Source organism: Megascapheus bottae, chromosome 32 (assembly GCF_031878675.1).
Source record: "Megascapheus bottae isolate mThoBot1 chromosome 32, mThoBot2.hap1, whole genome shotgun sequence".
NCBI classification, from domain to species: domain Eukaryota; kingdom Metazoa; phylum Chordata; class Mammalia; order Rodentia; family Geomyidae; genus Megascapheus; species Megascapheus bottae.
Genome location: NC_143540.1, coordinates 6,978,409 through 7,248,110, shown reverse-complemented (window position 1 = coordinate 7,248,110; position 269,702 = coordinate 6,978,409). Strand labels below are relative to the sequence as shown.

General features: G+C 52.8%; 16 protein-coding genes and 1 long non-coding RNA gene across 30 annotated transcripts; 6 read left to right on the top strand and 11 right to left on the bottom strand.

The window, feature by feature from the left end:
* The first annotated feature begins 5,955 nt into the window (after nt 1–5,955).
* On the top strand, nt 5,956–23,271 carry Slc38a3 (solute carrier family 38 member 3). Of its 5 annotated transcripts, XM_090323579.1 has the most exons (17): nt 5,956–6,014; nt 16,034–16,190; nt 16,292–16,373; nt 16,829–16,944; nt 17,875–17,948; nt 18,032–18,124; nt 18,409–18,490; nt 19,094–19,176; nt 19,278–19,336; nt 19,952–20,113; nt 20,199–20,278; nt 20,491–20,591; nt 20,836–20,960; nt 21,058–21,202; nt 21,585–21,688; nt 21,782–21,888; nt 22,741–23,271. In XM_090323579.1, exons 2-16 carry the CDS (start codon nt 16,090–16,092, stop codon nt 21,884–21,886), a joined length of 1,512 nt encoding a protein of 503 aa, XP_090179705.1. In that variant the 5' UTR covers nt 5,956–6,014; nt 16,034–16,089; the 3' UTR covers nt 21,887–21,888; nt 22,741–23,271. The 5 variants fall into 5 exon arrangements, with proteins under 5 accessions (XP_090179705.1, XP_090179701.1, XP_090179702.1 ...); XM_090323575.1 differs by lacking the exon at nt 22,741–23,271 and having other exon boundaries at nt 21,782–22,697; XM_090323576.1 differs by lacking the exon at nt 22,741–23,271 and having other exon boundaries at nt 16,000–16,190; nt 21,782–22,697.
* A 4,422-nt stretch (nt 23,272–27,693) lies between these two features.
* Nucleotides 27,694–34,462, top strand: LOC150043155 (uncharacterized). Its single transcript, XR_016533470.1, has 3 exons — nt 27,694–27,957; nt 34,144–34,258; nt 34,381–34,462. It is a non-coding gene; the product is annotated as an uncharacterized LOC150043155 (long non-coding RNA).
* A 647-nt stretch (nt 34,463–35,109) lies between these two features.
* Gnai2 (G protein subunit alpha i2) lies at nt 35,110–55,512 on the top strand. The gene is made up of 9 exons (XM_090323440.1): nt 35,110–35,328; nt 47,677–47,719; nt 47,917–48,058; nt 48,238–48,398; nt 51,759–51,887; nt 52,195–52,324; nt 52,408–52,561; nt 53,842–54,039; nt 54,491–55,512. The coding sequence occupies exons 1-8, from the start codon at nt 35,211–35,213 to the stop codon at nt 54,030–54,032; spliced, it is 1,068 nt and encodes a 355-aa protein (XP_090179566.1). The 5' UTR covers nt 35,110–35,210; the 3' UTR covers nt 54,033–54,039; nt 54,491–55,512.
* Nucleotides 55,513–60,611: 5,099 nt separating this feature from the next.
* On the top strand, nt 60,612–73,669 carry Sema3b (semaphorin 3B). Its single transcript, XM_090323098.1, has 19 exons — nt 60,612–60,709; nt 60,894–60,979; nt 65,505–65,690; nt 66,403–66,560; nt 66,685–66,747; nt 67,433–67,552; nt 67,641–67,731; nt 67,897–68,016; nt 69,440–69,585; nt 69,677–69,788; nt 69,887–69,956; nt 70,049–70,193; nt 70,769–70,988; nt 71,684–71,775; nt 71,882–71,923; nt 72,232–72,389; nt 72,472–72,527; nt 72,613–72,752; nt 72,891–73,669. The coding sequence occupies exons 3-19, from the start codon at nt 65,606–65,608 to the stop codon at nt 73,314–73,316; spliced, it is 2,244 nt and encodes a 747-aa protein (XP_090179224.1). The 5' UTR covers nt 60,612–60,709; nt 60,894–60,979; nt 65,505–65,605; the 3' UTR covers nt 73,317–73,669.
* Nucleotides 73,670–74,507: 838 nt separating this feature from the next.
* Nucleotides 74,508–78,017, top strand: Lsmem2 (leucine rich single-pass membrane protein 2). Its single transcript, XM_090323726.1, has 4 exons — nt 74,508–74,569; nt 76,873–76,986; nt 77,083–77,271; nt 77,403–78,017. The coding sequence occupies exons 1-4, from the start codon at nt 74,548–74,550 to the stop codon at nt 77,534–77,536; spliced, it is 459 nt and encodes a 152-aa protein (XP_090179852.1). The 5' UTR covers nt 74,508–74,547; the 3' UTR covers nt 77,537–78,017.
* Nucleotides 78,018–78,058: 41 nt separating this feature from the next.
* Nucleotides 78,059–83,641, bottom strand: Ifrd2 (interferon related developmental regulator 2). Of its 4 annotated transcripts, none has more exons than XM_090323722.1 (12): nt 83,395–83,641; nt 81,718–81,837; nt 81,547–81,631; nt 80,706–80,830; nt 80,465–80,622; nt 80,280–80,330; nt 79,687–79,865; nt 79,490–79,595; nt 79,091–79,228; nt 78,851–78,979; nt 78,673–78,768; nt 78,059–78,563 (listed from the first exon to the last, which is right to left on the bottom strand). In XM_090323722.1, the coding sequence occupies exons 1-12, from the start codon at nt 83,450–83,452 to the stop codon at nt 78,483–78,485; spliced, it is 1,326 nt and encodes a 441-aa protein (XP_090179848.1). In that variant the 5' UTR covers nt 83,453–83,641; the 3' UTR covers nt 78,059–78,482. The 4 variants fall into 4 exon arrangements, with proteins under 4 accessions (XP_090179848.1, XP_090179850.1, XP_090179849.1 ...); XM_090323724.1 differs by lacking the exon at nt 83,395–83,641 and adding an exon at nt 82,972–83,133; XM_090323723.1 differs by lacking the exon at nt 83,395–83,641 and adding an exon at nt 82,714–82,930.
* A 728-nt stretch (nt 83,642–84,369) lies between these two features.
* LOC150043150 (hyaluronidase-3-like) lies at nt 84,370–85,827 on the bottom strand. Its single transcript, XM_090323187.1, is given in 4 exon segments — nt 84,370–84,483; nt 84,485–84,619; nt 85,429–85,491; nt 85,798–85,827. Coding segments are annotated over 4 exon segments (342 nt in total).
* Nucleotides 85,828–86,317: 490 nt separating this feature from the next.
* On the bottom strand, nt 86,318–87,906 carry Naa80 (N-alpha-acetyltransferase 80, NatH catalytic subunit). The gene has a single exon (XM_090323102.1). It carries the CDS (start codon nt 87,310–87,312, stop codon nt 86,524–86,526), a length of 789 nt encoding a protein of 262 aa, XP_090179228.1. The 5' UTR covers nt 87,313–87,906; the 3' UTR covers nt 86,318–86,523.
* A 3,140-nt stretch (nt 87,907–91,046) lies between these two features.
* On the bottom strand, nt 91,047–93,725 carry LOC150043148 (hyaluronidase-1-like). Its single transcript, XM_090323101.1, has 4 exons — nt 93,549–93,725; nt 92,460–93,383; nt 91,974–92,063; nt 91,047–91,855 (listed from the first exon to the last, which is right to left on the bottom strand). Exons 1-4 carry the CDS (start codon nt 93,630–93,632, stop codon nt 91,532–91,534), a joined length of 1,422 nt encoding a protein of 473 aa, XP_090179227.1. The 5' UTR covers nt 93,633–93,725; the 3' UTR covers nt 91,047–91,531.
* A 4,372-nt stretch (nt 93,726–98,097) lies between these two features.
* On the bottom strand, nt 98,098–104,191 carry Hyal2 (hyaluronidase 2). Of its 3 annotated transcripts, none has more exons than XM_090323632.1 (4): nt 104,121–104,191; nt 100,491–101,457; nt 99,691–99,780; nt 98,098–98,791 (listed from the first exon to the last, which is right to left on the bottom strand). In XM_090323632.1, exons 2-4 carry the CDS (start codon nt 101,409–101,411, stop codon nt 98,381–98,383), a joined length of 1,422 nt encoding a protein of 473 aa, XP_090179758.1. In that variant the 5' UTR covers nt 101,412–101,457; nt 104,121–104,191; the 3' UTR covers nt 98,098–98,380. The 3 variants fall into 3 exon arrangements, with proteins under 3 accessions (XP_090179758.1, XP_090179757.1, XP_090179759.1); XM_090323631.1 differs by lacking the exon at nt 104,121–104,191 and adding an exon at nt 102,231–102,323; XM_090323633.1 differs by lacking the exon at nt 104,121–104,191 and having other exon boundaries at nt 100,491–101,811.
* A 1,060-nt stretch (nt 104,192–105,251) lies between these two features.
* Tusc2 (tumor suppressor 2, mitochondrial calcium regulator) lies at nt 105,252–107,964 on the bottom strand. 2 transcript variants are annotated; one of them, XM_090323364.1, is made up of 4 exons: nt 107,696–107,964; nt 106,643–106,763; nt 106,425–106,484; nt 105,252–105,973 (listed from the first exon to the last, which is right to left on the bottom strand). In XM_090323364.1, exons 1-4 carry the CDS (start codon nt 107,839–107,841, stop codon nt 105,902–105,904), a joined length of 399 nt encoding a protein of 132 aa, XP_090179490.1. In that variant the 5' UTR covers nt 107,842–107,964; the 3' UTR covers nt 105,252–105,901. The 2 variants fall into 2 exon arrangements, with proteins under 2 accessions (XP_090179490.1, XP_090179491.1); XM_090323365.1 differs by having other exon boundaries at nt 105,252–106,484.
* Nucleotides 107,965–109,122: 1,158 nt separating this feature from the next.
* On the bottom strand, nt 109,123–118,973 carry Rassf1 (Ras association domain family member 1). 3 transcript variants are annotated; one of them, XM_090323403.1, is made up of 7 exons: nt 118,474–118,973; nt 116,640–116,746; nt 115,908–116,024; nt 112,579–112,683; nt 111,849–112,146; nt 111,610–111,725; nt 109,123–110,019 (listed from the first exon to the last, which is right to left on the bottom strand). In XM_090323403.1, exons 1-7 carry the CDS (start codon nt 118,967–118,969, stop codon nt 109,873–109,875), a joined length of 1,386 nt encoding a protein of 461 aa, XP_090179529.1. In that variant the 5' UTR covers nt 118,970–118,973; the 3' UTR covers nt 109,123–109,872. The 3 variants fall into 3 exon arrangements, with proteins under 3 accessions (XP_090179529.1, XP_090179527.1, XP_090179528.1); XM_090323401.1 differs by lacking the exon at nt 115,908–116,024; XM_090323402.1 differs by lacking the exons at nt 116,640–116,746; nt 118,474–118,973 and having other exon boundaries at nt 115,908–116,255.
* Nucleotides 118,974–119,010: 37 nt separating this feature from the next.
* Zmynd10 (zinc finger MYND-type containing 10) lies at nt 119,011–123,759 on the bottom strand. The gene is made up of 12 exons (XM_090323400.1): nt 123,508–123,759; nt 123,163–123,271; nt 121,575–121,691; nt 121,430–121,483; nt 121,198–121,335; nt 121,019–121,107; nt 120,822–120,922; nt 120,309–120,481; nt 119,941–120,066; nt 119,729–119,850; nt 119,499–119,624; nt 119,011–119,394 (listed from the first exon to the last, which is right to left on the bottom strand). The coding sequence occupies exons 1-12, from the start codon at nt 123,597–123,599 to the stop codon at nt 119,319–119,321; spliced, it is 1,323 nt and encodes a 440-aa protein (XP_090179526.1). The 5' UTR covers nt 123,600–123,759; the 3' UTR covers nt 119,011–119,318.
* A 1,008-nt stretch (nt 123,760–124,767) lies between these two features.
* Nprl2 (NPR2 like, GATOR1 complex subunit) lies at nt 124,768–127,938 on the bottom strand. Its single transcript, XM_090323159.1, has 11 exons — nt 127,743–127,938; nt 127,177–127,268; nt 126,907–127,075; nt 126,634–126,742; nt 126,169–126,305; nt 125,979–126,076; nt 125,848–125,884; nt 125,657–125,750; nt 125,464–125,581; nt 125,081–125,223; nt 124,768–124,993 (listed from the first exon to the last, which is right to left on the bottom strand). The coding sequence occupies exons 1-11, from the start codon at nt 127,818–127,820 to the stop codon at nt 124,926–124,928; spliced, it is 1,143 nt and encodes a 380-aa protein (XP_090179285.1). The 5' UTR covers nt 127,821–127,938; the 3' UTR covers nt 124,768–124,925.
* Nucleotides 127,939–128,047: 109 nt separating this feature from the next.
* On the top strand, nt 128,048–130,623 carry Cyb561d2 (cytochrome b561 family member D2). Its single transcript, XM_090323158.1, has 4 exons — nt 128,048–128,169; nt 128,590–128,741; nt 129,168–129,205; nt 129,805–130,623. Exons 2-4 carry the CDS (start codon nt 128,615–128,617, stop codon nt 130,306–130,308), a joined length of 669 nt encoding a protein of 222 aa, XP_090179284.1. The 5' UTR covers nt 128,048–128,169; nt 128,590–128,614; the 3' UTR covers nt 130,309–130,623.
* Nucleotides 130,624–131,326: 703 nt separating this feature from the next.
* On the bottom strand, nt 131,327–136,092 carry Tmem115 (transmembrane protein 115). Its single transcript, XM_090323366.1, has 2 exons — nt 134,758–136,092; nt 131,327–132,161 (listed from the first exon to the last, which is right to left on the bottom strand). The coding sequence occupies exons 1-2, from the start codon at nt 135,606–135,608 to the stop codon at nt 131,957–131,959; spliced, it is 1,056 nt and encodes a 351-aa protein (XP_090179492.1). The 5' UTR covers nt 135,609–136,092; the 3' UTR covers nt 131,327–131,956.
* Nucleotides 136,093–138,828: 2,736 nt separating this feature from the next.
* Nucleotides 138,829–253,776, bottom strand: Cacna2d2 (calcium voltage-gated channel auxiliary subunit alpha2delta 2). Of its 2 annotated transcripts, none has more exons than XM_090323458.1 (38): nt 253,553–253,776; nt 228,699–228,780; nt 191,525–191,641; nt 168,367–168,426; nt 162,194–162,238; nt 159,419–159,560; nt 155,742–155,873; nt 155,544–155,601; nt 154,890–154,940; nt 154,676–154,775; nt 154,395–154,553; nt 154,051–154,158; nt 153,873–153,951; nt 153,234–153,283; nt 152,963–153,052; nt 152,714–152,785; nt 152,471–152,545; nt 151,737–151,811; nt 151,588–151,659; nt 151,433–151,504; nt 151,263–151,324; nt 150,463–150,539; nt 146,385–146,445; nt 144,059–144,156; nt 143,752–143,842; nt 143,576–143,638; nt 143,336–143,439; nt 143,014–143,112; nt 142,848–142,936; nt 142,596–142,646; nt 142,327–142,398; nt 142,095–142,247; nt 141,883–141,935; nt 141,710–141,765; nt 141,467–141,593; nt 141,153–141,262; nt 140,960–141,042; nt 138,829–140,869 (listed from the first exon to the last, which is right to left on the bottom strand). In XM_090323458.1, the coding sequence occupies exons 1-38, from the start codon at nt 253,774–253,776 to the stop codon at nt 140,726–140,728; spliced, it is 3,456 nt and encodes a 1,151-aa protein (XP_090179584.1). In that variant the 3' UTR covers nt 138,829–140,725. The 2 variants fall into 2 exon arrangements, with proteins under 2 accessions (XP_090179584.1, XP_090179585.1); XM_090323459.1 differs by having other exon boundaries at nt 142,596–142,643.
* Between the last annotated feature and the right edge of the window lie 15,926 nt (nt 253,777–269,702).

Sequence of the window (269,702 nt, the reverse complement as noted above, 5' to 3'; positions counted from 1 at the left end):
AGTTCACCAGCCATGGGGACAACAGATTGAAAGACACTAATGTTGACATCAGTTATGGCCAATCATCGAGCTATCCTGAGGGGTGGCTGGGGACAGAGTCCATCATCTATCGACCAGCACCAGGCAGAGGATTCAGGATAGGAGAGAAGCCCTAGGTTGTGCCCAGAATCCAGGTGATCCTACTGTTCTTTAGCCTCACCATCATGGCTGAGTCCTTTGGAGGAAGAAGAGAGCACTACGTTCAATCATCAGAGACACTGGCCTGTGTCCATCCTCTATTCCCTGCTCTCGGTTTCTTCATGAAACCCCAAATCTTTGCTTATGGCATTGGCCTGTGTTACAAGCAGGAACGTCTGTCTGGTGAGGCCAAGGCATCATCAATACTTTCCTTAGCTACATGCACAGACTCAGCAATAATAATAACAATAATAAAAATCATAAACCGTGTGCTGTCTTTGAACTGTCCTCTCCCTCAAGGTTAGTGCTCTACCACTTGAGTCACAGCTTCCCATCTGGCTTTTGGGTGATTAATTGGAGGTAAAAGTCCCAAAGACTTTTTTGCCTGAGCTGGCTTCAAACCATGATCCTCAGATCTCAGCTTCCTGAGTAGCCAGCATTACAGCCAATGGTGCCTAATCTAATTTTATTTCCTTGTCTTTATGGAGATGGAAACCTTCAAGGATATTAGTGAAATCTGCTTTGGGGGAAAAAATGTCGTTACAATGCTCCATAAAAACCATGCATAAAAGTAAGCATATGTTGTCCCCACCCTGGGGACCAGTTATAAATATGGAGAAAGAAAGGATGAGGTTCAGAAATCCACGAGGCTGTAGCTTACTTCCTCAAACCAGGGCCTTCAAGATAAGGAGCTCTGGGTCAGTGTTCTGTCTTGCTAACCAAGTACCTGCTTGGACCAGGTCAGAGAAGTACTGAATGAGCTGAGTCCATAAGACCACTGGGGGAAAGGTCTAGGCCTAGGACTGAGCCTAGAAGAATCAGTGTTATGACTCCAGAAGCTCAGGATGTTGATGGCCTTGACATGATGGTATTTAGAAGCCTTAGGGCTAAGTCAATCAAGCAAGGCTTCTAAGCTGGATGGTCTGGATATGACTGAGCTGGGTCTGTTCTCCATTGATGGTGGAGTTCCAGCTTTGAGCATAAGAGACTCAAAGACAGAACCCAGGCCCTTGGTTCAAGGTCCAGAACCAGCAGAAAGAAAAAGGAAGAAGATGCTGGAACAGCTAGAAGGGTTAGCGTCAAAAGGACTTAGCACCAGGACCCGAGGTAATACTAATGCCTGGAATCCAAGCAACTCAGGAAGCTGACATCTGAGGATCGTGGTTCAAAGCCAGCCCAGATAGAAAAGTCCAAGAGACTCTATCTCCAATTAATCATTAAAAAGCTAGCAATGGAACTGTGGCTCAAGTGGAGGAGTGCTAGCTTTGAGCACAAAAGCTTGGGAGCTGGGTACCTGTGGCTCACGTCTAGAATCCTGGTTACTCAAGAGGCTGAGATCTGAGGATCTTGGTTCCAATCCAGCCTGGACATGAAAATCCATGAGACTCTTATCTCCAATTAACCATCAGCAAACCGGAAGTAGCGCTGTGACTCAAAGTGGTAGAGTACTAGCCTTGAGCTGCAGAGCTCAAGGACAGCGCTCAGGTCCTGAGTTCAAATCCCAAGAAGGAAGAAGTCAAAATACTGGCTAATGGGCTTTTTCTCATAACGGCCTTATCTTGAATGACAGCTAGTGTGCTTCCAGCCTTCTTGGGTCAGAAGCCTCCTATTCTTTTTTTTTTTTGCCAGTCCTGGGCTTGAGCTCAGGGCCTGAGCAATGTCCTTGGATTTTCTCAAGGATAGAGCTCTACCACTTGAGCCTCAGCACCACTTCCGGCTTTTTTCTATGTATGTGGTACACGAGGAATCGAACCCGGGTCTTCATGCATGCTAGGCAAGCACTTTAACCACTAGGCCAAACTCCCGGCCCAGAAGCCTCCTATTCTTATACTCACCACACCAGGGTTATTACAGGATCAATGAGTGCCTGGTGCAGATTCATAGTCCAGGGCAGAGGATCAGAGAAAGTTGACCCTGAGTCAGCACAGTACCACACCTATCACGTACAGGGCATTTACTATGTGTACCTCTAGCCTCCACCATCCCTGGTCCCTCAGGGACCCTGTGGTCTTCAGCCCTGGCTCTGAAAAGACTAACCTGGTCCAGCCACTGACCAGAGATTAGACAAGCCTGGTGGATGGTTAATGCCACTGACGTCAGCGCCTGGCTGGATGACCACTGAGGGGGTTGGGGGCCTTTCCCTGTGGGCAGTAGTACAACGCATGTGACCTGGACTCATTAAGCTGCTTCAGTGGCCAGACGAGCTGGGGGCCAATTCTCAAGGGACAGGGTAGGCATGCCAGGGCTGCAGGAGCAGGACCTGGCACAGAGGCCACCAGCTCTGGAGGCCGCAGGCTGGGGAAGGCTGGAAAGGACTGCCTCTGGATCTCATTTGTACTTCTACTGCCTATAGAGTGACCCTAAACCCCTGTATATACCTCCAGAGCTCCAAACTGAGCAGAGTACTGCAAGGGGCATGGGCTTAGGTCTTCTTCCCTAGGGTGTTGAACAGGAACCATTCTCTCCTGCGAAATACTCTACTCCCCAGCACGACTCCCAAGCCAGTGCTCTGCCCTTACACCCAGCCCCGTGCCTACCCATGCTGATTCTGTGCATATCTTCCTCTCTTCCCTACTCTGACTATGTGCTCTCTTTCTACTTGGCAGAGCCAGGCCCACAGGCTGCTTCCCTCTCAGGTCCTTTTCTATCGAGAACCCCTCCACTCCCCACTTCCCACCCCCAGATAGCACACAGGCTGGAACCTTGGGTGCAATGGAAGTCTAGCCCTGAATAGTGAGATCTGGAATTGCTGGGTTTTCCAGTGGCTCAGGCAGGTTTTTCAGAGGTGCTAAAGGACAAGCAGGAGTTTGCCAAGAAGGTGGGACGAGGGGTGGACCCCAAGCTCTAGGACTTGTGGGGTGCATGGAAGCATGAAGGTGGTGTGGTTCTGGGTTCAGCTGGGCCCTGGCTAAGGTTGGCGGGGCGGGGGGGGGGGGGGAGCTGGCATCCAGAAGGCAGGAGCTGGGCTTATATCAGAGATTACAAGTTTCCCCCTTTCCCTAGACAGCTGCCCCCAACACATGAAGCAGATGCATGCATGGGTATTCCCTCCAGCTTCTGGGAGAGGGTGCCCAGCGCCTCCCAGTACCCCATCTTGGCTACACAGCTGTCCAGTCACTGTAGCCCAGGGCTGGGAGATTCGGCAGGTGGTGGGAAAGGCCACAGTGCTGTGTTTGCCCTGGCGGGGGGCCCAGGCTTAGCAACAACAAACAGTTCAGCCTCTCCTCCAGTCACAACTGGCCTGACCCAGGGACCCCACATTTACACCAGCTTTGGGGCCTCCCACACCAGCCCAACCCAGCCAGCTTCTTCTTCTTCCAGTCTGGATTGAAGACTCCAATATTTACATACTCAGTAACCTTGAACCAGCCCTTTGCAAATGACCCCTGTGAACATTCAAGGGGCTTGTTTCATACCACTTTACTATCATTATCATCATCATCATCATATTATTATTATTGTTAGTGTTGGTTGGTTCTATGGCTTGGACTCAAAACCAGGTCCCTCTCCCTTATCTTTTTTATTCAAAGCTGGTGTTTTACCACTTGAGCCACACCTCCACTTCCAGCTTTTTAGTAGCTAACTGGAGATAAGAATCTCAAGGGCTTTCCTGTCCTGGCTGGCTTCAAATTGTAATCCTCTGGGCTCAGTCTCTTCGGTAGCTAGGATTGCAGAAGTGAGCCACTGGTGACTGGCTTTCAAAAAAAAAAAAAGAATTTTTTTTTTTGAGATAGGGTCTCATGATGTAGCCTAATCTGACCACAAATTCTTGATTCCCTTACCTTAGAGCACGGGAATTACATGTGTGCATCTCTATACCATGCTTCTCATAATATTTTGGAGAACAGTAGTCTAATGAGTCTTTATGATCACAATGAGCTCTGTTCTAGTGGCCCCAGATCAGGAGGCCAGGCCAGTCCCTTCCTAGCAGTAAGGTAGGACTTGATGCCTTTTGAAAGTTGTCATCATCCAAATGCCTTTTTCTCCGAACCCCTCCAGGTCCCCTGGCCTTTTCAGCTGCCACAGCTTAACCTATCATTTTCCTTTTCCCCTCAGGCCAGGGGAAACAGAGCTATTACCTTGTGACAACAGAGGGAAACTGAGGCATGTTAGGGCTTGGCTGTAGTGGTACTATGAGTCAACAGGAAAAGAATCTGGGAGTCCTGGATTCTGAGAGTCCTGACTCCCAGCCCAAGGCAGGGGAGGGGTAAGGCCTATCCTTTAAGAGTATTACCCCCAGTGCCAGGAAAAGGGGGGGGCAGACATGGTACAGAAAAGTCTAGCTTGGATAGGAACAGCAGAAACCATGGAATTAATCGGATCAGAGCCAGTGACTGAGAAGTGGCACAGCTGCTTTGACAATCTCCCATTTACCCTAAAAGTTCAGTGCCTCCCCTTCCTCTTCTAGGCTGGATCTGAGCCTTATGCCTGCTACCCACTTCTGAGAACCAAGCTCCTGGTTAGGAAGCAGGATGGGACGAGATTGGAGCCTTTATCAAGAACATGGACTCCCTCCCCCAAAAGCCCCTTCTAGGCACCAAAGCCCAGTTCTACATCCATGAGCAATTTCCTATCCCACAGAAATAAACAATGAAGGATATAAACCAGGTGCCAATGCCTAACACCCTTAATCCTACTTACTCTGGAGGTTGAGATCTGAGGAGCATGGTTCAAAATCACCCCCAAGAAGTTAAGTCCCTGAGAGTCTTATCCCTAATTAATCACCAAAAAGCTGGAAGTGGAGCTGAGGCTGGAGTGGTAGAGTGCCAGCTTTGAGGGGAAAAACAACAACGACAAGAAAACCCTCAGGAACAGTGCCCAGGCTCTGAGTTTGTGCCCACGACTGACAAAATGCTAAGGAATAGCATCCAGGCCCTGAGTTCAAGTCTCAGTGCCGGCACATGCAAAAGAAGAAAGAATGAAGGCTATGGTGCAAGACCCAGAACCAGCTTACCTCTCCCCTTCTTTTTCCCTCTCTCTAGCTGCCATCATACTCTTATGATTACTGGGGTAAAGACAGAATTGATGCAGGGACCCCTTTCCACTCCATTTGGATTCCAGCTCTGGTGAGTCAGGCAGAAAAGGTGTGTGTGTGAGTGTGTGGGTGTGTGTGTGAGTGTGTGGGTGGGTGTGGGTGGGTGTGGGTGTGGGTGTGGGTCCTAAGGCTTGAATTAAGCGCCTTGGGCAATGTCTCTGCTTTTTTCACTCCAGGGGAGGCTCTATTACCTGAGCCACCGCTCCACTCCCAGCTTTCTGCTGGTTAATTGGAGATAATCTCCTGGACATTTCCTGCCTGTCTGGCTTCCAGCCTCGACCCTCAGACCTCAGCCTCCCGAGTGGGGCGGGATTGCAGGTGTGGGCCACGGGCACAGCCGCTGAAGATGACATTTGGTTGTAGTGGCCTCGTCACCTGGCCATCCTTCATCCAGAGTCCCCGTCGGTCGCGGAAGCGAAGTTTTTGCCTCGTTCCCACTCCACTTGGCAAAAAGAAAAAGAAAAAGCTCTCCATTTGGCTTCAGGGACTTGAGGGCAAAGTGTCTCCGGGGTGAGGAGCAGCCAGAGTTCTCGGAGACGATCTGTTTTGGCCCGGGGCATCCCCCACCAGTCCGCGTCTCTTCTCCACCCAGGGGTCCTCGAGTCCCCGCCCTCCCGCCCCGCGCCCTCCCGCGGACGGCCCGGGGGATGGACTGGGGCCCGGGGGGCGGGCCCGGGGCGGGGCCCGGAGCCCTTCATCCCCGGCCGCTGCTGTCGCTGTTCTCAGCCTTGTGCTTTGCCAGGAACACGGCGGACCGCACCAGCCCGAGCGGAGCGCCGCGCCTGCCCACCCACGAGGCCAGGTACCCCGGGGAAGTGTGTGGGAGGGTGGGGGCGCGTCGACCCCCTTCCTCCTCCCAGGCCAGGGCCGCAGGGAGGGCTGAGCACTTCTCCAAGTCCACAGCTGGGCTCCGGGCCGCTTGCACCCCTTCTCCGATGTCGCTCCCCACTCACCCACCCAGAAGCGGGCGCCCACCCAGGCTCCCGGCGCGTCCCCGGGGCACCGGTTTGCGAACCGGCCCCGGCGGATCCCCCGCTCTGCTGCGCTCCAGCCGCGGTCCCCGAGGGGCCCCACGTTGACTCCAAACTTCTTGGCAGAGCCAAGCTGGACAGCTGTCCCCCCACCCCGGGGCTGGGATCACGGGCTGCCTAGTTCGGGAGCTGGGGGTGGGGGGTCCCCCGATGCTCCCCCCGCCCCCGGCCTGGACTAGAGAAGGCCACGGAGGGGCGGCAGTCCCTGGAGCGTCACCGGGCTGGACGGGACGCCTTTCAGGCAGGAGCAGCCGACCGGCTGGCAGGCGGGGAATCTGGGTATATTTATCCCAGTCTCCTTGGGCGAGGTTTGAGGGCAGATCAGGGCCGAGCTGCCTGAGGGGGGCCATGGGGTACGTGCTGGCCCCGAAGTCGTGCCATTTGCTGCAGGGCCCAGCGGGCACGGGCGGGCGGGCAAGCAGAGAGAAGGGTTTTTGTGGCTCTCTGGCGGGAATGGGGGGTGGGGGTGTCATGGACATCCGCTCCCCACCTGCCATCCCGGCTGGGAGGGGGGGGTAATTAAGAAGCAACCCAGGTCCCAAGAGGAGAGAAGGACCCAGATTCAGTTTGCATGGGCCCGCCTCCCCCCCCTTTCATTGGCCGTGGCTGGTGCGTGCGTGTGTTTACACTGGGGGAAGGAGACCAGGGGTGGGGCCTGTGGAGATTCTGCCCTTTCCCCCACACTGACCTGAGCCCTGTGCCCAGGTATGGGCTCCAGAACAGGACTGAGAGGGCTCTTGAAAAGGGTCATGCTCCCAGAACCACCAAATACTCTCTCCAGTCTTTCCTTCCCCCTATCAGACCTGCTCCTTCCACGCTAGCCAACTGCATCACCCCTGGAAGAAACCCTATAGGGGCCAGTCTAGGGTGGGGGCTCAGTTCCCTCTGGCAGCGAGGCCAGTCCTTTGAAGCACTCAGTCTGCAAAGTGGAACACTAGAGAGATCGGAGCACAGCTCTCATGTGGAAGGGGGAGTTTCTGCCTCCGATTGCCCCCCCGCGGTAGGATGGACTAGGGTTGTATGCAGCCAGGCCTGGCACATCACTGAGAAGCCCATGGAGGACAGAAGTGGCAATCTCTGACGTCTGGGAAGGGTGTGGGTCTCAGAACTTCATTCTGCCTGGATGCTATGGAGCAAATGTTCTTCACGGGCCTCGCAAACTCATCTACTAAATGTTGTTTCTCCCACCTCATTCCCCCAGTCCAGGGTCCCGGGGAGCCATATCATAATGGCCGATTGCACTTGTGTTTGTGCCAGCGCCCTAGCTAATAGCCTTAAATGGAGAAACTGAGGCATGATGAGAGAGGAAGGTGGTTCATGATCTGGACCAAGGAAGGATTTTATGCCAAGTGAAACATATGTCTAGAAGTCTGGATATGGACACGTGTATGTATGGGTACTAGCATGTATACTAGTACTGGGACTTGAACTCAGGGCCTGGATGCTGTCCCTGAGCTTTTTTGCTCACAATTGGCATTCTACTTACTACTTGCGGGACACTTGCACTTCTGGCTTTTTGGTGGTGGTTAATTGAAGAAAAGAAACTGGTCAACTTAACTTCCTGGGCTGGCTTTGAACCTCAGGGCTCTTGAATAGCTAGGTGTTACAGATATGAACCCAGGTCAGAAACATGTATTATCAGGCATTATAAGGGAGGAGATGGCGGCCTTCTGAAGAAAGCCAATTTGGGGGCAGAAAGCTGAAATGGGAGGTGCAGCCTAGTAAGTATGGGGGACCCCATGAGACACTATTCTACTATAGACACCAGGCACCAGCTAGAGACCAGGCCCAATTAGAACACTTAAGATGAGCTGAGGGCTCGCTCCACTCATTTTCCATTTATTGAACCTTTGGGTGAATGGAAGAATACTGAAGAGGTAGGCCCTTTCATTCTGCCTGGTAGGAGACACAGGGGGGCAGGGTGGGGCTCCAGAAGACTAGGCAAGGCTTCTGGGGGGACCAAAGGGAAGGCCCAGCTGCTGGGGCAGGAGGGGCTTTCCTGCCAGGGGCCTAAAGTTGCTTGCTTTTGAATTTCCGCTCTGCGGGCCACGTCCTGTACACAGCCTCTCAGCCAGCACGTCTGCACATGTGTGTGACCACTCACAATGGCAGTCTGGCTGCCTGTCATGTCTTTTTAACTGTTCAGGTAGACAAGCCTTAGGTTGCTAGCTGAGCTTGCTCTTATGGCACCAGCAGGTTTGGCCACTAAATGGCAAGGTACCCAGTAGGCACACAACCCAACCATATGGTGAACTTAGAGATGAGGTATGGCCTTCAAATGGCCTCTGGGGTTCTATCTGACCATCCTTCCAGAGCCCACTGGGCCAGCTGTCACTAACACCCTCCCCCCCCCAAAAAAAAGGGGGCATATTGGTTGCTCTCTGTATCTTTCATTAGATGTCCCTTTGCCATGTCTTGCTCTGTCTCTCCATCTGGCTGTTTCTGATTGGTTGGTCATGTCTTTTTTTCTCACCTCTCTGGTTGTCTTTGTCTCTGTCTCCCTGTTGGAATGTCTATCCCTCTATCAACAAGTGTTTTGTGTCTCTGTTTTCCTGTATTTATGTCCCTCTATATCCATCCACAGTTCCCTTGTTCCTGTGCCTGAGGTCTGCTTAGATCAGTAAGCATGGGTGCATGTACCAAGTGTGTGCGTGTGTGTGCGCGCGCGCGCGCGCGCGTGTGTGTGTGTGTGTGTGTATTTTTCCCTCCTTTCTCTGTTCCCTCCCTGGGCCTCTCTCTGCTTCTTTCTGACCTCGGATGGTGCCCCTCCTCCAGGCTGACCTTGCCTTTAGCCCCCTATCAGGGGTCTACAATGAATCCTAAATTGCCTGAAGCCTGCGTTCCAGCTTTTCTTTGGGGCCCGAAGTCCGGCTGTCCAAATATTTGGCTGCCTCCAGGGGATTCCGGGTCAGCAGGGAGAAAGATGGACTGGCTGGCGTAGGGTCTCCCCTGCCACTGGGGGGGGCCTCAGTCACGTGATGTCCTGTCCTTTGCCTCAGCTGGGCCTCTGGCTGCACGTCCCTCTCAGCAGGCTGGCAGTGGAGTGGGGGAGGGGCTGCTGGTGGCTCTGGACAATTTGGGCTTAATCTTCACTAAAAGCTGCCAGAGTAAGGCAGCCAAGGCTACATGGGAGGTGAGGCCAAGGTGGCTTGTAAGTATCCATCGTTGTCGTTGGTGTCTAGGAAATTCACCTTATCACAGGAAAGTCTATCTTCCGGCCCCAGCTGGGCCTCTTAGATCCTTCTAGACAATTCCGGATACCCGGAATACAGAGGCACAGAATTTAGATTCCAGGGCCAGGGGGCTGGGGGATGAGAGATTGGTATGACCAATAATACATCAATGTTCTGGGGCATCAGCCTTGACCTGATCATGCCCCCTTGCATATATCCACTTCTTAACCCAGTGTTGGCCACACACTGGCCACTTGTGGCACTGCTGTGGAAGTAGCAGGTAGGGAACTGAGATCTATGATGATCAGAATCTGGAATCATGGCCTGAGAGGGACAAAGGGTGTCTTTTTTTTTTTTTTTTAAAGTGATCCTGGGACTTGAACTCAAGGCCTAGGCATTGTCCTTGAACTTCTTTTGCTCAAGATTAACACTCTGCCACTTGAGCCATAGCTCAGCTTTCATCTTTTTTGGTAGTTTAGTGAAGATAAGAGTCTCACAGAGCTGAAGGCAGTAGCTCATGCCTGTAATCCTAGCTTCTCAAGAGGCTGAGATTTTAGGATTGTAGTTCAAAGCTAGCCCAGGCACTAAAGAGCCTGAGACCCTTATCTCCAATTAATCACTAGAAATTGAGAAGTGGGGCGATAGCCTTGAGCTGAAAAGCTCACAGGCAATGCCCAGGCCCAGAGTTGAAGCCCCACAACCCACAAAAAAGAAAGAAAGGAAGAAAGAAAACACAGGACAGTGCCCAGGCCCTGAGTTCAAGCCCAAGTACTGGCAGAAAAAAAAAGTCTCACAAACTTTACTGCCAGGGCTGGCTTCAAACTGCCATCCTCAGATCTCAGCATCCTGAGTAGCTATGATTCCTGCTGTAAGCCACTGGCACCTGCTAAGGGTGTTGGAATTGTGTGTGTGTGCACGCACGCACGCGCGTGTGGTGTGTGTGTGTGTGTGTGTGTGTGTGTGTGTGTGTGTGTGTTCACTGGGGCTTGAATTCACAGCCTAGGTGCTATCCCTTAGCTTTTTTGCACAAGGTGGGTGCTCTACCACTTGAGCTACAGCTCCACTTCCCAGCTTTTTAATTGGAGATAAAAGTCTGCTTAGGCTAGCCTTGAATCTTTTTTTTTTTTTTTTTTTTTAAATTTAACCAGTCCTGGGGCTTGAACTCAGGGTCTGTGCTCTGTCCCTGAGCCTCTATGTGCTCAAGGCTAGAGCTCTACCACTTGAGCCACAGAACTACTTCCAGATTTTTTTTTTTTTTTGGTCAGTGGTGGGACTTGAACTCTGGGCCTGGGAGTTGTCCCTGAGCTCTTCAGCTCAAGGGTACCGTATACCCCTGGTGCCCCAGTGCCGCTTTGGTTTTTCTGGTGGTTAATTGGAGATAAGAGTCTCATGGACTTTGGATTTTAGTGCCCAGGCTGGCTTTGAACGGAGATCCTCAGATCTCAGCCTCTTGTGTAGCTAGGGTGACAGGTGTGAGCTACCACACCCAGCTCCACTTCCGGATTTTTCTGTTTATGTGATACTGAGAAATCAAACCCAGGGCTTCATGCATGCTAGGTAAGTACTCTACCACTAAGCCACCTTCCCAGCCCATAGCTTTGAATTTTGATTGAGCCTCAGATCTCAGTCTTGAGTAGCTATGATTATAGGTGGGAGCCACTGGCACCAAGCCGCAAGGATATCTTTGAATGCTCTCCTCTGTTCTAATAGCTTGCCCTGGCCTAGATCTCTGATCTCAACATCAGCTCTCCTTAGCCCCTGACTGTGTGGAGAACATACAACTCAAACCTGTCAATACATCCTATTTCCCTGTTCTAAGGGAGAGGTATGTTTCCTTGAAAGCCCGGAGGAATAGGAGGGCAGAGAGGTAGCTGTAGATAGGTGCCAGGCTGGGAGAAGTACCCTGTCTTAGTCAAGAAGGAAAGTGTGGCCAGGTGCTCATAGCTCATGGCGGGAGGTTGAGATCTGAGAGTCCCCATCCTCTCCAAAAAACCACCAGGAAGTTGGAAGTAGAGGTGTGGTTCAAGTGGTAGAGTGCTAGCCTTGAGTAGAAAAACTGGCTTTCCATAGCCCACTGCCACAAGCAGGCAGCCGGCTGGTGGCCTGGATTCCTGAGGCTAGAAGTCTTTAATTAGCCAAACTCAACACCCGCCCAAGGTGTGCCTGACAAATTCTCACTCTTGTGATAACCGCGTGAGCAGGCGTTACCTTCTGTGCCATCTTGCAGCTCCTGGCTCCAGCAAAACACACAGATCCCAGGAGAGTGATCTGAGACATGGATTTACTGTTCAGATCCACACTGCATCCAGGACAGATGCCATTCTGATAACCTCCATATCCCAAGGCTTGACCCTTCTCTGGTACTGTGGCCTGCTCTGGAAGCGAAGACCTCCAGGAGAATCCTCTCAAGTCTTGTGGGATACCTAGACACTGGGAGGCCTCCAGGGGCCCACTGGCAAGTGGTCTACTGAGGGCCACAGAGTGAGGTCCCAGCAAACCACGGCCTTAGCTCATGGCCTAATCTGGCCTTTTACCACAGTGGACTCGGATCTCCTGAAAACGTTTTTCTTTTTTATGCGCCAGTACTGGGGCTTGAATTTAGGACCTGGGCTCTGGTCCCTTAACTTTTTCCCTGAAAGCTGGCACTCTACCACTTAAGCCATAGCTCCAGTCTGGCTTTTGGGAGTTAATTGGCAATAAGAGTCTCACTAATTTTCCTGCCCGGGGCTGGCTTTGAACCACAATCTTTGATCTCATTCTTCTGAATAGCTAGGATTTATGTGGGTGAGCCACTAATGGTACTGGGCTAGAAGCTTTTCTTAAGCAATGCTTCTTTCCTGACATTGCCCTAACTCCTCAATGCAAAGGAGGCCTGAGGGACAGGAGCTGTTAAAAATAGGCTTCCAGTCACAGGAAATGGCTAGGGTCCCCTGGTGAAAAGCCAGGCTAATCTTACCCTGGGCCCCATTCTGGGACCCCACCCTCTGCCCTACCTTTGACTGAAGTATAGACCTTGACCCAGCCTTTAATGTTCTGCCAGACTTGTCTGAAGCCAGAGAACCTTCATTCCACCCACACCACCTGCTCTATACCACACCTCAGGACCTTTGCCCATGCTGTACCTTCTGCCTGAGGCTCTGTGTCCTGTTCCACACTTTAGAACTTCCGTGGGATTTTAGCACTGGTTATATCACCTTTTTCCTTTTCCTTTTTCTTTCTTTCTTTTTTTTTTTTTTTTTTTTGGTATTGAGTTGTTAGATGGAACTTGTGCATGCTGACTGAATGGAAAGTGCTCTATTTCTCTGTGTGTGTGTGTGTGTGTGTGTGTGTGTGTGTGTGTGTGTGTGTGTGCGTGTGCACATGCCTGTATGTGCCTGTGTGTGCCTGTGTGTCTATCCCAGGGCCTGGATACTGTCCCTGAGCTTTTGTGATCAAGGCTAGCACCATACTATTGAAATATAGCTCTACTTCTGACTTTTTGAAGATAAGAGTCTCTTCTAGGGCTGGGATGTGGCTTAGTGGTAGAGTGCTAGCCTTGAGCAAAAAGAAGCCCAGGGACAGTGCCCCAGCCCTGAGTTTAAGGCCCCCCCCCCAAAAAAAAACGGCCTTATATAGACTTTCCTCAATGCTCAGCTCTCAGCCTCCTGAGGAGCTAGGATTTCAAGTGTGAGCATGAGCACTAGCCCTCTACCTCTTATCTACAACCTTCTCCCACTTTGGTTCACGTCTAACAGGAGCCATGAAGATGGAATTTAAGGGACTTAGCGTTTTGGGAGCAGAAATCACTGATTACTTTATATCTGTCCCAGGATTTTGGAGCAGCCTGAGACTCAGCAATGACTGATTATAAACCAGGCTCACAGGTCTAGGCTCACATCCTACAGAAGGATAGAGATTATGGAGCCAGAACCTTAGACACCTCCTACAGCCTAGGAACAGTGGTCTCCCTGGAGGCAGTGCCTGGCTGCTGGACGTCCTGCGGGGACACCTCAGCCAGAACAGAATGCACCCTTTGCACACACCAGCCCAGGCAAGCCCTCGGGGCTTCACTTATTAAATGGAAGAGGAGGATGCTTTGTCCAGGCTGCGGGCTCAGACTTAGTGCTCTGAGGGCCTGTCCTAGCTTGCCCAGGTTGGGGGGGTGGGTAGCCTGCTGAGTGCCAGGGGGCTCTGTGAAAGGACCCTGGAAACCTGGCCCGGACATATAAGTAAGCAGGTGGAGTTCTTGAAGCTTAGAGAACAGGCTAGCCTAGGGAATTCTGGTCTCTGCGAGGATTCAAGAGGAGAAGCCTGGGCCGGGAGTTTGGCCTAGTGGTTAAAGTGCTTGCCTAGCATGCATGAAGACCCGGGTTCGATTCCTCGGTACCACATACATAGAAAAAAGCCGGAAGTGGTGCTGAGGCTCAAGTGGTAGAGCTCTAGCCTTGAGAAAGTCCAAGGACAGTGCTCAGGCCCTGAGCTCAAGCCCAGGACTGGCAAAAAAAAAAAAAAAAAAAAAAAAAAAAAAAAAAAAAGAGGAGAAGCCTATATTGTTATGGTCCTGAGTGGACGGGCTAGGAGGTAAAAAGGACTCAGAGCAGGCAGCTAAGGAAGTAGAGGCAGATATAGTGCCAGATATGGGGTCTCCAGAAGCTGAATAAGGCTTAAGGATACCAGGATGTAATGCCTAAGCCCATGACTATAATCCTAGCTACTCAAGAGGCTGAGATCTGAGAATCACAGTTCAAAACTAGCTTGGGCAGCAACGTCTGGGTAAGACTCTTATTTCCAGTTAAGCACTCAAAAAGCTAGAAGTGGAGCTGTGGTTCACGTGGTAGAGTAGTCTTGAGCAATAAAGCTCAAGGAGTCTGGGAATGTGGCTTAGTGGTAGAGTGCTTGCTTAGCATGTAGAACCCCTGGGTTCGATTCCTCAGTACCACATACATAGAAAAAGCTGAAAGTGGCACTGTAGTTTGGCTTGAGCAAAAAGAAGCTCAGAGACAATGCCCAAGCCCTGAGCTCAGGCTCTAGGACTGGTGCATGCGTGCACATGCGCATGTGCACACACACACACACACACACACACACACACACACACGCACACAACTTCCTTATTCACCTCATTTCTTAATTGTTAAATGTAAATATCAGGATCTAAAATGAGAGAAATGGGAATTCAGAGCATCCTTTGGGAAAAGGAGCGTCAAGGCCTCAGGACCAAGCTGTGGTGGGCTGCCTCTTCCAGCAAAATCACACCCTCTTCTGGTCTCCATTCTTCCTCAGCCCTCCCTCTGGCTTGTCTGGCTTTCAGGATATCCTAACCGATCCTGGTTTACTATGCCCAGACACCTTCTGGGCATAGATAGACAGCTCCTGGTCTCAGTGATGTGAAAGGGGACAATGAGTTGTCCAGGCAATGCAAAGGGGAAGCTGAATCTTTTGAGCCCCAGGCAGAACCAACTCCAGAGAGCAAGAAAAGAGCCCTGACCAGTGATCCAGGCTTCTTGTTAGCTAGCCAAGCCCTGGACTCCTGGCTGTAGGAACTCAGAAAAAGCAAGGGCTTTATTTAGAGGATGATCTAGATGATGGGCAACTGAAAGTTGGGGCTCTGACCCTGGCAGGAGAGGAGAGGAGCGGCTTAAAGGAAAACATGACCAAGACTGTGGAAGGTTAGGATTGGGTGGCCCAGAGAACGTAGGCCCTGAAACACCCATTTCCTGGAAGGACCCTTGGGAACCTTTGACTGCCTTCAGGCAAGTAAAAGCCCAGGTGTCCAGGCCCCAGCACAGCCTCAGGCCTCCTGGCTCGAGGGTGGGGGTACAGCTTCTGCGCCTGCTGTTCCTACTGCCAGCTCTCAGCCCACAGAGAGCCCTTTGTTCTGGCTGCCAGCAGTGCCCGCCGGGCGGCTGGGAACAGGGCCCACAGCCTTCACCCTCTCCCGAGGCCTCCAGCCATCAGGCAATGCCATTCTCACTTGGCCAGGAGGCTCCTGGCACCCAGGATCAATGCAGGAAACTGTGTCCCAGAACCAGCGTGAAGTGGGAGCATCATTCCTGAATGCACCCCCTGACGAAGGGTGAGGACCTGGGACTCAGCATCTTCCCGCCACCGGGTCAGCTTAGGTCAAGTACGAATGGCCCTTACTTTACAGAGAGGAAAACTGAGGTTGCGAAGACTTGTGTGGACTGGGGTGTGCGGATGATAGATATAAGCTGAGGGGTGGAATCAAGATGTCCTGGGGGAAGCCAGGAGCTGGTGGCTCTCACCTGTAATCCTAGCTACTCAGGAAGCTGAAATCTTAAGAATCGCCATTCAAAGCCATGTCTGTGAGACGCTTCTCTCTCCAATGAACCACCAAAAAGCCAGAAGTGGAGTTAAGTGCCAGCCTTGAGTGAAAAAGCTCAGGGATGAAGTCTAGGTCTTGAGTTCAAGTCCCAGGATCAGTACACACACACACACACACACACACACACACACACACACACACACACCCGCGCGTGTGCTTTGGGGAACCCCAGTGAGAGGTAGTAAGCAGAAGCTCATGTGAGCACGTGTCCTGAGTGACCCTCTGCTACCGACCTCATGTGGAAGGTTTAACTGTTAGCCCAAAGGTAACAGAAGGCCTGGCTGCTCCACAGACGCCTGCCCGACTGTTGGTGTGAGAGCAAGGACTCCAGATTGTGGCCTCCACAGCATGGAAGCGCCTTCGCAGACAGAGATGGTGGAACTGGTGCCCAATGGCAAACACTTGGAGGGGCTACTTCCTGTAGGCCTGCCCTCCACGGGCAATGAGAGGTGAGTATGACCAGTATCCCAGTGGAGGCTCTGGACAGACTGGGCAGGGTTCCACAGTACAGGACTGAACCCCGTTCACCTACCCTGCTTCCGGTCTGCAGGATGGAGGATTCCAGAAGGAGCTGTGTGGAAGGCAAGAGCTTTTTACAGAAAAGCCCCTACAAGGAGCCACACTTTACTGACGTGAGCTGGACCAACCCAGAGGGTTTTGGGGGACTGTGGGGAGGTTAGACACAGTAATGGGGTGTCCTGGGGTTGATGATAGGAGGCTGAGGGACAGTACCACAATTCCCACGGTTGTCTTTGGGTTTGTGTTCCAGTTTGGTGTGGTTTTGCCAGTCCTTGTGCTTGAGCTCAGGCCTGGAAGCTGGTCCTGAGTGGTTTTCCTGTTCAAGGCTAGTACTCTATCATTTGAACCACAGCTCCACTTCTGGCTTTTTTTTATTTTTTATTTTTTAAACTGGTTTATTGGAGATAAGAATCTCAAAGACTTTCCTGCCCAGGTTGGCTTTGAACCATGATCTTCAGATCTCAGCCTCCTGAAGAGCTAGGATGACAGGCGTGAGCCACTGGGGCCCAGCTAGTCCCATGTTCTGCTGACTCTCTACCCCTCTCCACCCAACTCCGGTCTCCTACAGTTCGAGGGCAAGACATCCTTTGGGATGTCAGTTTTCAACCTCAGCAATGCCATCATGGGCAGCGGTATCCTGGGCCTGGCCTACGCCATGGCCAACACAGGCATCATTCTTTTCCTGTGAGTACCTCAGCAAACTTTCTGAGTCCCAAACAAGCCACCGACCATGACCTCCCAGGACCCTCCCATTCACTGTCCAAACGCACCTCACTACACCCAAACCACGGCTGCAAAAACAGTCTCAGGCAGACAAATAGAGCTCACTGCTCAGCACACCCACAGGGCCAGCCTTAACAGACCTGAGTCTGTTCTACCACATTTATAAAGGATGGGCCAGCCCCTGTGGCCAGCTCTTGTGTGGGCACACGTGTCCTTGACGTGGCACCTCTATCCCACAGACTGAATGGAAAATAGATTTGTGCCACAGACTCAAGAGAAGAATGCTCAGAGAATATTCACAAGGTCAGGCACCAGTGGCTCACGCCTATATTCCTAGCTACTCTGGAGGCTGAGATCTGAGGATCACAGTTCGAAGCCAGCCCAAGTAGGAAAGTTCATGAGACTCTTATCTCCCAATTAATGAACAAAAAGCCAGAAATGAAGCTGTGGCTCAAGTGACAGAGTGCTAGTCTTGAGCAAAAAAGCTCAGGGACAGGGGCTGGGAGTGTGGCTTAGTAGTAGAGTGCTCACCTAACATACATGAAGCCCTACCATATAAACAGAAAAAGCCAGAAGTGGTGCTGTGGCTCAAGTGGTAGACCACTAGCACTGAGCAAAAGAAGTTCAGGGAAGGCGCCCAGGCCCTGAGTTCAAGCCCCAAGACTGACAAAAAAAAAAAAAAGAGTCAAAAGAGTCCTATAGACGTCCCTGTTTGGGCTAACTTTGAACCGCAATCCTCAGATCTCAGTCACTTGAGTAGCTAGAATTACAGCTTTTACGATGGCTCCAAATATCGCCATCACAAACACTCCCCCAGGATCTCCCACACTTCCTCAGCCCCTGCCAGCCGAGGGAGCGTTCACCAACCTCTTTTCTTCCATCTCCCCCGAGGTTCCTGCTCACAGCCGTGGCCCTGCTTTCTAGCTACTCCATCCATCTGCTCCTCAAGTCCTCAGGGATTGTGGGTGAGTCTCTCACCAGCCTGCAGAGAGGGTGCCTGGGATAGAATGGATGAACTCCCTTGACTGGCCTGACTTCCTTTCCACAGGCATTCGTGCTTATGAGCAGCTGGGTTACCGTGCCTTCGGGACCCCGGGAAAGCTGGCAGCAGGTCTGGCCATCACTCTCCAGAACATTGGAGGTGAGACTGGTGGGCAGATGAGGAAGTCTGAAGTTTGGCTTAGCGGGAGAGTGCTTGCCTAGCATGCAGGAAGCCCTAGATTCGATTCCTCAGTACCCTGTACACAGAAAAAGCCGGAAGTGGCACTGGGGCTCAAGTGGTAGAGCACTAGTCTTAAGCTTAGGAATAGTGCCCAGGCCTTAGTTCAAGCCTCAGGACTGGGGGAGGGGGAGAGTCTGAATGCAGCTCACCTACACTTACCTACTTACCCGCCTCTCTCTTTCTAACCCCCCCCCCGCCCCCAGCCATGTCCAGCTATCTGTACATCATCAAGTCTGAACTGCCTCTTGTCATACAGACCTTCTTGAACCTGGAAGAAAAGACTTCGTGAGCCTGAAGGGGGTGTGAGGCGGGGAGGCCTTAGTTTCCCCCCTGAGACCCAACACTGGCTCTGGATGTGGGAGGGAGAAGGGACCCAGCCTAAGTTGGAGGAAGTGAAGAAAGACTCGAGACTAGGAAAAGAGAGAGAGCTGCCAGACCAGACGAGGCCCCCAATTTGTTCACGGGGTACCTAGCACCCCCCCAGGACGGGATCCATGGGGCTGAAACAAGCAAAGGTTGAAGAAACTGGGACCCCCCCTCCCCGGCCTTGAGCCCCGCCTATGAGCTGAGAGCCTTTGGCTTAACTCTAAGCACTTTCTATTCCTGACCACTGGACCCCCCCACACACACTACCAAGAGATTAAGCTGATGCGGGGGTGGGGGGGGGAGTTATTGCCCATCCCTTTAGCCAGCCCTGGCTGAGAATCCATCTTGTTTTGTGGCTAGGGGCCTAGAATAAATGATTAGGCTCTATTCTTGCTAGCCCAGCCCAGGTAAGCAAAAGGAGCCTTGAGACTGAGAGTAGCTTCTGTCTCTCTGTGGATTGAGGAAAATCACAGCAACAGCTATGCTTGTAAGGTTACCTGTTCTGTACTCTAACCCCTTCAGGGTCTGGTACATGAATGGAAACTACCTAGTGATCCTCGTGTCCTCCACTGTCATTCTGCCCCTGGCACTGATGCGGCAGCTGGGTATGTGTGGCAGGGCGCAGCCTTGGAGGGATGTGGGGGGGGCAAAGGGGAAGCCTCCCCCCACCCCAGTCTCAAAGTTTCCCCCCTTCCCTACTTTCCAGGCTACCTCGGCTACTCCAGTGGCTTCTCTCTCAGCTGCATGGTGTTCTTCCTCATTGCAGTGAGTCAACCTCATGTCTGTGGCTGTCAAGGAAGGGGCAGGGCCCCCATGGCTCACGCCGGTCATCCTAGCTACTCAGGAGGCTGAGATCTGAGGATCACAGTTCAAAGCCAGCTCAGGCAGGAAAGTCCGTGAGACTCTTATCTCCAGTTAAGCACCACAAAACTAGAAGAGGAGCTGTGACTTAAAATGGAAGAACACTGTCCTTGAGGGGGAAAAAAAAAAAAACAGGGACAGCACCCAGGTCTTCAGTTCAAGCCCCAGTGCTGACACGCAAAAAGAAAGGGGAGAGGGCCAGAAGTGCTCGCCTGGCATGCATGAAACCCTGGGTTTCACATGCACAGAAAAAGCCACAAGTGGTGCTGTGACTCAAGTGGTAGAGTGCTAGCCTTGAGAAAGACCAAGGGCAGTGCCCAGGCCCTGAGTTCAAGACCCAGGACTGACAAAGGGGTATAGTTGCCTAGGGGAGTCCTCAGTCCATGAGACAGGGCAAATGTCTTTGGGAAGCCTGGTTCAGAAGGCAGCTCCTCCTCCAATCCAGATTTAGACGTGGCTTTGTGGTGATTTATAGGAAGCCTAGCCCAATTCTGACACCCTCCTCCCTCCTTACCTCAGGTCATCTACAAAAAGTTCCAAGTTCCCTGTCCTCTGCCACTCAGCTTGAATGGCACAAGCAACTTCAGCCACGTGGAAATGATAGAGGAGAAGCCCCAGCTGCAGGAAGACCTTGAGGCTGCTGCCTTCTGTACCCCAAACTACTTCACACTCAACTCTCAGGTTCTGAGAGGCCGGGCCAGGGATGGAGGCGGGAGGAGCTTGAGGGGAGGAGGACTGCCTTGACCCCATCTCATGTGTCCCCCAGACAGCATACACCATCCCCATCATGGCCTTCGCCTTTGTCTGCCACCCTGAAGTCCTGCCCATTTACACGGAGCTCAAGAAGTGGGTGTCTATGGCTGCTGGGGGGAGGGGCGGGGCGGGGGGAGCATGCCCCGGGCTGACTTGGGAAAAATGCATGTGGTCTTATGTGTGTGCTGGATTGAGGGATTGTGACAAGAATCCATCACCTGATCTACGACCTCTCTGGCTGCCACAGGGAGAGATACCCTCTCAGTGTGGCCCATCTTCTCAGCAGGCCCTCTCTCCCTCCACAGCCCTTCTAAGAAGAAGATGCAACACATCTCTAACCTCTCCATCGCCGTTATGTACATTATGTACTTTCTGGCTGCCCTCTTCGGCTACCTCACCTTCTATGGTATGGCTGGACAAAATGGGGACAAGGGCGGAGACTATGCTGGGAGGCAGGGGGACCCCTCCACACACACACTCTGCATGCTATAGTCATTCATTAAATGTGCAATGCCTGACTACTGTGCCTTAAAGCTGTAAAGGTAAACATCACCCCCTCATAGTGACAGACACCAACTGGGCAGCTCAGAGCTCCAACAACCCCCTCCTTGCCTGCTGACCCCTCCAAATACACTCCATGCCCACCACAGACAAAGTCGAGTCAGAACTGTTGCACACCTACAACAGAGTGGACGTGTTTGACGTGCTCATCTTGTGTGTGCGTGTGGCCGTGTTGACAGCAGTGACACTCACAGTGCCAATCGTTTTGTTCCCGGTGAGCCCAGATGGCAGGGGTGGTTAGACCCATGGATGGGGAGAGAGGCCACTGATGGAGGCCAATGTGTCTGTGTGGTTCTTTCCACCTGCTGTAGGTCCGCCGAGCCATCCAGCAGATGCTGTTTCAGAACCAGGAGTTCAGCTGGCTGAGACACGTGCTCATTGCCACCACTCTGCTCACTTGTATTAACTTGTTGGTTATCTTTGCCCCCAACATCTTAGGCATCTTTGGAATTATTGGTAAGCACCTGGCCTTGTTATAGAAGTTAGCCAGATGTGTGTGGCACAATCCTGTCAATCCTAGCTACTCAGGAGGCAGAGATCAGAGGATCGCGGTTCAAAGCCAACCCTGGCACTAAAGTCTGTGAGACTCCAATTCATTACTAGAAAACCGGAAGTGATGTTATGGCTCAAGGGGTAGGGTGGTAGCTTTGAGCTGAAGAGCTTAGGGACAGCACCCAGGCCCAGAGTTCAAATCCTATGACTGACCTCCCCCCCCCCAAAAAAAAAAGAGTGGATGATTTTTCTTGGTTTCCCCAGAATCAGACAAGGCTTTCAAGTAGAAGAATGTTTGAACTTACTGAAGTACCCACCCACAAACTTTAATCCATGGTCTTTCTAGGTGCCACATCTGCTCCATGCCTCATCTTTATCTTCCCTGCCATCTTCTACTTCCGAATCATACCCACTGAGAAGGAGCCGGCTAGATCCACACCCAAAATCCTGGTCCGAGGGGGTCTTGAAAACTGGGAGACTGGTGTGGCAGGCGTGGGGAACTATCTAGACCTCTGACCTGACTCCCGTTTTTGGATCCCACAGGCCCTTTGTTTCGCCATGGTTGGCTTCTTGCTAATGACCATGAGTTTGAGCTTCATTATCATCGATTGGGTCTCCGGAACCAGCCGACAGGGAGGGAACCACTAAGGGTGACTTCCATCTCCTTCTGTCTACACATTCTAGCGCCCCTGCTCCAGAATCTCCAGCCCCAGCTCCAGTCCTGTGGCCAGGTTGTGGGGGGTAAGGGTGGGGGAAAGACAGGGGAGACAGACTTATAAACACTAGGGCACTCGGCCCTGCCCACATCCTCTTCTGCGGAAGGTTTTTGTTAAAGAGCCAGGAGCCAAGACCTTAGGTTACCACCTGCTGAGCTCCTGAGCTGCAGGGGTGCTTCCCGAGCAGGGAACAGGGTGGGGTTGTAGTCTCAGATCCCACCCAAACCCTTCATCTCCCCCACCGGCTCCCATAGCTGCATACACTGAAGTACAACAGCTGGCCACTTCGGAGGTCCAGCAGCCTTCTGGGACACTTAGAGCTGGAACCCTTACCAACAGTCCATCTTCCACTCTGCCTCACGCCAGAGTTGTGCACCCAGAAGACTCTCCTCCGCCAGCCCATTTCCTTCTTTTCAATCCTTTTGGCTCATTTTAGACTACTTGGACCAAGTGGATACTCTTGTCCTCTTCTAGCTCCTTCACAAGAGGGGACTTTACCTACACCCCCATAGCTAGGGTCCAAAGGGGGGGTCTCTACCCCTGTCCCATTCACCAGTCCCAGGGAGGCTGGGACTCCCGAATGCAATGCCTGGGTCCATATCTCACATTCCATTATTAGGAGAAGAGAGGCTGGGCCCAGAGGATATCCTGCCCCTGGGAACCAAAGACACCCCCCCTCCTTGCCCCCCAAGACTGATGTAGGGCTGACAGCCCTCTTTTATAAATATTATACAGAAGACTAATTGTGTTTTTACATTCTTGGTCTCCGTGATCCATGGAAAGCAGGATAAGGAGTCAGGATATGGATGGTAATAGAAGCACCCCTCCCCTATCCGCACCCCATCTTCTTGCCTGAATGAGGGTAAGAGCCCCACTCCCTCAACCTCCTGCCTTCCAGACCAACCAGTGGAATGCTCAGACCCGGCTCTGGAGCTGAGCCAAGCTCAGCACAGACCTGCTTTCTCACGGGGTGAGGTGGGGAGGAATTAATGAGGCCCCAGGAAGTGGGACAGAGAGAGGCTTCCGGAAGGAGGCAACGTGAGGTGCATCCCCAGCAGTTCCAGAGAGGGTCTGAGTTGGGGGGCAGCTGAGCCATCCAGAAGCCCCAAGAGGGCCTCCTGCCTTCCCTTGGCTCCCCAGTGGCTGTGTCCACCTTCTACCCAATGCCTTGAGCCAGGGGAGAAAAAAAAAATCCAGGGAGCTAAAATTTGTATTGATAGTAAAACCTGCTATGAATAAAGATGAATTAGTGAGTCCTTGGATGGAGGGGCTAAGAAAAGGAAAAGTCAAAGGCAAGGCGGGGCGGGCGTGGGGGGGGGCTATAGAGAGTCTGGGCGATACCAGGTGTCCTGGCCTGAGGGGGGAAGATGAGACTGGAAAACTGCCCACTGCTTCGGGCAGACTTAAACCAGCTGGAACACAGCAGGATGGACCTGCTCAGGCCTTGGCACCAAACTCTCATTAGGAGAGACCCTGCACCAGGCTAGGCCACCAGGGTAAGGACAGCAGGAAAAATCCAGTTTGAACTCACAAGGCAGCTGCCAGATCTGGAAACCCCTGAAGAAAGAACTTCCTCAAGCTGGTGGCTGTTTGGCTCAGGGCAATGCCAGCTGGGCAAAGGGAGGCTTCCTGCGCCCTGTTCCCATCATCTCCAGGCTCCTGACTCCAGCCTGGGGACTCACCTAGGAGTCTAATGACCCCAGGAAAAAGCTGGACACTGGCCTAGAGGTAGATGCAACCCAAGGTTGCCCTCTGCGAGTTTCTGACCTCTCCCCCATAGATTGGGGCTATAGCTCTGCCTAGAACTGAAGTGAGAGACAGAAACAGCAGAATCCATCCTAAAGACAGACAAACCTTGGGAGTCTTTTCACACACTGCCTCCATTCAGAGAACATTGTTGAGCCCAGTACTGGTAACTCACACATGTAATCCTCGCTTCTCTGGATGCTAGGATCAGAGGATCATGGTCTGAAGCCATCCTGGGCATGGGATTCTTATCTTCAATAAACCATTAAGAAAAAACCAGAAGAGGTTGGTAATGTGACACAGTGGTAGAGTGTTTGCGTAGTTTGCATGAAATCCTGGGTTCTATTTCTCAGTACCACATATACAGAAAAAAAAATTAGAAGTGGTAGACTGCTAGTCTTAAGCAAAAAGCTCAAGGACAATGCCCAGGCCCAGAGTTCAGGCACCAGAACCATCAAAACACCAAAAAAAAAAAAAAAACAACCACTGTTGAACCTATGCCTGTTGGCTTAAACCTGTAATCCTGCACAAGAGGCTGAGATCTGAGGATTAAAGTTCAAAGCCAGTCTGGGCAGGAAAGTCTGTGAGACTCTTGTCTCCAATTAACCAGCAAAAAGCCAGAAGTAGAGGTATGGCTTAAATGGTAGAGCTACAGAATTGAGTGGAATAAAAAAAAGGGGGGGGGGGAGTAAGAGTTTGAGGCCCTGAATTCAAGTGCACACACATACACACACACACACAGAGTATTTGTTATATCAAACATTTGTTTCAATACCTGCAAGCTCAGCAATAAACAGGTGCCTTCCTTGACCCTGCACTCCGGGTAGAAAGTTGGATTCGAAAGAAATGTAAAGCGTAACCACTAAATCATATCACTTGATAGGTACTATCTTGGTACTATAGGAAATAAAAAAAAAACCCAAGGTAAGAGCAGAAGGAAGGGGTCAGGGGGTAGGCCAAAGTGGGCCCCACTAAAGATAGACTTTTTATCAGAGATTTGCAGGGAAAAAAAGGCATGTGGATGCTTTGGGGGGAATGCCTAAGTCAGCGGAATCAGCCAGTGCACACAGCCTCAAGGCAGAATGTGCCTGGCATGTGAGAGGAGCTATCAGAAGTGCTAGGGCTGGGGCTGGGGCTGTGTGAGACTAGAGACTAGAAGACTAGACCTGCTGATGGAAGGAACTACATAGATCAAGATGCACTGTACTCATAAACTGACATGTTGAATGGTTACCCCTTGTGCAACTACTTCAAGACTGTATGTATGGTCTGGGAATGTGGCCTAGTGGTAAAGTGCTTGCCTAGCATGCATGAAGACCTGGGTTCAATTCCTCAGTATCACATATACAGAAAAAGGCACAAGTAGCATTGTGGCTCAAATGATAGCATGTTCCCTGAGCAAAAAGAAACTCAGGGACAGTGCCCAGGCCTTGAGCTCAAGACTGGAAAAAAAGATTATATATATGTATATGTATATAGATATAAATATATGTGTGTATACATATATATTATATGGAGTTTTATTTAGAAAAAGTATATAAAGGAAGTATTCATTATATATATGTGTGTGTGTGTGTGCATGTGAGAGAGAGAGAGAGAGAGAGAGAGAGAGAGAGAGAGAGAGAGAGAGAGAGAGAGAGAGAGAGAGAGAGAGAGAATATGGGGGAGCTAATGAGGGGGAAAATGGATGAGGCCATATTAGCCACTGTTAAGAACTTTGGATTTATCACTGGATAAGAAGAAAACTAATGCTGAGTCCTAAAAGAGGATGGAGGAGGGTCTGATTTGATGGTAATTGTAAGTTTTTGTTTCGGTGTGTGGCACACATGCCAGTCCCGGGGCTTAACCTCAGGGCCTGGGCACTCTCCCTGAGCTCTTTTACACAAGCCTGATGCTCTACCACTTTGAGCCACAGCTCCACTTGTGCTTTTCTGGTGGTTCATTGGAGATGAACCATGGGCTAGGTTTGAGCTGTGATCCTCAGATCTCAGCTTCCCAAGTAGCTAGAATTCAAGTGTGAGCCACCAGCACCTGGCTTGTCCCTTAGTTTTTGTGCTCAAGGCTGGTACTCAACCACTTAAGCTTTACCTCCACTAATGGCTTTTTGCTAATTCATTGGAATTAAAGAGTCTCACAGGCTTTTCCAGCTTAGGCTGGCTTACCACCTGAATCCTCAGATCTCAGCTTCCTGAGTAGCTAGGATTACAGGTGTGAACCACCAGCACTCAGCTCAGAACTTCACTTTCAAACAACTTGTACCAGTGATAATTGATTGAGAGTGATCTGGAAAGAAAAAGCAGCCATGAAGAAAAAGAAAAATGTGGGGCTGGGAATTGGCCTAGTGGTAGAGTGCTTGCCTAGCATGAACAAAGACCTGGGTTTGATTTCTTGGTACCACATACATAGAAAAAAAACAGAAGTGATGCTGAGACTCAAGTGGTAGAGCTCTAGCCTTGAGAAAGTCCAAGGACAGTGCCCAGGACTGGCAAAAAAAAAAAATCTGAAAGAACAAAACCGCTTTCAAAATCATAGGAGGCTGCAAAATGCCCAATCAAAGCACAGCAGGAGACTGGACTGCCTTTGCCAGAGAGCTAATTCCCCAGAACGGCAAGAAGCAGCCTCTGCTTCCCCCTGGTGGTCAATGATCTGAATCTGGGCTGTGTGGTGACCACCAAGTCAACATACTGAGCCCAGTGACAGGGACTAGGACCTCTGTGGACCTGGCTCAGGCTTTGAGGCTTCAAGGCAGTCCTGGAAGGCTTCCTGGCTGGTACACAGGAAAAGATCTGGAACAAATGAGAAGGCAGAGATTACCTGGGACCTGGCCTCCACCTTGGGTATAATGGGATAAGTTCTGCAGAAAGCCAGGCTGAGCACACAGCTGCTACCTGACCTTGGAGGGACCCCAAAGCAAAGAAGAGACCAAACCCACAGACCCAATGTGTGTGTGTGTGTTTACCAGTCCTGAGGCTTGAACTCAGAGCCTGGGCTCTGTCCCTGAAGATCTTTTGCTCAAGACTAGCACTCTACTACAATGCCACTTGTGCCTTTTTCTGCTTATGTGGTCCTGAGGAATGGAACCCAGAGCTTTGTGCATGCTATGCAAACGCTCTACCACTAAACCACATTCCCAGTCCCCTCCCTCTTTTTGTTTTTTTTTTTGCTTAGGCAAGCACTCTACCACTTGAACCACAGCTCTACTTCCTGCTTTTTTTGGTGGTTAACTAGAGATGAGTCTCAGGGATTTTCCTGTCCAAGCTGGTTTACAACCAGGATTCTCAGATCTCGGCCTCCTGAGTAGCTAGGACCCAAACTCACTTTTGACTTAAACATTCGGAAAGCCCCTCCAAGTGTGATCCAGAGCTTCTCCTCCTCCTTCCCATGGATTTGGGGCTACATTCGGCAAAACACTGAGCCCCCACCGTGAGCCAGTCCTGAGCTGGGCACAGATAGGCACTGAGTTACCCGGCCTTGGGGAACCTGGGCAGGGTGTCCAGCTAGAAAACTGCCAAAATCACCGATTAATCTCTGCTGCAAGGTGGAAGCAAGGAGGAGCAAGGAGGGAGAGTCCTGGACCAGAGGGGAGCAGCATCAGGACTGCACTATGAAAAGGTCTTTGGGGATGTTGGAGGGGCAGCTGGAGCCAGCTGTGGGGCACCACGGAGGGTTCGACGAAGATGCCCACCGGCTGCCAGAGTCCTGGCCGCCCCGGAGTGACGGGTGGAAGGCAGTGGTGGCGAGGTCCTGAGGCAGGAATTGGAGAGAAAACCAGCAAGGGGAGACGTGGAGGGAGGATCCGGCCGGCCGCGGCTCCTGCGCTGCGTCCCAGCACCACCAGGGGGCGCCGCCGCCACGCAGAGCGACGCGCAGCCTCGGACGGACACCGACGCCGCGCGTCCGGGCCTAGAGAGGTCCCGGAAGAGGCGGGGCGACCCTTCCGGCTGAAGCCACTTCCGGCTTCCGTTCCGTAAGCACTCTCCCCGCCCCCCTTGGCTCTGGGCGGCCAGGACTGAGGGGGAGGCTGCCATGGGCGGGGCCGAGATGGGAGAATTCGGGGAGGTGGGGAGCTGTGGGGTGGCGTGCGGTGCTGAGGTTGCTTCCCGCGCAGATTCTTGGCTCCAAGCCTGATGTTGTCAGCCTCTCGTGAAATGAGGTGCTGGGCCCCCCCAAGACTGCTGCCTAAGGGTCTGCCTAGAGAGGGAAACATGCACGAGGCAGTCCAGGAGACATGGAGAGGTGCACGAAGGCGGAGAGCAGGTATCAAGACTCTGGGAAGCTTTCATTTTATTTTTTTGTTTGGTGCTGTGCTATTGGGGCTTGAACTCAGGGCCTGGGTGCCAATCCTTTAATCTTTTTGTTGTTGTTGTTGTTGTTCAAGGCTACTACCACTTGAGCCACAAATCCACTTATAGCTTTTTATTGGTCTTTGGAGATAAATAGCCAATAGCCAGACTCTGGTCGCTCATACCTGGCATCTGAGGATCATGGTTCAAAGGCAGCCTGAGAAAATATACCAAATAGTCACTAAAAAGCCAGGAGTGGAGTTGTTGCTCAAGTGGTAGAGCACTAATCTTGAGGACAAAACCTTAGGAAAGGCAGTCAGGCCCAGATTTTTAGCCCCAGGACCTCGCACAAAAACAAAAACAAAACAAAACTCCTCCAATAGCTGGATGTGGTTGTCTCCAGCCTATTTTCATTCTCTCCATTTGGGAAGCCTGGAGCAAGATTGTGGCCAGCCAGGACTTCAAATCCTGTTTGAGGCTAACCTGGAGGGTATGTAGCAAGATCATACCTCAAGCAAACAAAACAAACCCCTCCCACATCACCCCACCCCCCTGCTAGTCTACAGCTGGGCCTGTAGCTGTGATTCTCTGCTGACCCTGAGCATTGCATTACCTGAGGACTTCTCAGAAATCTATTCTCCAGCAGCCTGATTTCCTCACCCATTCCTGTCTAACTGGTGTGAGCCCCTCTGTGTGTGTATGTGTGTTTGTGTAATGCACTGGCACACCCAAGAGTTCTGGCTTTGAACTCAGGGCTTGGGGACTGACTACTGGTGGCACATACAACTGTAATCCTAGCTACTCAGGAGGCTGAGATCTGAAGATCACAGTTCAAAGCCAGCTCTGCACAATTAACTACCAGAAAACTGGAAGTGGAGCTGTGGGTCAAGGGGTAGAGTGATAGCCTTAGCTGAAGAGTTCAGGGACTGCACCCAAGCCCATGACTTACAAAACAACTCAGGGCTGGAGTGCTGTCCCTTAGCATTTTTGGGGGGGGGGGTCGGTCATGGGGCTTGAACTCAGGATCTGGGCTGTTTTGTTCAAGGCTAATGCTCTACCACCCTGAGCCACAGCTCCAATTCCAAATTTTGAGTAGTTAATTGGAGATAAGATTCTCACAGACTTTCTTGCTTGAGCTGGCTTTGAATCCCAGTTCTCAGATCTCAGCCATATGAGTAGCTAGAATTATAGACTTGACTCACTGACACCTAGCTCCCTTAGCTTTTTTGCTCCAGGCTAATGCTCTACCACTTGAACCATATCTCCCTTACAGTTTGTTTGTTTTGCCAGTCCCGGGGCTTGAACTCGAGACCTGGGAATTGGCACTGAGCTTCTTTTGCTTAAGGCTAGCTACATCTACCACTTGATCCACAGCACCACTTCCAGTTTTTTCTGTGTATGTGGTACCAAGGAATCTAACCCAGGGCTTTGGGTACATGCTGGGCAAGCATTCTACCACTAGGCCACACTCCCGGCCACTTGCAATTTTTTTGGGGGGGGGGTGATTAGGTGAAAACCTCACAGACTCTCCTGCTCAAGATGACTTCCCCACTCAGATTTTAGCCTCCTGAGCAGCTGGGATTACAGGCATGCCATCAGTGCCTGATGGAATCATGCTTCCCTGACTTATAAGCAACTTCCCTCCCAGGACAGGTCTTTTTTTCTTCCCCATCCACTTCTAGTCATCACCTACAAGAAACTTCCAAGGCTAGGTAGACAGGTGCACCTGGCTGATCTGTTTGCCATTGCGTCACTTTCATTAGAGGTGTTTTTGCTCCTTCATTAAATTAATTCCAGGAAGCAGTGTTAATGACAACTCTTAACAAGTCGCAGGAGAGGCTACCAGGCCCAGACTTTGGGCAGCATGGAAAGGAAGACTAAGCAACAATATGAGCAAAAGCTCAAGTTGGGAATGGAACTGATTATCCTTTCCCAGGCCCTCCAAGGATCCTGGGCTTCCCAGGAGAGGTGGCTTTTGGAGGCTGTGTACATGGTAGATACAGTGGCAGATGGAACATGAGCTCTTCAAGCACAAAAAGAAAGCAAGCTCAGCCCACACCTTGGTCTCAAAGCCCTAAAGGGCTCCAGACGTCTATAAACCTTCAAAGTGCCAGGACAAATAAGATTTGTGGGTCTAGACATGGCTCATGGGTCATGGGTTTGGAGATAATGGTTTTCCTACCTCAAGATCTCTCTTTTTATTTTTGTCAGTCATGGGGCTTGAACTCAAGGCCTCGCCACAGTCCCTGAGCTTTTTTGGCTCAAGGCTAGTGCTCTACCACTTTGAGCCCACAGCTCCACTTTTGATTTTCTGGTGGCTAATTGGAGGCAAGCATCTCACGTGTTTTCCTGCTCAAGCTAGCTTTCCACTATGATCCTCAGATCTCATCCTCCTGAGTAGCTAGGATTACAGGCATTTACCACTGAGCCACAGAGCCACTTCTGGCAGATATTGGCTGGTGCTGAGGAATTCAACCCAGCGCTTCAAGCATGCTAGGTGAACACTCTGCCATTAAAGTCACATTCCCAGTTCTCAGGATCTCTTAATAGGCACTTGATAATCCCCCTTCAATACTAGGGTTTGAATTCAGGAATATATGTGTATGTATGTATATATACGTATGTATTTAGTGCCAGTTCTGGGTTTGAACTTGGTGTGGGCACTGTCCTTTAGCTTTTTCCACTCAAGGCTAGCAAATTAGAATCTTGCTTGAGCTGGCTTTAAACCATAATTTTCAGATCTCAGCCTCCTGAGTAAGTAGTAGCTAAGATTACAGATGTCAAACACCAGTACTTGGCTTTCCCATTTACATGTCTTGCTTGCTCAGCTGGCATACTGCTCCTCTAGCCTGGCTTTTCTGCTGTTTATTTTGGATATGGGATCCGGGAGACTTTTCCACAAGAGCTGACTTTAGACTGCAATCCTCCAGATCTATCTCCAGAAGAGCTACGATTATTGGTATCAACTATCCAAGATCTTGATCTCACTTCTGGCTGGGTCAGACTCCCTTCTCATCCCATGGCCTTTGTGTGTGCTGTTGCCTTGGCCTGTGTGTTGCTTTTGTTTGTCACACAACTGACTGGTCCCTTTCTGGGATACATAGTTCCTTTCCTTAGATTGTCTTCTCGGCATGTATCTCCCAGTGACATTTGTATCCCCTGCAGATTTCCCCATTTTCTTGTTTGGTCTGTGCTTCTGAGGGCAGGGTCCACTTACCTCTCTTGACCTAGGTTTTCAGCATAGGTTTTCAGTGGTTGAGCAGGTGCTACTTCCCTCTAGATTCTCCGGCATCCCACCTCCCACACCCATGGGTCAGGTGTAGGGGGAGGCAGTCTTACATAATCCAGGAACTTTTGGGCTAAGAGTTCCCTGTTCTGAGTCTTGTGGGACCAGAAGGGGAACTTAGAGGTCTGGAGTCTTTTGGTTGGATGCTGTTCCTGTGGAGGGAAGAAAGGGGCTGGGAAAGGAGTTCTGATCATAATTGGGAAGCAAAGGCAGAATGATGGACTCCAGTCTCAGAACTGCTGCTGAGCCCAGAAGCAAAAAGGGAGAAGTTTAGGGGCTACACTAGAAGGCAGAGCCTGGTTCAAGTCAGCAGAGGGCATGACATCCTCAAACAGAAGTTGTCTCCAAGAAGGTGACTTGGTGATCACAGGTCCCTGACTGCTAACCAGAAACCACAGAAGTGGAGTGGTCAGGATTTGGGGTTCTATATCTGGGGCGGGGGAGGGAGGAGAAAGAAGGCATTCTGCCTATTTCTAGACTAGGGAGAGAAGGCAGGCACATCTACTCTTGAAACTACCTTTGGGGAAGTGCTGGCAGCTTCCCCTTCCTGGATGGAGTCTGTAAGCTGGGGCTTCACAGCCCATGGATGAAGGAATCTTCCTCCTTCTTCACCTGCTCAGGACTGCTGCTTGATCAGAAAGGAGGACAAAGTGTACCTGTTCTGTGGCCTGTGGTTAGCCCCAAGGCCACTCAGGCTGTTGGAGGGAGCCAACAATTCCATTAAACCATTCCAGCTGCCCTGCGCCTCTCAGCTCTACAGCAAGTCCAGCATTTTGCTGTCCTGTATGGTTCAGATGGTGCAGGGTCTGGTGGACCTAGGGGCAAGTCAAGCTCCCTCTCAGTTGCTCATGAAACTCTCGGCTCTTCAAAACCCAGGATATCTTTGCTTGTCCTCATGAGTTGATTCTGGATAGGTAGTGACCTATTCTGGGTTTCATTTGACTCAGCTGCAAAACTAGGATTGATTTTTTTTTTTTTTTTTTTTTTGCGAGTCGTGGGCTTGAACTCAGGGTCTGAGCACTGTCCTTGGGCTTTCTCAAGGCTAGAGCTCTACCACTTGAGCCTCAGCACCACTTCCAGCTTTTTTCTATGTATGTGGTACCAAAGCATTGAATTCAGGTCTTCGTGCATGCTAGGCAAGCACTCTATCACTAGGCCAAACTCCCAGCCCCTGACTTTTTTTTTTTTTTTTTTTTTTAGCTCTGATTCTTGATTTTTCTCTGGTCATCCCAAACCTCCCCCATTTCAGTCCTTTGCATCTGAGGCTTGAACTCAGGGCCTGGACCCTGTCCTTTATAGATGTTTTGCTCAAGATTGGCACTCTGTCACTGGAGCCAAAGCTCTACTTCGAGCTAGACACAGATTTGAAGGGGAATTGAAGAGGGGAAGGAGCTGACAGCATGTACTGGTGGGTGAGATACCAGGGATCTGGCTGGTGGGAGGGGCCATGAAAGGGCCACTGGTGGGAGGAGCTTAGAAATGGGCCAGTGGGAGAATGATGGACCCCATTCTGGACAGTAGGGGTTTGAGGGACTTGGCTTGTCTGTCTAGTGGAGGCTTCAGAGCAGAGCGGTGATGGGCTTCATAGAAGAGAAGTAAGGCTAAAGATAGCTGTGTGGATTCTGAGCCTCTGGATGGCAGGGGTATGACCTGACCAGAGTGGCAAGCAGAGGAGGCCTGACTACAACCCTGGGAAAGACCCCCGGGGAGGTGGAAAAACAAAAAGCACATAGAGGATTTGGAAGCAAGCATCGCTGTCCCTAGAAAGAAGGGGCTGATTGGTAGTTAGGGTGGGAAAAAAAACCCACAGGCCTTGGCCCCCAGCTGGGAAACACTGGGAAAAGCTATGCCTATCAGTGGCCTTTTCCTCCATAGATGGGGGACTGTGTCCTACCCACCTCCCTAGAGCTGGCCTCCAAGGGCTGACAGGTTCTCTCTGTTGCTTGGCAACTGAGAGGAGCTGTTGGCTGTTGCTAGGAGCAGGCTGAGGAGGCCAGAGGAGCGAAGCTCTCAAGCAAGCATGGGGTGGAGCAGTGGGGGAAGGGGTCCCCTCTGCCTTGGAGCCTAGTTTGTCAGCCTGTGTGTGGACAGAATGTGTTCTTGGCCATGTGTACACATATTTACAGTGCAGTTCTGGGGGTGTGGGACATGGTGGAGGCTAGGCATATAAGTGGATGTATACAGCCCATCTCTGTGATCCTAGGTAGCTTTGTGTGTTTCCTCCATATTTGTTTCCTGCCCAAGGCAGGGCCTGCTTGATTTGCCTTTAGGCAGGAGGAGGCCCGGGAAAACCACTGGAGAATTAAACCAATGGTTGTTCAACAAGGGAGACAGTCTGATAGAAGAAGTACCTGCTTACACTTCGGAGAGAACAGATAGCCTGAGGGCCAGGAATTGGAACAAGGTGTCTGCTGAGGTTGTAAGGAGAGCAAGCTAGGCTAAAGTAGGTGTGCTTGACCAAGCATTATTGGCAAGCTCTCTGTCTGGCTCTGGGGACCTTCTCTTTGGGCATGGACTTTCTGGTTTCTTGGCACTGAAGCCGTACAGGACCTCTGACTGAACAGTCCTTGGCAGATTTTTCAATTGTCTAATCTAGGTTGGGTTTTGAACTCTTCCTGGAAAGTAAGATTAAAAAAAAATGTGAATGTTCAGCCAGAATCACTGTGACCTCCAATCTCCTTTGTCCAGCCATAAGGTTACAGCCATTGCACAGTGGGGACAGGATGCTAGAGGACAACATATAGGACTTGAGGTCACCTCCAAAGGTGAACAGGCTCGAGAAGGGGCAGGTGTTAAGACCATGGGTGATTTTGTTTCCAGAAGTCCCAGAATAAGTGGTAACTTATTCTCCTTCCTTTTGCTTCTTCCCTTTAGAGTCCTGGTTATCGGTTCTCTGACTGGAATCCAGAATGACTGCCTGTCAGAGAATACTGTCCGAAATCCTTACATTTTTAGATGGCCAGAGAAGACACCTGAGTGAGACAGCTAGGTAAAAGTGTACAGGTGCCGTGTGTGTGTGTGTGTGTGTGTGTGTGTGTGTGTGTGTGTACCCTCACTGAGGCTTGAACTCAGGACCTGGATGCTGTCTCTTGGCTTTTTCTTTCTGCCCAGGCTAGTGTCCTACCTCTTGAGCTGTGGCTCACCTCCAGCTCCACCTTCAGCCTGGCCTGGACTCCAGGCGTGAACCACCAGCGGGGCTGCCTCAGCTGTTTGCTTTCTGTTGGTGTTTGGGTTGGTTTTTGACTTGCTGCACCTCGAGAGAAGAGACGGGGAGACTGCCTTCAAGAAACCGAATGGTTCAGAACGCCTCCTGAAATGCAACTTCATGGGATCCACTTTCCTGCAGCAAGTTGATGCGGACCCGCCTTCCCCAGCCTTCCCCGCCAACCTCCCCGCAGGGCGGAGGGCACTGGAGGGGGTGGGGCGGGAGCGTCCCCCCTCTCCTACCACAGCCTCAGGGCTTCAAGGCCGAGCTCCGGGCAACTTAGCGCCCAATGGAAACCCGGCTCCGCCCGCAGCCCGCCCAGAGCCCGATCCTCTACGTCGTCGTCCGGGCTCCGGCCCGCCCGGGCTCCGCTGGGCCCCGCCTCGCGAGCCCGCGCCCGACCGTCTGGGCCCCGCTTCACTTCTCCCCGTCGCTCTGTTCCTCTAGCCAATCAGCGGCTCTGAACTTGTTTGGGCCCCGCCCCCGCGCCAGCCCCCAGTCCAGTCCCGAGCCTCGGCTCCCCTCAGGCTCCGCCCTCGGCCCCGCCCCGGGGTCGCTGCGCGGCGGCCGGGAAGGCGCCTCCCGTAGTCTCTCGGAACTGCCGACCCGAGAGCGCAGCCGGCTTGCCAGACGGCCAGCGGCGGGGAAGGAGCGGGAGTGGGTCGGGCGGGGCCGAGCCGGAGTGGGGGGGGGCGGCCGGGCCGGGCCAGGCCGGGGCCGGGCGGACGGCAGCAGGATGGGCTGCACCGTGAGCGCCGAGGACAAGGCGGCGGCCGAGCGCTCCAAGATGATCGACAAGAACCTGAGGGAGGACGGCGAAAAGGCGGCCCGGGAGGTGAAGTTGTTACTGTTAGGTGAGGCCGCGCCCCGTGTTCCGGGACACCCCACCCCACCCCACCCCACTTGTGCTACCCAGCACTTTGATCTCCAAAACTCTTAGGCCCCGTGGTTGTGACCCCCACACACACACCCTGTACCTGGGACTTGAACACCCCACGCCCAAGACCAGCTCGGCCGGGACTCCAGATAAGAGTGAGAAATTCATACATGGGTTTTTAGGTCTGTGAACTTAAAGCTAGACCCTTAACTCATCTTACTTCCCAAACCCTAAACCTTAGGCAAGTGTCCTCACACCAGCCACCCTTGCGTGACCATCCATCCTAACCAGCCTTCTGGAATCGGCAGAACCTCTGTCCGGTCCCTGCCACTTTACCCAAGTCCTGCACTTTACCCAGTTCCTCAGAACCCCACCCTGAGAGCTCCACCTGTTCCCCTATTCCTAAGCATCTGATCTGGAACCCTATCCAGGTCCCTCTGCTCACTCCCTCCTTTCCTCTTCAGTGCCCAATCCTTTATTCTGTAAACTATCCTCTACCTGTGCACTCTGCCCTCTCATGTGGGCAACTGACTGACTACTCTTGAGCCCTCACCAGCAGGAATCCCTGCTGGTCACCAGATGCCTTTTCTGCAGGCATCACTCCCCAAAACCTTCTGGTCCTTCTCTCCTACTCCCCATCTTCTCCCACAATCTGGCACATCCCCAGATTCTGCACCTTCCTGCACCAGCTTGGTTGTGCTAAGGGAAAGTGAACCATGGGCTGGAAAGCACCCAGACTAGGTAAGGCAGATTCCCCAAGGGTTTGAACTAATGCTTCATTGGTCACCCTGGAGGATTGGGGGGGGGGCTTCAAGTTCTCTGGGAAGTTCCACTCCCTGAGAATGTGTTTCCCAGTTTCCAAGGCCTGTCTGGGCAGGTGGGGAGTGGGGGAGTCCGGGAAGTAGGAGGAATTGTGGAGGAGTTAGAGGTTGTAGTGTTTCCATGGCCAGGGAAGATGGTGGCTATTGGAGATGTGGGAAAGTGGAAGTGGAGAGACAAGCGGACATATTGCTGCCTCTGCAGGCCTTCGGGCGGGCAGGCCTAGGAGACATGTTTAGCAGAGTGCTTGGGCTTTCCATAGCCAAGGGCTGAAAGGCCTGGGATGGAGGCTGGAAACCTTAGTGGGTGGGCCTTTTAGATTTTGGAGGAGTGCTGTGGGGGGGGGGGGAGTTAAGCTGAATGAGGGGAGGAGAAGGAGGAGGGGGTGAGCTGGGGGACCCGCCAGTGTGTCTTAGAGCATCCAAGCTGACGTTTTGCAAAATCGATGGGCCTGGTGGCTGTCTGCATCTATCCATCCTTCCACTAAGAGCTATGAAAGCCCAAGTTTGGGGAGGGGGTGTCTGTGGTTGGGGAGGGGGCCTAGAGCGGTCCTTGTAGCAACGCAGTAGCAAAGCAGTGTAGGCTGGTTAGCTTGTGTGTGGGGGTGTGGCCCCCTCCACCCTAGAGCTGTGCGGGCCTCCAGGCTGTAAGAACCAGGGCCTTTTTTTTTTTTTTAAACGCTGGTCTGCAGCGGTGGAACAGCTTGTCTGGGCCCTCCTGGGCCCATCTGTTGACTGTCCCAGAGGGTTGGGCCTTGGGGGCACAGCCCCGGAGGTTTCAAAATGGCATCCGCGCTACTGCAGCCGCGGGGAGGAAGAGAAGGGGCGGGAAGGGGCGGCGGCCCAGCCTCCTGGGCTGCTTTGCGTTGGGCGCTTGCCTCTTCCTGTCTCTGCTGCAGGCCGTGAGTGGGTGTCGACGCGGCGGAATGCCCGGCGCTGCTGGGCCTGGGGAGGGCACTTCCGGGATCGCTGCCACCCAGGGCCCAGCCTGGAGCCTCTCTCGCCAGCCCCTGCCCAGGCTGGTCGCAGTTCTTGTGGTGGATGAGGAGCGAGGGGACTGGACCCAGCAAGCCCTGGGACACAAGTGCCCCCAGCCTGTTCTGGCCCCCCCCAACATCAGGAAGCGAAACCCTATCCCCACAGACTTGCCTTGCTGGTTTGGGGGGAGCCAGGCCAGGTGGGAAGCTCGGAGCAGCCAGGTGGTAGGATCTGGCTCAGCACTTCCTAGCCTTAAGGAGTCCATCTCAGCAGTCCAGTCTTTGCTTCCTCTGTGAAATAGACTTCCTGGATTGGGCCAGAGGAGTGACCAGGGTTAAGGATGGGGCAAACAGGAACTTCATAGAGGTTCTCTTTGGGGGTGTTGGGTTGGGTGAAGAGAAGAGGGAATGACTCTTTTAAGTTCTGCCTGAAATTGGTGATCCAGTCTGCAGTGAGCCATCTGTCATGGTTGCTTAGGAAGGGGTTCTCTGCCTTAAGCCATCCCTTCCTCATCCAGGAGTTGGGGTGGTTGGTGGAAGCCCAGCTGTGGCAGGTTCAGCGTTCTTAGTGCCTGTCTCACATAGCGGGAGAGTCTGTCCAGGCAACGGGACTCTGGCTGGACAGGTGCCAACCTTCCCTCCCAGCCAGAACCACGCCTGCTGCCCTGCCTGCACCCTGGCTCCTTCCCCTCGCCAGCAGGCACAGTCACTGTCACCAGGGCAGAGGCAGATGTGGTAAGTACTGTCAAGAGTTTTTCTTGGCAGCTTGGTGACTGGAGCACAGAGGAGTTAATTACCTGTCTCAATCCCAGGGTATACCTCACCACCCGCCTCCAGAGTTCAGCCTAACTGACCATGGGGGCACAGTTGCAATTAGGGGCCCTGATATAGATAACCTTACAGAAAAAAGCAAATCGTACTTTTTATGGGCTCCATGAAGGTGGTAGAGTTATGGGTTCATCAGTCCTGTCTTGCCCCTGGAAGTTGGCCCCTCTCTCTTTCTCTCCTCCCTCACCCCCCTCTGCCAGTTCTGGGGTTTGGATTCAGGTCCACTTGAACCACAACACCATTTCCGACTTTTTCTATGTACGTAGGAACAAGGAATCAAACCCCGGTCTTTGTGCATACTAGGTAAGCACTCTTCTCTACCACTAGGCCAAACTCCCCGCCCCCTGAGCTGCTTTTTTTACTCAAGGCTAGCACTCTCTACTGCTTGAGCCACAGCACCATTTCTGTCTATGTGGTGCTGAGGAATCGAATCCAGGGCATACTAGGCAAGCACTCTACCACTAATCCACATTCCCAGCCCCTAGTCTTTTCTTTAATTGTTCTTTAATATTCAGCTTGGAGATCTCACAGCATTCTTCCTTGAGCTCCAACTGACCTCTCCTCTTGTTCCCAATACTACTGATTACGCCTTACCTCAACCTTCATATCGTTGCATTGGCCTGGTTTCCCTCCCTGGAGACTACTGGATTGTGTTGTGTTCCTTTCATACCTGAGCCCAACACAGAGCCTGCCTCTGCTGGGTGCTTCTTGTCTGTTTGGTGAACGGAGGACATATCTACCAAACTTCTTATGTAGAGATCCCTAAGTCACAGTTCGGCAGGTGGCCAGGACAGGGAGACACAGAGAGAAAAGTTCTTCAGGCTGAGCACTTGAGAGGTGCTGCAGCCTGTACATAGCCTGTCTCAGGACACAATAGCAGCTCCACATGTTTGTGTGGGAATGTGTCTTTGCTTTCTTCCTTCCACCTTGAGCTGTTGGAACTGCCACTTCAGTATCACTTGAAAGCGATTTTGGCTCAGACCAGAACAAGGCTGAAAGGAACTCTGGGCCATCAGGAGAGATTGTTCCAAGTAAGGGCTCATATAAGTTCACCAAAGGAAAAAGGAAGGGAGTTTGGGGGCCTTTGTCCAGCAGAGAACTGGCATAGGATAGGTCTGTATTAAGTGTGTGTGGGAACCATGAAATTATTGAACATACTCATGAACAGGAGCGAGCCTCTGGGGGGAGATATGTAATTGTGGAGCTGTTTCTGCAGATAGATGGGAGGTCTAGCCTGGAATCCTGGGAGGATTCTAGTTAGAACTGTGAAGGGAAGCTTCCTGGGTGGGGGGAATTCTCTAGGCGAGGGCTGGGCACGGGGGGGGGGGGGGGGGGGGAGGAACCAACTCAGCAAATACAGGAGATCTGCACACCCCAGTCCCAGGACCCCAGTTGATATTTCCTGGCCTTAGGGAGTAGTTCCACCCTTCCTTGTATCATTCTTGGGGTTCCACAGACCTAAGTTAGAATACGGATTGGGAACCTTTCTCTACCCATAGTCTGTGGTCCGAGGTACCAGCCTGTCACTACAAGTAGTACCCCAATATTGGGAGGTGAGTAAACTTTCTGCTGACTTGAAGAACTGAGGGTGTGGTGGAATGGGGTCTCCCCATCCTATTGAGTTCCTGGCTGCTTGAAACAACCCCCCCTCTTTTGCCCTTAGGCAGCTATAGCCAGGGAGGACTGAGGTATGCAGAGCTGGAGCAAGTTGGGGTAACACACTTCAAGGCAGGCTTCTAGCCCTGACACCCCCCCCACACACCCCACCTCAGCCCTCTCTTCCCTGCTGGAGCTCATTAACACTTGAATGGGGGGCGGGGTGGCTTAGGCCTGGCTGTCTCTTCCCACCCCTCCCCCAATCTGGGTGAGGCTTTGTTTGTTTGAGTGGTCTGGGTTAAAGCTCCCACGCTAGAGAGAAAGGGTGGGGGGCTGAGCCATTCTTGAACCCCTCTGTATATGTCTCTGCTCAGCCCTGGGAGGCTCTAACCCACCACTTGTGGGTTGGCATAACAAACATGAGAAGTTGTACCTTGGGTAGCGGGTAGGAGTGAAACTTGAGACTAGGTTCCTTTAAGTCCAGGTACTCCTGGTTTGGGGATACCAGGCAATGGGGACCTCTCAGCTGGGAGTCCCCTAATGGGTGGGGAACTCTAGACCTGAGACCTGCAAGTGGTTAGGAAGGAGGGACTGAGCCACTGCTAGGGACTGGAGTTGCTACCAGCCCAGGAGCGCAGCTACAGAGGCAAGTCCAGGGGCAGCCACTCCGCTTGCTGGAGTCAGATCCCTGAATGGCATGGTGAACATTTATTTGCCCAGTGCCCGAGTGAAATCCTTCCTCTTAGCCTCTGTGGTGGGCAGGGTGGCATTTGGCTGGTACATAGCTAATACACGGCACACTCTGCCCTCCTTGATCTCAATCTCAGTCCCTGTTTTGTGTGTGTGTGCGCGCGTGCGCGTGTGTGCACGTGTGTGCGTGTGCATACCTCGGTATTTGCTGTTAAACTCAGAGCCTAGGTGTTCTATCAGTCTTTCATTGAGCCACACACAGCCCAGCTTCCAAGCTCATTTGATGGTTAGCTGGGAGCTCAGAGCCTTATGGACATATTACTTTCCCCGGCTGGCTTCAAGCCATGACTTTCAGATCTCAGCCTCCTGAGTAGCTAGAGTTGCAGCCACCAGCACCTAGATTTCAGACTTGTTTCTAAAAGGGCCAGTTCACCTAGCTAAAACAGGAGTTTGTCTACCCAAACTCATGGCCCCTGAGGCACTCTTTCCCCCTTACCTCAGAATCCATCATTCCAATAGACGATAAGCCTGGATGTAGCCTCCTCCTCCCCTTTGGGTTGGAGGCTGGGATGGCCCATCCTGATAATTATCCCACCTTGGGCCAAGAGTTCCAACCTGGGAGATGAAGAGGGGCCGGGAAGGCTTCCAGGGCCAGTCTGTGGCTGATAGGTCCTGCCTAAGCCGTCTCCGGTGTGTGCCCAGGGGAAAGCAAAGGATGGGACCTGTGACCTGGTGTTCACGAGCCACAGCTGCCACTGCTACAGGTGCTGGGTGGAGCCCAGCCTGCTCTGCCACACCCAGCCCCTCTAGCCTGGAGCTTCTGTTGTCACTAAACCTCAACTCCACCCTAACCCTGCTGCCACTTCTTGGTCATCTCTTGGTGGTTTTAATCTTCCAGGAATCAGCCTGCCTCATTGGGCTGGGTCCTCTGCCTTCGTCTTCTTAGTTTGCTTCCAAGGTCAAGGAAGGAGAGCCAAGCTCGTTTGAGGAAAAGCCTAAAGATGGGGTCTTGGAAGGCTTGCTGGGGAGAGGGGTGGCCTGGTGGCTTTGAGGGGACCCCAGGGCTGCTCCCATCTCACAGTGTACAGAAAAGATGTTAGTGGCAGCACCTACTGTGAGCAGGCTGGGGTGAGAGCAAGACTGCATTGCAGGGCCTCTCAGGGAAGTGATGTCCACCTCAGAGGAAAAGGAGGAAGCAGCTGGGGGAGGAGGAGCCCCAAAAGAGGAAGAGGCCAGAGGGCTGCTTGGTGTTCGTGTGGAGGTGTGAGCCCCTGCATGCCCAGGGCTTGGCCTGCCAAGAAGCCTCAGAGGTGGACACCTGCCCACGCTCATCTGTGTGCCTTCGAGGCCATCACCAGGCTGGGGACAAGCCAAGGGAACTGTCCTCATCTTCTCTCAGCAACTGCTGGGCCTGGGAGCCAGAGGTGGCGCTTCTGAGGATTCCAGGCCCCTCCTTTGGCCACAGGAAGTGGTGGCTGGGAGAGGGACGCCAGTGGGAGGGCTAGCAGGAAGGCAGAAGACTGCTCTTAGATTCCCGAGCGGCCATTGCCCTCCGAAGCCGGAAGGCTAGCCACAGGCCAGGATGAATGCCTGGAAATGGAGCAGAAGCCTCTGGATTAGCTCACTTGGAGTTTCCCCTCCTGTATAACCAACTGGTCCCACAGTGCCTTCACTTACCTCAGTTTCCCTTTGGGGCATAACAGCAGCTGCTCAAACTCTAGCACTTGAGCCACAGTGCTACTTCCAGCTTTTTCTGTGTATGTGGTACTGAGGAATTGAGCCCAGGGCTTTATGCATGCTAGGCAAGCACTCTACCACTAAGCCAAATTCCCAGCACTGATTAAGCCTTGACTGGGCTCTTTTTGTTCATCAGTACTGGGGTTTGAACCGAGAGTCTGGCAAATCCCAAATCTATTTACATCCTAGCTGGCTAGGACACGACTGGGCACCTGCTCCAACCACCATAGCCCTTTGGGAATCTGTGCCCAGCGCTCAGAGATTTGTCACTCAAGATTATGGACAGATGCTATGGCAAATGTTGTAGGTGCATAAGTACTCTCTATGCTAGGGTCCTTGAATCAGATCAGTTCCTCTTGCGCTGCCCAGGATTGTATGAAACGTGTGCACGTGTGTGTGTGTGTGTGTGTGTGTGTGTGTGTGTGTGTGTGTGTGTGTGTGTGTATGTATGTATACCAGTCCTGGGTCTTGAATTCAGGGGCCTGGATACCATTCCTGCTCAAGGCTAGCACTCTTCTGGCTTTTTTTTTTTTTTCCTCCAATGGATAATTGGAGATAAAGCGTCTCACAAGGCTTTACTCCTTGGGCTGGCTTTGAACCATGATCCTCAGAATCTGTCTCAGTAGCTAGGCTCACAGGCATAAGCCACCGGCACCTAGCTTACTTAAAATCTTTGCTGCTCAAAATCAGAAATCTGCCAGCCAGCAGTGACCTTATCTACATGGAGCCACTCAGTTTTTACTTCCTCCTAGCCCATGTCCTCTGTAATGCCCCTTAACTTTAGTCTCTTATTCCCACCACAATCTCACTCTCAGACCATGCCTGAGGAAGGCTGAGAGGCTGCAGACTCGGTGGGGGCCTGGAACATGGAGTTGGCTGGGTGAGAGTAAGCCAGGGGTGTCCCTGAAGGACTCTAGCCGTGGGTAGTATCTCAGTGGTGACCCCAATATGGTCCTGTGGTCATGGCGTGGGCTGGTGACAGCTTGCTCTAGTTCCTTTGGCTTCTAAATCTGAGTTTTATGACTGGTAGGACTTTGCCCTTAATCTTGGAGGTTTCCAGTTCTCTGTGTTGTCAGGCCTGGACCCTTTGGAGCCAAAGCTCAGAAATGCCTGCGTAGAAACACCCAAGCCTCTGAGCCATGAGGCCAAACAAAACAGAGGTCAGCTGTCTTCCTGGCCATCCAAGATCGGATCCCAGAAAGTCCAGTCCCGTCTGCCTCCCTCTCTCCCTCACTGTGTGACCTGTGCTGGGACCTTTGATATCATGAGTTCTTACCATAATCTTGTGGCCTCGGTGACATGGACAGCTGCTGGCTTAAATTGAGCCCCATGGACACTTTCAGATGACTGTGAAAGAACTGAGGAAGAAATCTGGTGCTCAGGGCAGTCCTGTGGAGTTGACATTTCACAGAGGGGGGTGGGGATACCGAGGCCCAGAGCACCCAGCACCCAGCGCCTCACCCCAGGTCCACTGCAGTAAGTCAGAAGTAGCACTTATTCAGGTATCTTGAGAACAGCCAAAGGATTCCTTAAATGAAGAAGGCCCTAAGACCGGGTGCAAGTGGTACATCCCAGCTACTCAGGAAGCTGAGTTCTGAGGATCACCACTCAGTTTATCAGGAAGTGAGGGCTTATCTCCAGTTCATTATCAGAGTAGCCAAAAGTGGAGGTGTGGCTCAAGTGGTAGAGTGCTAGCCTTAGACAGAAAAGGGTAAGGGACAGCCGAGCGCCCCTGGCTCATACATGTCATCCTAGCTACTCAGGAGGCTGAGATCTGAGGATCAGTGTTCAGAGCCAGCCCGGGCACTGAAGTCAGTGAGACTCTTATCTCCAGTTAATCACCAGAAAATGGGAAGTGGCGCTGTGGCTCAAGTGGTAGAGTGATGATAGTCTTGAGCTGAAGAACTCAGGGACAGCGCCCAGGCCCAGAGTTCAAGCCTCATGACTGACTCCACCCCCCCCCTCAAAAAAAAGCAGAGGGACAGCACCAAAGCCTTGAGTTCAAGCCCTAGCATGTTCATGCATGCGCACGCGCGCACACACACCCACACCTTCTAGGAAAAGAGAAACCTTAGTCCTAGTGGGTGCCCATGAGTGCAAACACACACACACACACAATCTCTAGGCCAACATACACGCACGCGCACACACACACACACACACACACACAATCTCTAGGCCAAATGGCCTGGCTTCTTGGATGTGCCCTGGGCTTCACATCTTCTGGATCCTACAGAGGGAATGAATGAGACTGCAGCCAGCCTTCCTGACCCCTCTGTACTAGAGGCAGGGCCTAGTGAGGGAGACTGCTTACCCCAGCCAGCCTCTGGTTCTGTACAGAGCTCCCTGTTGTGGCAGAAGCAAGACAGGGCCCTGCTTTGCTGTGGATCAGGAGCCCCGGAAGCTGCTGACTGGCAGAGGTAGCGCCTGTGGCAGGGACGGTGAAGGAGGCAGCAAGCTTTGCTGTGGCTACAGGCATGGGGGGGAGGGAGTGGGAAGGAAGTTGCTGGATCCCGTTGCCCTTCCCCTCAGTGCAGACCCTTGGGGAGCCCCCTTAGAGGGAGTGAAGGGGCCACAAAGAGCAGCACCTGGAGGAAGGAAGAAAGGCCAGGGGCGGAGCTTGGAGGGCCTTTGTTTAGCTAGGCCTTCTTTCCCCCCTCCCTTCCCGTCCAATCCCATTGTTCCCTTTGTGACTGCTGGCTGGGGGGCTTCCCCAGGAGGAGTTGGTGAGTGAGGGTCCAGGCACCTCCTGCAGCTATTTCTCCATGCCTTTCTAAAACAAACAAACAAACAAAAACCCCAAGATCCCTAGCCCCCCCACCTTCCTCCTCGTCTTTTGATTGCCAGGCCCCCCCTGGTGGTGGTTGAAGCCCAGAGAGTGGGGTGGGAAGGGGGATCTGAGAACCCAGGGCTGGGCTGGAGATGTGGCATCTTCCTGGGGTGACAGTAAGAGTCTGCTGTGTAGGATCCACCCTCCTCTCCCCTCCCCCCACAAACCCCACTGGGCTTGCGGCAGTGTGGGCACGCCTGGTGTTGTGGATTGGAGCTGGGCTCTTGCCCAAGTCTACCCTGTGGTCCCAGCCCCTGCTGCTTATGAGAAGCTCTGCCTTCAGGCTGCCACGTCAGCTGGCAGCTCTCTCAGTAGCCCTATGTGTTCTGAGGGAGCCCACCGACCAGAGAGCAGCCTGCCCAACTTTCTGGATCGGTAGGCCAAGATGAATGATGAAGCTTCTAGACAAAGACACCCCAGTGTGTCCGAGTGCCCAGGACAAGGAAGAGACGGGAGAAACAGAACACAAAGCCACCAACAGTGTGGGTTTGACTCTTGTTCCAGGTTATCCTAAGTCCCAGCAGGGAACCCCTCTCTGCTCTGAACCAGCTTGTATGCCAACTGTTAACTGGTCTTCCTTCTTCATCACAAGCTTTCAGAAGCTCCCTCTTTCAAATCAGATGGTCTTTGTTGGGTCCTAAGAGATTTGGGGGCAATCTGTATTCTTCCAGAGGGTACAAAAAAACGTTGATAGCTTTATCTGAACACTGTGTGAGGGCAGGGAGTGGAGCAAGCCAACAGGCTACAATGGGTTTATTCATTTCATACATGAGATCAGAGAAAGAGATCGCAGTTTGAAGGCTGCCAGGGCAGGAAAGTTTGTGGGACTCTAACCTCCAATTAACCACCAAAACAATGCCTAAGCCCTTCAAGCCCCAACACACACACACACACTCACTCACACGAACACCTTGAGTGACTTAAACGCTGGGCCTGGAATAACCATCAATGACTTGGACCTGTGGGCACCTCTGTGGTCTTATCCAGGCAGGTGAGGCAGTACCATCTTCCATTCCCCATCTGTTTCCTCCTCTGTAGGGACTTGGCACCCTGCCGTTTGAAGTGGATGTTTTAATTCAGGCACCCGAGGTGATCACTGCTCACCTGTTGTGGCCCAGCGGGAATGGCAAGGCACCCGAGAGAACTTCTGCTAGGCCCTCTCATCTCACCCAGCTGGGGATGGAGCCTCTATGGGCAGGGAGGGGCCGAGCCCTCCGCTCAGTACCTCTGTGAGCCAGCAGGAGTGTCCACAATCGCTAAAGATGGGGACAGACTGGAGATCTGATGCCAGTTTATCTGGCATGGAGGGGGTGAGGGCTGGGATGCGTCATCCCCAGCCAGAGGGGAATGAAGAGCGACGCTTGTTCCCCTTGGGCTTGCAGGGTACAGGACCTGTGGGTCCTGAGAGCCAGGGTCTTGCCTCCACCCTTCCCAACTGGATGTCCTTTGGTGACCCCACCCGCCCTCTCCCTGGCTGCCCCTGCCCTACCTCTGTCTCCCCGTCCCCCTGCTTCCTGCCTGTCGGCCAGCACCACACCCTCCTGCCTCTCACAACTTCCCTCTTGAGTTAACTGCTCCTGGAAGAACAAAGGGACCACCTGAAATCCAAGGGTTGAGGCTGTTTTGTCCACCTGTCCAAAGGAGCCAAGTGGCCCTTGGGCGAGGAGGGGGGAAAGACTGTCCTTGGAGCTCAGTTTCAGAGGCCTTAGGAATGGGAACTGAGGCTTGAGAGCCACACTAAAATAGGCTCTTGGCTGGCTGAGACAGGGAGCCATTATTGCTGTACCTCCTTGCTGTCTGCCAACTCTAGGAAAAGCAGATGCAAGCTAGGGAAAACAGATGCAAAGCAAGTTTGAATTGTCATCCCTTCACTGGCCTGGTCACAGGTGACCCACACCCACCCACTCTACCCATGGTAGCCAAGTAGAAAATCTGACTCCTGGTTCTTCTGCTCCACAGTCTGTATCCTCTCCTCCTGCTCTGTGGGAGCAAGTGGAAAGGTGAGCCAAGGGGCCACTGCATCCATTTTGAGGCCCTGAGGACATGGGCCTCAGTGGGTGGGCAATACCACCAGGCTTTCTTAGGCCCTTCCAAAATGCCCCCCCTCAGTCTGTGGAGTGTGAGTGATTCTGGGCTCCTCAACCATAGACAGCCCATGCTCAGGCAAGAATGCCAGGACTGGTGCCCTTAGAGCCCAAAGCCTACAATGGTTCTAGAGCTCTTATATGTGCCACACAAATACTCTGCCACTTGAACTCAGGGCTTTTTGTCTTTTGAGATTGATTCTCAAAGTAATTTTGCCTCAAACTCAGCCCTTCTGCTTCTGCCTCCCCAGTAGCTGGAATCTGTTATTTTAAACTCCTTTCCAGCCAGGTGCCAGTGGCTTATATGTGTAACCCTAAACTGTAATACCTAAGCTACTCAGAAAGCTGAGATCTGAGGATTGAAGTTCAAAGCCATACCAGGCAGAGAAATCTGAGATTCATCTTCAATTAACCACCAAAAAAAGCTGCAAGTGGAGCTGTGGCTCAAGTGCTAGAGTGCCAGCCTTAAAGAAGTTCAGGGATAGTGCCCAGGCCCAGAGATCCATCCCCAGGACTGGCACCAAGATTAAAAAAGTGTCATAGGTTAGTTGCACTATGTTGCCTTGATTGGAGTAGCCCTGCTGGCTGCATCTTTGTTGGGTAGCTTGACTGCACACCAGCCCGGTGGCATCATCTCACAGCGCTGTTGATCTTTGCGGTGAGAGCTGTTGGCAGATCTGAGATCTAGCATCTGAGTGAGGGGGTGGCTTCCTTGTAGAGAGTGCTGGGTCTGTGCCTGACTGACCCCTGTGCCCTTTCTTCCAGGTGCTGGGGAGTCTGGGAAGAGCACCATTGTCAAGCAGATGAAGTAAGTACTGCCCCAACTCAGGTTCTCCTCTCATCTCTGGGCCAGGCTTGACCAGGCTGAGGCCTCCTCTTAGCCTCCTCCCTGTCCACTCGTCCCAGCAGGACCCGTAGCTCCTTCTCAGAAGAGGATCCCTGCAGCCCCAGGAAGCTGGGGGGCTTTCTGTGCCCTCCCTAACTCTTTTCACCCCCGGTTTCCAGGATCATCCATGAGGATGGCTACTCGGAGGAGGAATGCCGTCAGTACCGGGCCGTCGTCTACAGCAACACCATCCAGTCCATCATGGCCATTGTCAAGGCCATGGGAAACCTGCAGATTGACTTTGCTGACCCCCACCGCGCAGTATGTGTAACCCTCCCCGCCCTCCTAGCTCCTAAAAGGGTCCAGGGGAAAGGTTTTTGCGGGACCTGAGAGAGTACCCCAGCCTGAACCTCCTTACCCCAGAGGATTTTCCCTGAGTCTGACAGGAAGGGTTGGGAGTGCATGCTTCAACTGATTGACCACCCATCACCACTGCCCAGGACGATGCCAGGCAGCTGTTTGCCTTGTCTTGCGCCGCTGAGGAGCAGGGAATGCTCCCCGAGGACCTGTCCGGTGTCATCCGAAGGCTCTGGGCTGACCAGGGTGTGCAGGCCTGCTTTGGCCGCTCTCGGGAGTATCAGCTCAACGACTCCGCCGCTTAGTGAGTGCCATAGGGAACGGGGGAGGCTCGGCAGGGGACCTGGGGTACTGACTGGACTGGAGGGTCTGAGTACCCCCAGCTGGATATACCCAGCTTGGCTTTGGTGGTTTGTTGAGAGGCCAGGAGGGGCCGGACGCCGGTGGCTCACACCGTCCTAGCTACTCAGAAGACTGAGATCTGAGGATCATGGTTCTAAAGCCAGCCTAGAGAAGGAAAGTCTGCGAGATTCTTTGGCCAGTCCTGGGACTTGAACTCAGGGCCTGAGCACTGTCCTTGGGTTTTTCTCAAGGCTAGACCTCTACCACTTGAGCCACAGCACCACTTCCAGCTTTTTCTATGTATGTGGTACCAAAGAATCGAACTTAGTCTTTGCATATGCTAGGCAAGCACTCTACTACTAGGCTACACTCCTGCGCCATGCGTCCCCCCTCCCCCAACGAACCAACCAAAAGCCAGAAAAGCTCAGTACCCAGCCCCTGAGTTCAAGCCCCAGGCCTGGATAAGCTAGGGGGATAGGAGCCAGCCTGGAGTCTTCCAGGCTTTATCTATTAACACAATGGTCCTAAAGAACATTTGCTACCCCTGTGTGTCAGGCCCAGTGCAAGCCTTCAAGGACAGTGATAAGTAGAACAGACAAGTCCCTGAGCAGTGACAGCAGAGGGCTATCATTCCTCCCTCTGGGGGAGGGCCAGGGCCCTGAACAGGAGCTGGTCAGGGGAATCCTGGGAGAGGGATCCAGGCATGGACAAGGCGTATACAAACCCCAGGGCTATGCCTGAGAGCACAGGGATTCAGGCTGTGTGGCAAGGGTCCTACAAAGAGGTCCTCCTTGAGGTGACAGGTGTGTGTAGAAGCTGGAGTCTGGACTTTACTTCTGACCCTCTGAGTCCCAGGTTGAGACTAGGAATCATGGCAGGGAGGGTCCCAGAAGTCCCAAAGATATGACAGCCCTGGACCCTTTGGGCCCAGTCCTGTGCTGCCACCCATCCAGTGGGGACAAGACAGGCTGTAGGAGATAGATGTTAGGTAGTGCCACCGGCTGTGGCTCTCTGAGCTCCCTTCCTCTGTTTCAGCCAGGCCCCCTAGCTCCTGCCTGGACTGGACCTCACAATGGGGACGGGGGCGGGCAGGTGAAGCATACCTCAGTCCTGTGTACAGTCTTCCTCCACCACCTCTGAGGCCCAGCTGTGTCACCCCTCACCCCAGAGCTGTAGGATCACAGCAGGGAGACTTGGAGGTGTTGGCATGGTTCTGTCCTGAGATCACAGGCTCCCTTCCCACTTCTCCATCACTGTTTGCTGATGCCCCAGACGTTAAGCACATCCTGTGTGCCCACTGCTGCTTCACCAGTGACCACACAGATCCTGGTCTTTCTCTTTTTTTTTTTTTTTGCCAGTCCTGGGACTTGAACTTGAGCCATAGCACCTCTTCCTGCTTTTTCAGATTGTTTGTTTGTTTATTTCTGGTACTGGGGATCTAATCCAGGACATTGCACTTGCAAGGCAAGTGCTTTTCCATTGAGCTACATTCCAGCCCCGCTTTTTCAGTTTATGTGGCGCTGAAGAATCAAACCCAGGACTTCATGCATGTGTGGCAAGTACTCTACCACTAAACTAAGACACATTCAGACACATTCTCACATTCTTCTTCTTCTTCTTTTTTTTTTTTTTTTTTTTTTTTTGCCAGTCCTGGGCTTGAGCTCAGGGCCTGAGCACTATCCTTGGACTTTCTCAAGGCTAGAGCTCTACCACTTGAGCCTCACCACCACTTCCGGCTTTTTTCTAGGTATGTGGTACCAAAGAATCGAACCCGGGTCTTCGTGCATGCTAAGCAAGCACTCTATACCTAGGCCAAACTCCTGGCCTCCTAAGACCCATTCTTATCCTCTCTGGTCTTTTTCTGTGTGCTGGTCCTAGGGCTTGAACTCAGGGCCTGAGTACTGTCCCTGAGCTTTTATGTTCAAGGCTAGTGCTCCACTTTGAGCCATAATTCCTCTTTGGTGGTTCATTGGGAATAAGATCCTCATGGACTTTCTGGCCTGGATTAGCTTTGAACCACAATTCTCAGCCTCCTGAGTAGCTGGGATTATAGGCATGAGCCACTTTGCCTGGCAGGCCTTCTTTTGGATGGGTCTATGCCTTGGCAAAAACCACTCAGGGATGGGTGTGAACCGGAGCCCCAGAAGGAATCTGGACACACCAACCCTCTTCACAGTGGTTCTCCAAGACTTCAGGAGGATCCAAGGGCATAAACCACTCTTGAGAAGGGAGAGGCTGACGCAGAACCCACCACGAAGCCTCCGGGCTGGGGACTGCCGGTAGGGGGCAGGTCACAGCCAGTGCGTCAGGGTCCCCCATGGCCCTTCCTGTTTTTCTGTTCTGTCCCTGTGTCTCTGAGATCATTTCCCTCTGGCCTGGTTTAGCCTAGCCTTGGGCCCCAGCTGCCCTGCTGCAGGAGGGAGAGAAACCAGTAGAGGGCAGCCGTGTCGTGGCTTGGAAAGCATGCTGTAAGGATCTCGAGGCAGGCAGCTAGCTGAGCTGGTCCCTGGGCCCTACAGGGCCAGACTTGATACTAATTAGGGAAGCTGGTAATGAGCCCCTGGGATCCCCACTGAACAGCTGCCCCTGAGGAACATAAATTTTATTGGGTGTTGGGCAAAAAGCCCACGGGCCTGGCAGGTTCCAACATGTCGAGCTCCCTATTGAGGGCTGCTCTGTGGCAGGTACCATAATTGCCCCATTAGCATCCTTGAACCTCTCCCTGAAGGACTAATTTGCCCCCTCCCACTCCCTTTACCTGTTGCTCCAACACCTTTGGATCCTGTCCCAAAGCAAGCCTAGCTCAGATGCTAAGTTCTAGGGCCACAGGGCCACATATCCTTCCAGTCCCATCTCACAGCAGGGAAACAAGAGGCTCCGAACCCAGGTTTCAGCATCTCAGCAGCAAATGTGAAGTAGGCAAGGATTAAAGAAGCAAGAGCAAGCTGGGTGCCAGTGGGTCATACTTGTACTCCTAGCTGCTCAGGAGGCTGAGAACGGAGGATGATGTTTCAAAGCCAATCCAGGTGGGAAAATCCCTGAGAGTCTCACCTCTAATAAACCACCAGAAAACCAGAAATGATGCTATGGCTCAGAGTGGTAGAGCATTAGCCTTGATCACAGAAGCTCAGGGGCAGTGCCCAGGTCTTGAGTTTAAACCCCAGAACTGGCACAAGGAAAAAACAATGAAGCAGGAGTTTTGCCTGAGAATGAGACGTATTGGGGTGTGGGGAGGGAGGTGATATCTTTTCCTGCTGGCCCAAGATGCAGGTAATAGGGCTTCCTGTAGTGTCCCTCACTTTTCCTCCATCTCACCCACCAGCTACCTGAACGACCTGGAGCGCATCGCCCAGAATGACTACATCCCCACCCAGCAGGATGTGCTGCGGACCCGCGTGAAGACCACGGGCATTGTGGAAACACATTTTACCTTCAAGGACCTCCACTTCAAGTGAGCAGGCCCGTGGTGGAGGCGGGGTGGGGAGGGCATACATTCCTGGAGGAAGACATGGGGTGGGGGGCCTGGTAGCTTCCTCAGCCCCGCTCTGAACTTCTTCCAGGCTGTGTTTGGGGAAAGTAGGTCCTCATCCAATATGGCAGTGGTCACTGCATACCAGATTCAGAGTGAGCGACTACTATTGGTCAGGCCGCTGGCTCTTTTCTGCCAGCCTTTGCCAGCCTTTGCCAGCCTGTGAAGCAGGGAGAGGAGTCTCCCCTAGACTCCCTTCCTTGGAGTGAAGACACCCCTCTGTCCACAGGATGTTTGACGTAGGTGGTCAGAGGTCTGAGCGGAAGAAGTGGATCCACTGCTTCGAAGGTGTCACAGCCATCATCTTCTGCGTAGCCTTGAGCGCCTATGACCTCGTGCTGGCTGAGGATGAGGAGATGGTGAGCAGCTGGGGAAAGCGCTGGAGGTGGGGGTGAGGGCATGCACACAGTGGCTGTCACTGACCCCACTGTCCTGCTCCCAGAACCGCATGCATGAGAGCATGAAGCTGTTTGACAGCATCTGCAACAACAAGTGGTTCACGGACACGTCCATCATCCTGTTCCTCAACAAGAAGGACCTGTTTGAGGAGAAGATCACACACAGCCCGCTCACCATCTGCTTCCCTGAGTATACAGGTGAGACAGCCGGAAGTGGCCTGTGTGGGGCTCATGGAGACCAGGTGGCCTGTGGGCGCCCCCTGGGGACAGAAGGGAAACTACAGGACACATGCACAAAGCTTAGGTGTCCTTTGCCATCCGTATTCTTGGTGTGGGTTTTTGTTATTTTTTGTTCGTTGTGGAGCTTGAACTCAGGGCCTAGGCACTGTTTGGTCCTGAGGCTTTTCTTTTTTCTTTTTTTTTTTGCTAGTACTGAGCTTGAGCTCAGGGCCTGAGCGCTGTCCTTGGACTTTCTCAAGGCTAGAGCTCTGCCACTTGAGCTTCAGCATCACTTCTGGCTTTTTTTTCTATGTATGTGGTACCGAGGAATCAAACCTGGGTCTTTGTGCATGCTAGTGGTAGAGTGCTCTACCACTAGGCCAGACTCCTGGCCCCAGTCCCTGAGGTCTTACTCAAGGCTAGCACTCTACCACTTTGAGCCACAGCACCACTTAGTTTTCTGGTGGTTCATTAGCGATAAGAGTCTTATAGGGAGGGCTGGGAGTTTGGCCTAGTGGTAGAGTGCTTGCCTAGCATGCACGAAGACCCAGGTTCAATTCCTTGGTACCAAATATATAGAAGAAAGCTGGAAGTGGTGCTGAGGCTCAAGTGGTAGAGCTCTAGCCTTGAGAAAAGTCCACGGACAGTTCCCAGACCCTGAGCTCAAGCCCAGGACTGGCAAAAAAAAAAAAGAATCTCATAGGGAGCCAGGTGCCGTGGCTCACACCTGTCAACCTAGCTACTCAGGAGGCTGAGATCTGAGAATCAAAGTCCAAAGCCAGCCTGGGCACAAAAGGACCTGAGATTGTCTAGCATGCATGAAGCTCTGGGTTCGATTCCTCAGTACCATATGCACAGAAAAGGCTGGAAGTGGCACTGGCTTGTGGGTAGAGTGCTAACCTTGAAAAGGCCCAATGACAGTGCCTGTGACCTGAGGGCCAGCCCCAGGACTGACAAAAGGAAAAAATCTCATAGACATTCCTTCCCAGGCTGGCTTCAAACCATAATCCTCAGATCTCAGCCTCCTGAGTAGCTAGGAGTTAATTACAGGCATGAGCCACCAGCACCTAGCCATACTAAGTTCTTACAAAGAGTAGTACAAAGATGGTATCCTCACACACTCAGTGCACATTCCGTGGTCATGCTGTACATGCAGGAAAAGGCCTGCCTGCGACACTGCTACACACACACACACACACACACACACTCACACACTCACACTCACAGAGGATACATCTCCACCATTGTGTCTCCCCCAGGGGCCAACAAGTACGATGAGGCAGCCAGCTACATCCAGAGCAAGTTTGAGGACCTGAATAAGCGCAAAGACACCAAGGAAATCTACACACACTTCACGTGCGCCACCGACACCAAGAACGTGCAGTTTGTGTTCGATGCCGTCACCGATGTCATCATCAAAAACAACCTGAAGGACTGCGGCCTCTTCTGAGGGGATGGTGAGCCCAGAGAGGGGATGGGGTTGAGGGGGGAGAGGGGAGGAGGGAAGAAGATGGGTGATCCAGACAGAGGAGTCTGGCTTTTTTCTGCACCGATCTAGGGAATTCCATCCTTCCTACTATACCAGTGGGCTAGCTTAGCAAAGCTGTGAACTAGGACCCCTGTCACCTGCCGGTCACTGCAACCAGCTCTGCAGTTCACTTATCCAAACTCAGTCCCTCAGGCCCACCAGAGGGTCCCCAGACCAGGCTGATCCTGTGGCCTTGGTGAGGTATAACGACTCTGCCATTGTCCCCAGCCACACGTGCGCATGCGTGTGTGGACACACACAATAAGCTAACTTCTGTGTACCTGGTAATGAGTAGGTGAGGGAATCACTTAGTCCAGGCAGAAGAAAGAAAAAGCCCACAACCTCCTGATCCACACCATAACTGTCATTTCCATCTCCAGGGCCACCGCCGACTCTGCTGTCCCTGTCCCGCTGAGAAAGATGGGGGCAAGAAGATCACGCTCCCCTGCCTGTGCCCTGGCCGCTTCTTCCCCTCTCCCCTCTCTCTCTGTTCTCAGCTCCCTTGTCCCCTCCCTTAACTTCAGACTTGAGGGAGGGGCTGCCGCAGGCCTCCCTGTTTGAAGTCCACCCTTATCTGAGGTGTTGGGAAGTGGCCATGGTACCGCATCCTGGGCATCTGTTCTGGTTTTCTGACCGTTGTCTTTGCTTTGTTGGGGTGGGGGGAGCACCCGCAGAGTCTCCCGAGGCCTATGTCTGGAGGGGCACCCACTTCTCCAGCCTGGACCCCTGGCTTTGCCCAACACCAGCCCTGACTCAGCCCAAGTCCAAATGTTTACAGGGAGCCTCCTGCCCACCCCATCCCTACCGCTCGGAGGCCCCAAAGGGAAAAAAAAAAAAAAGCACAAGAAGCGTGAGACGCCACCATTCCTGGAGACCACAGTCCACTTGCTCATTCTCGTAGCTTTTTAAAAAAGTAAAGAAAAAGAAAAAAAAAAATCAAAGTAAAACTGCAAACTTAGAAAACTTTTTAGAGACAAACCTATTTAAAACTGTCAGACCCTAACCAGCACCCACCCAAAAGCCCTTCCAGTGATTCCGTGCCTTGAGTGTGTCTGTGTGTTTACACCCATCCTTTCTGCTGGCCGCCCCTTGTGTGGGTGCCCCTGCCCCACCCCGCCCTCCATGGATTTGGGTTCCAAGGGCTGTTCCAGACAACTGCCAATGTCACCGAGGGCCCTGCCCTATGGCCCTGGGCCCAGGCTCCATTAACCTAAATGTAGCTCCTTAGCGCTAACCTAGGAACCACCGCTGCCTGCAGAGGGGCCAGGCGTCCTTTGCCCTCGCCCCAGGCCCGGGTCCTTCAGCATTGAACACTTCCTTGCTTTTTTCACATGTTTTATGGAATTGTTCACATGGTTTGAAATAATAAAATGTAGAAAGAAAAAAAGAATTGTTGGGTATTCAATCCCAAGGCCAGAGAACAGACTGAGATAAGACAAGAGTGATGGTGATCTAGAACCCAGACCCCCTCCCTGAAGAAGGACTGCTCTGAGTTTATTTTCCTACTTGGTCTGGTCAGATTACAGGTTGAGGCCTGAGGATCCCCTGCTTTCCTCCCAGCTTTGCAGCTTTGGGTGTTGCATAGTCACTCGAGAAGATGTGTTCCTGTGTCGAGGCCTGAACATTGTCCCTTAGTGCTTTTTACTCAAGGCTCACACTCTTATCACTTGAGCCATAGCTTTCTTTTTGCTGTTTAATTGGAGGTTAGCCACAGACTGGGCTGGCTTTGAACTGTGATCCTCAAATCCCAACTTCCTGAGTGGCTAGGATTATACATGAGCCACTGTGCCTGGCCTGGGCAGGCTCCCCTTCCCCCTCCATCATGGGGCTTGAATTCAGGGCCTGAGTGGTCAAGGCCACTGCTCTACCTCTGATTTTCTGGTGGCTAAGCATAGAGTCTCATGAACTTGACATTGCCTGGACTGGCTTTAACCTGTGACCCTCAGATCCCATCCCCCTGAATAGCCAGGATTAGTCATTTGCCACCAGCACCTGGCCTGGGCACACTTCTAAAAGGGCTCTTCCTGCGCGCTGAGAATAGGGGGGGTGTCCAGCCCGCCAGCCTCTCGTTTGGAAGGATTTGACTTCCGATTGTCTAGGTACACAAGTCCAGTGGTGGTGTGAGGTGTGGAGGCCGCACGCTCTTGGCCTCTTGAGGTGCCCGAGACCCTGCCATCCTTGAAGCCTGAGGGGCAGGGACAGGCAAGGCCCTGCAGGCCCTTAGCCATTGGCTGTGTTGTGGTTATTGCAGTCCTGGTGGTGCCCGAGCGCCAAGCGCCGTGCCACGCCCAGAGTTCCTCCTTCGAACACTAGGGGGCAGCTGCAGCCCGAACCTCGGAGGCGGTGGAAAGGGGGCGTGGCCTGGCCCGGGTGGGGCTCTGGGCACCTGCGCTTCTGCCTCTGGCCGCCAGGGGGCGCCCCGCCCTCGGGTCACGGAAGCCGCCGTCTCCGCGCCCAGCCCCGCCCCCCGCTCACGCAGGCTGACGTCACCGCGTCCCGCGGAGGCCGCGGGGCACAAAAGCGGCTTTGTGAGGCGGGTGACAGCTCCGCGCCGCGGCCGGGACCCAGCGGCCCGGGCCGGGCGGGGGTCGGCGCCGCGGAGGCGAGCAGGGGCGGGGGGGGCAGCCCGGGGCCCCGGCTCCGCCTCCACACACCTGTCCGGCCCGGCGGGGCCGCGGGGCCCCGGGTGCTGGCAGGGGATGAGAAGCGGCGGCCGCCGGGACGGGCGCCGCGCCCCCGGCTCCCCGGGCCATTCCGGCTCCCCGGCCTCCCCGGAGCGGCTTCCTGCCGAGGCCCGGACGCCCTGGATCCTGGGCCGGGCGATCGGGGCTGGCGCGGCTCCAGGCCCGCCGTGCCCGCCCGTCAGGAAGCGGGCACCGGAGATGGCTCCTTCCTCCGTCCCGAGGGGAGCCCGACACAGAGGGGTCATTGAGAGGCTGTCGCCGTCGGCCGGCGGCACCGCAGCCTCGCTGCCCGGGCGGGCCGGCCCAGGCTCGGCCCAGGACCCCGCCCTTCCCCGGGTGGGGTGGGCCCGGCCTGAGGGGGGAGGGCCGGCCTGGGGGCGGGGGGCCCGGCCTGGGGGGGGCTCGGCCTGGGTGGGGTGGGTCCGGCCCGGGGGGGGGTCGGCCTTGGGGGGACCCGGCCTGGGGGGGGGGGCCCGGCTCGGGGGGGGTCGGCCTGGGGCGGGGGGTCGGCCTGGGTGGGGTGGGCCCGGCCTGGGGCGGGGGGTCGGCCTGGGTGGGGTGGGCCCGGCCTGGGGGGGGAGGGTCGGCCTGGGGGCGGGGGGCCCGGCCTGGGGGGGGGGCCCGGCTTGGGGCGGGGGGCCCGGCCAGGGAGGGGTCGGCCTGGGGGGGGCTCGGCCTGGGTGGGGCTCGGCCTAGGTGGGGTGGGCCCGGCCTGGGGCGGGGGTCCCGGCGGGGGGGGGTCCTGGTGCGCACAGCCCCGGCCCCCACCTGCCCGCGGCCCTCACTTCCAGGGCATAAGGCACCATTGTCCCGGCGCTCGCGGGGGCGGCTTCTCTCAATGGGCCTTGTCTTTTGGAAGGTTGGGAAATTCCCAGCCATTGCTGGAGGAGGGGGGCAGCGGACAAGAGAGGCCTTCCCAGGTGTCCTGAACCCCAACTGCTGAGGATCCACGCCGTGGGCCCCCCTCCCCGGCCCCCTCCTCCAGCCTAGAGCTATTCCTGGCAGGGGAGAGTCCGCGTCTCCTGCTCCCTGTGTCACCCCCAGCCCATCTTGCGGTCCACACCCGTGGACAGCTGCAGTTCTGAGGCCCAGGACCCTTTACCGAATGTGCAAAAACTTTGAAGTACAGGACTCAGGCTTCCGTCTGCAACGTGAGGAGGGTTTGTCCCCAGCTATGCCACGAGGCTGATCCAGCTCCAACATGGCCTGGCCCACTTGAAATAGTTGCTCTGGTGACTGATGTGGTGGCAGCCTTGGTATTTTTAACTTATTTATGGGCCAGGAGAACAGCTGGGAAGAGAGAGACAAGCACTAAGAGAGGCCTGAAGAGGAGAGAGTGTTAAAAGACCCTGTGGGAAATGGGCCACTGGTGGACCAACACCTGTAATCCTAGCTGCTCAGGAGACTGAGGACTTCAGTTTGAAGCCAGTCCAGGCAGGAAAGCCCATGACACTCTTACCTCCAACCCATTACCTAAAAACTGGAAATGGAGCTGTGGCTCAAAGGGTAGAGAAGTAGCCTTAAGCAAAAAAGGGTTCAGGAACAGCTTCCAAATTCTAAGTTCAAGCCCCAGTACTGGTACTTTAAAAAGAAAAGAAAAACAGAGTCTCTCCTTAGTTCCCTAGGCCAGCACATGGGCAGAGGACCAGATGGCAGGGACAGAGTAGAGAATGGGTCTTCCAGGGTCAGAGCTGGGCCCTCAGAGGCTGCAGAGACTGTCAAGTTGGGGAGTAACTTCTCAGTGTATTCCAAGGAAGCCCCATAGCTTCTGATATCCAAAAACCCTCCCAACTCCTTCCTCTCCAGAGTTCCTCAGAATCCTTCCACGTCCACCCTCAGACAAAGAGTACGAGGTTAGTGATAGGCCAAAGTTGACCATCTCTGACATCAGCTGCCTGCCCAGTGACATGGCCAGCCAGGTTGAGGGTCTCCTGGAAGCGCCTATCCCCACTGACCCCAAAATACATGTCCACTGCCTAAAGGAAATCCTAGGGTCCTCATCCCTGCTGAGGGGGTCTGCATGCGCCTAAGCTGCTTCCTGGACTCTGCAAGAACCCAAGAAGTGGGCTCGGAATGTGGCTTAGTGATGCACGAGGCCCTGGGTTCAATTCTTCAGAACTATATACACAGAAAAGGCTGGGAGTGGTGCTGTGGCTCAAGTCGTAGAATGCTAGCCTTGAGCAAGAGAAGCTCAGGGACAGTGCCCAGGCTCTGAGTTCAAACGCCAAGACTGGCATAAAAGAAAAAAAAAAGTGCAATTCAAGTGCATGGTAAGCCCCTGACATGCACCCATGGACGTGGCTTCTAGCCAGCTAGAGCATGTGTGCAGTTGTGTGACAACAAGCATGTACAAGCCTGCCAACTGCTCAGCCTCAGGCACAGTGACAGGCCACAGGGTTCCATGGTGGGCAGGAGTCAAGGCCATAGGTCCTTTTCTCCTTGCCTTGGTCCTTCCTCTTAGAGATACATTCCCCCCGCCACACACATCCCCAGTGATAATGGAAGAAAAATCAGTTTGCCATTCCCTTCCATCAACTCTACTGTGTGTGTGTGTGTGTGTGTGTGTAGGCTTGGACTCTGGGCGTGGATGATGTCCCTGAGCTTGTTTTGCTCAAGGTTAGCACTGTACCACTTGAGCCACAGTGCCACGTTCAGTCTTTTCTGAGAAGTTTATTATGGGTAGAGTCCACAGAGCGCAGGCTCTGAGTTCCAAGCCCCAGGACCAGAAAAAAAAAAATTATCTTGGACTTTCTTGCTCCAGCTGGCTTAAATTATAATCCTCCAATCTCAGCCTCCCTCAGTAGCTAGGATTACGGGTATGAGCTGCTGTCAACTTCCTTTCTGATCACTTTGGAGATGAGAGGATTAAGCTCTGGGGATTAGGGCAAGGGCAAGGAGTCCTCACAAGCCCTTTTCTCTGTACTGTTAGGAGGTTGAAATCTGAAAATCCTGATTAGAAGCCAGCCTGGGAAGGAAGTCGGAGAGAAACGTATCTTCAATTAACCACTAAAAAGAAAAAACAAAAAATAGCCAGAAGTGGATCTGTGGCTCAAGTAGTAGAACACTGTAGCCTTGAATATAAAAACTCAGGGACAGTGCCCAGGCCCTGAATTCAGGCCCATCACACACACACACAAAGGAAGAGGTGGTGGAGGAAGGAAGAAGAAAGAAGAGAAGAAAGCAGTTGGGGACTGAGGAAAAGTAAGATGGGAGACTGGGGCTGGGGTGGAAAGGTTACCTTGGAGATCTCATAGGTCTGGATGGTCCAGGACGCCCAGTGTTGCCATGGTAACAGAACAACCAGCCACCATGACTGCCTGAGAGGTTGTCTCCAGCTAGGGATGCACTCAATTCTGCCTGTCCCAGTATTACCCTGGGGGTCTCTCCAGCCCCATCTTCCACCCAAACATCCAAAGGCCCCCCTCAATCAGCCCTCCAGGAAGGTTATTTTTAGGGGGGGCCTGGGGAATGTAGTATTTATGTGAATGTTTGTAAACGTGTATGGAGTTCACTTTTGCAGCTTTCCAGATGCAAGCCTCCCCCCCCCCCCCCCCCCGCTTCCCTCAAGACGCTGGAGAAAGCCCCATCCCTACCCCCTCTTCTCCCCACTCCACCCTACTGGGCAATGAAGAAAACAGGAGGGAGAGAAGAGCTGTGATGTGGCTGGAGTTGGGGGGGGCTGTACCATCCCAGAGGAGCTGACCTCAGCACAGGAGGAATGTGCAGGAGGAGGGAAGGAGGGCAGGGGCGGAGTTCAAGCAGTGGGGGGAGGGGGTTGGGGGGGGGTGTAGGGCCTTAGCCAAAGGCTGGGGTTCTTCGCGGCCCCTCCTTCAAACCCCTCCACCTCAGCTCTGACATGGCCCTCAGAAGGCAAGGGCGGCAGCCAGGAGGGGAGGAACTGAGCTTTCCACAAAGGTGGGCCACGGGTTCTCTGGGAAGGTGGAGACGGAACTGGGGGGGTGCGTGGGGCGGTGGAAGGAGGGGCCCCCACAGATCCTTTCCCCCCTAGAGATCTGCCGAGGCAGGTTACTTAACTATGAGAGAAGTTGCTAGGTTTCACATGTCTACTCATGGCTGTCCCCCCACCCCCACCCCCCAGTCCTCAGGACCGCGGGACCTGGTGCCCACGTGGCTCTCCGGAAAAGCTGGTGGTGGAGCTGCCTCGGGCCTTGATGGCTAAAGCAGGTGTGAGCGGGCGGCCCAGGCTAGGCCCCAACAGGATTGACACAGCCTTCTTCAAATGGGTCTCTCACCCCAGCCACACCACCCAGAGCCTAGCCTGGGGCGGCGGGGGGCAGAGCCAGTGGGTGAGGAGGGGTAAGGAGACAGGTTCTGGGGCTCAGCACACAGTGTCATCAGTGAGCAGCTCCAGACCAAGAACCCAGACAGGCCTGTACCTATAGGTATGCCAGCCAAAGGTGGGGTCCTAAGAACTGGGGGGAGGGGGGTGTAGTCCCGGGGAGGGAGAGACCCCAGCTACCACCTCTCCTTAGGGTGCCAATTCTGTTGAGACCAGTTTCAAGCTGTCTAATCCCAGTATTTAGGAGGCTCTGGAGCCCTTTGTAACCTACAGGCATGGATCTCCTGGAGAGCTGCCTCCTGGGGGGAGCCCCCCATTTCTCCTAGGACAAGGACTCTCTGGGACCTGGGGCTGTGAAGCAGGAAGGAGTGTGTGTGTGTGTGTGTGTGTGTGTGTGTGTGTGTGTGTGTGTGTGACTTGAACTCAGGGCTTGAGTGTTGTTCCTTAGCTTTTTCGCTCCATTCTGGTGCTCTACCACTTGAGCCACAGCTCCACTTCTGGCTTTTTGCTAGTTCATTGGATAAGAGTCTCTTCGACTTTGCTGCTGAGGCTAGCTTTAAACCCCAATCCTTGCCAGGCACTGGTGACCATCTGAGGATCAAGGTTCAAATCCAATCTGGGCAGGAAAGTCCATGAGACTTCCATCTCCAATAATCTAAAAAAAGAGCCAGGATTGGGCTGGGAAGGTGGCTTAGTGGTAGAGTGGTTGCCTAGCATGCATGAAGCCCTGGGTTCAATGTTTTAGTATCATATACACAGAAAAAGCCAGAAGTAGCACTGTGGTTCAAGTAATAGAGCTCTAACCGTAAGCACAGAGAGGCTCAAGGACAGAGCCTAGGCCCTGAGTTCAAGCCCCATGCCTGACCAAAAAAGAAAAAAAAAAGTTTCATAGACTTTCCTACTTGGGTTGACTTTAAACATCAATCCTCAGATCTCAGCCTTCTAAATAGCTAGGCTTACAGGTGTGAGCCACTGTGCTTGACTGTCTTTGCCAGATACGTGAGTGTGTGTGTGTATAGATAGATAAATAATAAGTATATTATCTGTATAATTATATATGTAATTTATTTATTTATTTATTTATGGCAGCCCATTTTCTTTGGGAGTTGAGTCTCAGGTTGTTGGAAAGATGATTGGGGTGGGGGTGTGTTCTGGGGTGGAGGGGGCTCCTGGTCCCGTTTTCCAGTATGAATACAGAATGGGGGGACGACATTGACTGAGGGCCCTTGGGCCTGGGGAACTTGAGGCTGTAGGGGCAGATAGGGGACACAGCAGGGGTGGCTGGGGGCCTCAGAGGCACTTGCTACTCTTGGCTGCTGGAGTGGAAAATTGTCAACAGCCAAAAGAATTTTGTTTGCCTGCCCAGGTCCAAGCGGAGATGAAACTAGCTAAGGAATTGGGCAAGACTGCTGGGAGTGCTCAGGCAAGGGACAGCCTTCGGGGGTTTCCTTGCCCTCGACCCCTGAGTATTTGCCTGCTGTCTAGTCAGGTCAGCCCTGGAGCAGCAGGCCCTGGGCTCGCTAAGGAGCTGTAACATGTCCCCCCAGCTCCCCTCCACTGGGCTTTGAGATGCCTTTCCTCTACCTCCTTTCCTGCCTGACTGGAAGGTACCTGCTGCTATTCCTTTGCGGTGCCTTAAGGGAGGAGTCCAGCTTCATGGCCCTGAGGTGCAGGAAACCTGTTTACCAGTACTTGGCTTTGGTTGGGTAGACAGCTAGGAAAAGGCTAGAGCCAGGGAGGTCTCCACACACCTCCCAGCAGATATGAGGCCCTTAAGTTTTAGGAGTGTGGCCTAGTGGTAGAGTGCTTACCTAGCATGCACGAAGCCCTGGGTTCGATTCCTTGGTTACCACATACACAGAAAAAGCCAGAAGGGGTGCTATGGCTCAAGTGGTAGAGCTCTAGCCTTGAGAAAGCCCAAGGACTGTGCCCAGGTTGCTGGGCCTTCCCCCCTCGCCCTCCCGCATCCTTTCTCCTTGGTCTAATCTGGTCTCATTTGTGAATGACCTGGGGATTCATCCATCTGGTCCCCTTCCCTGACTGGCTCTGTCCCTGAGCTGCTCTTGCTCAAGGCTAGCACTCTACCACTACCCCCATTCCCAGCCTCTGGCAGCTAAGTTATGGAGGCACAGGGGAGGGAGCCGCCTCCCTCCCCTGTGGTGGGGACGCTTGCCTCCCATGCTGCTTCCTTTCCCGGCTGCAGGAGGCTGAGATGGATCTCATTTCCCCTCTGCCTGGCCATCGGGCTTTCCAGACCAGCCCCGGGGTCACCACGGGGAGATGGCTATTCGACCTTTCTTACCCTTGTGCCCATTCCACTCCAGCTAGTCACGGGCAGCTGGCCCGGGCCACCCTCCCAGCCACCAGATCCACCCTGCAGTCCATGCAAACTTTATGGCTGGTGAGAGGCGGTGGCTGCCTTGGCGGAGTTGAAGGCTGCTTCTTAAAGGAGCCATCAGAGGGTGACCTGGGCAACTAGCTATTTACTTGCTCCTTTTCCTCCTCGGGACAGGAGGGAGGCAGCCCTGTGGAGGCGGGGGAAGAGAGAGAGAGAGAACCCTCCCATACTTGGCCTTGAACTCACAGTCTAAGGGCTGTTCCTTAGCTTTTCTTTTCTTCTTTTGTCAGTCTTGGGGCTTGAACTCTGGGTCTGGGCATTGTCCCTGAGCTCTTCAGTTCAAGGCTAACCCCCCCCCCATCCCTTGAGCCACAGGGACACTTCCCATTTTCTAGTGATTCATTGGAGATATGACAGGTCTCATGGACTTCTGTGCTTGGGCTGGCTTTGAACCTTTCCTCTACCCACACTGGGCTCTTGTCCCACCCGGGGCTCCTGTGTCTGGCCCCTGAGAGGAAGGGGGCCCGGGGGCAGTGTTCTGTGGAGAGGCTCAAAGATGATGAGGAGCACACGGAGTGAAGAGGGGCTGGGAGTGTGGCCTGGTGGCCTTGTGGTAGAGTGCTTGCCTCCCGTGGGTTCCGTTCCATTCCTCAGCACCACATCCACAGAAAAAGCCGGACGTGGTGCTGTGGCTCAAGTGGTAGAGTGCTAGCCTTAAGCAAGAACAGCTCAGAGACAGTGCCCTGAGTTCAAGCCCCAGGACTGGCAAAATAAAAAAGTGAGGAGGGTCAGGGACGAATGGAGGCTCTGAAAGGAAAGGAACCTGGAGTGGGGGTGAGAGTGTTGCAGCCCTCCCCCCCTTCCCCCTGTAACTGTTGGGTCTAATGTCTGATGTTACAGAATCTCTCTACAACCAGTCCAGCCCTGCCCTCTGGGGTGTAGGGGGCCCCAGGCACAAAGCTGGGGGGCTGCTAGATCTGGCATGGGAGCTGAGCAGTGCCCAGTCTGGAGCCCCGAGTCTCCCAGGCAGCATTCTCTTTCCCTAAGGAATGGTGTTCAAAGCTGTCTCAGTGCCAAAAGAAGTGACTGATGTCATGCTTGTGTGTGTGTGTGTGTGTGTGTGTGTGTGTGTGTGTGTGTGCACTTGTCCCAAGCTTGAACTCAGAGCCTTAGCTTTTTCACTCTAAGCTGGTGCTCTACCACTTAAACACCTCCACTTCTGGCTTTTTGCTGATTCATTGGAGGTAAAAGTCTCAGAGACTTTCTTGTCCAGGCTGGCTTCGAACCGTGATCCTCAGATCTCAGTCTCCTGAGTAGCTGGGGTGACAGGCGTGAGCCACCGTGCTCATACTTTTATTCATTTGCTTGCCTGCCTGATGAGACACACACTTGTACATGCACAGATGCGTGACATGTGCACGCAAACATGCATGCCTCACGGTTCACTGCATAGACGTGCGGTGTCACAATACATGCAGAGAACAGCATTCTTGCTCTCAGACACATGGGACCCTCAGAACACCCTCACAAGCACCCCCCGGCCCCCCATCTTGGCTCCAGCCTCTATGTTTTTCTGCAGGGCTGAAGACACACACGGGGCTCCAGAGACCTCCCCCCCCCGCCCCTTATCATTTGCACACCCGTGACCACTTGTTTTGCTCCTTACACTTGGCGTCTTCTGAAATGACAGCACAATGATCTGAATTTTTGTTGGGGTTCAGCCCATCCTACTCCCAGTCTTTCTCCCTCACCCCCTCCCGCCCCCGTGGCAGGCTGGCAGAAAGTGGGCACAGAGTGTTTGGTGAATTCATGTCTGTGAGTGTGTGTGTGTGCGCTCAGGAGGGGAGGGCCCGTGGGAGGGTGACGTGGTGGAGGGCGGGCTCCTGCCCGGGCCGGGTGACCCTGCGGGCGTGCCCCCATGTGGGTGTGTCTGATTGTGGCCAGGCGGGCACCTCGGAAGTGGAATGCGACCCCCCAGCCTCGTTCCCTAGAGGCTGAAATCTGATCTCTGGGGACTCCCCCCCCCCAGCCTCCCGCCCCTGTCCTCGCTGCCTGTTCCCTTCTCCTTCCAGATCCTGGGGCAGAGTCCAGGGCAGCTCCTGGCTCCTCAGCACACGCCCGCTGAACCCTGAATCCCCGAGCTGCCTGCGTGGGGCGGGCCGGGGCTGCCGCCATGATCGGGGGCCTGGTCCTGCTCTGGGTAGTGGGGCTGGGGAGTGCCGTCCCCAGCCCCCCAAGACTCCGGCTCTCCTTTCAAGGTAGGTGCACCTGGCAAGCTGAGGCGGGGGGGGGGGGGGGGGCGCCCCTGGTGTGAATGAGCAGGCTCTCTAGTGGTGGTAGTTGTTCACCCCAAGTCAGTGCCTGGCACCAGACCCCCTCATGGAGGTGGTTGGCATTTCCAGCCCACCTCCAGTTAACTCTTTCCTGGCCTTCACCCCCAAAACCTCTCTGCCCACAGTCTCTGCATGCATTCCCTAGAAGCCCACTCTGGTCTCCATAGCAACAGGCTCTGGTCACATCTCCAAGGCCCGCAGATAGAGAAGTCAGAATTGGGGGGGGACCCCTCAGAGACTGGTTTTCACCCCCCCCTGCACTGGAGGCAGCAGGACGGGCACAGGGCAGGCACTTCCATGGCGCTCAGCTCCGTGGCCGATGACCAAGGACAGAGCCTGGGCCTGGCTTCTTGATGAGTCGGGATTCGAGTTGCTTCTCTAGGCACCGTCTCCTGGCATCCATCGCCTGGCCTCACACTGAGCTCGCCTCGAGACTCCACTTGTCTGAACACGCTTTCCTCAACCTAATTTCCTCTTCCTGGGGTGGGGGGGCTACCCTCGTGGAGGTGAGCCCACGTGGATGTCAGCGCCCACGTGTGCAGGCCAAGGCCCACAGAACGGCCTTGGCCTCTCCAGACCCCACCAGGCAGGGCCCTGGTGCCACCCCTCATTCCCCTCTCCCCCTCTCCCCCTGCAGAGCTCCAGGCCCGGCATGGTCTCCGGACCTTCCGGCTGGAGCGGACTTGCTGTTACGATGCTTTGCTGGTGGACGAGGAGCGAGGACGCCTGTTCGTGGGGGCTGAGAACCATATAGCCTCCCTCAGCCTGGATAACATCAGCAAACAGGCCAAGAAGGTACGGGGGACCCCTCATTTGGGACTCAAAGGACTGGAATTCCTGAACGGAGGTGCGGGGGGGGGGGGATACAGACAGTGGGGTGTCTGACCTGTGTCTGCCCCTCCCCCACGGCCCCCCATAGCTGGCCTGGCCTGCCCCTGTGGAGTGGAGAGAAGAATGTAACTGGGCTGGAAAGGACATTAGCGTGAGTGCCGGCGACCAGAAGGAGGGGGGTGGCGGGAGGAAGGGGGGAGTCAGCCCCTCACCCCCAGATGCAGGGCGGAGCAGAGACAGAGGCTTGCCTGTTCTGGCTGGGGGTGAGGGCAGGGAGGTCGAGGTGGCTGAGATCTGGAGGTGGTGAGTCAGGATGGCAGGCCCATGGATTCTTCTGGGGTACCTCTGAGTCATGGGGGGCTGTGCAGGTCCACACCGCTCGGCGGGGCTGCCCTCGACGGGGCGGGCTGGCCACTGAAGGCATCTGGGCTGCCGCAGTGCATCTCCAGGTTTGCCTGAGCTGATGTCCAAAAGAAGAAGGGGTGGGAAGCGGGGTGAGGTGGCTCACGCCGGCCACCCCAGCCACCCAGGGGAAAGTCTGCGAGATTTATCTCCAATTAAACTTCAAAAGGCCAGCAATGGAGTGTCAGGAGAGAGAGAGAGAGAGAGAGAGAGAGAGAGAGAGAGAGAGAGAGAGAGAGAGAGAGAGAGAGAGAGAGAGAGAGAGAGAGAGAGAGAGAGAGGAGGAGACAATGTCCAGACCCTGAGTTCATGAGTTCAAGCCCCAGGACTTGCACAAAGAGAAGGGATGGGATGCCCTTGGGGTTCTGGAATGTTCTCAGGCAGCTTCCCCCAGCGCAGGCCGCCTCACCCCGGACCCCGACCGCCCCCTGTAGACGGAGTGCATGAACTTCGTGAAGTTGCTGCATGTCTACAATGGCACCCACTTGCTGGCCTGTGGCACTGGGGCTTTTCACCCAACCTGTGCCTTCGTGGAAGTGGGCCATCGGCTTGAGGTGAGGCCAGGTGGAGGTGGGTCGGAGCCCTCCTCCGAGGGTGGAGATGAGCCTGGCATTTGGCAGTCACAATTCCCCTGCCTGCCAGGAACCCGTGCTCCGGCTGGAAAGCAGGCTTGAAGAGGGCAAGGGGAAGAGTCCTTATGACCCAAGGCACAGGGCTGCCTCCATATTGGTGGGTAAGTCTCAAGGCTGGGACCCTCCCGCCCTCCAGAGACCTCTTTAAGGGCCTTACAGACCCCAGAGCCTTCCCAAGAGTTCCTTGAGATCCCCTGTCACCTTACCAAGTCCCTAGAGTTCTTCCGACCCTCCGCTTGGCTGAGCAGCGCCTGCCCTGTCCGCAGGGGAAGAGCTGTATTCGGGGGTGGCTGCAGACCTTATGGGCCGGGACTTTACCATCTTTCGCAGCCTGGGCCAGCGTCCGAGTCTCCGAACAGAGCCCCACGATTCCCGCTGGCTCAATGGTAAGAGACTGGGGGTGGGGGAGGGGCTGCCATCCTTCCGCCTTGGAGAGGTGCCAAGGAGTGGTAACGTGAGCAGGGGGCTCACAGCGAGTCCTCACCAAGTGATTCCATGATCCCACCCTGAGCCAGGCACAGGGGTCAGACAGATGGCACCTAAACCCTCTTTGGTGTTCACAGATCTCAGAACAAATACAAAATATGATGGATATCAGCTCTATGAGACCAATGAGAAAACGGAGAGGAAAGGAAAAGGAGACTGTTGGGGAAAGCAAGTCATACAATTGAGGGGAGATTTGAGTTCCCAGAGACCACAAGAAAACCAGAATCGAAACAGGTGTTCAAGGCTCACGCCTGTCATCCTAGCTACTCAGGAGGCTGAGATCTGAGGAGCTCAGTTCAAAGCCAGCCCAGAGAACTAAAGTCCCTGAGACTCTTATCTCCAATGAACCACCAGAAAACTGGAAGTGGTGCTGTGGCTCAAGGGGTAGGGCGGTAGCCTTGAGCTGAAGATCTCAAGGACAACGCCCAGGCTCTGAGTTCAAGCCCCACAACTGACAAAAAAAAAATAGAACATCCCAGACAAAGACAGCAACTAGTTTGAAGGTCCTGAAGCAAGAAAAGAAGCCAACTTTAGCTTAGCAATGATAATGGACTGAACTGTCAGAGACTGGGGTAATTTAAGTGTATGGGACCCCGCAAGAAAGTCTGAAGTCAGATCAGGAAACATCTATGCAACCTGGGAGGAAGATGTATGAATAAAGGTGACACCAGATGCCCCATTTCCTCCTTTAGGCTGAGGAAGTAAAGGACCAGCTTTCAGGTTCTATGCTCAGCTAGCTATGGTCTCTGCTGCCACCTTGTGGCTGCATTTTTACATTGCAGTCTGGTTTTATGGATTGCGCACTGGAGGTTGGTGTTTAGAGGCTGTCTCCATATACTTGTCAGTGTGAGGCCGCAATGCTCTGTGCTGCCACCTTGTGGTACGTTTTACTCATTGCACTCTGATTTTTGAATTCAGTCCTGGAGGCTGGTGGTTAGAGGCTGCCGGTGTGAGGCAGCGATGCTCTGTGCTGCCGCCTTGTGGCTTCTTTGGTGATTGCAGTATAATCATATGGATTCAGCACTCGAGGCTGGTGGTTAGAGGCAGCAATGCTCTGTGCTGCCACCCCATGGCAACTTCCATGCACTGCAATCCGATCTTATGGATTCAGTACTGGAGGCCGGTGATTAGAGGCTGCCAGTGTAAGGCGTCTTGGGGCTTCTTTTGCGCATTGTAATCTGATCTCAGGGATCCATTCATGGAGGCTGTTGGTTAGAGGCTGCCCCCACGTATCTGGCTGCTTTTGAGGTGATTGTGCGTGTGGGTTTCATGTCAGGGAACAGAACGGGCACCTGCTGACCTGATGTTGCCTGTTGTAACTAGAACCCAAGTTTGTCAAGGTCTTTTGGATCCCGGAAAGCGAGAACCCCGATGATGATAAGATCTACTTCTTCTTCTGTGAATCTGCCGTGGAGTCAGCGCCCGCAATGGGACGCTTGACTGTGTCTCGAGTTGGCCAGATCTGCCGGGTAAGGGATCTCCTTTGGGAGACCTCGCCCTCTGCCCCTCGGCTCTCAGGAGTCCCTCTCCTCACCCCCTGGGATCTACTTGTCCTGGCAGAACGACATGGGTGGCCAGCGCAGCTTGGTCAACAAGTGGACGACATTCCTGAAGGCGAGGCTAGTGTGCTCCGTACCTGGGGCTGAGGGTGACACCCACTTCAACCAGCTCCGTGAGTGCCTCGAGTAGAGGACAGGAGGAGGGAGGGGGTCGGGAGCTTGGCTGGGCCTGGGCCGGCCCCTTCTACCTCCGCCCTTCCTCTCTCTGCAGAGGACGTGTTCCTGCTGTCCTCCAGAGACAGCCGGACGCCCCTGCTCTATGCCACCTTCTCCACGTCCAGGTGAGGGGCTGGAGGTAGGGCCTCTCCTCGCCCAGGGAGAACCAGCCGGCCTCCCTCGGTCCCCCTCACCCCACTCTTGTCACTTTCTGCAGCGGCATCTTTCAGGGCTCTGCCGTGTGTGTCTACAGCATGAACGACATCCGTCGAGCTTTCTTGGGTCCCTTTGCACACAAGGAGGGGCCCACACACCAGTGGGTATCCTACCAGGGCCGCGTCCCTTACCCCCGGCCTGGCATGGTACGTTGTTTGGGGACCCGGCCACAACTCACTGCAAGTCTCAAGGGTAGAGAACTTGGCCTGGGTCTTCCTGGTTTATGATTTCGTGTGTGTGTGTGTGTGTGTGTGTGTGTGTGTGTGTGTGTGTGTGTGTGTGCGCACGCATACTGGTATTGGGACTTGAACTCAGGGCCTGGCCACCGTCCATGAGCTTTCTTCTTCTCTACTTCTTGAACCACTGCTCCACTTCTGGAGGGTTTTGGTGGTTGGGTGGAGATGAGAATCTCGTGGCCTTTCCTGCCTCTCGATCCTCAGCCCAGCTAGGATTACAGGCGTGGCCAGCAGCACCTGGAGGGCTCTATGGTTTCCTCATTCTGTTGTGAGTGGGTTGGGGAAGTTGATTATCATCAGTGATCCTCCATGTGAGGCCATGAGCTCCCCATAGCCTCAGGTGACACTTGAGTCTCCCCAAGGCCTGGCTGAAACCTGGCACTGCTGTCTCCTGCTTCCCGTGATCCCAGGGGCCTAGAATGGAGGGCTGCCCGCCAATCTCCCCTTAGCTGTGTCCCGCTGTGCCTCCCCCCCCCCCCCCCCAGTGTCCCAGCAGGACCTTTGGCACCTTCAGTTCCACCAAGGACTTTCCTGAGGATGTCATCCAGTTTGCCCGGAACCACCCGCTCATGTACAACTCAGTCCTGCCCGTGGGGGGGCGCCCTCTCTTCTTACGAGTGGGAGCTGGGTACACGTTCACCCGGCTTGCCGTGGACCGAGTGGCAGCTGTGGACGGCCACTATGACGTCCTCTTCATTGGCACAGGTCAGTGTTTACATGCACACGACGACCTGAGCTCCCGGCACCGAAGGCACTTCTCCCGGTTCACTCTCCCTCATCTTTGTCTAGGCTATGCCTTGTCTGCCGCCTCCCTTCCCTTCACGTCCTCCCTCCCTCCCTCCCTCCCTCCTTCCCTCCCTTCCTCTCTCTGTTCCTGCTGTCCCTAAGCATTACTTTGCTCAAGGCTAACACTACCACTTGAGCCACAGCTCCATTTCCAGTTTTCCTTCTGCCAGTCCTGGCCTTGAGCTCAGGGCCTGAGCACTGTCCTTGGACTTTCTCAAGGCTGGGGCTCTACCGCTTGAGCCTCGGCACCACTTCCGGCTTTTTCTAAGTATGTGGTAGCAAGGAATTGAACCCGGTCTTGGTGCGTGCTAGGAGAGCACTCCATCACTAGGCTAAACTCCCGTTCCCAGTTTTCCAATTTCTGTTTGGGTAACTAAAGCTGAGTCTCATGAGGACTGGCTTCTTGCCCAGGTTGGCTTTGAACCACGATCCTCAGATCTTGGCCCCCTGGGTAAGGAGGGTAAGAGGTGCGAGCGGCCAGAGCCCGGCTGATTGTTCTAATGCACACTCTGTGTCTTCATGACCCATCAGGGATGGAGGGTGGAGGTTTCTGAGGCAGGAAACTCCTGTCTCTGGCTCAAACCAATGGCCACCCTCCCTTCTGATCCCTGCAGATGTGGGCACGGTGTTGAAGGTGATCTCAGTCCCCAAGGGCACCTGGCCTAGCTCTGAGGGGGTGCTCTTAGAGGAGCTGCACGTGTTTGAGGTGAGGCCTCCCCCCAGTCACCCAGGGCAAACCAACACCCCCCACACCCCCACATCCCACCCCCAGCCCTCTAAGCACCAGTCCCCCATCTCTTCCTTCCTCTCAGGACGCAGCCGCGGTTACCAGCCTGCAAATCTCCTCCAAGAGGGTGAGAGACCGGAAAGAGGGCAGGAGGGTGGGGATGGACTGGATGTATATGCCAGGGACCCTCATCATCTCGGGGGGGTGGGGTGGGGGTCCCGGGGCTTGAACTCAGGGCCTAGACAGCGTCTGTGCGCTTTCAAGGCTAGCAGGCCACCATGGGGCTGGCTCTGAACCTGGATTCCTCAGATCTCAGCTTCCTGAGGTGCCAGCCCAGGCCAGGCCCTGGCTCTGGCAGGTGAGACCCCCCTGTGGAGGGAGGGATTCGAGCCCCGGCGGGCAGGGGCGGGCACTGCAGCGTCTTTCGCCCTCTAGCACCAGCTGTACGCGGCCTCGCGGAGCGCGGTGGCCCAGCTCGGCCTGCACCGCTGCGCCGCCCTGGGCCGCGTGTGCGCCGAGTGCTGCCTGGCCCGGGACCCGTACTGCGCGTGGGACGGCGCGGCCTGCACCCGCTTCCAGCCGACCGCCAGGAGGTGGGCGGGCGGGGGCCGGGGGGGGGGGTCACCCCGCTGTCCCCGCGCGGGGCAGGCGCCGAGCCCTCTCCCTCCCCCGCAGGCGGTCCAGGCGACAGGACGTCCGGCACGGCGACCCCCGCGCGCTGTGCTCCGGGGGTGAGTGAGTCCCGCTGCGCCGTCCCCGCGCCGCCCGCCCGCCCTGCTCCCCCCCGGCCCACACCCGGCCTCTCCCTGTCTCCAGATCCTTCTCGCCCCGCGCTTCTGGAGCAGAAGGTCCTGGGCGTGGAGGGCGGCAGCGCCTTTCTGGAGTGCGAGCCCCGCTCTCTGCAGGCGCGCGTGGACTGGGCCTTCCAGCGGGCCGGGGAGGCCGCCTACACCCAGGTGAGCCCCGGGCGGCCCGGGGCGGCCCGCCGTGGACGGCCCCGCCTGGCTTTGCTCCGGTCCCGGGCTGCCCTCGATCTCCGCCCTCCGTCCTGGCGGACGCCCCCCGGCTCACGCTGCCCCCCCCCCGCCCCGCAGGTGCCGGCCGGGGAGCGCGCGGAGCGCACGGCGCGCGGGCTGCTGCTGCGCGGGCTGCGGCGCCAGGACGCGGGCGTCTACAGCTGCGCCTCGGTGGAGCTCGGCTTCTCGCAGCCGCTGCGCCGCCTGGCTCTGCACGTGCTGGGCGCCGCGCAGGCCGAGCGGCTGGCGCGGGCGGAGGACGCGGCGCCGTCCCCCGCGCGGCCGCCGCCGCCGCCGCCGCCGCCGGGCCCGAAGCTCTGGTACCGGGACTTCCTGCAGCTGGTGGAGCCGGGCGGGGGCGCGGGCGCCGGGCGCTCCCTGCGCATGTGCCGCCCGCCGCCCGCCGCCGCCGCCGCGCGGGCCCGGGGGGCCCGGGGGACCCGGCGCATGCGCGCCTCGGAGCCGCGCGCCGAGCGCGGACCGCGTAGCGCCGCCCGGCGGTGATCGGGGCGCCCGGCGCCGGGAGCGGCCGCAGCCCGGAGGATGGACCTGAGCCGGCACCGCGGGGCGCGGGGACGCGGGTGACAGCCCGGCCGGGAGGGGCAGCCGCCGCCGGCTTATTTATTAACAGGATAACCCGTGAATGTAGCCCTCGCCCCGGGATCCAGCCCAGAACCGGGGGCTCCACAGCAGCGCCCGGGACTGAGCCGGGGCCGCCCTGCAAGGAAGGATTCCGAAAAGCTGTGAACCGCTGGGCCCGGGCGAGGCCGGCCTGGTTCTAAAAGGAATGCAATAAAAACATTTTATCAGCCGAGCCGCGGGGCCCCTGGAGCAGCCGCGCCCAGCCCTTGCTGACGGCGGGGCCGGGGAGACCGAGCCCCCCACATCACCGGGTTCCCTCCCTCGGGCCCCGACACACTCTGCAGGCTCCAGAACACAGCCTACGGCGGGGGCTAAGAACACAACCCTAACTACCCCAGAGGGCTGGGAGCCGGGCAGGAAAGGCCAATGAGTCACCAAAAAGCTCGACGTGGAGCTGTGGTCCAGCTGGTAGAGCACCAGCCTGGGGCACAAAGAAAGCTAAGAGGAGGCCCTGAGTCCAGGACCGCAGTACGCACACAGGAAAGAAACACCACCCTTTTTTTGCTTTCTTTCTGTCAGTCATGGGGCTTGAGTTCTGGGCCTGGCCACCGTCGCTGGGCTTCTTCGTTCAAGGGTACTGCTCAGCCCCCTTGAACTACAGCCTCACTTCCACTTTTCTGGGGCTTTCCTTCTTGGGCTGGTTTTGAACCACAATCCTCACATCTCAGCCTCCTGAGAAGCTAGGGTGGCAGGCATGGGCGACCAGTGCCCAGTCGAAATATTGCCTTTTAACTCTAATTTGCCCACTTAATGGCATAGACTGGGTTTTAGCTGCCTATCGCTGCCCAGTACCTGTTCTGGATGAAGGATCCAAGAGCCACGCATGATTGCCTGAGAAGATCTTTGGGCCTTAGTGCCCTGGGCACTGCTCTTGGCAGAGCTCAACAGCATGGTAGTCTAGGCTGGCCCCTGTGCTTCTGTCCAGCCAAGAGTGGCCTCCTCTAAATATAGCCGCGATGAGCTCAGGCCTATTTCAGGTCCAGTTTGGGAAGCAGCCAGGGTCTTCTTCAGGCTCCAGAGGAGCCACCGCTGCTTTTATCCATTCCTGCTACCGGGAACCCTCCCCGGCCCCACTGATTGCTCACCAGTGGCGATGCCTGAGGAGATCCAAGAAGGTAGGAGAGGGTGATGGTGAGGGAGGGGTAAGCCTTCAGTCCTACCACCCTGTGGATCACATGGAGGTCTGACCTCTGTCCAGCTGACCAGACCGTCTCACCTTCTCACCACTTTTCCTGTCCCAACTCTAGAAAAGGGAGCTGGCTCTAGGCCTGGAGGAATTATCTGCCATGCTGGGACCACTCCCCACCCCAGGTCATGTCCGTTCTCCTGGCTGTGGGCAGCAGGGAAGGGGCGGGAGGAGCTATCCACTATGGACTGTGCCCAAGTGGGTGTGGGCATCTGCTGAACTGTTCAATATGTCCTTCAGGAAGGAAGCTAGAACTGGTGTGGGCAATGGGCACAGAAAGCATTCAGGCACCTGGCCCAAAGACTGGAAAGTAGACAGGCCTCTGGCATCCCCAACTTGTGCCTATATTTACCTAATGGGCTAAGAGTTCAGGGTTGTTCAGTTTGATCAGACTGAAGCTCAGCTAGTCAAGGAACTGGGTAGCATGCCCCTAACCCTTGCACTGTATAGGTAAGGCAGGCCCTGGGGCTAGTCAGGAGGCTAAGATCTGAGGATAGATCAAAGCTAGCCTGGGGAGGAAAGTCTGCCTGACTCTCATCTCCAACTAACCACAGAAAAAGCCACAAGTGGAACTGTGGCTCAAAGCAGTAGAGCACTAGCCTTGAGCAAAAAGGAGCCCAGGGACAGAGCCCAGGCTGAGTTCAAGCTCCACAACTGACAAAAAAATAAATAAAATAGTGTCAGCTAAGTATTCAAGATAAGCATGAGGCCTTGAATTCAAATCTCCATACTGCCAAAAACAAAACTCAGATGGCTCTGAAGTAAATCATTAAAGCCCCCAAGAAAGTACAGAAACTCAATGGACACAATCTGTGAGTGGATAATTAAGGTTCCTTGGGCAAACAGTAAGTCAAGAAAGGGTTTTCCTTGCTCAAATTAGCATGTAACGTGTGTGTGTGTGTGCACACGCGCCAGTCCTGGATCTTGAACTCAGAGCCCAAGTGTTGTCACAGAGCCTTTGTGCTCAAAACTAGCACTCTTTATCTCTTGATCCACAGCTCTACTTCTGATTTTTGGTGGTTAGTTGAAGGTATGAGTTGTGAAAACTTTCCTGGCTGGCATACATGATCCTTAGATTTCAGTAGCCAGGAAGGATTACAGCTTGGACACACATTTCTTTAGGGCAATTTGATAGTACCTTATGAAAAAAAAAAACCCACTTCTGGGAATTGTCCTTAATAATAACTTCAGGAAATTAGAGGGGCGGGGGAGCTTTACACTCAAGTATGGGGATCCTGGGAATTATTCATTTCTGAAGCTAACTGGAATCCTAAATGGCCAGACAGTCTGAGACATGACTGCAGGGAAACTTAGGGTATGGAAACCGTTTAATGAGAGGGATCTCCTGTGGTGAAAACAGCAGGGTCCACTTGAGAATAGCTGAACCACACTGAATTTGTTAAAGGTAGGACAAAGCCTGTCTGGAAAAGGCTTCAAACGGCTACAATGGAGCTGCCTAAGTCACAGAGAAGTTTGCCCAAGCCCCTAAAGTCTAGGCCTAATTTACACACTACGTGAGGACAGAAAAGGCAAGGCTGAAGTATAAAAGTTGTGTGGGAGGTTTGTCCCACCATGATGATAAACTTTTTTTTTTCTGGAAATGAGCAGGGAAAGAAATGCCCATTTATGGGTACAGCTGGTGGCTCACACCTGTCATCCTAGCTACTCAGGAGGCTAAGATCTGAGGCTGGCGGTTCAAAGCCAGCTAGGGCAGGAACGACCATGCGCCAGCTCCAATTAATCACCAGGAAATCAGAAGTGATGCTGTGGCTCAAAGTGGCAGAGCACTAGCCTTGAGTGCAAACAGGTCCTAAGTTTAAACCCCATGATCACCAACAACAAATCTCCAGCTGCTTCACAAGAAAGCTGGAACAAAGATGGGAGCCGAGGGCAGGGAGTTTGCCCTAGTGGTAGAGTGCTTGCCTAGCATGCATGGAGCCCTGGGTTCGATTCTTCGGTACCACATACACAGAAGTGGTGCTGTGGCTCAAGTGGTAAAATGCTAGCCTTGAAGAAAGGCCAAGGACAGTGCTCAGGCCCTGAGTCCAAGCTCCAGGCCCACCCTTCAGACCTTCAAATCTGTAGGGGCTGGGGGTCACTCAGGAACCGAATCAAAGGTCATTCCTGAGGTTACAGGCGCTAACAAGCCAAAGCACCCCCTCCACCCCCAGCCCCTGCCACTACCTGGGAGAAGGGGGACTTGCCGGCTCACTCAGCCCCATGCTCCTGCAGGCTCTGTGGCACCTCCACACAACCAGAGGATTGGGGTGCCACTGGCCCCCAACCATGTGCCTGAGGAGGTGCATCTGCATCACGTGGAGTCCATCAGCGACCTGCATGGTGGAGGTGAGCAGGGCAGGGGTGGGTATAGGCTGGATGGGCTGGGGGCGGGGCCGGGAGGAGAGGTGCACCTGCCACCACCCCGGCCATCCATCCTCCCAGCAGGCCTGTTGCGCCCCTATCTGGCTGAAGAGGCGCGGCCGTGGGATGAGCTGCTGGGTGTCCTGCCCCCGTCGCTGTGTGCCCGGGCGGGGAGCAGCCCCTTGTGTGGCCGTGGGGGGTTCCTGCTGCTCCTGACCCTGCTGGTGTTTACCTGCCTGGCGCTCGCCATCCTGGCCGTGTACTTGAGCGGTAGGCGACAAGCAGGGTGGGAAGGATGATAGCTTGGGGCTGTGGGGTGGGCTGTGGGTGTCGGTGGGTGTCCCCTGGGGCTGGGCTGGAGGGGAGGGTGTGGGGTGGTATGTGACCTCCCCCGTCCCCAGTGCTGCAGAGCGAGTCCTTGCGGGTGCTGGCACACACGCTGCGCACACAGGAGGAGACCCTACTCAAACTGCGCCTCGCCAGCCTCGGCCAGCTCCGGAGGCTCAACGCCAGCGTCGCCAGAGCACCCAGCTGAGGGTGCCATGTCACATGGGGCCTGGGTGTGCTGGGCTGTGGGTCTTGGCAAACCTCGCCTCTCCACTCACACCACCGGCTGCGCCAACACTAGTTTCTTGGAGAGATTTTTTTTTTTGGAAGAGCCTGCTGTGACTTTCTAACTGCCTGGCTATTGAATCCACTGCAGGCCAGGCCTGGTGGAGCCTTCTGCAGCCAAGACCCTGCCTTGTGAGCTCCCAGGTCAAAGGACAGGGCACTAGACTTACTGGCGGCCAGCCCTCAGTGACCTGTCAGCACGCTCTGGCCCCCCAGAAGTCTAGAAATAGTTGACCCTGCTCAGTTCCCCACTCTGCCAGGCCTCCCAGTGAGGGTCCAGCCTCAGCTTTAAAACAAGAAGGCACAGGGGTAGCTGAGGCCCCCTGGGGAAGAGACTGCCTCCCTCTGAGAGCAAAGGTGAGAAGGGGGAGACACAGTAGGGAACAAGGGGAGGGCAGGAAGTACCTCTGAAGTACCCATGACCCCGAGACCACAGGAGGCTAAGCAGTGTACCACTTCTTGTAATCTTTAAAAACCAGCAAGCAGTTCCATTCCGAATAGCTCTTTACCTTCCTACCTGCTTTGGGGTGCCTGTCTAGGTACCAAAGCCCCAACAGAAGCCACCCTAGGAGACCAAGGCCTAAGAAAGAAAAGGAAGAGTGCCTGCCTGCTACCTGCCTCCCTGCCCCACAAGCCCTAGGACAGGCACACATTTTGGGCACCCTGAGATGGGGCAGGAAGAGTGCAGGGACAAAGGGGGCCTCTAAATGTTCTGACCCCTTATCCTCCCACCCTGCTTTCTGGTGGTTTTTTTTTTTTTTCGGTTTTCTCATTAAAAAAATAAAGTGACAATCACTGGCAAGTACCAGTTCCTGCACCATCTTCAGTTAAAAACACAGCTAGGGTGTGGACAGTCTCCGTAACCTGCTTCACAGGATGTCTGCTCGCTTGTCCCGTGTGCGGCTCCTGGCTTTGGTCCGGGCTTTGAAGGCAGCTGCGTTGTACAGATGCTGGGATTGGGAGCAAAGAGTGGGAGGAGGGGGATCGGGTGAGTGGAGAAGGGGGAAGCCCAGGGAATTCCTGACATCAGAAAAAACAGCAATGGCCAAGGGTACATACCTTCTCAAAGCGAGAAATCTTGCAAGCCTTCAAGGCAGAGGCATCGAGCACCAGCACAGGGCCTAGACCAAACACGTCTCGGAGAAGCTCGTTGTTCTGGGGACAGAGAAGGCAATGAGCTCGGGGCCAGCGGGTGTGGCCAGGCGGGGGCCCTCGTGGTAATGGTTACTTCTCCTACCTGGAGGTGGTGGTGCAGGCCGGACCCCAGCACCTCCTTGAAGGCCGTGTAGATTCTGTGCCGAGCCCAGCTGTCCACGTAAAGCACTTCCAACCCAAAGCGGATTTTCTCTTCCTCACATTCACCACCCTGCGGGGGTAGAGAGTCCACACCACCGGGTTTGGTGGCTATGCCTGGGAGGGTGGGGGACACACGCTGGCTAGGACACACACAGTCTCTCTCACAAACACGCATGCGCACCTCAATAAAGTGCAGCACAGCACGGAAAGTAGAGCGCTGGCGCCGGCGGTCAGCCTTGGCCCGGTACTTGTTGCTGTCAGTGGCCAGGGTGCGCAGGGCACTGCAGAGGGCTTCCATGTCCTCGTAGATGAAGTCCTCCTGCGGGGAGAGGGAGGCAGAGCTCCAGCTCGGCAGGGTGACAGCATGGGGGCTGCCCAAAGCCTCCCTTTCCCTTGCAGCCCCTCCTCTTCCCTGCCAGACCTCTCAGCCTCTTAAAGGACTCTGCCCAGGGGCCTCCGTCCATCCTAGCACCTAGCCTGTAGATCACAGTTGTGGCCACCTCCCCTGCGTATGGCCCCCAGGCTGCTTGCTTCCTGTGGCATGCTCTGTTACCCGGGCACTCCCCACTATTTCTCACACCTCAAGGTCCCGGGCGAGCTCAAAGAGCAATGCGATGGTCTCGCCGGCAGTGATGCGCAGGTTCACACTTTCACTGGCCAAGAGCTGGGGCAACCGGGGCAGCTGCCTGGGGAAGGGGCAGGCTAAGCTACACGTGTAGGTGGGAGGCCCCCTACACAAGACACCCCCTTCCTCTCCCAGTGGGCAGCCATGCCTACCTGTCAAGAATATGGCTGATGTGGGTGCTAGGGCAGATGGTGAGCAGCAGTGCCCAGGCCTGCAGGGCAGCACAGAGCAGACCGTGAGAGCTGGCGGGGACCGAAGCAGGCGCAGAGCCACCTGTACCACAATGCCGGCTGAAAACACCCTCTAAGCAGGCAAGGCAAGACAACAGGTCCTGGGAGCATAGGAAGGTAAGGGGATGTTTAGGGACAGAGGTATAAGCTGGTGTGTATTTGTGTGTGTTTGAACTTGGGGCCTAGATGCTGTCCCTGAGCTTTGTTGCTCAAGGCTAGTGCTCTTATCATTTGAGCATACCTCCACTTCCAGCTTTTTTTGATGATTACAAACCCTGATCCTCGATCTCATCCTCCAGAGTAGTCAGAATTAGTTGTGACAACTGGCTATGCCCCGTTTATGCTGCTGCTACAGAGGCCAGTAAGGAGGTCCCGGTGGCAGAGGTGTGAGTCAGTAAGCCGGAGAGATGCTTGGGCTAGCTTTGAGCCCTGATCTTCAGACCAGAGGCTCCTGAGTAACTAGGATTACAGGGGACCTTCAGAATTCTTAGCCACTGTGTCCCAAAGCCACTCACCTGGATGTCAGCAGCAGCCACGTAGCAGCCCAAGCCAAGAGCAGAAGCGCACTGATGAGAGAACAAAGCCAGGCCACAGTCAGGGGTGAGCTTAGGTTCTTGGTCATGAAGCAAGACAGGCGGAGCCCACCCTCTGCTTAGAGCTGGAGTGGAGGAAAGGCCCGACGAGGTGGGAAGACACTCACATGCAGCCGGGCAGCAGGGCTAGCTGTGCTGTCGCTGAGCACTGAGACCAGCAGGGGCTGCAGGCTGCGGAACAGCTCCTCGCCTTTGGGTCCAGGGCCCAGCTGTATACAGAGCAGGCCGAGCACAGCAGCAGCCAGGGCCTGTTCCTCACCCTTCCCTGCAAGATGCTTCTCAGTAAGGCCAGGCAGCTGGGGTCATCGCCTGCCTAGTTGGGGGACCCCATATACCCCAGGACCTGACCTTTCTTGAGGCACTTTTCCAGGGCGTCAGCCAGTGTGAGGCAGCGCTCCAGCAAGAAGTCAGGGAGGAGGTGAGAGGCAAGAGCTAGACGCAGGCTGTCCAGAGCTCCCTGCCGGGTCTTGGCACTGTGGAATAAAGAAGGAGGAGTAGCCAGTGGCTCACACCTGTCATCCTAGCTAATCAGGAAGCTGAGATCTGAGAGGATCCAGGTGCAAAGCCAGCCCAGGCAGTCCATGAACCTCTTAGCTCCAAGGAACCACTCCAAAAGCCAGAAGTGGAGCTGTGGCTCAAGTGGCAGAGTGATATACTTAAGCGGAAAAGTTCAGGAATTGGGAGAGGAGTTTGGCCTATAGGTAGATGCATGTCTAGTAGGCACGAAGAACTAGGTTCGATTCCTTGGTACCACATGTAGAAAAAGTCGGAAGTGGTGCTATGGATCAAGTGGTAGAACTGTAGCCTTGGGAAGCTCAAGGACAGTGATCAGGCCCTGAGTTCAAGCTCCAGGACTGGCAAAAGGAAAAAAAAAAAAGCAAAGTCAGGCCAGGAGTTTGGCCTAGTGGTTAAAGTGCTTGCCTAGCATGCACGAAGACCCGGGTTCGATTCCTTGGTACCACATACATAGAAAAAAGCCGGAAGTGGTGCTGAGTCTCAAGTGGTAGAGCTCTAGCCTTGAGAAAATCCAAGGACAGTGCTCAGGCCCTGAGCTCAAGCCCAGGACTGGCAAAAAAAAAAAAAAAAAAAGCAAAGTCATATGGGCCAGTCCTCCACTCTTGGGTCATACCTGGCACAGGCTGATTAGGACCCTGAATACAGATAGCAGTTAGCCAGCAGCCAGGGGTACCTCTTGTCTGTGAGGCAGTCCACATAGTCCTTTAGCTTTTCCTCCAGGTCTTCCTGCTGGCTCTGCTCATCCACAGCGTCCCCCCCTGCAAGGCCAGTGGGTCAGCACTACTTCTTTTGTCCTTGCTCAGCGGAGCCCTTTCTGAGCCCCCCTGCCAAACACTATTCTCACCCAGGCTGTCCTCTGCGGTGGTGCTGAGGGGGCTGGGGCATTCACTGGTGGTGCTGTGGGCCTCGCTCGCTGCATCTTCCTCACTGGAACCTGAGTCAGCTTGGGCACTACTCTGGGCACCTGGAAAGCATAAAATTGGTACTTGAAGCCAGCCACCGGTACCTGATGCCTAACTCCTCAGGATGCTGCGATCTGAGGTTTGCGGTTCGGGGCCAGTCCAAGCAGGAAAGTCCTTAAGACTCTCATCTCCAATAAACTACCAAGAAGTCAAAAGCGGAACTGTGGCTCAATTAATAAGAGTGTTGGTCTTGAGCAAACGCAGCTCAGGAACAATGCCCAGGCCCTAAGTTCAAGCCCTAAGACTGGCACAAAGGAGAAAGGAAGGGAAGTAGGGAAGGAAGAAAAAAGAAGGGATTAACTGGGTTAGTTGCCCAGAATTCAAAACCAAAGTTTCTCTAATGGCAAGAGCAGCTGTTTCGTGTGGAGTAGCTGAAGACAAGTGAGCTACAGCTCTGCTTCAAGTTACTTATGAGCCCTGGGGAAGAAGCCCAGATATCCCAAAGCCTCAAATATATGTATTTTTTTGAGCTTCCTCTAGTTTACCCAGGGCCATGAGCTCTTGGTATAGACATAGCGGCACCTCCTGATCCCAGAAAAGCAGAAAGTGACACTCTTATCAGCCTTTGAACACAGGTTCACAATAGGGAAATCTCCACGTCAATGGGACAGGAACATGACGTGTGGGTCTGGCCTAAGGCCAAGGACTGACTTTGGCCAGGTAGGTTTTGATCACTAGGCTGGCTCTACATCTCAGGGGCTACTAATACTCCTTGTCCATAGGAAAATATCCTGCCACACGCAGGCTTCTACACACTCATCCTCTTGGCACTCTGCTTGTCCAAACAGCCCAGCCTTCTCTCACTTGAGCCACTGTACCGTTCCCTTTGCCTTCCATTACACACCTTCAACTTCTCCACCTGCGCAGACGGAACTCACCCACAAACCCCTCCCTGGTTTCCATTTGGGGCTGGCACTATTCAGCAAATGGTTCCAGCTGTGAAACGGTTACATCTAATAAATGTTTTTCCACTAACACCCCATTAGGGCGGTGGTCAGGTCAAAGCGGTGCCCGGCTGGCACCCTAGCCAACCAGAATAAGCATATGTGTTGACTGCAGACCCACAGGCTTCTGCGGCGGGCTGATAAAGGAGTCGCAAGAGTCCCTTAGTTCCAAGGCTCCGGTCCGGTACTGACTTGATCGCATCTCCCGCAGTTACCCGAAGCAGGTGGGGCTCGGGTCAACTTCCCGGATTCAAGGACGAGGCTGGACCTGCCCCTCCGAAAATGAGGGGGGGCTGACTTCCCGCCGCGTCCACTCGGCTTGTCCACTCTCGGCAATCAGCGAGGGAGACGGGATTGTGGGGAAAGGGAGGCCCGTGAGGTGCCGGCCGAGTCACAGCGGGGGCCCGGAGACCCCGCCGGGCGGGGGCGGGGGCGGGGGCGAGGCGAGCGCGCTCGAGTCGGGCGCACACGTGGCCGGTGCCTCCTGGGCACGTGCGGCCTCGGCGGAGATCCGAGCGAGCCACCGCGCCGACCGTGGAGCGTCCTAACCCTCCGGTCTCCGGAGACGCCGAAGGGCGGCGGGAGGTCCCCCCTCCGCCCCGCGCCCCCACTCACCTCCTCCGCGGCGCCGGCCGCCCTGGCGGGGCGCGTTGCCCTTACGGGCGCGGGGCATGCTGGGAAGCAGGAGTGGGTGTTACGGGGGCGCGGGGTCAGGGACCTGGCGGACAAGGACTCCAGACCACCGAGACGCTGACCAGTGCTCCGCACTGAGAGCTGGGCAGGCGACGGTAGCCACACGCCGCGCGTCCCACCATCTTCGCGAGGCGCCCCGCCCTGTCAAACTGGTCGCTGGGAAAGTAAGTTCCCAGACGCCCCGCTCTGACCCAAATCCACGCCGCCGGAACTACGATATCCAGAGGGCTGTGCGCTCAGACTAGGGCCCGCCCCTCCCCGCCCGCCAGCTAGGCGCAGTGCACCACGGGAGTCGTAGTCCACTCTGGAGACCCACAAGCTGACGCCGCTCCCGCTAAACTATGCACCCACAATGCCCTGCGCCCTCCCTCCCCTGACCCTCCGCTTGGGCGGCCCCGGGGAAGTAGAGAGGCTTGATTGGCACTTCAGGAGGTTCCACGGCTGCTGGGTTTTGAGGAACTTGGGAAGAGTTTGGGATTTGGTAGAATAGGGCAAACTGACAAACTTTAGGCAGTTAGAAAAAAAAATGACTTTATAAAGAAAGCACAATATAAACAGAAGTTTAGCATTTACAGATGGTCACTCAGCTCATCCTCAAGCCCCACTGCCCCTGGGTGGGTCTCCTCTGACTTCTCTGTGGATCTAGTGACATGGAGTGCTGATCCTCTCTGGGGCTTTCCTGTCATAAAGAAGAAAAAAAAAAAAGAGTATCTCAGACAGCCTTTTAAAAAAGTTTTTTTTCTCCCCCTTTCAACCAGAGGTCTGAAGGGAAGTGGTGAGTTCGTGTTGTGTTTGGGAAGGTTGACTATAAGCTGAACAGAACAAAAATGGGATTTCTTCCAAGACTAGGAAAACAACAGCAAAGAGAAGAGCTGGTAAGGGCAGAGACCTGGGCTTTTATGTTGCTTCTTTCAACCCAGGCTTAGGCTTCTGGCAAGTAGAGCCAGTCCAGCCGCTGCAGCTGAAGGACTCCCAAGCTCCAAGGCTGCTGTCTGGCTGCAGGTGCAAGAAAAGCTTCCATCTGTCCTGGATCTCACCTGGCACAGCAATTGGGGCCAGGGCACTGCTGGTGACTGCAGGCCATTGCTGCCTTGGTCACATTGATCACATAAGGTTCTAGGGTGTCATGGAGATGCCAACACACATCCTTGGGGAAAAGGATGGGGGGGTATTCAATGTTTCTACTCTACAGTCTTGATGTGGCCTCTTCCCTACCCTGGAAACCCCAACATGTGCTATATAAGGCAAGCTGAAGGGGGCAAGGATCACCTCTGAGCTGGAGAAACTCAAGTCCCCCCAGAGCACCACACTGGCTACCCCCAGGGCTGCACTCACGCCAATGGTCTGCATCAGGTCATTCTGGAGACAAAGAGAGGTTAAGACAGGGATGAATTGGCCTGACTGGGTCCAGTTTTTACCATAAAGAAACTTGGTTCAAGCCGGGCCCGGTGGCTCATGCCTGCCATCCTTAGCTACTCAGGAGGCTAAGATCTGAGGATTACGGTTTCAAAACCAGCCCAGCAATAAAGTCTGTGAGATGCTTATTCACCAATTAATCAGCAGAAAGCTGGAAGTGGTGCTGTGGTAGAGCACTAGCCTTGAGCAAAGAGATCCCAAGCCCTGACTCCCCCCCCCCCCCCGCAAAAAAAATGGTTCCCTGCCATGATCTGATTCTACCTCTAGATCACAGGTCCCTTTGCAACAGCTTCTGAGTGGTTTCTCAGGCTCTCCATTCAGAGAATGAGTCCCCACAGACAAGGGCTCCAAAGGCTCGCCCTATCTACCTCCTGAAATCTTCTCCCAGAGCCATGTTTCACTGGTTAGATGTTCTAGAATAGGGCCTTTTTCTGGATCAGGACCTCCCCATCAAGTTTCCCTGGGCAAAGTCTTCTCAGACCTTCCTAGCACGGGGCTATGGTCCTGGACTCAGAGTTGGTGATTTCAGCTTCTACTTACCCGAGACAGGAACTCCCCAGAGTCCAGATGTGTGAGACAGACATAGGCCAGGACAGGTAAAGGCTATATACACTCAGAAAGGGCTACACAGAAAGCGCCTTCCAGGGGGAGGGAAATGGGTACCAAGACATGTGAAAGGGTATCAATGTATGTGAAGTAATGCACCTTCTATCTGGCAAATATCATGTAACCCTTTTACTAATTACAATTAAAAAAAAAAAAAAAAAAGAAAGTGCCTTCCAGATGGTGTCAGACAAAGACTTAAGACTTGGTGATAGGCAGCCTGGGTGAAAGGTAGATGCTGGGGAAGAGAGCACTGGAAGCAGCCCATAACCAACACAGTTGGGTGTTTCAGGCAAGAGTAGCTACATTGCAGGGGCCAGTATAGTTGGAAGCCATAGTGTGCCAGCCATTGTCACATTCTGGGTAGCCATAGAACCCCCAGAGGCTATGCGGTTGCAGTGCTTGGTCCAGTTGGAGTGTTATCTTCCGTGCTTGCCTGACTTAATCCCTACTGAGCACTCAGGTCTCTGCTGTACTACCATTTTCTTTAGGTTTCTTGGATCAAGAGGAAGAGTCGAGACATTTGGGTTACTGAATTTCCTTGTCACAGCGTAGATCTTGCCACTGTATGCCTAATCTGTTCTCTTAGGTCTGTTGACCAGGCCCAGTTGTGGGCCTGGCACATAGCAGGTGCTCAGAGAATGAGTGAAAAGGGAATGGACCAGCTGATCGGTGGTCTGGATCAAGCAATGCGGGAGGGGTAAAGGGCAGGCATCACCCCAGCAATGACTCCAGGGCCAAGTTGGATTTGGGGTCTTCTCTCACAATTGGGAACATGAGAAGTAAGGGTCAGGGTGGTTAACAAATAAAATTGTCGCAGCCACATCCAATGGAAGCTTTTTATTCAGCCACAGCAAAGGCTCTGAGCCAGAGCTATGAAGCCCCCTTAGGCTCTACTGGAACACAGAAAAGATGCCCAGGCTAAGGCCAACCCTCAGGGGCTTGAGGCTGAAGTTTGGCCAATGGGCTGAGGCTGGTACTGTCCTGGGTAGTCCAGTGACCCGAAGGATAGCGCCTGATCCTATGTAGTGCTCAAATGTCTTTTTCCATCCAGAATATGGGACATCCCTTCAGATCTTGGTATTGGGTGTCTATCAGGCTTGGTGGAAGGAGCCCCAGGGGAGGGAGAGGGGGCGGCGGGGGAGGGGTGGTCAGGATCAGGGATGGGGGGGGAGGAGGAGGTGGTGGTAGCAATGGCGGCCCCTTGTGGTTTGGTGGGGCAGGTCCAGCAGTTAGGCCAGGAGTCTTGCAGGGTGGCTGGGGACCGGGGGCTTGAGAGAAGGCCCGGAGCAGGGTGCTGTGCAACCGTCGGCTAGCGAAGACCAAGCCCTGCACAGGCTCACCCAGCCTGTAGCCCAGGTGTGCATAGAAGGGCAGCTGGTCATGAGTGGTGAGGTGCAGCCGACGGAAACCTCGGGCATGAGCAAAGGCCTCCAGACCCTCCATGAGCCGGCGGCCAAAGCCACGGCCCCTCAGGGCCCGGGCTACCACCACCGTCTCCACTAAGAGACTCTGGGGCCGGTCTAGTACTTGTGACAGGCGAGCATGGCCCACCACGATGGGGGCTGCTTCCGGTGAGGGTGGGGGACACAGAAGCATCAAGCAGAGGGGGAAGGCATCTGAGGACTGGCCCAGGGAGTGCAGGCGGGAGGCGCGGCTTCGGGGCCACTGGTCATTGATGAGGTCAACACAAGCATCCAGGAGGTCAGGTCGGCAGTGTACAGGCTCTAGGATCAAATCCGCCAGGTCAGGCACTGGGATCTTCTTGGCCTGGGGTCCAGGATCCAGGGTGAGTTCAGCCGGACTAGGACTGAGGTTCATCTCTCAAGGTATGTGGAAATCCAAGGTCAGCTCAACTAGCTTGATGATGCTCCAGGACTGCTCTGGCTGGTGCCCAGGATCCAGGGTGGGCTTGTTCAAGCTGAGTCTCAGGGTCCACGCCGGCTGGCATGCAGGAACCAGAATCAACTTAGCTCGGCTTGTACTCGGGATCGGCTCCATCCAGTGCTCAGGGTCTAGGGTAGGGGACAGCAGCGTGGCTGGGCCAGAGCTCAGGGTCAGCTTTTGCCAACATGTAGGATCCAGGCTCGTGAGTCAGGCTGGGAGTCAAGGTCACCTCCTGTTAGGTTGCAGGTGGCTCAGTGCCAGTCGGATAAGGCCACAGTCTCCAGGCCGTGACATCTCCTCAAACCACAAGATTCCCCTCCTGTGGATAACAGCTGTGCTGGGCTATATCAGGAGGACACAATTGGAGTGGGAAAGGACTAATGAGTGCAAAGAGGGTTAAGTGTATCCTGAAAGTGGGGAGTGGTCTTACACTCACCTGATGGTATGGAGGGCCTGGAAAAGACCCATTTCTTACACCCCAAGGGGAAAGGACTGGGGTACATGTATCCAAGCATCCTATTACATATTGGATGGTATGCAAAAGGCTAGGGCAGAAACCAGAGGTTCTGGCCCCTATCTGCTTGGCTATACATTTCTACTCCTACTCCCCAGCATACTTTTTTTTTTTTTTTTTTTGCCAGTCCTGGGCTTGAGCTCAGGGCCTGAGCACTGTCCTTGGACTTTCTCAAGGCTAGAGCTCTACCACTTGAGCCTCAGCACCACTTCCGGCTTTTTTTTTCTATGTATGTGGTACTGAGGAATCGAACCCGGGTCTTCATGCATGCTAGGCAAGCACTTTAACCACTAGGCCAAACTCCCAGCCCTCCCCAGCATACTTCTTATACCAAGATATACCAGCCTGACCTCTAGCATTCCACTACTAAGCCTGGCTGATCTTGGGCAGAAAACGCAAACCAGACACCATACCTACTTCTTTCATCCATCTGAGGTTTTCTTTGTTAGGAACACCACCTGCAGGAGATGCTTGCTGCATCCTTTCCTTACATGAAACTTCTTGTTCCAGCTCTCAGCCTCTCCAACTTCCTGGACCATGTACATGCTTCCCTGACCCTTGGGCACTCATTCACGAAGCTTAGCCTTTCCTTCCTTGTGGCTCCTTTTCCAACTCTGTCCTGCTCAGGGAACTTTAGACATAGATCCAACTGACTCCACCAGATGGGGGTGCAGGGTAGTGACCACAATTGCACAAAACGGTTAGAACTGTGATCCAGGTTTCCTCTGATCTGAGTTTTGTTGTCACTCATCATCATTACTATTATTAGTAGTAGTAGTGGTAGTAGTAGTATTTCGTGCACTGATCCTAGGGCTTGAACTCAGGGTCTAGGCGCTGTCTCTGTACTTATTTGTGTGTTCAAGGCTAATACTTTACTACTTGAGTCCCAGACCCCAGCTCCACTTCTGGCTTTTTAGATGGTTAATAGGAGATTTGAGTCTCAAGGACTGTCCTCCCAAGCTGGCTTTGAACCACAATCCTCAGATCTCAACCTCCTGAGTAGCTAGGTATGCAACAAGCACCAGCACTACCCATATTATTTGAGATCCTGCTAGGAAGATGATCTATGCTAGGGCTCACTCCTTCCCGCCCTTCCTTTGTGTGTGTGTGTGTGTGTGTGTGTGTGGTATTGGAGTTTGAACTCAGGGCATCAAGCTGGCCTTCAGCCACTCCATCAGCACATGCTGTATTCTTTCTTTCTTTTTTGCTTGACAGTCCTTGAGCTTCTTTTGCTCAAGGCTAGCGCTCTACTGCTTGAGCCACACTCCCAGCCCATGCTGTGGAATTTCTTGCCCAGGTCTCCACTCCTCTCCACACCTGCTCCAGAGAGCTCCTCCAGGTTCTCTTCCCGCCACCCCCTGGAGCTAGCTGGAAATACGTAGTTCCCGCTCTTCACGCCACATCCCACGACCTCTAGGCTCCCTTCCCTCCCTACAGAAGCCGGGGTGGAAGAAGGAAGCTTCAGGCGGCGTCTCGGGTCTACAGCCCCAGGCTAATCCACAGGCTTAGAGAAGGCGGCCAGCGCAGGCCCCGCCCACTGTGGGCGGGGCTTGCGGGGCGGGGGCGGGGCTTGCGGGGGACCCTGCCGCTCCCTCCCGCTCCAGGGGCCTCCACTTCCCCGCCCCTAGAGGGGTCGCAGGCGGTGGGGTTTCGCAAACAAGGGGTGAAAAAGCTCGACTCTAGGGGTGGGTGTGGCTTGGCGTGCTCGAGGGAGGGAGGGAGGGCAAGGCCACGTGGGGACGGCGAGGCGTGGGGGGACGGCCTGCAACGCGTGGGGAGGGCGAGGCGTACTGACGTGTTCAGAATGCTGGCTCTGGAATGTTCTGCGTCCCGGTCCAGAAGCGCGGCTGGGCCTCTCACGGTCTCCGGCGCAGACTCCTGGGTCGCCCCGCGCTGGCTGGCCCCCGACGCAGCTTTGAACAGCCCACGGCGCAGCTAACTTTCCTCCCCCATCTTCCAGGGCTGCCCGGCCCAGCCCAGGGGCCCCCGGAGCGCCGCGGCCCGAGCCCCGCCCCTCGTTCGCGTCACAACACGGGGAGGGCGGCGCAAGCTCAGTCAATGCCTTTTCCCGCCCTGCTGCCGCGAGGGGGCGTGGCTTCCGCTTGGCCCCGCCCTCCTCCAGCCCGGGCTGAAGCGGAAGTGAGTCCAAACCAGATCTGATTGGTGACAGAGAGGCTTAGAGGCGGGGTCTGACAGGAAGCGGCCGGGGCCCTCGCCGGTCACTGCTCCTCCCCCCCAGGCCCCGCCTTCGGCGTCAGCTCCGCCCCTGCCTCACCCGGCCCTCCCTACCCCACCCCAGATTCCAACCTTAGGGTCCAGACCTGTGAACTCGGGGCCTGGGAGCTGTCCCAGAGCTTTTGTGCTTCAAGCGAGGGCTCCACCCCTTGAGCCGCAGCACCACTCCGGTGGTTACTTGGAGACAGGAGTCTCACAGACTTTCTTGCCCAGGCTGGCTTCAAACCATGATCTTCATTGACTCAAGTCTCCTGAGTAGCTAGGATTACAGGTGTCAGTCACCAGAACCAGGGGAGTCCCATTTGTTATCCGGGATCCCTGGGGACAGGATCCCACCCGTGCCCCACATAGAAACAAGGGGTTCAGGTGGAAACCACCTCCTGGAATTTGGGTCCCACCCTGGGAAGTTGCAGTCCCAGACAGATAGATGTTAGACTTGGATGCAAAAGAGGAACCTTTCCGGTGCCTGCTGGATATCAGAGTTCTCCCACTTTGGGCCCTTAAATAAACAGATCTCGTAAGTAAAATCACACCACGTCTGCTTTACTTGCTGGGTGTGGTGGTCCTGTAGTGCTAGTCACCATCTTCAAGTCAAGAGTATATGAGCCAAAGACCCCATCTCTGGAACCAGACAGCTTAGATTTAAATCTGAACTTCTGTCATTTCCTCTGTGCAACTCTGGACAGAAAAGTCCTCCCTGTCTCTGTGAGTACCTTGCTTTGTGTCTCCTCTCTCTCTCTCTCTCTCTCTCTCTCTCTCTCTCTCTCTCTCTCTCTCTCTCTCTCTCTCTCTCTCTCTCTCTCTCTCTCTCTCTCAGCAGTGGGACTTGAACTCTGAGCCTGAACATTGTTCCTGAGCTCTTCAGCTCAAGGCTACCACCCTACCCCTGGAGCCACAGCGCCACTTCCAGTTGTTTTGTTTTTTGCCAGTCTGGGCTTGAGCTCAGGGCCTGAACGCTGTCCTTGGACTTTCTCAAGGCTAGCACTCTAGCTGCACCACTTCCGGCTTTTTGCTATGTATGTGGGGTACCAAGGAATCAAACCCAGGTCTTCGTGCATGCTAGGCAAGCACTCTACCACTAGGCCAAACTCCCGCCTCCCCCCTAGCTCCAGTTTTCTAGTGGTTAATTGGAGATAAAATCTCATGGATTTTAGTAGTCAGGGTGGCTTTGAACAGCGATCCTCAGAACCTTAGCCTCCTGAGTAGCTAGGATTACTGGCGTGAGCCACTGCACCCAGCAATTCCTTGGTTTTTGTTCTCACAGTCTCATTCTGAGAACGAATTGAGTTAGCCTGCTCTGGTATAGAACAGGCCCCTGGTGATGGCATCTTTTGTGACTGACTGCCTGGAAAGGCTGACTCAGTGTCTAGGGAGGAATTGTCTAAGATCCTGATGCGGAGACTCCTAGGACATAAACACGTCCCTCTGTTCACACCAGTCTCCTCGCCAGCCCTGGTAACAGCGACATTTGAACTTCACAGCCATCTGTGCCCGATCCTCAGGTGAGAGGGCCCCCTTCAGGGTCAAGGGTCTGCCTCCAGGTGTAGGCTGGATGGAGAAACTTGCAGGGTTGAGGAAGAGCTGGGCCTGTGGGTGGCTGGGGCGGCGGGCACAGCGTCCATGGCCAGCACACAGGGCTTGACTGCAGAGAAGAGCTCCACTGGTTACATTCAGGAGGAAAGGCCCCAGTGTGGTATCCATATATTTCTTGATGGCTTGGCAGGATTCCTAGGTGGGTGGGAAGGAGAATATTAGAGACACTGCAGCCAAGTATCCACCTACATAGGGCAGAGGTAGTAGGAAGGGCAGGCCAGGGTCTCTTCTCTTCCCCCAGGTTTCAGCTCACCTTGGTCTTTGTGTTTTCCCAGCTCACCCAGAGAACTACTCCTGCTGCCCCTTGGGCTGCACTCTCTCCCACGCTGTGCTCCAACTCTTCCTGGGGTGGGGAGGAAGAAAAGACAGCATAGCTCTGAAATGCCCTCCCTTGGCTCTCACAGAAGATTTCTGTGACACTGATGGATGAGATAAATAGAGCTATAGATAATAGACAGACATAGGTATATAATTCAGCTCGCCTCTGGTGGCTCACACCTGTAATCCTACTCAGGAGGATGAGATCTGGGGATTGTGATGTAAAACCAGCTCAGGCAGGAAAGTCCTTCAAACTCTTATATCCAATTATTCACCAGAAACCAGAGGTAGAACTGTCGCTCAACATGCTAGAGCACCAGCCTTGCGTGAAAAAGCTCAGGGACAGCATTCAGGCCCTAAGTTCAAACCCCACAACCCAGGGATAGGTGGGCGTGGGGGAAGGGTGTCACCCTGAACTTACCAAGGGCAGAAGTCTTGTCGTGTTGTAGAAGATCTTCACGTAGGGCAACACAGGCAGGTGAGGGTGCCTGGAAGCTGCAGCCACACGGAATGCCTCGCCCACACGATGCCGCACAAACATCTGTGCTTTCCCTGTGCCCACCAGCTCTGCAGGCATGTAGATACTGGGGTAGAGAGCAAGGCTCTGGTTCCATAGCCATCCGAGCTGGTCGTTTTGGGCGCGGATGTCGTGTGAGCACTGCCCTGTGTAATTGGCACTCAGGAAGTCATAGTTGTAGCAGTTGGGCAAGCTATAGAAACCCCAGAGGCCATGAGGACGCAGTGCCTGTCCCAGCTGTAGGGTGTCTGACATCCAGGCTTGTGCCGCTTTCTGAAACTGGTCTTTGGCTACTTCCTCTACTTGACTTGCTGTCCAGTCAGGGTGCTGTGTCTGTACCAGGGTCCGTGAACGTTGCCGATAAATGTCTTTGGAATCCCAGTTGAAGGCCCAGCGTGGACGCCAGGCCTCCCAGTCAATGACTGCCAGCCCTGAGAAGGTAGAGGCAGGGATGGCAGCCAGGATGTCCCAGAATGTGCGGGCCAGGTGGGTATACAGGCTGGCATTCTGGGGCAAGCCACCAAATATGGGCTCCCCTGTAGTTGTGTAGTAAGGATAGGTACCCAGCTCCCAGCTGTAGAAAATTGTCATATTTGGACCATGGAAGCTCTGCCCTGGGTTGGCTACCACATCAAAGACGCTCACATCCACATCCACACTGTAATTTTGTAGACACCACTGGGTGTTGGCATTCCAGATGGTGATGAACGGCTGCTGGGTTACCGCAGGACTCCTGGAGCCTTCAGTCAGGTCCAACAAGATCCAGAAGAGAGTACAGATTCGAAGCAGTTGAGCTGAGCTAACACGGGGTGATAGGTCTGGGAAAACCTGGCCAGGGGAGACAGAGCTGAGGACAGAGATGCCGTAACATCTATTGTAGATGCTTAACTAGAAATAATGGCAGCCACTAGGAGAAGGGATGCCCAGTAACATAGATCAGCCCAGTTCTCCTGGATGCCCACCCCCCGCGCCCCCACCGCACACACCACCTACCAGATGGAGCCTGCTGACCTCTGCGCAGGAGAGCTTCATCTTCCAAACTCCCTTATAGAGTGTGGGGCCTGGCCAGCTTTTCATCCTCACACTCTAGCCCCAGCTCTGCAGCAGAATCTTCAGGAGGAAGAGGCTGCAACTACCGGCAATTCTGAGTGCTTTGTGGCTGGTCACACCACCCCTTCTTGGGGTGGAGTCTTGGCAGGGCGGGCTGGGCTAACAGTGTCCCCGCCCACTGTGGCTCGGGCTTTGTGGCTGGAACGGTTGGCCGGTGGCAAAAGCAGCTGGCAAGAAGCTGGGTTCCTGAGGATTACAGGCTCAGAGAGTATACTTTCTCCAGATCACCGCCATGATGTCGTTAGCTGGCCAGACATAAACGTTCTTGGATTCCTTCTTCCTTGAAGCAAAAAAAACACGGCTGGAGTCAGAACCCAGGACTTGCTGGGCAAGCATTCTACCATGTTAAACTCTCAAGATGATCTTTTAAAATATATTTTACAGGACTAGATGTGGCACAGAGAAAGAGAGCTGAGCTAGCCTACACAATGCCCTGAGTTCTGCGGTATTACAAACAAAACAAAAACAGATGTATTATATAACTGTGTTGATAAAGAGAAGAAAAGAAAAGATCTAGGGGCATGGCTTAAGTGACAGAGTGACTATAAAGCAAGTGCTAAGTCCTGAGTTCAAACCAAAGAACCACCAAAAAAATAAAAGAAGCAACACTGAGTATTAGCTATTCATTATCAGTATATTTGGTTTTTATTTCTTCCAATTAAAAAAATAAATAAACAGGGCTGGGAGTGTGGCTTAGGGGAAGAGGGCTTGCCTAGCATACATGAAGTCCTGGGTTTGATTCGTCCATACCACATACACAGAAAAAGCTGGAAGTGGCACTGTGGCTCAAGTGGTAAAGCTCTGGCCTTGAGAAAAGTCCAAGGACAATGCTCTCGGGCCCTGAGTTCAAGCCCAGGACTGGCGCGCGTGCACACACACACACACACACACACACACACACACACACACAAATGTGTGTTCTCTAGAAATATTGTGGCCCTAAGTCTCGTCCGTGCTTACTGTCCCTAGTGGTTAAATGGTCCCTGCTTCTGGGTCCTGGTCATGAAGTTGAGGCTGTATTGTTACCCTATTATATGTATTTTCAGTCATTGTGTCTTTGTAATGCTCCAGTTGGTGATCGTCCTGTCCTCTACACCCGTCCGAGGGGCTTGGACATGTGCCCCCCCTCAGTCCTGGGGGCAGGGTATATGTGTGAGACTTCGATTTGAGATCATGAAACTCCATTTTTGTTTGCTTGACCATGAGGATGTGCCAAGATTGTGCCAGCATGCACTAGAGAGCCCTGCTTTCTTCATGCATTTGTGCTTTCACTTGTTTGCTGATTCAGAAGCTGGTTATTGAGACCTGCTAGGTGCTCAGGCCCTGGCTTGCCTGCAGACATGCCAGTGAATGGGGAGGGATCAAGCTCTGTCCAAGGCGAATGTGCTGCCTGGGCCTGGAATAGTGTTTCTTTAGGCACTATGGCTCAATTGGTAGAGTGCTAGCTTTGAGCCCACAGAGGGGAAGGGATGGAGCCCAGGCCCTGAGTTCAAGCCCCAGGACTGGAAAAAAACAAACAAAAAAAAGAGGGAAATCCTCTTGAGTTAGTCAAGCACCCGGCCCTCCGCAGGCCAGGCCAGAAGTTTGTAGCTAGGCCTCAGTCCCAGGGAGAAGGAATGCTGGCACAGAGGGAAAGAGCTGAAGGTACTGGAAGCCATTTCCCCAAGCCAGGCCCCACCCAGCAGGCCTATTCCTGCCCAGCCAGTCCAATTGGATTCCAACAAGGGGCGTGTGTGTGTGTGTGTGTGTGTGTGTGTGTGCCATTTGTCCATCTTAATGGTCCAATCCTGACTGTTTTCTGGCTCTGCATGCCCCAGGCTCCTGTACCTTTCTCCTCATATCTTGACTTTACCCCTTGTTACTACCTCCCCCCACACCTCCACCCCCAGGACAGTTCTGGCTGCCTTGGGTTGCAATTTTGCTCACATCCTCCCAGGACAGTAATGTGATGTGGACATGGAGGGGTCATGACAGGAAGGGGACAGGATACCACAGAGGGAGGGGGCTCGTATGCTGTGATCTACTCTTGGCCCATCTGTGGGAGCTGGTTTTAGTTGTAAAAGGTCAGAGCCCTGTGGGTCTGGTGTGTCCTTCCATGCAGAAGGAATTGATGGGTTTGGAAAGTCACCCATCCTCTGCTGGGCTCCAGCTCATGTGTTACTCACCAACACAGTACAATTCCAGTCTGGTTTCTCCCCACGACAGCCATGAGCACTTGAGACCCTCCCATTTTAGTATGCACTGCCTGTTACTATCTACATTTATATCAATGTATAGGTGCTGCCATGCAGTCTTCTGTCACCTCCATCCAGGGGGATAAGGGAGACTCAGGGCCCAGACACTGACCCTGCTCTACTCCTTGAGCCATAGCTCCATTTCCATTTTTTTTTTTTTATGTGGTGGTGGTTTAATTGGAGATAAAAGTTTCATGGACTTTCCTGCCTGGACTGGCTTTGAACCTCAAACTTCAGACATCAGCTTCCTGAGTAGCTAGGAGGGCAGGCATCAGCCAGCCACCAGCACCCAGCAATGGAGGAACCTCTTGACAATATCAGTTGGCACTGATTTGGTTGGCCAAGCTTGTTCCTCGGGCTTTGCTTCCTGACCACACTGTCTCCTCATCCACATGCTTTCGTCTGGAACCTTCTTATCATTTAGCATTTGATGCGGTTTTGGCATCTAGTGTGTGGCTCCAACTTTGTCATTCTCATGAGCACAGAGGTTTATCTTGGTGTGGTTCACAGCTATGTCTCTAAATACCCAGCTCAGGATTGGCCCAGGTGTATGCTTAGAGGTTTACTGCTTTCAGATGAAGTCAACTCCAGGGAAGCCCCTGGAGTTGACTCAAAGACATACTCCAGCCCCGACCTCATTAGAGGCTGTGTTCCAACTTCCTGCAGCATTCAGCTATGCTTTGTTCCCTGGCATCTTAACATACAAAGCACTGAGAGAGGATGATTTCCTCCAATCCCCCACCCATTTTGTTTTTACTTTGATAACCAGGATCTTGTGCAAGCTTCTCACTCTGGCCTTTCAGCTGCGTCTGTTCTTCCAGAATCAGTTGATTTCCTGAGGGTAGGGTTGTATGTGTTTGTGTGAGTCATGGATAGGAGTGACCCCCCACCCCCAGGTGGATCTCATAGCTAAGCAGAAGAGAGGAGTGGAGTTGAGCTGAGTAAAGCAGCTCAGAGTTGAGTTGGAGTTGAGTTGTTCTGATGGGAGCCTCTCCCTCTCTGTCTTTCTGTCTCTGTTTCTCTCTGTCTCTCTCGTGCCTGTCCTGGGCCTTAAACTCAGAGCTGCACCAGTAGCCTCCAGACCTTTTGTGCCCAAGGCTAGTGCTCTGACCATTGGAACCACAGTTCCACTTCTGGCCTTTGTGTGTTTGTGGTTAACTGGAAATAAGAGCCTTAAGGACTTTGCCGCAGGGGTTGGGTTTGTGGCTTCAAACCCTGATCCATCTTCAGATCTCAGCCTCCTGAAAAGCTAGGATTACAGCTTTGTGCCATTAGTATCAGGGCCAGCCCTGCTTTTTATTAGACAATTGGAGATGGACACTCAGGGACGTTTTCTGCCCTGGCTGGCTGGGAATTAGGTTAGTTTTCTGGACTTTAGCCTCCTAAAGTAGCTAGGATAAGAGGCACATCACACATTTATGAATTTTTTGGGGGAGGGGCGCTGCCCTTCAGCCCTGTCAAATATCAGTTTGACAGGGGACATCCCAATCTCCTTCCTGCCTTCTTACCTATCAGACTCAAGGGACCCAGATGATGCATTTAACTGGAATCCATTATCCTTGGAAGCAGGGACGATCATCTACTTCCCTTCTCCCCTGGGGAGCAAGGCAAGGAGGCTGATGCTAATTCAACTTGGGAAGCAAGAGGAATGGTAGAAGCCCAGCAAGCTCCATCTCTCATACAACGTGGGGCTCAACCGCATTCCAGGTATCTAGTAAGGTCTAGCTGGGTGCCAGTGGCTCATGTCTGTCATCCTAGCTACTCAGAAAGCTGAGATCTGAGGATCTTCGTTCAAAGCCAGCCCAGACAGGAAAGTTAGGGAGACTCATCTCTCCAGTTAACCAGCAAAAGGCTGGAAGTGGCACTGTGGCTCAAGTGGTAGAGCACTAGCCTTGAGCAAAAAAAAAAAAAAAACTCTGGGATAGCACCCAGTCCCTCAGTTCAAACTCCAGGAAGATACACACACACAAAACCCAGCAACATCCACTTTTGGTGTTGAGGTTGTGTGGGGGGCCTAGTGTCCTGGGTCTCAACACAACAGCCACAAGGTTGGGTGTCTGTGGTTTTCTAAGTCCTCGTGACCATATTTGACAGGCGAGAAGCCCCTAGCAGAGGGTTTTACAGAAAATGAGTGACCCAGGAAGCACTTACATACCCTGAACCCAGAAAGAGAAAATCACCAAAGCAGTTGTTTTCAATATTTAATTTACAAAAGAGACTCTCCAAATAATAATAATTATAAACTATCTAAAGGCAAGAGAGTAGGGTCAAGCTATCCCCAGCCCAGCTGACAAGGAAAGAAGGGGGACTCTTCAGGGGTTTCCCCTCCCCCTTAGAACAGGGGTGGGGGAGAGGGAGAACAGCTGGATATGGATGCCCTCTGGGTATTGTCTTGTCTATCCCCTCAGGGTCCTATTTGCCCAGGAGAGCTCTAGGCAGAGGCTAGCTGGCTTCGTCTTAGTAGCCAGGCGAGAGACTCTTTTAAAAGGTCCAAGTGAAGGCCACAATTATCAGAGCCATCAGGCTGGTGAGGTAAGACCCAGTCCAAGACCCACGGGCACCTCCCGTTGACTGCCTGTAGTCCCACTGGCATTGTTTGCCACCCCAGCCTACGTAGCATTGGCAGCGAAAGTGTGTTTGTAGGTAGGTAAGGTCAGCACGGCTGAGTTCTCCCTCAGGTCGCAGATGGGGTTCATCAGGTGCTTGGCCAGGCACGAGGCGGAAGCTGCTGGCACTGAGGTGTAGAAAGGTGTTGGCATTGGGGTTGCGGCGTACACAGCGCCCGTGGCCTTGGCACTGGGTCCAACTGCAATACTGGGTGGCCCAGGATACGTTAACGACATAGGGGACCAGTTTCTGTGTCAGGTAATTCTTGAGGTACTGGCACGTCTCCTGTGGAGCGATCAGAGATAGTAATTGAGTCAGTGTGGCAAGCCCAGACAAAAGATCTTGTCTCCGTTGTGGAAACTACACAGCTTTTTTTGGCTCAAGGCTAGAGTTCTACCACTTGAGCCACAATGCCACTTCTGGCTTTTCTGGAATACTTTATTAGAGACAAAAGTCTTATGGACTTTCTTGCTCAGGCTGGCTTGGAACCTGATCCTCAGATCTCAGCCTCCTGAATAGCTAGGATTACAGGCGAGAGCCACCAGTACCCGGCCACACATGGTTCTGGGGACTGAACCCAGGGCATTGTGCATGCTAGGCAAGTGCTCTAACAGAGTCATACCCTGAATCTATCAGTACTTTTTCTTAACAGGATATATGTGTGGGTACATGTCATGCACACGCGCCCACGCGCGCACACACACACACACACACACATACACCCTATTCCTGCTGAGACCTAAGACTGGAGGAGAGACTAGAGACTAGAATCCATCTGGGTAGAGGCAGGAAAGGGTGTAACTCCAGCTGTTTGAACTCAGGGTAGTAGCACTTTCTTATTTGGGTGGGTCATGGGGACAGCCTGGGTGCTGTCCCTGAGGTCTTCAGCTCAAGGCTACCGCCTTACCCTTGAGCCAAGCTCTGCTTTCCAATTTTTTAGAGGTTAATTGGAGATAACAGTCTCAGGTCCTTTTGTGCCCAGGCTGGCTTTGAACCTTGATCCTCAGATCTCAGCCTCCTGAGTAGCTAGGATTACAGGCGTGAGTCACTACCTTCTTTTTGTGTAAGGACAAAGACCGGTATGGGATTTGCACATTTGAGTAAAGCTGGGGGCAAAGTCATGCCCCCCCCCCCTCCCCATCTTTGTAGTCTCACTTCCGGTAGGCTAGGTGAGTCTCACTTACCACACTTGAGGTGTACACTGAGTCACCCCAGAGGATGACACCGGCTGCACCCAGGGCTGCACTCTCACCAATAGTAGAAATGAGGTCCATCTGTGTGGAGAGGGGACAGTCATGAGGAAGACTGACAGCAAGTGGTGAGAAATAGTGGACAGGCTGGTTCAAATCTGCTGACACTCCTCCCCACATGCCTGCCTCCCAGAGACAGACTGCTTTTCTTCCTTCCTTCCCTTTTTAAAAAAATGCTGGTAGTGGTGCTCTAATCTCAGGGCCAAGAAGCTCTTACTTGGCCTTTTCCCTTCAAGACTGGCATTTGAGCACAAAAGCCACACTTCTAGGTTTTTTTGGTTAGATGATCAGAGATAAAATCTCATAGACTTTCCTGCCCAGATTGGCTTTGAATCTCCATCCTTAGATCTCAACCTCCTGAATAATGAGAATCACAGGCGTGAGTCACCAGCCCCTAGCTGTTTTTCTTTCTTCATAAAAGTTTAAGCCCATTTCTACCCCCATGTTGGGCCTCCACCTCCAAAGCAAGGGCTCCCATGAGACTAGGATATATCTACCAGGACAGACTCCAAATCAGAATGCCCGGGTCTCTGGTGTCCTTGGATTTACTGGAGGATTTAGATCAACTTCCCAGTGTAGTGTCCCCAAAATGGGGGACATGGTCATCCCTTCTTAAGATCACAAAAAGAATGATTGGAAGATATATGCAGTGAGTACACAACTGGCTATGACCAGAGCGTTAGGCCTTTGGTTTCCCCAAATGTGCAGTGGTTGCCTTCGGAAGACACACATACCTCAGTGAGTCCACTGAGCTTGCGGGTGTAGGTGGGTTGTGTGAAGACATAAACTGGGAGCGCGTAGTTGGCGTGATGGGTGTGAGCCACGCGAAGAGCCTCTTGTACACGGAAGCTGACAAAGTTGCGGCCCTGAGTGGAGGAAGCGAGTGTCTCATCCAGGTAGACGGAGGGAAAGAGCGCTGTACTCTCAGCCCACAGCCAGGCTAACTGGTCATTGCGGGCTACCTCAACGTCAGGACAGCGGCCCGTGTAGGTCTCCCAGTTTTGTGCATAGTCGTGATTATAGCAATCGGGAAAGAGGTAGAAGCCCCAGAGGTGTCGAGGTCTGACTGCCTTGACATAGCGTAGTGTCTCCAGCATGAACTGCCGTGCAGCAAACTCAAACTCATATTGTGCTTGTTTGACTATTCGGTCTGTGGGCCAGTCAGGGTGGCGGCTGGCCACCAGCTGGCGAGATGACTGGCGGTACACATCCTTGTCCTGCCAGTTGCGTACCCACACAGGCCGCCAATCCTCCCAATCAATGACTGCTAGGCCGGTCGGTTCCTGGGTACGAATGTAGTGCTCGACGGATTTCTTCAGCATCTGCAGGTGTGCCCAGAGGCTGCCATTCTGTGGTACACCGCCATGCACTGATATCCCCCTTGAATCGAAACGTGGATACAGGCTGAGGCGGTTGTAGTAGAAGATGGTGATGTTCTGGTTCACAAAACCTTCATTAGGTGAGGCCTCCACATCAAAGGCACTCAGGTCCAGCGGTACCTTGTGGCGCGGGGCACAGTCCTGTGTGGGTACATCCCATGCTACCACAAAAGGCCGGCCTGTGAAGATGGGCGGGGCCGTGGGCTTGCGCTCCGTGGTCCATGCCACCGCCAGTACCAGAGCCAATGTGACGAGGAGCCCCAAGCCAGTCCACATGCTGGGCGCTGCAGGAACTACCCCCTGCCTAGCACCAGCTCAGGAGCTGAAGGAAGGGATGGGAGAGAGCAAGTTTAGGCTTAGAGAATTCTGGAGTGTTCAACTCCAACACCCTCTATGCTATAGAAGCCCAGGCTGTGCGGGGCTCCGTGTTCCTGGCTATTCACACCCCATGGAAGGCTGTGATAGGATGAGAGATCACAGATCACCGCAAGGCAGGCCAGACACCCTCAGCTTCCAGAAGCACAGGATTTCTTCCGTGGAGTGGCTAGCAGGCTTTAGCTGGGCAAGAATGGAGTCACATCTTTGACCACCCCCAGAGAATCGGACGGTGTGTGTGTGGGGGGGGGGGGATGGACTGGTGGCCAGAGGTACCCAGATGCTTCAGAAAGTCCTTAACCTCGAGCCCCCAACCCTCAACTACCCGGTGGAAAATCCCGGATCCACAGGAACCACCACAATACGGTAAGGCAGGAATCGGGGGAGTCGTTTTAGGAACGCGGCTTCGGAAGGTATCTGTGCAGAGTGAGGCTGTCAGGCCCCGTTTCCACGCACGGACACGGCCCCAGGTGTGCAGGGGGCCCCGCAGGGACAAAGGGGCAGCGGCCTCCCCGCCCCGGCGCCCGGCGGGCCCCGGGGAGGAGGTCGCCGCCGGCCTTTGTGCCGGACCCCGCCCCCGGCCCGCACGTGGGGCCGGAGCCCCGCGGGAGGTGGGGTTCCAGGGCCGCGTCTCTCGGGGCGGGGGGGGGGGGCCTCTGGGGGCTCGGGGTTCCAGCGTGGGGCTGAAGAGCCGCCAGGGCGGCAGCGCCCCGACCTCACCTCGCACCGGCTGCCGCGGGGACCCGCGCCGAGCTTGCCGCCATCCCGGGCCCGGCCGAGCCCTGGTCCGCTCCGGCCTGCAGCCCCAGCACCGCTCCCGCGGGCTCCGCCCCCAGCCCGCGGCTCCTTTAAGAAGGCTCCGGGCCGCGGAGGGCGGGAGCCGGCGGGAAGGCCGGGCGGGAGGGGGCGTCGGCCCCGCTCCGGGCCAGCGCCGCCCGCCCCGGGGCCCGAGGTCCACGCGGTGTCTGGCGGTGGGATGGGCCGCGCGTGGGACACCCGAAGCCGCCCGGTCACGGCCGTCCGCGGGAGTCCCAGCCACGGCCGGGGTCACGGGCTGGAGACGAGCCTCCCCCGCGGCCCGCCGCCGGTGGTACGGCCCGCCCGCCCCCCGGCCCCGCCCCCCGGCCCGCCCGCCCCCGGCCCCGCCCCCCCGGCCCGCCCGCCCCCCGGCCCCCCCCCCGGCCCGCTCTTAAAGGGACCGACGGAGGGAATGAAGGCTCGGAAGAAAGGGAGGTGGCCTCTCCGGGCCGGGCCCTGGGGTCCCCGCTGGGGAGACGAGGCTCCACCCTCTGGAGCTGGAGTGCTGTCCTCGGGGAGTCCTCCAGTCCCGCTCCCCTAGAGTCTGAGAGGAGGCCCCACCCCCCGCCGGCCCCGGCCAGGGTTGTCCTGGAAACCCCGGGTCGCTGGCTCGGCGGGGCGGGGTGGGGATCGCGGGCCTGGGGGTGCGGGAGGAGGGCCGGCTTCCTGGGGTCCTCCCCCCTCCAGGATGGGGGGCCGGACGGAGGGGCTGCGCGGGGCCGCTCTGTAGATCCAGAGCCCCTCGCCCGGCCGGTTCGCCCCGACCTCACCTCCGAGACCCGACCTCGGCTCGGGGACCCAGGCTCCCACAGCGCCCCGTGTCCCCCGTAACCGCGCGCCCCCCGCGCGGCGCTCACCTGTGCGGAGGTGGGGGTCGGCGGGGCCTCCGCCGCCAGGGCCGCCTCTCCAGCCAGGTTACTCCCGCCTGCTGCTGCCCACCGGGCCGCCGACGGGGACTGGAGAAACCCCATTCCCTCCGCCCTCCCTTCCTCCAGCCGCTCCCGCCTCCCATCCCAGCCCTTTCTCCGCACTTCCTGCTGCCCCTCCGAGAGGAAAGGGCTAGGAACAGGCGCGGGGGAGGAGATGGCCCTCCCCGAGTTTCCCGTCCCGATGCCCCCCAGCTGTCTGCCCCTTTCCCGCCCTTCCCGAGTAGGATTGTCCCAGGTTGCCAGGGCAGCCATGAGCCCAAGCTCAGGTGCCACTTTGCTTCGCGCCCACACGGAGGAGTCCATTTGCCTCCATGTTCCCTGATGTGAGGGGTCATCCTTAAAACCTCAGGAGAGTGTGAGGTGGTGCTCTTTGTGGGAGTCAAATTATTTGGGGGAATAGTTAGCTGATGGTTCTCTAGAGCAGGTGCCCAAGAAAGGAATTAGCCCTGGTGAGGGGGGGAGGGTCCGGGGAACTTCCAGGAGCTGAGTCAAGTTTTCTTTTTTTCCATTGAGAGCAGAAGAGTCCCCAGTGTGACGAGAGGACAATGTGATCAGTGTGGCTGGGGGGGGGGGGGAGCTTCAGCCAGCTGCTGTCCTGCCAGATGGGTCTCAGAGTCTGCTGCAGAGCAGGGGCCCCTTACCACACAGGCTAGGAAAGGTGTGCATTCTATGGGAGTTCTCAAGGTTCCCATAGAGAGTTGTAGCAAGTTTCCAACAGTCTTCTCCCCTGGTGCAGATAAATCTGCCCACCCTTAAATCATCCTAAGCCTGCTTCTTTCCACTAGCTGAAAACACTAGTGAGCACCAGCTCACTTTTCCAATAACCCAGTGGCCCCTCTGTGCACAGAAGGCAGTATGGGGGCTGGGGACGTTGGGTACATACCTTGGAGACTGTCTCTCAGGACATGGCAGGGGAAGGGACAATGTCCTGGTACCTTTGGTGCTGGCTTCACAAGAGACAGAGGCTCTAAGGGTGGGGACCCTTGGGACAAAAGAAGGCCAGGCCTGACTGTCCCTGGGCAGGGACACTTCCTCAGGCCCGGCAGCAGGAAGGAAGTGAGCACAGCCCAGCGGGAGGGAGTGGGGAAGCACTGCCCTGACTCCCATTGTTTCCAGCTTTGGGGTCAGAGAGGCAAGCTCAGCACAGGGAGGGAGTTCCCCTGGGCAGGACAGTGTGGTGGGAGATAGGATGTTGTCTGGTATGGGAGAGCCCTGGCTGCTGGACAGCCAATTGGCAAGGGTGGGGGTGGGAGCAGTATAGGAAGTCCAGGATCTTAGTCCTGGCATACTATGGGGGATGGGAAGGCAGCTCACAGAAGTGCAAGTCCAGACTGCAAGGGTGAATCTGTTCCAGACTCAACAAACTGAAGACTTTGAAAGACTGGCAGGCCATGTGCCCACACCCAGAAGCCTAGATGCCCTATTCCTCCACACTCTACCTGGAAATTGTTGAGCTGATGGTGAAGGCTAGGTCTGCCCCACAGCAGACCCAGAACATTTGGCAGAGAGCAAAGGAAGTCTCTGGAGCTGCACTTTGCCCTCTGGAACAGAAGCCCAAGTTCTTTTTCCCAGGGGTGGTCTGGGGGGAGGCAAAAGAGCCTGGTGTCACCACAAGTGTGGTGTGGTGACACCTGTCCAGTTGCTGCTCATTTAAGGTCAGGCCTGAGGCTTTAGCTGTTAATCTCACTTGAGGTCAGATGGTAATGTAGGGGTAAGAACTATCCAGAACTATTCCAGAACAACCTGAGGTCCTATAGCTGGGGCCAATCAATAATGAAGTAACTCAAGACCTCTGACTGCTACCACAACAATGGACAGGCTGGCAGCTCCACTCCCCACCTGTGGTCATATCTGTGTAAACACAGCCACCTGCTGGTCACGACTGGTATTGCCAGTGGCAGGGTTCAGGTTTACCACTCTTGGTGCTGGCAGTAGATGTGGAGATGAAGCCAGCCCAGGAGTTGGGAAGGTAGACTAGACACGGAGTGTCACACAGTTCCACAAGATGCCACTCTTCTGTGCAGGATCTACAAATAATTTTTATTGAAATTGAACAAATAACAACATTCTTCCTATGCTGGGGGTCACCTACCCCAAGCCATTTCCCACACTCCAGAAGCACAGAGCTTTGCACAATAAAGAAAAAAAAAAAGTCATCTCTATATAGAAATCAGACTCTGCCCCAACATCATTGTGGATTAGATTATTTACAAACCTTCACATTTTAAGTATGCCTTTTATGGTCTTTCCCTCCTTTCTGTACCTAGCAAGGGGCTCCAGTACTTTCCCTTGAGTGATCCTGAAGGGGTGAAGATATTTTAGGGGAATGGGTGGTAGGTTTCCCATAGTGGCACCAGCTCTACTGTGTTGCTCACCACCAGACAGTCCCTCTCAAACAGGGTAAAAGGGGCTGGCATAATGGCAAGGGGGAATCAGACTGAACAGGTGGCTTGTAATACCTCCCCACAGGCACAGCCTGTCCCGACCGTGGCTTGCACCCTTTTATCTGGGAAAGGGGACAAAACTAATTGTGGGGGAGGGAGAGGAGGGATCAGCCTAGCCCTGCTTGAAGGAAGAAGCCTCCAACACCAGTATCCATTCCTATTAACAGTTAGGGAACTGTCCATTCCAGAGTGGGCACAAATGGCAGGTAGGCAGGAAGAATCAGGCTGGTGCTGCCCCCACCTCTGTCCAACACAGGAGGAATCGAGGTAGCAAACGGCTGAAATGCTCCAACTAGGGATAAGGGAAATGAGGGAAGGAAGTTCTCACGTGTTTTCAGCCCCCACAGCCCAGGGGCTGGAAGAAGGCAGACTTTGCTTGTAAAGTGCTGAAGCTTCTAGCAGGGCTGGGCCCTAGACAAGCTTGGAAGAAAGCATGCCAGGCAAGGAGCCTGGAACCAGGCATTCTTGACTGGCACATGGCTTGCCATGCTTCTTGCAGGGGTGGTCGGGGAGGGTGGACTGGAAACTCTTCCATTAGCTTTACCAGCCACCAACCACCTCTTACTCACAAACAAACCATTGCCTGATTAACACCAAGGGACTTGCCCTGCTCACAGCTGAAGGTTCTGGGCCATTGGAGTCTATTCAGGGTTGTGGCCACAGCCTGGACTCCTCAGTGGAAGCCACACTTGGGTTACTTGCTGGGGCAGGGAGTGCTTGTGTCTGCCACCCCAGGCTCACACCTCATAGAGGATCACAGGGAAATCCACATGGATGCGAGGGGGATCCAGCTTCACGATGCCCTGCCATGGAAACAGAGGCTAGTGAGGGTTGGCTCAGAGGCCTTTACTCCAGAAAGCCTTCCTGTTCTTCCCAACCTCTCCCTCCCCCAGTAGATCTCTTTGAAGTCTATTGCAATGTACTTGGTGTAGGATTCTATGACCACTGCCCAGCCCCTCACCTGAGGAATCAGATTCTTATGTACCCGCCTCAGCTTGGCCCGCTTCTGCCCATTCTTGGTGATGATTGTCTCCTCATAGAATTCATGAGCCAGATCTCCATCTTCATCATAGAACATGGAACTGTGTAGAAAACAGAATAGGCTGTTCATGGCAAATGCCACAGACCACGAAGAAGCATGACCAACTCTAAGATTAGAAGAAGAGAGGATAATACGGATGGAGGTTGGAGCCCCCAGGAGAGACCATTGCCACAGCACATGGTTCAAGCAACCAGAGCTAGTTCCCATCAGTGGTTTGTTCCATTCCAACATGAGGCCCTTCATTCAGGGATTATAGAGAGGGCAAGGTGATGGCTTAAGGATGTTAGTTTTATTCCAGAAAACATTACTGGCCAAGTGCCTAACACTTAAAAGCTATGGATGTCTGCGCTGGGAAGAGCCTAAAGGGAGGAAAACTGCAGCCCTTGCTTCCAGTGGCTAGTGCAACCATCATCTCCACCACAGAGAAAGTGCCAGAAGCTCACCTAGGACCAGATTCTGGTGTTCCTGTGGAAAGAGGAGTTAAGTCAGCACTCCAGATCTGGGTAACATAAATGGGCGAGGGTCTTCCCCCCCTCCCCAAGTCTCACTTTAAACATTAGGACCCCAGCCTTGATTTCCCAGTCACTACTCTGAGGGGTCCGACCCCACTACTTTGCGGAAGGAAAGACATCTACACCGAAAGTCATTCCCCCCCTTAGAATAGGGTGAATTTTAGTCTCCAATTTGCACGCTGACTTGGAATGACAAGAAGATCCTGAGGTCTCGTGGAAACCTCAGCTTTCCTGAGGAGTAGCGCATGCTCAGGGGCCCAGCCTCGGTTCCACCCTTTCCTCGGAACACCTTCAAACCCGCAGGCCTCCAGGGGCCACTGCCAGGCTTTTCCCCACCCCTTTGCTCCGATGGGGGAGCAAAATATGGGAGCCGTCCTGACTCTGATGCAGGGGGGAGGGGTTGTCTGGCTTCCTCCCCGGGACGCCCGGCTGGTCTCCGAGACAGAACTCAAGCCCTTACCCGCGGCGCGTGAATACGAAGGGTGGCACCGCACGGGATCGAGGCCGCACCAAAGCTTGCTCACTGCCCGCAGCCTCCGGGCCGCCGCCCCCCGCTGCCGAGGTGAAGGGCCAGAGGCCCCGAGCTTTGGAGCCGCTGGCGCCCATGTCAGGGCCGCCGGCGCATGGCGGTCCCCGCGGCCGCTCGGCTCTCACAGCGCAGTGGACACCAGCATGCCCAGCCCCTGCCTCCGCTCGCAGGTGCCGCCGCCGCCGCCGCCTTCTGCGGGCTCGGCTGTCTCCACGGAAACCTCACTTCCGCTTCCGCGCGCTGCCCCCTCTGATTGGCTGCCACTCTCGTCGGTCTTTGGGGCTAAGCCAATGGTTATCCTTACAGGTATCCCAGCATGCTATGTGGACCAGCCCCCTCCCCACGAATCCCAGCAGGCCACGCTCTAGTCACTGGCGCCGCTGGGGCCGCGGCCCTTCCCGGGTGGCCGTCACTCTGGGTTCTGGCCCCGTGGTCGGTTGGTGGTCGTGTGTGGCAACTCCAGTGTTCCTGACACCAAGCCCAAGCCCAGCGAGCCTAGTCAACAGGACACCTCAAGCCAGCGCTTAGGTCCTGATTAAGGCCAGGGTACAGAGGTGGCCCTCTGGCTTTGCCCTTTACAGCGTCTTTAGGAGGGGCAGAACCCGAGGGCGTTTTATGATGTATGGAAATGAGAGCAGCAAAGCTCTCAATAGTGTTTTGCGGGATAGAGGGAATGAGGTCGATGGGGTACATTTTCTGCAAACATGGAGATACCAAATGGAAACCCTCTTGTACAAGTAATGCTAATTAAAAATGCTTTTTTTTTTTTTTTTTTTTGCTCGTCTTGGGGCTTGAACTCTGGGTGGGGTGTTGACCCTGAGCTTTTTTGCTCAAGGCTGTTCAGACCTTACTATTTGAACCACACACACACTTTTTTTCCCCCCTGTAACTGGAGACATCTCCTGGACCTTCCTGGCTTTGAACCATGATCTTCAGTTATCAGCCTCCCAAGCAGCCAGGAATACCAGTGTGAGCCACCTTACCCAGCTGGGTTTTTTTTCCTTGCTTAAGAAAACCCAGTGAACTAGCCAAATGTCTGGAGAACTTCAAATCCAGTGTTTTGTTTTGTTTTCCCTAAACCCCAGTACTGTCAACAAGTATACCCATTGGTGCCACGTATGGTTCTTGGTCTGCAGCTTCTCCCAGAGCTTGGTGCATGTTCAGAGAATGGTTTCTGAAGGCTGTAACTAACTGCAGCCTATCTTGCCCCCTGTAACTTGAACCTCAGAGTGCTGACTGAATCTAGAGTATACATAGTCACACACTGGTCTCAAGGCAACCTCCCAAAAGATACCCTGAAAACCTGCAATCAGGGGCTGTAGTGGTTTGGGCACACAATAAAAAGTCCAAAACCAAGGGGATTTTTAAAATCTTTATTCAGCCAATTCTTTCAGGCCTCAGGCCCTGCTGATAACTGTCACTCATCATCCATTTCCCCATAGAAGGCATTCCGCTGAGGCCATAAAACATTACATACATCCACACACTTCACTGAAAGTATCCAAAAACCCAAGCTTTGGCAAATAAGGAATGAGCCCGGCCCAGGGACTTCCTCCTTGGAGGTGGTACTGAGGCACTGAGCCAGCCCTCCCTGACCTCATGAACGCGTGAATCATAAGGCACTATAGAGAGAATCAGAGATTTTACAATGATGTCTACCTTAGTCTGAGCACCCACTCTTGGCTCTAATTAGGGTATCCTGAGACTTTATCCAAGACCCCAAACCTTCTCCCACAGAATAGGGCCCTCATCCCTGCAAACACTACCCTTTTGTGTTGGGAGTCTCCAAGACTCTCACATGTGAGAACTGAAGTAGGGAGACTCTCATCTGCTCCACCCCTGCTGCAAGCTCGGAGCTGTCCCTGCCTAGAGTAGCCCTGGCCCACTGGGACCCTGAGCCCCAGGAGCAGTGGGGGCGGCAAGCCATGCCCTGCTACACCCACTGGTGGACACAGGGAACAGCTTCTTGGCTGTTCTCTGGGCTTATTTCCCCCAACAGGGGAGCACCTCCATGCACACTCATTCTTCAGGCCCAGTGGACTCTCACACTCACACGGCACGCTCTTGGCACTGCCTACTCTCCTCATGCCATCCAGGGGTATAAGTGGTCATCCCAACGGACAGGAATGTAGGGCTTCTTGGATCTTCTGGCGGCAACGCGAGTACTTCTGGAGGATCTGGCGAAGGTGCTCCTCTTCCTCTCGCTGCAGGATGCGCAGGAAGTTGTGTAGTTCAGGCATGCTGAAGGCATCCCACTGTTTGGGGTGGCAGGGGTACACAGGCTGTGGCAGGTAGACAACCCAGCAGACCTTCTCCAGAGAACATCAGCACATCCTGGCTACTCATGCCAGCACTGCTTAGGCTTTCTGAGGTTGAGCTTTTATCTGAATAGCCAGTGCTAGGGATCCCCTAGCAGTTGAATCCCACAAAGAATCACCTCAAGAGAGGCAACAAATGGATGTTCCTTAATTACTTGTCAGGTTGTGCCCAACTCTGAGTCTAAGCCAACGACCTAGGACTAATATTTGGGAATCAGTCAATTAAAAAAAAAAAAGCTGGGCGCACCACTGGCTCACACCTATAATCCTAGTAACTTGGGAGGCTGAGATCTGAGGATAGTGGTTTGAAGCCAGCTGAGGCAGGAAAGTCCATGAGTCTACTATCTTCAACAAACTACTCAGAAAAAAGCCAGAAGTGGTGCTGTGGATCAGGTAGTAGAGTGCTAGGCTTGAGTACAAAGAGGCTCAGGGACAGTGCTCAAGACTGAGTTCAAGGACTGGCAAAAAAAAAAAAAAAGGGTTAATGCATCAACTTCAGAGCCTTTGCACATCCTAAGCAAGCACCATTAACTACAGCCCCATTGCTTTTTTTTTTTTTAAACCAGTCCTGGGGCTTGAACTCAGGGCCTGAGCACTGTCCTTGGGCTTTCTCAAGGCTAGGGTTCTACCACTTGAGCCACAGCACCACTTCTGGCTTGTTCTATATATGCGGTACCAAGGAATCCAACTTGGGTCTTGGTGCATGTTAGCCTAGCACTCTACCACTAACTAGGCCACACTTCCCCCCTCCTTTTTTTTCTGTCATGGGTGGGGCTTAAACTCAGGGCCCAGATGCTGTCCCGTTGTGCTCAAGGATAATGTTCCAACACTTGTGCCACAGTGCCACTTTTAGTTTTTGAGTGGTTAACTAGAGATAAAAAGTTTCACTGCCCAGCCTGGCTTTGAACCATGATCCTTAGATCTCAGCCTCTCTGAGTAGCTAGGATAATAGGTGTAAGCCACCAACGCTTGGCTGTCTTTTTTTTTTTTCCTGCTAGAGATCAAATTCTGGACTTGTGCATGCTAAGCACATGCTCTACCAGTAAGCTATCCTCTAGCCTCTAGATTCAAAATCTTATAGGAGGTGGGATGAAGGAACATAAAGGAGGGGCTGAATCTGATGAAGGTACACTGTATGCACATATGGACATGTCAAAATAAAACCTCCTTGTACAACTAATTAATCCTAAAAAAGTAAAATAATATCTTAAAATTCTTCAAGAAGAGCCTGTGCTGTATTGGTCTTGGGTATTTGTGTGGCTTTGATGTGATCTGGGCTCACCACGTAGTTGACAGATGCTGCCTCAGTCTTCAGAGTATTAAGCGCCAAGAAAGAACAAAACACTAAGACAATGCTTCCTGGCCTCTTTTAACAGGCTGTGGCCCTGACATAGGCGACCTGAAACCTTTTCACTTTAGTAACAAGGCTCCCCCTCTGGGAAAGCCTCTGCAGAGTTTGCCCTCCAGCTCCATTCCAAGTCTTAATGACTGAGTGACAAGCAAGGCTCTAAGGAAGACTGTACTCACATTCACTTCCCCAGTGTCATTCTCCTTCAGGACAAAGCTCAGGGCCTTCTCACTGGGTCCTGCAAGAAGTCGTAGCTTCAGGGGCTGTTCATCGTCTGAGAGCTTCCGGAAGTAAACTACAGGCCAGGAGAGGGGGAAAGGATGTATGATGAGACAGAGGCCTAGCTGCCTCAGCCCCTGCATGCACAGACACGTGCCTATATACTTTCATATGGGCTAGGGTAGCATAGGAAGCCTACCTTGGCCATGACGCTCAGCTCGTTCAAAGAGTGCAAATTTCCGGGGATCATCAACCACCAAGAATTTGCGAAGCAGAGCCTCAATGACCTCACGCGCCCGAGTGCGTGACAGGACGTGTAGGTGCTTGACAGCATCCTTGGGCAGGTAGAAGGAGGTGCGTCGCTTCACAGCTGTGCCCCGCCCTGCGCCTCGTCTAGCATCCTGTAAGGAAGGTGGCTTCTTGCTGGAAGGCACTGAGACGGGGCGTACCAGCTTCAGCTGGACTTTGATGAAGCCTGTGTAGGAGCCATCCTTGTTCTAAAGACAGAAAAACAAAGCAGAAGAGTAGGTTCTAGATGAGATGGGATAGTCTTGATTTTAGTTCACTTGGGGCTAAGCTGGGTATACATAAATTACTACTTGGGCCCTTTTGAGACTATCTTGACTACGGGTCTTTGTGCATGAGGCATGCAGCTAGGTCCCTGACCTTTCCCGTACCCACTTTTCTTTCTTTCTTTCTTTTTTTTTTTTTTTTGCCAGTCCTGGGCTTGAGCTCAGGGCCTGAGCACTGTCCTTGGGTTTTTCTCAAGGCTAGAGCTCTACCACTTGAACCTCAGCACCACTTCCGGCTTTTTCTAAGTATGTGGTACTGAGGAATTGAACCCGGGTCTTCGTGCATGCTAGGCAAGCACTCTACCACTAGGCCAAACTCCCGACCCCCACACCCACTTTTCTGAGCAGTCAACTCACCAGGCTCATGAAGAGGTTGCTGTTTATCTGGCTATTGTACTCCTTGATCTTCTGCTCAGTTTCAGCCTGAGAAAGTTCAGGTGTCTCCCACTCCACTGGCTCATCCTAAACAACAGGCCAGAATGGATATGGGGCTCTTGAAAAACAGCCTGTGACAGCCCTTAGAAATCAACTTGTTTTGATTCTGTCACTGAACCCATCCACCCTGAATCCATCACTGTTCCTGGTTTGGCATGCTACAGACAGAGATGACAAAAACAAGATCATTTCGCTTCCCTCTACTGCCAGGAGCTGAGAAAAATATGAGAGACTCTGAGGAGAGACTTTTGTTCAAAGTAAAGTCACTTCTTGGGGATGGGATTGAGCACTTGCGTCATACACTGCAGCCTAAGTTCAAATCCTCCTTTTCCTGTACCACAAAAAAGCGAAAGAAAACAATATAAAACAGTCATTTCAACCGCACAGCAAATTCTAGCACCCTAGCTGGGCTGGAGTCAGGGTTTGTCTAGTGAAGACAGCCTATTTTCCCCCCTACCAGTACAGTAGGCACCAGAGGAAGCATAAGCTCCACAACTTCAACACCCCTTGGTGGGGTTTTGGAGTCAGTTCCCATACTTGTCAGACATAGTGAGGAAATCACTGTGACGAGTTATTTAACTTTGGTCCAAACTGCACAAAAGGCAGCTTCAGGCAAGGATCCAATCTGCCAGAGGCAAACAGGCAACTTCCGGGTAAAGTTTATCCTCCAAGTGCGAAGCAAGTGTGGAATGGGGGGAGGAGAGGGTTCTGCATTATCCCTGCTGTACGGACATACAAAGTTTTTAGCTTGACCATTCAGCCCCCTCCTCCTCCAGGGATTGTATTTTTTGGCATTAAGTGTGGAGGGTGGGAGAAGGAAGTGAGGACTCTGAATTAACATTCTTCTAGCAAACTCACTTGGCTCCACTGCCTCAGCCTTATTTCCTGTTGACGTCAGACAGGGTTTGGTAGGAACAGGAGTATCACAAATGCAGCTGAGATCACCACTGACCAATGCCAGGAGGTCTCTTATAGAATTACTTTGGGTCCAGCATAGCCAGGGTTCTCTCTCACTGCTGCCTTGGAGACCTGTTTAAAAGCACTGATGGGGACAGCTGGAGAGGATGGGTGGGCAGCAGGCATCTAGTCTCTTTACTTAGAGACTACTGTTCAAGCCAGTGACCAGCGCTGCTGAGGACTAAGCCTTCACAGGAAAAAGGCTTTGGGGTAGAGGTGGGAATTAATGCACATGGCCTGTTTCTATGGTTCATGGCTGGAAGAGAGTACTAGGGAATAAAAACTCCAGCAGAAACTGTTTGGGGGATAGTGAGCAACACTGTTGGGTTTGAAAAAAGTGTAGGCTCCCATTTTCTTTAAAGTCCTCAATCTAGAAGTGGTGGTTATGTTTGTTCAGGCTAAAGAACAGAGATTGGGACAGGAAAAGAATACCTCAAAGGGAAGAAGTACCCAGATTGGGGATGGGTGAGCTAGGAGGAATCCTGAGAGGACATTCAGTTTATGGACTATGGAAGGAAGATAGTGCTTATTCCTCTTCTTTCAGATGGCTCTGAATTCCAGCCAAGGATTAAGAAAACTGACTCCTTTCTCTTCCCTTCCTGGGTTATCCTGGACTGGGATGCAATGTTCTCAGTTCCAGTTTCTTTCCTTATCCAGTTAAGTAGTCCTCAGTACCTTTACTCAGAAAACAAGGGGCTTGCCAGATGCTGGTGGCTCATGCCTTTAATTCTAGCTACTCATGAAGCTGAGATTTGAGCACTGAGGTTCAAAGCCAGCCCAGGCAGGAAAGTCTGTGAGACTTTTATAAATCTCCAATTAGGCTCCAGAAAACTAGAAGGGGCACTGTGGCTCAAACTGATAGGATTTCTATTTTTGAGCAAGAGAGCTCAGGGGATAGTACCTAGGTCCTGAGTTCAAGCCCCATTACTAAAAAAAAAAAAGAGAAAAAGGTGGGTGTGGAGTGGGAAAGGAAGGAAACAAACAAGGGGCTTGGTATAAAAGCACTGCACTATCTTTTGCAGGATTCTAGGGGAGGAAAGTACTTTTTCCTGTTTCCAAGACTGTTTGCTAGAAGAGTAATCCAATGACCCAGAGGGATGTACAGGAGGAGCTTTTGGGCTTTCCCCATAAGACAAAAATGTCTCAGGCTGAGAGGTATGGAGATGATTCCAGGACTCCATACACCAAAGCTCTGGCCTGAGATTTCAGGGTGCTTACTTTTTTTTTTTTTTTTTTTGCCAGTCCTGGGGCTTGAACTCAGGGCCTGGGCACCGTCCCTGAGCTTCTCTGTACTGTAGGCTAGTACTCTACCATTTAAGCCATAGTACCACTTCTGGCTTTGTTTATGTGGTACTGAGGAATGGAACCCAGGCTTCACACATGCTAGGCAAACACCCCACCACTAAGCCACATTCTCAGCCCAGTAGGATCCTTTTCATAAAGAATTTTTGTTTAATATTCATCTCAAACCATCATCCAATCCCACTTTCTTGCCTCAAATAAAGAGTTCTACCCCACAGCTGCCAGGTATACTAAACCTCACGGTTCCCATGATGTCCTCATCTGTGTGTAATTCTGAGATATTCCAGCCCAGGGAACGTTTTCTGAGCCTGGTGGCTAGATCTCTGATGATGAGAACACCTAGGAAACTCCGAGAAGCTTAGCTGTCCTGATACCACACTTAGCAAACTTTCATTTGGTAACCTGGGTGTCTTTCCATCCATACTAGCATTCCTGTCTCGCATGGGTAATGCTCCTGGCGCTTTACAACCTATCCATTCCCAAATTTATTTTCCATCCAAGATGGGAGATTTGAATCCGGTACATTCCAAGAGATCGGGACCAGTAACACCTGGAGACTCGGCTGTCCATCAGGAGTGAGGCTGGATGGAGAGGAGGTGGGGAAGGTGACCCTCATCCTTCTTCTCCTAAACCTGTGTCCAGCTTCCCAGGAAGGGCTCCCCCTACCTCCGCTTCCCCCTCCACTTCCCTTAGGGAACGAGGCGCGAGTTCCCTCCTGCCTGTAACCCTAGCTCCTCGGGAGGAGCGGAGGACGGCAGTTCAAAGCCGGCCTCTCCTCTCCTATGAACCACGGAAAAGGCAGGAGGACTCGGCGCCCCAGCAGAGGCAACACCCCGAAGGCCGGCGAGGGGAGCGCGGCGGGCTCTGCTCACGGCGGACCACGCCCATCTCGGGTCTGCCGCCCGCGGCGGAGTGGCTTCCCCGGCCCCCTCCCCGGGAATAGGCGGGGTTCCCCCCCCCCGCGCCCGCCGCCCGCCCCCGGGCCCCTCCACCTGGTCCCGGCGCGGCCTGCGGACCAGCGAGGTGCGCGCCGTGAAGTACTGCTCGAGCTCCGAGTCCGAGTCCTCTTGGCTGCAGTAGCCACTGCTGGTCGTGCTGCTCCAGGTCATCTCAAAAGAAGGCGTCTCGGCCTCGCCCATCGCCGCGCCCGGCCGCCCGTCCGTCCGCCCTCTCAAGCCCAGCGCGTCCAGGACCCTCCAGACCCACGCCCCAGGGCCTGCGTGCGTGCGCGCGTGCGTGTCTGCGTGCGTGTCTGCGTGCGTGTCTGCCAGTGCGCGCTTGCGCCGAGACCAGCGCCGCGCCGCGACCGTTAAGATTGAAACGTAGACGAGCCGGGACCCGGACGCTAGTCTCATTGGGCGGGTGGGCGGGGATACAAACGTTGCGTCTGACGTGATGACCTCATCGCTTAGGCAGCTCCCCTAAGGGCCCGCCTCCCAAGCCCCACCTTTCCGGTGGGACGCATCGGAGCATGCGCACATGTGCAAGTACCCCGCCCTTCCTCAGGCTCCCTCCCCCTCCCCTGCCCAGCCGCCCGAGGACCGGAAGCGGATGCGGTCAGTGTGTGTGGTGGGCTGAGCCCGGGCTTGCGTCGACTGCCGTTGGCGTGAGGCCGGTCGAGTCAGGGTGGGGTGAGCAGCCCCCCGGGGCAGCCCGCCGAGCCCGCGCGCCCACCCGAGGCTCCCGCGTCCCCGCCCTCCCCTCCCCGGCCTCCCCGCACTCACCACGTTCGTGTCCCGCTCCAACGCGGGGTCCCAGCCCAGGTCTCGAGGCCCGCAGCAGTCCAGGCAGACGAGCGCGCGACAGCGGTAGTGGCAGGTGAACTTGCAGTCTGCGGAGGAGCCCCCGCTTCAGCTCGGGGCAGCGGCCCGGGGACTAAAGGCAAGCCCCTGGGTGACAGCTGCTCTTCCCGGCTGGGCTCTGGGGGCCCGCCCTTATCTGTTCTGAGGCCCTTCTCCTGGGCCGATTTCAACCCCCCCTGCCCCCCTTTGTGGCGTGCATGTGTGGAAAGCCTTAGTGATTAGAGATCCAGACATCCAAGTCTGCTCACACTTGGCCTAGCGAAGAACGCTTTCTCTTCCTCCACCCATGTGTTTGGAGAAAACAGCCAAAAACCTTTAACGAAGGCACCCTCCAGTAGATAAGTCTCTCCAAACCCTGTATACATCCGCCTTTGGGGGGAGGGGTCTTCACGCATCTCCTCACTCCCTGCACTTGTCCCTCCCTCCAGGAAACTGCCTAGTTAAGGTGGATTTTCCTCAGTGATCCATTCTTCATTCTCACCTAGTTTTCATCTCCATTTGATGCTCAGGGGACCACACTCATTCCCACTTCCCCTGCCACTCCTCAGCTCCTTTGCTAGTTCTGTCTCAACTTCCAGATCTAATGTGTTTGATATTCACTGCCCACCTGCTGCCTGTCCCTGCTCTGTTTACACAGGCAGCCTTGGATCCAGATCCAAACTTAACTACTCATCTTAGACCAGATCCTACAGTGACCGTGATACAAACAGAATCCACTTTTCTTCTTCCACCTCAACCCTGCTCTGACCAGGGGGTTCCCTCATTTCAGCACAAACTGCCATTATTACTCCGTTGTTTGAGACAAAACCCCAAACTCTCTTCTTGGTCTTTTGGTTTCTTTTGAAGTTCTGTTCTGAGGCTTGTGAACTCCGCCTCAGCCTTTTCCGTCCACCCTTTGAGCCACGCCTTCAGTTTCTCCCTTGTCTTTGCATCTTTGTTAGATACCTAAACTATCCTGTTTGTCATCTCCTTAGCCACTTTGTTTCTTCTTGAGAACATTGTTCACGCTTTGTATTGCCACAAATTCCTGTGCTTCACCAGCTCAGTTTGTGACACGTGCCTCTACTGGATGAGGAGGTCTCCATGCACACACAGGCCTAAAGCACCATCCATCCCTAAACTCATATGTAGGCCCAAACACTCGATTCTTAAACCAGGCTGCCCATTAGAATGGGCTGGAGTGGTTTTGCTTTTTTAATGACTGGCCCACTTCCAGCAGGTCTGAGATAGGCTTGTGAGATAGAACCTGAGCATACTGGAGCTTGCAGAGCTATAAAAGCTCCCCGGTGATTCTAGCTGGTGTTCATCCCGTGAATTTCTGCTTGCTGGTGATTCCCAGGAGGGCAGAAGGACCATATTCTGTAAGTGTGATTGTGCTCTCTGTTTTAGCATCTAGTTCACTGAGTCCCAATATAGGAACCTAGTAAATAAATACTCAGCAAAGTTCCTTTTTGCAGGAAGCCCACCCTAGGTTTTTGTTGTTGTTAACAGGCCGTTGCCCATAAGTGGGTAACTTCTTCACTCCAGGAATTCTGGAGGGAACCGAGTGAGTGAATTGTTGGGAAGAGGCTCAGAGGCCAGGAAGCACAAAGGCTTTCTAAGGTCCAGCCACAGCCACGTTAAAGACTAACTTGAAACCAGAACCAGTGACAGGCACCCTCCCCTTACTGTTCTGGCTGGGATCGGATCTGCGGGACGGTCCCTGCCAACCCTCCGGGCCTCGACTTGCCCTTTGACAGTCGGTTCGGCTACTCACGCGCGCACTGAAGACCCTTGCGCACGACGCCCCAGATGAAATCTCCGCAGAGGTCGCACCACGTGTGCGTGGCGGGCCCCGCCGGCTGGAAGCGGTGGCCGCGTCCTGGGAGCTGTTTCCGCGCGATGCTGCGCGCGGGGCCGGGCGCGATGCGCAGCGCGTTGGTTCGCTCCAGCCGGGCGCGGCCCGGGCCCGTGCGCCCAGCAGGTGTCAGCTCCCGCAGCTCAATGAGCTCTGGCTCGGTGGACATGGCCCGGTGGGAGCTGGGTCTTCCGTGGACTTTGCGTTCGAGTCGGGCGGGCGGGGCCTCGGGGCGGGCCGAGGCTTGGGCCCCGCCCCTAGGATCGAAGACAGGGGAGGAGCCCAGCGCCGGAGCCGCTGGAAACCTCAGCCAGCAGGGTAGGCTCTCGGGCCGGCCGGGCTCTGCCTGGGTCTCTGTCTGGGTCTCTGTCTGGGAGCCCCTTCCCTCCCGCTCGGTCATCCCTTCCTCCACCATTGTAAGGTGGAGGACAGCAAAGTGTCACACAGAGACAGGCATGTTTCTGGAGGTTATGTTTACTGTACTAGGGGAAAGAGGATTACCACATCCTGCCCTGGTCTCCCCCACCCATGCAGGCTTCGTGCTTCACACCCCCAGTTTACTAAAGGCTCATGACTTCACCCTCCACCTAGTTAATGGGTGGGGACTTCACTGGGGACAGGGAGAGAGGGGTCAGCAGCTGTACTTGGCCTGTGGGTACTAACTACCCAGGAACTGGGGTCTGGCAGGGACCAGACTGAGATTCTGAAATTCAGGGGTGCCTTCTGGATGGGTTGCCTTGGTTAACTCTCGGTGGCTGCAGACTTCACTTGGCTCTGTCACCCTGGGCTGACAGGACACAAGCCTTTTTATGCTTCTCCCAGTGCTTGACTTGGCACTCCCTGCGGTCAAAGTGGGCCAAAAGTGAGTTCCTGAGGGTGAGGTGCTTGTGGGGGTCCCCGGGTGTGGTGGGGCCGAGGGGTTTAGTGTCTTGGGGTACCATCACCTGCAGCAGTACCACTCATTCTGGCATCTTGAGCAGCGCTTAGAGGCCTCTGCATTGCAGGAGGCACAGTGGGGCCTCTCGGGAGCCACCGCCTCCAGCAAGTCTAGCCTGTAGGTCTCAGCCCACCTGGGGATGAGTTCAGAGGGCCTGATTGGGCTGGGCACTCTTGCCCACATCCATGCCACCTTCATCCATCTCCCCTCTTTTCTGATAAACTTATCAGGCCTTGCCTTCGTGCCTGCAGCCGGAGGTCCTGCTCAGAGGGGCTGAACACATTCTGAAGCTGGTGCTTAGCTATGGCCTGCCACTTGCCTCTGTTTTCTCGTTCCAGTCGTTCCCAGATTTCTGGGATCTATGGGAAGAATAATTGGGAAGGAAAGGAAGAAGCTAGCAAAGTGGACAGTGGACCTGGAATGACTCATTTTTTTTTTCAGGTGCCTACCTGTTCCAACACCAGGTCCTTCTTAGGGGGCTGGGTTTCTGCCAGTGCCAGGTGGGCCAGGAAATCCTTGAGGTCTGCCAGGTTGGGCAACTGGTCAAGTAGCGTGTCTGTGAGGAAGGCCCGAAGCTGCAAGCATGACCAGGGAAGACTGGTGTGAAACAGGTGTTGGCCAGAGGGCCAAGGAACTGAGAGGGCTTGGTTTGGGGTTGGAGTTATCTTACGGGGCTTATGCTCCACTAGCTTCTGTCATCTGAAGCCGCAGGAAGGAGGAGGGGGTAGAGGTGAGTGGAGCAGAGATAATCCATAGGGATATAATTGGGGATGTCTGGTATGTGGAAGGTTGGGGCCGTGCAGGAAGGAATCCCCACCTTGAGCAGCTGTCCCTTAGCAAAGCTTGTGAAGCAATAACGGGCCCGGGCCTCAGGGCTTAGCAGCAGGTTGTACAGGGCGATCCACACTTGCCCGTCCAGCTTGCTCAGCTTTTGCTGCTCTGAGGGGACTGCTGTCTGCCAACGGCCACCCTCAAATCGTTGCAGCTTGCCTGGGGAGAAGAACCAGCTCACGGGTGTATGTGTGTGGGGTGGGGGAGGGGCAAGAGTTTCTTTCTCTTTGAAAGTGAGCCAGTCATGAGGGCTTGGAGAGTCCCTGGGCCAAAGAACTTAGCAGGCTGTGCTATCCCTGGCCCCAGAACATTGCTGAGTCCTTAGTAGTGGCTATGTAGGCTTGGCCTGCTACAGAGCAAGGTCTAGGCCTGTCCTGACATCCTTTGAAGGCTAGGGAGTGGGGTTTGCCTGCCTGTGTACAAGCTACCCCTTCCTTTTAGTGCGATAGGAAGTCCTGGAAACAGAGTTAGGGGCTTGGGCAGTGGAGAAAGACCTTACCTCCTTCCTGTCGGGTCCAGGGACTGTGCTGCAACAGTTCCACCAGGAGGCAAGGCAGATCGTGAGTGCTGAGCATGCGGCTCAAGGTGTTCAAGGATAGGCTAGGAGCAGGGGTGAGGAAGAAAAAGGTAAGAGGAGATTCCAGGCTGAGGCTTACAGCCTTCCTTTATAGGCCACAGTCCTGGGGGACTGCCCACCTGTCCACACAGTCTGTGATGTAGCGCAGCACTGAAAGGGCTTTCAATGAAATCTCAAATTCCATCAGCTCTGCCTGTTTCTGAAGTTCCTGCATGTGAGAGGGAGTAGTGTTCGACCCGTGCAATCCCCTGGCTGTGCCATCGCTAGGCTTTGCCAATGCCAGGAGACCTCAGCCCACCTGCATCGGGGTACTGTCCTGGGGCTCCTCTTCTTCAGAGGGGACACCGCGGCTAGTGCGAGCCACCAGCAGGGTCAGTTTGCGGTGGCAGTAGTCCACCAGGTCCAAGACAGTGTCCTCTGCTGACTCACACACCTCCTGGGGGTTGAGCAGGGGAAATTTACTGCTGCTCTCACCACCCAAGCCCTGTGACCTGGTACAATGGGCTCTGGGTAGCACTATTTTGCCCTACCTTGTGGAAGAACACTGTCTCTAGGAGGTTAATGATCGAGGCCTCATGGTGAACCTGTCAACGAGAAGGATGAGGCCTGGGCTGCATGGAGAGCTAGGGGCTACCATCTGTCTCCGAAGGGATGCAAGCCAGGGCCCTAGCTTACCACCATGTATATGGGGAAAGTGTTCTGGGGCTTGAAGTCCTCCAGCTTGCACAGCACAGGAAACACCTTCTGCTTCCACATCTCCACTGCAATCAGCTCTTCCACCAATGTAGGGATCTTTGAAGAGTAGGGAAGGGACCAAGGTAAGGATAAGGTGGACCTGCCCTAGCCTAGCAACCCTCTAGGCTATGATAAGGCCCAGTTTTCTTTCTTCCTTTGTTTTTTGCCAGTCCTGAAAGCTTGAACTCAGGGCCTAGGCAATGTTCCTGTTTTGTATAAGGTTAGTACTCTGCCATTTGAGCCCCAGTGCCGCTTCCAGCCTTTTCTGTGTATGTGGTACCAAAGAATTGAACCCAGGGCTTCATGCATGCTAGGCAAGCACTCTACACCACTAAGCCACATTCTTAGGCTTCCTATGTACCTTTCCCCAACTTGTTTATTGTATCTTAGACCATCATTTCCAGCTTCCCTCAACATCTGTGTAGAAACATTCTTCATACTTCCTGTCAATGGCTCCTATTCTGTCCTGACTACCTTGCTCTTTGTACGTGTGTGTGTGTGTGTGTATGTGTGTGTGTGACTCCCTTCCTCTTCATCTAAGCAACTCTGTTAGGCTTTCTTGCCCATGTCCTTCCTTTTGCCTTGTCTTTGTATGTCTTGGCCTCACTCTTACTCAGGGCTGGTTAGGACAGCACCCCATTCGTACCCTAACAGTGGGCTCTGCTTTTTTTCTTAGAGAGGGACCCAAGTGTCAAGTGATGTCTCGTGTTATGTACCAGTCACATCCCCTAGCCAATCACACTGCCAGGATTTTCTCTGGTTTCTAACATCCCTGCTTCCAACCCCACTCCTGTTGTTGGAAATACTGTATCTTTCTGTGGCAAAGTTCCACTCCACCTTGGTGAGAACCTTGCAGGTATTTCCTTGAGTCTATTCTAGGAAGTATGTTCTTCCTAATCCATTCACTTCCAGCCACAAGTCTGTCATGCCTAGGTCCTGTTCAGTAAGAGTACAAATGGAAATGTAGCAAAGGTATGCTGATGTGTGCCTGTAATCCTAGCGTGGAGAAAGGAAGAATTACAGGCATACATAAGCAAACTGAGTCTTGCTATGTTGGCCAGTCTGGGTTATTTTATATAGCCAGACCTATTGGCAAACAAAAAATAAAAAGGTGGGATGCAAGTTTGATAGCTCATGGTTGTAATTCCTGTTACTCAGGGAGATGGAGATCAGAGAATCAAGATCAGCCTCTGCAAAAAGTGGGTGAGATCCCATCCCAACAAAAAGCTGGCCGTGGCGGTTTCTCTCTGTAATCCCAGCTATGTGAGAGGCATAGATAGGGATAATAGAGGTCTGAACATAACCACAAGACCCTGTCTAAAAGATTATTAAAGCAAGCAAAAAGGGCTGGAAATGGAACTCCAGTGTTGGAGCACTTGCAGTGCCCTGAGTTTAAACCCCAGGCACTACCAGAAAACATATCATCATAATAAAAAGTAACACATTCCTCTTTCCCCTCTGGGAGGGGCAGGCGCCACTTCTTCCGAGGGGCGGGGCGAGGGGCAGGGCGAGCCTGATGGTGGCCTACCTTCCCGTGGGTGACCAGCAGCTCCTGGATGGGCTCTCCCTGGCTGACCGAGGCGTCGAGGATGGCTTGCATATTCAGCTTCTCCAGGTGCTCGTGCTGCTGGCTCCACCTGTCCCAGAGTTGGGGTGTGTGTGTGCATTTGCGGGCAGCCATGTGCCGAAGTAGTGATGGGAGCTGGGTCCTCCTGAAGCCTAGCTTAGGGCTAGAGAGGGCCAGGAGCCATCCTGTCCCCATCTCGGAGAGCTTGTGTCTCCTCACCGGAGGAGAAAAGGGGGCAACCCCTTCCCCCAGGCCTAAGCTCCCAGCTCAGGGACAGGGTGACGACGCCTGTCCCGGCTTCCTCACCCTTCAGAGCCCATCTCGCGTAGCGGGAAGCTGCGCAGACCCCGGACCAGGACATCCGCCTCCCCGGGCAGGAGCAGCTCCAAGTCGCCCATGTCGGGGGATCGAGGGTCCCAGAAACCTCCGGTAGCAGACGGGTGGGGGTGACCGATTCCGGTGGGGTCTGGGCAGTTCAGTTAGTTGCCCGGCGGTTTGAGCGCGTGTGTCCTCAGCGCCATGGAAACCTGTTGGGCTTCCTCGCGTCTGCGCCCTGCGGTCGGAGTCCGGGCCCCGCCCCCTGGGCCCGGGCCCCGCCCCCGGCGCAGAGGCCCCGCCCCCGGCGCCCGGGCCCCGCCCACGAACCTTCCCGGAGCTGCGTTCCGGCCGCCTGGATTCTCTCCCTGGTCATAAAATCGAATCGCCCCGAGCGGATTAAATGGGACCTCCACTAGTTCCCCTCGGGGATGCCGCTCCCTGTGGTTTCCTCCTTCCTCTGTTTATCGAATCCAGCCCACCACGCCCCTTTCCCGCGGTGCCAATCCTTGGCCTTGAACTCGGCCTGGGTGCGGTCACTGAGCTCCCCCACCCCCACCCCCACCCCCAGTCCTTGGGCTTGAACTCAGGCCTGTGCACTGTCCTTGGTCTTCTTCTTCAAGGCCGGTGCTCTACCACTTGAACCACAATACCACTCCTGGCTTTTCTGTGTATGTGGTACTGAGGAATGGAGCCCGGGTCTTCGTGCACGCTAGACAAGCACTCTACCACTAGGGCACACTTCCGGCCCCGTCATTATTGAGCTTTTTACAAAATTTTTCTCAAGGCTAGCCCTCTATCATTTGAACCACACCTTCATGTCCAGCTTTTAGGTGTTTAATTGGAGTTCAAAGTCTCACAGACTTTCCTGCATCACCTGGCTGGGAACCCTGGTCCTCAGATCTCAGCCTCCTGAGGCACTACAATTACAGGTGTAAGCCACCAGCGCAGGGCCTTTCTCTTACTTCTTCTGTTGTAGCCCCTGACTGACTGGAGATAGTTTTGTGGGCTTTTCTACCAGGCTGGTCTTGTCTCCTCCTGAGTAGTTAGGATACAGGCATGAGCCATTGGCTAGCAATATCTTTTTTGCTTTAATCCAAAGTAGTCCCTGCACCCAACCCAATTTAAATTTCATCCCCACGTTTTTTTCTGGTACTTGTCCAGTGCCAGTTCTGACCACCAGATGGCGCTCCAGCACGCCAGGAACATGACGAATGCTAGGTCTCCAGTAAAAACCGGCTGAGGCAGTACTCAAGAAAAGTAGGTTGAAATTAATGATTTTATTTACAGAAGTGAGGGTCAACCTCCACACAACATGGATTAGCCTACTTGTCGAGTTCCCATGCATCAGGCAGAGGGCTTAGCAGAAGGGAGTTGTCAAAAGAAAATAACATCCTAGCCGGTCAGTCTCACTTCCAGCAGATGATGATGTTAGGGTCATTTTCCAGCCGTTCATCCAGCTCATGGTAGCTCATGCCTGGGGCGGAGCGGGGGAAGTGAAGTGAGTGGACTTGGCCTGGCTACCCTGACCTGATTTCAGCTGGGCTTCTTTGTCTGCCTCTACCTGTCTTGCAGCAGATCTCATCATAGCTGTGGCAGCCTGTGTAAAGCCGGGCAGGGTGGCTTCGCTCTTCCCGAGACACCCGGACTGGATACTTCTGTAGTCGTCGGATGAGGTTCTTCATAAGCCCAAATTGGATCAGCTTCCTAGAGTAAGGGTTAGGAAAGAGGAGTGATACCCTGCTGGGGCTTCCTTCCAGCCAGGCCAACCATTTACTGCAGTCTTTCCTTCAGTGTTCTCTCAGTGGCCACAAAGCCCCCCCCCCAAAAAAAAAAAACACAAAACAACTGTCTATAGACGAGCCATGTCAGAGGCTCTGCTCAATGGATTTCCCTGTTTCCTGACTGCCCTCAGGTAACCCCATGCCCAGGAATTGCCCCTCTGACCGTTCATCAACGTGCTGTAGCTGCTGGGGGTGACGGCCAATGAGATCTCGCACTGTGGTGCCAGGGCTAAGGCTGCAGTACAGCTGGAAGACATCCCGGAGGCTGGCCCTTTTGTGCCCTGGGGATACCAAGTGTCAGCTTGCCAGGTGGCCCTGCTGTCTTCAAGTTGGTCACCCCCAGAGCTTGCCACTACCTTGCTTGGTCACGTAGGACAGACATGCTTCCTGTAAGGACTTGTCATCCACCAGATCCTGCACCTTGGGTGTTGGGCAGTATACATTGGAATACTAGAGAGGAGAAGGCACAGGGGTCTGAGTGAAGGGGTTGTGAGGCCAACCTGGACTGGCCCAGCCATATGATCCCACACGTAACTGTCTCACCTACCTGGAGGATTGACACCAGTGTTACGACGCCATAATACCTGGGGGAGAGAGCTGAACTTAATGTCTAAGGGCCAGGCCTTCCCAGCCCCCCACTCAGAAGCGTGCTTGGCTGAGCCCTACAGCCCCACTCACAGCAAGTTCTGGATGGCGATGCGCACCAGATTGAGCTCCACATCCGCCTCGGCAGAGATTTTCTGGACATGGCGGAAACCGTCGATGTAGGGAAGGATCTAGGCAGACCATGGCAGGGTCAACAGGGATAGGATGAGGCCGAGGCTGTCGAAACCCCAAGGTTAATGCAACCCAGGGACAGAAGCCATACCTGCTGTGTGGTGAGGTCCCACTGTGAGTTGAAGAAATCTTCCTTGTCCTTGGTAAAGACAGGCACATCATACTCCTGGGCTACAGGAGGATCCGGCCGCTGCTCTATCACCTTCAAGTGGATGGTGTTGGATTCATCTGCAGGGGACCCACCCACATCCTCAGTGTCATCTTTCCCAAGAGGCCCTCGGTTAACATCCACACCCCCCAGCAATATTTGAGGCAGGCAGACAGCTCTGGAGATGGTCATGCTTCCCAATTTATGGAGTGAGAAACTAAAGTCCAGAAGAGGGGAAAGAATATGCATACGAGGCTTTCCACCTGCATCATCACCTCTGTTAGGTTATTTCCTGCCCACCAGATTTTTCAAGGGTTTTGTCCTCCCCCAGTGCCTTCCATCATCTTCTGTCGCTTCTCCTGTCCCATCCCTCTTCTATCAGCTGTCTTTGAAGAGGCTGGGCCATACCGATGGGCAGGGTGCACCGGCCAGAGGCGTTAAGCTCCTCCAGTAAGATGGTCATGATGGGTACCAACTTCTGCTTGCTCTCCTCCGTGGACACAAAGCTGCTCTCTAGCTGGATAGAACATGAACAGTATGGTGGGTTTAACTCAGGGTTCCTGGCTGGCTGCCCTGACTGGGTCCTGAAGCTGCTGCTCAGAGTCAGTGGGGTTCTGGAGGCATAGGAACACTTTTTACAACTCTACCTGCCCATACCCCCAAGCCCATCTCATAGCAAACCTCCAGGGTTGTCAGGTAGCCAGCCAGCTTTTTAACAATGGGCTCAAGGGCACAGGTCTTAGCCTGGGCATCACACACAAAGCCTAGGTTGAAGAGGAGAGCATTTCGGCTATACTTCTTGTGTTCGATGCACACGGGACAGCCGATCAGCTTCTTTTCCATGGCTGTGCTGGAGAAGTAGAACAGAGTCACCCTTGCTCCCAAGCCAGTTCCCTGCCAGTCCCTTCCTCCTCCTGCGATTCCTTCATCCCCAACCAACTAGGGCCTCACACAGTGATGAGCTTGTTCTGTAGCTCTGGCTTGGTGATGATGTACACTTGGACTGTGTCAAACAGCTCCCGGGAGATGAAGTCCTCAGGGACCTGGGAAGGGAAGTGGCAAGAGGTCCCTCAGTACACACTGGGAGCTAAGCGGAGTAGAAAGGCTGTCATCCTCCATCTTTAGCTCCAGTTCTCTTCTCCAGCCTTCTACTCCTTTGTGTCTTCCAAACTCAAGCTCTGTTTTCATTGGCTTATCTTCCCATGCATCATTTAAGTTTCAATCCAGGGACCCTCACGGCCCACTCACCGTACTTTCTGAGAGACCTGGCACCTCCCTTGAGTCCCATAGCCCTGATTTCCCACGAGCGATGCTTTATGATGTCGTGGCTCCTTCCCTACACCAGAAACCGGTGACTTGGGTCTTAAGCATCCAACCCGATCACAATTATCCGCTAATGAATGTCATGTCTGCCTGCAGAACCGGGAATCCCACTACATATATATACATATATAGTCAGCAGCAGAGCTGGAGAGCGGCCCTCTCCCTGCCCAATCCCCAGAGCCCCAGAGGCACACCTGATAGGTGATCTTGGGTCCCAGTGTGGGGTGGAACTCGCTGAAGAATATGCATTCGATGCGACAGCTACTGCCCATGGCGCTAGCTGGTCCCGAGTCCGCAGCCCTTGTCCCTTGCGCGGAGGCAATCTCACGCCAGGCACACTTGTCCGAGAGCAGCGGGGCCTGGGGCCCAGGTCACGCAGGCCCAGGGCGTGCACTCCACAGGGAAGCCCTCGGCTCAACTGCGCACGCGCAGTGCCATTCGGAGGCGTAACTGGTGGGCGAGCAGGGAGGGGCGGGGCTTGTCTCAGGAAGTCCCGGTGGGCGGACGTCTCACCCGGAAGTGAAGCGCTTCCGCGACAAAGCGACGGCGCGCGCAAGCGGCAGGGGCCCGCGTATCCAGTTTGATTTGGAGGAAACCACCGCATCAAATTGTAGTCTGCAGGTGAGAAAAAGCAAATCCCTGCTCTGGAAGGGCAGCATGTTAGCGGCACGTGGAGAGACAGCGAGTGTAGGGATCCGTGCTTAACTTAGGGAACTACAATTCCAGTCGTGCTCCACGCCTGCTCCAGCCGGTGTGCTGGGCAGCGCCAGGGCGGTGCACTATGGGAATTGTAGTTTTCTACCTGAAAGGTGGTCTATAGCGATCAGTACCAGTTCAGAAACAGGTAGATGCCCTTCGGTCGATGCTGCCAGGCTGCTGGTCGTCTGCTGGCAAGTTATGCTTATTCTTCGTGCTGGTTCTCAGTCTGTGCTTGTCATAGCTTGTTGGAAGAGGGTGACATTTCTGCTCAGGAGCCCCTTTCTCCAGTGAGAGGTGTGGACAGTGGGTACACGACTCTTTTGAACGCTGGTATGTTTTCAGGCTACAGCTATCGGCTGGGCTGATTATGGCCCTTTCTGTGGAGACTGAGTCGCGGATCTACCGAGCTCTGCGCACTGCCTCTGGGGCTGCAGCCCACCTCGTGGCTCTTGGCTTTACCATCTTTGTGGCTGTACTTGCCAGGCCTGGGTCCAGTAAGTATAATTTTGTTGACTTCAGGGAAGGGTAAGGCAATTGGGGGGGGGGGGAAGGTAGCTGGGAATCTTGGGCCTGACTCCCATTATCGGGCCTATAAGTTGAGGAATAATTCTGTGCTCTGTTTGGAGCAGGTGGGTATGGAGGACTCTGCCCATTTCATTAGGCCTCACCCAGTACCTGGCCTCCATCCTTGTCTTAGTGTGCTTTATTTAGCTTTATCTCAGGTGGCGGTGGAGGGAAAAGGGAGCTGCCAGAGAAGTAGCAAAGTATGGCCTCTGGTCCAGGAAGAGATGGGGCGGGGTCAGCTCATTGCAGATGGCACTTACATTTTGCCAACACCTCCCTAGGTGGTGGGCCAGTATTCCTTAGGATTGGTAATTGGTTTCTTCTTGCCTCAACCCAAGGTCTTTTTTTCATTCCAGGCCTGTTCTCCTGGCACCCTGTGCTTATGTCACTGGCTGTAAGTAGTGGGCTTGGACAGGTCTATGGGTGGGAACATGGGCCTGGGTGGTGGCCCTGGTGGCCTCTGAGTCCTTGTGGACATTTAGTATCTGTTTATAGGGGATATATGCTCCAACTGCTCCTGCAGGACTAATTGGTGATGTTTCTATAAGCATAAAATGGAGAAACTCCCACCCAGGCAGAAAGCTGAGAAATGATGTTTGGAGGCCCCTCTGTCGTTTTTCTAAACTTTAATGTATGGTGATGCATCTCACTGTCTCTGAAACAGTGCACCCGTGTGGCCAGCTTTTGCCAAGTAACAGTATCCAGCCTCATGAGAGGGAAACAAAGCTTGTGAATCATTTATTGTAGCCCTATCTCAAGCCTTGTTTGCTGGGTAATATAGCAGAGATGACATTTCAGAACAGCATCGGGGAAGAAGTCTGGAGAGGCACCTCTCACAAAGCTAGTTAGCTCAGGTGTTATCCTAGATAGAGTTCTCTACTTGTGCCCCACCCTCTAGTCTCTTCCGTGGGGAGAGAATGAAGGGGAATCCTGAAGGTTAGCCTTGTTGCTGGGACGATACCCTCACTTGAGTTTCCCATCCTTTCTCCTCAGTTTTCCTTCCTGATGACCGAGGCATTGCTGGTGTTCTCTCCGGAGAGTTCGTTGCTGCATTCCCTGTCACGGAAGGGCCGAGCACGCTGCCATTGGGTGCTGCAGCTGCTGGCTCTGCTGTGCGCACTGTTGGGCCTAGGTCTTGTCATCCTCCACAAAGAGCAGCTTGGCAAAGCCCACCTGGTGACTCGGCATGGGCAGGCAGGGCTGCTGGCTGTGCTGTGGGCAGGACTGCAGTGCTCAGGTGGGGTGGGACTGCTGTACCCGAAGCTGCTGCCTCGATGGCCCCTGGCAAAGCTCAAGCTCTATCATGCTACTTCTGGGTTAGTGGGATACTTGCTGGGTAGTGCCAGCCTCCTGTTGGGCATGTGCTCACTCTGGTTCACTGCCACTGTCACTGGTGGGGCCTGGTACTTGGCTGTGCTATGCCCGGTCCTCACCAGCTTGGTTATCATGAACCAGGTGAGTAACGCCTACTTATACCGCAAGAGGATCCAACCGTGAACTCTTCTTAGCCAAGAGGAAGCCTGGATTTATGCCTGCGCAGGAGCTGAGACGGGGTACTTCCTGGACTCTCCTAGCTGATGGGGCCTGGGGAAAGTTCAGGCGCTGGGGCAGTCAGGGTAGGAGATCCGTGTGACACATTTGCTCCTCACGTTAGAGCGCCTCCCTTTGCCTTCTCTCACCACCTCCGCAGAGAAGCATGAATCATGTGTGGATGAAATTGGGGGTGAGCACTGCCTCCCTAGCTCATACTTTTACTGGTTACGTCCAGATATTATGGAGAGAAATAAGTAAAAATAATAAAAGACTGATGGGAAGAGCACCCCAGAGTTGGAAGGTAGTTCTTGCTCAAGCCATCAACATGAGAGAATGGGCAGCTGGGCAAGGCGGGGACTCCTTCTTGAATGGTGGAATTCTCCCAGGATACAGGTCCCCGGGATCTGGCTACTGAGTCTCCCGTGGTTCCCAAGACTGCGTAGTACAGCAGTATGTCCTTCCCATTATCTTAGACGGTGACAGAATAGGAGCTGGGGAAGGGCTTTGTCACTGTTAAGCATGAAACACTCATGTGAGCAAGAATTTATGATTTGTCTGATTCTCTGGATGAGGTGGAGGGCCATCGGGGGAATGGCTCTGGGAAGGCTGGCAGTGGGCATGTAGTGATGGAGGGAAGGAGAATGAGGGTAGAAGTGGTCATGGCGCTTGAGCCCTTGGACCCAGTAAAGACTACCTTTGCAGCTGAGCATAAGGAGACTGCAGCTGGACGCTGGTGACTGGTGCCTGCAATCCTAGCTACTCAGGAGGCTGCGCTCTGACAACTGCAGTTCAAAGCCAGCCACAGCAGGGAAGTCTGTGAGGCTTTTCTCCAGTGAATACCAGAAAACTGCAAGTAGTGCTGTGACTCAAAGTGGTAGAGTGCTAGCCTTGAGCAGAAAGAGTTCAGGGACAGTCCCCTGAGTTTCAAGCCCCACCACTGACAAGCGGGGAAAGTAAATTAAAAAGGCTGCACAAGCTGGTCTGACAGAGCCCAGGAGCCATACCTCAAAGAACTGCTTTATTGATACTGTGAGGCCGGGCAGAACTGCCCACTCAAGTGGTCCTGTAGAAAATACCTGGAGGCTGTGGTTGTTCTGGCCTGGCATCAGTCACTGCCACAGCAGAGGGAAATAAGAAACCCTGGCATGAACACAGTCTTTCTGGAGATGGGCAGGGAAGTGTAGCCCCACCACTGCCTCCTGCACTGGCTGGGCCCTCACAACGTTTTTGTTGTTGTTGTTTTTTTGGCAAATGCAGATCCTTGCCTTGGCTCAGGGCTCCTGGCAACCAGTTCCAGATATGAGGACCAGCTCAGGAGCTGTGGCACCAGTGTCCCTGCAGTCACTTACTTAGGGCTGCCTGCTGAGGTCCAATCTTACCTCACATGGGGGCCTGGATTAGCTGATGCCTCAGAGGCCCCAAGCCTGACATAGTGGTTGTCTGGAGTTAGAACCAGATAGCAAGGGTCCCGGGTAGTGTTGGCGAGACACAGAGAAGGCTTCGGAAGCCCCTGGCAGGCCTTCTTCCCTCTCAGAGCAGTCAGAGCTCTGGAGTAGCTGAGAGGCATCAAGGGATTTAGGAGCGGAGGTCTTACACTCAAGGCGGTCTGGAGTTACAGCTGTGGGGGAGCTGCCTCGAAGGTGATGAGACTGGATTCTGGGGCAGTCCCCTTTCCTGGGGGTATGGAAGCTTTTTCTGAGGGCAGTGAGCTTTCCACTTTGGCCCCAGAATCCTCTTCATCGTCATCCATACTGGGCCAAACAGACTGGTCTTCCACTCTCTTCAGCCGCTCATTGAGAGCCTTCAGAGCCAGTTGCCTGAGGTTAGAGGAGAGAGGACAGGTCACTCTGGGTTTGGGCTTAGCTCGTTCCTTGTACCCTTGCCCCATAACGTACCTTTGTCTGCACCGGGAACTCTACTGACAGACTCCTCACCTAGATTTCCTTATTTCCCCTTCTCCATGCAGGGCCCAAGACTCCCCAGAAGTTAGATTGAATGAGAACCCATTCTGCCATCAAAATAAGGGTCCAGATGCTATCATGTCCATAGCCAGTGCACCTCCAGGCTGAAAATAGCTGGATGTCCACCAGGCTGATGACCAGGAATGGATCTGAATAGGGTGGCTAGGAGTGGGCAGACCTGGTACTCCAGTTCAGATGAGTGGAGTGGGTAAGTCCTGGGATAGGAGTTCCTCCCTGGACACTGCTAGAATACTATTAACGAAGGACCAGCTTGGATCAGGCCATGGATACCTTTATTCCAGGAGAATCCCTTAGAGCCACCAAGACCTAGGTTAGAATAGACACTTAGTAGAGCCCTACAGAAGGAAGAGAAGCCAGAGCTTGCTGTTGCCAGGGGTAACCCTCTGAAGCACCACTTTAGGGGAGGTGGGCAAGTCCACAGAAAAAGGTTTTAACAGGTGACTCCGTATCCTTGCCCACCAGGACTGCAATGACCACTGCTATTAGGCAATACTGCCAACATGGAAACTGGGGTCTCCTGATGCCTCAGCTTCTCTGTGTCAGCAACAGAGACAGCATGTGTAGCCTTCTAGGTCCTAGCAGAGAACCACAATGCCATCATGCCAAGGAATAGGACAAGGACATATACAAAGAAATCCCAGCAAGGTTTCCCTCCTGCCTTCCAACCTGGCACATGGTAAGTTGGCACTGACAGGAAGGTCCTTCCCTATTTCTGTCCAGACCGCCATGTTGGATATGCCCTTAACAGACCTGTCTAAAGCCTGCCAAAGCTGATCTAGTCACTCTTCATAAGGGTCAAAGAAGACAAATGGGACATCTTGCCTGGTTCTAGTAGCTCTTTGGATGTGGAAGTGGCATGCATCAGATGTCAAGCTGGTTGAAGGGCAATCCCCCATTCTAGGGAAGTTAACCACCATTAGACTACGCTCTCACCCCGACCCTACCTCTTTGTCTATTTTCTTGATCCTGGACAGAAGTTTTCTGAATGTCCCAAGACTATTCATTGGAGGGCCATCAACTGGTCTGGTCCCACTTGAATAACTGAGGAAAGCTTAGTTCTTTCCCAAGCCTAGCCCTTGGGGTCCCATCTGCACTGGATGAGGTCAAGATATACCCGTATCATTAGGAGTTAGCACCAGAGACCTGGGTTGTAGAGCCCAGAATTAGGACTTGCTTGCCTTGGAGGATTTTCAACATTTACTAACTTAGACCACCTGACTGGACACTTGTTGAAAGAAGGATGTGTTCTATCTTCAATTGCTGCCTCAGTGAAGCGTAAGCTCAACGATAACTTCTGCTAAATTCACAGGGCTCTCTGCTAAGGACCCATTCACAAGTGAGTAAAGTCAGGACATCTGATTAAAAAAGAAAAAGACTTGCACTAGACTGACACCTCTTCCCCCCCTCCCAAACAAAACACACTGAAGACACATTCAAGAATAATGTTGGCGCTAGATGCGGTGGCTCATGCTTGTAATCCTAGCTACTCAGCAGGCTGAGATCTGAGGATCATGGTTCAAAGCCAGCTTGGGCAATACAAAGCCAAGAGACTCTTAACTCCAATTAATCACTGGAGAACGGGAAGTGAGGCTGTGGCTCATGGCTAACCTTTAGGTGAAGAGCTCAGGGACAGTGCCCAGGCCAGAGTTCAAGCCCCATGACTCCCTCCCCTCCCCCCACAAAAAAAGGGAAAAAAAACCCCAAAAACCAATAGTGTTGGAAATGGAGCTGTGGCTCTCCTGAATGCTAGGAGTTCACAGGTCTGGGAGAGTAAGAGCTAACTGAAGTTAAAAAGCTTTGTCCTGACCTGGCCCAAATCATCCAGTCAATAATTCAGCTGAGACTGCTGCTGCAGGGGATGGCTTAGTTTACAGAAATGGGAGGGTCAGCAGACTCCTGGGGTGGGTTATGGAGTTTGATGACACAGGCTTGCTGGAGGAGGGATGGATTTGGTATTGGTAATACCTCAAGCTTCCCTCATAAAAGACAAAGAAACACAGCATATAATTCTCCACTTAGAAACTGGGGTAGCCCAGACCACCTCTTAAAAAGATCCTTGTCTCCCTGTCCCCCCTTCTCAGGGGAAAATGGTCCAACAGGTAGGTTCTGCCTCCCACAGGTCTAGTGTTCCGGATCTGGAGATTCTGAGGCAAGGGCTGTAGTTACCTTGGCTTCACATGGTACCAAAGGCAACTAGGCATTTATTGAAACCTGTGAAGTGGCCTGGGCAGGAAGTAACACAGGCACTGCAGCCCAGACACCTACTTACCGATTTCCTCAAGGCCAAAGACTAGATTTTTCTTCCTTTCTGACAGACTTGCTCCAATACTTGACACTAGGTCTCCCACCTGCCACAGCAGCTGCATGGACTCCAACAATAAATAAACCAATACTTTCCTGGCTTACCAAGGTTTGGGGAGGGTTCACGTACCTTCTCCGCTCAGCATCTTGAGGGTCCGTTCCGGGGAGGCTGATGGTGATGGAGGAAGGGGCCCCCACATCATAGCGTTTTACGGTCTTCTGGCATATCTTCACCTTCACTAAGAGGCCGTGCACCAAGTTCGCCAGCAGCCCCACCACAGGCTGCAGGATCTCGGGGAAGAAGGTGGCAAAAGCAAAATGGTCAGCCATGTCCCCTCGGCCCCGGCTATGACGCTGGTAGAAGCGAAGATACACCCAACTGGACAGCAGCCCAAAGCCGTAGGAAGCTAGAGCAGGGCTCTGGAGCACAGTGGCCAGTCGCAAGAGTAACAGCAGCGCCAGTAACAGCATCGGGACGACACTGACACGCACCTGGGGCACTCGCAAGACCACACAGTCCCCCATCGTTTGCTTGAGCGCCACCAGGACCCCACCTAGAAAGCCCAGGGCACCGTGGATTCGGATGGTGAACAGGTAGACCAAATTGAAGGAAGCCATGTAGGTGAGAAGGTAGGCAAAGGCCCCCAGCAACCCCACGGACACGTTCACCACGGAGAAGAAGATAAGCAGCTCCAAGGCCCCCCAGAGGGGTTCCAGCAAACGGCCGGCCACCACCACGGTGGCCAGGCTAATGGCCACGTCCCACACATGCTGCTCCATCAGCCCATGGGTGGCCAGGGTCCAGATCCAGAAGTTGGGAGGAAAGAGGTAGCCCGGGGTGACTGCCAGGCAGTCCGTGTTCACGGCGAAGGAGAGCAGATACAAGAGCAGGACGGTCGCGCACAGCGCCTTCACCACCACACTGGCACTGGCCAGGGCGGCCCCCAAGTGCTGGCGGGCGCCCGGGAGGGCGCGATGCATCTTCCCGGCGGGCGTAGGCCTGAGAGCAGGCGAGAAAGGTGGGGCGAGGGGCCTCCCCGGGGCCACGTCCCCGTCGGCCCCGACGGGAGGCCCGGGCCCGGCCTAGTCACTGGCCTACTATGGCCGCGGTGACGGCTCTGGTTTCGGTGGGATCGGACTCGGGTCCTCAGGAAAAGCGCCGGGCCTGGTCGCCAGGCCGGAGCCTAGGTCCCGAACCCGAGACCTGAGCGAAGGCCCTGGGAGGCTCCGGTACGTCGGCCGGTCCGCTCCGTAGGTCCCGTGACCCGGCTAGCACCGAACCCAATACTAGGCCTCCAGAATCCACTCCAGGACCACTCTGTCTGCTCAGGACTGTGTCAAGTCCGGTAAGCTCCGGCTTGGCCTCGATCTGGGCTTCCACGGTACCACCTCCCTCCTCAGGGGCCGACAAACAGGGACGCTGCGCTTGCGCGCCCTCGGATGGGCGGGGGCGCGACGCCCTCTGACTTCCTGCCTTCCGGCTCCTCGGAATGCTGGGATATGGAGTCCCTCGTCACCATCTGGGAGACTAGCGGACTGGGCTTCCGTGTAGGACTACAAGTCCCAGGAGGCTCCGCGCCCACGCCAGTCCATCCGATGGTGGAGGAGGGTCTTCTGGGAGTTGTAGTTCTCAGTATTGTTCCTGCCCGTTCTTGGGAGGTTGCCGGAGGGTGAAGCTTGGCTTCAGGAGCTCACTTGCTGAATTCTTTGGGGCTAGTGGCATTATAAGTGATGTGTACATGGACATCACAATGTGGTCTAGTGTCTAGGGCCTGACCCTGGCTGGAAAATTTGCTTTTTTTTTTTTTTTTTTGCCAGTCCTGGGACTTGAACTCAGGGCCTGGGCACTGTCCTTGAGTTTTCTCGAGATTAGCACTCTACCACCTGAGCCACAGCACTCCTTCCAGCTTTTCTGTGAATGTGATACCAGGGAGCTGAACCCAGGACCTCAAAATGGACTTAGTGACTTCCCACCGTAAGAATCAAAGGGGACTTTTCCCCCCTTCATAGTGAGGGTTAAACTCAGAGCTCATGAGCTTGCTAAGTGGATGCTCCACCGCTTGAGCTAAGCTTCCAGCCCCTTTTTTGCTTTGGTTATTTTTGAGGTGGGGTCTTGCTGCATGTCCAGGATAGCTTGGGCTGACATCCCACTTCTGTTTCTCAGCTAACACAAAATACCATGGTGTCCAGCTATGGTCTGGCTGGTCTTGAACCATGATCCTCTGATCTCTGCCTCCCAAGTATCTAGGATGATAGCCTTGAGCTCACTGGACCTGCCTTCCATCAGAGGTTTTTCATCCCTACTTTTCGACCACTCTCCACGAATCAGGGCCAGACTTCACTGTACACTACAGTGGCTTCCAGCCACTGATTTTTGTTATTGTATATTGAATTACTTTTAAAAATTGCATGTAATTAAAATAGTTATATCAAAGGGACTTTTATAAGGTACACAATCCACTCCTTTCAATGACTACTCTCAATACCATGTGTGCCTTCCAGGTTACAAAGGGTACTGATATCCTTTATCTTTGACTGGGGTCTAGATTCTCACTGAGTACCACAAACCAGGATAGGGTTGCCACACTTAGCAAACCAAAACATGTGGTATGTGGTTCCTGATCAAAATTGGACTTCAGATAACTAATAAAATTTTACCTCCCTCCTTCCTTTTTTCTTTTCTTCCCCGCCTCTCGCCTGGGCTCTGTCCCTAAGCCTCTCTGTGCTCAAGGCTACTGCTCTACCACTTGAGACATGGTGTCACTTCCAGCTTTTTCTGTGTATGTAGTACTGAGGAATTGAACCCAGGGCTTCATATATGCTAGGCAAGCACTCTACCACGAAGCCATATTCCAAGCCCCAAGTAGTAACTTTTAAAAATTAGTTATTATTATAAAGCTATGCACCTGCAATATCAGAAACATGCTTTTCCTACTGAAAATAACTTATCTGAAAATCAGAATTGATTGGGCTTTCTATATTTTACCTAACAACTCTTTAGAATCCCAGGTGCTGTTTCTGAGCACGGGAACTGTCCTGGGGTTGAAATTAGTCCTTGACCACTTTAGCCAAGGACTAGAATGTCCTCAAATTTTCTTTTAGCATCCAAGGCCTCCTTCTGCTGGCCACCTCATCTCTGAGATCTCTCCTGTGGTGGGGAAACTTTTCTCCCATCTGTGCTATGGGGATACACTAGTACCTACTCCCAGGTTTGTGTGAGGACTCAGCCAAGCACTCTCCAGGTGTGCTCTGTTTGCTGAGTCAACAGTCCCTGGACTGTTGGTGCAGGGTGTGCGTTCACTTCCCCTACTGGGAAATCTCTATGCTAGTGGATACAGTTCTTTTTCCATGAAAGGAATGCAGAGATCATGTGAACTAGAGTTGGTGTTAAAATAAACAGGGCGAGCTGGGTGTGGCAGTACACGCTGTATTCCCAGCACTCAGCACACGGAGGCAGGAGGATTGAGAATTCAAGGGCAGCCGGGGCTACCTCAGTGAGGCCCTGCCACAAACGAACTGAGCAGATGGAAGGACCTGCCAGAGGAATGAATGAAAACTGGGCTGGTCTCCAGAGTCCCCCTAGGCCCTGACAGAGCCTCCACTGGCTTGTGGGTGGGCTAGACACTAGCATTTTCAGGACAACAGGATTAGGCCTTTGTGTAATAGTGCCTGCTCTTCTTGCTCCATAGACAGGACCTGTTTGGCAAGCCCTAGTTAGCTGACTACATTGCTGGACCCCAGACTGAATTAATATCTCATTACTAGTTCCCTACTCCAGGGTCCTGGCCTTGCCTTGAGACTCTGGGAGACTTCCCTTTACTTTTTCCTTCTTGGTTCCGTGTGTGCACATGGCAGTCCTAGGCTTGAACTCTGGGACTGGGTGTTGTCCCTGAGAATATTTGCTCAAGGCTGGCTAGGGCTCTATCATTTGAGTCACAGCTTGACTTATGAGACAGGATAGTTTCACAGACTTTTCTGCCAGGCTGGCTTTGAACTAGGATCCTCAGATCTCGACCTCTTGAGTAGCTAGGATTACACACAGGAAGCATTGTGTCAGATGGTTGTAGGGGATGTGGCCTTCATTCCCTCCCAACAGGATAGGTTAAGACTCATGAGATCATGGCCCCTCATCTTTATAGTTACCCAGTCCACTCCCAAGGCTGACACACAGTGGATGGAAACGGTTTGAAGTGAAAATATGAACATTATTTAATAACTGATCTTCTGTAATAAACCATTTGAAAATATTTTACAAGGAATCACACACACGATATTTTACAAAGTTTCTTGACTTTTTTTTTGTCGCTGTTGTTTTTCTGACTTGTCTGTACAAAATAGAACAACAGAAGAAGAAGAAGAAGAAAAAAAAAAGGGCAGCGAAAAGGAAATGGCCCCCTAATCCCCCAGCCCGAGGTGAGGGGGATGGGAAAGCCAGGTCAGGTGATGATGAGAAAAATCAGACCCAGCAAAGGGGGGAGGGGGTTGGACAACTACATGATGGGGATTGTTTTGTCTGTTTTTCTGTTTTTTAAACTTAAAATATATATATTTTTTCTGTATATGTTTCTTTTAATATTCTCCATTGAGCACCTGACTACACTACAGTTACACACACGCCCCCACAGGACACAGCTGACCCTCAGGCTGGACATACACCATGAATGCCCACCTTCGCACCAGCAGCGGGCAAGAGACCACACATACACACACACTGAGAAAGCGACAAGCAACGTGACATTAATTAACGGAGCCATTAATTAATGCATTACCCTCCCCCCTCCTCCCAGTCCATCTGAGCCTCTTGGCTACATCCATCCCCCCTGCCCTCAGTCCCCTATTGGCCCCCAAACTGGGATGCCTTTGGGGAGAAATGATCAGAATGAATGGTGGGAAGAGATGTATCCAAGGCCCAGCCTCCATACGTGCAGTGTATATATGGTGTGTGTGTGTGTGTGTGTGTGTGTGTGTGTGTGTGTGTGTGTGCTCGAGTATGTGTTTAGCAGGGAATTTGGCCTCCAAGGGGCAGGGGAGAGTGTGGGTATGAGTGGCAATGATATAGAGAGTGGGCGCAGGCCTGAGTGTCCAAGGGCCGGCTAGAAAGTGGGATGGCCCAGCCAGGAGAGACCAAGTCACCCCTGCTAAGGCAAAGGGTGGTGTCTAGTGTGTGTGTGGGGTCCTCTGCCAAGGGGTGCAGGCAGTGGTATATGGTCCTGCCGGGGGAGGGGCTGACACTAGTGAGAAATGGGTACAATGAGCACCTGGCAGGGTGAGGGGGCACCTGGGGGACACTGGTGGCTAGGGTGGGACGGGGGGCCTTCCACCCAGCCCCAGCATTTGGCACTGTTTCACATTCAGCTTCAGAGATGGGACGACCAGCTGGGCTGCAGCTCAGAATAGAGGCAGGCGGTGAGCAGATGGAATGCAAGGGTGCTGACGCTCCCACCAACCCCTTGGCCTGGTAAGGCTGTGTGAGCCTCTCATGGCATGTAGATCTGTGGGTATGTGTTTGTGTGTGTGCCCCCTGGGATATGTCTTATGGGAATCCCGTGTGTGCCCTCAGGGTCCAGATATGTATAGCTCTGTGTCCAAACTGATGTCATTGTGAGACTGTCCTGACACCTGCAGAGCTGGCCTCAAAGGAGCGGGAGCCAATGGAAGACTGTCCCTCCCTCTTCCAAGAACATCTCCTACCAGGATTTCAGTGAGGATGCACAGGCCTCAAACTGCTATCTCTTCCTCTATTCTACCCTGGGAAAGCAGGGTAGGAGGTCAGGTCTGACACGATCACCTTCCCAGAGGAAGCCTCCAGGCAGAGTGGGCAGCAGAGGCCTGGTTTGGCACCAGTACAGGTGTCCTTCCCATCCCGACCTCCTGGGATGAGTCCAGGGCCTAGGAACACTTACATGGTTCCGGGGTGAGACATGTCTTGGGTGCCAAAGATGGTGGCACCCTGCTTTGGGAATCCCCCACCCCAAGGCATAGGTTCCCAGGGCTCAGGTCCTTCAGTCCGGAAGGGCAAAGCTCTAGGGTGGATGATGTGGGGTGGGAAGGTGGAGGAGAGGTGAGGGAGGCCGGGATGGGGGCCGAGGTGGGGGAGTTCAGAGGCGGGGAGAGGGAGGAAGGGCGTGGACTTGAGGCTGTGGCCGGGGCGGCAGGCCTAGGAGGAGCAGCAGCTGCAGGGACACCAGGACGCCCAGCGACGGCGGGAAGGAAGCGCCTCGGCCACAGTCTGAGGTATCTTCCTACCGGGGGGAGACAAGGAAAGCCGGTCGACCTAGGCCGTCTCCCAAGGTCGCGGGGCTGTCGGATCGGCCTCGGTCTCCCCTGCTCACCGTCGCATTGTAGTCGAAGCAGATGTGCGGGCCTCGCCGGTATCTCGGTTTCTGCACCAGCTCACATTGCTCCGGGCCGTCCGCTGGGCATGGGTGGGGAGTCAAGGAGGCGGTGTCGGCGGCACAGAGGGGGCCCGCGGGGTAGAAAGGGGGTGCGGGTGGCGGCGGGGAGGGCGGGGAGGGGGCAGGATACAGTGTGTCTCTTTCTGCAGTAGCCGGCCGGCCTCACACTGGCTGCACAGCGGCTTCTCCGCCACCACGAACAGAAGGTTGGTGTGGGTCAGCCTCTGAGCGTGGAACAGCCTGAAAGGGAGCGGGGAGTGGGGGGAGCATCAAGGGGCGGGGCCTGGAAGGCCGTCCTGCCCAACCAGCAACAAGCCACGCCCCCACACAAGCCACGCCCACATGCCCCGTCAAGCCACGCCCACACGTAAATGCCGCCCGCCGGCCACGCCCCCGCGCCGGCCACGCCCCCGCGCAGCAGGCCACGCCCCTCCCCGCAAGCACCTGGAGCAGTTTCCGCAATCGATGATGGCGTTATAGGAGGCGTTCACCGATCCGAAGTAGTACTGGGTCTGTTTCATGACGCAGCTGCTCTCCCGCGCCTCCGGGCTGCCCTCAGCCTCTGCCGGGTCTGCCGCGCACACGGACCTCCGCTTTGTCCCCGCCCTCTCCGGGCTGGGCGGGGCGGGGTGATCCGGCCTCCACCCACGGCCCGGTCCGAGGAGCTCCCTCCCAAGCCCTACCTACCTGCCTGGAACCAGCTGTGGTAGAGGAGGCCGTAGAGAAGCTGCTGGAACAAGGACCTAAAAAGGCGCCGACCACGGGAGTGCGAGTTGTCAGCAGAGGGCAGTGTCCAATCCCCACTTCTGACCAGGGAATGCCTTCCCGTCCCACCTTGCCACCCACCCTCAAGGACCCACCAGGCGGCAGCCGAGGTCCACCAAGCCAGGTTAAGGAAGTCCGCAATGGTGGGCTGCAGTAGAGAGAGAAGAGACATGGGCTGTCACGGCTGCCCCTCACCTTAGGTCATCCCCCCAGGTCTCTCAGATGCCAAAGGTGAGGGCTGTGTCACCTGTCAGCAACCCCACCCGCATCTCCAGTCATGGGAGGGGGTGAGGGGGGCGGTTCTCACCACAAAAACACCCCGGGGTGCAGCTCCCAGGTTGCCAGGGGGTTGAGGGGCACAAGCTGCCTGATAGTCGTAGGACTCTTTGCGTGCGTAGAAGGAGTTATTGTAGAGTGCCAGCATCAGGTTGGCATCCACGTCACTGAAGAACCTGCCAATCTGGGATGCCAGGAAGGAGCTGTGGTCATAAACCTGGCAGCGCTCAAATGCCTCCTTCCGCTCTCTTCTTGACACTCACCTGGTCCCATTGATGGTTCTGGTTTGACAACACCAGGAATCCTCCATCATCAATGAGCACGCAGAGTAGATCCTGCGAGGTCAGGGAAAGGGTGGGAAAAGGGGGAGGGCAAGGAAAATGGACAGGGGCTGGACTGGAGACCTTCCAACTTCAGGCCCTGGGAGGCTGAGATCCAGAGGCCCTTTAAGGGGTGGGCTAAGCCTTGAAATTGAGATCAGAAAGTGTGAGAATGGAGGAAAACCATTGGGGCAGGTTCAGGGAGCACGCACCTCATTATTAACGTCGCAGTCCATTTCACAGTGGCTGCTGGGGCCGCACTGCTGGGCAGAGAATGAGGACTGTGAGGCGCCTACCATTTTTTCTCCCTTTGTCACCCTTCACAGCTTGGTTCTCCCAGCCATCTACAGTAACTCCTTTCTTCCTAGAGGTGCTGGAACCACTCTGGAGTGGGAGGCTTATAAAGAACTCCAGGAGGGAGGGAGGCATTGCTAGATTTATTCTCTCTTCTCCTGCCCAGATACCTTCTGAGGCTGGTCCTGGTGGGTACGATTGCTGGCGAGCACCTTGAACTTCTCAGCCCAAGCTTCAAGGTCCAGCTTGACACCGACCACTGTGGGAGAGAGCCAGGGAACCGTTTGTGTTACCTGCTTGGGTTGTACTTTCCCCACCTCCATCCTGTGCATTCACCTGCTGGCCTCAGGGTACGCCGGCCTAGGCTGAGCTCCACAGCTGTGCTGACCAGAAGACCCACGGTGCCATTTTCCAGTTCCAGAGGCCTTAACAGGGCTGGGGTGGGATGGGTAGAGCAGTCAGGAACGGGCCTTGACCATGCCAAGCTGGGTTGATCCCAATCTAAGTACCTGATACCCAGCACAGTGTTTATCCCTGCCTGTCTCTCTCTTCATGCTTGCTAGTAGCCAATATCTTGTTTGAGAGAGGTTGCCGAGGGTAGAGCCTGGCCCTAGCTGCATCTCCCCTCTGCCGCTGGGTCCTGTGGGTAAACACTCACCGTCCTGGTGTGGGGGCTTGAAGATATAACCGTGATTATCCAGGCTGCGGCGGTAGAAGCTGGCATTGAAGGGTTCTGGGTTCTCTGTCCAGTCTTCAGCTGCCCTGAAGCACCCAAAACAGACAGAGCTTGATGAATAAAGGATGTCTTACAGGGGTCGGTACAAGGAGGCCTTTGGATAGTGGGACAGAGGCACAGTCCCAGGCAAGGACAGTACTGGGTAGTGGGGCTGGCACTTACTTGTTGGGGAAGACACGTGTGATGCCACCATCAGTGGCAGCGAACACGGCCAGCAGACTGTACCTAAGGGTGGCAGGAAGGTAGGGGGAGGGTCATAGGCTTACTTTCTGCTGGGCAGGGCCAGGACCTGTGGATCTAACCCAGCCTCCTGCCCCCACAGTCTGGGTGACGCATACGTGTTGAGATCCTGGTCCCGCCACACGAGTTCCACTAACTGCTGTGTGATGCCTGTGTCCAGAATTAGGTTGTGCAAAAGGAAGTTGTTGCCTGGAATAGATTGGTAGGGGTAGGAGGGGTGTCTTCTTAGGGCTCCCTTCTTGCCTCCCACCCCTCTCCCAGGGCTTCTCTGAGAGCCTTCCCTTTGCTTTGGCAAAGCTCGTGTCCATATATGACCACATCTACCCATCTCTGGTTCCTCCATGGGCTTACCCCTCCATGCGGCCTGCGTTTTGCCTAGATCCAGCTACCTTGCCAGACACTCACACTGCTTGGAGTCTGGAGTCACTTTCTCCATGAGCTCAATGAAGTTTTTCAGGAACTCGGTGTTGTTGTCTGAGGCATTCAGGTCCTTGCAATACTCTCTGAGGGTGGGGAGGAGGGGCAAGAAGAGTGGGCTTGGGGCGCTGCCTAGAACAGAGGCTTGAAGCTTTCTCAACTGGCCCGCCTCCTCGGCCACTGGCTGAGAAGCTCACGCCATGGAGAGGGGTACGTGTGTTCTCACGGATTGTGGCTGCCATGTTGCTGCAGGCTGCCCAGGGTGAGTTGGGGCAAGCAGAGCTCACAGGGGGATGGTCTGTTTCCTCCACCATGGCTGTTTCTCTCTCAGGCTTGGCTCTTCAGAGAGCCTACCATCTCTCCTGTGCAGTGAGCTCCAGAGAACCCACTTGGGAAGCTTCAGGAAATGTCTGCTGGCTGGGTCATCCACCTGTATGCCCTACAGAGTTCTCAGGGTAAGGTGGGACTGGGTATCAATGCTGGCTTTTATTGGCCAGAGTCTTAAGGCCTCATCCTGCCGTGCACTTTTGGAGGATTCACTCAACCTCCCTGAGACATTTTTTCCCTTTCTTGTATTGGATAGAGATGGGTAGGCTCACTCCTTCACTTCAAAGCCTTCACCAGGCTCAGGCTCTGGGTTTAGAAAATAGGATGGCTGTGGTGTGGCAGGGCTTATTTGTGGCTCTGTTCTCAAGGAAGTCATGCAAATAGTCTCTCTCCTCCGAATGAAAGGGTCTCTCTCCTGCCATCAGGGGCCTCTCTGCTGGCCTACATAGCAGCAATAGAGACTGGGTGCCGCTGGTGGCTCACAGCTTCTAGTCCTAGCTACCCAGGAGGTTGAGATCGAGGACTGTGGTTTGAAGCCAGCCTGGGCAGGAATGTCTTTGAGATTCTTATCTCCAATGAACTACCAGAAAACCAGAAGTGGTGCTGTGGCTCAGTGATAGAGCACTAGCCTTGAGCTGAAGAGCTCGGGCACAGTACCCAGGCCCTGAGTTCAAACCCCATCACACACACACACACACACACACACACACACACACAGAAAGTAAAAGAGAAAAAGAAACATGCTCCTTTTCCAGGTTGTACTAGGTCTCTTAGCTTAGTGAGAAAATCCAGCCCCCATTTCCTGACTCCCAGGACTTTTATTCAGTGCACACCCTGTGCCTCTGTGGAGACCACACCTGACACACCCAGTGAGACACCCATACAGCTGTACACAGAATACACCATACATATGACGTGTGCATTCACATTTACAGGGTATTTTACACACACTCCACCTATTTATTGAGCTCTCTTAAGCCAAAGATATAGAGGCAACAGAAAACGAACACAGACCCTTGCCTTTGAGAGCTTCCTCAGGGGCACGTGGGTCGCACAGTTCTTTTCACACATTCTCAATCACGAATGCACAGAAGCCATCCCACATGAACACTCAGACTCTTCTGACATGTGTGCACAATGGCTCACAAATACAAACACACATCTACAGAGAGTCACAAAGAAATCTGTGGGTGCATGCACGCACTTGCATACACATGGAGGAAAGGAGAGTCCAGAGCCCCGTGTGGTACCTCAGAGTGCCCCTGGGTCTGTCTGGTGCACACCCACCTGCCACCATCCAAGGCCCACTCACCAGAGAGAGCTTTGGCATTCTCTGGCCTCCTCAGATGTGTGCAAATGGAGCCTGTACTCCAGGGATGCTCCAGGCAGGAGCTTGTACCTGCTGTGGGCACTGATCCCTCACTTACCAAGAGTAGAAGATCCTCAATGCCCCCCTACCCTCCCTCTTACCTATCCCTCCTCCTCCTCCTCCTCCTCCTCCTCCATAGCCACCACACCTAGTCCTGGCACTGCTGGCTCTGCTCACAGGGGCTCTGGCTAGCTCAGCCCCCAGACCCACACAAACACTGACACAAGACAACAACGAGGGTCGGAGAATGGCAGAACACCACAAACCAGAGCAGCAGCTGCCCAGCGAGGGGCTGCCAGCCCAAGGGAGAAAGGGCTCCTTCCTGGTTGTCTGGGAGAGCAGAGCGGGCAGGGGGAAAGAGGTCAGCAGAGTCCAGAGCCCTCCTGCCGCTGGCCTGCTAGGAGGCGGACCGGGGGCCACTGCTGCCTGGTGCTGTTGTTACATAGGGCCTGGGTATGCACGTAGCCGCACATACCGGGCTATGTATGGAGAAGTGTGGGAGGGGTGACACTGCACAGGACACAGACACACAGAGCTCCAGGCAGCAGTGCAGGAGGTGGGGGGCCAGGGCAGTTGGGGTGAGGGGAGGACACCTCAGCAAGGCCACACGCAAGCTACCTGGGAGCAATGAAAACATGTCCTTCAGACTCAAAGCTGCTGGGGAGCAGGAACTCAAAATCTGCAACAGAAACGGGGGGGTTATCCGGCGGGGGTTGGGGGGAGGTGAGAGGCCATGGGGCTCGGAGCTCACGGGCGGGCTGGAAGGACAAGGGAGAGGGTGGCTTGAGGGAAGGGAGAGACACCAGCAAAGAGGGAACCCGTCACTTCTACGTTCAGGTTTGAGCCAGAGAGAAGGGACGGGTGGGGAGGGTTAAGGGCCTATGGAGACTACAGCATCACAGGAGGAGGGCAGTTATAGCCAATATGTTGCCCGGGCCTGGTCCTCTGTCGGCAGTGAGTCCCTTGGCGTGGCTGTATATGCTTCCATACGGCTGTATAGCACATATACACGGACACACACACACACACATATATATACACACACTGCTATATATATATATATATATGCATGGTCTGGTGGAGGCGCCAGTCTTGCTCTTATCACATCCATAATGGGGAAAAAAAGGAAAAAAAAAAAAAACCGCATGCTGAGCTTCCTTTGCCTCCAAAGAGACTTTTGAGGAAGGGAATTGGCTTTTGGCTGCGGATTTTTTTTTTTAATCGCTCTTTCTTTGCCGCAGCTGTTTGCATTTTAGTAAGGTCGTGCTTTTGTTCTGTGTCAGGCATCAACATGGCCAAACCGAGGGAGTTTCTTACGGGCATCGACAGTCCAACCAGAGACAGGTGTGGGCATCTGGGGGAGGGTGCAGTGCATCATGGGATAACTGGGGGGTTCACTTTGGGATAGGGGAAAAGACTGGCTTCAGGAGGACGGGCACCCACATTGTAAGAGGACAAGGAATGGCACAGGAAACTACACATTTGCTTTCCTGGGCTGGGGACATGAGGGGGCAGAGAGAAAAGGCTGGATGTCTTCCTTCCCTGGGATATTTCTGGCAGACAGGGTGGCTGGCAGGGGAGGGGAGAGGGGAGCTGTACCTGTGGAGTCCACCAGGTGAGCCTTGGTCCTGGACTTACAATCTGTGTGTGATCACAGATCTCTGTGTGTGTGTGTGTGAATAATGGGGCTTAAACTCAAGGTTTGGGGTTGCTGTCCCTTAGCTTCTTTTCCCCTCTTGGTGCTCTTACCAGTTGAGCCACGGCTCTGCCTTCTGGCTTTTTGGCTGCTAGCTGGAGATGAGTTTCATGGGACTTTCTTGCCTGGGCTGGCTCTGAACCTCGATCCTCAAATCTCAGCCATCAGTGTGGCTAGGATTATAGGCATGAGCCACCCGGCACCTGGTTGTGTCTTTGGTTTGTGAGCGAACCTAAGGGTATGACTGAAGGGTTTTGTGGTGGCCTCTCTGTGTCTAGCTATACTAGCCACCCTTCTGGGCTGCATCTGGGAGGTCTCCCTGATGCTGGCCTGTCTCAGTCTGGCAGTCTTCTCTTTTTGCCCCCACCCCCTGTTATTAAATACTCCCATGATGCACTGCAAGGTTCTGGGCGAGGGGAGACTGGGATGCTTAGAGGGGCTAGGTAGTCACTGGTTGGACTGTTCCTTTCTGATGGGACTGTGAGGCAGGGTTTGGACACAAGCCAAAGGGGAAGGGATAGAGGGAGGGGGAGGAGGAGGAGGAGGAGAAAGAAAAAGGAAGGAGAAGGGGCAAGGGGAGGGGAGGACTGAGCTATGGTTGTCATGGTTACCAGGGCACTGCAGTTCTAGGGTCACTAGGTGGGATGTGGGAGAGTGGGAGAAAAAGACAATTCATGACAGTGGGAGTAAGTTATGTCTCCTACTTCTACCCAGGCTAGATGGGGTCGAAGTATTCCCTTTGCTGGACTAGGCTGGTCAGGCAGGGCTCGTAAGGCAACCTGAGGAGCCTTTATGTCTAGGTCAGGGACATCCCCTCATGGCTCTCCATGCCACTCCAGTGGCTGGAAGGACAGCTTTCGGTGTGTCAGCAGTAGAGACCGTCTGTCTCCTTTCACTCCTGTTCTTTACCAGGATCTAAAGATTCACTGCCTCCCTTTCCAGAAAGTCTCTCTGGCTAGGGCATGGCAGAGCGCCAGAATCAATTTTCTTCATGTGCAGCCTTTTTTTTTTTTTTTCCCCCATCTTATTTGCTGGTCCTTGGGATCTAGAGAGATCCTACTCCATGCCTGCTCAGGTCCACAGTCCCTGAATCCACCTTTATTTCTCCAGAATACCTTTCCTAAACCTTTGGCTCCTTCTAAGGGGCAAGGGGTAGCCCAAAGCTGGGCTGGGCCAATGGGGCTGAGCAAAGCCTTTTGGGCAGTGGGGAGAGCAAGGTCCAGGGACTTGAAGACTAGGCCAGAATGGTGGGTGAGCCTCATTCTTCCAGTGGTTGGCTGCCTGCCCTATATGTCTCTATTCTAGAAAGAGGCTGTGAGGCATCTCAGGCTTTCTGCTTCCTTTCTCAGAAGGCTATGGGTTTCTGGAATCACGGCTAGAGATCAGAGGAAGGAAAGCTAGTACAGAGCAGTCCTGTGGGCTTGGAACTTTCCAACAGCCCCACTGATGGCCGCTGAGGGCTGACCTACCCAGGCTCCCTGCCCTGCTAGGTGGGAGGTAGTGAAGCATCTAGCCTGTTTCTGTGGTTGGATTTCCTTGGAAGGACAGAGAAGGTGGGGGGGCAAGGGCCTTCTCAAAGGGAATACAGACAATCAGAATAGGCTAGAAAATTCCCTGAAGGTGGTCCAGAGGGGGAAGCGGGCCGAGGATGGTCCTGCAAGAGGCCCAGGAAAGGAGCCACTGACTCTGGGAAGGGTTTAGGGGGTCAGAGAAAAGGCAAGAACTAAGGATCCAAGGGATGCTGGGAGGGAATCCCTGGAGGGCAGGGGTATGGCTGGTCCTGGGCAGGGAGGGGGGCAAGCAGGGGTGTGAGGATGGGTGGGGGGAGGGTGCACTGGTTCTGAAAATACTTGCCCTTCAGTTTGCTGATTGGCACTGGGACAGTCCACCAAGAGAGAAAGCGAGGAAAACAAAAACACAAACACAAAAACAAACGAAAAGGGGGAGGGGTAAGGGGAGGGGGCACAAACAATATTTTATTCAATGGCTGTTTGAATGAAAATATTGTGTCTCATCATCATACCGAAAGGAAACTTCTTGCAAAAAAAAAAACAAACGACATGAGAGAGAAAGAGAGAGCGAGAACCTCAAAGGAGATGGGCCCCTAAGTCAGCCAGGCAGGTGGGGGGGCACCCGGTGGGGGCCGGAGCCCCAGCCTCCCTCCCAGTGACGTCAGGCAGTGGGCAGGCAGGGCTAGGCCTGAGACCCAGGCCTTTTCGGAGAGGCCCAGGGGAGCCGAGCATGCAGGGGGAGCCACAGGCAGAGGAGTGGGAGAGGGAAAGCAGGGGAAGGGAGAAGAGAGGGGCAGGAGGGTGCAAGAACGGAGAGAAGAAGGAGGGATGGGAGCAGAAATCAGAAGTGAAGGGAGAAGGGAGCATGAGACAGGGAGACAACATGGAGAGGGGAAAAGTAGGGGTGCAGGAGTAGGGAGAGATGGAGCAATGGAGGGAAAGTGGGAGAGTGAAATGGAGCAAAAGAGTAGAGGGGAGAGGAGCGAGGGAGAGAGGGAGAGAGGGAGATGGAGAGGAAGAGGCAGGAGGGATAATGACTCTGGGAGGTGGTACCATGGGAGGGGAGGGGGGGAAGGTGAGTAAAGAGGTGAAGGGGAGAAGGGAGGAGGGGGGTATCTTCTAAGAATGCAGCCCCCGGGCAGGCAGGCTAAGGAGGGGAGACACAGACTAGGAGAAACCAAACCAAAAAAAAAAAAAATAAAATAAACAGCAAAATAAATAAAGAAATAAAAAACCAAAAAAACCAAAGAAAACCAGAAACCTTAACAGAAACCATGAGAGAATGGTCTGGAACCAAATCTGAGCATGCAGATTTCCATAGACTTTTCAAGGCTGGTGCCTCAGCCTGCGGGCACCTGGGGCTGGGCAGACTGGGCAGGAAAGGGGTTTGCCTGGCCAGCAAGCTCAACTGGCTGTGCTGCCTGGGGCCTGCCAGGGTGCAGGGGTAGAGGCAAGGGTGCAGGGCGCAGGCAGGGGCAGGGCCACTTACACTTGACCTGTAGGATCTGGTCGCTGAGGTTGGCTTGGAGGTAGTAGGTGCTGTAGGGAGGGAGTACCAGCCCCAGGCTGAGGAGGAGGAGGAGGGGAGAAAGGAGAGCAGGTTACGGCTGGAGAGAGGTGCGCTACACACAGGCACTCTCTTTTATTCAGTCATTTCTCCCTTGCGTGGCCATGGGAGAGAAAGGGCCTAGAGGGGGTCACACCTTGGAAGACATCAGGGAACCTGGATCATCTCCTTCCACAAGTCTCCCGGAGACATCCAAGCAACTCTGCACCCCAACAGACTCTTGCAGCCCCCCCACAGCAGCAAATTCATAAGGGGCTTCTATCCCGAGCTGTCAGGGGCTGCAGGCCCAGAATCACAGGCCCCGTGAGAGACAGCTGGACTGTGGTAGTGAGAAGTGTCACAGGTTTGTGCTGGGATGTCAGGATGTTCCTCCCCCTCCACCCCCCGACTCCCCTGGCATTTCAGAATGGGTCATGGAGCAGCTGTGGAGGGCACAGGGGACCCATTCTGAAGCTGTGATGCTGGCAGAGAGCAGACAGTGAGTGTGCTGAGCCCCTTCCGGTGTGGGGAGTGGCAGGTGTGAGGAGACATCGGATGCTCTGGCCTGTCCTCTGTCCTGTAATCCCAGCACTTGCTGCTTTTTCTTCAGGGGTCAGGGGAGACCCTTGGGGTGGGGAACGAAGCATCCCTGGGTAAGTTAGCGAGGAGTCCTGGTTGTTGGTACCCTACTGGGAAGGCTAGGAGACAGGGGTGGGAGGGTGGGGAGAGGTGGGGCCGCTTACCTGTAGTTGGTACTCCTTATAGGCACCCAGGTGTAGTTCCGAATCACCTCATCTATGTACCTCTAGGAGAGGAGGCTGTGTCAGGGAGTGGGGTGAGCAGGCTGGGGTGGAGAGGGGTAGGAGGGCAGCCACCCTCTCTCTCCCCACTCCCTGCTTCGCGGCCTGCTCACCTCGTCCAGGGATTTGACCAGCGTTCTGATCTGCTTGTGGCCTTTGCTGCCATCGATCATGCTCCGGCGGATCTGGAGGAGTTCAGAGCTGTGACCTCTCTCCATCTTTCATGTCTGCCTCCCCTCCCCTTCCCTCCTCTCCACCTTTAACTTACCTCCTCCTTATTCTCATCCTCCAACTCTGCATCCAGGAAATCCAGTGTGACAGGCTCCCGGAAGTTGGTGCTCTGTGGGAGGTCACTGTGAAGGGTTTGCCCACGGCGCCCCTGTCCACCCCCTACCCCCAGCCACCCATCTGGCTCACCTGGGGCTTGAGATTGGGGTGCAGCAACACGTAACCATTCAGGTCAATGGCAAACACATAGCCGTTGGCTCCAAGCTGTTGGGGTAGGGGGTTGCAGATCGGGGGCTCAGGATTTGGAGGGCTGGGCAGGGAATCTTGTCTCTGTTCTGCTTTCTACTCTGCTAAGGGGTGCTGTTTGCCTGCCTTGGGCCAAGGGCCTTTTCCTGACTCATGACCCTAAGTCTGCCTCTCAAGCTAGGTTGAGTGGCCCTCACCCACTAGTTCTCCTATCAAGGCTGACCGGCCCCATGAGCTAGCACCCCAAAAAGCTACCAGCCTGACCTCTCCATCTCCATGGAGAGGAGGCTACGTCTCTTGTGCCACTGTTGCCCTCTGCTACCCACTGCTGCCTCTGAATTGTGCGTCCTTGTCACATTTCAGGGGAATACAGGAGGAGGGGGGGGCCATCTGGGAATCCAGCAGACTGGTGGACAGGGCAGAGGAGAGAGGAAACTTAAAGTTGGTCTCGCACACGTTCTGTTTCCACCGCATTCATGGCTGATACCTAAGCTGCCTAAGCATGGAACCGGGCCATCTCATACAGCCCTACAGCTCCTTTTCTGGCCCTTTAGGGAAACTCTGCCGACCCCACCTCTAGGCCCAACATCATCTCCTCGGGAGGCCTTCTGATTCCCTGAACCCAGAGGTTCCCAAGGAAGCTCTATAATCCCTGCTGAGCAGGGCAGGACACTCACTGTGTAGTTGGGAGTTAGTCTCTTGATGTCGTTCAGAGCCACATCAATGCCCATCACGCCCAGAATTAGCTGGTTCTGGGAGCAGAGGCACCGGGGTTGTTTTAAAGAGTTCAGTTTCATAGGCCCCACACCATCAAATCACAATCACAGATTTGCAGGTCTGCTCCGTCCCTCCACCCCGAGACGTGCTATGCCCAGACCCAACCATCCCCATTCACACACAACTCCCTGTGGGGACCTCACCTTCTTCTCCCCAGGACCGTCTTGTGTCAAGTTGAAAACAGGGAGGGTCCCTGTCACCACCAGTCCCAGCCCCTGAAGGAGAGGAGGATGGGGGTCTTCTGTGCTCAGCCTGCCCTCACCCTGAGTGTTCAGAGTGGAGGCTCAAGCATAGGCCATCCTTTTCCCTCTGCTTGGCTAACTCCCTGTGGACACATTCCTGGGGGAAGATTCCAGCCCCCCGTCCCCCATCCCTTGTTCAAAAGGTCTTACCAGTGCATCCTCATACACGTTAGTCCACTGCACCTGCTTGGCCTCCTTGCCTGCCAGCACCATGGGCCTTCCTAACACGTCTAGATATTCCTGGGGAAGGGGGAAGAAGGGCCGGGCGGCAGGGGTCCTGAGTGTCTCTCAATTCACTCTCCCTCCCCTGCCTTCCTGAGTTTCAGGATTGTGGCCTCAGACACCGGCAGGGGGCGCGCGTGTCCCGCAGCAGCAGAAGGCCACCCTGCAACTAACCGTAGGGAACCGGGAGAAGCCTCACCTGCGTGTTGATGCGGATAGCTCCAATGGAAGGGATCTCGAAATAGTAACCTGTGAAGGGAGGGGAGGCAGAGAGGGTCCTGAGTGACGCTGCGGGACCCACAGCACAGGGGCCCTGCGCTGTGGGGTATGTCATGCTTGTCAGTCTCCCGGTCTCTTTGGTGTCTCTCCTCTCCTCCCCACCCCCAAGTCACATCGGTTTCTGCTCCCTGCCGTTGATTTGTGTCTGGATTGTATGGAAGGGGAGTGAGAGAAGGGATCTAAGGAAGCAGCATGGAGCTGGGGGTGCAGGGATAAAGGAGCCCAATAACCCCCAAGTCTATGACGGCTGTAACATTCTGAGTCCACCCAGAGACCAGGCCCAAGGGCACAGAGAGATGGCCGGATCGGCAAAACACAACAAAACAAAAATCCCAAACGTGCAAGCACACACACAAGCTGGGAGACCAATGGACCACTGACAGACAACCAGCTAGGCAGAAAGATGACTGTGACGTGGGCAAGTAAGACGGCGGACAGCCACATGTATGATGGATAGGCAGTAGATGAACCCACAGCTGGACATATGGACAGACAGCTGGCCACAGGGCCATGGCAGGCAGGCAGGAAGCCCCTCTGGTGGTGCCATCAGACCAGATACCTTTATTGGTGCAAGCCATCCACTGCAGGGGTGTGACATCGTAGTTATGTTGCCCTACAGAGAAGGTGAACACGCGGACCTGTGTAGGGTGAGGGGAAGGGGGGCTGAGGTCATTGGTGTGGCTAGTCAATGTCAACGCTCCCTTGTCCTAGCCCCAGACAGAACAGCAGAACCTCACCGTCCGGTTAGGCCAGTTGTACTTCTCAAAGACGTCTTGTACCCGGTCCTCACCACCATCCGTGAACATCATGATCATTTTATTACAGTTGGCCCGGGTGATGTTGGACTGGGCAGGGGTGAGGCTGGAGTCAGGCAGCTCTGGGTCCCTGCCTGCTCCAAGCGCAGGGTCCTCACTCCCCCAGTGCCCCCTACCCATGCCTCCCCCTCCAACAAATGGTGCTCGATGTCCAAGCTGCTTGTTCCATGCTAATGAGGCCATTTGTCTCGATTTCCCCATGTCACCAAGCCTGGGCCCTTGCCCACCCACTGCCACCCACTGGCCCACCCCGAGGGGGGGCTCACGTTCTGCAGCTGATCAAAGGCATATTCAAAGCCAGCCTTGTAGCCCGTGGTGCCCTTGGCCACCATGCCCTGCACAGCTTCCTTGAACACCTTCTTGTTACGCACATTGGCCTGCACCAGGTGTGTGAAGCAAGACACAGGCTGCGCCTTCTCGTTGAACTGCCGGGATGGGAGATGGTGGTGAGCAGCTTCAGGCTAGCCGAGGCAAGGCAGCTGTTGCCCGGCCACCTGTCTGGCTGGTAGAGAGGACCAGTTCCCTGCCGTATCGCCTTGGCACTCACCGAGGCCACGTTCACATAGTCGTCGTCAGAGAGGGTGTCCAGCATCTCACAGACGGACGTTTTCATCAGTTTCAGGGTCAGGCCGCTCACACTGCCACTTCTGGAGAGGTCAGGTAGGGCCCATGTGGGAGACCAAAGGTCTTTTCCCGTCTTCCTCCCCCATCGTTTTCCCAGGAAGCACAGTCCAGCCCTCCCGCCGGTAATGCTCACTCACACATCCACGATGATGACCATGTCCTTGGGTGATGAAGCCCCCTGGATATACCTAACCCAGGAAAAGCCTCGTGAGGAACAGTCGCCCTCCCTGGACCCTTCCTTCAACTACATCTTGATGAATGGCTTTCTATGGACCGTTCACTGCGTGGGTCAGACAGGGTCTGGGCACTGCGGGGAGATGATGCTTAATGTGGGGGAGAGGGAAGCAGAAAGCAGTTTCCTGGTTCCAGTGGCTTCTTGTGTCCTCTGCTCTGGCCAGTCTAGCTGTGTGTAGGATGGAGTAAGAAGGGAAGGTTATGCAGGAGGGACAGAGAAATGAGGTGTTTAGGACTCAGATGGCCACGGCAGAGACTGTCCAACTCCACAGAAGTAATAGCCAACCTTAGGAGCCCCCTCATTGGTCTGATCTCTCAGACCTGAAAGGGTGAGGGTACTGGGTTGTAGATGGGGTGGGGGGGCGCGTTGAGGCAGCTGGGAGGCCTGCCTGGGTGATGGGATCCATTTTCCAGTGGCAACGATGTGTGAAATGAAAATTGGATAGAGCTGGCTGCGCCCCTGCTCCGAGGCCTGGATATTGGGAGGGAGGGGAGCAGGCAAGAGAGGTGGGGAGCTAAGGCCGTGTCCCTGTTCTAACTCCTCCCTACTCACTCACCAGGGTCTCCTTCGGACATCATATAGGTCAATCTTCTTGGGGGCTCTCCATGGGGTCGCTGTAGGAAGAGGCAGACAAGAATGGCTGGGTCACTGGGATGGAAACCTGAGATCCTTGTCCATGCACCCCAAGATGACTGGGGGAGGAGATGGACAAAGTGGGGTGCTGGGTGGACAGGAGAGATGAACTGGCACCTACCTGGATAGTAACGGGTGACTCCTGTGGCACTGCCAAAGACCTGCCATAGCAGTGTGGGGTCTTGCCTGCGGTTCTCAATGAACACATTCTCCAGGGCCTCTGTCCAGTTGAGTTCATTAAGGATGACGGTGGCTGGGGGAGGGAGGACCGGGAGCCTGGTGTGGGGCGCTCTGGACTGTGTCCCCTGCCAAACTCACCTCTACAAAGGTCCTGCCCACACCCTTCACTTAGAGGGTCTCCCCTGATCTCTGTCAGGTCAGACTCACTCCTATCCCAGCTCCCAGCTGAGGCTGTGCCAGTTCCCCCGGGGAAGATTTCCTACTCTGCACTCCTCCAAACTGTTCAGAGGAATCACCCAGCCTACATGTAACCTCAGCCAGATTCCCACCAGGAACAGTCAGGGTGGCTGTGGCCTGCGGCCTCTGGAGAGGGGCTGCCCAGCGTGACAGGGATCTGTGAGCTGGGTCCCCTCCCCATCCAGCATGCTGCCTGGAGCTTCAGGCTGGTCCCTCAGGAGCTCACCCACTCAGCATGCACTCCAGGCTGCAGCCACAAGAAAGCAATTAAGGGCCCGCTGATGGGGCTGGAATTATTCAGCTATTAAGGTACCTGATAAGCTGGAAGCCACTCAGCTTCATGATTAATCAACTGGGGCCAGGAGCAGGCAGGGGCAGAGATGGGAAAGGGAAGGGCGGTGCCAGGATCCCGCTCTTACACAAGCATGCACTTGCACACACACGTGCACACACACATACAGGCTGCACCTTCAGCAGCTATCCCTGCAATCGAGGATCTATCTGCGTGCTTACAGTTAGATGTGTGATCCCCCCTCCCTCTCAAACCTTCCTGCCCAGCAATACAGCTGCTTCTGCGGTGGGTGAGGGGCACACGTACCCACACTTTATATGTCCCTCTGTACTACAGAAGGTCACCGATGGGCTCTGCTCTCACACCTTCCTGTCAATCAGTTACTCAGGCAGCACTCCTACCCTCTACTCGAAGCAACTATAAATCTGCCTCGTCTCTGTGTGTATGGAGGGTGGGGGAATATGTGTTTATGTGTGCAGTGTACCCATCCCTGGGTAAAACAGGAGTGGGAGCTGGGCACTGGTGAGCTAGTCAGGAGGCTAAGCTCTGAGGATCACAGGTTGAAGCCAGCCTGGTTAGAAAAGTCCCCGAGACTCTAATCTCCAATTAACCAGCAAAAAAAAAAAAAAAAAAAAAAGATGGAAGTGGAGCTGTGGCTGGAGTAGTAGAGCACTAGTTGAGCAAAAAAAGCACAGGGATGGCACCCAGACCCTGAGTTCAAGCCCCACAACCGATAAAACCCAACAAGACCAGTGTTTGGGTTTGTTCATTCCTGTGAATGATGGCAGAGTTAGGTGAGATTTTCTGTTATGGTACCCAAACTTACCATTGGTCTTCTTTTAATCTTTGAGGGTTTCAATAAAAATTGTTCACTCAAAACAAACAAAACCAAACCAGGGGTGGGAGACATCTGTTTCTGCCAGGCTTTTATCCCTCCTCTCCCCTTATGTTCTGGTTCTTCTATCTCTGCTCTTCCCAGGTGGAGCTCTATCACTATTCCCCCCCCCCCAATATGATTTACATCAAAGATTACCCCAGTGAGAGCCACAGAAAGACTCTGATCCTTCCAAAGAGCCTTCTAAAGGCTCTGGTCTTTCTAGAGTAGATGATTGTGATTTACAATTGCTCAAGTCTGTTGCTGGCAGCTCAGGGGCCCCTGCAGACCTAGGCAGGTATTATTGGGGCTCTGCTGTGTTTCATCTGCTGCCTAGCTTCACCCCATCCTTCTTTGGCTTTCTATTGTGTCCCCGTAGCTGCCTTAACAGACCATAATGCGAAAACAAAAACACATTTCTAGCATTGGCTCTGCCTGTATTGAACACCGTGTCATGGTCTTGTTTCTGATTTAGAAACTTAGTGAGTTGAACAATTGCTATTTTTCTCTTTAAGGAAAGATAAAGTCAGGCTCTCCAATAGGTCATATGTCTGCTCTAGGAGTCTGTCTGGCATGCCCATCCCTTACGGGGTTTCAGGCTTCCCTTGATAAGCTTGGGACACACTGTCCTGGAAGCATTTTTAGGTGCTATAATGTGTTCACCAGCTCAAGATAAGAGCCAAGAGAAGGAGCTGGGCCCATACCTGTAATCCTAGCTACCCAGGAGGCCAAGTTCTAAAGACTGGGGTTCAAGGACAGCCCAGTTAGGTAGGAATGTCTTATCTCCAGTTAATCACCAAAAAGTTAATAGGGGAGCTGTGACTCAAATGGTAGAGCACCAAATATGAGCATACAAGCTAAGGGACAGCACCCTGGCTCCGAGTTTAAGCCCAGGTATTGGGAAACACACACACACCCCCCAAGAGAAGGACAAGGGTGTGACTGAAGGCCCTGGATTCAAACTACAGTATAACAGAGAGAGAGTGGGGGGAGAGGAGGAGGCCCTAGAAGAAGACTGTGACCATATGCATGCACATACACATTTGCAGTCACTGCAGGACACCCCTGCCCTTGGAAAGGGCCCCCACACATATTTCCCCCCTACCCCCAGCCACGTGCACACACTTCTCAGCTCACGCTGAGTTGAGAAACGGGGACCATGCCCCCTCAGGCAGGCGATTACAGATTTAATTAAAAGTGACACAGTAAATAAAAAACATATAAAATGTAATTTGTGTGGGTAGCGAGGGGTGACTGGGGAGGGCGGTGTGGCTCCTGTTTTAATTAGCGTGTCTGCCTGTGATAGTGCCCCTCGACTGACTTAGGCAGGTGGCCTGCAGGAAGCCTGGGGGGGAAGGTTGGGGGTAAGGGGGGACATTTTCCCCCACTCCCCAGAAGACCTGGCGGAAGCTGATGGTGAAGGACCCTGGGACATCCCCTGAATTCTTGAATCTACTCGGTAGTTATGGATTCATCTTTTGCCCTAAGACTTTCAGGTGACATCCTTAGATTTTGAGGCTGCCCTGTGGCTGGTTCATTAGAACCAACTGGCCCCAGTGCCTTGAATCCTGACGTGGGAGCTTCCCATCCAGCATTTGGCTCTTGGCCTCTTTATTACATTTTAAAATGCCTCCTCATGTCTGACAAATCTTCCCAGCAAAGGAGTGGGCAAGCTGGTCTGTCTCTGGGGCTTGGAATTCCACCCATTTTCTCCCTCTTCCCCATGTCTCCTTACATCTGAGCTGGAAATGATCGCGCCACTTCTCTGGCTCTGTGCCAAGTAGTAGAGCAGTATAATTAGGTTGGTGCCTGTGAAATATAGCTCCCAGTCTTCTAGCTCCCGTGTCCACCCGATAGGTACAGTGTCTTCACCACTCTTAACAGAGGCAGAGAAGGGGCAAGGGTGGTGAGGAGCTGTTCCAGGGGGCTCAGCCCAGCAGAGGGGCTGGGGTGGGGGACAGTGTATGTACATATTAGTGTGGGTTTGTGCGACACTCAGTGCTTCATGGCACCTCCATGTGAGGCTCTGTCTGACAGTCTCTGGAGGCCTGCATGTGGCTGAGGCTGACAGGTGAGTGTGTACAGCCGTGGGTGGAGGAGGGGGCTCGATGGAGATGTTGCTGGCATTGTATTCCCCCAGGGACTGGGAATTCTTGGAGCATAGCCTTGCTCCTACACGGATGGGGAGGGCTGTCTGGATTGCGCTCACACTTACAGCCTTTGTAGATATCCGTGGGGATCTGCACAGCTGTGTAGGAGTAGTTGACCTTGTTCTTGAAGTTTGGGTCCTCGATGAAGTCCAACCTTAGGGTGCTGGTCTTAGATCCCCTGTCCATATCCTCACTCTCAGGATCATCCTGCAGAACCCACCCCCAGCAATGTCAGGGTTAAAAAAATGGTTGTTAGATTGGACTGGCCTTTTCAGGAAGGCCTAGGAAGGGTCAGAGACCAGGATGGAGGGGGCATCTCAAGGATATGGCTATTATGATGAGACACACAGAGAGAGAGGTGGATGGATAACCCAGAAGTGTTAGGCTTCTCACCTGCACACTCACCATCCATTTGTCAAACCCAAATGCTAACACCAAAACCACACTGACCCCTTTCCTATATCAGTAAGAAGGCAACTAGTGGAGACATTCAGAAGGAGCAGGTAGCAGAATTCTGCTCATATGGATGTGCCTTCTGCAACTGCAGGGAGGCCTCAGGGCAGTCCCCACTGGGGTCCCTCCCATCTCCTGCTTGGAGCCCTGTTGGCACTGGGGAGAAAGCCTTAGTCTTATCTGAGGAAGGGACACCATTTCTCCACCCCCCCCCCCCACACACACACATACTCCACTGCAGCAAGGCAGGTCTAGGGGCTGCAAGGGAGGTCAGATCTGGAGGGAGTTAGGCTGGGATGGGGGTTAGAAGGAGGACCTGGTGACCTCCAGAGGGAGAGTGTGCAGCGCCTGCTAGCAGCAGGACTGTAAGGGCCCCTGTGGATTTTCTAAAATGAGCCGCAGCCGTCTGACAGGTGCCAATTATGGCATCTCTCGGCCAGGCAGGCTGGGCATGCGCCGTGTTCCCGCCCACCTCCACAGGCTGGCAGGAGTGGGGCTCTGACTGTGGTGTTGATGCCGCAGTCTGGGGGGAGGGCAGGCTGGGGCGCAGGTGTGCAAGGGGGTGGGGGATGGAGGGAAGATGGTGGAGAGTTGGAAGGGGAAGAGAGGGAAAAGCCTGGCTGGGAGGCAACATGGTGACCAAGGTAGGGGAAAGAGCAGAACAGGGCGGGGATTTAATGCCCTGATAGGAAGAAACCTGGGCATTCCAAGACTTGTGTGACCCCCCCCCCCAGGCTTAGTGTCTCTCCTTTTCGCCAGTGGGATATGGACTGTGTCTCTGCTGCTCAATGGCAGCTGGGAGCATCCAGGCCCAAGCAGGAAACCAGCGGCCTGTGAGGTACTCACCACGCATGCTCTGTTCAGAGTGGGGGGGAGGAGGTGCGGGAGAAGAAAGCCCCCCGAAATGTCAGCGGCAGATGAAGGGCGCTGGAAAATTTAATCTCCCCAACTTTCCCAACTAATGTGACATTTGGATTCTGTTCTGATAAGCTATCAGCTGGCGAACTTTTTCCTTCCTTTTCTTTCTCCCACCCCCTCCTTCTGGCTGGTAATTTAAAAGTAAATGGTCTAGAAAGATCTCTAACTGTACCTCTGGCAAAGATGGGGGAAAAAATAATAAAACAAAACACAACAACAAGCAGGGGTGTAGGAAATGTGTGCGTGTGTGTGTGTGTGTGTGTGTGTGTGTGTGTGCGCGCGTGCGCACACTGTTATTTATACTAAGGCCTAGTTAGCCTAGAAACAGGCTTGATTCACTCAAGTCTGGCCCTGCTGCCTGGAGTGACACTTTCCCTCTCTAGGCAGCCCAGCAGATGTTCAAAAAGGGGCTGGAGACAGAGTCAGTGATTTACAGACAGGTATTGGGGTCCTGGATTGAGTTGGGGGCTGCTGGCAGCAGGGAGTAAAGAATATCTTTATTGGTGTGCAAGGCTGGCCAGAGAGCCCCTTTTGTGCTACCCAGAGCCTAGGGGGTTTTGTGCGGTGGGCAACTGCAGTCTACTGGTTTATATTTAATGCGCTGATTGCTAAAATTACAGCCCGCTGCCGAGGGGGGTAAGGAATTAGATTCAGGGTCTAATTAAAGGTTCGTTCTTCATTTGAATTTCAGATTCCAGCTTTAATTTTAGCAACTTCTCCAGCAGCCACAGAGCTCAGCCAAGGGGAAGCACACCTGCTTGAGCCCACCTCCTCCTTCTCGGCCCCCCTGACTTCTCGAAGGCTCTCCCAGTCCAAGCTCCCACCTCCTACCGTTAGGGTTCACTTCCTGCTGGCCCCAGGAAAGCCCTAAACACCCGGATGAGGAAGATTGGATTTGGGGTCATCTGTATCAGCAAGCACAGGTCAGTCTCCAGACACTGTACCACTGTGACACCCCTGTGTCTAAAGAGGACAAGTGCTGTGCAGTCAGGCAGAGGGCGTTGGGCCTTGGCATGTTTACCGAACACTGTCTATTGCAAATGCCTGTACCCTCGGGTAACTCCTCTTTTCCCGTAGCTCCCTGGATCTCGTACATCGTTCACGAGTCCTTTGGTGACAGGAACCTCCACGCCCCACAGAGAAACCTAAACAGTTTCAGCTAGCTAGAGATGAGGAGGCTGAAGCTTTGTCTCACCACATTGGAGGGGTTGAGGGGTAGCCCTTGCTGAAGAATGGGTACAGGAACTGGTGAGACTAAATGACTCAGGGCAAAGCCCTGATTGGATGGGGCCATAGATGTGGTGGAGGGGTCAGATTATGAAGGGAATCGTGAGGGGCCTACAGGGTTGAGCTCACCACGAAGACACCTTTACAGCTGAGACCTTGCCTGTACAGCAGAGCCTTGCCTTGAGGAGGGGGCGTGGCTGGGCAGCTTCCCACCCCCTAGAACAGGGGTCAGGGCCACTTACCAGCTCAGCGTCAGCTTTGGCATCATAGTACAGGATGTCTTCCTCCTGGTGAGAAGAGATAGGCTTCAGCACTCACATCTTAGGGGGCTCCTGAGATGCACTCCAGACCCCTGAGCCCAAGGTCTGGATTCCTCCAGAGATGATACCCTTCCTGACGTCAGAGCCCTAGAAAGGCTGTTTGAGTCAGTGCTTGGGGTGCCCCCACTCCACTCTCCCAGGCTCATCCTCAGGATCTCTCACAGACTAGAGGAAGATGAGGTACCCTGGGACCCTACGATTCAGAGATCCAGACCCTGCATTGCAGCCTAGCTGAGAGGCAGACTCAGGGCTAGCCTGGCTGCTGAGATGCTGGCGGAGGCAGGATGGGGCGTGAGGAAGACAGAAAATCAGAGTGGAGCCTGGGCAAGAGCGAAATGATGACTCGATGCTGCATCTTCCAATTTCTTCTATTAAAAAGCCTGCTCATTACAGGCATGTACTTATTAATTATCTGTGATTTGTTGTGAAATGCAAGGGGGTTTACACAACAGGAATGGGAGAAAACAAAGCCCAACAAAGCCCAGCCCTGCAGTCTGCCTCCTGGCCCTCACCCGTCTGTGCCCGCCTGCCTGTCCTGGCCTGTGCCTGCCCCGCCTGCCGCCTGGGTTCTTGGCCATCTGCACGTCATAATCACTGGCCGCCCCGGGGACCCGTAACACAAACGGGCTAATTTCATGTTTAATGATCTTTAATCAGAATGAAGCACAGCTGCCAGAGGCTGCCAGAAGGTGAGTTTGGTGTCAGCAAGTGCCACCTGCTCTGGAGGGGCCACCCTACTCTGCCCTGGTGGACTTCAGGGCCAGGGCCATGATCCAAGTCACAGGACCCAGGTGTACACGTCAGCAGGTGTACACTGCTAAATCCTGCAGTGTGGTCCTGGACTCTTTTGTTCACTCTGGCCTGTTTCTTTGGGGCCTGAACATGGGAATGGCAACTAAGTCTGTTTGTCCATGGCCTGCCTGTAGAGCAGGCCTTACCATAAAGGGCATGGTTATTCCCAGCCCAAGGCTTGGACCATGTCCCCTCAGGGCCTCAGACTCCTCCTACATTGAGGGGATGGTTTAGCCGTGGCAACTGCCTGGGTGCTGGGTTTGTGGCCATGACTGGAGATGACTGGTTGAGTGATAAAGGATCAGGGGATTGTCCATGCGTCCCAGGTTGACTCCCACAGGGTCTTTTGGTGTGCAAACCACTGGCTTTGATATGGAGATGTAGTCCAAGCATTCTAGAACAATGACTGCAGACCAAGTGTCATACTTGGACAGGATCGCAAACATAAGGCCAAAGGCAACTCCAGAGTCTTGAGAAGCCTGCTATGTCTGGCTTTTCTCCTTCCTTTTTTCCTTCTTTCCCCTCCCTTCCTCCCTCCCTTCCTCCCTCCCTTCCTTCTTTCCTTTCCTTTCCTTTCCTTTCCTTCTTTCTGCCATTCCTGGGGCTTCAACTCAGGGCCTGGGCACTGTCCCTGACCTTTTTTCGCTCAAGGCTAGCTCTCTACCACTTGAGCCACAGCATCACTTCCAGCTTTTTCTGTCTATGTGGTACTGAGGAATTGAACCTAGGGTTTCATGCATGCTAGGCAAGCACTCTACCACTAAGCCAAATTCCTAGCCCTATGTCTGGCATTTCTGTGACCCAAATATACAGATGACACCAAACGAGGCACAAGGAAGCCTGTACACCCTGGCTCTGACTTGCCCTCCCAACTCATCTGCAAACTTCATTCATCCCCACAGTCTACCTACCCACCCACCCATCCAGGAAGACTGCAGACAAAATGGGAGGGCTAAGGTGGGGGCAGGGACAAGGCTTAGGCTCTGGGGTACTCAGCCTTTTCTCTGCACCCGGCTCTGACCGAAGCACATAATGAAAGCTGACATTACATCAAACACAATAAGGAGTTTCGGTTGATGAAGATCATTCCTGAACACACAAACCCATTAAACTGAGGGGAAAAAAATATCAATTCAACACACTCGCAGGCGAAAAGAAAATGTGATTTGTTATCTAAAAGGGGGTTATAAACACGGCTCTGATGCTCTTTCCCTCCGTAATGAAAACAGGCGGGCGCTGTGGGAGGACTGCAGATTACAACCTGGGGCTTCACTCACCAACTTTCTTTTCTTTTTTTTCTTTCTTTCTTTTTTTTTAGGCTAACATTCTGCAAGGACAGGAAAGGGCATGGGAAGGGGCCAGTCAGTCTCAGCTCCCTTCTTAAACTGAGGCTGGACCTGTGTGCACCTGGATAACGTGGTATGTCCAGGCACTCAGTTGGCTCTTCCAGTAGCTCTATTTTTTTTTTTTTTCTTCTTCTTGCTGTTGCATGGTCTCCGTGGGAAATCAGGGCGTTGGTTAGCAGCAGGGACGATGAGGAAAACAATGCAGGTGAGACTCAGAACTGCATGTTTTTCCTGCCTCTCAGGACTTGGGTGCATGTGGGCACAACTACTCTCACATGGGGGATGATCAAGCCACACCCCCTCCTTGGCACACAGGAGCCTGGAACCAGAGGCAAGGTCACCCATCGTGCACCGTTGTGCACACAGCTGGGATGGCTGTGCGTCATGTGACATGGAGCTGGAGGTGTGGCATGACAGGGCTGTCATAGCTGGGGGAGGAGGGTCTCCAGGAAGACCTTTGAGTCTCTTTTGGCCTGCACAGGGCTGGATTGTTCATGTTAGTGATGTTTTCTGGGTTAAGCAGTATGGAGGCAGGCTATGTAGTGAATAAGTGTAGGGGCTTTGGCATTCTAAAGGCTCTCCCTTAGCATGTTTTATTTTTCTTTTTTGCCAGTCCTGGGGTTTGAACTCAGGGCCTGGGTGCTGTCTTTGAGCTTCTTTTGTTCAAGGTTAGTGCGCTACCACATGAGCCACAACACCACTTCTGGCTTTTATTTTTCTTTCTGTGTATGTGGTACTGAGGAATCGAACCCAGGGCTTCATGTATGCGAGGCAAGCACTCTACCGCTAAGCCACCTTCCCAGGCCCTCCCTTGGCTTTTTCACTCAGGGCTGGTGTTCTATCAACTGAACTACACCTCCATTTCCAGCTTTTTTTTTTGTGGTGGTTTGTTGGAGGTAATGAGTCTCTAGTTTGGCTCTTCTGCCCAAGTTGGTTTTGAACTTTAATCTTCAGATTTCATCCTCCTGGGCAGGTAGGATTAAAGGCACGAGCCACCAATGCCTTGTCTGAAGTTCACACCGACCTCTCCTCTGCTCCCTGATATCTCTCTGGGAGGCATCATTTGCAACAAGCTGGCACATAGGTCCCATGTGTACCTAGGTGACAGGTGAGGGGGAGGTTAGATCAATGTGTGAGCCTATGACAGCTGCTCCATAACAGACGCCAGGCCAAGAGAAGGCATGAGGGGTATTGGCAAATGGGGCACTGGGTGAGGAAGAGCCTGGGATGAGTGGAGGCAAAGCAGTTGTTATCCAGGTTCAGTGTTTTGCAAGGCTGGCTAGACACGATTCTGGCCTGCCCACTGGCTCTCTATGCAGGGCCCAGGCCAGCCACCCGGCTGGACCAGTGAGGACGTGTGGCCTTTCTGCCCTGGCCCACTGCCAGCTCAGCTCAGCCAAAAGGACTGTTTTCTGAGGGAGCCATCTGTCGCTGGTTTGGCAGAGAGGAAGTCAGCAGGCCCTATGGCTGGGTCAGACCCTCAGGCTGACCAGCCTGCTCCTCTGGTTTGGCCCTATCTTCACAGCCTTCCTGTTAGATTCACCAAGCAGACGTCCCAGGGCAGGGCTGCAAGCTCCATTAGACTTGCAGGACACGTTTTTTTTTTTTTTTGTCTCCTATGAAGGTCTTGGGGTTGGCACTGAGGTCCTGGGGCCAATGGCCTGTCCTTCCTCACTCACCTATGCCCTGGTTCCGCTCCTCCCCTGGGGTGGTTTAGGTGGCATGCAATGCTGGCAAAGTGTGTTCTTGGCATCAGACATGGCCCATCCTCATCTGCCTTGAGTATTATGGACACCAGAGCACCTGCTGTCTGTCTGAGGAGCCATGGAGGGGCTGCCTGCTAATTGATAAATTGGGTAACGAGTATTCCTGGGAGAAGGCTGGGTTTGGGGAAGGGCCTGAGTTCGAGGCTGGGATTGTGACAAAAGCTAAGTGTCTCTCCTGAGTGAAAGGGAAGGCGGCTCCTTGTCTGTCACCTTCTGAAGGTCACTGGGAAGGAAGAGGTTTCAGGGACAAGACACTATCTCTTCCCAAGCCTCAGTCCTGGCACCTGCTGGTATGGACAGCTCCCACTGGCAGTTCTGCTGCCAGTGCTTCCTGGCAGCCTGGCAACGTGGCCAGCGTGTGGGCTAATGGGCCACCATTAGCACTAATGCCTTGCAGCCTGGCAGTTAGGGCAGTGGCGTAGCTTCCCGTGATCCTGTAGTCAGGAAGAATCGGGGGGGGGGGGTGGAGGAAGGAAGGGGACTACAATCCCCCAACTTGAGTATCTCAGGCAGTGGGACTGACAAACAGGCAGACACACTGAGGGACTAGAAGCTTAGATCATAGGTGGGAATCCCTTGACATCTGTTAGCTAATTATGCATTTCTGGAAGCTTCAGGAAACTCTATCCACTCCATGCCCATCTCCTCAGGTAAGTCAGAATAACGACTCAATCGGCTTTGTTGGTGGTGGTGTTTGTGTGGCTTGACCAAGGTCTGAGTGCTGCCCCTGGACTTCTATGCTTAAGGCTTTGAGCCACAGCTCTGCTTCTGGTTTTCTGGTGGTTTACTGGAAGTAAGAAGAGTCTCACGGCCTTTCCTGGGCTGGCTTTGAACTGCAGTCCTCAGATCTCAGTCTTCAGATTACAGGCCCGCGCCACTGGTGCCTGGCTTCCACCTGATTCTTAGGATAGAGGTTCCTAGATGTACCTGGCACAGAGCTCAAGGGAGAAAACTCTCCCCATTCCTACCCTCTGTACTGGCTCCTAGGTTCTGATGGCAACCTTTGGTGTCATCACCTGTCTGTCCTTGTATTTAGCATGGAGACTAGAAGGAAGCACAGCCAAGACAAAAGCCATAAGCTGGCTTGGTCACCGAATTTCATCATCTGTAGCAGCAGGGCTTTTTGAAGTCTGGGACACTGGTCCCAGTGGAACACTATAAGACAGACAGGGTCAGGTATGTCCAGCCCTAGCTAGAAACTAGCTAGTAGGGCTTTCTTTTCCTTTGTCTCCATTCTGCACGCTCTACTACACTCTACAAGTACTTTGTACTTGGCTCCAAGATTTCTGAGCCCTTTCGAGCTTTTCCTGGTGGAAAGAGAAGCTTTTGTAATTGTGGCCTGAGGGACTTGTGGAACTATGGGCTGTTATTCAGTTCAGAGAAGAAAATATAGGAAGAAAATCCCCAAAACATTTCCCCAGGATCTCTTCCAGGTAACAGCATTAAAATGTCAGAGTTCGGAGGTAAAAAGGGCTTCTTTGATTCACAGGCCCCCAAAGAACTAGAGGGTCTTCTTTGGAGAAGGCTACTTTAGAACAGCATGGGTGTCCAGTGAATGGAATGGTGTCCGGAGAGACTCCTATCTATAACTACAGGCCCCAGCATGGCCAGGAAGCTAGAGAGAGAGAGAGAGAGAGAGAGAGAGAGAGAGAGAGAGAGAGAGAGAGAGAGAGAGAGAGAGAGAGAGAGAGAGGGAGGGAGGGAGGGAGGGAGGGAGGGAGGGAGGGAGAGGGAGGGAGGGAGGGAGGGAGGGAGGGAGGGAGGGAGAGAGAGACAGAGAGAGACAGAGAGAGAGAGGGAGAGGGAGAGGGAGAGGGAGAGAGAGAATATGAATGAGAGATGATCCTGGGGCCTGAGAGAGTCCTTGAACTCAGGGCCTGAGCACTGTCCCTGAGCTTTTTTTGCTTAAGGCTAGCACTTGAGCCACAGCTTCACTTCTGGTGGTTAATTGGTCATAAGAGACTGGGCTAGCTTTGAACCATGATCCTTGGATCTCAGCTTCTTGGGCAGCTAGGATTAAAGGCCTGAGCCACAGGCTCCCAGTTTTGCTGAACACTGGAGAAAGGCTGCCGCTCTATTCTATGACCAGTCGTGCCCTTCCAGTGTTGCAGTGCGATTTCCTTCTCCCCGACCACCATCCCCCAAGCCCACCCTAGCTCAGGGCACTATGGAAGATGCGTATGGTTCTTACCTTGATGTTGTCCTGCCAGCGGTGGGCTTTCTGGAAGTTCTCTGCAGCATCAGCCAGTCTCTGAGGGATAGAGCAAGAAGTTCAAAAGCTGAGGAAGCTGCTGCGCCATGCTCACCCCAAAGCCTTCTTCATTCCCTGCACTCCCTTAGGGCAGGCTGATTTAAGGCCTCCCTTGTCCTCATCCCATCATACTCACAGACATTCTTCAACCCACTTCAGCCCTGCAACATCTCCCGCTGAAAGGCAGGGTCACCCACTACAGATTGTGTCATCTTCCCTGGCTAAGGACAAATCCTCACAAGTTACTGTGTGTCCCGCTCCCACACGACCCCCCCCCAAATGCCTATGGCCTATCATTATCCACCCAGGCCTGCTGTCTCCTAAGGGCTCCTGAGCCCTCCAGCTAGTCTATCTCTGAGCCTGGTCTATCTTTTGGCACTGGTTCTAGTGGCCCCCACCACTCCTGTGGTGTCCATTCCTGTGGGCAGCGTGCCCTTGAGAACACAGCTGTGTGCCCCTCTGTGCCACATCTGGCATGCTCAGTGCCAGATTATGCTTTGTGTGGAGACGTGGCAGATTTAGCCCTGCCTCTCACACATCACAGGGGGAAAGTATCACATAATTGAGCAGAATCTGCAGGGCAGGGAGAGCTGAGATGTAAGGGCCTCAGTGCCACTGGTACTGGGTACCTTACACAGGCTTGTGTACCTGTTATTGTGTCCGCCATGGTACAGTTAAGACCCCCTCCTTAGATGAAGATATCCAAGCATGGAAGAAGAAAGCAGCCTGCCCAGGGCACATGATCAATCTGATCAGGCTTGGGCTCAGATCTAGCCCTCACCATTGTGTTCACATGGCTCAGTCCCTAGCTAGGGTCCTCATAGAGCCCACTGTGTCCAGTGAGCCTTTGCGCTGACCCCACTCATTCTACACGTGGAGGACTGCCCTGCTGCTAGGCCTCCAGCTTTACTCAGAAGGCCCCAGTCTCTTGGTATTCAGAACACCTTGTCTCCATCTATCAGTCTAGGCCTCATGTGGCATGCGGGCCCCAGAGGAGAGGATCTAATAAAGCCTGACAGCTGCCCGTTGCAGGGAAATGGAAGTCAGGATATGGGAGACCAGCTTTTCCTCCTTTGAAGTGGGGAACAAGGATGCGGAGCTGTGTCTGCCACATTTTACCAGCATATCACCTCTAGCAGTTATAGAAGGAGGACTGTCAGACTTCTGGGCCTACTCTTCTCAGGCCAAGAACACACAATGGGGGGAGGGCACTGAGGCTAGGGGTCTGGGGTTGGTGATAAGATGTCTCTGGGTGTTAATGCCCATCCATCCCCACACAACACTGGTTTCTCTTGTCCTCTACTTCCTTTCCCTGTGGAGGCTCAGGTCCTCTGACCATCCTTTATCACATGGCCTGCCTGAGTATAATATATACTGTTCTCTGACCATCTCCTCCAGCCTCATACTCCTGGGCATGTTAAAAAGCAAACATATTTATTATTATTATTATTATTATTATTATTATTATTATTATTATTATTTCTTTTGGTGCCAGTTCCCAGGCTTAAACTCAGGGTCTGGGCCCTGTCCATGAGCTTTTGTCCTCAAGGCTAGCTACTCTTTGAGCTACAGTGCCACTTCCAGCTTTTTTTTGATGGTTAGTTGTACATTAAAGTCTCATGGACTCTCCTGACCATTGTGATTGTGGCTTTGAACCACAATCCTCGGGATCTCAGCGTCCCGAGTAGCTTGGATTACAGGCCTGAGCTACTGTGCCCAGCTGGGTTCCCTATTTCTCTTACTCAGTGGTCCACTACCTTCCCAGAACATATTTACTCCAGAGTGGGCTTGAGGGCCTAGATGAGTGGAGGCCACTACCATTTACAAGGGCCAAACCAGGGGCAAATGTGGGAACCAGATCTTGTCTCATATGATAGAAAAACCACATTGGACTCCCCATACCAAACTGACACAAGTGGAAGGCTCTAAACTGGGCCATGGCCTTAAGGAATTGATCCTTTCCACCTCTAACTCCATCCCTGGAGAAAATACCAGCTCTTTCACCCTCTCAGGGCTCAGCTCTGATCCTGGGATTCACAGTCCCCAATAACTTAGCTGACAGGGCGGGGGAGCCCAAGAGAGGCAGGGCTCCAGCCCTCAGCTTCAAGCTCAAGGAGTCCCGCGGGGCTCAAAGGACTGGGTCAGCCCGCTGACTCGTGAATAACGGAGTTGCAATAGCCACAGCGAAAGGATTACTTTTAATCCTCAGTAACGATCAAGCCATTATTATTTTTTCGGTGTTACAGATCAATCAGTCCATCCCCAGGCACTGAACGTGTGAAAACTGCTAAACAGGCAGGTCTGATGATACGGGAGGAAGGGCCAGGCAGTGGAATGAGAGTGGAATGGGTGGGATGTGGCTATACAAGGTCCCATTTAGTCCCGAGAGTGAAAGGGGGAGAGACCCAGGACTACACCCAGAGAAACACAAGGGCTCCTGTATTTCACAGGAACTGCTTCACAGTTTAGGCTAGGGTCCAAAGTGCCATCCTCATGCACTGGCTTTGCGCTTCACCCTTCAATGGCCTACGATGTGTGACTTGGAGGTAGTAACTGCGCCCATTCAGAGGCCAAATAGGTTCTTGGTAGCCCTTGTTCCCCAACTCCAGCCCATAGGCGTCCTGTGCACTGGGGCCTCTCTTTCACCTCTGTCGAGGACTTCCTCTTTTATCCATTCCTTCTGCCTGGTTAGCCTTATTGGATGGTGCCACTTTGAAAGCTTCCTTTTGTCCTTTTCCCACCTGTAGACGTCTCCCTTTTCTCTATCAAGCACAGCAGTTTCCTCATACAGGGACCTCGAATATAACCTCATTCTGAGTTCTCAGGGACCTGATGTCCTGTATTCACACAGCCCCAAGGCTAGCTTCGGGATAGCTGGAGTCCATGCTCTCCCTTCTCTAAAGTTCATATTCCTAGTATTTCCCTTCCAAGTGCTTCAAGGTCCTTCTTCTGGATCAGGAGCTGGATAGAGAAAGGCACAGAGGCCAAGCTACAGCCCCTGGTCCTCCAGCTACCAACCCCATGTCTATTTCCTCCAGCCCAGACTCCTCTAGTCTGGATTCCCCCCCCCCCCCTCCGCCCACTCCTTGGCCTTTGCCACACATCCCCCTGTCTCTGTCATGACATGTACACCCTCTGCATGGCTGCTTTCCCCTTGAACTCTGAGCTTGGTGGGGGCAGTGGACTGTCAAGTCTACAGTCATACATAGTAGGTGTACTTCGTATCTGTTAAACCAAACTCAAGATGTCTCTGGATTTGTGTAGAGGACTAGAATTCAGTTTTGCCTGGCCAGGTATGAGATTTAACATCTCTAAGCCTTTTTTTTTTCCTTACTATATCCCAGGGAGAGAAGGATGTGACTGCGGTGAAGTCACTGATGGTACCTTTCTTGGCCCACCAGTCTCCCATCATGGCCATGGCACTGGAGAGAACCATGGTGGGATTTCTAAGCAGGACTGCCCACAGCCAAGTCCATCACAGTAACAGCGGGCATTTCAGAGGCAATTATCAGAGAGTTTCACTTAACAATCAATTTCCCTCAGCTCCAGGAGCCACTCTTACAAGGAAGAAGAGGACTGGCAGTGCATTGGGCTGGGAACAATACCCCCCTGGGGAGCAGTGCCTCCTCGAGTACCTTCAAATTTCACTAAGTTAAACATCCTAAGCTTCCAGAGACACACAATGGGGCCTGAAACAGGAGGGCTGCCCCTTAGAGGCCAACATCTGGAGGGAAAGCATTTCTGTGTTGCTTGAGTGTTAGGGCCTGGAGCCCTCAGCTGTGCCAGTCTCTTAAAGAGTATGCTCCTTCCCATTCCTCCTCCCCACCTCCACCCCCCACCCCCAATCCTGGGCTGGATCCTCCTCCATTCTCCTTCAAATGCTGGCACTGGGCCTAGGGAGCAAGTGTACATCAAAAAGGACTGGTGTAACTGTATAGCCTGGAGGCTATATAGTTCTTCATCTTAATTAGTTCTAGCTGCCCCTGCTGCCAAGAAGACACGAGAAGCTTGGAATAAAATGCTCAGAGGCTGGGAATGTGGCTTAGCAGTAGAGTCTTTGCCTAGCATGCACCAAGTTCTGGGTTCAATTCCTCAGCACCACATCAATAGAAGAAAAAAAAAAGAAAGAAAGAAAAGCCAGAAGTGGCACTGTGGCTCGAGAGGTAGAGTGCTAGACTTGAGCAAAAAAAGAAGCTCAGGGACAGTGCTCAGGCCCTGAGTTCAAGCCCCAGGACTGGCATATTAAAAAATATATCCCCAAATTCGTGGAGTGCACAATATTGAGATGTTAAGTACTGGGGGCTCAGTCAGGTGGAAGCTGTGATGGGGGTGGAGCTCTGAGGTAGAGGCCAGGGTTAGTAAGTCTAGATCAGTGTGCCAGCACCATTCAGCTGTCCTGAGAACACGGCAGGAGGGTTGTAAGAAAGGTAATGAGGCAGGCTAGTGAATGCCAGCCACATTCAGCACCTAGCCTATGCCAAGGCTTCACCAATTGGCTGAAGGTCGATGTCCAAGAAAGGGATTCTTTTTCTGCAGCGGATGTGACTTGGAGCATTAATGGCACTGCCCAAGGATTCTGGTGAGACATTGTCATCCCCAGTGTACCTGGCACCAAAGCCCGGAAGTTGTGGACCGTGATCCCAGGGGATGGAGTTAGTGTCTGGGTGAGATCTGGCTACTCTCCGGCTCCCACGTGGTTCCTTTGCCTTTCCCTCTATAGAAGGGATCTCTCCTGATGCTACTTTGAACCAACCTGAATCTTGATGTCACTGGGTCCAGCTCCCAGGAGGGGGAGGCAGGTCCAGCAGCCCTTGGGCAATCCAGCCTCGCACTGTCATGTTGCTGCCTCTCCCTTCCTCCCTTTCTCCCTCCCTATGGGCCCTGTATCAGTTCTGTATTGTGCACTGATAAATACTAAATACAGATTTCCAATTTCCCGAGCTGTTATGGTCTAATGAGTAAATAATATACATATTTAAAACTGTCTAAAAACATATCTGCATAATTAAAATATCTACATAATAACGAAGCAAGATGCAGCTCTGCAAGGAAGGAGTTGGAGCCCCAGGGCTCACAATAGAAGTGTAGGTAGGGTTGGAGGTCTTGATACTGTGGGTCTCTCTGCTGCTTTGGTCTTGGGCAGGTATTGGTGTATCCACCCACTGCTCACGCCAAGAAGGCACATCCTCAGACAAGGAGCAGAAGTGCAGTTGAGCACTGTCCCTGTGAATGGTGCATCTGTAGCTTAAGATAGTGCCTGCTACGAGACCTAAGGCTGTCTTGATGGCTCAGACCTCTGGCTCTCATCACCCATAGTCTGTGATGTGTGAGCTTTATGGTACAACCTCTTTTTGCTGCGACCCAAAGGTTGCATCCCAATCCCCCGCTTTGGTGAGTTCTGAGGGATGACACAGAAGGCGCCAGAGCAGTCACTTGCCCAACCTGGAAGGCCCCTTCCTTTATATTTTGCTATATCTGCACTAGACACATCATCTTAATATACAGCCTCTTTTTTTTTTTTTGCCAGTCCTGGGTTTGAGCTCAGGGCCTGAACTCTGTTCTTGGGTTTTCTCAAGGCTAGAGCTCTACTACTTGAGCCTCAGCACCACTTCTGGCTTTTTCTATGCATATGGTACTGAGGAATTGAACCCGGGTCTTCATGCATGCTAGGCAAGCACTCTACCACTAGGCCAAACTCCTGGCCCCAATATATGGCCATTTTTATAGTTGCTTTCACCTTAAAGATAAAACCATCACCCCAACAATGCAACACAAACCTTCAGACTCAAACTTCAGCTTCCCTAAACCAGCAGAGAAATACTAAACACCATCCACTCTAGCGTGGAGGGTATGGAGAGGGTAGAATGCCCTTGTGATTTCTGGCAACAACAGGCTCCCTGACCTTTTCTGTCACAGGCTGCACTTGCCTTCCTCAAGTTGATTTTTTAAAAAAAAATTAGCAAAATGGATTTCTTCTCTTAAAAAAAAGGTCAGAATACATGTAATAGGAAAAATTCATTGGACTTGTGTCCTTCTGGGGGAGGTGGAGTGGGGAAAGGGGGGTAGATACCACCTCTTCACTCTTGGGCCTCGTCTTGCTTATTCCCTGTAGGCAACACATATTTAGTTATTGATTCTGCATCCTCTGAAAGGGAAAGCCTGTGTTTTAATTTCCCAGGAAAAACTGGACTGTCCTTTCTCTAACTCTTTTGTCCTGCTCCTCTTCATCCTTAGGAGCTGGTCCTCAGCACCTCCCCCTCCAGGAAGCTTTGCCAAGTTCTATGTCCCAGAATCTCTGTGGGGCTTCCATTCCAGGGGGGCAGAATCAAGCTTCTTGAATGCCTTCTGTTATAGAATGTATCCTACCAGAAAGTTAAACCTGGTCCCCTGACCCTAACTAAAGACCAACCCCACACCCAGCCGCATGCTCCCTTCACATGATGTTATTTTTATACTTTTTTCCTAAAACACAAGCCCGAGCAGGCCCTTCTCGACTCTATTAACATTAGGAATCTAATCAGTAATCAGGCAGCTCATAATTTTCTGATTAGCTCTGATTAGGCCCAACCTCAGGAGAAGGAGTGGGACAGTGAAGAGGGAGGCGGGGCTGGACGGGCACCGGATGTGTCTGAGGGGCACTGGGTGGAATGGTCATGGAAGGCAAGGGGATGGAGTCCCAGTCTTATTGCTGTTTGTCCTGGGGGAAAGGGTGTGGAATGGAGTCAGGGGTTGTACTGAGCTAGAGGAGTCTCAGGAGTCAGACAGCAAAGGTAACAGGAAAGGGGCCTTCAAGCCGCAACGGAAATAGGTCAGGTCCCAAATTTCAGCACCATGGACAGAGACACAGAGCGCTAGCTAGGATGGCCAACAGGGTTTTGAGTTGGGGCAGCAAGCTGGGTTCCAGATCACATCTCAGGAATGATTCCAGGTACAGCGTTGAGCAATGGTCACAGAAACAGTGGATCTGTTCAGATGTCTACGACACGTGATCTTGGACCCAGAGATTCGGATGTGGGTCACTCTTGCTGAGCAATATATCACAGGCAGGGCGGAACTTGAGGAACATCCCCTTCAGTGAAGAGACCCTGAGACTGAGGGCCACTGGTTCCATCAGTGGGGGAGCCAAGGCCTAGAGAGACCGCTCAGACCACCACGAGAGTTAGAGACCAAGTCTGTCCCTGTATGGTATGTTCTTTCCTATAGTTGTAGACTTCTTGAAGATACATCTTGTTCTTGCAGTGCTGAGGATTCAAACCCAAGGCCTTGTGCTGGTTAGGCAAGTACTCTACCGCTGAGCTACAACCCTAGCCCTTTGAAATCACATCTTGGATCCCTATTCAGATCAGGGTCACAGTGGCCCTGCTCTTGTCCCTAGTCTGGGATCACAGATTGTCACCTTCTACGGGATGCAACCATAAGGGTGACCTCTGATGAAATGCATGAACCGGTTGGAGGAGCTATGCACAGTTAATGCCATGCAAATTGGCACGGAGGCAATCAGTCTGACTCTAAAAGCTGCCCCACCGGCCGCAGGCTGGCTCATTGTCTTTTCTGTCAATTTACATCTCATTACCCAGAAGGCTGTGCTCACTAGAGGTTAAAAAAAAAAAGAACCAAGCAAGCCCCATTGCATCCCATCTGCATTGATGGCATAGATCATGAATGGGTCAAGGCTGCTTGATAGACTACACCTGTTGGCCCTACCACCACTATCATCACCCCTAAATTACGACTCCATCACCAAAGAACCCCCACAGCTCCCACTTCCATCATCACCAGTGTTTCCCATGACTACAATGGCTCCCATCACTCCTGCATCCTTGAGGAAAAAAAAAAAAACATCTGATGAATTGTCCGAGGCTACTCACACGTCATCTCTCTCTGTCCATTGCCCTCGACCATCATTAGAGAGATAGGGAAACTGTAAGCAAACGATTCAGGGACCAGAGACCTCACGATCAATCCAGATTGGGTCCTGGCTTTCTGCTTCATGGGGGAAGCCTGGGGGCAGGGGTGGGTGAGGCCCTGGGAAGAGTGAGACTTAGCTTACTCTCTTTTTTCCAGCAGGACTGAGGCTGGACCCACAGAGATTGGTACCAGATGATGGCAAAGCCAGGAGCTGTGTGGGTAATACAGGTGGCTGACGCTGTCATGATGACCTCATCTCTAAAATGGAGCTTCCAGTATGTTCATGAGACTGCATGAGTGTGAGAGGAGATGGTAAGAGAAGGATTCTGATTATCCCCAGCTGGTTTGGGAGAGAGTATAGTTAGACCAAGTTAGGGGGGCTTTGGGAAAAGGGGATGCAGACAAAACCTGAAGGACAAGAGCAGACAGAGGAGAGAGGGGAAGTGGTTCTCAGCCGGGACAAAGAACAATGGGCTTCTCTGCAGGCAGGTGAGGCTGGCAGCACATACAGGCTTTGACTATTCCAGAGCCTCCACTGGTCCAAGGATGTATGTCTAGGGTGCTTGCGCTTGCCACCATGGCCAGCCAAGCCTCTTTTTTTTTGCCAGCCCTGAGTCTTGAACCCAGGGCCTAAGCACTGCCCTTGGGCATTCCTCAAGGCTAGAGCTCTACCACTTGAGCCACAGCACCACTTCTGGCTTTTTTCTAGGTATGTGGAACTGAGGAATTGAACCTGGGTCTCCATGCATGCTAGGCAAGCACTCTTACCACTCGGCCAAATTCCCAGCCCCAGCCAAGCCTCTTTTTACAGAGCATCCTTGTTCCTTGTTTCACTCCATATTTTCTATATGGCTTCTGAAACCCAGTCATTATTCTCACTCCACCAACAAGGGTACCAGAGCCCAGAGAGGGTGAACCACTTGCTCAAGCTTAAACAGTGGTTGAATGGTGGGGCTCAAACTGGAACCCAGCTTTATTTCATCCACACCAGGGCTGGTCTCCAACTAGCCTTGCTGCCTCCCTGGACAGCAGAGCCAAGACATGAGGCTGGCCTAAGATGAGGTCAGGGCTTGACACAGTGGTCCCCTCGTGGGAAGTGGAGCCAGATCATTCCACTAAGATTCTTGAGGTGCTGGGTGTGGCTGCCTGCCACCTCACCCTGTTCCTCTCCTCCGCTTTGGTGGCAGCAGCATGGGCACTACCCTGGACACAAAGCTGGGCACCAGCCGGCCTATGGACAATGCTGGGAACCCAGGTAGAGGTGACAAGCAGACAAAAGCCTGGAAGTAGAGGGCAGGGGTAGGTACAGCCTGGCTGCCAGGTGGCAACGCCCAGTGTAAAAGCCGCTTTGAATACTGGCTGCCTCCCGCTGCTACAATCAGCCTCGACACTTGGTTATTATGAGGAGTAAAGGCGGCCGGCGGGACAGCTGGAGCCGTGGCGACAACATTTAAGGCGTTTGTCAGAGCTGTGGGACACGGACTGCCAGGCGCTAATGGCTTCTGCACGTTGCTGCCAAGAGAGAGGAGGGCGGGCAGGCGGAGGCGGCCCGGCTCCTGCCTGGGCCTTGTGCCTACCTCACGCTGCGTGGCCGCTCCACGACAGGTAGGGCCCACCTGGGCCTTACAGATGCCTAGCAACGGTCACAGAACCATGGTGCCAACTGAAGAAGGCGGGGCAGTGCCATGAAACACATGCCTGCCTATTTAGGCCATCTTGTCTACCTCAGCCTCCATTTGGGCTGCAGTCCCTCTCCAATGGGATGGGATGGGAAGGGGACGTGAGAAGTCAGTTCTCCACCGCTCTGTCTCCCAGAAAGGAACTCCTGATCCTAGCTGGCTCAGACCCTATCTCCTCAGAGAACTGGGCTTTGTGTGTGAGATTGTCTTTCAGAAAAAGAACCATTTTGGACTCAACATCCATACCAAACAGAGGGACTTTGGCATCCCTGGCCGTAGCTTTCCTTCCTGTAAAATGTGAACATGGAGTCTTCCATGCAGGGCTTTTGGTGACATAATAAGAAATTTGGACTTACAGAGGTAAGTGGTACTCAGGCTTCTGAAGAAGGGTGGGTGGGGGTGAGGTGTTATTCAGGCAGAGAGAGGGTGGACCTACAGGCTGCCTGGAGAAGGCACCAAATTGAGCTGCCAGGGAAGAGCCAGGAGCCAGGAGATTTCCCGGGAAAGGTGTATCAGGGCTGGGTGATCTGTGGGGCTTGAGGTATTAGGTGATTCTAAAATACCCAAGTCAACAAGGAACTCTAGAGCACCTCTCTAACTTGGCACCAGTACTGGTTGCTTGCACGACAAACCACTAAGCATTGGCTGTGCCCCCAGAATGCTAGTGGATCCTTTCACCAACACCTGCAAGGCAGATCCCACTCCTAACACCATTGTGCAAATGAAGGAACTGAGGCTCAGAAGTAGTTTCTCAGTGACCACAGCACCCTGGGGGCAGGATCGGGGGTTGTCTCTGAGACTGTCAATTATACTCCTCAGCCTCACCCTCATTCACTGGGCCCTGTCTGAGGAGGAAGAGGAGCATAGACAGCTATGGATCAGAGCACGGGTGGGGGAACATTGTGTGACTGAGCAGAGACTCCCAGGAGGCAGGAGGACACTTAATGGGCCTGAGCTCTGCCTCAGAATCACTGCAGGACCTTAGAGAAGGTTATAATGTGGACCCTTGAGGGTCCCTCTTCTTTCTTTTTATATCTACATTTGTGGTTGGTTCTAGGTGCTAAAGATACAGGGTGAGTGGAGAGATTTCTTTCCATGTTTCTCCCCTCCCTCTGGTTCCCTACATCCCCCACCGCCCCACGCCCTCTCCAGCCCAGCCAACATCAGGCTAGACGTGTATTCTACAAAGAAATCTTGTGTACCAGTCCTAAGTAGCTGTCCATAAATAGCCATCACAATCATAGAGGCAAGGCCAGTGCCGCTGGTCCATTTCTCAGGAGAGAAGCTCAGAACAATGTAATGAGTGCTCAGAGTCCACAATGCTGCCAGGATCTGAACTGAAGTCTTTTTGATTGGTGAGCTCAGGCCTGTAGCACTCAGTGCACAATGGCTGAAGCAGTGATTGCAGCCTCTTCCTGGTAACTCTTGGGAGAGAAAGATTGAGCTGTGATCCCTGGGATCCAGGGACCCCATTCTGAGAGGCCTTTCCACTTCCTTGGAACACCTCTGTAAGGTGAGACGTGAGTGTGTGCGCGTGTGTGTGTGTGTGCGTGTGCGTGCCCGTACTGGGTCTTGAACTCAAGTCCTGGGAGATTTTTTTGTCCAAGGCTGATATTCTACCACTTGAGTTACAGTTTCCCTAATGGCTTTTTGCTGGTTAATTGGCGATAAGAATCTTACAGGTTTTCTTGCCCAGGCCGGCTTCGAACTGAGATTGTCAGATCTCAGCATCATGAGTAGCTAGAATGACAGGCATGAGCCACTGGCACTCAGCTAAGACTTTCACAGGGAGTTGACCTAAATGGCTCATAGTCTCTTGTTAAAACACAAAACCCTACGTCTCCCCTTTTCCTTTGGCTTCAGGAGGTTCAGAGTCCACCTGTCGGCTGAACTAGCCCAAGTACCCGGTTTTCTCTCCACTTTAACTCTTTTGCTCTGTCCTCATTATTCATATTCCCTATGAAGAGCTATTCAGTATGTTGCCAAATGAATCGAGGGTGTGTGTGTGGGGGTAAATCCAATTAAACTATCTCCTCCCACCAGTAGGTCAGGGTGGGTTGCCTGGTGAGGCCAGACTGATTGTGGGGCCCTGCTCTGAGCTACCACCCCAACGTCAGGCAGGCCAGCATCTGGCAGGCACAGCCGTCTCCCTGGAAAATGAGATGCTTCTTATTGAGATAATGAATCGCTCCATTTAGATCCAAATTAACCTCCCCCAATTACCCCATTCTCTACCACATTTCACCAGATCGAAACCCCTTCAGCCTACACAGTCGAGTGCCCAGCCCGTTCTCAAGGCCAGGTCACGTGCATTCCAAAGCCACAACTGCTCAATTGCCTCAGCCGGGCCAGCAGGCTCCCTCTCTCAACAGGTCACATTTCCTTTTCTTTTCTTTTTTTTTTCCCTTGAGGGGGGGAGGGGAGAAGGGTGGGAGTGAGGGGAGTAGAAAGCTTGATGCAGCTGCCGCTCTAAGGAGTGGGAATTTTTATTTTTCTTTCTTTTTTTTTTTTTTAGCTCGTTCTTTGAAATAAGGATGCAATATGGGATCAATTTTTGATGACAGTGAAGTAAAAGGGGAAAATAGTAGCAATTTTCTCTTCTGAACATGCCCTATTTAATGGAAGGATGTCAAGGTAGAGTTTTATACAGAGGAGAGAGGGCTTGGTTCCCAGGGACACATGGTCAATCAGAGATGCCTGGCACGAGCTCAGCCTGGGGTGGGGGCTGGGCACCTCCTTATGTTCAGCCCCTCCCAGTGTCTCTCCCCGCCCCCCGCCATTAGAGGGGGCTGCCAGGACATAGGACAGGTTCAGCTTCTGCTTCTCACCTGCAGTCGGGAAATATCCGCCCTGCTTTGTGCTCAGTCTGAATCAGGATTCTTGAGCTGGGACCATGGGGAAATCTGGTGTTAATTAGGGTTATAAAACACTGTCCAGCTGCTACAGTTAGTCTTTGTGTCAAACCTAGGAAGCTGAGAGCTTCAGTTGGCCTGGAGTTGGCAGGGGGGTGTTGAGGGTGACTGGGGTGGCAGTAGTGGGGAGGGGGGGGGGCTAGGGAGAGAATAGAGCTGAAGTCTAGACTGAAAGGATGGTCAGTCCCTTGTCTGGAGGCTTAGGATGGGGAAGTGGGAAGAAAAACTGGGGTTCTCAGGGGACACTGCTGGGGAACTGCCATATCCCGACTCCTCTTGACCATAGACAATTTACTGGAGTCAGATCTGGGCTGAGTGGAGTCTGGAGGCCCTGCTGGGGTGGCTGGGAAGTTCCCCTGCTCTAAGATACTATAATTGGCGTCCAGGCCTGGTTGGTGCGGAGGAGAGGTCTGAATGCTAGGACCACATCTCTGCTACAGAACTCCTCCCTCCCAAACTGCACCCCTGCAGAGCCTGAGTGGTAGTCTGGCCAGCCCTGGCCCATCTTTCCTGAGGTCCAGTACTCTCTGGCCACGTGTCTTCCAAGGCTCCACTCCCCTTTCACTGGAGATCAGGAAGAAGACAGAAGCAGCACACCTCGAAGGGGCATGCAACACAGCTAGAGACATCTATCAGACACATGCAGCTACACCAGGTGGCTCGTGATCTGCAAGCACAGCACACAAGCATGCCAAACCCCACAGCTCAAGGTTATGAAGGCACCCAACCACGCACTCCTACAAGCAGAGCCCCAGTCCAGGTGCGGTCCTTTTCAGTCAATGTCTTCAGCTTCACACAGGGAGAAACACATTTGGGATCTGTCAGGCATCTTTTCCCATCCACACCCAAGGATCCACCAAATATACGCATTTCAAGTTCTCAAACGTGACCTTCTAGAGTCCTTACTGTGGTCAACGCAGTGTTGGCAAAGAATGGGCCTCCTTACCTCCTCTAAGGTACTGTACAAAACAAAAGTCAAGAGCAGGGCAGCTTTGGCTTCAAGATGTCTGTCGATTCTAACAGGGATAGAAGGGGTGAGGGGCTAGGCTCTTCATACTAGCACCCATCTCGTTGACAGATGCAATTCCCAAACTATGCCTGCCACCTCCCTTCTTTCCTTCCTTCCTAGGCTGTGGCTGGGTCTCTGAAATAATTAGCAATTCTGCTCGACAAAACGCCGGCCCGATGGGATAATAAACTCCAACATCTGTCAGAAGAGCGAGCTCCTATGGAATTGCCAAGAGAAACATTTTTCTCCTCATTCAATTCACATTTAAATCGAAAAACAACCCCTGCAAGTCTGTGCCAGGCCTGCGGCACGGAGGCTCTGGGTACCCACAAGCTGTTCCTGGGCCTGCAAAGAGGCTCGGACGAGTGGCGATCGCTCACTCAAATTAACAAATCATTTTATTTGGAAATGAAAAGAATTTGTAAATGACGGATGGCTTCGGGGCCACTGATGAGGAGAGAAGCCAGCCATTGGCCCTGCTGTGTGGCAACAGGGCCGGGCAGCCCACGTCTTCCCAGCAAGAAAGGCCTCCTGGTACACACACAGCATGGATGGAACAGCACTCACCAGTTCTACAACTACCAAGTGTGAGACACAATCTAGGAATCATGTTCCAATTCTAAGGGAACTGAGGGGCCACTGAAGTGCCTAAGACCCTCAGCTGCTCACGCTGGCCTGAAGAGGACAGGGACTCTGAGGCAGCTTGTCCAGCGCTAACCCTGCGCAGACACTAGCGCTGGGGTCTGAAATTTCACCTCTAGGCTGGAGGAAGTGCTGTACAGACAGCACCTTGCTAATACATTTTACATTCTGTACACTTTTTTTTTTCCTTTTGGCCAGTCCTGGGGCTTGAACTCAGGGCTGAGCACTGTCCCTGAGCTTTTTTTGCTCAAGGCTAGCACTCTACCACTTGAGCCATAGCACTGCTTCCAGTCTTTTCTGTTTATATGGTACTGAGGATCAAACCCTACGAACATGCTAGGCAAGCAGTCTACCACTAAACACTCCCTCTCCCTCTCTCCCCCCCCCCTCTCTCTCCCAGTCCCTACAATTACGCTTTTGAGATAAAATTTCTGGAGACTCATGGCTAGATTCCAGTCTTGTTTTTAAGGCTTCTCACTCTGGATCATGCTATATTGAGGTCACCTGGGGATCTAGCCTGATTTTTCTTTGTTCCCCTTTGGGCCAGGGATGGAACCTAAGGGGATCTCAGGGGCATTGCCTACCTCTGACAGCTTTCCAGTTGAAAACATCAAGATCTGGGTACCAGCTAAGAGCCATGGTGTAAGGTTTTGAGCAAGTCCCTTTCCTTTTCAAGCCTCAGTTTCCCAGTCCATAAAATAGATCCTCATTCTGGACCTATCTGCTATGATATGTACTGGTGAGGTGAGTATAGAGAAGCGTGAGACAGTAATCGCCATCTATAGATAAGAGTATTTCCAGGCATGAGTGGACACATTCAGGCAAACACGGGCTGGGATGCACAGTGCACATGTATTCTATGCGTAGATCTGAGAGCGGTGTGGACTCAGGGCATGCTCCTGTGGCTTTAGACAGGAGGCACGGACATACGGACCTGGGTTTTATCTACACGTGTTGGTGGGTGCCTAAAGCATGTCCACCTGATAGCTTGTAAGTGAGATGATGGTGTTCTTGCAGCAGAAACCTCAAAGTGGTCGAACAGTTCCTTTCCTTCCCATCCCTGCTTCCCAGGCCTCTGTAGCCTGCCTGCACATCTCCTGCCCTCCCTCCATGCATGCAAACTCAGTCACTTATCCATACACAAGGGCATGTGTACCTATCAGTGCCACGCCTGACCGCACAGGGGCATGTCCCAGCCCCTGATGGACTCTCCAGGGCACTTAAGAACTCTTTTCTGCTGACGTCAGCAGCTGCTCAGGGTGGCCTGCAACCGTCCAGCACAGGAAGATCCGGCACAGCATCTTTCCCCTAACTGGCTGGGTACAGGCCCAACTTGGCAGTAATCTCCTACCCAGAGTCAGGAAAAGTGAATAGGCCACCGCCTGGGAGAGAGTGGTGCAGACCGGCCCCTTCTAGCTCTGTAATTAAAGATGCTGCCTTGGTTCTCGGATGTCACGGATCTGTGTCCCCAGCATCCCCGGGGTCCTGATCTTATGAGCCAGGACCTGACATTGTGCCCCCGAGTTCTGAGTTGGAAATTCTGCATGTGACCCACATGGTGACCCCTCGAGTCCCCTGATACCAATCCTGGGCCTGCATCTCACCTGACAGTACCCCAGTGGACTACTTTCCCAGCCTGTGATCAACAGGTTCCAACGTGACCCTGAGCCCCCTCCCCCAGCCCCAGAGTTATCAGCATCCTTTTTAAGGGGAGCAGTGGGGTCCTTCCACTCAGAAAAGTCCCGGCCTGTGTAATGGGTATATGCTGAGTCCTCGAATACCTACTGAGGGATGTGGCGGGAACACACACAGGGTCCTGGGAGCTGGTGTTAGTCTGTACCTGGCAGCAGGCCAAGGATTGGAGTCCCCAGAAATCCTTCCTCCAGCAGATCTAGGATGTCCTAGAAGCTCAGGGCGGGGGGCAACGAACATTCTCCCCAAGGTCAGACCTCTGGTTCTCCAAGTCTACCCTAAAGACCCAGTAGGCTTGGCCTCTGCTCTCCCCCTCCCTGCATCTTGCCTTCTAAGAGGAAAATCACAGGGAAGCAAACCTTGGTAAGGAGAAAGGAGAATGTTTTTAATTAAAAGTTTAAGAAAACTCACATCCCGAGGGAGTCTGAGAACGAAAAGAAGGGGTGATACAGTGGGGTGGGGGAGAGTGGGAAAGTAGGTCACACCATCGAGGACGTAAAGTCCTGTCCTTCCTGTTACCTGGCTGGGCGTGCTATAGCAGTAGGCTGCGTAGTACGCTGAGCCCTGGAGACAAACTTCAGTTTATCCCGATTCTCCATCTAGGGAATGGGTGGGGGCTGTACAGTGGTGGCTGGGCACCTAGTCCTGACTAAAATAACTTTCTGCTGGGCATGGCTAGTGCACACCTATAATCCCAGTACTTGGAAGGCTGAGGCAATGAGATTGCCAAATTGAGGCCAGCTCAGGCTAGGCAGTGACTTTCAGGCTTGTGTGGGGTATTTACCGAGACCTTGGTAAATCAACGGGTGTCTATGGGGTGTGTCAGTTACTTTGGGGCCCTGTGTGCAGAAGATGGGGCTACAGCTCCCCTGTGAGATGCCCTATATCAGGAAACTTCACTCTATCCTCTCCTATCGTTTTTTTTTTTCTAGGAAAGGAAAAGCAAGGGGAAAATATGACAGATACACTGTTTTGTAAAATGAGCTAATTACATGGTAGTCACACAGGGAGATGAGATTAGTGGAAGAATATTTGATAAAAGGAGACCCAGCTATATACACTGGTGTCAGGAAAAGGTGTCACTGGAAGATTGTGGAGCCTGGCAGTCCTGCCTGAGCCTTGGAGTGGGGTCGGGGGTGGGGGGAGGGCAGCAATCTCCTCACTTAGGCCACTGCCACAAAATTGGGCTGTCATCATTGTTCAGAGACTGAGCAAGACAGATCCTTTATGGTGGGGGAGGGTGGTCCTGGAGCTTGAATTCAGGACCTGCGCACTGGCTCGGGGCTTCGGTGCTCGAGGCTAGCGTTCCATCACTTTGAGCCATAGCTCCATTTGTGGCTCTTTGGTAGTTAATTGGAGATAACTCCAATCATCTCATAAGCTTTTCTGCCGCATTGGTTTTTGAACCACCCTCCTCAGATCTCAGCCTCCTGAGTAGCTAGGATTATAGGTGTGAGCCACCAGTGCTCTACTTAGAAGATGCTCTAAGTGTCTATTACTGACTTGCTGGCCCCGGGGACAGGGTTCTCTCACCTGGCTGAGTATTTGAAGACATTGGGCCTCAGGGACCTGTTAGGGGCTGGTTTTTAGACAGGCATTGGAATCCCAGATCACCTTCCTGTGCTCCTACTGTGCTAAGTGCCTTTTCCCTTAGGGCTGCGCTAGTGCCAGCTGGCCCAGGTCTATGGAGCTCTTTCTTGCATGGGTGTTAGTTTGCCTGCCTGATTCATCGCAGCCTCCAGTTCTTTCCTAGAGTCCCCAACCCCTGTCTACTCATCTGGTCTTCTGTTTGACTGCTTAGGTTCCTCTCCCAGGATGCTGCTGGACGGCTGGGGACACACAGGTAGGAGAGGGTTGGGGCTATGGAAGGTCAGTGGGATCTTTCACAGAAGGCTGGGGTATCCCTAACCTTAGCTTTCCAAGGCTTGAACACCATTTCTTCCAGGGAGTTCTCTGAGCTGTGCCAGGGGAACTTGTCTTCCTTGGTTCCAGACACCTGCCTAGCCCACACTGGAGAAGAGTTCCATAGGCAGATGGGTGGGTCACAAGGTGAGGAGTTGTCCACTGGCTCACTGACCCTGAGGGACTGCACCTGGGAGGCTGGAGGATGGGGCCCTCCAATGTGCAGCCATCTCCATAACCAGCCTCCAGCTGGTGTTGACACAGCAAACATGCTGTAAGTCCCATTCACCCAGGAACAGAGTGGGCAAACACACAGAGGCTGTAACAAAGGGCCAGCCACCGTGACCAGCTTCTCAAACAGGAGGCCTGAAGTCCGTGCCAGGAAGTGGGAGTGTGTTGAGAACAGGGCCCTTGCTAAGGCCCCCAGAAGGGAGGGCTGGCAGGAGGTCCTGAAGCTTAAAAATTGGTCCCCAGGCAAGGCTTAAAGACAGGAGGGGTCAGCTCTAGCCATGTGGGGGCATACTTGTTCCCATGGTACAGAAAGGTAAACTGAGACTCAGAGAATGTGAGTTTGCTCACATGCAAGTAGGGGTTGCAGGATGGGTGATGCCTCTCATCCTCATCCACCTTCCATGCTCTGGGCCACGTCACGTACATCCACTACGACAATGTGCTCTTATACCAGCTGTGCTGGTATAAGATAGGGTCACAGGGCACGATGGCAGCTAAACCTTAAAGAGTCTCACATACAACTCTGCCTCACTCACTTCCTAGGCCAGGTGCAGTGGCTTCCTGTCTGTCATCTCAGCTTCTCCCAAGAGTGAGATTGGAAAGATGGTAGTTCAAAGCCAGCCCAGGCCAAAAAAAAAAAAAAAAAAAGTTGGCAAGCCCTCACATCAGTGAGTAAACGTGGGCATGGCGGCCTGTGATTCTAGCCACACCCACTGACAAGCACAGATGTATTCATTCTTTCCTAGGGCCTCCTTCCTCGCACCCTTTCCTTTGCCCAAGTCCCCTAGGCTCTCCTCTGGATCACATCAGTGTCACCTTGAGCAGACTGCTGTCCTTGACAACCTAGTACCTAGACAGAGGCAGAAGCCAAGAAACACGAGGCATCAGATGTTCCATGATATGATGGACCAGTCACCTGCCTGCTTCAAGGAAAACCCTGTTGTGGCACCTGAGGCTGGCCAGTCCTTTAGATGTGGAAGACAGGAAAGCCTGAGGTTCTCCTCACCTCCCCTGCACTTGCCACCCTAGGTGGGTCTGTGACATCACCTTCTGTGCCTCCCATGGCCACCTGTGACCACCTGCTTTCACAGTTCTTCCTGTTTGTTTGTTTTTTGTGGGCTTGAACTCAGCCTGGACACTGTCCTTGAGCTCTTCAGCTCAAAGCTACCACCCTACCCCTGGGCTTGGGTGCTGTCCCTGAGCTCTTCAGCTCAAGGCTACCTCCCTACCCTTGAGCCAAGCCCCACTTTCCATTTTCTAGAGGTTCATTGGAGATGAGTCTCACGTCCTTTTGTGCCCGGGCTGGCTTTGAACCTTGATCCTCAGATCTCAGCCTCCTGAGTAGCTAGGATGACAGGCGTGAGCCAACGTGCCTGGCTTCTTCCTGCCTTCTAAGGCTCAGCTCAATTACTACTTCCTCCAGGCCCTCTTCCCAGATTTGCTTTCACAAAGGTGGTAAAGGGTTCTGCATCCTGTATCAGGCACCACCTTTGTGCTGTGTGCTTCCTGTTTGACTCCTTGAAGTCCGAGGCTAGGGTCAGCTTGGATAGCACACCCCTTTCCCCTCACCCCCAGCCCTTACATGAAGATTTCAGAACAAAGGGCCAGACATTATTAAAACTCAATTAAATCTTTCTCTCCTCTGATCCTAAATTAGTCTAGCTTGTCCCTGTGGTATCTGCAGGCCCTTTCTCACTGCTTTCAGGCATCTGCCCTCTTTGCCAGCCAGGACCTCCGAGGACATAAGCGAGGGAGTAAAGTCTAGCATCCCCTTAGATCCAGAGGCCATTTCCTCCATCCAGTTGGCCCCATCCCTCAGTTGGGACAAAGATGCTTCCAGTCCTGACACAGACCTAACCTCCAGCCACTAGAGAGAGCTTAGCAGCAGGGTGTTTCATCTACCAAACTCTGGGGTTCTCAGGTTGTTGCACCCTAACTCGGCTAGATCCTTCCATTGGCTCAAAGGTGCTCGTGGCAGCTCTTCTCACCACTGCTATTTCAAGAGAAGAGGGACCAAGGGCGGTGTGTGTGGGGGGCACTGGTAGCTCCCGCTTGTAATCCTATCTACACAGGAGGCTGAACTCTAAAGATCTCAGTTCGAAGCTAGCCTGGACAGGCAAGTCTCTGAGACTCTTATCTCCAGTTAACCACCAAAAAGTCAAAAGCGGAGCTATGGTTCAAGCGATAGAGTGAGTTTTCAGCAAAAAATTCAAGCTCCAGGACGAGAGAGAGAGGGGGGGAGGAGGGAGAGAGCGAGTGTGTGTGTGTGTGTGAGAGAGGGAGAGGTGCTTCTCTTCTTGTGGCTCTGCCCCAGCCCCAGCCCTGCTCTGCCTGTATTATCCCTCTCATGAGCCTTCTGGGAATCTCAGAATTCTTTGCCACCATTGTTATAGCCTCTCTTTGCCCAGGGGCTCAAGTTGACTGATCTCAAGGACTCCCAGGTCATATAAAAAGTGGACAGAAGTTAACCTTCTCTTCTTTACACTTTTAGGTCATCTCCTCTAAGGGATCTCTCTTGCCCTCCATCCCTAAATAGTGGCTCTCTACCACTTAATGCTCCCTGTGTTGTCCTGAGCCCTCCCTCTCCCTCTCTGTCTCCTGGCCAGCAATCTGGGTCCCTCCCTCTGGAGACCATCCACACAATAGGTGCTCAAGAGATGCCCATTCACTATCCTGACGCTCCTCCCCCCCACCCCCGTCCTCTGGGCCCCCAGCTGGCTCTTCTGGGTGGCACCTTGCCAGGAAGCAGCAACACTGTTTGGGTGAGGGGAGAATAATCAGCTGTAAACGCTGCAATCAGGGAGAAAAGGCTGCTTGGGCCCTCGGCGCCCACGCATGCTCCTAATTGGCTCCGTGTGTCTGCAGCTCCTTTCAAGAGCGAGAAAAGTGGAAGGGTCAAGATCTCTTAATGTTCGTAATGGAAGGGAGGCAGAAGCCATTGCCAGTCCCACATAAACACCTTTTAATTGCCTGGAGAAGGGTGGGTGGAGGCAGCAGGGATCCTCTGTCTGTTGGCCCACCATTACTGTTGTGTTGAGAGCTTCCTCAAGCTAGAGTCAGGCCCCTGGGGCCAAATTCCAGCAGGGTCCAGAGCCCCAGCCCCAGCTCTTGCTCTACAAATGTTCATGAGTCTCCTACTCAGGCCAGATCTGGGCAATATGTTGACTTATGGCTGATTCTTCCAGGGCCAACCTGTTTGTCTAACCCCCACGGAAGAATACACCAGGGTCTCCTCCCCTCTGCTGTCTCCTCCAGGCAGGCTTCCCTATTGCCTCTTTGGATTTTTGCCCTGCTGAGGCTGCCCCATACCTTTCTGAGGTGGCCCATGTCCCCCTCCCCTCCCTATGGGACTTTGATTGACCGTGATTGTATCTCCCAATGGCTCTCAACTGGGACAACTCTGCCCTCAGGGAACAGTACTTAGAGACACTTGATTGGAGAGACGTGCTACTGGCATCTAGTGGGTGGAGGGCAAGGATTCTGCCAACACCATGGTAAGTGAGCAGGCCCTATAGTAAGGATTTATTCAGCTCAAATCAAGGAGGCTACTTGTGACGAAGTTTTAGAAAAGACACGGTAAGTGGGAACTGGACCGATTGCTCCCCCCCCTCGCTCCCCTCCCCAGCCCCTGTTCTCTACCTCCTGTTTTCCCCAACATTCAGCCGGCCCCCTCCACCCCTGATTCCTGAACAGACACAGCCACACTGCCAACAAATGCTGTCAGTTTAATTGGGTTAAGTGGCCATTAGCAGCAGAAGCAGGGCGATGTGTGAGCAAGGGTTTTTAATTTTACTCTTTAAATGATGCTCACTCCCCAGGGGCCACTGATGGTGGGAATACTACCCACAAAAGTCCCCCGAACCAAGGGCTCTACCTCCCATGCGCATCCATCCCCCATATATATATATATATATATATATATATATATATATATATATATATATAGTGTGTGTGTGTGTGTGTGTGTGTGTGTGTGCGCGCGCGCATGCCAGTATTGGGGTTCGAAAACGGGACCTCACTCACCCTTTGCTTCCTCTTTTTGTTTTTTTAATTGGTCATGGGGCTTGATCTCAAGACCTGTGTGCTGTCCCTGAGGATTTGTCTTGTTCAAGGCACTCTGAGCTACAGTTTTCTGGTGGTTCACTGGAGACAAGAGTCTCTTGGATTTGTCTGCCCAGGCTGGCTATTGAACCCCAAAGATCTCAGCCTCTTGAGTAGCTAGGATTACAAGTGGGAGCCACTAGTGTCTGGCTAGAATATTTTTCTTACTCCCAAAGGAACTGTATCCATCTGTGGTGGCTTCCTTACCACCCCCTCCCTCTGGTCTTTGGCAACCAAATGGAAAGCACTTTTCTGTGATTTTTGCCTGTTCTGGACAGTGCATATAAGTGGATTCCATAACACGTGGCCTTTTACCACTGGCTTCTTTCACCTGAATTCATCCATGTGGTAGTGAGGATCAGGACTCCATTCTTTTGCTATTGGATTCAGCCACCATCAACACAGACTTGGGCAGCTCAGATACCTCTTTGTCTATTTGTACATGACCCATCCAGGACTCTCTACAGGACTAGATTTCCCTTTCCATCTTGTCTTTGGGGTCAGCAGGGTGTCTGCTGCCCACAGAACTCCAAGACCACAGGCGCCAAGGGTCTTAGAGCAACTTCTGAATATCCACGGGTAGACTGAGGCTCAGAAATAGTAGAGGAACATTTGAGGCCCTGGGTAGAGTATAGGTTGCAGTCTCCAGCCTTATATGGCCATACCCTTCTCCACAGGAAACCCATGGCCCCTTAACGATCCACCTACCCAAGGGTCAGAGACTCCACCAGCAATAGATTAGCAACTGTCTTAGCCAGGTGCTCTCTCAGGGCACCACATCTAGCCATACAGAAACTGGGGACCCAGAGAAATGAGAAGACAGGCTCAGCAAGGGTTAGAGACAGTTCTGCCCAGTCCCTTGGCTGCCGGCAGTTCCTCTCATGCAGTTAACTCCAAAGAAAATTGACCAATCCTGTCACCATTCTCCACAGTCTCCAGGGATCCAGCTCTGCCCATAATGGTCCTACTAAAATTCAGAGAGGCCACCCTGAAAGCCACATTTCCCCAACCCATCAGCCTACCTTCAGGGCCTGTACTTTTCTGTCCAGCAGAGTCTCAATATCCCCTGCCACCTTCTCCACCAACTTCTGAGGCTCATTCTCTTGTACCTCAAACAGGTTCCGGTTGTCTTTGTAGATCTGGAAGGAAACAAAGTCAAGTTGAGGCCAGATGGCTCCCACAGTTTCACCCTATGAGCCCACACATTCCCTCTTCATGGTTCAACTCAGCTTAGCCCCTTGGACCCTTGGGATCCTAGCTATGCCTCCTAAGAAAGTATAGAATCTGTGTTCTAGCAGTAGAGGGCCTGCCTAGCATGCATGAAGCCCTGGGTTCTATTCCTTGGTACCACATACACAGAAAAAGCCAGAAGGGATGCTGTGGCTCAAGTGGTAGAGCACTATTCTTGAGAAAGCTTGAGATTTCTCAAGGACAATGCCTAGGCCCAGAGTTCAAGCCCCAGGACTGGCTGAAAAAGTAAAATAAAATAAAGCACAGACTCTTATGGTCTTAGGGGACAGCAGCCCTGGGGCTTGTAACTTAAAATCACTGGGATGAAAACTCAGTGGTTATGGATGATGGACCCAAGTTGTCACTGCCTTTTCTGGGGCCTCAGGATCCCATGTTTTGAAGCCATGAGCAACATCCATTGACCAGCTCAGAGTGGCCTGGAGCAGCAGAAAGAGGACAGGAGAAAGGAGACAGGGTGTGAGGGAAGATGGAACTGATAATCATATACCACACAGCCACATCTTAACAAGAAGATGTTCTCACACTCACACATGCATCTCAAGTGCACATTCTCAACCACCTCCACATGGCCTCAGGAAGCTTTGCTCCTTTTGGCTGGTGCTGCCCCTAGGGTATTTGCAAAAAAAATACTATAGCAGAAATTCTGGGTATCCCTTGGGGCTCCTCTGTCTTCAAGGTTTCGAATATGGGAGAAGAATGGGTAGACTAGGTAGATGGGAGAATGTATCTGCCCGTTCTTCCATTCTTCCACTTCAGTGGGTGGCTCTGAACACAAACAAATGTGGCTGTAAATCAAGTGTAAGTGCATGAATGTGTGTGTGTGTGTGTGTGTGTGTGTGTGTGAGAGAGAGAGAGAGAGAGAGAGAGAGAGAGAGAGAGAGAGAGAGAGAGAGCGCGAGCGCGCATGTTGGAGGTGAGGTGGGTAATGCTAAGGTCCTCTAGATACACAGCCTGTGCTTGTATGTGCGTAGAGAAGCGGATTTCTTTGTTTGTAGCGTATGTGGGTGTCATACAGCCTTGGGTATGGCTCCAAGCCTGACCGGGTGCATGTATCCATTCCAAGGTCTGTGTCCCCCAAGCTGCCACCAGAGGTCATGGGCAAAGCTGGCACAGCTAAGTCAAGCCATGGGGCTGTGCAGAAGTGGAGGGATGTAGAGACAAGAGAGGAAGTGATAAGGGAAGATAAAGGAGGTACCCAGGCAGCAGAGGAGAGACAGACAGGCAGGGAGATAAGGTCTGGAGACTGACACAAGACAGTGGAGAGATAAGGCCTCTATCATCTGACAGGGGGGATGGGCTGCAGGCTGGGCGCTGCCAGAGCCCTCGCCCTGCTCTCAGCCAATGCTTGGCAGTTCAAGGGTTAAAGCAGTGCACAAAGCTGGCTCAGGCAAGCTTCTCCTCCTCCCGCCACCCCCTATCCCTCCCGGCTTCTCTTTTCTTTTTTGTCATTCTCTTAGAACAAAATTTGTGGTGAAGTCACTCCTTCCTGCAGAGCCATGGCAATTTGGGGGCGGGAGGGGGGCGAATTGCAGAGCCTGGCTGCATGGCTAGAAAGGACAGAGGCCCCAAGTGGGCACCAAGGCAGGCTATTCCCCAGGCCCTGCCTCAGGGACCCTCAGATGGAAGACAAGAGGATGAGGAGGGGTCAGAGAGTGAGGGTCATGGGAAATACAGGGTGCCTGTGTCTTATTGTTGGGGAAACTGAGAAGCAGAAATAAGAGGACTGGTCAAAGTGGCACTGAGTGGCAAGGGGCAGGGCACCTGTCTGCCACTACTCATCCTCTCGGGGTTCTTAGATATTAAAAATACATTCTTTCTCTGTCTTGAACTGCAGCTCCTGCGTGTATGGTGGCCAGCATGCGTGGGCCATGCTGCTGAAGCCTTTGCAAGGCAGCATACCAGCCCCGTTCAGGCCAGCAGGGGGCGCAGCTGCCTGACTTCCTCAGAGCCAGGGATGAAGTTCCCATAGCTCAGGCTTCTCTGTCAAGGTCATTCCTAGGATCTGAGACTGGGTCTTGCAGGTGTCTTGACAGCTTAGCCAGGGAGGTCTGGAAACTTCTGCTGAAGAATCCAGCACACTCTTTATAGCCTGCATGGCTATCTGGCTAGGACAGAGAGAGTAGGTGATCTCCAGGTGTCAGGGTCCAGTTCTAGGGCCTCAGAGGTGACACCTGTCCAAAACGCACCCACCTCTGCAGCTCAGAAGTCCAGGGTATTAAATGAAAAGGACAGTCCTCATTTTCCAGGCCAGACAAGCACATTCACGCTCCACACCTTGTACAATCGCTGCTTCTGCTATGGTTTAGGATCCACCAGGATTCTGTGGAAGTCCCTTCATCTACTGCCATTTTCTCCCTGCTAGATTTGTCTGCTGGCTTTCTGAGTGTCCAAATGCAATCTCCTGGGGTTTGTTCAGCTCCAGCCTGACTCCTTCCTGTCCATCCCCGCTCCCAGCCACCCTGTTTTTGTCCCCAACACCTCAGCCTTAGTCCCAGAAGTGATAAAAAGAGAGTCCAGACACCAAGACGCCACTGAGAGCAGACAGCCATAGCTAGCTCCTTTTCTGCACGTCTGTGTGCAACAGAAACTCAGCCAAGGCAAATGCCAAATTCCATGGTCATGAACAGGACTCTAGGGTCTCCACTTCTACCTGAAAGCTATGGGAGACCTTGGAAATCAGGATGCCTCTGTCATGCCTCCTTTCTCTGTTCTACTTTTACCCAATGACCTTCCACAGTGACCTTGGACTGGCCCCTAATGACAGCATTTGAGGTCTCTCTGGTCCACTGAGACATCCTGGACCCCTTCAAGGTCTCAGGTCCTGGTCTATGAGGATTTTGACATTCAAACCTTTGCTAGTGCAATTGCTGCTTCTCTTGGCTTTCTCTGCCTATTTAAATTCTCTCTAGAGTGAAAGCAGAGAAATGGGCTAGAAGGGGTTATTACGGAGATAGCGGCAAAATGCCAGCATGGCAGGGTCAAGCTGCCAGGCTCAGTCTGCTCCCAATCCTGAATGACTTCCTGAATGACAGCAGTCTTTTGAATGGTAAGCTCCTGGTGCCTTATTCTCTCCTCAACATTACCCTTGGACCTGTTCCAGCGCCCCTGCTTGCTGGATGGGCCCTGAGTGGAGCCCTAAGCCCCAGAGAAGATTCAAATGACAGCCCAGCAGATGGTCCATCCCCAGAGAACAGTCATTTTTACTGCGATGTGGTTCCAGGGGGTGATTCCCAACTGGGGCTCAGTAAGGAGCCCAGGAGAGCCTGGACACTACCTAGGGGTAGTTTCCCTCCAGGGCCAGCTTCTAGTCTTGATTTCTGGCACCAGCGGTGAAATGACAGAAAGACCAGGGCACACCAGATGCAGGGCCTCGATGCCCACAGCAGGATCGCATGCCTGCCGGTGTCCTTGGCCCAGAGAATGAATCGGAAAAGCCCACAGCTCCCATAGCCATGCATCATGGAAGACTTCTGTCTTTGCCCAGGCAGTCAAGATGGAGGAGAGTGATGGGATCAGGCCAGCAGGTCCACATGCTACCATGATTGGGAGGAGGAGGAGGGGGCTTCATCCCATAGAGGATGGTGGTGTGGTAGTGGGATGTAGCTAGAAATGAAAGTTAGGGAGGTAGAGGGAGAGGAGGCTAAGGAACATAGCAGGGGAGTCTAAGACCGCAAGAGACAATCTAGGGTTTGGGGCCTCTCACTCTCATGAGTTCCTGTCTCATATCTCATATAGCCCCATTTATGTATCTATGGCCATTACTCAGGGCCTTCCTGGAAGGACCCTAGCCTCACTAGTTATAAAGATCTGTCCCTCCATCTCCTCCTGCTCCAACCATCCCTTGTGCTAGCTCCCACCCTTTCTGAATTCTAACAATTCCTTTCTTAAGGCACACGTGCAGCCAAACTACTGGCCTTCCTAGGAATTTTCATTGCTTGTGGAATCTGTGGTCCCCTTAAAGATCCCCACCTTCCTGCCGGGTCTCCAGGAAGATTTGCAGGACCAGTGAGCTTGGATAGGCAGTAACCTGGACATACTCAGAGCAGAGAGAGCCAGCCTTGCCCTTAACTATCCTGACAAAGAGAGGAGGGTCCAGCTGCTACCAAGATCCCAAAGACACAGAAGCAGCTGCTAGAGGAGACAAAAGCCTTGGGCGCAACGTCAGCCAGAGAGGCCCCACCAGAGGGCATTTTATAAAGTACCAGAAAGCTAGCAGTAGTGGGGTGGGAACCTGAGTTAGCACTCACGTGCCCAGGGTAAGGAAGGTAGGAGGGGAGAAGGAAAAGAGAAGCCATACTGTAGAAACCCCAAGATGAGTCCTCATTTGCGAATGAGAGGTGCTCCTGGACACACTGGAGCAGGAGTGTCCTACACTCGAGTGTGCTGATCCCTGGGCACTTTTGAGACGAGGAGGGTCTCTTCTGGTCCTCTCATCTACTAGGCACACACAGGACACTGATGGCCAGGAACTCAATGTCCCAGGACAGAGTTAGAATCTGAATGGATGCACTTTGCACAGTTCTGTCCCCTGCATACATCCCTACACTTGAAGATGAGGTGGCCTTTGAAAAGGGGAGCATAGAGGACACACTGAGAGTTTGGCTGGCCTGAGGGAGGCTCAGGATGGGCTGGTGGCAGGTGGGAAACCAGCCATCCTGGAAAGGAGGTGGCAGAAGACTGGCAAAACCAGCTGGATCCTCTAACCAACCACCTGGGAGTGAAAACAGGCACACTCGCTTTCTCTCTCTCTTACTGTCTCTCTCTCTCTCTCTCTCTCTCTCTCTCTCTCTCTCTCTCTCTCTCTCTCTGCAGTGAAGGTGAACGGGCCCTAATCTCTGGAAAATTAAATCAGAAAGAAAATGGAACAAGAAAGATTTGACGCAGGCTCACCTGGCTGCTGTCTGGTTCCTCAAAGGCCCAGGCCCAGCATGGGGCTCCGCCAAGTGCTTTAGTATCCCAGCCTCCATTCTGAGTCTTAACATACTGCCTTGGGATGATTAGCCGCTTGCCCTGTCCCCTCTTGTAGTGTCTGCTCCCTGGTCTCATCAGAGCAACTGGGTGGGCCTCTTAACTACCCATTCCCACATGCCAACCCATAAAGAAGAGGCAGCAAGGGGACTAGAAATGCTTCACACCTAGATCCAGAGCTATGTGGGCATGCATTAGGAAAAAAAAATCATAAGGTCTAGGATTGGAGTTGGGGGGGGGATGGATTATGTCACAGATCAAGGAAGTCTTGAGGGATGGCTCATGTTGGCTCAGATACCCTGAGCTAGGCCAGGAAGAAAGAAGGAAGTATGGAAGATAGATAATAACCAGTTCAAGGTCTCCAGACAGGCAGAGCTGAGCCAGGGCCAGGCCCCAGGTTTCACCCCCACCATTCTATTTACCCAGTCTGCTGGGTAAATAGACATAACCCTTAAAGAGGGGAGGACTGGTGGGTATCCAGGCACTTTGGTGGTGGGGGGGGGTTGGGTCTCATTCCCACTGAGAACATCCGGAACAGATCTGGTGTAGGTTGTAAGATAACAAGACTAAGGAGATGTCCCATACTGGGTACCCCAAAACCCTAATGCAAAGCCGGGTGCTGGTGGCTCACACCTATAATCTCAGTGCTATAATTACAGACTAAAGAAGATGAGAGCTGAGGATTGCAGTTCAAAGCTAGCCTGGGCAGGAAAGCCCACCAGACTCTGATCTCCAATTAGCTACCCACTAAAGTCAGTGCTAGCACTGAATAAAACACATCAGGGATGTTGCCCAAACCCTGAGTTCAAGATCCATGACTAAAAACAAACAAAACTATAATACAGACGTTCTGAGGATATGCAATAGGAGTACATGTGACAGAGCCCCACCCCAAGGTGGTCTTACTGCAGGGGACATATGGAGGGGGCTCAGCAAAGGGCCACTGGAACCTGCAGCACAGTAAGCTCTTAGGCAGTGCCACGTGCCACTCAGTTATAGGATTTTTTTCATCAGCTGCTGACATTTGCCAAGTGAGGTTGTCACGTGGTCACACTGCCATCAAACAGCCAGCTCGCGGTGGGCTGCTTCCATGGTGAGTCAACCATATATGGTGCCCTGTCACAATCAAGGTTTGTACACTGTGACACTGGCTGTCACACTGTTAATATCCAGTAGGGATTGTTTGGGATGAACACAGTTGAGCGACATCACAGACAGACAGGTTGTAACCAGGTCATTATGATGCAGTCTTGTGCAGGGTATGTGGCAGGACACAGTGGCAGGTGAGAGAACAAGGAGTCGGCTCTTGGCCTGGCTTCCTAGATGAAGTGAGGACACAATGCTCCTGGGTTGGTGGCCCATTAATAGCGCTATTTTTCCCTGTTCCCCTCTACACCTGTCCTTAAAGTCTCACAGGCACTCCAAATTCAGGCCACAAGTTCCCCTCAGGGCTTTAAGCTTAGGACAAGGGGAGAAGGCCTGGGTTGAGTCCTTGATCCTTTGGCACTACAAAGTGGTTTCTAGGCGCTCCTTTCCCCCTCCTTCACCAAACTCACAGGGGCAGGAAGCACCCCTCATCCCCCCACCCCCAGCAACGCCTCCCTGTTTTTAAAGTTAAAGTTTAGTTGACTGTCATCCATTACCGCAATTAGTACATTATGTCTAATTATGCAATTAGTGTAAAAAGTGCACTTGCTGCTGAGAATGGGAAATTACGCTGCCTCGTTACGCTGTGAAAATCCATGTCATAAAAAGGCTCAATCTCTTGTTTTTCAAAAGACACACACACACACACACACACACACACACTAAACAAAACAATACACCAAATCCTCCTAGCTGAGCTGGGGCCAGTCGGAGCCAGCTTCTCTGAGATGGCTCTCGGAAGTCTGACGGCCCCCCTTAAGGCTTTCTCCACGTGTCACCAGAGGAAGGCCGAGCACATGGCCCATTCTTCAGGGTGGCCATGGTCTTTGCAAAACTGATCATTACTTACTCTCATTTATTTTGTTTTGAGACAGGGTCTTGCGATAAAGCCCAGGCCAACTTCAAATTCCCTATCCTCAGCCGTCCAAGTGCTGTAATTACAGACACACATCATAAGTCTGCCCCAAACTGACTTTAAATCTGTGGCAATCCTAGCCAGATGCTGGTGGCCCCGATCTATCAGCCTAGCTACTCAAGAGGTTGAGATTGAGAGTCATGGCTCAAAGCCACCCCAGATAGGAAAATCTGTGAGACCCTTAGCTCTAAATTAAGTGCGCGCATGCATGCACACACACACACACCCCAGAAGTGGGGCTGTGGCTCAAATGGTAGAATGCTACCCTAGAGCAATAAAAGCTTCACCCGTAGTACCTAGGCTCTGAGTTCAAGCCCCACGACTGGAAAAACAAAAGAAAAACAAAACAAATCAAAACAACAAACCAAAAGAACTGGGAAAATCTTAATTAACCATTCAGTCAATCATTCCCTATCTGGTTAGGATGGGTCTGTGGATAGTCACGAAGAGATATGGTTTCTACCTAGTTTCCCAAATGAGTGCTCTCCTCTCCTCCTCCCCTCCCCCCTCCCTCTCCCCTCTTCCAAATGGCTACTTCTTTGAACAGAGATGCACATTCCTTTCACATGCAGGGCTTCCAAATTCTGGAAGAATTCCCTGGATGGGTAGGAATTCCCTGCCACAGGGAGTCTGTAAGCCCAGATGTCAAGGAGGCTGTCAGCCATCAAGCACGACCGGCCTCTGGATCACGGCACCATGGGCTGCGCCGAGATGTCCAGAGAGTAGTCAGGATGTGTGGAAGGAGGCGTACATGGACCCCTTTGGAAGGATACCTGTTGTCTAAACTCAAGTCAAGGGGCTCTAAGCTACAATCTGGACATCTGCCAGGGAGGACCTCTGCCCTCTGTCCTATGGATTTGGCCTGGGACAGCATCTAGGGTAGGTGATTTGAGCCCGACTGCAGGCAAAATCCAGGAGCCCCTCCTCACCCTGCCTCCTCCCCTGAGCTGGGAGCCGCCGGCTGTTGAGGCAGCTGGGAGAGAAGCTGTGCCCAGCATACCAGCTGGCACGGGGGAGTGCGAGTAAACATACCCACACTTTTCCCAACTCGCACAAGTTGTTGGGTGGCGGCCGGCTGGTGTGGGCGCCCATGTTTATGGGAAACAGATTGTTTGTGTCGAGTGTCTGGGCCCCCTCGCCACCCACCCTGGCTCAGCTCCCTCCTGTTGCCTTCCCGCCCACTTGGCCCGCATCCCTTCCCCGAGGACACCCCTCCTTCCTGACACAGAGGATAGGGAGTCCTCAAAACAATCTCATGATTAATATCCCCATTTTAGAGCTCAAGAATCCAGGGTCTCAGAAGAACTGTCTGGAGACTGTGGTAGGCTGTGAGAAGTGGAGGTGCCTGGAGACGCCCGGGGTACCTACATCAGTGCCAGTCCACTCCTGCTCTGCACACGAGTTTGGTCTGGCTGTCCCTATGTGGCCCTGGCCCAGTCTGGCTCTGTCTGGAGAAGGGCTCCGCTTCCACTGAAAGGTAAATAAAGAGATGGGGCCTGGTGTCTGTCTTGCTCGGCTCCTCCTTTCCCCTCTAGGTCTCTGTCTTTTTTTTTTTTTTTTTTTGGCCAGTCCTGGGGCTTGAATTCAGAGCTTGCATACTGTCCCCAAGCTTGTTTTTGCTCAAGGCTACTGCTCTATCATGTGAGCCACCATGCCACTTCCAGCCTTTTCTGTGCTTGAGTACTGAGGAATCTAACCCAGGGCTTCCTGAATGCTAGGCAAGCCCTCTACCACTAAGCTGCAATTTCCAGCCCCTGGGTCTCTATCTTAAAGAGTCTGTAAAATGGGGTGGAGTAAACCTTCTCTATGCCTCTAGGCAAAAGGTTATCAAGATTCCATCTCTGTGGTCTAGCTAGTTGTGGTTTGTGAGTATAATCTCTGCCACTGGGAGGCCCAGGGAGGTAGGTAAAGAATTCAAGATCATTTCTGTTTACCTGAACAAACAAACAAACAAATTAAAAACCACAAAGAACTAGGGGTGTGGCTTAGCTAGCTAATTATGAGGCCCAGAGTATCATCAAAATTAATAATAATAGTAATAGAAACAAAAGTGCTAGGGGCATATCCCAAATGGTAGAGCCCTTGCCAACAAGAAGCCCTAGATAAAATCCCTCCTCTACCCACACCCACAAATGTCTGTATATCCATAGATTTGGATCCCAACTGCTCTTTAGCAGTGACTTGGCATGAACTTTCCCCTCAGAGACCAGGAAGCCCTGAGTCACCTTAGCCAAGTTATCCTGGATGTTCCTTACAGGCAGAAAGTACAGTGCACGATGCTGCTAGCTTCTTGTGGGGCCTCCTCTTTTCAGGGTTGCTTCAAGGCCCTGAGTACCTTCCCTGGACCAGACTTTCTGCTGAAGATATCATCAAATAATGACAGTACCAATGACAGGCCTAATGCTGGGGAGTGCAGCCAAGGCCCTCAGGCTCTCTGCTCTTAGGAAAACCTAAGATCTTGGTATGACAAGTGTGGAACACAAGAGGTAGAGATAGAGTCTGTGTGGCTGCTGTCACCTCTCATGCGACTGAGGGCATCTCAGGGTCCTTCTTGCTCCATACCTGTCCTTATATCGAGTGTCAAGTGCACGTGCCTGACCTTATGTACAAGGATGTACATTGGCCTCAGCCACATTCACACCCAGTTCTCTGGTAACCACTTGCAGGTCCTGCTCATACACCTGAATTTGGCCTCATACAAAAAGTCTATCTACTGTCACTGGCAGCCCAAGGTCTGGGTGAGGCTGTGAGCTATAACCTCAAAAGGTGTTCTACAGCCCCTTAAAACATGTGCAAAGTTTAAAAAATTATTGTTATTGGGCTGGGAGTTTGGCCTAACGGTAGAGTGCTTACCTAGCATGCATGAGGACCTGGGTTCGATTCCTCGGTGCCACATACATAGAAAAAGCCAGAAGTGGTGCTGCTGTGGCTCAAGGGGTAGAGCTCCAGCCTTGAGAAAGCCCAAGGACAGTGCTCAGGCCCTGAGCACTGAGTTCAAGCTCTAAGACTGGCATATATATTATATTGATGATGTACAGAGGGGTTATAGTTACATAACGACATTTCTTTTTTGACAATGTCACCCTATGTGATTTAAAAAAAAAAACAAAACGGACATGGGGCTTGAACTCAGGGCCTGGATGTGGTCTCTTGAGCTTTTTTACTCAAGTCTAGAGCTCTACCACTTTGAGCCACGGCTCTACATCTGGTTTGCTAGTGGTTAATTGGAGATAAGTCTCATAGACTATTTTTTTTCCCCTGCTGGGGTTGGCTGTGAACAGTGACCCTCAGATCTCAGCCTCTTGAGTAGCTAGGACGACAGCCATGAGCCACCAGTGCCCGGCTCTGTGTGATGTTTTAAACAGTGGGCCTTTGCTGGTTCCTGCTGGCTGGAGTTACCTGGAGTTCACAGCCCTCCTGAATCCAGTACTAGAGAGTTCTAAAAGTTTGAGGAGACTTGTGGGAGCAAGGTTATATAGCCTGGCTAACAGTGCTCTCTAAATCTGTCACAGGGTTCTGCATCAGTTTAGAGGAACATTTCACTGAATTTATTTATTTCAATGGTAGGGTTTGAACTCGGGGCCTTATGCTTACTAAGTAAGGCAAGTGCTCCATCCTTACATTATGTTTCTAGGCTTTCTACTTTGGTGATTTTTCAGTCTACAGTTTTTTTTTTAATTTTCTTTTTGTTTTTATTTATTTTTTGCCTAAACCATCCTGGCCTCAATCCTCTTACCACTTCTCCCACACAGCTGGAATCACAGGTACATACCGCACGAGCAGCTTTTTTGTTGTTGTTGAGATGAAGTGTTGCTAACTTTTGGCCAAGGCTGGCTTCAAGTTGCAATTCTCCAGATATGTCTCCTCCCTCAGGTAGCTGGGATTACAGGCATGAGTCACTGCGCTCAGCCTGCTTGAGTGCAGTATGATCACAAGCCTGAATGTCAGAAAACAATAAGGCTGTGGGCACAGAAGCCAAGCTGGAACGGCCGGTGGTGAAGGTACAAGCTGGTAAATGAGGGAACACACCACTCCGGCTCGAGCTTTCTCGTTTGCCATTTCCAGCCCTTCTCAGCTCTTATTCCCTCCCCTGGTTTCTCTTCTTTTCTCCTACTTCCGGTTTACAGGGTCTTGAATTTTATGTATCCCTGTAAGTGTTCTTAACTCTCTTGTAGAACAAGTATAAATAAATAAAACCAAGACACCAGCTTTTTTTTGCATACAGCAAATATACAAATACACACTGAGGAGAGATACATATTAGCGACATGGATGAACTGAGTCACAGGCATTAGGACCTGTTTACCCAGAAGGGGATCTGCATTCTTTTATCATTTACATCTCCTTGCCATGCCTCCCCGCCCCCAACCCCCCAGGAAAACTCCCATTCTGGACCTAAATAATGGACCCAAAGGCTTTCCCAGAACTGGGGTTAGTGAGCTCTGGGTCCACACCATCACAGGTCCTTTAGAATAGAAACAGGCCCTTCTTTTGCACCCTAGTCTCCTTTATTTCACTACGGAGGGAGAAAAAGAACGCTTAACATCCTTGGCTCCAGCTTCTTGTTCCATCATGCAAGAGCCCCAGTGGCCACACGGGGAGACCAGCCTTTTCCTTCCCTGCATCGGTGCAGAGTTTGCTGTGCAAACAACCTATGCAAACAGGGCTGACATCCTGTCATGCTGGCAAACACTGACAGGCCCTTAACCTGAACAGCCATGAACTTCTAAGTAAGTATGCTGTGCTCAGAGGGGAGCAGATGCTGAGACTGGGCCCCCCATTCCTTATGGGCTTCTCCTCGCTAGATGGAGCGATGATCACTACAGAAATAATGGCAGTGAAGCAATTCTCCATGCTAGGCTACCATTGCATAAAGCCCTCACAAGCCCTAGTTGCTGTCTCCATTTCTCAGTTGAGGCAACCGAGGCCGAGTGTAACCGGCAGAGCTGGGATTCAATGAACAAAGACCCTGTTCCAGGCTTCACCCTCATCTCCCCAGCAACTGGTTTTCAGTGCCTGGAGCCCAGAGATCCTCCTTAGACCCAACTCTGCCCCAACCCCTCCCCCCTTCCTTTGGGAAGCCACCCTGACTGCTCCCCCCCCAACTCCAGGTATGTCCCTTAGGTAATGGTGCCTCTAGGCTATGAAAGTCGGGGCGGTAGCTGAGACCTAGGCTTGTGAAGCCTGTCCTGAGCTTTTTGCTCAAATACTCTTACCACTTGATCCACAGCTCCACTTCTGGCTTTTGTGTGGTTAACTGGAGATAAGCATCTCACAGACTTTCCAACCTGGCATGCCTTCCAACGATGATTCTCAGATCTCAGCCTCCCGGGTAGCTAGGATGACAGACATGAGCTACTGGCCCCACTGAGGATACTCATAGAGCTGGCTTCTTCAGGTGAACAAGGCCTCCTTCATCTGTCCACACAGATCTACTCATGAGGCTCATTCCCAGACCATCTGCCCATCAGGTGGAGGAAGGAAGGAAGGGGGCTGGGGTGGGAGGAGGTGTTTCCTCACCTCTTGCTAGGACCTGGGAGTGTCTTCCAGTAAAAAGTCCTTGGGAACCTGTGGATTATGTCAAAGGTTGAGGGCTAGAGACCTGGGGCTCTACACATGATGTGATTTCTCACCCTGACCGCTCCACTTTCTCCTGGCCTAGACATCCAAACAGGTCTTAGCAGTGATGGTGTCCAGGGCTTCCACACCCTCTATTCAGAGCCTCTACTGGGAGAAAGGGAGGGAAGGAGGGAGGAAGGGAGGGAGGGAGGGAGGGAGGGAGGGAGGGAGGGAGGAAGGGAGGCCTGAGCTGAAGCTCTAGCAAGGACTCCCTGAGCAAGGAGGCAGTGAGGGCCATGACGCCAGGACAAGAGTGGAACAAATTGCCCTGATTATGTAAGGTGGCCCTATTTCTTCCTTAGCCGAGAGGAACTGGACAGCTGTGTTCTTTCTTATCCTGTCCCCAAAGAAATCCCACCAAAGTGGGCCCACTCAGGGATCCTCCCAGGTCTAGGAGGGTCTAGGCCCAGGTCTCTCAAGGGTGCTAGGGAAGGCTCCAGGAGTTGGCCCCCAGTTGGTCTCTTTCTTGGGGCCTGCAGGGCAAGAGGGTTGGGTTGGACCTTCCTGGTCACCATTGTTCTCTGACTCTCTGCTTTCCCATGTTGTACCCTGGTCTCAGCAATCTTAGCTTTTCCCCTTCACAGAACTTTGGGAGAACTCTGAGCAATTCTAGAATCTCCCTGTGACTCCTGGCCTGCCACCTTCCATCTCTGGATCCTGGATCTCTGGGTCTGTTCTTGTCAGTGTTCCACTGCCATCCAAGCCAGAATCTCTTTCTCCTTCAGGCCTCAGACCCAGGCTAAGGATAGAACCAGTCATGACCTCTGTATGACCTCCATATTTCCCTGTCTCCACTCCTCAGTTTTACTCATCTCTCCCCATTCTAAGGCTTCTGAGGAGCCCTGGAGATGTCCCAGGGTAAGGTACTAAGGTGGTGGTTATGGCTCTGACTCTCAGCCTCTCCCAGCCCTGTCTGTGTAGGCATAGTTTCCTCTGCCAGCTAGACCTGGCATAAGCTGCCTGGGAAGAAAGTTCTGAAAAGCAGGCTGGGAAACCCTCCTATACCCGTACATGCTTTGTGGAGCCAGCAAGGCTCAGGAAGCACTGCCTATCTGACTCTCTTGAGTTTAGAGTGCTGGCAAGATTTAGGGTTGCTAAAATGCATATCTATCTCTGGCTATAAATCCAGCGTGTGCATCTGAATGTGCTTGTACATGCATGTTGGAGGGCATGCATGCGTGTGTGTGTGTGTGTGTGTGTGTGTGCGCACAGCAGTGTGTATACAGGTATATAAATGTACACTTAGCCTGAACATAGGAACAGAAATTGGGTGCCTCAATGGGCAATACATGCCAAGATTATATCCCAGAGAATATGTATCCCCAGGGACATAATGGTCCTCGTACGTATATGTCCAGAATGTGTGCATTCCGGGGAGAGATTTACAAAGAATGGGGATGGGAAATGGGTGAGAATAGCCTCAAGTCCCTTTTATTTCCCCTGCTTAAATCCAGTACATAAGTCAGTAGATCTCAGGAAAATTAATGTGCCTGTACACATGTGGACAAGAGAAATTTACCTTTCTCTGAACACTATAAAATAAGGCCCAGTTCCCTCAAAAGAGAATTCCTCTCTAACCTGTGGCTTAGAGAGGCACCGTCACTTTAAGTATTACTTGACTCCCCAACTGTAAGTAGACTCGTTGAAGCCAAAGAGGGGGGTTTTGAAAGCCTCCAGAGGGACTCAGACTTGCAGTAAGATGGAGCCCTGTCCCGCTGTAAGCCAAACCTGGACCTCAGACCATGCAGTGAGCCCAGATTGTGCTATCCAAGGCGGGCAGGCAGAGGGCAGCAGGAATCAGGTCCATATGCTGCTTGTGCCCGACTAATGGGCTGACAAATTAGCAGGTCTCCCCTCTAAGAAGTGATGAATGAGCAGCAGCTTAGGAGAGCTGAGGGATGGGTTGTCTCCCCGGCAGAACTTCCTTAGGATAAGCCTTACCCAGCCTGTCTGAGGTGCCCAAATACCTTTGGAGTGGAGGATGTGAGATAGAGATGACCACAGATTATGGGCAGGGGGAGAAGCACCCCCAAACTGGGTACCAGCGACTCACATCTATAATCTTAGCTACTCAGGAAACTTGAGATTCAGAGGATCACAATTCAAAACCAACCCGAGCAGAAATGTCTGCAAGATTCCACCTTTGAAATAACCAGCAAAAAAGCCTGGCTCAAATGCTAAAGCATCAGCCACACAAGAGACTGACAGCATTGGGGTGAAATCTGAGGCTGGGGTGGAGGTCCACCCATGTAGGGAAAATGTATTTCCCATGCAATGCCAAGACTGTGGCTTTCCAATCACACTGGGGTCCTCGCAAGGGACATGTAAGGACCCGGTGGGGAAGGGGTTCCTCAGAGCCTGACCCCAAAAAAACAGCAGCAAATGGAGTTATTGAGCTCTTTGTCACAGAAAGAAGTTGATCCTCAGGACTCAGCCTGATGATCACTTCTGAGCTGAGAGCTCATTTGTCTCTTAAATCATTACAGAGTCCCCTGTGCTCTCAGGACACCTGACAAGGGACCAGGTTTATACATTCTTGTGACAAGGGATGGCTCCTTTCCCTTTCAGGGCCTCCAAGCTTAGGGAAGCAGGCCTGACCCAGGCCCTCTTTGGGCTCCCTCTACAAACAGTCCCAAACCCCTGCTCACACCCGAGCCTCCCACCCCATCCGCCTCCTCCGTGTAAACAGAACCCGCCTGCCTGTTCTCTCCCGAGGGCTGCTAATTCCTCACCAGAACTGCTCGGACGTGAAATTGGAGTGAGACAATGTGTGTTTAAGGAAATGAATCTCGAATCTTAAGAGGCTCAGAGAGCCTGCCCTGCACCCCCAGTCACCCCGCCCACCCACCCAGAGCTACGAAAAGGCATACTTGGCATCCAAGAAGAGAAAGGCGGAGGTGACATTTCTGTGCCAAATTAACAGCCGCCACAGCCAAATATTGTACTTGCCTCCAATCTTCTTTTATTTTTCGAAAGAAAAGGCTCTTACAAAGTGAAAGAGGTTGTTGGAACACTAAAGCTGATGATGGTTTTTAGCAGGCATGCCAGTCCTGCGCATGCCCGGGCTCTGAGCCTTCCTTTCCTCTAGTAGGCCTGTCACCTCCCTGCCCACAGCCACACCCACAAGACAACTGCGTACACCCACATATGGGGCTTTCTACAACCAGCCACCCTGGCTGATGTGGCATGGTTCTTGGTCAATGTGATTCAGAGACTCTGACGTTGTGGTGGTTGATCTTGAACATAGAGCCATCTCCTGTCTGCACGGAGCCTTTGCAAATGAGGGACCCCGTGGTACCCCGCCCCAACCATCTTATCTACAGCCCACGACCTCTGCAAGGGCTCTCTGACCCTTGTGGCTTCTCCACAGGCAGCTACCAGCTCGAACTTAACCCATCATCAGTTTTGTCCCCAACTGTCATGGGCTGATTCTAAGCTCTGCCTCCAGCTTGCCTAATGGGATCCTACTCTTTGTTGAGCTTTTTGTTGAACAAATATCACTAGCCACAGTCCCCTCAAACCCCCTACCTGCCTCCATGTGCTAATTAACTAACCCACTGAACAGGCTGAGCCCTCTAGGCAATTCTAGTTCTGTCCTGGACTCCTCAAACAAATGCTAGGATAACTTTCTTTCTTAAAGATATGGTATCAGCTAGCCCCAGCTGATGCTGAAGTTTCAATCCTCCTGCCTCAGCCTCTCAGGCGCTGTGAACAGAGGCATATGCTACCACATTTGCTACTCTGACAACTCTGATGGGACTCTGCTGACAGTGTGGACTTGACTTCTGTCTCCCACGTCCTCAAACCTGGGTTGTCCCAGGAAGAGCTGGTAAAAGGCACAACCATAATTGGGATCCAAGTTGTTTGAGGTTCTTATGCCCACCCGCCTCGCCCACTCATACCCACTGCCCACAGCATCGCTTCTGACTGCTTTCATAAGTCCTTCGCAGGCTGTGCCATCACACACTGGCTGATGCATAAGTGAGATAGGGGAAGATAAAGGACTGGGGAAAATCTGGGAGGGAGAGCAACCCAATTCTCGATGGCATTGGCTCAGATTCCTGTCAAGACTTCATCACAGCCAAATGTCTGCAGCTCCATACGGCTTCCAGGTCTGGATGCAGTAAATACCTGTACACAATCTCTATCTCAGAGTCTGACTCCAGAGGACCAGCCCACCATAGCTGGTGGCAGGAAGGGTCCTAGAAAATGGACTCTTCAGTGTCCTGCTCAGAACCTCCCCACAGAGGTGTATGTGTGTGTGTGTGTGTGTGTGTGTGTGTTGGGGGTAGGGGTGGTGACAATCCTAGCAAGTGACAGGTGCAACTGATCACCCATGGTGAACTGAGATGGGATACCTAAGAATGGGAACCATATTTCAGGAGATTTGGAGGCTTGGGCAAAGTGTAATTATAAGGACTGTGGAATGGAATGGCTGCTGCTGGGGGCTATGGATGCTTTGGAGAGACAATGAAAGATGGAGTGTGATTCATCACGAATTTAAGGTGAAATGTGAAAGTCAGGAGCCCCTTTTGGCAGGATATAAACTGACTTTCATCTCCAGCAGCCAGAAGCAGAAAAACTGAGGGTCAGACACAGGGTTTAATTAGAGTCAAACGATTCTGAAGGGGATCTTTGTCTCCATCCCAGCAGGTTGGCTATACCAAGTCCGGGATCCTTGGGCTGAAGGCCGAGAGTTGTGTGAGATGGAGACATCTGGGTCACTGTGCTCGAAACCCCCAAACCTCTACACCTGCAGTCCCTGTGTGTTCATCTCAGAGTCACGGTCTCTCTTCTAGGAATATAAACACAGGCCGTTCTTTCACTGTGCCCCCATGTCCGCATCACAAAGGTGCCAACACCAGCCCTCCCCACTCCTTACCACTGTCAGGCCTTGGCCATGCCTTCCCAGCACTGCTGACTCTGTTGTCACCAGGGCCCTCCAGAGCCTTCCCTAAATCCCCTAGAGAGCTTGATGGGATCTATCGGGTGTTCTCCGCTTCCCTGTCACTGCCACATGCACATTACACAGTCTGTAGCACATCACGTGCTTTGGGCTCTGAGCATTTAAATGTCCCCTGAATAAAGCAGAGCCATTAGGCCACCCAAGTCTATCCATTTTCACCAGTGCCAAACCCTGGGTCAAAACTAAAGAGGCTTAAGAAGCCTGCCATGGGGGATGCTACAACTCCAGACCCCCAAGTTTGCCCTTCAAATCCCCTGAATTCAAGAAGTCCCCCCCAGATTCAAGGAGGTTCAATTATTAGGCCTCTTTTCAGACAAGGCAAAAACTATGGCAGGGAATTCTTCTGTTCAGGAGTCTCGTGCTGAGAAGGCCTCACAGGATTGAGCCTAGCCTGTGTAAATCTTTTTTTTGGCAGTACAGAGATCTGAATGACAGGCCTTGAGCTTGCTAGCTAGGCACTCGCTCGTGTTCTTAGTCTTTTCCACTTTTAGTTATTTTTTTTTTAACCGAAGTCCAGGTTCAGACAGTGATCCTCCCACCTATGGCCTCGCTTATAGACAGGATCACAGGTGTGTAGCACAGTACCTAGTTTTTATTGGTTGAGACAAGATTTTCCTAACTTCTTGACTGGATTGGCCTCAAATAGTGTCCCTTCCTATCTTTGCTTCCTAGATAGCTAGGATTACAGCATGAGCCACCATGCCTGGCACATCTGAAATTTTCTTTTTCCTTTCTCTCTCTCTTTCCCTCCCTCCCTTCTACCCTCCCCTTTCTTACTGCCCAGTCTCTATGACAACTATAATTTCTAGTAGTACAAGACAGAGCACAGATGACAGACTCTGAAAGCTTGCAAGGAGAGAGCTCACCTAGAGTTAGAGAGATGGAAACAGATTCCACAGAGGAAGTTTTGAGTCCTTTGAATGGGTAAAGTACATGGAAAGGTAGTGCTAGAAGAGGTTAGAGCGAGGGCAAAGGCTGGGAGGTAGGTAATAAGAAAGTGAGAAGCTCTTGGTTTGGGGGTTATTGAGCCAGAAAGGGAGGTATGATCTGTGTAAAGATCATGGTGGACACAGACCAGGCTCAGGTCTTGAATCTATTTTGTCCCCCAACCCACCCCTACACACACACACTTGCTTGAGGCCCTTCTCTCCCCACCCCCCAAGTTCCGGTGCCTGCTCTGAATGGCCAATGAGGCTATCTGATTGGCTCATCAAGGGCAAATAATAGCTTTTGCTGAATTCAGCTGCAGCCAATCAGAGGCAATCAAGCACACAAGAGGCCTGATGGGCCACACGGGCACACCCACAGGCACCAGAGCTGGCCCCTGTGCCAGGTTCCGGAAGCTTCCCCCACCCCGAGTACTGGAGTGGAGATGGAGGGATTTTTTTGTCTGAGGCCTCAGGAAAAGAAAGGGAAGGAACTTTACTGAACTCCAAAGCATTTGCTTGGTACCTGCTGTGTACTCAGAGCACTCAAAAAAGCCATAGGCTGCTGGGGATAACTCAGTATCCTCCCTAGCCCAGCACAAGGCAGCCTAGCTCACAAAAGCCCACAGCAGCCTTCCAGCATTTGACCCTCAACATCTCTGTGTTGGAGTTCTTGTTTCTTCTCAGAGGAGTGTGGAGCCTCCAATCAGACCCTGGGAAAGCAATTTTTCAATCTCCAACTGCAAACACTAATACCGCTGAAGCTAATTTTACAGATTTCCACTTCGAGGCCACGCTTTTGTCCCAGAATCCCTCAGCCTGGGAGATTAGCAGTTTAGAGACTGGAAAAAAAAAATAAGGTATTTTTAAAATTCAGCATAAAACTCTCTCTTAGACTCAGTGAGCTAAAAAAAAAATTTTTTTTTTTTTGTTTTTGATTGGCAAAGAGCCTATTAGTGAAGGAGGAGCCAGAAGGAGGAAGCAGGGACAGGTCCCTGCTTTACCAGTGGCTGGAGGAGGGGTACTATCCAACCTGCAGCCTACTGAGGAGCAGGGAAGGAGAAAGCTGGGAACTTAAATGTTGCTACACACCTGCAATACACACACATTCTCTGCTTGAACTCCAGATGTAGGTCCCCCTTTGAAGCTAGTCAGGGTTCCTCTGACTACAACCGCAACCCTTCCCAGATGTGCAGAATAGCCTCGGGGAGAGGAGAGCCAGTACAGTTCATTCCTCTCCAAAACAAACTTTCATCTGGACCTCAGTTTCCCCATAAAACACAATGTCCAAAGTCCCTGGCCAACTGTCCACCTGGTATATTTTTGAAGACCAGTACCATATGCCCTCTCCATAATCATATTCCAAGCCATATAGTTGAACCCTTGCCCACAGCCAAGCTTGAGATGGGCTTGGTGGAAGTTCATTCTGTGAGCCTCTCCCCACCCCTCCTCTTTCCTCTCATCTCTCACAGATGAACAGCGTAATCACTCTGCTCTCCGGGGGCCACAAGCTCAGAAACGTCCTAATGAAAAATAAATGTATTTACAGAGAGACGTCAAAGCCAACAGGACGAGTCAAAGTAATATGCCTATGAACGGCACACGGACTTTTATTTCTTCCCCCCTCCATGCTCCAGAGCTGCTCCTGCAGCGTAGAGAGATAAATATTTTAAATAGCGACACTTTGGCGATGCACGGTTATGCAAGACAAGGAATAATTAGAAAATAAATTACTTTTTTTTTTTTTTAAACACAGCGTTACAAACATCAGGCACATCAGATTACTGCTTTCTGCAGGCCAGGGCTGCATGGTTTGGGGAGGCCAGTTGCAAGTAAGGACCTCTGGAGCAGCTTCACCACCGTCCCCATCCCCAGAGCCCCCCTAATTTTGATACCCCTCCCACTTTGCTCTAGGAGGCTCCCAGAATTGAGTCGAAGACCACACTTGGCAGCTTCCAGAAAATCTCAGCGATGGAAAGGCTTCCTCCGGCGTCTCACCAGCAGTAGCGCAGACTAAAAATAGTTTAATCTCCTTGAAAGCAAAGGGAGCAATCAGCAAAACAGACACTGGGGCCTGCGAGCCCCCACTTCTCTCTTCATGCTGCCCCATCCATCTGGGCCGGTCCCTCAGCGTCAAACACTGTCAACTTCAGACTGACCCCATGAGAGAATCCCCCTTTGGGGAGCATCTACTAGCCGCCATCCAGGACTCCTGTCTACAGCCCAGGACATACTAGGTATGTGTCCTTTAAACCTCAAGACACCCTGGGAGAAAAGCAGGGAGGACAGAGAATATTAGCCCTGCTTCATCCATGAGGAAACTGAGGCACAAGGAGATTGCTCAAGGCTAGAAAGGGGTGTGGGGGGGTTCAGCCTTAGCAGTAAGGACAGGTTGAAGGCTTTTCATTAGCAGCCATCCTGAGTCTCTGTGGTTGGCTTTCTAAAAACAAAAGCAGCCAGGGCAAGAAGGGGCAAGGGCTGGTGGGGGAGGGAGAGGGAGGCTCACACTCCAGGATGGGTCTGCTCCCTTCATGGCTGAGTGCGCCTGTCACACAGATGTGCTTTGTCTACTGCAGGTCAGCAGGACATTGTGACTTCATTATTTTACCACATGAGTCTGGAATGGTTTCTGAGCCTGTCTCAGTCTTCTCAGGGGGTGTGGGGGGGTGGGGACTGAGGGGCTGAGTATCCTCAGACAATGGTCAAGGTGATAGGAAAAGCATTCTTATTTAGGGCTCACCAGGACTTTTGGTGAGAGTGGAAGGCCTTGTTTTTAGGCCTGCTGCCAAACTGTTACCCTTCCTCACATCTTTTATCTTCCTCCCTTTCCTCCATGAACCTGACGGAGGGTCCTGTCCTACTAATCCGGTTTTACAGGAGAACATTCAAAACCAGGGGAGGAAGATCAGGTATCATCCAATGGAGATCATAACCAGAGGCAAGAGCTAAGGACACAGCTGGCCGGGAGCACTGGAGCCCAGAGGCTGGGATATTGCCATGTCTGTCCCATCCCATACCCCTCCATAACATCCTTCTGTCCCTGTCCCCTCCACCCCATAAGAACATCACAGTCAAGACAGGGTATAACATCTGCTTAGCATGCACGAAGCCCTAGGTTCAGAGGAGAAGAGCACTGCTTCTTCAGAATTGTGAAACTGCCTTCGGCCTCTTCCCCCTTCACAGAACTGAAGCCAGGCTATAAAAACAATAAAGTGGGCTCTGGCAGGTGGTCCAGCTTGCCTAGCCTCTTGAAATGCCACTGGGGATGTTGGAACGGATGTCTTTCTACCTACTAAATATCTTCCTGTTTTGCTGCAGCTGCCTGCAAAACATCATTCCATAACCCTGGCTCCAAGCCTTTGAAAAACAGCCTGTGGCCCCATCCCAGTGAAGAATGTCTCCTTTCAGCATCTGGAACCTTCTTTACCTTGGCTCCCAGTCACCTCTGGAACCCTGATGTCCCAGTCCAACTGAGCCTTCAGGTCCTGTCTTTGTCCCTCTGTCCTTGTTTAACATATATAGGGCTTCGTCCTGTCACCAGCTGCAACTTTATATCCTTCATCACATCAATATGCACCGATAAGGAAACTGAGGCTGGGGTCATCTCTGACTTTTATTTTTTGCCAGTCCTGGGGCTTGAACTCAGGCCCTGGGCACGATCCTTAAGTTTTCTCAAGGCTAGCACTCTACCACTTGAGCCACAGCACCACTTCCAGTTTTTTCTGTGTATGTGATACTGAGGAATGGAACCCAAGGGCTTCGTGCATGCTAGGCAAGCACTCTACCACTAGGCTACACTCCCAGTCCCAGGGTCATCTGACTTTTGACAGGCTTCTTTGAGATCTGACTGCTCTCAAGCCCCTTGCCCGGTCCCTCTCTGTCAGCTTTGGGAGAAGAATCTCAATTTCAACAGTTATAGGTGGGGATGGAGGAAGGCTCCCCAGGAAAGCAGAATAGTCAGGCCAAGGACGTTAGGGGGAAGCTCAGAGAACTGGGGCTGTGCTGAAGACAGGACCTGTCTTGATAAACTCAAACTGGCTGTGGCTTTGGGAACTGCTCCAAAGGGATGAGCCCTCAGCCACCTATCAGGTTCAGGATATTGTCCTGCCCAGGCTGTGGGAACCCTGGGAATTTGCTGGCATGCTGTCAACCAAGGCAGAATCTGCTTTTTCAGCAAAGCTCTTTCCTGTTGCTAAGCCAGGCTTGCCAGAGCTTTCTAATGCACAGGTGAAGGACCTGAGACTCAGGATAAGGGAGTGCCAGACCACAGGGAAACCACCAAACTATTCAAGTGTCCCTCTATAGATAGTTGCATCCTCTGCCTCTCCAGCCCTCTCCTTTGTTCCAGAATCTCCCTGTGCTTACTCCACGTTAGGCCCTTCAATCCTCAGATTTCAACCTCCCGAATTGATAGGATGGTAGAATGTGACACCAGTGCCCAGCTCACACATCTTGATTTCTAAATGCTTGTCAGTAAATGGGGACAGAATACCTGGGAAATGTGGCTAGCTTGGATTCCAGGGATGGGACAGAAAAAAAATAGAAGATGACTTTGGAGAATTTTGTAGTAACAGCAGATAAAAAGATCCAGGCATCAGTGGTTGTCACACCTATAATCCTGGCCACTCATGAGGCTGAGACCTAGAAGACTCAAGTTTGAAACTAGACTAGGGGGAGGGGAAGTCCACAAGACTCCATTTCTACAATAACTAGCAAAAAAAATTGGGCTGAAGGCATGGCTCAAGTAATACAGCACCATCTGAGCAAACAAGACAGGTGAGTTCAAACTCCAATACTAAAAAGAAAGAAAAAAGAAAAAAGAAGTGGGAGTGGGGGAGGAAATCAAAAAGGATGAGATAAAGAGCAGAGACATGGCTCAAGTGGCAGAATCCCAGCCTTGAGTAGAAAAAAACAAGTGAGAATGAGAAAGCCCGGGGCTCAGTACCACACAAACATACACACAAAAGGGTGAAGCCATACAAAAGTCATGCAAAGAACAAAATGAATAATGATACCCACAGAATTATGCCCACAATATAAAAAGCACCCTTAAGTCCATCCCGATGGGTAATTGGAAAAAACAACAAAACAACAAATAAGTGGAAGAGACAATTCTCTCTTACAGAAGAGTTCCAATTAATAAATGCAAAAGCAATGAAAGAAATAGAAAAGTGTCTCTTAAACTCCTTAGTAATCACAGACATAGGCAAGCTCCACCAGTGGATACTAAAATTGATGGGTGAAAGTTTGAGGAGAGACACAATATCTGCACATTCTCAAAGTCTCTCTACTAAGAAAGTTTTATTTTATTTTTAAAATTACAAATGAAAAAACAACAACGTTACCATGGAAGAACCAGACACAACCTTAAGTTAACATCACCAATTATAAGATATGCTGACATCTGGTATGCTGCACACACACACACACACACACACACACACACACACACACACGTGAAAGACAAGGAGAGACTTAAAAACTGTCACAGACCAGAGGAAAATAAAGACATCTGGCAACTAAGTGCAATAAAATACCCTGGATTTAAATCAGGAAATACAAAAAAGGACATGAGTATAGAATGGGTTAAATAGTACTAGGTCAATGTTAGTTTTTTAATTTGACATTTGAACTATAGTTCTACAATATAACTATAGGAAACTGAGTGGAGGGTTAGGGAATTTTCTGTACTGTTTTGGTAATTTCTAGAACTTGAAGATTTCAAAGTAAGAGTTTTTCTTTAAAAAGATACTATTCTCTCAGAATGCTAACAGACATGGTAGTAACAATAAAACAAAATAAGATTTTTTTTTTTGCCAGTCCTGGGTCTTAAACTCAGGGCCTGGACACTGTCTTTGGGCTTTCTCAAGGCTAGAGCTTTACCAGTTGCACCATTGCACAATTTCTGGCTTTTTTCTACGTATGTGGTACCGAGGAATTGAACCCCAGTCTTCATGCATGCTAGGCAAGCACTCTACCACTAGGCTAAACTCCCGACCCCAGGGATTGATTTTTATGTGTATGCTGGTACTGGGACTTGAACTCAGGGCCTCACTTCTTCTTTACCTTCCCACTGCTTTACTTACCCCATACCCCCTCTAAGCAGACACTCTACCACTTCAGCCAAACCTCTACTCTAGCTTTTTGCTGCTTAAAGAGTCTTTTGGATTTGTCTGTTTGAGCTGGTTTGGAATGGGGATCTTCCGATCTCAGCTTTCTGAGCGGCTAGGATTACAGGCACGAGCCACGGCACCTGACTCCAATTGCAAAAGAAAAATCAATGAGGGCTAGAAGTGTGACTTCAGTGGTAGAGTGTCAGCCCTGAGTGAAAGTGGTAAGGGAAAGAAAGCACCCTGGTCCTGAGTTCAAGTCCACACCCAAAACAAAGAAAACAAAAACCACCTACGTCATGTATAATGGATCAGGAATCCAAATTCCTTATGACCTTTCTACTATTCTGGAAGTTGGAAAGGATGGAGTCTTGCTTCATTTTTCTAAATTTTTTTCTCCCTTCACATTTCTAAACTGAGGCACATAGCTTGCAGCATGAATTTCCAACCCATCTCAAATTCCAGTGAAGTGTGGGGGAGCAAGAGGGCTTTCTGGGACATGAAATTCTCCAAAGTCTGCTAGGATATTCAAGTTGGCTTTTCTGAGGAAGCTCACTGTAAATGTTCACTGCTAAACAAAGGGAGAAATCCAAAAATCAAGAAAGAAACTATGAGATCTAGGAAAGATTGCCCTCCCCCTCTCAGAGAGGGGGAAGGAAATCCCAGGGACACATCTAAGAGAGAGTGGCCAGCTTTCCATGAACAAGTTGGGAGGACTTTCTCGGATGGTGAGTAGAACCTGGATGCACCTGAGTGTTTGAGTGGAAGATCAGATAAAAGAAAAATGGCAGTACACGTTCAGAGGACAATAAGCAAATAAACTAACAGAATCCAGACAGATGTTGTCTGCAGAAAATAATGGGAAAATGGTGTGTTACCGTGAGGTATAATTCTGAATAGCATTTTGCAGGGTCAGGGCACTGTCCGCAGTGAGTCTGGATCTAACCACAGCACAATGAGATGACAGGAGAGGGCCAGAGACGGGGCTGTGCGGGGAGAAAGGGAGGGAGCAAAGTCCTCTCCCACAGTGGGATGCTCCTGGATAATGCCTAAAACTGAACAACCATACAGTAACGACATAAGTATGTCATTTCCAGATATGGCTCTCAGAGATTAGACGTGCCAGCCTCCAGGGAATTGGAAATGAAGAAGGGGGAGGGGGCTGCCGTGCTCCTAACACAGCTTGCGTGGTATAACCATTACTTTACACCAAGTACCTTGTAATGCAGACTTAAAACCCCTAAAATTTAAAAAAAAAAATCCATCTAGCAATGTAAGAAAAAATAATGGGGGGGGGAATGAAAGGAGCGAGAGAGAGAGAAAGAGAGAGAGAGAGAGAAAAGAAAAGAAGAATGAAGGAAGGACGGACGAATGCCGTAGACATAGATGTTAGGATATTGAACTGACTAGTTTGACTCCAAACAATTGGCCTCAGGACAGGGGCCACGAAAAAGGTAGCATATTCAAGTCGGATATTGGTTTGCTCCATCTGCAAGGAAAGACGGTTTGATGTTTCAATTTTCTGATCCTCTGGCCACAGACCTGGCTCCATACACCAAAACCACTGACCTCGGATGCGAGGTGCTTTCCCCCACCTTTTTCCTAGAGTTGGAGGTAATCAGAGAGCAAGTTAAGGGATAATAGCTACAAGAGTGGTCTGAGAGATACAGTCACCCATCTCAGGGTCAGGGAGACAGAGCCAGGTGGGACAGAACACTACATCTTGCACAATCTAAGTGGTAGCAACATTTCCAGGGCACCAACAAGCAGAGTTAGGTGGTGAATCTTGCCGGGATTGGAGACAGCCCTGACTGGAAATGGATCAGGAAGGAGGGTGACTATCCAGGATAGAAGGCTGAGTAGGCAGCAAATGTTTTGTTTGATTCTAATTACAACACATGAGTGGTACAAGGAGGGTAATTCATTGTGATATTGGCTCACAAGCATACAATGTATCCTGATCAACTCCCCCACCCCAAAGCTTTTCTCCCATCACACTCCCCCTTGCTTAAAACAATGTCAACTGGTTTCATTGTGCTCTTTTAAAACAAGCAAATAAACTACTTCAACTACATTCATCTTCATTCACCCTCTTTGCCTGTCCTCATCCCTCCCACTGCTTCCCTGATTAGAGCTTGTTTTACTTTCCTGTCACTTTTTTTTTTTTAGTGTGTATTAATTGGACCAAAAGGTTTTACTATTGTATTTCAGATGGGTGCATATTATATTTTGTTCAGAATAATGTTCACTATTGGTGTTTTTTCTTTCTGCAAATGTTTTTGTTTGGTTTAGGGTTGTTTTGGGGAGTTGTTTTTGTTTTGGTTTGTTTGGTTTGGGGGTTGCTCATTTGTTTTGTCAGTAGTGGAGTTTGAACTTAGGTCCTTGCACTTGGTAGGCAAATTCTCAGCCACTTGAGGAATACCCCAAGTCTGCAGTAATTGTTCTTGCCAATTCCTTCCTGGAACCCCAAACTCTGTAATGTAATTTCCAGAACACACACACACACACACATACAGTGACCTCCTGCCCAAGGGACAGAATGGGGGATGACCCTTCAGTCTTAGAGAGGGAGAGTATAAGGCCTGCTCTGGGCCTTATGCCAAGTGCAAGCTCCAAAGAGGAGTCCAGTACAGTCTGGAAGAAGCCAAGCTCTTCAGATACTGAGGTGCTGGACCATTATCCACTGGGTGGGCTCAGCTCTCCCAGACAATCATGTGTGCCAAAGGGAAAGATGGTGAGCCAGCTGGGGACTCTTGAGAGAGTCCAGGCCTTTGCCAGGCCCAAAGACTTTTATGCCCTCCACAATCTTTCCAAGAATCCTGAATGTGCTGGTCTTGTAGGCTTTGGGACTGCATCCCAGGTGATGGGGGCTCTTCTAGATCTGGGAGAGGTGGTTCCTTGGCTGGACGTGACCTTTTCTAGCTCAGTCAAGGGTACTAAGGAGGCTCCGTGGAAGGAGAATGCTCCAGCCTCATGAGGGTGTGTACCCAGCTTATTAGGAACTCTGGGGATAGGAGAGGGGTCTGTGGGGATGTGAGGATTGTGGACAATGTCCCCACAAATCAGTGGTCTGAGGCATAAACAGTGTACAAGTTCCAGGGGTCCTTGTCTGAGGGAGGAGACTGCCTTGATGCAGAGCGATGATCTTTCAGGGCCCAGTTTCCTGCTTTGCTCCCACCCACCCACCCCCAGAAGGCTCCAAACCTAGTTCCCCCTGAGCGACTCTTTCACTACTTAGCAATGGAGACAATTTACATAATGCATCGAGTGTGAGAGCAATAATGGCTGGGGAAGCGGGGTGCCCGTTAGCAGCTCCTCCACTGGCTTCTTGGGAGGGAAAATACCTGCTCCCGCACCATTGCCTCCTCCCTTGCAGAGCTGGGCTGCGAGGCTGCTGAGAAGCAGGTCCTTTAAGTGCTCAGCAGCTGCCAAGAAGGGCCTAGAAAGGATGTGCCAGACCTGGCTGGGACTGGGACTGGGTCTGGAGCAAGCTCAGGACAGAACTGCAGCACGAAGAAGGAAATTTCCAAGGTATCCAAGTTTGAAACACCTGGAGTCCGTACCCCTGCTGAGCCTGGGACCCTGGCATTCTAATCCTTCCTGGGGGAGGAAGGCCACTCAGCAGGCTGGAAGCTTCATCTGGGAGGCCGAGCAGCCATGGAGCTAGGCTGCAGCTGCCCGGGGAAGCGGTCATGTTCAAAACACAAAAGGCAGCGATGGGAGGGGGGAGAATGCATAAAAATTACTGGCACAGTAATTGCTTTTTATATAAACGTTCTTTTTAAAAGCCTGACCACACCCACAGACTGTAGGCCCCAAACCTGGAAATTAGGCTCCTGTCCAATGCCCCCTTACTGGCCATTTCTCCTTCTCTGGGCACGAGGACAGGGTCCTCACTCTGCGGCCTCACTACTCAGCCTTTGTGAACATCAGACTGGGGGCAATGAGAACTACCCACGGGGCCTGTGATTCCTACGGCGGGGTCATTTTTATCCCATCTGAGTCTCAGGGTACAAACACACAACGGATAGCATTCTGCCCTCCACCGCCATGGCAGGGCAGCTGAGCAGGAAGCAACGTGGAGGGGAAAACCGTGTGAATGTGTGCTCTTCACACAGAACTTCTCAGCTGTGCTAATGAATCTGTTAAGTAGTTCTTGCCTGCTTGGGTGACATACAGCTCTCCACACCTGCCTCCTTCAGCCTCATCCTACCCCCTACACGCCTGTACACTGCTCCACAGGCGATGCTAGAACCACACATCCATCCATGCATACACACGCTCACCTGGTCACAATCTCACACGTAGCCACATTTACAAAAATGGCTACTCCCTACTAAGTATCCAGTCACCCATTTACCCTCCCCACCCCCATACACACACACACACACACGTTCCCATGCTCTGGTCTACATGCAAATACATGCATGCTCATGTGCCTTATCTGCATCATTTGCATCTCGTTCTCTCTTTCATACACAATGATCCGGCCCAACTGCCACCTCACCCAAGCTCCAGCACACCAGACGTTGTGTCTCCCAATGACTCATGGGACCAAGGATTCCCAGGGTTAACCATCTGCAGGTCTGAACCAGGTCTGCTTGGCAGAGTTCAGGTAGACTCTTGGAAGGCCTGAGCATAATCCTGTCCTCTAGCCTTGATCTCCCCATATGATAGGATTATGAGATTTCTGGCAGCCTGTGTACACCTGTAGAAGGCAAATGCTGACAGCTGCAGGGAGCCATAGACTCCACTGGACCCAGTGTAGATGGCAGGGGCTTCCTGGAGGAAGAGAGCTGTGATGGTCTAGGTTTAAAGTTGGGGAGGGAGAGGAGCAGCAAGAAGACTTGGAGAATGAAGTCTAGTGAGGGCAAGGGGAAACAGGGCAGCTAGAAAGCCTAGGGAAGGCTTAGCCACCCACTTGGGCAAAGACTTAAAGTCATTCTAGCATCCCTAGTATCAGTCTGATGTCTATGTAGCCAGCACATCTCTGCAGCCAGCTCTTCCCTCAGGCTCCTCTTCAAACCCAGAATCCTCTATTTCTTCTCAAATAACAATCAAGGGCTGTAGCCAGACCATGAACACACAGACATACTTCTCCAGGGATCTGGCCCCAAAGCTCAACCCTGACACACGGGTCTCGGTTTCCCCAGATGGTGCCACATGGTGCCCAAGGCCTTATGGGGTAGTGTCAGAGCCCCTGTTGTTCCCTCTCAGTCCGTAGATACTTGTTTTTGTTTATGCATCCACTGCACATCTACTACCTAAGCACCTAGTCCACGTCGGCCACGTGGGCACCCACGTGCAGTGTATCCATTAACCACGCATATGTTTGCAGCCTGCTTCTCCACTTCCACTCCACAGCCTCTCCTCTTGATACGGACACAGAAGTCAGGCATCCAAGCCTTGAGAGTCAGTCACTGGCTCTTTGGTTCATGAAAACTCATGGCCCTCTACATCAAACAGGCCAGTTCCCCTTCAGATCTCAGGCCTGGGAAAGAGGCATAGCAAACAGGGAGTTTGTGGCTCTGTAACATTCTCCAAACATGAAATCTCTGCTCACAGAGAGAGGGCAGCTGGACTCAGAGAAGGTGGGAGGGAGCCTCCATTTCCTGCCTGGTTGTGGTAAATGCTGCCCTTTCGGCCCCTGGGGCCAGCTGTGGTTTGTCAAAACCAATTACTTCTCTGCCTCTGCCAAGGGCTTGGGGCTCCATGAATCTGAGTCAAGTGTCCCCGTGCCTGCCACGGATCCAGCGATGGAGGAGGGAGCAGTGCAGATCAGGTCACTTATCCCCTTTGGCATGGGAACCCACTGGACCCTTCATCCCCCACTTCCCGCCCTGGCCCTGGGCTTTGGACACAGCAGCCCTATCAATCTTCAGAGATGGATGCGCAAGCTAGGGGAGGGGAGCAGACCCTAGCACCTACCTAAAGCTATGAGCACTACCTAAAGCTTTCCTATCCTATACAAGACCAGCTTCTTCGGGGACCCAAAAGGAGAGCCCAAAATAGGAGAGTTGGGTGAGAATCCTTGCTTTAGGAAAGCTGGATAGACAAAGCTCCTAAATTCCCCAAGTCGGAAGGATTATAAAAAGGGATTCTCACTCCTGGGGCAAGGCCAAGGCTTCCAGAACAGAATTCTTCGAGGGCAGTGCTGCTGCTTGTGTGGGGGACAGGTTCTTCTCACAGCCACAAGTGCTGTCTCACACTGAAGACACAGGATCTCTAGTCAGAGAATCCCACAGAGATCCCTGGATCTCAGCCCTGGCCTTGGTCATGCCACTTTCTAACCTACCCAACCTCCCTCTCCCTAAGACCAATACCTGGCAACAGCCCAGAGCTCGGTAACTTTGTACTACCCACTAGTCTACACCAGCCAAGCTGTCTTGTCCTTTAGAGATAAGCTACTGACTTGTCAGCTGACTGGAGAAACCAACTCAGGACCATCCTGGGTTATCAGCTTCTGACATCTGCTCTCTGGTCCAGAGAAGCCACTTCTCTTTACAAGACCTGATTCAGCTTGTGGCCTTTGTGCCTTTCCTAGTAAAATTCCCTAAAATCCTAAGCTGAACTTGGAAGGGGAGGGGGAGCTGGGCAGAAGTGAGCAGTTATCTCTTGCTCTGTGCTCTCAGTGGGGGGAAAGCTGGGTATCAGAACTTTCTAAAACTGGGACCAACCCCTACTATCCACTACCAGCCATCACTCAACACCTACCATCCAGTAGTGGTCCAGTATACGATCAGTGGAGGGCCACAGACAGATCACGCCTTCAAAAATCACAGCATGCATCAAACACTTCTCTTCTCCTCCACGCTGCTTTCCATCCCCTGAAGACTGACCTTGAACATGCCCTTGCAGTGACTTCTCTGCACGAACTGATGAAAGCTTGGAGGCCCTTTTCCCTGTGTCTGCATCACCAGCCGATCCAATTCAGAGATGCCCTGAATTGTCCCCCTCCTAACCCATGGACTGGGCAGCCACTACCTGCTGAGATTATCCAGAATCTCTGAAGCCACCCTGCCCCAGCTTTCCCCCACTGAGAGCCCAGAGCAAGAGATAACTGCTCACTTCTGCCCAGCTCCCCCTCCCCTTCCAAGCTCCCTCTCTACCTGCTGTGAGGCTATCCTGACATAATACCTTACACTCCCTGGATGGGGGTGGGGAGGGGGCGCTGTGGGTAGAGGGTCTGAGAAGGACTCTGGTATGGGTCGGGCCTCAGTGGTCTTGGAGGAGCTGCTGGGGTAGGGAAGTCTCCAGGTGGCTGGCACCCAAGACTGGGGAGGGGGCAACATAAGCCAGGGACCCTAAACTAAGGCAGCCTGTTCTCACCACAGCCTTCTCTAGTGTGGAAGGGTGAGTGGACCTAAGTCCAGCTCACCATCATGGATAAACAGCTTTAGAAGAAAAAAAAAAGTCTTCAAAAATAAATTGGAGATTTTTTGTAAGCCTCAATGGAGAGCGTGTATTTTGGGGGTGATTGGTGAGAGGAAGGAAAGTCAACCATCACTTCCTATCCAACCCCAGTCTCTCCATGCAGCTCTTGGGACAGCATTTCATGCCTTACAGTGGAGGGTGGGGTGTCCTTGCAGCACCCCAGGGCCAGGAAAGGAAAGAGCTGAGGAATAGTCTAGAGAGATGGTGGTGAGGAGAAAGAAGAGGTCTAGTCAAGACCTGGCCAAGATCCTATGTGTCGGCCTCTCTCTACCCTATTATACTGGAGCAGCGGCTTCATCACGTTTCAGACACTATCCCAGGAGCCCCCCCTCAGCCCCATGCATCCCCGCTGGGTACCGAGCAAGAAGACCATATGGAGGGAATAATAAGACAATTAACTTTCCATTAAAGAATAATATATGTGGGTTTTTACGGAGGCAAGCGACAGCAATCCCTACCCAGCGGCATATTTCACACCCAACCCCCCCCCCGCCACCCCCTACTCTGACGCACCCCACATCCCGATCATCTGTGTCAGAAGATAGGAGGGTGCCACGGGGCCTCATTGCCTCATCGGATAGTGTCTGGGTAGGGGAAGGATGGGACTGCACCATGAGCCAACACAGAAGTTCTGAACTAGGGTGAGGGTTTGGAGGTTGTGGGTTCCTTAGGGAAGGGGCTGGGAGGGACTCAAGTGGGCTTGCTCCATTAGCTAGGGTAGTCCATGAGAGTCTCTCTTAGTAGGTGAGGATCGGCTGCCTGCCTCTAGGGGGGGAGGGACGGGATTCATGCAAACCACTGTACTCTGATGGGAGGAACAACTGTGAGGTCGGGGGGGGGGGGGTGTCCCAACCTCCCAGAGCAGCTTCATTCCCTGGCATCTTTCCTGACCTCATTTCTGCACCAGACCATCTGTGTTTCTGGGGTTCCTCCTTCCACCATCACCACCACCACCACCACCCCGGCCACTCTCAGGCACTGCTAGCCTCACCTGGAATGTCCAGAGAACATCTTCCTCAAATTGAGGACAGACCAGTACCGCTGGAGGGTACTGGAAAGGAGAGAGAGCAGGAAGAGTCCTTTCTCAAAGGCACCCACAGAAGGGTCTAGTCTTGCATCCCCGATCCCTGTGAAAGAGTCCTCTAGACACGGCCAGACCTTGATCCACACAGGGAGACGGCTCCAGCTGTGGCACTCTGCAAATATTATTTACCCATTTCTGCGAGTGCTGAGCAGATGGCTTGCAGGATTGGCCAGGGGGTCGACAAGGCAGGCCCATTCACAAATGCCATTCTTGGTAGAGTACCCAGGAGAGGTGGGGACCCACGGATAGCATAGGCCGGAAGCACCATTGGAGAACTGAAGCACAGTGTGGGAGGACAGCAGGAGACTTGGGGCCTGAGGTATCTAAGTCCTGGGGTCTTGCTCTGTGTGGATGCAGCTCAGCAGTCCAGGAAGATACTCCCTAAGATGGTTCCTTGGCCTTGATACCCTTCTTCCACTCATGGCTGGCCTACCTGGGCTTCCCGATGACTGGCTGGTGGAGGCAGCTGATCAGGCCACAACTTGGCTAAGGTCACAGCAACAGGGGAGGCAGCCTGGGATATAGGTAAGGCAATAGGCCATTTCTGTGGTAGCCTGTGGCGGCTAGGCAATAGCCACCCCAGGTTCCTGCCCAGGGTCTGGCCAGGCAGTCCTCCCTCATCACTACCCTAAGAAGAGGGTCTTTTCTCTTCCAAGGATAGGTCAAGCTAACCTAAGTTGGCACATCGGATGGACCGACCAATTATTCCTCACCTCTTGCTTTGTTTTCTCACAAGGACCCCAGAATTGTTCCCCCTGCTCCCATCCAGAAGGGAGTGAGTACCTGGTTCACCTAGGCTTCAGAGAGGCGAGGATCCTCCCTTCTCCACATCCTCCCTCGGCACCCCCAGCAACCTGATGAATTATTCATCCTGATCAGTCTCATTATGCAAATAAGCTCAGAGCCTAAACATATGCTCACCCCCAGGATGGGGACAATATGGTGCTGTTGGGGGAGGGTGGGGATGGGATTCAGGAGAACTAGATCCATCTTCAGGGCTCTAGAAGGATCTAGAGTTGTGTGACCTGTTTAGGGTGAGAGTGGACCAGGGATGGTGGTTGAACTGAGGTACCCAGGAGGGCATGAATCAGGGCCATCTGGCTAACTGAAGGGTCAGAAATGGCCAGAGAGTACCAGGACGCGAGGATATGCCATGGAGTCTTCACAGACAGGCCCTGTACCCTACCAAGATATGCCACAGTTTCCAACCTGTAAATGGGCCACGGTCTGCCCCCAGCCATGCTCCCATGGGGTTGTGGTAAGGTCGGGAGGAGGAAAATGCCAAGGCAGGGAAAACGCTCCCAAATGCCACGGTCTGCAGTTTCTGGTCTCTTGCAGCTGCCAGCCCTCGAGGCTCCCAGGCTACTTGGGGGTGGGGTAGCCTGGAAGATGAGAGCAGGCAGGGATGATAGCAGGAGGGGACTTGACATCAGATTACCCACATGGCAGGGATTTGGGGGCCGCTCAGATCAGCTCAGGGGGGGCCTGAGGAAGGGTAGCCCCATTGAGGGTCAAGCCTGTCACCAGCTTGGTAGAGCTGCTGTCCTACTTCCTGACAGCGTCGCAGCCAGTCAGGGCTCTGCTCCACGCATCCTCTCGACCTATCAATACCAACATGGGCTGGCACACAGGTCCTCTCAGGTGTACTGCTAGGGAACAATGGTGTGAGGGTCAGCCAGACATCGGCTGACTCCTTGTTCCCACGGGATTTCCCTCTTCCTCTAGAACCCTTTACCTGTTTCCTACCCTATACCCACACCTTGGCAGCATGCCCTGTGCCAAGAAGCAGTCCCAGAGCTGTCAGCAGGAAGAAGCTGAGGAAGCAGGTGAGGGGGGGGGGGAAAACCCCAAACTAGAGCAGGACACAGCCACTGGAGAGCTGGCAGCCTCAGGCAGCAGAGGGGCTGCTGGGAGAAGTGAATGCCCGGTCAGCACTTCTCTGCCTGCCTGCTACACCCCAGCATGGCCCTACTCCAGTCAGGTTCTCCACTGCCCCAGGCTTATCCTGTTCAGCCTACTAGGAGGGGGAAACATAGCCTAGGCACAGGCAGAGCCCTGAAACAATAGTCAGGAGCCCAGGGTCCAGCCCCCAGCTCTGCCTCAAGGCAGCTACGCAACAGTTTGGTCATAGCTGGATGAAGAGGAAGGTATGGGAAAATGTGCACACTGACAAAAGGGCCTAGAACCACTGGTGTCCACCCGAAAGGAAGGAAGCGTGTTCTGAGAGTAAAGACGATCAATGAAGGAAATTTAAATTTGGTTTCTAAGAAGCGCAGATCTGCACCAGCCTATCCACTGTCATTCTCACCACTTCCTCCCTGAGGCAGACTTCCTAGCCCTGCCATGGGCAAACGGGGATGATCGGAGAGCTCAGGTCTAGTGCAGGGCCATCGTGGTCCTCACCCTCCAGGAAGCTCACTCATCTAGAGAGATCCACATCTCAGGTGCAAAGCGTGCACAGACTAACATGCCGCGGACCTGAGCTGTCCGTGAATACAAAATGAACAACGTCCTGGAACTGAGAATTCCAAACAAGGAGGATTTCGAACGGATATGTCCAATACCCCCATATGAAACTTGGAAAAGCGAAGGAGGCGTGTTCCAGGGAACTACCATGCCTTCGTTAACCTGCATGGCTACACTTGGCAGTGCCCATTTAAGAGCCCGGTTAAGTGCTGAGTGCTATTCCTGAGCCTAAATTGACTTGTGTTCCGGAACAGCTTTTCATACAGTGCTTTCTCTGGAAGCTGTGCCAGCTTCCAAGTGCAGCTGAGTCACTGAGAGTTCACAGGAAGAGTGAAATGGGGGCTACTGCAATTCAAGACCGGCAACGAAGAATGGCTTTCTGACTAGCAGCTGAGCATGAGGAAAGGACTGAGGTCAACCTATATGGTCCCTGACCCAGAGGTATTAATAAGAACACAGTGAGGTATCACTAGACTCTCAACTGGACCCCCAATGGTATGTAACTCTTTGACTTCTCTGCTATTTCCAGGTCAGCCGTGAGCAGGAAATCCCCACCAATCCCCTACTTAGTTCTGCTAAGGTCTCCTTGTCCCACCCATGTCCCCACAAAGAGATCCCCAGCAGTCCCACCTCCGTCTCTCCAAGAGCTCAGCTCATTGAGCCTCTGTATTTCCACCTAAAGAGCGACAGCTCAGAAACCCGTGGCCTGACAGCAACACATTTTGCAGCCTTCGGGGGTGACGGATGATCTGCTCTTCACATCACTATTTCAAACATTAACATAATCTCCCAGGATGAATGTGGTCGGCTGGCGCCTAATCAATCACCCCTCCCCGCACCTTGATCTCTCATCCTGCCGGCACTGCCAAACACAGACCTGTCACTCCTCAGAGCTGTCACTCCTCGAGGTCTATAAAGTGCCCCGAGCTCCAGCCCTGGTCCAGGCCTTGTTTGGCCTGACCATCCTACCACTCTCATAGTGAGAATACCTTGGATTTCTTCACATGCTGCAGGCACTGATCCCAAGCCAGGTGTTGCTTCAAACACAGAGCCCACCCATCTGGAAAGGTGAAAAGCCCCAGCATTCTTCTAGGGATAAGAGTTATCAGAACCATTAGGCTACCCTTTTCTGTTACCTCAAAAAGGAAAGACCAGCACCCAAGAAGTCACTGATTCAGGTTTAGGGGTATCCTACCACACTGAGGCTCTCTTAAGGCTAACAAATCGTTTTCACTCCTTATTTCTGAATCCTTCCCCTATTCCTACTTGGAAAGGGATATCTAGAGGAAAAGCAAGCAAGCCAGGCTTACCTCACGAAGCTGCTGAACACCTCCAAAAATCCTCATCACGCCGTCAATCTCCTGCTCTAAGCGCCGGGCCCAGTGCTGCATCCTGTGCAGAGACAGAGAAAGAGAGAAGTCAAGAGGATCCACTTAGAGCTGCAACAGTCCAGTCCCTACCACTCAGTGGGGACCATGGCAGCTCTTCACTCGAACCTAATTTTCACCAGAGAAGAAACAGAGGTAAGGAACCAGACTGTGCCTGGGAATCCCCTTTGAAGTCCAGCCTGGTGGCCTAGGCACTCCTTGTGTACTGATGGACAGCCAGGCTGGAGAGAGGAGTATATTGTAAATGCACAGAGGGAGTTGAATAGAAGCCTGCAGGGAGACTGTTTTTCACTGTGAAGAGCCAGCCCTTGAAGCAGCTGCTCTGAACAAGGGAACTTCTGGAAACCAAGGAGGGGGGAGGGATAAAATGGAGCGTTAGGAAGGGGAGAGCCTGAGGAGGGGACTGCTGTCACCACCACATCATCAGGTAAGCCAGGGCATGTCCCTACCTCTCTGGGCCTTATCTGAGTAGCAGTCAGCTTCCACATCAGAGTCTTCTAATGGATAGATGCTCTTTGCTGGATGTTTAGCACGGGCCCAGCCATGGGTGGGAACACAGCTCTGTTTTTTTCTGGGGGCCTGGTGGATCCCATAGGTTTTTCACCTAAGCTGCAAGCCTGGGCAAAATCTCCTTCACATTGATGAGACCTTTAGACCCAACTGTGTCTCTACTTCCTTTTCTGGAATGTTGGGACAATTTAGGACCATCTCTTAAGAGTGTCACCAGTACACATGAGAATGGATGAGGGGCGCAGAACAGGAATCTGTGGATGACAAGTTAGCTGGGTGGTGAGAACAAGGAGGGTTATCTGGAAAGCGGCCTCATCCGAGTTCAAAGCCGTGACCTCTTCCCGCAGTGCTAGAGTACATGAGCTCTCACCAGAGAGATATCATCCACACTACCAAACATGCTTGCAACTGGTGACCAAAGATCCCTTGTCCTGATACATCTGAAAAGTCACCTTCTGCTTATCGCTCTTCTGCGTGTCACCCTTCTAGAGAGGTCCACAAGATGTAGCTACTTCATGGATCAAGTGCAATCCACAAAACACAGCAAGATAGGTGATACCAGGAGAGTTGTGTAGTCTGACCTCAGCACGCTTCCTTGGGCCTCTAGTGTCTCCCATGAGACTGGGGCACTCTTCTGGTTCCCTGGGTCACCCCGGCCTCCCTACCCCCACATTCTTCCTCAGGCCTATGGCTGGGGGCGGGAAGGGGGCCCTGGGCCCCATGTCATTGTATGTGCCCAGGTCGGTTGGCATGGGAACTCAGAGAAGGAGGCGGGCAGATCACTAATTGCAATTTGCCAAGCTGAATGTCAGGACTGTGATGGGGAAAAAAAAAAAATCAACATCAAAAGAAAGAGGTATTAGCTTTGGCTTGTTGCTAGCTGAGCCACAGCCTGACTCCTACTTTCACTCCCCACCACAGGGGAAAAAATCTCACCCTGAGTCCAGGTGGAGGCCAAGCTGCAGGCTGGGCTAAGAAGGGCAATTAGGCTTTAGCTGCCAGCCTGAAGGGGGGCAAGACACAGTAGCAAATAGAGTCTTCTTAGCCTGGCCACTGTCCATCAGGCACTGATGTCCTGGCCCTGGCTGAGGGTGGACAATGTGGCAGGTGGCTCTTTGTGATCCTGAGCTAGTAGAACCCTTGGGACTAATATGGAGATGGACTGCCACATAGACCTGTATGTTACCAGACAGGTAGGTGACAGACAATTGGGCACAGCCAAGGATTTGATCTTTCAAAGGGCTCTGCCTGACTCTGACCTCAACTGCTCACTGGTCTATGGGAAAAATGCCAATATTTCCTGGATTATTATATACAAGGACAACTACAATGTACAAGATACATTATACAATGTGTAAGTGCCAGCATGTCACATGCTTGCGTGCGCCCTCTCTCTCTCTCTCTCTCTCTCTCTCTCTCTCTCTCTCTCCTTCTCTCTCTCTCTCTCTCTCTCTCTCTCTCTCTCTCTCTCTCTCTCTCTCTCTCTGTCTCTCTCTGCTTCCTCCTTCACAAAGAAGAAAACAGAGTCACCTACAAATTATAAAATTATAAATAAGAGGCAAGGAAAGTTGGAGTGACCTGTTCCAAATCATCAATCCAGGAAGGGATGGACTGGACACAGGTCTTGTCCTAGAATTGTGCTGGAATCTCAAGAGATGACACACATGATCTGACTGTCATCCTCTCTTCTCCCCTTGGAATTCAGTACCATCACCTTCAGAGCTTAAAATCAGGGGGAACAATCACACCATGGAAACTGGCACTGACATTTACCATCACACCACTGTTTTCACCCAGGGCTGTGAATTCTTTTCTTGCATTGCCTATAGGTCTCTGTTTCTGGGAACTCATAGATAAGTAAAAGAAACCTAACTGGGAGAACAGACATGGATGCCACGTTTTTATTTTGCCCAGACAACACATTATTAATATAATCACCATCATTGCTTGCAAAAAGGCTATTTCAACACTAAAATAATTTTTAAAAGAACCAGATCTCAGGATAAAATTCAATATTCCTCCTAAGATACACATTCACACTCCTCTCCCTCTCCTAGTCTGTATATATATATATATATATATATATATATATATATATATATCCTCCCTCTCTCTTTGTCTCTCCTCTGTGTCTTTGTCTCTCTGTCTCTCTGCCCCAATCTAGGGGTGGCTCTAGCCCTTTGTTTGACATCCTAGACCTGTCAGGCAGATCTCAGGCCCTAGCTCTCTGCCCATTAGCATAATGTCAGGGAAAACAAGTCACTGATTCTTCTTCTAAATCAAACCCAATAACTAAGGCAGTATGTGTGTCCCAGAGTTTAAAAGGACATGATGGATAATTTATTTCATTGTCACAGAGATATGACTTTGATTTTGTGGGTTTTAGGGTTTGGCCAGTGTCCCAGTACTGGCTCTGGGGGGAGGGATGACACACAAGACACTGAGAAGGCCAGGAGGTAACTAAGCATGTAGCACTCCTTCTTTGGGACTACAGAAGTCACCCACCCACCCACCAAGCCAAGTTCGACCCTGACAAAGCACAGCGAGGTTCACTTCCACAGAAAGGTATAGGGGCTCTGGAAGAATGGAGGGGGCGGGTGGTATACACTAGGACACTAGGATCCATGCCTTTGCTGGGACAAAAGTAAGCTGACCAAATTCTGCCCATGTTCCTGTTCACGTAGTCCCCAAGTGCCCAGATTTTCTCAATGCCTCCTGTCCAGACAGTACTGAAAATGGGCTGTACCCTTAACAAAAGAGGTCTAGCTACCTGCTAGTTCCCCACATCCTGTGAATTTCCATGCTTTTCATGAGATGTCACTGCTTATCTCTAAGTGCTTGTAAGTGTCAAATTAGCAAGACAGTGGAGAAGAGAGAGTCTTAGTGGAGACAGTACAGACAAGGGTTGCAGTTGCTTCATGATTGGTATAAGTGGGCAAAGATGGGAACTGAGCAACATCCTCTAGTGGAGACATCACAGCCCCATTTCACAGATGAGGAAACTGAGGCTTCTGGTGAGGCAGGAGCAAAGTCATACGCACAAGACTTGTCTTCCTGGCTGCGTAAGTTCCATGAGCCCATCTCTTCAAAACAAAGAAGTCTCTGGGAGGCCTCAAGAGGCTACCCCTGTCAGGCTGTGTGATCTTGGAAAGTTCTACTGCTTCTCCCCTACAAATACACTGAGCCTCGGCTTTCCTATCTGTCACCAGGGTTAACAATGGCTGGCTAAATAACAGTAATGGATAAGTGCAGATGGGTAGAATTATTGCTGAGGCTTATAGGTTTATCCTTAAGATCTGAGGACCATTCTGTACTCAGAAAATCAATGGCTTCTGACACCGAGTAAAGGGTGACCAGAGGTAGGGTTCCTCGAAAAAGGCTCAGCCAGGAAACAAAAGGTGCTATGGGATGCCAGGGATGGGGTCAGAACTGAGAGCAGGGAAGAAGAGTTTTATATGGGGCAAGGAGTGAGGGTAAGGACCCTCCCGAATAAAAACATTTATTCGACAGAACCCTCGAGAATGCAGCTGGAGAGGTTTTGGGTCAAACTTCAAAGCACTCAGGTGGAGAGCCCCTCTGCTCTGAGGCCAGCTGCAAAGGCTCAGTCATTGGCAGAGGAGGGAAAAGGAGGAGGAGAGGGGGTGAAGAGGTGAGGAGAGGGATGGAGAGGGAAAAAGAGAAAGCCCGTGTGCAGATGTGGCAAGCATAGATTAAACTGTTGCCAGTTGTTAATTTTATATGTGAAGTTGTTGATCAGAATGTGATTTAATTGTACAGTATAATCCAAGCTTTTTTGAATAAATTATGCAGAAAACTCATCTATAATTAAACAAATCAAAAAACCAGAGACAGGTGACACTGCAGGTTCACCCCCAAAGGGCACGGATGAGTGTGGGTGGTGGGACCCCCATAGAGGGGACCGAAAGGAAGGGAGAAATCTTTATTCAAGAGCAGGCAGAGGCAGGCCTAGAGAAGGCCAAGGTGGAGTGGGGGGTGAAGGCCTCAGATCCCCAAGTTCTGCCTCTCTGGGCCTTCCTCCCCAAACATGGAGGCCGTTTGTGCCTGCTGCCTTTGCTGGTTCGCCTGTCTGGTTAAATCAGATTCCCCCAGGGATCTCAGCTTACTGTTTAGCAGAGCAGCCATGGTGCATAGACACAGAGCGTGGAAACTGAGGTGGGGAGGGGGGCATGGTGTAGCACAGAAGGTAAGAATGGTGGAAATAGGACAGAAACCGGCACGGCACAAACAAACTGCCTGCTGCCAGGGGCACAGTGAACCAAGCTTGGTAATGGCAGGGGCTCAAAGTCCCTTGCTTTTCTTGTGATAGGCTTGCCAATTATTCTCCCCACTCTGGGGGAAGCAATAATTTAAAATAAAGTGCCATTTAATTATTTTGATTATATTTCAGCTGGTCTGCTACCTCCAGCCTTGGCGTCTTTGTAGTCTGTTTAGGGGGGATGGGGGGAAGACAGGGCAAGAGGGAGGTGTGGCAGATGGAAAGATATGGACAGAAGCAGCTCAAGAGCTCTCGCCAGCACTGACCAGGCCGAGGCCCTAGTGTACAGTAAATTGGTGGTGGGCAAGAAGGTTACAACCACACACTAGCCTGGAAGTCCCTCAAAGTGTCGAGAGCAGCTGAGACCAGCCCAGGCTGAAGCTGGGCTAGGAACATAGTAGTCCTTCATCTAGGCCCCCAAAAGCTCAAGGGTACCCTCAAAGATTATGGTCAACTTCCTGTTAGGTATATGTCCCCTCTACTTGATTGCCCAGGTCCAACCCTGGCTCTTCCAAGCTCTTGAACTAGATGTGTGCACCCTGGCTGGAAAATGGAGATCAAATTGGTCATCTTGCTCACCTCTCCCCCCCCCCAAAATGAGGCAACTAGAAGTCACACTCCACATAAGGAAAGCTTCTCCCGAATATGTATCTAGGCCCCTCTGACTTCAGGGCTGTTCACCCACCATCCCACCTTCTTCCCTCAAATTGGCTTCTGGGTGGGCTGCAGCTCTTCCCTGAGTGGCCTCTGAGAGCCTTGGTACAGGAAGAACCGACATGGCCCCTTGCCCTGGGTGACCTAGGGGAAGAGAGGGCATCCTGGATGACCAGGGTATCCTTTCTGCTGTCCATCAGCAGAGACTAGAGGGCAGCAGTCTAACCTAAGAAACAGGTGGACCACGCTACAGCTTCCACCTTAAACCACAGGAGGGGAAATGAGCCAGAGCCATTGTTGGGTAGAGTTATGGAGATACAAATGTCCTCTGCCACCAACTCATAAGCAGGGAAACTGAGGCATAAGACTTATTAAAGAGGACTTGCTATCTTGAATCTATTTGATTCAGTCCATGGATTTTTTTTTTTTTTGCCAATCCTGAGGCTTGAACTCAGAGCCTGAGCACTGTCTCTGAGCCACTTTGGGCTCAAGGCTATCCCTCTACCACTTGAGCCACAACACCACTTCTGGATTTTTCTGAGTAGTTTATTGGAGATAAGGATCTCATGAACTTTTCTGTCTGGGCTGGCTTTGAACCCTGATCCTCAGATCTTAGCCTCCTGAGTAGCTAGGATTACAGGTGTGAGCCACTGGTGCCTGGCTAGTCTGACTAGTCTGTGGACCTTTTAAAGCAACAAGAAGCTTTCTAGAGCTCCCACCCCTACCCCTGACCTCCACCCATGCACACAGGATGAAGACAGCCCGTTTGTCACCAGGGACCTGAAGACCTGAGGAGCTGGCAGAGAGGCTAGTATGGCTGCAGCTTGAATCAGTCCAAATCCAGCCCTGAGTCTACTCCTCTCCATGTGTATCTTGGGACCCTGCCCAAATACTGCTCCTTAATGAGGTTATTAATTATGGGGCTGTCCCTTCCCTTTCTTTGCTGAGAAGGAACTTTTCTTTCTAATTGGTGCTCAGCTGGGAGGGAGCAAGCTCGTGCCTCTCTGCTCAGATGAACAGAAAACAGTCATTGGGCTTTAATTAGGGTACCAGGTCCAGCCCAATATTTACTCTTAATAGTATGCTGGGGGAAGGGAGGAGTGAGGAAAGGAGAAACTAGAGCCAGGAATGTTATCAATCAGGACTGGAAGAGCCCAGGTAACCAACTTGGTCCAGAGAGGTATGGAGAATATCCAAGATCACACAGCAATTGACTACAGCATCATCACTGGTACAAGAGTAGGGGCCCCAGGGCAAGGGCAGCTAGAGTTAGGAAGGTCTGGATACTCAGGCGCAGGCCTCAATCAGGGACATGAAGGCTGAAAAAAAGGCAACAGTTGATTTTTCCAGCAGCAGTTGAAGGACAGCACTGAAGGTCAAACTGAGCCTGACTAGTGTTTCCGCTAGTTTCACTGTGTGAGCAGGCCCTACGCTAAAACCCACGCCTCCAGGCCTGATCTGGAGTTTTCCAGGGCAAAAAAAAAAAAAAAAAAAAAAAAGTGCCCTCAGTTGGTCTTTGTTGTACTGGGGGAGGGGGGCCAGGGAAGGAACCAGGGAGGTTTGAACTCCATACTCTACCAGGGAGCAGGGCTAAGGAAGTGGCATGGATGCTAAGGCACCCAGATGCCATCTCTCTTCCATCTCCAGCTCAGAGCCCTTCTTTTCTTTCTCCTGGTGACTGCACTTCATTATCTTCATTCATCTTCTTGGCTCCCATTCTCAGAGAGGAAAATGAGGCACCGAGCAACTGGATGAAGTGTCCAAAGCTAATCAGGGTGTCACACTTTACCCCTTCACAGGACACCATTCTTGGCTGCTCGTGGGGCAGGGCCACTCGGGTATCTAATGGGCCTTTGGACATGTCTGAAGACAAGATCCTGACCTCTCTCCGGGGCTCACTTCCCACCATTTGTCTCTCCACTTCAGGGGAAGGCCTCTGTCATTGCCCAAAGCCTCAGGAGTGATCAGGATCTTGCTTTTTCTCACAGCCACATCCAAGTTATCCACAAGTCCCACTGGTTCCATCTTGCCAGTGGGCCCCCATTCCTACTACCTCCCTGGGCCCCTTGCCTGGTCTGGACAGCCATCATCTCTCCTGGACCAGCACGTGCCAGCTCAATGTTCCCTACCTTCTGCCTTGACATCCCAGTTCTCCAGACTGTTCACTTCTGCATCCAGCTGTCCCTCCTGTCAGGACCTCACCGTAGCTCATGCCTTTGGAGGAAAAGCTATAGTCCAGCCAGTTCCCACAGCCCTGGAGGCCTTTCTGATTTCAGCCCTGAGACTGAAATCCACCACTGAATCCACCACTGCTATACCTTCTCTAGCTCCTCTGCAGTCCTGCAAGGGCTGTCTGGCAGAATTTACTCCCAGGGACACTGGAATGTCCCACCTAATGGACCTCTCCCTATCCAGGAAGACCCCCGTCAAGCTCACACGAGCAAAACACAAGTCTTCTCAGTGTGGCTCAAACACACCCCTACACCAACTTTTGCACATTGTCCCCTTGGCCTAGGAAGCCACCAGCCCCTCTTTATCTCCTTAGGCCTCAGCACACACATCACCAGCTCAGTGAGCCCCCCTCCTTTTGATCCCCATTTTAAATGGTGCCCCATGACCCTTGCAGCAATGTCTCTCCAGGAATTACTATTTTAGTTAGCAGTTCTTTCTCCTTTATAGTTCCTTCTTCCTTGGGCTGTCCTCCCCGAGGGAGAAGGTTTGGCTTTCCAGCCTGGAGTGACAGACTCTTCCCTGAGCAAATACATCTTCCCAGAGCCCCAGAGTGCCACTGACCTCCAGCTATCCTGCCCCAACCTATGTGCAACTGGCTCCACACACAGATGGGCAGAGTGGGCAGCGGAGCCTGCAGGAAGCTGCAGGTGTGGCGGTTGCCCCAGGGCTGGCCCAGGAGGCCTTCCCTTCCCCTGAGTCCTCTCTGATATGAATTATTTAGGCTCATTTATGATGGGCCTGCCCAGGCCTGTGGCTTCCTTGCATAATTCATGACTCTCCCACAAGGCCCAGACACTGGCACAGCCACTTCTTCCAGGAAGCAAAAATAAAGTACAGAGGAGAAGTGGCCCCAACCTGGACTGCCTCGCCCCCTGCCATCCTGTCCCCAACACTCTATCTACCTCCGCCCCTCCCTGCCACACAATTGTTTTCTCTTTTTCCCACTTGCAGCCTTTTCATAGGCTCCCCCACTCCTCTTTCTATGCCTCACTTTCCACGTCTGTGAACTGGTAAGTGGTGGGCCACTCTGTTGCTTTTCAACTGCTCAAGGTGTCACTGTTCCCCCACCAACAGATTCAACAATGAGCAAGAGGAGCCCGAGAACCAGCAAGGTTTCTGCGGGGGGCGGGGAGCAAAACCAAAGGGTCCTAGCCAGACTTACCAAGATGGGTGCCTGCCGTCTGCTCCCTGACCTCAGCTGCTGACATAGATAGTGGGCCTCGCTTTTGAGATCTCCCCTCCCCACCACCTTTCCCCCAGCGAGGCCCATTTCACACATGGCCTCTTGGTAAGGCATACCCAGTCAGACACTATGACGAAGAAGTCTGGTCTCAAGAGGTAGGGACTTGGGCTAAGACACTTGTGGAAGTCACCAGGTAAGTCAGAGGGACCCAGGGACTGAAGCCCCCTGCTCTTGCCTGTCGACCGAGTAGTGGAAAGCTTGTCTAGAGGGGTGCACATTTCCCCGACAGCTCTGGCCAGATTCTGTGATTCACATGTCCCCATCTCTCCTTCTGCATGTCCTCCCCACCCCCAGCATGAGTCAAATACTCGAGGAGCCACAAATAGCTGTCCTCTGTGTACATCCTCACCATGGCTCCCTGCTTTAAGGAGAGAGACCCCTTTAGAGTCCTTTGTCCCCTCCTCCCCACTCAGGGCAGGGACCTCTGTAGAACCTCACAGACCCCTTGAAGACACCTAAGGAGAACACTTGATCCCAACCCATCTCTGTTCTATGGCCTTATCCCTCCTTTCCTTGGCCAAGTCACCGGGAAGCCTTCCTGGATTTCCTCTGCCCCTTTCTCTAACCTGTAGTCCTCACCATACTTAACTAAATGCCCTCTTAGGTTGGGGGTAGCCTTGAGTATCCTCAGCAAGCTTCCTGTGACAGCCTGGTTTGGAGCCTGTCAAAGAAATCTGAAGAGACTTGGGAACAGATGGAATACCCATCCTCTCCTCCATCAAGCTGGTGCCTATGCTGACCACCTCCCTCTGCAGTAGGAGAGAAACTGAAGGGTTGAGCTCAAAATGAAGCCCTGAATCCAAGAGTAAACAAGGAAACAGAGCATCTACCATGTGCCGAGGGCTCTGTGTGTCTTTCCTACCACAGTCACACAGTACCACTGGATGGACTGGGTACACAAACCAATTCATGCCCACTTTGTGAGTGAGAACTTTGAGGCCTGAGGAGATGGAATCAGTCGCCCAAAGAGACACTGTCTGTTCATGCTGAATAAGAACCCGAACCTAGTAAACTCTGGCTCCAGAGTCCTGACTCTGCTTTCAAGCTCTCCCTCCCTTCTTACAAGGTAGATTCTAATGGCCCAAAATAAGGCAGGAAGAGTTAACCTCATTCTTACCACAGAGACCCCACCGCCTCCTCAAACAGAAGCTGAGGTAGTGGAAGGGCCCTTATATCCCACCAGAGCTCTCCTGCGATGTGGAATGGTGTCTCAGCATGGAAGAATCAGCCCCCAGTCCCTCAGTCCCCACACGAGGACTCCGGGCAGGGTGGAGGGAGAAGGCCCATTTCTTGTTTCTCAGAGTGAGCCAGGCTGCATATAAATGCCAGTGCTCAACCCACCTCGACAGACACTGTTCCTCAGGCCAGTTCCTTGGGTACTTGGTGGGGAAGTAGTCAGTCATTAGCAATGTAAATGTCCTCTGCAGGCTGTGCAAGATGTATAGCTGCAGCAAAGAAGGGGCTTCAAGTGCCAACTCAGGGGTTCCACCTTTTTTCTGGTATCCTCAGGGTGGAGGTAGGGGAGTAACCAGGCAGAAAGGAGCCACCATCCTCAGGCTTAGCTCCAAGAAGGCAGCGTAGCCCAACTAGTATGGTTCAGTATTGGTATGTTTCCAACCTTCTGTAAATCCTCATCTAGCTCACCCATTCTGCATTCATTTATCCACCCATCCATCCATCCATCCATCCCTACGGTTACCGAGCACTTCCTGTAGGCATCCAGGGGGAAGACTCAGTGTGAATGAAGCAAGGAAGAGGTAAGCCAGCCTTTAGAAGCTTGGAATTTAAGCAGAGCAGGGAGCTATCTGACCCCGATCAGGGCTGGTGGGAGCAAGGAAGAGAAGCCCAGTGAGTCTGGAGCAGGGAGGGAAGAAGATGGGGTGCCAAGGGAAAGAGCTTGACCTAAGGTTCTAGCCAAGGGAGATGGTTCCAATCAGGCCACGAGGGCACAGGCTAGACTGTGTAAGGCCTCAGATTGAACCCGATGAGCCCCTGCTCCCTGAGAGTGGGTACCAAAGCAAGGCTATTCCAACATCAGGTCTGCAGAAGTCAAAGCTCAAATCCATGGGGAAGACACTTAAGCGCCGTGGGACAAGGGCAGTAAGCTCCCAACAGTGGGGCGATGAGGAGAGTGGGTGCAGATGGAGTGGTAAACTTGGAGGTCACAGAACAGAGATTTCTACTAATTCTCTGATATCCAGCCTCGGTCAGCAGGATCTCTTCATTGACGGGGCCAGCTGAGACACACTGCCCATTCAGCCCACTCAGCATCTCAAACTTAACCCAGTCCAAGGCCAATCATCCTGGACCTGCTCTTCTCCAGGCTCTCACAGCTCAACTGGACACCAGATGGCCCTTGCAGATGGTCACACCAAATCCCTGATATGTTTTACCACCACCATAACCATAACCACAGCCACATTCCTGCTTAACCCAATCCCCCCCACCCCCCCCCCCCGCCATTTCTCACTTCATTTAGAGTAAGAGCCAAAACCATGCTAATTGACTGCTGGCCTGGCCCCGCCTTGGACCTCTTCCCTGCCTCTGCTTGAACCACATCCCACCTCAGGGACTTTGTACTGACTGTTTCTTGACATAGGATCCTCTTCTCCCAGATACCCACAGGGCTCTCACTTTCCTCTCCTTCCAGGCTTCTCTCTCTCTTTTTAAATGTCAGCTCACTCAAACGCCACACCCATTCATTCAGTTCAAGTATAGCCTTTCTCCAACTTATCCAGCACCTTCTCCACGGCCTGGATGATTTTCTAACGCAGCATGAACTCCCTGGGCTGACGCCTCCTTGTGACTGGCCTGCAGGCTGCCCGCTCTGGCTTCTGACCTGTGGTGACCAGCCCCACTCCCATAGTTAGTTCTTCCGGCTCAATCGATGAGCTCAAGCCCAGATCACACCAGACAGGTGCTCAAAAAACGCTGGCTGAATAGCTGGATCCTCTATCCTTATAACAAGACGAAGGAAATACTATTCCATTTTAAAGACTAAGTAACTGAGGCATAATAGGACTCCTTTTTTTTTAAATTTTTGCCAGTCCTGGAACTTGAACTCAGGACCTGGAATTGTCCTTGAACTTTCTGAGGGCTCACACTCTACCACCTGAGCCACAGTACCACTTTTAGCCTTTTCTGTGTATACCAAAGAATCGAACCCAGGGCTTTGTGGATGCTATGTGAGCACTCTACCACTAGGCCACATTACCAGCCCAGGACTCAAATTCTTTTAACATATAATATGGAGCTATCTCTCTGGCTCTTCTCCCCAGCCTATCTGGCCCAGGCTTTCTCAAAAGCAGTAAGCACACAGAACAAAGCCCACATCCAGGCCCCTCTAGATGGCTATATGACGTCCCTACTCTTTTTCATTTGAGAGTAATGGCTTCCTCTATACGCCACCAGTCTGGAAATCACCTGTGAAATATATTTCCCCCTGGCGCTGGTTCCAGAACCATGTAAATCATGCAACTTAATGGCCTCTGGGATTGTTCCCCACCAGCCTCTCCCCAGCTGCTGCTCTGTGCCAGGAAATCTGGGGCTAGGGAGCTCCAGGCAGGCAGAGGTCCCCGTCACTAGTTCTGGGCACCCAAGGTGTCCTGGAAAGCGTTATAGAGAAGTGCAAGCAGTGCTGGGGAATTCAACAGGAGGAAAGGGGGCTGGGCCTGCCAGGAGCTTCAGGACCTTTGCCTGGTCCTTCCAACAATGGCTTATCCCCAGAAAAAAAAAAAAAAAATGTGGGACCAGGTAATCTCCAAGAGCCTCCAAGAATCCCTTGCTGGGAAAGATCCAGAGCCACCAAGATGGCCACATATAATGAGGAGCATGGCGTCTTCACCACGGCTTTCACTGATTCAGCCATGCTTCCGTGTCTTCACTCGTCATCCACCTCCTTCTCAACCCCTTCCCAGACGGTAAGTGCCTTAACAGCAAGGTCTCAGTCAGCCCTGTAAGAAACCCAAAGCCCACTTGAGCTAAGGTAAGGCTGGCTGGGGAGATGGAGTAGGCGGGAGGGAGAAAGGCAGGATGAACAGAGCTCAGAGAATAATGGGAAGGATCAGGCATTGGGTCAATGAGTTCACAGTTACCTTGGGGTGTGGATCGTATCGTTCATCGGGGGAGCCAGTCAGTGATACTCTAGGCTTCCTTCCTTTTTTTTTTTTTTAAGTATTCATAGGCACAAATGGAGTCTCACTAAAGGCACAAGTACACCACACTCGGCAGCTAAATATGTTGCCCCCGGATGAGAAAGAAATCTCATGGGAAGTAAATTTGGGCCTTCTGCTTGGCTTCGTGGGACACTTCTTCATGGTAGTCCATAGAAGGCACAGCAGTGGGTCAATCCCCTCTCTCTATGTCCGCTTAGCTTCCTTCTGCTGCCTTGTCTTCACATATCATCTGAACTCGTGGCTTTCTGATGCCCAGCACTGCCTAACCCTTGACCCTGTCTGAGAAGAGAGACAGCGGCCAGACTAACCTCCTTCAGGTCCCCAACTAGCCAAACTCAACCGGCAAAACATAGCAACTCAAGGGCAATGGCTGCTCTGTCCTCTAGGTTTAGGTCTAAGCTATACGTCAGCAACTGGCAGTGTCCCTCTTTGGGCCTCAGTGTCCCTATCTGTATACACAGGAGCTCAGTGACCAAGTAGCCCAATAGTTCTGCCTCACAAGGGGAAGGCAAAGATATTCTATTGGGATTGCCAAGGAATCGAGGGGTATCACAAGCTCAGAGAAAGCAAGGATCCCCATGATAAATCCTGCCAAGGCCTTCCTCGGAGAGGCAGCCTTTGCTGAGACGGCCCTGGGTGTTGAAGCAGCATGGCATACGGAGACATGCAAAGATTCTGTGGCTGGGAACTGCCTGGAAGTGGTGAGCTTTATAGGGTGTTCCAGTCCAGTGTGGGTGGGGTGGGAATCTTCCCCTATCACTTAGCCTGGCTGAGCTTCATTGTTTTCTTGTCTGTGAAACGGGGATACAAACAGACTAGACTCACTGAATAGTGAGCATATGTGAAATAACACTACCAGGGCCCACCTCACTGACACTGATGTTGTGAATAAAATAACCACTTCCTTGTTCGCTTGAGCATGGTCTCCTCTCTTTCTCTCTCTCTCTCCCTTTCTACCTTCAGGCCTCCTGTCTGACCCTGAAACCAACACTTGCCTCTCTGTCTTCCATCACTCTTGCCTTCTTGTTAACAAGACTCAAGCCTGCAGAATCTCTACCTCTAGCCCCAAGGTGACCCCATGCTCAGCTCAAGGGTAAATTCTGATTAGCTGCCACCAATCAAAATGTGCCTTCTATATTGTTGTGATTGGTTTAGAGTAGGCATGTGACCCCCTGTTAGCCAATGAGGTAAGAGAGAAAGCAGGCTTGAAGGAGGGAGGGGCTTCTGGGCAAGTTTTCCTCCCCTCTTAGGAGAAACTCAAGGGAAACATGTTCGCACTCACACTTAAGGTCTGGGTCTCATATGATGCCTGGAGCTGTGGCAGCCATCTTGTTCCCAGAAAGGAAGTCAGCCAAGGACAGTCAGTCATACCAAAAATGAGACAGAGCACAGGGCAGGACTGGGTCCTAACAGCCCATATTCATCTACCCCTGATCCCCAGTCCAGTAACTAGACTTGGTTTATAGGAGAAGCCCAAAGACGATAGGGAACCAGAGTACTCTGGACCAGTACTATGTCCCAGAATTCAGGCTCAGCAGGCCTGTCTGATAAGAGAGGCTTGGTGAATGAAGGCCAGGGATGGGGAGGCCCAGGAGCCTATGGGATTTGCATGGGGGCTCAGCCTGGCTGGAGGCTGGATAATCCCAGGAACATGGCCACAAAGGCTGGAGCTAGCCCAGGGAGGACTTCAAATGCCAGGCTGAGGAATGGGGCTGTGTCTCACAGTAGGTTTCTGAGGGGCCAGGTCATAGCTAAGCCTCAAGGGGAAACATCGCAGCTCGTAGGGAGGGGAGTCCAAAGAGAGAACGGAAGAAACTTGCCGGCCTCAGGTCACAGAGACCCGAAAAATGTCAGTCCATGAAGGCCCTCTGTGCAGAAGGCAGCTCATTTCTTGTTTCTAATAAATGAAGTTGGTGGGGGCAGGGCCCGGTGGGATGTTTGTTGTTTGTTAGAACTGGTGGCGGCACCAGGCCTGACCTTTAAGGCTTCAAATACAGCATTTCAGGCAGTACCAGCAGGAGGAGAATGCAAGCTACGGAAGGAAGTTATCAAGATGAAAATGCCACGTCAGGCTGGAAATTCACGGCAGACCAGGGGCTTCTACCTCCTCAGAAATATGTGGACCCATCTGGGCCTCCCTGCTGTCCTTTTTGGGGAAACCTAGAAAGCTTAGGTGGCCCTGAAAAGGCACTGGTATATACACAGGCATCGAGATCTAGACCAGAGAAACTCCAGGAGTTGGGATGTCACATTAGAGGCACTCTGCTCTACAATTTTCCCCAAAGAAACCTCAAATTGCTCCTTCACCCTATGTCATAGATATGGTTATTTAAGAGAAATACTTTGGGTCATAGTACGAGTTAGGCCACATGGGGAATCATCCTTCAAGCAGTGTCTACTGAGTGCTAGGGCTAGGGCCTTGCTCATACCATGGGTGGCCAGCACAAATGGGAAAGCTCTACCCCCACCCCTTGGGCCTCAGTTTCCCTATTTATAAGATGGAGGGGCATTTGGAGCTGTCATATGCCCTTCCTTAAGCTGGGAAAGCACAGAAGGCTCACAAAACCCAAGGAGACGGTTCCACCCAGGCGCTGTGCCCCCAGAGGGACCCTACCTGGCCTACAGGCTCCTGTGCCTCCCTCATAGAAACCCCTTTCTAAAATACACAGGACCTTGGATGATGCCAAGACTGGCAACACACTGACCTTGAGAATGCCAGGAAAACAAAACTTACAGTTCACTCAGACATCAGAACCCATCAGATCAGGGCCTATACATCCCCCGACCTCACCCCAGGGCAAGTAGGGTACCTAGACAGCTGTGTTCACAAAGTCTCAGTAGAGGGAGTGCAACCTTGAAGGGAAGCATCTTCACCTGGACGTATTCCACATGGAGGGTGTATATATAGGATGCAAGATCATCAAGTTCAAACTTGGAAGACGGGCTGGGAAGGTGGCCTAGTGGTAGAGTGCTTACCTAGCACGCAAGAAGCCCTGGGTTTGATTACTCTGTACCACATAAACACAAAAGGCCAGAAGTGGCGCTGTGGCTCAAGTGGTAGAGTGCTAGCCTTGAGCACAAGAAGCTTCTACAAGGGTTATCTTGCAGGAGGAAAGCATTCCAAACCTGCAGCAGGTGCTTCCAGGGCTTTCCATCTCCTGTCCTTCAGTGAGAAGAAGAGAAAGAGAAGGAGAAGGAGAAGGAGAAGGAGAAGGAGAAGGAGAAGGAGAAGGAGAAGAAGAAGAAGAAGAAGAAGAAGAAGAAGAAGAAGAAGAGGAAAAAGAAGAAGAAGAAGAAGAAGAAGCAGCAGCAGAAGCAGCAGAAGCAGCAGAAGCAGCAGCATCGTCTACTTCAAGGGGAAAAAAATCTACCAGTCCAAGGTCACACAGAAAGCATCTCCCACTGTGCCTGAGTCTTGACCCCCACATTCATCTTCTAGACTTCTCACTCTGGAAGGGCTGCTTCCAGATGTAAAGATATTTCACTTCTCAAAGGACTCACAGAGCTCTTCTGAGTCCCAAGATCCCCAGTGAATCTAAACATCATTCAATTTGCACACACACACAAAATTCTGAATGGCAAGGACACAGCCTCAGTGTGTTTCCTTCTCACACTGTCATCTAGCCAGCTGGTAGATGATCAAACTTTGCAGCTCAGCTTTAACTCAGACTGTTCCCGACATAAAAGTTTGCTAAAACCACAGGTCCTAACAAGCAGGAGACTTTATTTCTCACTGCCAGCATTTGCCCAGTGAGTTCTGGCATTCACATCAAAGACAGGTATGGAAGGTGGGCATTGAAAGCTCATTCTGGCTGCAGAGAGATAAACTGTCACGTGCCTACATTACACTACACCACACACACACACACACACACACACACACACACACACACACACACACGGAGGCACCAAAGCCTATGCCCGCACTTAACAGGCACCCACATGCACACACCTGCACCTGTGTAGACGTAGAAGTATCAGTCCATATATTCCTACACACACTCATACAATGTGCTAGCCCAAATATACATTTGCATGTTCCTACTCACACAGACAACATACCCAGTGTATGTGCAAAACCACACAGGTATAGATACTGCCATATATAAGCACTCACGTGCATGCGGGCCAAGGTAAGTGCCAAACCTGAGAACAAAGAAAACCCCAGAATGAAAACCTCAAAACTGGGCCAGGTGACTATGGGCTTGACTGGGGGTTGGGTCCTGGCATTCAGAGGCAGCACAGCTGGTCCGAGAACCTGCCTAGATCCAGTCAGGGTCCATATACCCTCATGCCATACTTGGGGTTAATTACCATCCCTCATGACCTGTTACATCCCAAGCACAATTATGAGAATGATGATCTAGAGATTAGGCCCCAAGACTCGGGGTCTGAGCAAGTGTCAAAGGTCATGCTGCATGCAGCCTTACAAATAACGAGAGGGCTTCGCTCAGTGGAGAAAGAAGGTGGAAGCAAGAGACCAAAAGGGATTAGAAACTGACAAGCAGAAGGGTGACTTCCTTCCCTCCCTCTTCTCCTACCCCTCCATCCCTGACTTGGGTGTGAGCACACACACGCACATGCACACACTGGTCCTAGAATTTGATCTCAGGACCTGGGTGCTATTCCTGGCTTCTTTTTGTTTGTTTTGTTTTGTTTTGTTTTGGCAGTCTTGGGGCTTGAACTCTAGGCTTGGCCACTGTCTCTGAGCTTCTTTTGCTCAAGGCAAGCACTCTACCACTTGAGCCACAGCACCACTTCCAGCTTTTTTTTTTTTTTTGAGTAGTTTATTGGAGCTAAGAGTCTCATGGACTTTCCTGCCCACACGGGCACAGAACTGCAATCTTCAGATCTCAGCCTCCTGAATAACTAGGATTTTAGGCATGGGCACAGGATCCTTCCTTTTTCTTTATTGACCATCATGTCCAAGGTGGGAAAAGATGGCTAAGGACCAGCAAGAATGATTTCCTGTACCCCTCCCCTGCTGCTAAACAATTAGGCTAATCAGAGCTCAAAGTGGGTCAGTCTGAAAAGCTTTCAGACACCCAAGGTATGAGGTCCTCAAACCCTTGTGCAGGAAGAAAAACCCAGCTGTGCTTTGAGTCGGATCTCACCTCCTGTTGGAACAGAATGGAGAGGGAGAAGTGAGAAGTCCCCAGACCTGCTTTCTAAGGGCACTTAAAATGTCAGAGCTGGAAGGACCCTAACAGGGAGGAAACTAAGGCCAAGGGGAAAAAGGGAGTGGAATACTCTGCCAAGGTCACCAAGCAAGCTGACAAGAACAGGCTCAGCTTGGGCTGGGAATGTGACTCAGTGGTAGAGTGCTTGCCTAGCTTGCATACAGCCCTGGTTTTGATTCCTTGGAACCACGTACAAAGAGAAAACCTGGAAGTGGTGCTGTGGCTCAAGTGGTAGAGGGCTAGTCTTGAGCAAAAGAAGCTCAGGGACAGTGCTCAGGTCCGGAATTCAAGCCCCAGGACTGGCAGAAAAAAAAAAAGGTTTCGCTTGTTGTTGACAGGGGCACCCCAACCCAAGTCAATAGCTACTCTCCCTCCAATCCCAGAATAACAGGGTCTCCTAGACGACTGTGAGCCCCACTCTTCCTGGGGCCAGATGTCAGGACCAGCTGAGGAAAAAATGCCCATGGTTAAACAGCAGGGCCAAAGTGACACGGAAGGATTAATCGTGTGTGGGGAGGGGAGAACTGTGGGGCTTAAACTTAGGGCTTAGGTGCTGTCCTTGAGCTCTTTTGCTCAAGACTTGCACACAGTTCTACTTCTAGTTTTCTTATGGTTCAATGGAGATAAGAATCTCAACGACAGCAGGGAGCATGGCCTACTGGTAGAGTGTTTGCCTAGCATGCACAAAGCCCTGGGTTCGATTCCTTGGTACCACAGAAAAAGCGGAAGTAGTGCTGTGGTTCAGGTGGTAGAGCGCTAGCCTTGAGAAAAGCTCAGGTACAGAGCCCAGGCCCTGAGTTCAAGCCCCAGGACTGGCAAAAAAATCTCAAGGACTTTCCTGCCTGAGCTGGTTTTGAATCTTGTTTCTCAAATCTCAGCCCCTTGAGTAACTAAGGCTACAGGGTGTTGACTTCTTCAGGGAGTGCCCAAGAGAACTCTGCGGTGACCCCACAAACCTTCAGGACCATCTCAGTCCCTGTGGTCACCTGCACAGAACCCCACCTCCACCCCAGTCCTTGGCCTCATCAGCATAGGAGATTCTTCAGGTTACATAGGACTAAGAGAAGAAGGCAAGGGGAGGAGAAACACACACACACACACACACACACACACACAAATACATTTCCCTCTGGGAATACAAATATTGATTCTGTAGCCTCTTGTTTAGACAGTAGGTACCAGGAAAAAAATAAACCTGACATGAAGAGAATCTCCCCCCAGCAGGCTGGATAGCTGAAGTCAGTAGCCTCCAGCTCAGGTTCCTGCCTCAAGCTCTAGCGCCCCTCCCTGGGTCTAGGGCCCAGAGCACCGAGAGATACAGGTTGTGGGTTCTCAGGCAAAATCAGGAAATCTACAAGGTGGGGATGGGGCTGGAGGAGGAAGAACAGATCGGGCCCACTTATTCTTTCTTCCCCAGGCCTCCCTAAAAAAACAAGTTCTTGAGAGCCCTGGTCCTCTATTCTGCCAGCCGCACATGTTTTGTCCATTCAGCAAGTACCAATTCAGCACCTAGACTATTTGAGTCCTCCAAAGTCCCCTAGGCCAGACCAAGAAAAACAAAGGCAGCTGAGACAATCTAGCTTCTGGGTTCTAATCATACCCCCTGCCCCTTAACTCTACCCCCATCATCTTTCTTTCTAGAGAACTGGAAATTCCTCCACTGGCACATCCCGTCTACAGTCCTGGCCCATGACTAAGCTCATTGGTATAGGGGACAACTCTGGGTTGCGGTTAGTCCATGACAGCCTGGTTGGGCCTGGCCTTAACCAAGGAAGACCCCTTTGGGAAAGGTTACAGCCTGGAGGCCCTCATTCACCTCCCAAATATGTAGCCTCTTTTTCTTCTCCCAAACTCACATTCCCAGCCCTCTTCCCCTGCCCCCGCTTCTGGGGCTTTTTTATCCCCTGGCAGGGCAGCTCTATGTCTGACAAAGCAAACTGCTTCCAAGCCTTCCTCTAGTAGTTGTGGGCTTTTGGCAGTTTCCATGTTTCTGAGTTTCAGTCTCCCCATCTGAGGAACAGGCCCAACGAGGGCTTCTGTGATAATGCAGGTGCGTGGCCCCGTCTGTGCTTTAGAAATGGGAGGTGAGCTAGGCACCAGGGGCTCACACCTGGAATACCTGTAACCCTAGCTATTCAGGAGGCCGAGATCTGAGGGTTTTGTGCCTTTCAAAGCCAGTCCTGGCAGGAAACACCATGAGACTATTATCTCTGCTTAACCACCCCAAAAAAAAAAAAAGCCAGAAGTGGAGCTGTGGCTCAAGTGGTAGGTCATTAGCCTTGAGTATAAAAGCTCAAGGACATTGTCCAGGCACTAAGTTCAAGCTCCAGGACTGACGGGAGGGGGGGGCGGGGAGGGAGGGAGATAGGGAGATGGAGAACAGCCTGATCAAGTGGCCTAGCTCACAGCTGGGGTGGAGAGGCCTTGGTTAGAGGAGGAAAGCATGCTGAGATGGCAGAGCAGAAGAGCAAAGCTGAGTCTGAAAAAGCATGCAGCCCATGGGAGGTGCTGTGAGAAGACTGGCAGTGAGGGACTGAGACTGTGGCATCTCAGATCATCGGTGCTAATGGGAACAGTGGTTGCTGTGGTGCCATTTCTGCCTAACAGAGGCTTCCAACCCTCCCCCACCTGGGGATTCTCCCCTTTTAAGAGAATGCTACTATCTGTTTGGGGAAACTGAGGCAAGGCTGGCCCAATGGAGAGGATCAGCTTTGGATTTGACCATGCAAGACTCATGCCTAACACCCAACATGTCTCTAAAGTTCCTCCTCCTAGGGGAGACAGCGTCTACTGTACACACGGAGGTACCCAGAGCTGGCAGTGCCTCCCCACACACAGGCAGAGGGGAGAAGGGAATGAAAGCTGACTGCCAAAGGCTCACTCCACTGTGGAAAAAGCTTTGCCCTGGGGTCCGTCTTTCCCTGGATGTCACAAGGAATCTTCAGGGCGACTTGTTCTCTAAGTTTAAAGGGGACTCATCTTCAAATGAGTCCCCCCACCCCACCTCTTTTCAGGACTTAGTCGACACAGCCAGGACAAATGTCCAATGAAGGGAGATTCCAAAGCAGTAACAAGCAGCCAAGGGGCCTTCCCTCCAATCTTCAACACCAGGAGAGTTGCCAAGTACCTGGAGGTGCTGAGTTTGGTGACAACAGCAGCAGCCACGGGCTGCAAAGCCTTCCCCCTCTGCCAGCCCCCTGCAAAAGCTGCAGCAGGTTATGGGAAACATGAGGGACCCACATATACAAAGTCATCCAGGGAGGCAACTGTGAAGAGCTACGATGATGTAGAAATAATGTCATTCACCATTAACCACAGCTGGACTGAACAGTGCCCCACAATGGACACCTTTCCCCAGGTGTCCATTCAGGAGCAAAGCACATATACACTCTGGCTGTTACTCATGTGTGAACGATCCAAACCTCTCTCGCTCCTCACTGCTCCTTTCTCCATACCAGAGGAAGGGAGGTGAGGGGCCTGTCACTGAGTGAAGCTGGCTTAAGACAGTTCAGCCGGGTAGGCAGCTCAGCAGAGTGCTCCACCCCTGCTCAGCTAGCATTCCACAGGACGGAACACGGGACCCAGCACAGAGGACAAAAGAGGCAGGCAGGCCAGGGTGGGCACAGATTGATATGAGGGATAAAAAATGTGGAATGCATACACACATACACACATACGCATAGTATGGAAAGATACATATGTACATGTGTGGGGATAAAGATGAGACTCAAAGAAGGGGAGACAGGGAACGGAGAGGAAGAGCCTCAGGAGGAAAGCAGGGGTGACTGTCTCAGCCCCCAGCATGGACCTGGTGGCTAGGGCGGGCGTAATTAAAACACGAGAAAGCAGGTGAAAGCCACCATGTTCAGACACTGCCCCCCCACACATGAGTGGACACGCACACAGGCATACAAGAGACATACATACGACCTCCCCCTTGTCTAAAACCCTGACCCAAGTCCAGATGGGAAAAGAGAGGTTCCCCCCTCACACACAAACATACTTAAAACTGAAGCACACAACTCCTCTGTCCTTCTTAATCTGAGGAGAGCCTGACTCTCTTTCACCCAGAAGGCAGCAGGAAAGCCACACTGCCACAGGGATTTCAGAAATAACGGCTGCCCGAGCCTGCACTTGCTCAAAACCCAGCCGCTCACGAAGCCGGGTCCCTTCTCACTGGCTGGCGGTACTGAGGCAATCACTTGATCATCAAGGGTCTTGTCCTCTTTCCTCTTGGGGACTGTCACCCCAATGCCCCCAGATGGACAAGTTCCACTCTCTACCTTAGAAATCCACCTGTATCAGTGTCCCCCTGACCACTGTGACGAAGGAGAAGGTTCAAGGAAGCCACTGACTTCGTGGGATCCCCTGCCTCAGCAGCAGCTTCAGCCTTTTATGTGGGTTCAATAAATGCCCCAGTCCAACCAGTCACACTCATGAGGAGGGGAGCCTTCAAGACCTCCTCCCCCGACCCTGCTTCCCTTCCTTCCTCCAAGAATCCATAGGCATCGCTGGCTGTCATGGCAAGTGGAACCATCTGCGATGTCACCTTCCCCCCCCCTCCCCCCGCCCCGGTCGAGCCTCATAGTTTCACATCTCCTGCCCTTTTCCCCCTTCACTGTCTTGTTTCCTAATTATGGTTTGCAAGACATGTTCCAAACCCTTGAATCAGCTCCAACTATACAGACAAGAAAAGAGTGTCTGGCTGAAAATGTGCGGCTGTGGTCACACCCGCCTCACCATCTTCTGTCTGGGAACAGAAGGACAGGTGTCAAGGCTTCACACTGGCTTTCCAGGGGAGACCCATGCAGGCACAGAAGCTACTGCAGGTTGCAGGGAATCGGGAGCTGGGTGGGGGGAGAGGATGAAAGATGTGGCAAGACATGTCTACTTAAACCTTCACTTGAGGGGCTGTGAAACAGTGAGGGAGAAAAAAAAAATGTGGCTTGGCTCTTGCTTGGCTTTGAGGAAAAAAGAACAACAACAAAAAGAATGCCTTTGCTCTTTTTAGACACTGTAACTTAAATACATTTTCAAATGTAGCAAATGAAGGACAATAAGACACTTACTAGCCCAGAACTTCATGCCATTCTCTTCTCCCTGCACCTCCCCCCCCCCAGACACATAAAAATCCAGACAGAGGACACGTCCACGCAGCACCTGTAATTTGCCAACTGATCACTTGCCTGAGCACAGTCAGGCTGTACCAGGAGAGAGATGACAAGACAGAGAGCGACACACACACACATACACACACACAGACTCAGAACAGTGCCTCTCTTGAGTTTATTTATTTTTTTTCCTCATCTGGGAGAATCTACAAGCTGGAGCTGGTGGCAGGTTCTGTAACGTGGCACATCTAGGGGCTCCTACCCAAGGAGACAACTGCTCTAATGACGCAGAGTCTGGCCTTTCCCCTTCTCCAAGGCTAGACCCTTCCCCTTGAGCACAAACAGACCTGACTCCCCGTTCCCCCAAACCCGAGGCCAGGACACTGGGTGAAGATGTCCCCGAGACAGGTGGCTGGCTCCGCAGAGCCAGGGATAGAAAAGAAGCAGGGCAATCATCCTGTCCCCAAAGGGGTGTCGAGCATTGACATACGACTGGGGCAGGGTGTCAGGAAACAGATGTTGTCCTAAAGGCTACAGGGACGCACTCCTCACTTCCAGTCTAGACACATCTGGGCGACTTTGCAGGCTCTTGGGGACGACAAGGAGACTCGGTGGATCAGCAGAGGCTAGCGGAGCTGAGAGGTGTTACCACCCCGTGAGGTGGTGGCGTTGGCAGGTGGGGGCCCGGCTGTGTGTGTGGGGGGGGGGGTTCCTCTCGGATATTCACCTTTGGTCCTGAGCCTTAGCACCGTCACCCCTCAACTGGACACTTCTGGGACCCTCCTCAAGTGAGAGGGGGACCAAGAACAGACACACCGATCAGACAGTAAGAAGGTGTTCGATCCTCTGCATCCAACAACCCCCCCCCAAAAAAAGGAAAAGGCCCAAGAAGACAGGTGTGGAGGTCCTGCTCCCCACCTCCGACTAAAGCCCCAGGCTCCCACCAGGGAGGGAAAGGGGGTGAGGATGAGGGCTGTGTGGCTCCAACTCTTCAGGTCCTACGGCCCCAACCGCTTCAGCCCAAACCCTGGATTCCCCTTTTCCTGGGACAGTGGCCGCTAGGAATGGGGTCGGGGGGGGGGTTCCGGCCAACAGGCTCAGACCCCCTCCCTCCCCACCCCATCCCGGGGCTCTGAGTCGCGGAGACGCGGGGCTCACAGAAGGGGTGGGCACGGCGGGGAAGTTCGGGCGCCGCAGCCGAAAGCCCGGGACCCCGAGCGCCGATCGCGGCGTCTTTGGGGGGGGGACGGGGAGGTGGGGGGGTCGGGCCGGTGGTCACGGCCCCCCCCCTCACCACACGCACTCCGGGGCGCGGCGTGGGGCGGCCCCCCACCCCTGAGGGCGCGCGGACACCGGGCCGCCCGGGTCCCGCCGCCCCGCCGAGGGGCCACTTACGTGGGCTGCTGGGGGAAGCTGTAGGCGGAGGCGCCGCGGACGCCGAGCAGCGGGAGCAGCAGCAGCGGCAGCGGCAGCAGCAGCCGGCGGCGCCGCCACGGCCGACGCGCGGGCCCGGAGCCCCGGGGGCCGGGGCCGGGTCGGGGGCCGCAGCCCGGCGCGGGGCGCGCAGTCTTCGCCGGCTGACACCGAGAGGCGCCGGAGGTCCGAGCCGGCAGCGCCATGTTTCCATTCAGGACGCGGCGCCGTGAGGAGGGAGGGAGCGGGAAGGGGGACGGCGGGGTGTGCGTGGGGAGGGGGGCGGCGGGATCGCGGGGCGGGCGGGGGGCGGGCGGAGCGCGGCCTCTCGCCGTCGCCCTCCGCGTTCTCCACCGCGGGGCCTCGCGCTCGACGCTGCCCGGGCCGCAGCGCCTCTGCGGGGCTGCGCGCGCCGAGCTGCCCGCCGCGCCGGCTCCGAGCGCTCTGAGCGGCCGGGCCCGGGACCGGCGCTCCAACCTGCCGGCGCCGCCCTCCGCCCGCCCCCCCTCCGCCCGCGGGCCGGCCCGCCCCCGCGCGCCCCCGCCGCGGACACGCGCGCGGGCCCTCGCTCCCCCTCCCCCTCCCCCTCCTCCACCCCCGCCGCGGACACGCGCGCGGGCCCTCGCTCCCCCTCCCCCTCCTCCACCCCCGCCCCCGCGCGCCCCCGCCGCGGACACGCGCCCGGGCCCTCGCTCCCCCTCCACGCGCTCCCCCGCCGCGGACACGCGCCCGGGCCCTCGCTCCCCCTCCACCCCCTCCACCTCCCCACCCCCGCCCCGGCGGCGATCGCGGGAGCGGCCTCACCCCGCCCGGCCTCCCCGAGCCTCCTCCAGGCCCCTCGTCTGTCCCACCCGTGGGGAGACTCTCTTCCACCCCCGCCCAGCGAGCAGGTGCATGGGCGGCCGTGGGCGTGCGTGGTGTGCGGAGAGAGAGGGAGGACGGCGGGAGCGGCGGGAGCTCGACCTTCAGCAGGCTCGAGGCCCGAGTCACAGGCTTAATGGTGGGGGGATAGGCTTCAGCAGGCCGGGCCAGGAAGGCAGGCACACACACTCACACTCACATGCACACTCATGCACTCACACTCACATACACACACATGCACACACATGCATACATGTACACACACATGCACGCACACTCACACATGCACACTCGTGCACTCACACTTACATACACACACATGCACACTCATGCACTCACACTCACACACACATGCACACACATGCATACATGTACACACGTCTACGCACACTCACACATGCACACTCGTGCACTCACACTCACACATGCACACACTCACATACATGCACACACTCACACTTGCACACACATACACAGGCACATACACACTCATGCACACACACTCATGCACACACTCACACATGCACACTCATGCACACACTCACACTTGCACACACGCATACACAGTCACACACTCACACATGCACACACACATGCACACATACACACTCATGCACACACACTCACACATGCACACATGCGCATACACAGTCACACACTCACACATGCACATACACACTCATGCACACACACTCACACATGCACACGCACATACACACTCATGCACACACTCACATGGACGCTCACACACATGTGCACACACACATACGCATGCACACACTCACATTCACACATACACACTCACAGACACGCACACACATGCACACTCATATGCACACTCACACGCACACGCACGCACACTTCCCTCTGCCAGCAGTGGGATGGGTGTGTGTGTGTGTGTGTGTGTGGAGGGGATGTATTCCCAGCTCCCGGCCTCTCCTCTGTCTCCCTAGGCGGGCGCCTGGGTGTGCCCACAGCACACAGCTGGAAGGGGTCTGAGGACGTCGGAAGTCCTCTCTCCCCCAGGGGTGAGGTACAGGGCAGCGCGAAGGCCTCAGCTCCCTAGGTTTGCAAAGCCTCCGGTGAAGCCTGCTCTCAATCAGAGGTCTCACCCGACACAGCCTAATCACTTCGGTACTAGAGGCCCCAGTCCGTGCCCTGCTGAGAGAAGCTGGGGCTGCTGTCAGTTCCAATTCCTCAGCTTGTTGGCTGGCCCGCCCTCTCAGAGCCTCACGTGTCCTCCCCGTTTTGTGAATGCTTCTACAGGGTGCTCTGGAATTGAGAAGAGGGTGAATGGCTTAGTAAAACCAAGGAGGCACTACAGCTGCAGCTCCTACTCAAGTTGTCCCAGGAGTTCACCTCTCTCTGATGCAGATAAAATAAGAGAATGTTCCCCTTTAAGCCTGCTGCAAAACTAGACCTCTTATCAGCAGCTACCCACAGACTGCCTAACAGGAAGAACGCGTGATTTAAAAAAAAAAAATGGTCAGAAGCCCCTTCTTCTTGATGCCTGGATGACTCTTCTATCATCCAGTCATAGGTCTAGCAAACTCACAGGAACATCCAGCAAACTACATCTGTAGTTGACAGGAAAGCAGAGCTACCCCTGGTATTGAAGAGCCTGGGATGGGGGTGGGTAGGGATGGGCTGGAAATAGGGTTCAGGCCAATCTTTGCATGATACCAATTCTGATGTGACTCTCAACCCTTATCCCATCCCTACAGGCTAAAGCATAACAAGAGGACAGCTTTCTTCATTTCTAGGTCTGTCCCCCCTCTCCTGACATGAATGAACCTTTGAAGACCAGACTGAAGATTGCTAATAGGCCTCAAACCATAATGCCCCCCCCCCAAAAAAAAAAGATTGAAAGAAGAGAGTACAAGAAGCCAGAGGCCCAGGTCCTGGGACCTAGTGGACAAAAAGGTCTATGGGAAACTGCCAACTCTATTGAGAAGGCTTTTTATTGTCTCCCCTGCCTGGTTGTGCCACATGCTGTTTCCCACATCGCAGGGCAGCCCCTTAACAAAGATGGATGGAGGGGCCCGGAGTTTGGCCTAGTGGTAGAGTGCTTGCCTAGCATGCACAAAGACCAGGGTTCGATTCCTTGGTACCACATACATAGAAAAAGCCGGAAGTGGTGCTGTGGCTCAAGTGGTAGAGCTCTAGCCTTGAGAAAGTCCAAGGACAGTGCTCAGGCCCTGAGCTCAAGCCCAGGACTGGAAAGAAAGAAAGAAAGAAAGAAAGAAAGAAAGAAAGAAAGAAAGAAAGAAAGAAAGAAAGAAAGAAAGAAAGAAAGAAAGGCACACAGACAAACAAAGATGGATGGAATGGGTCCTCCTGCCTGGTCTGGCTTTGAACCCCAGTCCTCCTGTTTCAGCCTCCTGAGTAGCTAGGATTACAGATGTGAGCCATGAGTGCTTGACTTGGCTTCAGCTTTGTTATCCCCCTATGTTAGGCAGAACTGGCCTAAGGTATCTTTCCTTACTTGTTTGCAGGACATATAGCCCCAAGAGACCAACCAGCACCAAGGATACAATTTCTCCTGGTACCACATATGGGTAGGCACCTTTCCGACCCAAACTCTGCAGGGTCCTGAGATATGTTAGGGATTGCCTGCCTGCCCGCCCGCCTGCCCTTCAACACCAGAATAACCATGCTATCCTTGGAGAGGATCTGAGCTATCAGGAACCTGGGGCCAGTCTGAGGCCACAGCAGGTGGCTGCTGGTAGTTGGGCATTTTAGTTTCAACTTCTGCAAGATATGTACCTAATTGAGGCCACTGGCACTGAGGGAAAGGCAGGAGATTTTGGCTGACAGGCCGTTAAAGGAAGATAAATAAGGAGGGGAGGTAATTAAGAGAAAATGGGTAGCGAGTGTTTTTACACACTCCAGCTTTCGAAGATCACAATATCCTCAGCTTTCTGTGGCTCGCAACAGCCACCGGTTAAGTTCTAGGGAGGAGAGACTGAGCCTTCTCGGGGAATAGGACTTCTGAGATGGACACACATGGATGGGTTCAGCAGGAAAGGGCCTGGGGCTATTCACCTGTGCTGGAAAGGTAGGTAAAGCTTCCGAGCGGAGCCTGGCATGGGCCAGTAGATATAGTCTTCTCAACAACCAGAAGCTCTTAGTGGAGCTTTACAGAGAATCTACTATATACCAAGCTGTCCCTGGACTAGACTATACACTCAGTGGAATGTCCAGGGCAGCAAGAGTTCCATCCCTGCCTGCTGAACCGACCTCTAACTCCCCTTCCATCAGCCTTTACTCTCTCAAGCCAGTGGGCAGGGCAGTAACCTATTTAGTGAAGATTTGTGTCCTGAGGCTTTACTTTGCAGCTCCTTCTCCCTTGAGTAACCCCTACACCCCTCATCTCTACCGAGAAAGTCATGAGCCCATCAAACCCTTATGTCAGGAAGCCTTTTGTGGATTAGTTTCTCCCTCCTGCGGAGAGGCCTTCTCATCTCAGTCCCTCATCTTTGGTTCTGTCGCAATCACACAAGCATGCAGTACACTCTGTTTAGGATTAGAGAGTTATCCGTGGCTGGGAACACTTGTCTATAATCTTAGCTAGTCTGGAGGCTGCGATCTGAGGATAGCAGTTTGACGCCGGCCAGGACAGGAAAGCCCTTGAGGCTCTTCTTGTCTCCAGCTATCAACCAAGAAAGTGAGAAGTAGAGCTGTGGTTCAAGTGACAGAGCACTAGTCTTGAGCAAAGCTCGGGGATAGCACCCAGTCCCTGAATTCAATGGCCCAGGAAGGTCCTCCCGCCCAACATACACAAAATAAGGATCGTTGCTTTTATGGACACAGGGAAGCAGAAAATCTCCATAACTATCTTGGCTACTTTTATAAAACTTGGGTCCTCCCAGCTCAAGTTCAGAAGGGAGAGGCCTAGTTACCCATCCAGAGCGCTATCCTCCACTAGAAGCTTCTAGTTTGGCAGCAATCCACATTCCTACCAGTACCTGTTCTGGACAGTCTTGAGTTTTCCTCGGAGAAATCTGGATCAACCTGCTTTGTCTGACAGATGTGGAAACTTGAGACTCCAGGAAAGACAATTTGTTCCAGAGTCAGAACAATAAGGGAGACTCCAATTCTAGGCTAAGGTCTTAAGTTCTGAGATGCCCTTCCCAGGAATTGGGATGTTTAGAATCCTTGAAAGGAACCTGACCCAAATATCTGCCTGGTATGGAGTGGGAGAGGAGACCCACTGGTACCACCTCTGTGTCCTGCTTCCATGGCATGAGGCACTGGGCCCTGATGCTGGGCTTGTATCTTCCCTTCAGCCCACTCTGGCAAGAGAAAATGAGAACAAATAAAAGAGATGAATTTTTCCTTAGAAAAGCATTAGGTGTCTGAACAGCTTTCAAATAAAAGCTTCCTCAGCACACCCTCCCCCCCCCCCCCCCCAGTGATGACAGCGGCTCTAACTCTCCCTAAGACATGTTTTTCTGCCTTTAGGTGGAAGTGAAGGGTGTCAGCAGAGGGCTAAGTCAAGCTCTGAGGGAGACAGCTTTCCATCACTGCCTAATGTCCAATCAGCATCTCCACGGGATGGCCCTGGCAAATTGCCTCCTCTGGTAGCCACCCCTCCGGAGCCAGACAGTGGAGGGTGAGGGGCAGGTACTGGTCTGTATCACAGAGAACTTCCCAGACAGTTCCCTGCCCTGCCTGCTCTTCCATCCAGGTGTGAATTCCCCAAATGACTTGGCAAATGCAAATGTGAAAACCGAGGCAGAGAAAACCTTGGGGAAAAAAAAAATTAGTTAATGAAATTAGCAGACTAGCAGGGGTGGGGGCTATCTCCTGAACAAGCCAACTCCACCCAGTGTGTCAGGATTGAGGGGTCTCTTTCCTGAGAGAGGGCTTTCCAAGGACAGGACCACAGTTTAAATCAGCCATGTTCCCCCTGGCCGCAGAAAAAAGTATTTGATGATTCTGATGGACATAAACTTGGGAGGCGAAGATTAGGAGGATTTCTGTCCAAGGATAACTTAGGCAAAAAGTTGTGAGACCCCGCCCCCCCCCATCTTGGCCAATAAAAGCTGGGCATTTTCAGCTGTCATTTCAGCTACATAGGAAGCATATGTAATTGGATTAAAGTCCAGGCTAGCCAGGGCATAAATAGAAGACATCATCAAAATAAACAAAGCAAGCCAGTTTCCCTGTGGGGCCCCATCATGTAATCCTAGCTACTCATAAGGCTGAAACCTAGAGGAGGATAGTTCAAAGCCAGCCTAGGCAACATGGTCTGTGAGAATCCATCTCCAATTAACCAGCAAAACAAACAAATAAACAAAACAAGGTAGAGACCGGGCATCAATGGCTCATGCCTGTAATCCTAGCTACTCAAGAGGCTGAAATCTGAGGAAATGGCCCCAAAACCAGCCGTAGCAGGAAAGTCTGTGAAACCCTTATCTTTAATTACCAAAAAGGCAGAAATGGTGCTGTGGCTCGAGTGGTAGAGCATTAGCCTTAAGCAAAAAGCTAGGACAGCACCTAGTTCCTGAGTTGAAGCCTTAGTACTGGAACAAAAAAGGCAGGGTGGAGTCATGGCTCAAGTGATAGAGCACCAGTTGTGAGCAGGCAAACTGAGGGGGCCTGAGGGCCCATGAGTTCAAGCCCTGGCACTAGCAGCTGAGTATACCAATAAAGCCAAAAATCGCATGCCTAGCAAGCTCAAAGCCCTGGATCCAAACCCCAGTGCCATCAACACAAAACAGAACAAAACCCCTGCTATTAGAAGCATCTCTTGATATCTTAGCCTCCGCTAGGCGGTTGAAAGGAGCCTCAGCCCGGCCGGGCCTGGCTCCATCATCATTTCATCTGTTGAGCCTGCGAGATGGATGAGGCTGGGGGAGGAGTAGGAGATGGAAGCTGTAGAACGTAGTAGGAGCAGTCTGTTGTAAGAATCTGGAAAGTTCCAAAGAGCCAGCCCCTGTCCCATCTCATGAGGCCCCTGCCTCCGGGGACGGGAGTGGCTCCCAGAATTCTACCTCTGAGTTCTTTGACCATTGAGCAAGACAGAAGAGATACTCTTAGCCAATGGCCAATCCAGTCTTCCTATTAGCGCTACTTTGGATGGTTTCCCTTCTGGAATCTTGGTATCACTGAATAGAAAAGGGAAGGCTGTCTAGAGTGTGAGGTCTAGTGGTGACCATGATATGCAAAAGACTCTTGGTCCCATCTCAGTCAGGCTAGGCTGTGAGCGAGGTAGGAAATACTTTGGCCACTCTGGAGACTGAGACAGACCCAGGATTCCTCTCATTGGATAGAAGAACCTTCTTGCACCTTAATAGTGGGCAAACTGTGCCTCAGAGGTGCTATGGACTATATCCTAAATCATGTCATAAACAGTGGCACCTCTGAGATCAGAACTCAGGTCCCTGGATCCTATCTTGGGGCCATGTATGTTTTTTTCTTTCTGGTGGTCAGAGATGACTCATGTCCCTACCTTGTTTTCTACTTGTTGCTAAAGGCATAGTACTGTGGCCAGCAGAGTAAGACAGGTATGAAACAGGAGAGGAAAGGGCCCCTTGATAGACTGTGTAGGCTGAGATTTTCCAAGATAGAGCCAGAACCTCTCCTTGAAGAACATGGATTTCAGACATACTTCTTTCAGTCTCCTCAGTGACTAGGATTACAGGTGTGAGCCACCAGTGCCTAGTTTGGTCTGAAACTCTTAAATCTTCTTGACTAGCTTCCTAAGTGCTGGAATTACAGATGTGCACTTTTTTTTTTTTTTTTGGCCAGTCCTGGGCTTGAGCTCAGGGCCTGAGCACTGTCCTTGGACTTTCTCAAGGCTAGCACTCTACTACTTGAGCCTCAGCACCACTTCCGGCTTTTTTCTATGTATGTGGTACCAAGGAATCGAACCCGGGTCTTCATGCATGCAAGGCAAGCACTCTACCACTAGGCCAAACTCCTACCTGGCCTTCAAGCAAGACTTCTTGATGTTTCTTCCTGAAAGTAAATAATACTTATCACTACCCACAAAATAGCCTTCCAAGAGATCTGGCATGGACCCCATTGAGTAGAGGAGTAAACTGAGACTCCTCCAGTTGTAAGTGATTTGTTTAAGTGATTTGTTTAAGGCTGGCTGAGAAATGGCAGAGACAGGCTGTGACTCCTGTTCCAGCTCCTTCTGGTTTTGATGCCAAAGGAACACATTACAATTTTTTTAATAAGCTCATCTTATCTCAATATGCAAAATTATGCATGTGGCATGCAAATGAGCATTTTCCTGCCCGCTCCCTGGGTGGCAGTGCAGCCTTTGGGTTTTACAAATGATCCAACAATCTCTGTCTCTCCTGCTCCTTCTAAGCCTCTCTGCTCTACCAAGTTCCTCCAGGCAGGGCTTTGTAGGGGGGATTGGGGATTTGTTTTCATGGGGTTGGTAGGCAGCAGAACTTGGACCTAGACATGAGGGGACAGCAAGGCCCCCCCTCCATGTCCCTTCATGAAAACCCAGAACAGCAGAGTTGAAATGTCTGCATTATGGGAGCACAGGGACAGGGTTCTGTGTCTGGAATATGGGAAGGTGAAAGCCTAGAGGCAGGGGAGAATAGAACATTTTAGACGAAGGGAATCTTGGAGAACTAGTAAAAAGGCATCAAGGTAGGGAAAGCCAGTGAAGCATTTCAAGTCTGCTCTGTTTGGAGAAGAATGTTTCCATGATAAAGGAGCCCATTGCACTGGAGCAGGCAGGCCAGGGCCTGGAAGGCAGGTGTGAGGGCTACATCCAAGCTGTGGCTGCAAATCATGGGAGAACTGTCCCATGAGCACAGGGTGGAAAGGACAGTCATCCTAGCTAACGCTTTGGTCTGATTCATGGCTAGGAAAGCAGATATTCACTGGATAGAGGTGACCTTGAGCTGGCTGTCTAACATCAGCGAGCCTTAGTTTCCTTGGAGGTAAAATGGGTTCCATAAGCTTCATCTCGGAGCACGGAGGGGTGGGATACACTGGAAACTAAATCTACTGCTGCATCATGAAGCATTCTATGACCTACAAAGGAGGTGAACATACCGCCCACCCCCCAAGATGATGTGCCCAGGCCTGGCACATCCAGGCAGTACGAAACCAAGCCCCAAACCGAGACCAGAACCGGGACCGGAGTCCATTGCAGAACGACTAGTGGGTAGGGGTGAGGCCATAAGCAGAGGCCCAGGTACACAGAGAAAGTGGGATGGCTTAGGTAGAGTAGAGCTGTGTCCCAGAAAGACCATGACAGGAGGTAGGGCCCACCTCAGGGTGGTAGTAAGGGCCCTAGGAGGGTCTCAGGGGCTCTATTTGCTCCCTGGGAAATCAGCCAGGTATAGAAGGATTAGGATCCATGGAAATTGAGTCTGTCTGTCTTCTCCAGAACCCTGGGTACTAACTGTGTGTGCGCGCGCGCGTGTGGGCGTGTGCGCGCGCGCGTGTGTGTGTGTGTGTGTGTGTGTGTGTGTGCACGTGTAGACAAGATTTTCACAAAACTGGGCAGCAGTGCTCATGCTTATAATCTTAGCATGAGAATCTTATCTCCAATAAACTAGTCAGAGAAAGCCGCAAGTGGTGTTGTGGCTGAAGTGGTAGAGTGCTAACCTCGAGCACAAAGAAGCTCAGAGATAGTGCTCAGGCTCTGAGTTCAAATCCTGTGACTGACAAAAAAAGGCTCACTTTTCTGCTCAGGCTGGCTTTGAACTGTGATCTTCAGCTCTCAGCCCCCTAACTAGCTAGGATTATTAATACTTGACACTAAGCATATATTTCAGCAACAGGGAAGTCTTTTTAAACTACATTCAAGGTGGACTCCCCCAAAACATGATAGATTGAAATGAGGCTGTTCTGATGGAGGGTGGTAAAGGTGTGTGTATTGGGGCGGGGAGAATCCCTAAACTCCCAGAACAGAGCCTAGATGCACACCCTGTCCCAGAAGACACATACCGGACAGATAGCCTCAGCCTAAGGAGTCTAACCTATCATTTACACTCACGATCCCAGGGTGACCTTGAAATAAACCTTTTTTTTTTTTTTTCGGCTGAGGGCCTCACAATGCTTTCTGCAGAATGGAGAGCATTTGGTAATCTAGCCCAGCTTGCCACTCTATTGCTAGGACAGATTATAGGGCAGAGATTCCCCCTGTCTCCCCCCCCCCCCATCTCCCAGGCTATCTCCATTACATAGAGGAGACTGTTCATTCATCCTCTGGAAAAGCTGAGGTCCTGGTAAGGCTCATCTACTTCCTGGCTCCCCTAATTGGAATCACTCCCACCCCTCCCTTTCCTCTGCCTCTCAGTAAATTATGCGAATTCCCCCAGTCAGAGGCCTGGGTGATGGACAGCGCTGTCACAGCAGCCTAAGTGTTTAGAGAGCAATTGTTCTGTGGAAGGCTGCCATTCCTCAAGCTTGGCCTATGCAAGGTACCACGGAGGAGAGACAGCCGGGACCCCAGCCCTTCCTCTGACCCCCTGCCCTTTGTTCCCCCTCACCCCGTGCTCTAACCCAGCCCAGCTACCCGAGCTTGCTCCGCCCAGCCCGCCAAGCACGGGGGCTTCCGGTATGTTATCCTTGTCATAACAATCAGAGCAGCCGAGAGGTATTGCTCTTAAACCCTCAACACACATTTTTATAACCTTTCTGTTTAATAAGAAAGAGACAGCTCCAATTAGCTGGGAATATTCTGCAGAAATGGGATTATTTTAAAAGCTCTGGCAATATTATAAAATAGCTTCAGTAAGTGAACAGCTGTTGCTGGCCCCGCCCGTCGTGTTGCACTGCGCAGCCCGCACCCTCTCACCAGGGTTGAGGCCTTCATTCTTTCCCAGGCAGCCCAGCATCCCTGAGAGCTGAGTTCTGGCCAGCAGTCAGGGGCATCTCAGACAGCCAGAGAGAAGTCCTGAGGTGTGGAGAACCCAGTGCCCTCATCCCCACATTGATGGGAGAAAAGCTTCCAGCTTGCTCGGAGATTGAACCTCAGTCTTGCTAGTGTTTCCCAGGAAAGCCCATGCAGGGATCCCTAACATATCGCTAAAGGGTCTCCAGCACATATGACTGTCCCTGGGCTATGCACACATTCCTCTCAGTTGACGGAACTCCTCTATGATGCCCAGGCTTTCCTGGCCTCTAATCAAAGGAAGCAGAATAAGACCTGACAAGCTCAGTTCCAACAACCTAACATTTTGTTTTCTTGCCAGTCCTGGAGCTTGAACTCAGAGCCTGGGCACTGTCCCTGAGCTTCTTTTACTAAAGGCTAACACTCCACCATGCCACTTCTAGTTTTTTTCTGCGTATGTGGTACTGAGGAATCAAACCTGGGGCTCCAGGCATGCTAGTCAAGTACTCTATCATTGAACCACATTCCCAGCCCCAGCCTGCCCAGAGACAAGCTCCATCCCCTTGGCCCTTTGCATTGCTACTTTCCAGAGGGGGAGCTGTAGCCAAGGCCTTGCCCACAGCAGCTGAGAGATTTAGCAATAACTGTGTCCAAGCTCCAAGAGCTAAAGGGCATGGGATCTAATGATCCTGGCTTTTCCTACTTTCTGCCCTCAAGGCTAGGGGTCCTCCATTTCCACCTCCAAAAGCCCTTGGAAAGCCCAGGAAACTTATCTGTGATTAACTAGCAAAAAGGGAGCTGTGGCTTAAATGGTAGAGTGCTAGCCTTGAGCAAAAAGGCTCAGTGACAGCACCTAGGTCTTGAGTTCAAGTTGTAGGAGTGGTGTGTGTGTGTGTGTGTGTGTGTGTGTGTGTGTGTGTGTGTGCACCTCCTCCTCATCTACAAAGCCCTAGATGATATCTTATCCACAGACCCAGCATCAGCTGCCAGCCTCATCTGGATATTTTGGGCAAATAGCTCAGTGTCACCTTCTTCCTGAGACTGCACAAAGTGGCTGTGGAAAGGAGTTAGGGATGGGGGCTGCTTTGGAGAAGTTTTGCGTCTTCTTTGGCCTGCTGGGCAGAGGGACAGAGGGCTCCACTTTCCTGCCCTTGATGTCTACCTACTCCTTGTCCCATGATTATTCACCATACTGGGGCTTTCTCCAGGCTCAGGTTGAAGAATTAATGTTGGAACTATTTTTAGGGATGGATAGAGTTGGGAAGAATGTCAGAGTCTTCCTATTGCTATATAGCTAGGAAAACTTAGGTTCAAGTGGGAAGAAGCTCCAAGGTTATATTACAAGATAGAAAAGAAGCCCAGTGTCTAAGCTCTCAGCCTCAATCCAGGCTCCCATCATAGGGGATCAGGAGATTCGACCTTCCTCCGAGGACTCTTCTGAGTGAGGTTCCTACCTTTGAGAGCAGGATTCCTGGGTGGATGGGGTAAAGACAGGACTGGGGGTGGATGTCAAATATCAGGCAGGGCAGACTCCTGCAGGAACTCCATGACAGAGCCAGGGTTAAGAACCCCGGGGGTGTGGTTCCACCGAGATCTCACAAACCACCCTGTTAAATCCTCTCCAGGCCTGACTAGAGAGGATGAGGGCTCTAGATCTCTCTAGAAGCTACTGGAAGGAGCAGCATCCAGTCTAGGACAACAGCTTTCTGATGGGCACCTCCTGGCCGGGTGGGCCCTGTCTCAGCAGGCTCAGATCACAGCCCCCACCCCCCTCCTGCCTGGGGAATGGCAACAATTTCAGAATATCCTTGGGAGAAGATCGCAGCCCAGGAACTGCAGCACGATGCAAATGCACCATGTGCTAAATGGGGAAAAATGAATTTTACACCCAGACAAAGTGACTTTTATCATGTTAACGACCATGGTTTGCTCATCGTGTCTGGCGCAGTGAAATGGGGCCTGTGGATGTGTTTTTTTTCTTTTTAGTTCTGCTTTTAAATGGAGGCACCTCCTCCCTCCCCTCCCTTCTCCAGAACAGACAAGCCAAGCCCCTTAGATAGAGATGACAGAAGTGCCGACTCAGCAAAACAAAATGAAAGATTTTTTTAAAAGTTTTTATTTGTGCCTTCCACACACAAAAAAATAGAGTTGAGAAGGAGGATGTGGTATGAAAGCCCTAGCTAGAAGGCCGGAATGTAGTTCTGGCCCTGATCTTTCCTGTGTTACCTGGCACCTGTCTCATTCACTCCTGACCTCAGAATGCCCCATCAGTACTGGAGATAAAGGCGTGTGTGTGTGTGTGTGTGTGTGTGTGTGTGTGTGTGTGTGTGTTTGTCCTAGGGCCTGAGTGCTATCCCTTTAGCTTTTTCCTTAAGGCTGGCACTTTACCATTTTTTTTTTACCACTTTACCAGGTTTTTTTTTTTTAGTGGTTAATTGGAGATAAAAATCTCATGGACTTTCCTGCCTGACTGCCTTTGAACTGCAATCCTCAGATCTCTCAGCCTCTGGAATAGCTAGGATTACAGGTGTGAGCAACTACAGCCTGGCTTGATACATAGTTTCTTATACACAGAGAACTGTTCTGTTCTGGCCCTCACCAAAATACCTGTGCCAAATGGTCCACCACGGTTTCTGCTATTAGACTGGCTTTCCCAGAGGGCAAGCCAGGGCAGTCACTGCTGTATCCACGGTGCCCCCAGCGGCCAATTCCAGGTTCTGCATGGAAGGGACAAGAGATGTTTGTGTGTTTGCTAACTGAGCCAAGACTTCTTCCTTGACCTCTACAGGCAGTGTTCAAGGGTAGACTCTGGTTTTTTTGTTTTGTTTTGTCCGCCTTGGGGCTTAAACTCCAGGCCTGAGTGCTGTCCCTGAGCTTTTTTACTCAAAGCCATAGCACCACTTTTGATTTTCTGGTGGTTCACTGAAGATAAGAGTGTCATGGTCTTTGCTGCCGGGCTGGCTTCAAACCATGATCCTTAGATCTCAGCCTCCAGCGTACCAAGGATGTCAAGTGTGAACCACTAGCACGAGGCACAGGTTCTGTCTTCCAAATCCTGAGCATACTTCTCCCTGTTCCTAACCAGCCTGAACTGCTGGACGTGGACAACTCCATACTGTACACATGGATTCAGAAAAACACCATCAGATGCCTTGTACAATTACCCAGTAGGGCACCCAGCTTCCATTTCCCCCAGGAGGAGGAGTCTGAGCCGGACCCAATGGGCGTGTGTGTGTGTGTGTGTGTGTGTGTGTGTGTGTGTGTGTGTTTGAGGGGGAGGTGTTCACTTAAAGCAAATGAAGAGACCTTGGCGCTGGCATATCTGGAAACCCCTGCCCTGACATCATACAAAACTGCTCCAGAAGGTTTGCCCCGGTCAGACAGGCAGGGCATTTGAGGAGCAGAGATCAGTAGACAATTAGCCAGACTCGGCAGATGTAATTAATCAATGTTCTAACACTTCCATCCAGGGCTACAGTGATCACTGCTGAGCCTCTGCCCTAGTGGAAGCCATAGCCTGGGCCCGACTGACGGAAATAGACTCCACTGCTGTCCATGTCCTCACTGCCAACACACGCCACACATCATCAGTGCTTACCTCTGGATTCACCACCATTGTCACCGTAACTGCCACTGCTGTCACCTCACAGTAGCACCGATACACTCGCCCATGCCAGCTCTCTGTCACCATCCTTACCCATGCTCTGCTCACTCTTCCCTGACTTCAGGGGTTTCACCTTGTCCTCTTACGTGATTCTTCTCACACACAAGCAACATAATGGAGGGGATACCAAGGCCTAGAGAAGGGGAAGATGGCATGACTGTCACAGAATCTGCTATGTCTACCCTCGCTCTCCTTCTCTGCCCAACACCACCGCACTTGCTCGCAGGATCTTTTCACCTTTCTCAGTGGTGCTGTAGTAACAACCACCTAAATCACAGCGACTTAAAATAATGAAGGTTTACTCTTCCCTGCTATGTGTCGTCCTCCATGGGTCAGCTGAGGTTCTGCTCTGTGTCATTCTTGTGGTGAGCCAGGGCTAACCAATGCCCAGAAAACTGATCATTGCATGGCAGAGAGAAAAGACCCTAAAGGTCTTATACCAGCTATGGATGCCCTGGCCTGTCCAGAGGTACTGTTTTTGCTTTATACTCATTGCCCCATTGCCCAGAACCAGACATGCAGCCCTATCTGGCCACTAAGGGTAGAAGCAAATGAGATAGGGCCATTATATCAAAGTTCATCATCTAATTCTCTTTCCTCCTTCTTCTACTTCCTAGTCTGGTAGGATTGTGGGAGTTGAGAAGGCTTATGGCGTTCTTAAGATCATAGCTCATGTCTCCTGCTCTCTCCCAGGCCTGCTGCCTGGCATTGGAGGGTATTTCCTCGAGGAGACAGAGAAGGAGATCTGGCAGGTTCCTGGAGAGGTAGTCCTGGGAAGGAGGCTGGTAAGCAACAGTGCTCTTCCTTTCCCTAGGGATTCTTGTAGGACGGGAATGAAGACCTGAGCTCAGCTTAGACCATAAATGTGGTAAGGATACAGTGGAAGGAAGAAGCTGGGGCAGAGACCAACTGGGGAAGTCCAGAGAATTCAGGAACAGAAACGACAGGCCATCCAAGGAAAAGCCTCAAAGGGGAGACCAGGAGAGAAGAGGAAGAGGAAGGAAGCAGCCTTCGAATGACCAGCTGGGTCTCACAGTCTGTGGTTGTATATGAGCTTGAACTCAAAGCTTGGGTGCTGCTCTTTAGCTATCTCACTCAAGGATAGTTCTCTACCCCTTGAGCCACACCTCCACTTCCAGCCTTTTGATGATGGAGAGATGATAAGAATCTCACAGATCCCTCCCACCTGGGGCTGGCTTCAAACCTGGATGGGTGCTCTCTACCAGCTGACCTTCCAGAGATTGGGCTGGTAGCAAGTAGATCTGAGGATGGAGATTAGTGGGAGGGAAAAAAGAAGTTTGGAATACGGAGGGTTCGGGCCCCAGGACTCCAGATTCTCAAGTTAGTGTTCGTTTTCTTCCATCATCATACCTAGAGCCAGGAGAGGCGCAATGAGGTTAAGAGGATGGGGTTGGGTCCAGATAAGTTCACCTCTCCTTCTCCTGACATGGGGGATGCCTTTGCTAGAGACGGTATAGCTCTTCCCACATCATCCATCACTGAGCCCACAGAAGGCTGACCGTGATCAATAAAACAAACAATTATCCTATCATTACTGATTGTAGGCCTGTGGCCAGCCAGCAGCTAGAGGGGTTGTGTGGGGCGGGGTGTGCGGGGGGTGAGCAGCGCATTGAGAGGGAATCTCTGATGAGAACAGTCCACATGTGGGTTGTTGGCTCACGCTAGGAGTGAAGATTGCAGAGGCGTCCTGGCAGGGCTGTCCCAGAAAAGAGACTCCACTTTGCCCGGTAAACCACCCTCCCTAGAGCCTACTTGAAAGGACATGG

Excerpts from the sequence above, each read along its gene's own strand:
- Nprl2 (XM_090323159.1), bottom strand. The coding sequence starts at position 127,820 with ATGGGCAGTAGCTGTCGCATCGAATGCATATTCTTCAGCGAGTTCCAC. Across the intron at positions 126,743-126,906 it reads GCTACCTGACAACCCTGGAG|CTAGAGAGCAGCTTTGTGTC; the intron begins GTTTGCTATGAG and ends TGTTCTATCCAG. Across the intron at positions 126,306-126,633 it reads CCGGTGCACCCTGCCCATCG|ATGAATCCAACACCATCCAC; the intron begins GTATGGCCCAGC and ends GGTCCCCTGCAG.
- Rassf1 (XM_090323403.1), bottom strand. The coding sequence starts at position 118,969 with ATGGTGGAGGAAGGGATGACCGAGCGGGAGGGAAGGGGCTCCCAGACA. Across the intron at positions 116,747-118,473 it reads CAAGGGTCTTCAGTGCGCGC|ACTGCAAGTTCACCTGCCAC; the intron begins GTGAGTAGCCGA and ends GCTCCTCCGCAG. Across the intron at positions 112,684-115,907 it reads GCAGGCCGCGCCGGGACCAG|GATGAGCCAGTGGAGTGGGA; the intron begins GTGGAGGGGCCC and ends CCTGTTGTTTAG.
- Lsmem2 (XM_090323726.1), top strand. The coding sequence starts at position 74,548 with ATGCCTGAGGAGATCCAAGAAG. Across the intron at positions 74,570-76,872 it reads GCCTGAGGAGATCCAAGAAG|GCTCTGTGGCACCTCCACAC; the intron begins GTAGGAGAGGGT and ends ATGCTCCTGCAG. Across the intron at positions 77,272-77,402 it reads CCTGGCCGTGTACTTGAGCG|TGCTGCAGAGCGAGTCCTTG; the intron begins GTAGGCGACAAG and ends CCCCGTCCCCAG.
- Tmem115 (XM_090323366.1), bottom strand. The coding sequence starts at position 135,608 with ATGCATCGCGCCCTCCCGGGCGCCCGCCAGCACTTGGGGGCCGCCCTG. Across the intron at positions 132,162-134,757 it reads CAAGATGCTGAGCGGAGAAG|GCAACTGGCTCTGAAGGCTC; the intron begins GTACGTGAACCC and ends CTCTAACCTCAG.
- Cyb561d2 (XM_090323158.1), top strand. The coding sequence starts at position 128,615 with ATGGCCCTTTCTGTGGAGACTGAGTCGCGGATCTACCGAGCTCTGCGC. Across the intron at positions 128,742-129,167 it reads ACTTGCCAGGCCTGGGTCCA|GCCTGTTCTCCTGGCACCCT; the intron begins GTAAGTATAATT and ends TTTTCATTCCAG. Across the intron at positions 129,206-129,804 it reads CTGTGCTTATGTCACTGGCT|TTTTCCTTCCTGATGACCGA; the intron begins GTAAGTAGTGGG and ends CTTTCTCCTCAG.
- Sema3b (XM_090323098.1), top strand. The coding sequence starts at position 65,606 with ATGATCGGGGGCCTGGTCCTGCTCTGGGTAGTGGGGCTGGGGAGTGCC. Across the intron at positions 70,194-70,768 it reads CTTACCCCCGGCCTGGCATG|TGTCCCAGCAGGACCTTTGG; the intron begins GTACGTTGTTTG and ends CCCCCCCCCCAG. Across the intron at positions 72,390-72,471 it reads TTCCAGCCGACCGCCAGGAG|GCGGTCCAGGCGACAGGACG; the intron begins GTGGGCGGGCGG and ends CCTCCCCCGCAG.
- Gnai2 (XM_090323440.1), top strand. The coding sequence starts at position 35,211 with ATGGGCTGCACCGTGAGCGCCGAGGACAAGGCGGCGGCCGAGCGCTCC. Across the intron at positions 51,888-52,194 it reads TTCAAGGACCTCCACTTCAA|GATGTTTGACGTAGGTGGTC; the intron begins GTGAGCAGGCCC and ends CTCTGTCCACAG. Across the intron at positions 52,325-52,407 it reads TGGCTGAGGATGAGGAGATG|AACCGCATGCATGAGAGCAT; the intron begins GTGAGCAGCTGG and ends TCCTGCTCCCAG.
- Zmynd10 (XM_090323400.1), bottom strand. The coding sequence starts at position 123,599 with ATGGGCGACTTGGAGCTGCTCCTGCCCGGGGAGGCGGATGTCCTGGTC. Across the intron at positions 119,625-119,728 it reads CTCCGGCTGCAGGCACGAAG|GTGGGCTGAGACCTACAGGC; the intron begins GCAAGGCCTGAT and ends ACTCATCCCCAG. Across the intron at positions 119,395-119,498 it reads AATGAGTGGTACTGCTGCAG|GGAGTGCCAAGTCAAGCACT; the intron begins GTGATGGTACCC and ends CTTTGACCGCAG.
- Tusc2 (XM_090323364.1), bottom strand. The coding sequence starts at position 107,841 with ATGGGCGCCAGCGGCTCCAAAGCTCGGGGCCTCTGGCCCTTCACCTCG. Across the intron at positions 106,485-106,642 it reads ATAAGAATCTGATTCCTCAG|GGCATCGTGAAGCTGGATCC; the intron begins GTGAGGGGCTGG and ends TTTCCATGGCAG. Across the intron at positions 105,974-106,424 it reads TCCCTGTGATCCTCTATGAG|TTGGAGCATTTCAGCCGTTT; the intron begins GTGTGAGCCTGG and ends CCTTATCCCTAG.
- Ifrd2 (XM_090323722.1), bottom strand. The coding sequence starts at position 83,452 with ATGCCCCGCGCCCGTAAGGGCAACGCGCCCCGCCAGGGCGGCCGGCGC. Across the intron at positions 80,831-81,546 it reads GACTGCCTCACAGACAAGAG|TGCCAAGACCCGGCAGGGAG; the intron begins GTACCCCTGGCT and ends TTTATTCCACAG. Across the intron at positions 78,564-78,672 it reads AGATTTCTCGCTTTGAGAAG|CATCTGTACAACGCAGCTGC; the intron begins GTATGTACCCTT and ends TCCCAATCCCAG.
- Slc38a3 (XM_090323579.1), top strand. The coding sequence starts at position 16,090 with ATGGAAGCGCCTTCGCAGACAGAGATGGTGGAACTGGTGCCCAATGGC. Across the intron at positions 16,191-16,291 it reads CCCTCCACGGGCAATGAGAG|GATGGAGGATTCCAGAAGGA; the intron begins GTGAGTATGACC and ends TCCGGTCTGCAG. Across the intron at positions 20,592-20,835 it reads CGGCTACCTCACCTTCTATG|ACAAAGTCGAGTCAGAACTG; the intron begins GTATGGCTGGAC and ends TGCCCACCACAG.
- Hyal2 (XM_090323632.1), bottom strand. The coding sequence starts at position 101,411 with ATGTGGACTGGCTTGGGGCTCCTCGTCACATTGGCTCTGGTACTGGCG. Across the intron at positions 99,781-100,490 it reads AGCTCAGTGGACTCACTGAG|ATGGACCTCATTTCTACTAT; the intron begins GTATGTGTGTCT and ends CTCTCCACACAG. Across the intron at positions 98,792-99,690 it reads CAGTGTACACCTCAAGTGTG|GAGACGTGCCAGTACCTCAA; the intron begins GTAAGTGAGACT and ends ATCGCTCCACAG.
- Naa80 (XM_090323102.1), bottom strand. The coding sequence starts at position 87,312 with ATGAACCTCAGTCCTAGTCCGGCTGAACTCACCCTGGATCCTGGACCC.
- Cacna2d2 (XM_090323458.1), bottom strand. The coding sequence starts at position 253,776 with ATGGCGCTGCCGGCTCGGACCTCCGGCGCCTCTCGGTGTCAGCCGGCG. Across the intron at positions 152,786-152,962 it reads ACGTGTATGAGGATGCACTG|GGGCTGGGACTGGTGGTGAC; the intron begins GTAAGACCTTTT and ends CCTCTCCTTCAG. Across the intron at positions 143,843-144,058 it reads GACTCCAGACTCCAAGCAGT|GCAACAACTTCCTTTTGCAC; the intron begins GTGAGTGTCTGG and ends AATCTATTCCAG.
- LOC150043148 (XM_090323101.1), bottom strand. The coding sequence starts at position 93,632 with ATGAAAAGCTGGCCAGGCCCCACACTCTATAAGGGAGTTTGGAAGATG. Across the intron at positions 93,384-93,548 it reads AGGTCAGCAGGCTCCATCTG|GTTTTCCCAGACCTATCACC; the intron begins GTAGGTGGTGTG and ends TCCCCTGGCCAG. Across the intron at positions 92,064-92,459 it reads CGACAAGACTTCTGCCCTTG|GAAGAGTTGGAGCACAGCGT; the intron begins GTAAGTTCAGGG and ends TCCCCACCCCAG.